Source organism: Sturnus vulgaris, chromosome 5, assembly GCF_052056855.1.
Source record: "Sturnus vulgaris isolate bStuVul1 chromosome 5, bStuVul1.hap1, whole genome shotgun sequence".
NCBI lineage: Eukaryota > Metazoa > Chordata > Aves > Passeriformes > Sturnidae > Sturnus > Sturnus vulgaris.
The window spans coordinates 6,377,164-6,665,521 of NC_142247.1; the positions used below are offsets into that span (position 1 = coordinate 6,377,164).

Sequence of the window (288,358 nt, forward strand, 5' to 3'; positions counted from 1 at the left end):
GAGTGGAGCTAAACGTCTTGACAAATGCCCACCTCTTCTCCATACTCAAACTTTCCATTTGCAGCACCCTCTGTGTCAGTCAGCACAAGTTCTTTAACTTGCCACTTTTGTCCAGTTGCTGCTCTCTTCTTTGCAGGAGAGATCTTCACAAGTGGGATAGGAGGTTGGAATGTGGGACCTCAGGCACAGTTCTCACATGTATTTGTTCCTGCACTAAATGTTACATGATCCCCCCCACTCTGGAGGGTTGTCAGGGGATCCTCCAGGAACCCTCAGGGGTGTTGGGGTTAATAAGGGAAGGAAGGAAGGTGTCTGTGGGTGCAAATAGCCCTGACACAGGGGAAAAAAAAGCTGCTGCTGCTTTTGTTAAAGCCCTTCCCCAGCAGCCACCATCAGTGTGCCCTGCCATGGGGTAGCCCAGCTGCCTGGCTGATGTGGAGATACCCAGCCTGGAGACCTGCCTGGTCAGGAGGGCTGTGAGGTTCACCCTCTTGGGTTTGAGAACATCAAAACCTCAGAGACTGTGGGCAACACTGCTAGGCACTGCAGTCACTGCAGTTTCTGCACCCTAAAACCCTCTGGATGCAGTACACCCCTATAATCAAGCTTTTAGAGAGTTTTCAGTTAGTGCCAGCAGGATCAGGATTATGTGCAACAACCTCTGAATAGAAAAAATTGGCAACTATAGACTTAATTTGAATGACTGTGGGCTTTGAGATTGTTATCTCTGAGGACTGTGTTCTATTTTTTAGGTTCACCTTGCATGACTGGAAAATAGCTGAAATAGGGTGTTTGCAAGAAGAAAGGGATCTGTTTGATGACTTCTTATGTGACTTATAAGAAAAATGACAATTCTGATGGATTTCAAGGAATCTTGCATGACCAGGCATTTAGACCTTCCCATGTCCCTTTAGAAACATTTCAATCAGTTATTGAAATGTTTGATATTTAGCATGGACTTGTGTGAATGTGTCACTGCTGCTGTATCAGTCACTCTTGCATAATTCCCTCCCTTTGTAGCTTTCTGTGTGTGCAGTATTCTGTGTCCTCAGCACCTGATCCTGAACAGCAATTTCAAGCAGAAGGACAATGTGTGCAAATATCACTGATGGCCAAACAGCTGCTTGTGCTGCCTGGAAGCTGCTGAGCTCCAGTGAAACCTTCCTTGTAGCAATAAAAATGATCCCTGAAAAATGCCAGCATGGGGAAGGTCTTTGGTAACAGAAAATAGCTCAGTTTGGCCCAAACACAATCCAAAATCTGTAGTTGTACTTAAGTGCAGTTTATCCAAGACATCTTCTGACTGTCTTTTTGTCTCAGAATCCCAGAGGGAACATTCAAGGTGCAGCAGCTAAAAGCCCAAACTGCCTTACAGCTCCTCCTCTCTCAAAGAGCCTCTTCCCAGGAACTCGGGGAAGGAGATTTCCACACTGTAAGTTTGGGACTCACTGCATCCTTAGCATTCTGTTTGCATCAAAATTAATGATTTCCATAAGTCATAAACCACCTGCACAACTCTTGAAATGCTGTGGATGAGCTGATTTCAGCTGCACCAGAGTAAAGCAGGGAGAACCTTAGGGCAGTTGATTGTGGCAATTCCTGGGTGTGAAGTTGGCATCAGTGGGACCTTCAGGATTTTCTCAGCAGGTCCATCTCAGTGTTTCTTGTCACCAATGGAAAAAATAGGGGACTTTATTCATCGTAGAATTGCAATTTATATATCTTTTCATTCCTTAACATGCAAATAACACTAGTTCAAAATTATGCAATCAAAAATAAACTTGTAAATGACAGTTTAGATTAGCTGTGCAAAGGATGGACCAGAATTCAGTAGCTTAGCTTTTTAAGGCCATGTTCAAAGTAGGACAGCATGGAATAAGAACAAAAACAAACAGCTATGATGTCTCCTGCAAGAATATGATGTTTCCTGCAGTATTAGAACTTCCAGGTAATCCATCCAAAATTTCATTAACCTATTTTTACAGGAAATATGCCTGAAGTATCAATTCTTCCAGTAGGATTTCACAACCATTCAGAGTTTATCTTAATGCATCTTAAAATCTTTAAGATCAAGACTTTTGTGAACATTGTCCATAAAATACTGCATTACTTTTTGGCAGAAGGCAGATGATTAATAATTTCAACCCAACATCACATCCCTGTTGTTAGTGTCGTTTATGATATACATTGTAGATTGATCTGCTCAGGAAGATCTTCAAATATTTGAAATAATGTTATCAGAGGAAATCTTGAAGGTACAGCATCCAGTACTCTTGAATTTAAGTTATTTTTCTATACCCCTTTTAGGAAAATATATAAGGGAAAAGGTGGTTAATTATCAGATGGGAAGTCCTCCACTCTCCTGAAAATACAGGATTTATTATCCAGGGATACTAAGTTTGCAAATGCCAACTCATACAGATTGCTTAAAAGGGAAAAAAAGGGGGGGGAAAGAAAATACTTTAAAAATACTGTTCTCAGTAGCTTTTATTCTGCTTGTTCAGCTTTAGTCAGCTCCTCAGTTTATAATCAAAAGCTGAAAACTTAAAGTGAAACCTAAAGTGAAAATTAGCTATATCTATGGAGATTTACATCCATAAATGTGCTTGTTTTGGATATGAATGATATGAATTTATTCTCCATAGTGAAGAGTTCAAAACTATGAAGTAAAGAAATTTTTCCTACTTCCTACTCTGCCCAGTGCAAGAATAACAACCTGCTATTATCTATTTTAGGGAGGGAAAGTGCTGTGGTTTTAGCCTAAGCCAGAGGATTTCCTTTAACTGGGAGCTCTAGCAGAACTTTAGGTGCTGGGACAGAGCAGGCTTATCTGCAGAACTCAAGGAATCAAACATCAGTGTTATGTAACTCATACTTCTGAAAAAAAAGCTAAATAAGCACTTCAAATTTCCTTCAGTTTAAATGGAACAGAAATTCTGATACATTTTATGGTAAAGTAGAGACATCTAGTGACTATTTTGTGTGATTCAAATGCAAAGGATTAATGTAGGAGGGGAAAAAACTTCTTCCAAATTCTTGAATATCCTTCTAACAATAGGTACATCTTTATATATAAACTAAATTTAGTCTAGCTTTGCATTACTAGCACTGAGGACAGTTTAGAGCCTCTGTACTAACACAGATCCCTTCCTCATGTTACTTAGTTAAAGAATCTTCCTCAGAACATCTTGACTGCAATCTCAAGCAAAAAATGTCTTTTTCTACTGAACTATGACCTGGCTGCTAAGGGAAGGGGAAGATGCTGGAATTAGAAAGGGAAGGATGTTGGAACTGGAAGTGGGCTGGATTAGATGGTCTTTAAGGTCTTCCAACCCAAATCATCCCGGGTTTGATTCCTGCTTTGGACAGAAAAGCTCCTTCTGCTCACCCACCTAGATGCTAAATCTCAGCTGCTTACAAATTTCTGCTTTCCAGCTGGTACCTCCACAGTCCTCCTGAAAGGTCAGTCAGGTACTGCAGCACTGTGGGACACTTCACAGTTTCCCATTATATTCCAGCAGCCAAAGAGCACGTTTTTCTAGATTATGGGAGAGAGTCACTTTCTCTCTTTGCTCTCCTCCTTTCCATGAAAGAAGAGGACATTTTGGTTCTTCTCCACTCTGCTGAGACCCCCCTGCAGGGCTGCACCCAGCCCTGGGCCAGCACAGCAAGGACAGGGAGCTGCTGGAGCCACGACAGAGCAGGGACACCAAGGGATCAGAGGGATGGAGCAGCTCTGCTGGGAGGAAAGGCTCAGGGAATGGGGATTGTTCAGCCTGGAGAGGAGAAGGCTTTGGGGTGACCTCACTGTGGCCTTCCAGTGCCTGAAGGGAGCCCACAGGAAAGATGGAGAGAGACTCTTGACAAGGGCCTGGAGTGACAGGACAAGGGAGAATGGCTCCAAAGTGACAGAGAGGAGGTTTAGATGGGATATGAGGAAGAAATTGTTCCCTGTGAGGGTGGTGCACAGAGAAGCTGTGGCTGCCCCATCCCTCAAGGCTGGGGTGGATGGGGCTTGGAGCAGCTTGGTCTGGTGGAAGGACCAGAGGGGCTGGAATTACACAGCCTTTAAAGCCAATTCTAATCCAAACCATTCCATGATTAATGCAGAACCTTTCAGTTACCAAGATTATAAAGGCCCATTCTCAAAACATCTCAGTGACATAAGCTGAAAACGCCAAAGTGCTCATCCTTCTTCTGTGGCTGGTCCAAGAGGACAAAATATTGCACTCCTTGCCTTTCCACCATGATAACTGCAAAAAACCACATTTTCTGCCTTTATTGAGAAAATCTGAAGATCAACAAAAGGAAGCAAAGGTCAAATTCAGCCCTGGTTTAATTCTGAGCTCAGTAGTGCCCCGGGGATATGAGGATTAGCATGTGGTGTAGAGCTGGTTGAAGAGCAGAAGTTCCTCTGCAAGAAGAATTCAAAGTTTTGGTATCATTTGAAATAACCAGAAACCCCAAAAGCATAGAAAAAAACCCACCAAAATTTAGAAACTTCTATGGGGAGGAAAGTCCAATGAAAAAAGGAAGTGGGCCTTATAGAAGCATTTTTAAACCCAACTTTTGAAAATAATTTTATTCTGTATGAAGTATTTTTTAAAATTAAAATTCAGGAAAACATTATTTCAAAAATATTTAAATTTGTTTTTTCAGCAATATCAGATATTCTTTCTGTTCCTCCCCATATCATTGAACTGTGGAAGTTTAGGAGGAAGTGATCTGATAATCAGAAACCAAAGCAATCTAATAATCACAAAATGAGCAATCTAATAATCATAAATTGATTTTTCTGTTGAAAGACATTTTAATGCCCAGTTGGTTTGAGAAGAATATGAACGTACTCAGCATGTCACCAGCTCAGGCTCTAAATGAAAATTATGTGTGGGTTGAACGTTACAGATAATGAGAAAATTGATCAAAATCTCAGTTTTTATTTGAACATCCACCAAGAGAAGGGAGTAAGAATTGTTTATCAAAAGCTACATGGTGAGAATTTACATTTGATAAAAAAAGGTTCTGATTTCCTTCCGCTCTGCAGACATCTAAACACTTCTGTTGGCCTAATGTGGTGTGATGGGGGGAGGTCACAAATAGAGGCTGGGTTTTCTTCAGCGAGTCCATTTGGATGGCAGAGCTGAGAGCTGAAAGCAGCTTCTCAAAATGGAAAGTGAGGTGCTCTACGCCAAGGTGTCACCCAAGGAAAGAGTGAATTTTATTTCAGAAGATTCAGATACAGGTAAAAAAAAAAGTTTATCTTAATATTACTTATTTTTCTTTTGCTCATTGACACATTCTTAAAACTTTCACTCTTAAATCGTTTGAAAGCAGCTAAAATAATGTGGAAAACCTTTTTAACCATTAATACCCAACTCTGTTTGTTATATATATATCTATTGGCATGGCAAACTCATGTTTATTGGTAGAATGAATGCTGAATTCTAGCAAAAGTGAAGATTGACCTTTAAAATCCCATTCTGGGTTTCAGTAAGATGGCTGAATTAGGATCTTTCTTAAACACATGAATGTTCAGACATTGAAGATCTTTATAGAGATTATTGGAAACTCACTGATAGCTGAAGTTCACTGAATGGATTTCTCTCTCTTGCAGTCCACTTAGATTTTGTGTTTTAATTTTAATCACTTTCTTAGACACTGGAAATATTTTTAAATTCTAAAGTGATAGATCTGATTCGATTTTCTCCTTCTCTGTCCCTCTCTCTGTGCCTCTTTTTTTCTCTTCTAAAAGTTCTGTGTTGAGAAAAATACAAGTCAAGACTTAATAGAACTTTCTATAATTTTGAAAACTGTTAGTACTGCAATTTGTGTATAACCTTCAATTATAAAACTGCATTGCTTAAAAAAATTATTTTCAAAAAATAATGTGCAAAATAAAGCCATTAATGGATTTCAGTGGGAAATAATTCATGGTTTTAAAACAAAAGTATCAAGTTTTACTTTTTCAATTCTGATCAAAAATAGATTGTTTCTTGTTTAAACCAATTGAGCAGGGAAAATTTATTTTAAATTATAATATTCAGAGGTTCCAATAGGAAAGAAAAATATGTCCTGAGTATGCCAGTAAAGCAATAATTATTCTTAAAAATTAGATGTGTGTATTCACTCATTGGAACAGAGTACAAAAAGCACCTGTACAGATAAAAAAATCTTTGTCTTTCACTGTTAACTCAGCTTGCCTCTTAAATTACATGATCAGTTCTCTGCAGAAGAGTTGCCAGGACAATCCTTGGAACTCCAGTGTAGAACTGTCCCCATAGGATTTATTGGAGATGCACCCTCATACCCAGTACAACTCACTGTGAAAATGTCTCAAACTTGGAGAGTATAAAAGTCTGTTCCATCTATTTTTATTTTTTTCCTCACCTGTCCCTTTAATTTCCAGTTATATGTTATAGTTTTGCTTTCACACAGCTTTTAATTCACTTCAATGAGTCTTGCTTAGAAATTGCTGTATAAATTATATTGAGAGCCCCCTAAGCCAAGATCATACCTCTGAAATTTGCCAATATAAGGTGCTTGGAAATTCAGAATCTAAAAAATTCTAATGGCCAATTATGAGGCTAATTAAGTAACCAAATTTCAGACAAAGTGCTTTTCTTATGTTTTAGAGTATGCCAGCATGGTGTTTAGCCTGTTATAATATTTTAAAAAAATATTTTCAATTGCAGTATCTATATTCTGGTCACTTCTGTGAATCTTGCATCCCTGTTGGTGTCCCAATAAATGCTTTGTTTAAATATATCCTAAAACAAGGACTTCCACAGGCTGATTGTAATATCTTCCATGAAGAAATACTTCAAATCAATCTTGAATGTGGCACCTATTAATAGCACCAGTGCGTCCATGTGAGATATAGCAGAAAAAAACACCTATGTAATTAATATTTTTTCATGTTCTTATAGGTATAAAATAATATCTATACATTCTTACAATCTTCATCTTCGATTTCTTTGTGTGTTCCATCACTTTTCTACTTGAGAGCACAAATGCAGGAAACCAAACCTTCATCTTGTGCCAGATGATGTTAAATTGTTCTGACCACTCAGCTGTGGCCTGTGAAAGATGCTTAGTTCTGAAAATAGGTTGGATTTGATATTTTTTGTAAATCTAAGGTTGATCTCAGCAGCTCTGGCACCTTTTGGAGGTTGCTTTTCTTCAGGCAAAAAAATACCTGATTTCATACTCTATAAGTGAGCAAAAGTTTTGAAAGTACCTCCTGGGGAATGAGGTGAAACATGCAAAGCAGGCAACCCTGGAGCTTGTGGTGTGTTTCAGTTGATATAAAAATATATCTCCTTCCTTCCTTTGTTCTGCTGCCACAATTACCAAAAACTTCTGGGGTTAGTGACACATTCCACACCTTTGGGGAAGCACACCCTGACAACACTTTTTATGTTTTCTGTTGGTTGCAAAAATCTTGTGACACAGGATGAAGTACTTTTTATAATGGTTGTGACCATATCACACTTTGCTTGTGGTTTATTAAGAAGTAAAGAGGAAAAAAAAAAAAATTTAACCAAGAAGGGTTGCCAGTGATTAATTTCTGCCTAAAGATTGACAGAATATATAAATGTGTATGTAGGATATAGAATGACAAGGAAAAAATAGAATTCATAATATATATAGAGTAGTTCAGTGTATGGTAACTGAGAGTCACTTAGAAGGATTTGTAAAATTGTCTAAAATTTAATAAATTAATATTATTTATGTATGTATTATTTATTTGGAATATTGCACTGAAGAACCATTGTTGCAGGAACTCTTCTAGTACTTTGAGCCATTTTTGTCCCTCCAGGTGATCAAGTCACATATGCTGAGGTGAAATGGAGATCTGACAGACCTGACAGCACACCCAAAATTACAGATTCAGGTACGGCAACACCACAGGACACTTCATGTTTTCTCATTATATTTCAGCAGCCAAACATCATCTTTTTCCAGAGTACAGGAGAGAGTCACTTTCTGTCTTTGCTGTAGGTGATTTCAATCAATTTTTCCCTGTTCCCTACTCCTGAAGGATGCTCAGAACATGCTTAAAATTCATTTTGCAGTGGAGGCCCTTGAAAACTCTTTTGTTCATTTTAATAACAATTTCCATGTATTGCTTTTCACTTCCAAATGAGTTTTGGGTGAATGAACAGGCCAAAATTAGTATTTAAAGCAAAACTGATTTACTTTTGGAAAGTAATAGCCAAAAAAGAAATTTCTGAACAGCTTTTTGACAATTCCAGAAAAATTGTGTCTGTCTTTTCTTAAGTTAAAATTTTAAGATACTTTCAACTGTCTCAAACCGTGTAACAAGCCCTTAAAGAAAATTCTGTTCCACAAAGTGAAATAATATATTGGATATAAGTTTTGACTATTGTGTATGAGGTGAAAATGAAGAAGAGAATATTGCATTCGTGTGATGCATAAGAGCAATTAACATATGTATAGAAAAAATGTTAGCTGTGGGGAAATGCTAGTGCAAACAAACGGGGTTTAATTTGGCCTCGAAACAAGGGAAAAGAAACTGAAAGCTTCGGGTGGTTTTTCTGAATAAGAGTGGCAGTCAAGCAGACAAGGGAGTGGGCCAGGTGGACACCCTGTTAAAAAGACAAAACTAATTTACTGGCTTCATTGAAATTACCTATGATTTCATCCCAGTGAATCCAGGCTTGGAATGCAGCATGGAAGGTGTTGTCAGTAATGCAATTTTGATATAGGGCCATTGACCTGTCTGCTTTTGGGTTCCTTTTTACATCCCAGTCCTCAATTCCTCCCTTCCTTTCTCTGATTCTGGCCTCACCATCCAGGTTTTTAGAATGTTGTTCAAGGAATATCGAAATCCATATAAATGCTACTAGGAGAGCTCTGTCCCTTCATATTCTTAACTGGAACCGCTTTAAAACCACAGAAGCCAAATGTTTGTTCTGATTCTTGTTTAGATTGGGGAGCAGTTTAAATGGAAAGTATTAAGGAATGGGGATCAAATGAACACAGTGATCCTAACCAAGAGGAGAAACTGATGGAGGCAAGGATTTAAAGACCAATTAAACAAGTGTGTCTTTATTGTGCTTAAAAATTATGGTAATCTGGGAAGAGTCTCTAGAATTTCAAATTACCTATAAAATCTTTCTTTAGAGCCTGAATGGGACCTTCAAGCTTTCCTTGTGGGTCTTTAGTTGTGTAACCTCAGATAATTAACACAGGATAGCACAACCACTGCAAACCATTTTCCAAGGAAACGGCAGGGCATATTCCAGGTATTCCATATCTTTAGGTTTCTTCTCAACAGCTGTGATGATAAAATTTAGGACTGTCCAGGAAAAGGTTACTTGTGAGCCTGAAAGAGTGATTTTAGCAGTTACACACAGGTTTGTATACATATAAACCTGTGCAGATACACAGGTGCTGCATCTATAGCAGGAGGCACGATGATTTTTCATGTTCCCATATCTCAGAGCAAAAGCTGCCTTGCTTCTGCCCGTGGTGACATCCCTGTCCCTTGTCCCTTTGGCAGTGACCTGCTTGGAGAACTCCCCCTGGTGCTACGTTGTCTTTGCCCTGACCTTCTGTGCTGTGATTCTGCTGCTCATGGTCATCCTGCTGGCAGTGAAATGTTACAGCCTCTGACCCTGCTGCCACACAGGGTAAGCCCTTCCTTCCCTGGATTTCCATACATCACCTTGGCATTTGGCACAGGAGGCACAAGGAAGCTCCCAAACCAAAGGCTGGTATTTTTAGGCAGCCACGATAACACTCACAACAGGTTGAGCTTTAGTTAGAGTTAGCAACTCTAATTCTAGCAGCTTTTGTCTCTTTTATTTCCAGATAAATCAGCACAGGAAGGTTCTGCTTCTTCAACAAAACGGGACATAGTGCTTGTTTCATTTTACATCATTTTGGCTGAAGAGACAAAATGAAGACATGCCATCAGCCATCCCAGATCTCTGTTAAACCTCTAACCTCTCCATATGTGGACAAGACATATTAATTGGTTTTGGAATTTTCTTAATCCTGTAATACCAGCAACCATCCAACTACATCAGTGCATGTATCAAGACATGGGCTCAAGCTCCTGCATCAAAAGGTGAATTTGGGCCTAGTTTAGACAACAAAAATGACCAGGTGGAGACATACTTTTAATTCACATCTGACTTGATTCTGCACTGATGTGGAATGCAGATAAACTTTTGGATTATATGCAAGTACAATAACTCATGGACAAAACAGGGAATGTGAAAGGTTGCACTGAGCTTTTTTATAAGGCCTGGGCTTTATAAACTTGATTTTTGTTGTTCTCACAGCCTTTACTTAGGTTTGTATGAAATAGATATTGAAGGTTCAAGAAATGAAATGTTAGCAGAGAAGTCTTGGTTTCATCTCCTCATTGGCTTGAATTAAATAATTCTGCTCCACTTGTCCAGAAGAGCATCTCATGATATACTGTTTCTGTCTTGGGGCAGTACTTGATTTTTGTATTTGTTTGGGGTTGTTTTTTTTTCCCCCCACATGCCATAGCTTCAGTTAAAACTGAGTCCTCCACTGGAACTGAGGCACCTGAAATTCAAATGCATTTGTTTGTAATTATGACTTCATTGTCTGTTTTTATATTATTTTTTTATCTTATCCATTATCACCTCTTTGTAGCAGGCTGCAGAGGATTTGCAGACCCAGAGTAGGAGGAGTCTGTATAGCAAATATTTTTAGAATATTTCTTGTATCAAAAGTTACCTGTACTTCAGACGCTGCTGTTGAGAATGTACCCCATCTTTATAATACATATATATGCACAGAAGTCAATAAAGGGATTCAGTAAAGCACTTTTGTGTTGGTTGGTTGGTTGGTTGGTTTGTTTTCCTCAAGTTTTCTGTTTGTCAGACTGGAGGAAAAATAACATTTAGTATTTGTATGAGTGTCAGTTTTTGTGGGGTAGCCTGTTTAGGGCACACCTGTTTCATAGATCTTGCTCTTACCCTCTTTTATTTTCAGACTTATCCTTGCCCTCCCCTCTTCAAGATAAAAATGTGGCATATAAAACACAAAAAGCCCGAAATTAGACCTAAAACCTGGGCAAAATCAGGAGACTGGACATTTGGTAATATTAGAAATACGAGATGGGCAGTAGAAGACAGTGCAAGGTGAGGGTAACACAAGGCAATCAGTGAAGTGTCAGAACCAAATATGCCAATATTACTTTTAATACTCTTATATTTTTTAATAGATAAATACAACTCTGTCTCAGAGGAAGGGTACCTGACTGCTATTTCCAGGGAGGTCCATTTTTCTTACTCTTCTGCTTGCAAATGTCTTCAGCCAACAGCCCCAGAAGTACCCTGGGTCATACACCTCTCAGATTTCTGCAGTGTGTGATGATGTGTAGAGAGAAAGAGGAAAAATTAATTGATTTTATGATAATTTCCTGGATATTGGTTTTGTAGCCTATTCCTTTATGAAGTATAAGGAGAGACAGGGAAAAAAGATTTTTATTGATTCTGGCCTTTTCATCATCTTAAAAATAATAAAAGTTTCATGTCAGGCCGCGTAGTTTAGTCAAAAAATTTCTTGGAGGTTTGAGAGGGGCTGATTCCCATTCCCACATCCTGTGCTGTGGGATCTGGACAGGCTGGATAAATGGGCTGAGACCAAAGGAATGAGGCTCAACAATGCTCAGTGCTCAGTCCTGCCCTTGGCTCACAGCAGCTCGAGGCTGGGGAAGAGCCCAGCAGGAAAGGGCCTGGGGCTGCTGGTGCACAGCGTGTGCTCAGGTGGGCAGGAAGGCCAATGGCACCTGGGCTGGGTCAGCAATGGTGTGGCCAGCAGGACCAGGGCAGTGACTGTCCATCCCCCTCAGCCCAAGTGCTGTGTCCAGTTCTGGGCCTGTCACTGCACAGGGACATTGAGGGGCTGGAGCACAAGGCTGATGAGGAGGGGCTGAGGGAGGAAAAGAGGCTCAGGGGCACCTTATTGCTCTGCACAGCCCCCTGACAAGAGGGAGCAGCCAGGTGCGGTCAGGCTCTGCTCCCAGGGAACAAGGGACAGGACGAGAGGACACAGTCCAAGCTGTGCCAGGGAAGGTTTCGTTTGGACATAATACGGATATTTTTCAGGGAAAGAGTGATGAGATATCGGAACGGGTTGCTCATGGAGTCCCCATCCCGGAGCTGCTGGCAAGATGCACGTGGCGCTCGGAGCCACGGTGCGGCTGACACGGTGGCGAGCGATCAAAGGCTGGGCTCGCTCCTCTCCCAGGTCTTCTCCAAGCCGAACGCTGCTGTGACTCCGTGCAGGGCGCAGGCGGTGGGTGCCGGTTTCCCACCGCCGGCGGCAGCCCGGGGCCGCCTCGCTCCGCTCCCGTCTCCGCGGTAACCGGGCGGGGCCGCGCCGCCCCTCAGCGCCAGCGCGGGGCCGGGCCGGACCGCGGCGGGCGGAGCGTCCCGGCAGCGGCGGCGCGGGCAACCCCGGCAGCACCGGCCCTTCTTCTTCGCGGCTTCCCCGGCGGCCCTGCCGGTTCTCCCGGCGCCATGTGCGAGCCCAGCAAGCAGGACATCGCCGCCATCTTCAAGCGGCTCCGCTCCGTGCCCACCAACAAGGTAAGCTGAGGGGCCGGGCCGGGCCGGCGGGCAGCGCTCCGCCGCCGTGACACGTCGCACAGCCGGCGGGGCGGGGGAGGCGCGGGGCCCGCAGCCCGGCACGGCACGGTACAGACAGGCCCGGCGGGTCCCCGGGGTGGCTCTTCCCTGTCTGCCCCCGACCCTCGGGCCGGCATGCCGCATCCCAGGGGATGAGCCCTTGGGCAGGGAGGTGTTGTACCTCAGGTCCGCTCCGCTGGCACATAAACAAGTTCCCAGCCAGCTGCAACGTAGGGTTGAGTGTGTGTTTGTTTATTTTTTTCTCTCCTGTTTTTATTATCCAACGAAGTGGCACAATGGTAAAAGTTTGTCGGTTTTTAATCCTGTCGGGCTTATCCCGTGCTCAGGTGGGTTTTTCCGCCGTGTGAAGGTGTTTCTGCGGTGTCCTGTGCGTGTGGAGGTGTGGGCTGGCCAGGTGTCGGCATAAGTGCCTTCAGCTGCTCTGTGTTGGCTTCACGCTGTACGCTGAGAACGTATGTGAAATACACACCCACCAGGAAACTTCGGATTAGCCTTACAAAGAAACACGTTGGGTTTGTTTTCTGGGAATAGGAATCCGGATATCTGTCTGTGGTCCCAAACTGACTTCCACTATTTGAACGCAATTCTTTAAGACTGCAGAGCTGGTTTCTCAAAGCAGAGCTCAGTGGTGAACGCTCAGTTTCTAACAAAAGTATTCTTAAAACTTGCCTTTGCCTTGGGGTAAAAAGTTTATCAAGGAAAGGTCCTAGTCTCGCAACCAGGGTAAGAGAAGATGTAATACAAGCTCCTGAAATTCATTGGCACTCTGCCAGAAAATTGAGTAGTTTAGGGCTTTTGTGATGCTTTTTCTGTATTGGGAGCACAGGAGAATTAGAAAGTACTGCCCTGCCTGGCAAATACGGAGTGCCTCGAGCAGTTCCCCTGTGCTGGATTCCTTGTTCCTGTAGATTTTATCTGATGGATGTGGTACCTGTGTATCTGTCAGGTGTATATCTCAGGTGTATCTGTCTCCCCATGTCAGATGCCACGTAGAAATTCAGTGTTGACATAGCAATACAAGCACAATGTGTGCTGCCACTCACCGTGGGCCAGGGGCAAAGAAGTGGCTGAGGCACAGTGAACTCGATAACAATGCGGTGATGCCCGGTCTGGTTGACCTAAGAAGGCAGAGGGGGGGAGTGGAAAACAACAGCTTAGATCTCACAAGTCTCCCATGTCCGTCTGTCTGACTGTTCTCCTGGAGTAGAAGTTGTTTCTTCCATCAGTTTGTCCTCTCGTGTTTGTTTCCTTTCTGTTGTGTTCTGCTTAAGCAGTCTCTCTGCCCCTATTATTTGTAAGTCTTTTTTTTTTTTTTTTTTTTTTGTTGGGGAAGAAAGACATGGGAAAGTGCAAATACAGAAAAGGGTTCTGTATTAAAAGCTTAGTGATTTGCATTAACTGTGCAGTTTATAGGTAGAGTTTGGGAAGAGCTGCCTGCTCTAGTCAGGCATGTGCATTTACACTGTTCTGGGTGCTCTGCAGTAGTTCTTAGTGTATGTGAGCTTAGGAAAAAAATGTCATTTAAATAGTTTAATTTGTGGGTTGGAATGTGTTGAAAGTGATGTTTTATAATTGTCTTGAAATTATCATCTGTAATTTAATGCCTGCCCGTTCCCTTTGTGATCAGGTTTTGAGTTCTTGATGTCTTTGGGTGTTCCATAATGTAGAGCTGCCTTATGACAGCAGACTGATGATCAGCTGCCTGATGACTTAACAAACATGTTACAGGTATTAAATAGGATGTATTTTGTACCCATAAAGATGTTCATAGTCCTTAAGCTACTTGAAATTGTCAACTTGAGTGTTTGAGCTTTACAGCTCAGCCTTTTTCATGACTTGCACACTCAGGCTGTGCTGAAAGTCTCTTTTATTCTGTCATAGATCTGTTCCTCTGAAAGTGTTGTTTTTACATTCTTTTCCACCTGGTTCTTTTCTTTGCTTGATTCCTGGCTCTGCTTGGACTCCCAGTGTGTGTGTTGTGCTGATGGCTTATCAGTAATTGAGTTTTGTTATTACAGCGTGTTTGGGTGTAGTTTGCGTTTGTGTTGAGTTTTGCCCCAGGATGGACTCTATTATCTTGTGTCCCTTAAGTCATTTTGAGATGACACTTCCAGAATGTGGAAGAGGCAGTCCTTTTGCCTTCCCGTGACAAAAGGAACTGTGGCAAAAGGAACTCCCTTATGCTGGCATTCCTGGCCAGGTGCTGTGCTGTGAGTTGGCCCCACCTTTGCTCTGAGTCCAGTGCTGCTTCCCAGGAATCAGCAGCTGGGATTATTAGTGCTGATGCAGGAGAAGAAGGAAAGCTTATCTGGGGACAGGGGCTGGTGACTAAGAGTTGCTGCTGGGGTTTAGATCACCTTGGCTGAGTGATCCCTGTGTCCTGAATTCCGGCTGGGTTGGTGTTCAGGCAGCTGGATCCACAGCCCGGGAATGTCAAAGTGTGGATGTGCCCTGGGCCGGAGCCCCGTTCCAGGGGAGGTTCAGAGAGCAGGAGCTGCAAGTCTCTGTGTAAGCCTGACCTCAGGGTTAGTGCTCTTGCTGAACCCACTCCCCTCTTCTGCTTGTGCCAAAAATAGCATTTCTGTCAGCTATTTATTGCTGCATTTCCATAGCCAATGTCAATATTTAATTGATTTATTTATTAATGTAGGTGTTTTGCGCAAGGTGGATGTCTTGTGATTTATTGACTGCTTGCTGTGGATGTTACCCAAATCTCTGTGTTTGCTCTTGTACAAACATCTCAGTTAAGTCTTTGGCTGGTTTTTTTCCAAAGTGACTCTTCCTGAATCTACACTGTGAAATGTTTTAACACAAAAGAAACAAAAAACGTGCAAGTATACTTTGAAATCACTATATTATTTAAGCATATCCTTCAAATATATTTTTAATAAATACTTTAATATTTTAGTTACACCTAGATCTGTACACAAAATACAATTTGTCTGTTTTTAAAATGGAAACAATTATATGGGGTGGCTCTGAAATTGATTTTAACTGCTTCCCCCTGATTCTTCTTAAAATTTATGTGGTGGGAAGCACTTTAAAAATTGAGAAAACTAAGCAAAATTAGTCTAAATGTTAATGAAACATGCATCTGTTTCTGTTGCATAACATTGATGGAAATAGCAGTTTCTCCTTTGTTTTCAGAAGAAAATTGGATGTTCCTGCTTGCATCTCAGTCCTGAAAGGTACATTTCTGTGCCTGTGAATAATCTCCACAGGTGTCTGGTAGGGACTCCTGTGTGAGTGAAGCTACTGAGCTGTGGCAGCCAACTCCAAGGTGATGCAATTGACTTTAAGATGTTGAAATTACAGAGTGCTCATAATTGGAGAAAAGGAAAGGGAAAGGAGGAGAATCCTCAGGTATATTTATGACTGAACTTTTAAAACCTTTTTTTTTAACCACCCATTCCAGATTCTCGTTTCCCATTTGTACTCCAGGGAGTTTCCACAAGACTTCCAGCTGTAAGTCAGCTTTGCTGTCCTGTATCAGAAGTGAGACCAGGGTTGCTCTGTTGGCTTTGGTTGCAAGTAGAATCTTCTTTTTTGTTGTCCCCTGCCTCCTTTGGCCTTGTAAGAAAGAGCCTGAAATAGTCAATTTAAAATGAAGATGAGTCTCATGTTTTTAAAGACCTGCTTGAAAAGAATTTGGAAAAAAAGAACAAGTTCCGATAACTTAAGCTGTGTGTTTGCTTAGAATATGGCATACATGGAGTCTTAGTCATTCTTCTTTTTCCCTCACCCCTTCTGTGCCATTCTACCACCTGAGCTTGTTTCAGGAACTCACTCTAACCTCTCCTGTTGTCACCCATTCTGTGTTGCTTTCATTCCTGCTGTGTGCCAGTGAATGCCCCATTTCCACACACAGGAGTGGGATATGTAAATAACATTAATAAGCATTAGGTCCCTGTTGAGAAGACTTGCTCATGCAGGAGTTGTGATCTCCATGATTTCTGTGTGTGTTACCACTCATTCCTTAACTGAAGGTCACCCTTGAAGTGTTCCATTGTTGGAAGAGTTAATGCTGGATCTGCTGGTGGACTTGTGCTTGTGCCTGATAAATTTGAACTACCCAAGCTAAATAGACCCACATTAAACTGAGAAGTTTAGCCTCAAACTGCTCCTGGGCATGTACTTGAAATTAATTTGGATGCATGATGGGTGACATGACTTAAGCCCAGACTCAGAGCTTGTTTGTGTATGTACAAAAAAAAATAGAGACAAAGGTTCTCTATCCAGGTTTACAGAGGAAGTTTCTGGCAAGAAGACATCTTCATTTTATTTTTATTTTGTTGTTCAGCTTGGTAAGGAGGTGCTGGAAGCTCTGTGGCTTGTTTATGTTGTTCCATATGTCCCTACTTGGCTTGGAATAAACTTTATTTTTTATATCTGCATATAGCTAGAACTTCCATTGCTATCTGAGGATGCATTAAGTTTATAGGAGGATGTTAAAGGATAAAGTTGCAAATTGGAATGTTGTCAATTTGTGTGTAAAACTCTCTGTGGAGTTATTTCTTATTAGGTGCCACTTTTAGGTGGCATTAGGTGCTTTTACTGTAGAAATACTCTGCAGCCTTTGCAGATACCTCTGAAAAAACATTGACCAGATAAAATCCTGTCATACAGGAATAGATGTGTACACGTGGCATTAACTCAGAATAGCTGTTTCTGTTTAAAGTTGTTGTGTTCTTTTCATCTGATAATTGATTTGTATCAGGTAATTTTTTTCTGGTTCTTGCTTTCCTTGCTCAAAGAAGCACAAAATTCAGAATAGCTGAAAGAGGACTTTAAAGTCGTGACCTGCTGACCTGCAGAGTGTGTGAGACACACAGAGACACAACTCTTGCTGTTTTGGCTGGATGTTAGAGGTCCAGCGTGGTGGCAGAGGGTAGGAAATTCCTGGATTTGTCCATGCAGTAATTGTGGAGCTGGTTGCTTTTTAACCAGCGAGGCACAGACGGTGGAAAGGCTGATGTGGCAATTGGTGTGTGATGAATCATGCAAATATCTGCAGAGGCTGCCCGGATAAGCAGTGCTCAGAGGCCTTCTTCACACAGCTGGATTGCCCTGAAGGTCAAGGTTTCAATATGGGAAAGTAGATAATGATGGCATCCTGCTGATGGCTTTCTGGGGACTCACAGGTGCAACATGAGGAGAGCCTGCCCTTGGGGAAATATTTCTTAATCACTTTCCTATTCCAGCAGTGCTGGAAGCGCTGTGTTTGAACTAGGCTGATGTGGGTTCTCTGACCTGATTTCTCAACCTGTGTGCCGTGGGTATTTTTGGGAATAGGGAGGCTGTAGTTGTGTGGGCAGATTGTGTAACTCCTCTTTGAATGTCTAAAATTAGGATACATGGAGTTGTCATGTCAACAAACATCCTAAGAATGAGTTAACGAAGTCGGATCGCTGCAGGGGTGTTACATTGCCCTGTAATTAAAGGCTGCTTGTGCTCAAGGTCTGTTACTGTTGTTTGTTTGCTTTAAGGTGTGTTTTGACTGTGGAGCAAAGAACCCCAGCTGGGCAAGCATCACATATGGAGTGTTTCTCTGTATCGATTGCTCAGGGACCCACCGGTCCCTTGGCGTTCACTTGAGTTTCATTCGGTAAGTATTGGTGTGTTCTGACAGTAAAATCCATCTTTCCATAGTTTTGTTTGTTCACATTCCTGCTCACAGAGGAAAACCCACTCTTCCCTCAGCTTCTGATTCAAACCTTCGCAGTGTTTGTGTTGGCTTTGCTGTATCTGACAGCTTCTTGGGAATTGTGTTCAATTTGCCAGCTTTGCTTCCTGAAGCAGCTCATTGTGGTGGCACCTGAGTTTTTCCCTTCCAAGCCAAACTATTCTGTGGTTCTGGTACTTGGGTAGAACTCAGGCAGTCAGTGGTGCAATTAATCTGCACCCTGAGCTTGTCCTGTTCCATGTGAATATCCCAGCTGCTGACTCAGGGCCTTTTGGGGACTGATAAATAACTACAGATTACAAAAAAAAAGGAGGGGAGGGAAACATTTGGAAAAAAAAAACCCAGAAGCAGAGTGATTTTTAAATAGCTTTAGTGGTAACACTAAAAACGTTTTTTGTGTTTAGGTCTACAGAGCTGGATTCCAATTGGTCCTGGTTCCAGCTGAGATGCATGCAGGTTGGAGGAAATGCAAATGCTGTAAGTACTCTCGAGTGTTTGCTTTGCACATTGAAGCTTGGTAGGCTTGGAAATTGTTGTCTGTCTTTACTGCCTCTCTTCCTGGGCCTATTTTTATTTTTTCAGTCCTTTTTCTTTGTTACAGCTCGCCCCTCCCCATTTTTAAAGAATTCCTCTGGATGCTGATTTTATCCTCCATTCTTGCAACTTCTCTATTTTGGTATAGTCTGAAAACGTGTTTGTTTTTTTTTTCTTAGAAGTCAGTGATGAAAATCACTGGAAAGGCCAGATTAAATTCCTTGTCAGTACATGTCTAATTTAGACAGCTGCTCAAAAATGACTTGTAAAGCAAGCTTATGGCCTCTTCCTGTGACCATCATTCCTTCCCTGGCTCTGAAAAAGCCATGCCAAGCCCCATGGAACTGCCAGCTGACACCCTGGAGTCAAGGTCTGACTTCACCTGAGTGAAGTGGGAACATGCAACTTCTAAAAGCAATTTCTGCTTTTCTTTTAATTCCCTAAATGCTTATCCCTTATATTTTTTCATTTGTGCTTTAAGAAGCTTAACCCAAGCTTGCTTTCCATAGTTTTAACCATCTTTCCTGAAGTCTTTAGAGTTTTTCTAATTTTTTTCCTGTTTACATTTAAAAAATGCTGAGTTCAGGGTCATTGTTACTTATCTTCCACTTCTGTATTTTCCAAATAAATACTTTTTTTTAATTGGGCATGCAGCAAGTCACTATCTCAGGCTTAGACGTCTGAGCAGTTACATGGTGTCTTCTCCCTCTTTTTCTTCTGCCTGTCCTTGCTAAGTTATTCCTCTCCATGTTAGTACTGCTGTTATATGAATGTCCTCATCAAGTTTCTGTTTTGCCACTTAGTACGTAAAAATCACAGTTTTAACTAATGAGAAGAGGGAGATTTCATGTTAAGAATAGTTTCTTTTTTAGCCAAATGTTTAAAAGCTTTGATTAAATTATATCAGTTTTGCTATATAAAGGGTTTGAGGCAGTTGGAAACAAGAGATAGCAAAGTCTGAAAAAGTCTGCAGTTAATCTTAGCCTATTAACAGATGAATAACAATAAACCTTAATTGTTTAATTTTGTGGGGTTTTGCCTTCCTGCTTGGATGTCACTGTTTCCTGTCATACATTGTACCAAGAGGTGCAATACACCCTCAGCAACTTCCCAAATACCCTAAATTCTCAATGGTCTGGTTTGGATTACTTCAGAAGATGAATACTCGAAATTTGAAAAAACAGATTGGTAAATTGTCTGGACATTTGAAGTAAAATTAACACTTTTCTTTTAATGGCACTAAAAAGCCATTCCCTTTTGGTTCCAGCTAAATACCAAATTCCAATTTTATTAACTATTGGCTAGAAGCATTGCTAGATTAACATCAATCATTAGTGTTCTGTAATTACCTGATGATGCTGAATCTTGGATAACAGCAGTCCTGAGCTTCCTGCTGTGTTTTAGATAGCTAGAAAATCCAAAGTGTCCTTAGATCCTTGTGCTTTCAGATCAGATCTCTGTGGTAATTGGAATTAGGGTTTCTAAGAAGCCCCTCTGGCTACCAAGTTAATAGGTGTATATATTTACATGCAGAAATGCACAGTCTTCATTTATTCATTTTATATAGACACACAAGACTATAAACATATATGGGCACATAGATATGTGCATAAATACCCCTTTCTTTTAGAGGAGGACCATTTCTGTACACTCTTTTTGATGCTATTGAACATACATTGACCTCCCCAGCCTAACAGACATGAATCTAAGCAATGTATTTTAGAATATTAGGAATGTCCTGTGGAGCACAGCTACTGGCAGTTAATTTTACCTCTTCCTTCTGCTTAATCACTGAATTTCAGAACAAGGATTTTTTTGTATATAATGGAAGCTTGCATTTGTATATGCTCTTAAAGCATCACACTGTTGTGTTGAGTTTTTTCTGTTTTATTTATATGTAAATTAGTCATCAGAGTGGAGTTCACTTTGTACTTTGCAGATTACTTAGACTCCATAATTTAAAACATTAGATGTAGGCAGAGGAGCAGAGTAGTTTGCTGCATTGCAATGTATTTTTGTGTCAAATGTCATTAGCTTTTAAGCCTGTTCCTCACAGCATTTTCTGTGTTCTGCTTGCCAGTCTGCATTTTTCCACCAACATGGATGCACAACCAATGACACCAACGCCAAGTACAACAGCCGTGCTGCTCAGCTCTACAAGGAGAAAATCAAATCTCTTGCAACACAGGCCACAAGGAAGCATGGGACTGATGTGAGTAGTGTGTGTCCTGAGGCCTGGAGATTCCTGAAAAACTTCACCTTCTTTCCTTCTAAAGTCACTTGAAATTTCTAATTAGTAATACAAAAGATTATCAGGCTTCAGATGACATGGCCGGTTCTCCATGAACCATGTAGTAGTTTTGTTTTTGCTTATCTGAAATTGGATATTTAGAAGAGTACAGCATGAAAAATTGTAGTGGAATTACAGACTACCTGTGATTTAAGTGAGGTTTGTTTTGAACAGGTAAATAATGTATTTTTTATTTTATTTCCCTACAAAACTAATATTTGGGAAATTAGTTGTGTAGAACTTGCTGTTCTCCAGCAGAAATGCTGAGGCAGTTCATGCAAGCTGTCAAAACATTGTTAGGTTGCTGACTGGAGTTAAGTAAAGTATCCAGAATTGATTTCTGAGATGTTTGGTAAGGTTGACAACAGTTCTCTTCTTCATGCACAGAAAACATGTTTTGATTGTTTAATTCAGATTGTTGAAGTTTGTGACTGGTTCATTTGAAGTTGATCAGGTGAGTGGAAATTAAATGCAAGAAGGCTTGATTTTTTTCTCTTATCTTTGCATCAAACACCGTGAAATTTAATGGATCATTCTTATTCATTCATACTATGGACAATATAATTCACATCACTAAGTTCAGAGAATATTTCTTTTGACTTAGTAAACAGCTTAGGATGTAAAATGTGTTCAGGTAAGTACAATATCCTGCGTGTATCTTAAGTTTATGGCAAGTTCCCCAAATGACTCTTTGAGGAACTATGATTATCTTGCTTCAATTACAGATTCCATCCAATTGTTTGATATTAAATAATTGAAAAATTCACTGAATATTTAGTAAATGTTTTTAGCTGTGCACTGCAAACTTAAGTGATTGTGTGCTATTTAAATTACTGAATTATTCAGATAATTGCATTTAGTACCAACCATGCCCTCACCTGTCATACGTTAAAAAAATTCCTTTTCTGACTTGCTAATGGAGCTGACTGTTGAATGATGAGGTGAGCTGGTTGTACCTTCACTGTCCTTTCTGACAGAGGTCATTATTCCTGCATAGAGTAGGAAGAGCCATGAGAAAAGATTTGCCTGTGAGTAATCTTGAAGTGCAGGTCACAGGTTGTATGTAATTCTGTCCTGCAGTCCTGTGGCACTGTGGGGACTCCAGCCCTGAGATCTGGCTTTGCTCAAAGCTCTTGGCTGATCCTCCAGGAACACATGAAATGTGTATGAATTTAATAAAAAAAGGAATATCATTTATTGGACATTGGATAAATCTGTAAGGAAAAAGTATGGACAAGAAAAAAAATAATACATTTTTAATCTGAAAGCAAAACAGAGTAGTTTTAAGATTAATGCACTGGAAAAAAATACATTCATGCAATTAACGTGTAAAATTCTGTCCCTTCATTTCAGCTGTGGACAGATGGATGTGCAATGCCACCAGCATCACCTCAAAACAAAGAGGAGGAAGATTTTTTTGCATCCCATGTTTCTACCAAGGTACAAATTACCTGTCTAATTCTTGTTTGCTTTCTAAACATTTTGGTTGACTGTGAGCTCTATGGTGAAGATTAAACCCTGAAAGAAAACTTTATAGAGAAAAGGTAGGTCAGGGAGTTGATATGTATCTGCATTTCCTCATGAGTCTCAGAATTCTTCCTGGCTGTGAACCACTTTCTAAGATGATCATTCTAAATGACCCAAATAGTAGCTAAATGTGGAATGAAAATCTATTTTTCTGTAGACATAACAATTCCACTTGGAGCCAGGATTTCTTGCTTGGAAGTGCTCTGATATAAATGTACTGTGTTGTACTTTAGGTTTTCAATCAGCAAAGTGTAACATTTAAACATTTAAAACATTTGTTGTGACCTGGTCACAGACCTGCCTGTTGAGGGGGATGTGTTTGAAGGGAGTGGGAGGACACACCAGGGATGTTGGCAGGACTGCTCACAATCAAAAATGAAATGTGTAGAAAATGGGAAGTGCAAGAACTTCTAGTGGGGAAGAAGGTGAGGTGATTATATCTGAGTGTTGTGGTTTTGGTTTAATTGGGTAGAAACATCAATTTTGGTTTGTTAATTTGAAATTTTTTTGTTGTGAGATAGGATTAGGAGGAAGGCAAAACAGGCTTAACTTTAAATGGTATGAAGAAAAGCTTTATGATTAGAAATTATAAGAAAATAAGAACAAAACTTAGAATAAAACTTTTAGAATACTTTTTCTGTCTTCACACATTTCCTTTTTTTTACATTGACAATGTACAACAAAACGAATTAGTTTACTGTTGGTTTTCCCGAGATTTTTTTATGTGTGTGTTTCACAAAGACACATAAACTTTCTCATTAGTGTAACAATGTGTCAGTATTAAACATCCAACACTAATTAGTCCTTGTCAAGTCCAAAAAAAAAACCTGCCTAGGTCTTAAGAGGTAAAAATTAAAAAAAAAAAAAATTCTGTACAAACCCCCATAGTAAGTTAATCATCCAGCATACAATAAATAAATCTAAAGCACACTTTAAATCCATAATATGATGGCAAACATACAGTAAACAAAACTCTTGAGAGGGGAAATAAAAGTGTTCAGGAGTGGATTGAAACCATCTTGTTTTTAGTAAAGGTAGGCATTTCTTGTAATTTTAATAGCTGCCCTTCTGAGTACAGGTTTTAACCCTAAAAGTTGTAATTGTAAGAATTCAATATTAATAAATCAGTGTTGCTTAGACAGTCTTTAGCTAAGTGCTTATATTTATTTGCTATATTCTATTTTCTGTTCACTTTTGATTTTGTTTTTTTTCAAGGCAAAGGATACAGAGTGGATGTTACCAGAACCAGTTTCTCTCCAGCAGAAAAGTTCAGAAAACATTTCAGAATCCTCTGAAGGTAAGACTGATTCTCTGTTAACAATAAGTTGCATTTTTCTGATATTTTCTTAGTTTAGTCTCTTTTTACCCTTTAATAGTTAATAATAATGCTTTAATAGTTAAATAACCTAACCATGATTAATAACACAAGAATTTGGGATTTCTGCTGCTCTTTTAGTGACTGGGAAAAGCTGTGATGGAAATACCATATTATGGTGTCTCTGCCAGGCACTACCCTGAGTACAGTGAGATGTGTTTTGGTACTTGATTATTTCTAAAGAGTCTTCTGATATTCTAACCCTTCATATTCCTTATCTTTTAGGACCAGAACATGGACCAAGTGTTGATGGCCTTAGCACATCCCCACAGCCTCCATTAGGTAATGAGTGCAAGCAGCAGAAGAGAGCAGCAAGTGTAGGGAACCCAGATGTCCCTTTGGACAGAGAATATGTGCCAGGGAAGGGCTGTGGAAATAGATTTTGCTCCCTTTTCAGAAGTCTGAACATAAAAACTTGGACTGGAAAAATCCTGCGTTGATAATGCAATACCTTCAATGACCAGACTCTCATACTTAACACTGAGCAGTTTATCATACAGTGAGTAAGGAAAAAGAGCTGATGGAAATAGAATAGAGTAAAATACCTCGGTGGTTTGTCACTGTGAGGCTTGTCCTGCAGGACCAGGTTTCTGAGAATGAAGTGTTGATTCTCAGCAGCTCAGAAGTAGTCAAGAAATAGTAGTAGTAAAGAAGTGCTGTCTGGGTCTGTTTCAATACTTCAGGCAGGTATTGTCTTCATCACTGTTTTTATTTGGGTTTGGTTATTTTAGAGCTGGAGACTACAAAAAACTTCACTGGATGCACTTCCTGCTTTTCTCATTTGTATCTTTAACACATTCTCCTAAACTTTTCTTGTTTTGAACATCACAAGTTCTGTCTTAAGAAAGAATCTCTGTTCTGTGTTTGCCCTTTTCCACACAAATTTCAGCTCAGAGTAGTTCTGTATGCACAGAAATCCAGTAGGAGCTGTTCATAATGCTTGTGATGTTCTAGTGATGCAGGTACGTTTTTTGTGTGTCACTGGTGAGCTTGAACACAGCCAGTGCCTTCCTAGACAGGAAAAAACTCATCTTGGAAGTGGTATGAGGGTGGGTGGACCTCAAGTCTGATTCAGAAGAGCAAGTCCTGCTTTCCTGTTCTGTTAACTAGCAGGAACCTGCAACAGACAACTGAGCTGCAATTTTACTCCTGTTGTATATTTTCCAGAGATGCCAATCAAAGGTAGCTCCCCACATTTTCTTGGAGATATTCACAGCTCTGTTCTGTAGCTCAGTTTAGTATCTCAGCCCCTCAGTGTAGAAAGACATGAAAATAAATAAATGGCAGTAACTATTTTGCAGTTGATGTTACGGAAATTTTCTTCTGCAGTTCTGGAATTAATAAAAATTGTATGTTAACTAATGTACATTTAATCCTTGCAGAGAACACCACCTTCATAAAAAAGAAGCCAAATCAAGCTAAGAAGGGGGTAAGTGTATGTAAGCAATGAGTATTTTTAACTGTATTATGGGTCATTTATTTCAGGATAGTTTACAGACTTGCTTCTGCATGGCATCTTAGCACTTTCTGAGCATCTGATCCCTGTAGAAAGGCATGAAGAGAACTGAGTGTCTCAGAAGGATGGCTCAAGGCAGGGGAAGACTGAGGAAGGCAGCTCAAGTTTTGGATGTGTGGCTCTGGCAGCTCAAACTCTATCAGGGTAACAGCTTGCTGCAGGGAGTCACTCTTTTTAAGTCTGATCCACTGTAGGACAGAAGATTTTGAAGGTTTATTGGAGCAGATAATTTAGATTAAATCCCATGATTCTGTGCTCCCCCTAGAAGACCCTAATACTCAAGAGGAATTTTTTATTCTGAGTGGTTTGTGCAGATCTGTTCCCTTCCAGTGAGAACAGAACTGGGTTGACAGGTGCAGGTACAGTTGGTGATCTATGTGTGCATGGCCTGGAGCTTTTACATGAAGGCTTTAAAGCAATAAAAAGTGAAGATAAGTGCATTGTGAATTTTATTTGTTGCTGTAGTGTTGCAGGTGAGGAATGAAACACAGAGGAGACTCAGAGCAGCAGTTTGAGGGCTGTGCTACCATCTGAGTCAGCACCATTGTATCCATATTTGCAGTCTTGAGTGTTTTATAAATCTGATAATGGTTCCATTGCAACAAAATTTATTATATTATTCCTATACAACAAAAGAAACCAAAGTTGTTCTATGTATTGTATTTATTTGAGCCTGCCAATCTCTGAACAATTAAAACCTGAGTAGTTCCATTTTTCTGTGGGACTTCACTGCAAAGCTAACTAAATTTCTAAGAATAATTAGCAGGAGCAGAATTTTCAAGTCCAAAATAAGGGAAGAAGTATTTTCTCTGCTCCTTGCAGTCTGCAAGGACTTTGCCCTTGCTGTCTGCAGGGACAGCTCCCAGACAGGGTGTAGTGTTTGCTGTTGCTTTCACATCTGGCTATTGAGTCAGCTGAGCTGATCGTCTCAGTTATAATATTGGGGCTCTTGGCTTTTTGTTTTTCAATAATTCCAGCTTGGTGCCAAAAAAGGTGGTTTGGGAGCCCAAAAAGTGAGCAGCCAAAGCTTTAATGAGATTGAAAAACAAGCACAAGCTGTAGATAAAATGAAGGAACAAGAGGATCTTCACAGTAGTAAGAAAACTGAGAAAGAAGAGCCACTGTAAGTATGAGTTAACTATACACTGGTAAACCATGAAGCCTGATTTAATGAGCTAATTGACAGCATTTTAAATACTACCATAAATGAGCATATGCCAATAAAACTTCAGTTCTTTGAAGAAATGCCCAAACAGATATGGCTAAAATGAGCCAAGCAGTAATTCCCCCAGTGCCTTTTTTTTTCTGTTAAATATATGTTTAAACAGTTAATGAGTTACTGTAGAAAATTAAGTATTTAGAAAACTCTTGGCTCTTGAATATTTTTAATCTCATGCTAGTTACCTAGTTTATTTTGGTTTGGTGTAGTGAACTCAGTACTATTGAAAACAGTTTTTCTAAGACCATAGGGAATATTCAGCTTAACATGTGCTTACTGGGTTAAAGCAGAGGAAGTTTAAGTATGTCTCAAATTGCCTGATGAAGTTTTCAGCTGATTTATACTGGTACTGCCTTCATTTGCACCAAAACACTTTGAACAATTCTGTCTGAGGCCTTGAATCTGTTGATCCACCTGAATTAATAAATACACAGCCCTAAAGCATAGAGGGTGCTGTTCCTGATTCCTTCCACACTGCAGTGTGCTTTTGGTTTTTAATATTTCATTAGTTATCATCAAAATTAAGACTACTAAATAGTTGCTTAGTGTACACTGTTACAGAGCTTAACATCCTGTCAGGTGCTAGAGAATCCTTCTTATAACCTCTTAAGAAATTTTCTGAATTATTACGTAGTTACAGGATCACTTTTTGCTCATGATACCGAGGTCTCTGGTCTATAATCTCCTCCCCATTCCTTTTGCTCACTTTTATGTTGTCCTTACAGAAATTAGTATTTTGGTTGCATTAAAAATGCCAATCACAAGGGCATCATTTGAAGTGTTTTAACCACATCATGGTTCTTGGTGATTGCCAAAAACTACCAGTGGAGAGAATCTGAAGTAACAACTAAGTGATCAAAAAAGGGTTGTTCATGTATTATTATTCTTTATCAATGTTGCCTTTGATTGTATGATTTAGTTAGGAAGTCCCAAGTATTGTCTTGGGTTTTGTGTCAGAAATGTATAAATCCAAAGATCCAAACCAACATTTATTAAAAGTTCTGCAACCTTTCTGCAGTAGGCAAAACACTCAAAAAATGCTTGTAAACACGAGGGATGCACATACACTGAGTTTATGGATCCAGTCCCATGGAGGCAAGAGAACTGTATTTCCCTGAAATTATCATTTGGGAATTTTAACTGTAGGTGGCAGCAGATACCAAAAGGAAAGGAAGGGTGAGCTCTGCTAAAACTGCATTTGCTTCCAACTAATTTGTGTGGTGGTTTTAATTTTAAAAGCTTGAGTAATAAGCTTTACTAAATTAATTCAATATGACTTTGTTATGTGGCAGGAGTGGAAGTGATTCTGTTGTAGTTTAGTATTTAGAAGGAGGAGGAGTTCTGAGACATGTAAGTGTGATTTTAAATTTGTAGACAATTTCTCTTCTGCTGTGCACTGACAACAATAGATAGCTGAAATTACTTATAAAAACTTGATCAGTGTTCCCATTTGTTTTAATCAACAGCAAATAAGATTTTGATGTTCATAAAATAGATTTCCTGAGAAGGGCTGTTTGAAGTACTGGGTAGATGTTATCAGTTATTCCTTTCTGCTTTGCAGCACATCTACCAGCAGCATGCTAAGTCTCATTTGCTTTTCTTCTGATAGTTCATTTGTCCTCCATGCCAATTGAGACTTAGGAATTAAAATATTGCTGAGTTGCTCATTAAAATGAATAAAAATTTTTCCCTTTTGACCTGACAAATTACATTTAAGCAGTATTTCTGCAATTCTGTAATCAAGATGAAGAACCTCAGTCTCTGCTGCACTGGTGTGACTGGAAAATATTAAGATGGTTCAGAGGTAAGGAATGGAGACTTAGCTGGGCCCAGATGTGCCTGAAGGAAAGACATTAGAAAATACAGTGCTACAATAAATATTGTTAATTTTCTACAAATATTCTGGGCTTGTCATTCAGTGTGGCATTGGACATTTCTCTGGTAACTCTTGGTTTTTTTCCAGTGTATCATCTCTAAGGTTGGCCTACAGAGATCTTGATATTAAAGCAAGAGAAGAAACCTTAAACCTCTCTGGTAAGAAGAAAACAGAACTGGAGAGGCTTGGCATGGGATTGGGCAGCAACAGGAGGTATGTGCAGTTCTGGAAACTGTATTTGAAATACCATGGTTTTATGCACTTATCCCTCATTTTACTCAGGAAATGAAGAATGGACTAGAGCGTGTTATGGAAACTTGAGCAATGTCAGCCAAAAATCTTCTCTTTCTCAATGGGAAGCTTCTGATAGATTTAAGTTCTAACCTGGCAGACAGAGGTCAACCTAGATTTTGTTTTCCAGCTGTCAGAACAGACTTTGTGTTCAGAAATCCTGTCCCTGCTTGAGAGAATGACAGTTTTCCAAGGGTTTCCTTTAATTTAATTCCTCTTTCCTTAAGTGTTAGTATAGCTTGGGCTTTCTCAGCAAGCTTCAGAAACTAGATTTGGGCTTTGATTTCTTTTTCTTTCTTTTAGGGTGTGAGTTTTGTCATCTCTTTACATGCTTGTTTTCTTCCTGTCCCCAGTAACATCTCTCACTCAGTCACCTCAGATATGCAAACGATAGAGCAGGAGACACCTACAATTGCAAAGCCAAAGAAGAAGTACGTGGATGATGTGGAAGACTCTTACTTCTCTTCTAGCTCAAGGTACTCTGTAAGCTTTTGATTTAGAGTGAGCCCAGAAGCACCTGCAAGTTCCATAATAATATGCACAGTATTTTTAAAAGCTGAGATGAAGGCAGTTTGAACCTGTGTACACACCTAGATTGTTTTCAAGGGACATCTGAATCAGAAGAGTTGTGGAAAAGTTGGCTTTGCCTCAGTGAAGGAGGGGAGGTAGCTTTGTTAGCAAAGTGGTCTGAACTATGTGTTTGTAGATTTTGTCTTGTCCAGAGTCTGGTCTCTGCTTGCACAGAAAGTTGCCATATAAACTTTTATTTGCTTTATTCCAAATCCAGTGATTTTTTTGTCAGAATGACTTGTGTTCATTCATTTTTTCTTTCATTCTTGTGCTATTGTCTTCAAATTAAACAAGCACTGAAGTCTGATATTAGATGTACTACAGTTGCATCATTGTCTGCATGCCAAATACAAAACCATCTTTTTGAGGTGTTATACTGGATGTGTTCCTATTTTACAGACTTTTGTGTCTGAACATAAAATGTAAGCAAAAAATAATTGGAACATTTGTTATCAGAGGATGAATACAATGCACACTATAAAATATTGCTCATGGGAGAAGAAAAATAATTAAATCTTACAGGCACTAATTACAATGGACCAGCTGTTTCTGAACTGAGACATACAAACAGGTGTTGCTTTCATAAACTGCCTTTATTGGATCCATGCCACAGCAACATGAGAAATTGTACCTAATTGCTTGTAGACAGGAAAATAAAAGCACAAAGGCTTTCATGTCACTATTTTGTAGTGCAATCAGTGCAGCAGAAACACAAACGTGGGTCCAAGGAAAGTGGCAGCAGTCTTGTACAATAAAACAGCATTTCAGTGCTTGCCTTGTTTGTTCCCTGAAAAGAACTGTTACTGCTCTCAAATTATTCATCAGCTACCAGCAGGCAAAGGATGAATTATGGAGGAGGCTTTTTAATGTGTTGTGGTTCAGTGATTAGAAGATAAATTGTAAGCTGGCTGTTCCCTGCTCTTGTTCTGGTTGGAGCTGGGAGGATCTAATTGGAGTTGGTACACAAGTTCATTCTCTTTAGAGAAAGAACAGTCAGATTTGGACTTGTTAAGGGTGTTACTATCCCGTATTTCAAGCTGTGACTTTGAAGCAGTGGCAAAGTAGCTTTAGTATCATCTTAGTATATGCCCAAAAGCAAAATAATCATACTGGATATTAGAGTGCTGATGAGTGAATTAAGCAAGGTAAAGGTCTCAAGGTTTAGACATAAAATTGAAGCCTCTGAAAGTCCTGAATTTTGATGTTTTGCTTTTGCTACAGTTAATGAAATCTTTTTTAAAATGTCACAATGTAAAATTTATTTTCTGCTAAATGCAGTTTTTCTTTCTCTCCCCCACTCCAAATACTGAAGAAGTATTTTGCAAAACTACAAAAATCTGAGAGGGAAGGTTAGCGAAAATAGACACTTCTACTCAAATCAGCTCATGCAGGCCCTGCCCAGTGCCATGGTTTTGGTGGCATTGTGAGACTGAGAAGCTTCAAATCCTTAAAAACACCTTGTTGGTTTTTTGTTGTGGAATTTATGAAATTCAGGAAAAAAAAAGAAACCTTTTTTTCAGGATCCTCAGCAGAGAGGCTCCTGGTTTTTGTAGAAGTTTTTCGAAATCTGTCCCTCATATTTTCCATGCTCAGTGCTGAGACTTGGCTGCTGCAGGTGTCACATTTCTCATAAACTGCAAAAATGAGTGGCCTGACCATTCATAGCACAAACATCGAGAACTTTCTTTTTTTAAGAGTATTTTTCACAAAATGCAGGTGCAGACTTTAATATCCTATTTTATTCTACTGAATGGTTCCATTCTCCTATGCCCTTGTGCTTTTGATCATCTTTCTCCCCATCCTGGTTATAGCCAAACTTCAGGTAAATTTCTTCAAGCACAAAATCTTAATCTTTGACATTTTTATAGGTTTTGATGTACATTTTTTTTCAAATACTTTCCACATATGCTGAGATATGTGTATGTAATCAAAATGGGAAAAGATCAAATCATGTACCAGAATTGACAAACATGTTTCATTTTTTCCCCTTTTCTTTATTTTGTGTTTTCCCCACGGTTTTGATGTGCAAGAGAAGATTGCCTTATTAAATTCAGACTCACTCTCAAGTGAGTTTTTAGCATTTAATTTTAATAAAATGTGTTGCAATACTCACAATTTCCTAATATTTGGATTAAAAAATAATATAGAACCAGAAATAAAGGCTTTCCTGCCTGTTCTGAGCCTTTGGATTCAATTATACAAAGCTTCTAAAGCAGTATTGTGAAATCCAAATTGCATGAAAACATACTTGCTAGTGAAGACTTACAGCAGTCATTATCTAACAACAAATAAATATATTCCCACTTTTCACTGTTTGTCTTTCTTTTACTCTAGGTACTATGATTCTTCAGATTTCAGGAGCAGCACTTTCTCTAAATGGGATGACAATTCAGATGATTTTTGGAAGAAAGAAAATAATAGTAAAGACATTGATACATTGTTAACTTCAAAAAGCACAGGATTTTCAGACAGGTACACCATTTTTGTCCAGAAAGCCCAAGTTTTAATGTGATTTGAGTCTTGGTGATAGTAGTGGGATTTTCTTCAGTCAGTAGAAGGAGAATTTGGCCAGAACTTCCATCAGCAGTCAAGTGATCTCCTGACTGAATTTCTTTTGGAAGCTGAATTTCTTCCTTATATTTTAAGCACTGTCTGCTGTGCTGTTCAGTGCATGTACTGGAGGTAATTCCCAAACACTTTCAGCAAAAGAGGAAGTAGACAAAGGATGTGGGGAGAAACTCAAATATTTGCTCTGTTCTGAGCACATACCTGCTTTGTTTATTGTGTGATGAATCAAAGGAAACCTTGTTAACAAATGAATGAAAATTTGGGGTGCTCAGTTCTGTGGATGAAGGTACTGGAGACACAAACAGCAGGTCTGATTGTGAGGATAAAAAATACCTTTTCTCTTGTTTGATTCCTTTCATCCTGCCACGATGTGCATGAGGTTTCTCTCCCTGATGCAGTTTATTTTCTTTTCCTCCCAGGCCTGCATCTCGGCGTAAACCTGAATACGAACCTCCTGCAAACACAGATGAGGCACAGAAAAAGTTTGGCAATGTCAAAGCCATTTCATCAGACATGTACTTTGGAAGGCAAGATCAGGCTGATGTAAGTAGGAAACAGTGATAAGTTTTTTTAAATGTTAAAATATTCTTTGACTATAAAAATGGTGTTCTTGTGAGTAAGAAAGAAGGCAATAAATAGTTAAAATTGGTAGAATGTGTCCCCTTGATTATTTGTTTGATAGAAATGCACAAATTTCTGATCATTTAGAATTTAATTTTAAAGAATTGCAGTTGACCTCCATCATTCTTCTTTCCTGATAGAAGTGGTAGACTGTGATTCAGCACTCCTGATTTTTGATAGAATCAGGCTTAATATGTTCTAAATTTCCAAAGTGATGCCAACAAACCTCTGCTGAAACATCTTCCTGCTGTGTGTTTCCTACGAGAAAACATCATGGATGTTGTCACGTTAACTAAGTAAATAAATTGTTCAGTGAATTGCATGGAGTTGAATCAGCCTCGAATAAAGAGATTAGTATTGTGCTGCATTTTGGAGGCGAGATTTTTAATGAAAAACTAACAGTGTCAATACTTCTTAAAAATATAATTACTGTTTGCAGGGAACTTGGAAAAAATTGACTTAAAAGTGTCATGTAGTTGGAAGGGTCAGCGGGATGTAAACTTCAGTGCTTCCCCCTCCATTTCACATTTTTAGTTGTTGTTTTTAATGGTTGCATAGTTTTTCAGCAGTTGTAGGGTAGCTAACAGAGAGTGGGACCTTTGGGGTTGCAATGATAAATGTCACTCTTGGGTAACTCAGAAATGAGATGGTGGCAAACTCAGTGTAAGTGATGTGAAAACTGAAATGGGCTCAACTTTCAGTAGGTCCACTTCAGTTCTAAATGTCTGTAGTCTCTCAGATATCTGACATGACCTTAAAAGGTGGCAGCAAGCTGATAAAATCCTTTTTATTCTCAATTCTTTTCCAGTATGAAGCAAGGGCTCGGCTAGAAAGGCTTTCTGGAAGCACATCCATAAGTTCAGCTGACTTGTTCGAAGACCAGAGAAAACAAGCAACAGGTACATATCAAACAGAGTGAGAAACTGGAGCATGTGGGGCATGCAGGCCCGGACTCTGCTTCTGATCACACCCACCATCATCATCACTGTGTTCTGTGCTAACAGCTCCAACAGCCATGGCAGCTGTAGTCATTGTTTAAAAAGTTAACCCCTTGAATTTCAAATTTTCTATTTTTGATTTTGTAAGTTCAGTATTTTATACTGGGGGAGTGTGTTGCAAATAACAGACTATTTTGTAAATAATATTTATCAAAGGAAAAGGAATATTTTCCAATGAGGTAACACTTAAATGGACTCTCAGGTAGTTTTTTTTATCAGTTACCTTAAATAGCTCATTAGCTGTCATAATAATACTGCATGTAGGAAAAATCATTAATAAAATGTTAGTGGAGTTGAAATTCCCATGTCATCTGTTGCATGGCATATCCATTCAGTGGGATATTTCCTTCTACCTCTGGCCTTATAAAATTATTAAGGAAGATCTTCACTTGGATTGTCTTTGAAAAAGACTTGTTGGACCACCTCACATTGGAGAGTGTAGTTCATCAAATCAGAAAGGGAAAAATATTAGATTGAGTGAAAAGGAGCCCCTTATGGTATTGAAAATGTCTCTCATTTTCTTTCCAACTCTTCTTGGATTGTGCAATAATGTGCAATGGAAAAGGTGGGAAATACTGAAATATTCTGTAGACTTAATCAGTTGAGTTTCATTCCTTAACTTTTGAAGAAATTGGAGAAAGGAGAGTTACTGAAGAACTTGAAATCTGTGAGTAATTATTCAAATAGGCTGGAAAAACAGTGTGCAGCATCTGATGTTACTTTGGAAAAGTAGGAGGGAAAAAACCCCAAAACACGTGACTGTTTAGTTTTGTTCCCCTGAAAGCAAGTCTGACTAGCAGAGAAATAACTCCTGTTACCAGCTGCTTGAGTAAAATCAGGGTTTAGGAATTAGAAATGTGGGGGAAAAAAAATTAAGGAGGGAAGAGAATACCAAGCAGAAATCACAGTAAGTTGTTTTAGCCACTTGAAAGAGCACTTGCAACATGGTGTCATACATTTGACAAAGTGTGAATTTACAGAAACTTCCTTTCCAGCATGTCTCTGCTGCAACACTCACCCCAAAAACTGAGAGGTCACCCTTCTTGGAGAAATGGAATTAATGCCCAGACTATCATTAGTTCCATAAAATAAACATAGTCATGACACTGTCAACAAGAACACCACTGTAGTTTTGGAGTCCTTGCTGGGATAAAACATCCTTTGCATCTAAGGTTGTTTTTATGAGCAGGGGTGAGAGGTCAGGGTAGAACAGTGTGGGGCTCCTTGCTTGTGTACAGAATGCTGTAGGCAGGTTTTTAACCAAAGAGGGACCTGCAGAAAAAGGCCTTTTTGCATTATTTCAAGGCTGATGCTTATGAAAGTCAAGTGGCTGACTTGGAGGTGCTGATTTGGAAGGAAACCACAAGAAAAGGAGTTGCTTTCCTGCCTTGTTTACAAGAACTTTTTCAGACCAACCAAACTTAACCAGCAAACGATGAGAGAATTCTTGTGGCTGAGAAGTGGTTAGAGCTTCTCAGGTTATTTATATCTGCAGATTTTATTTCTGTGACTGATTTTAGTAACAAAAATACCTGAAGCATTTGATGAGTGGAATAAATTGTAAGAAGACCAAATTACAGCTCAGAAATAGGGTTGTCTGAGGGAAATCTTGGAAGATAATCTATAAACCCATGCTGGGCTGAAGGATTGGACTGGGAAGTTCTCTGAAGGTGACAAAGGATCTGTGCTACAAACCAGCCCCTTACCTTAGGTAAAACAAATTATCTCCAGGATGCTCAGCCTGCAAAGGAGGCAGGTGCCTTTAACTTGCCAAGACAGAGGAGCTACAGGTTCCCTCTCTTTTTCTCTCTTTTTCCTCCTCAACCCCTGTTTGAAAGACTAAAAGGAGTCTCCATTTGGAAAATGGTCTGGTTTGGGATGGTTACTCCCTGGAGCTCCATTTATTCCTGGGATCTTTGGGGTGACCTCATTGTGGCCTTCCAGTGCCTGAAGGGAGCCACAGGAAAGATGGAGAGAGACTCTTGACAAGGGCCTGCAGTGACAGGACAAGGGGCAATGGCTTCACACTGACATAGAGCAGGGTTAGATTGGATATTGGGGAGAAATTGTTCCCTGTGAGGATGGTGAGGCCCTGGCACAGGTTGCCCAGAGAAGCTGTGGCTGCCCCATCCCTGGAAGTGTCCAAGACCAGGTTGGACAGGGCTTGGAGCAACCTGGGATAGTGGAAGGTGTCCCTGCCCATGGCAGGGGGTTGGAATGGGATGATCTTTAAGGTTCTTTCCAACCCAGGCCATTCGGTGATTGACCCTGTGATCACAGTTCTGTGATTCTGGTTCACTTAAACTTGTACCTTTGACAGTATCCCATATTTGATATTAAGGCATGTCAGTAATTATTTTCACCAATGAGTGGTAATGGTAATTGTTAGCATGTTAATACTTAGCATGCAATTAGAGTAGTTAATTAATTATCTTTGATTTCTGTTACTTTTAGACCTGCACTTTCCATAATAACAGCAGAGCTAATTCTGTTCAAAACATAGTGATTTTAAGGAAGGCCAGACTGCCAGCATTATTCTGGAGTTTTCAAACCTAATTTATTTACATTTACTGCAATTTCTGTGGATTTTTCCAAGCCTCAGGTGTAATAAGGCAAAAAAATATAAGTATTTATACAGCATGGAAATACCCCTCTCTGCATGCATACAAATAGGGTTCATCACCTCAGCCACCTCTGAAATGCTTTCATCTTTAAATTGCAAGGGGATAACAGCTCTTGAGGATACAAAACAGCATTGTCACAGACTGGAAATACAGAACAGGTCACCTACTATCCCAGCATGAATTGCTTAGCTGGGAATACAGAGTGTAGAGGATGACACTCTCGGGTGGAGTTACGAAAACCTGAAAACAATCCAAAGGAAGATGCATTTAAGACATTGAGATCTCTGTCTAGTGCTCCTAGTCATACATTGTACTTCAGGGAGAAAAAAAAGGTTGATTTTAATATAAAATTCTGTTTCTTCCATGTGTGTTCTCCTTTTAGGAAGCTACAATATTACCAATGTCTTGCCTTCAGCTCCTGATATAGCTCAGTTTAAACAAGGAGTGAAATCCGTGGCTGGAAAACTTTCTGTCCTTGCTAATGGAGTCATGACATCTATACAGGTGAGTAAAAATGTCACAATCTATTAACCATCAGTTGAAGTCTTTCTGTAGGGATTTAGTACCATGGATCCAGCCACTGAGTTATCTTAAGAGAGAAAAGAGTGAATTTGGTTTTGAGCTCTGTAGACCTCTCAAAGTAGACATTAAATCTTCATAATTTAAAAAAATAAATCTGTATTTGCTAGCTCACCTTCATTAGGATATCTTTTTTCTTACAAGTAAAACAAAAAATCCCATCATGAGTTATTTGTTGTCACTCTGTTTTTAAAGTCATCCCTTTTCCTAACTCAGAATGGAATAGTTTGGTTGGAAGGGATCTGCAGTGATCATCCAGCCCAGCTCTTGTGTTGTCTCTTTCATTGACCTTTGATGCATGTTTTTGTATGAAATAAGCCATCGTGGTCTCAGTGTCAAGCATGGTTTCTGCTCCAGTCACTTGGCAATTCCTCTGTGAGCTCTCAGGTGTTTGAAACTCAGGCTGATTATCCTGGAATTCAACCCTAAACTCCAGTTCTTGGAAGCACTGGTCAATTTTCTGAAAATCTTGAAGAACTCAGTAGCTCTTCATTGCACAAATGGAATTAAAATTGATTTCTTTCCATGGAAAACCCACTCATCTGGTTTGTTACTTGTTTTTACTTTTCTAGGATCGATATGGTTCCTAACTGCAGCTAAAGAAGGATTCTTCTTCAGGCACACAAGTAATCACTCTGCTGATTCAAATGAAGGTTGCCTTAAGACTGATGATGTTTTTACCTTAGTGCAGATTTCTGACTCAGCCTCTTCTTAGTGTTGTTTCATCTTACCAGAGCAGAAATCTTGCAGCAACTTGTTACATTGCATATACTTTTTCTTTTTTCTTCCTTTCCAGTCTTTATTTCTTAACAACCTTTTGGTTAGATAAGCTTGGGAGCTTTATTTCATTACTGGCTCTGTTTGTGAGGCAGGAGTGAGAAAGGAGGTGGTGGTGTTTAGTAGACTGTAGGAAAATACACATTTAAATTAAACCTGTGCTTGCCAAGAAGTAAAAGCTCTTGAAGTCATAAATTGATGTGCATTAAAATGGTGGGGAATTAGTGGTTTAAAACAGTATTCCAGCTAGAAGGTTCTGTGCTTAGATGTGAAGTGTGGAGAAGTCAAAATGTGGTAATAACTGAATAGTGGATTTCACCTTGTTGTGGGGACTGTCTATTTATTCCTAGTTTTGAAAGTTACAAAAAAAATTTGCAATATAGAATCCTTAAGTGCTTTTAAAAATTCTGTATTGTGTAAAAATTGAAAAAAAAAAACTTGAAATATACTAAGGGCCTAATAGAGTAGTTAATGAAATACTTGTTAAAATGTCTAGCACAATCTTAGATTTTTGATAAATTATCAGTTACTGAATAAGGAAATAGTGGGGCTGTGTTTTAGACAGTCTAGAATTTATTGCTGATGACATCTTGCATAAAAATTATTATGACCTTTAAAGAAAAAAAACTTTACAACCAAGAATGAATTCAAGTTAATTCTGTTCTGTAATTTTCTTAATTCAAATTTGTAAACTGCTGATATCTAATAAAAACAATTGATATAAACTCAGTTTTGAATTCAGTTTCTATGTGTGGTCGTCAGTATCCAGCTTTCTAAACACTGTCATCTGTATTTTGTCTATACAGTGGTCTGGTAAAATTAGCTTTTAGTTTTAGTTTCAGGTAGTTAAACTTGCTTTCTTACTAAATTGCTGTGGCATGATTTAGAAATCTAAACACTAAAGTTGGGGGTAGAAAATAAACTACTGAACTGAGATACTGTATTAAATACAGTTAACAGTATAGCTGTATTTGGGATTTAATTTCTACCTGCCTCATATCTAATTCCTACTTCTGATAACCTGTTCTTGTGGCTGTTTGGTTTAGATTTATTGATTAAATTTATTCATTAAAAAATTACCTTTCTTTTTTAACAGAGTTCCAAGATGAGCATTTGTTCTGCCTAATTGTACAGATTTACAACAAAAGATTGCTTTCCTACCTCCTTTCCCACCCTATAGAGATGGTTTTGGTAATGTAACAAAAAAATGTGGTGCTCAGGGCATTCTTTGGTTTTTCCCTAATTACAGGTAGCAGATTTTGGCTTTCAAAGCATTCTTCGTTTGAGTGTACACATAAATTTATTCCAAAAATATTAAGATCAATTTTTTGGAGTTGTGATACACAAACAGCATCCAAATTTGCAGAAGAGATGCTCCTCCAGTGTCTGGGCTGCATATTGAGACATCTGAGGATGGATGCAGGTGCTTAAATTAGGGCAGGGGAGGGGAAGGAGGTGTAGTTCTGTCCCTTCTCATGGTTCCTCATTTGTGACATCAGCTACACTGCAGTAATTGTGTCCTGGTTTTATGCATTGTTGCAAATCAATCCTAGATGGAAAAATACAAAAATACGTATTTATAAATGCTTTTGTGGCAAGTTTCTAAGGGAGACTTGGCATTGGTCACCAGTTGTGTTTTGTTGCAGTTCTTAATTGTCTCTTCCCACTGTTCCACATCTTGCTTTCCCCAAAACCAGCAGCAGCAACTGTGAGCCATGCAAGTTAAGCTTTCCTCTTAAAATCCTGTAAGGACACTGCATATAAGGGAAGGGGGAAAGAGGGTTATTTAATACTTTCTTTTTCAAGGAGTTTATTTCTGATGGTTAACTTGAAAGAAAAAATGTTTAAACATTGGAATGAGGATTAATTCTGTGTCCTGTTCTCCTCTTCCCCAAGTGAGCTGTGAACAGAATCTTTTGCTCTTGTTTTAATGCTGTCACTCTGGTCTGCTCAACATCAGTTTGTCTCACTGCTGGAAGATGTAATTCCAGAGCCATCCAAGATATTTTTAGAAGGATTTTGCAGTACAAGAATGAGCTGAGTGACTCCCCATCACAGAAGACTGTAAGTGTTGGTGTAGCTGCCTGTGTTTTCACAGCTCTGCTGTCCTGCCGAGCCAGAGGACTCCAGCTGTCATTGTCAATCAGGGCTGAAGCTGAAGAGCACCTAAAACAGGCTGTGCTTCTACAGAAGTCAGGGCTTTTTGCATATCCATGCATATGAGACTGGATTCTCTTGATGAATAATGATGAAGCAGACCTGGAGAGGGTACAAAGCAGAGAAGTTGAGGCCATTCCTTGTTCTGCTGCTCACAATTTCACAGACACTCGGTGGCACTGTCCTTGTCTCCCTGCAAGATCAGCTGCAACTGTCAGTGATCACTTTTACTCTTCAGAGAAGGGAACAGGGCTGGGGAAAGGGACTGCAGTGCTCAGAGGAGTGGCTGGAGGGGCTCAGCCTGGAGAAAAGGAGGCTCAGGGGGAACCTTCTGGCTCTGCACAACTCCCTGACAGGAGGGGGCAGCCAGGGGAAGTGTGGGCTCTGCTCCCAGGAAACAAGGAACAGGAGAAGGGGAAATGGTTTCAAGCTGTGCCAGGGAAGGCACAGGTTGAACAGCAGGAAGAAATTCTTCACAGAAAGGCAGACTGGACACCAGGTAGTGGAGTCCCCCTCCCTGGAGGTGTTTAAAGAAAAGCTGGACGTGTCACTCAGTGCCTGGTTGGTTGGTCACAGACTGGGCTCAATGAGAGGTCTTTACAGCCTGGAGGATTCTGTGACTAATGAAAGGCTTTGTTCTCTGGCAGTCATCTGCAGCCTTTCTGGCACCTACCCAGCCAGTGGATCCGGGCCCATGCCGCTAGGTGCACTGGATTCTCAGCCCAGGCTGCAGCAGGACCGGCGCTTGGAGCGTTGTATGGAGCCCGAGGTGCTGAGATGGTACCGGCATCCGGGCCCAGCAGTTCGGATCTGGGTCCTGCTGGTGTCTGCTGGGGATCCTGGGCCGAGCCGCTTCTTTCTCGCCAGATGCGATACGGGATTTGGGCTTGTCACGGGGCCCGGGATTGCTGCGGGCGGGAGGAGCCGCTCCGAGCCGGGCGCTGGGGTCGAGCTTGGCGCTGCTGCTCCGGCCGGCGCGGGGCTGGGGTTCTGCTGGGGCTCTGGGCACGGTCCCGCTGCGGCCGCGGGGAGCTGGGGTTGTGCCGGTACCGGTGCCGGGATGAGGGTGGCGGTTCCCGGAGCAGGCGCTGGATCGCGGCTGGAAGCGGGCGGGGCGCGGGGACCGCCCGTGCCGGCCCCGGGACCCCCCGACGCCGCCGCTCCCTCAGCGCCGCCCGCCCCGTGGGGCGCCCCCTGGCGGACACCGTGCGGCGGTGCGAGCGCAGCGCCCCCTGCTGGGCAGGGCCGGGACCCCCGAGGGCACCGAACCGGAGGCACCGAACCGAGCCCCGGGCCCAGCACCTGCCGGGTGAGACCTGATGCTCTCCCTCCTCTCCCCCACTTTCTCTGTGGCTCGCACTTTCCAATGGAAAAAACCTCTGGGTTTAAAAAGCCAGTGAAAACGGTTTACTTTTTATTTCCAGAGCACAGGAGATTCTGAGTTGGAAAGAGCCAGGAGGATCATCAAGTCAAACGGTGGTAAGTGCTTGGCCTATGTGGGGACTGAATTCAGAATCTTGGCCTTCTTAGCACCCTGCTCCAAGCGCCTGAGCCAATCTCAGGGTCATGAGGAAGGTCCTGCCTGGGGTGGGAACAGCTGCTGCCAGCAAGGGAATTCTTATGCTAATGCAGCTCCTTCTTTTCTGTTAATGCTGCTTTACACATCAGTACCAAACTCTTCCCACCCCTTCCAGGATTTACTCAGCAACTGTAAAGATGCTCATTCCATGTCCCTTTCCAGAAGAAATGAGCAGAACAAGTCCTGAGGGTTCGCTTGGTTCATGGCCAAAGCTCTTCTGGAGAGTGTCAGGGCTGGTCCAGCCTGCAGAGGGGCGTTTGCTGCAGGTGAGTGTTCACAGCCCAAAATCACAGCAGGAGCTGAGGCTGGGGCTGCCTTTCAGGCCCAGAGCTGCACGGAGCCCTCAGTGACTGACACTCACTGCCAGGAACGTTCCTTGGTGTTTCCTCAGTGTGTCCCAGCTGGCTGGGAATGCGGGGCAGGAGGAGGCTGGAGCCCCAGAAAGGGAACCAGCACCTCTTGTCCTCGGTGTTTGCAGGGGAGGAGCTGTGCCTGCAGTGTCCTGCCCGTGGCACAGCGTGCCAAGCACACATCCCGGGGATGGGCACTGGGATTCCTGGGCAGTGCTGGCATGGATGTGGATAAAGGGCTGCCCACAGCTCCTGGGCCAGGGGCTGCCCTGAGCAGGCACCTGGCGATGCTTCAGCCTGGACAGACCCCACTGACACCCCAAGATTACCCCAAGGAACAGCTGGCAGTACCTGGGAATGTCAGCAGGGTGGGTTTGCAGAGGGGCTCAGACAGCAATTCCTGGTGCTGACCTCCCAGAGCTCCTGCACACTCCCAGGTACGTCCCACCCACCCCAAATCCCTTCCAGCCTGGACACATCATCCATCAGCACTGTTAAAGCCAAGGGAATCTTCTCTCATATAGAAACTAAACCCCAAGCAGTAGGCCTCAGAGATGCCTTAAAATGAAAGGTTAGAGTTGGACGTTTTGTTTGGATTTACTTTAGAGTTTTTCAGGGAGCCAACTGGAACTACAGAACTGATGGAAAGCTTTCACAGGTGGGTCCCACTGAAGGTGTGCTGCAAGCAGGGACGTGCATCCCTTTCCTCAGGGAAAAGAACTTGCAGAGGCCACTCCTGAGGCTCTGAAATGAACTCAGCTTCTGCAGGGAGAGATGTCCTCCCCTGGGCACAGCCGGGAGCCTGTCCAGCCACCTCCTTCTGATTAAAATATCAACTGAAGCCTGAGCTGGAGGGGAGGGAAATGACAGAGGTCCCTGGAATTCAGCCGAAGTGTCCCCCAGGGACACTTTATATGGAATATAAACCTGTCCTTGTCCCAGTCCAACTGAGCTTCCCTGGAACCTCTGCTGGTTCCTGACATAGCTGGTGTTCAGTGGCAGCTCTGCATGGGAATATCCAGGCTCCATGAGGCACTGCCAGGTTATTCCAGCAGGAATTCAGCAGGGAATTTGAGGTTGTGGGTATAATTCATCTGAACTAGCAAAGCTGATACTGAGCCCCAAATTTTGCCCCCAAAGTGTCCATTCTGTTCCCACAGGTGCCCTGGTGACACAGGGAGGTCCCTGTGTCCACGGTGCCTTTCTGCTGTCCCTCTCCAGCCCAAGGCTGTTCCTCTGCTGCCTCCCTCGGCCCTGGTCCAACACGGTGGGGCACAAAAGGGAAAAGGTTTGAGAACATCAGCACATTTCTCTGTTTCAAAACATCTCTCATCAAATTATCTTTGTACACTTTGCACGTGAGGGTTTTTTTTTTTTGTAAAAAACCCCATGTTTTCCTATTCAGACTAATTTTGAAAATTTTAAGAAAATCATGATCTCACAAGGACTCACAGAAATTCTTCCAATGCCATTTGCTGTTGAGCTGCCTGCCAGGGCACCAACAAGTTCTGAGTCAGTTCTTGTTACATGCTTGCCAGTGACCTCGAGACAAAAAGGTATGGTTATTGCTGTCAATTATTGCTACAGGCTTTGGGTTCACACCTGGGTTACAGTTCTTTTCTGTTAATATAAGGAGACAGGCATCAACTTACTTCAGCTGACTTGTCCATTCCCTGCTCTGCTCTCACAAACCCTTCAACCACTCAAAGCCAGCACTGCTGCACATCCTTACAACAGAACAGCAGTTTATTCACAGGGGGTTTCTTCTAACACATATTTCCCATAATGTGTCCAGAACAATCCAAGTGCTTATTTTACATCTCCATAAGTGTGGCCAAAGCCCCAGGTACACCAAATTTTAAAAGTGTACCAATAGAAGCACCAACAGATTTAAGTATTATTCTTCACACAACAACTAATCCAATTAACTACTGTGCACTTAGACTGCCTGGTGTGGGAGGGTCACTAGAGCTTCTGTGTATCCTGAAATACAAAGCATGAAAAGAAAAATTTTTCCACAAAACAAAATTTAAAAAAAATCATAGAAAATAATGCCATACACTAGAAAATGCCTTTTTAATTTTAAGCGTCCTGGAAATTAATCGTAACCCTAGAACTCAAACATCCATTAAAAACAAAAAACCGGACATGAAATGATCAAAAGCAGCAAATACTGGACAAACTTTCAAACAAGCATCATTCTGGAAAATGGGCTCTCCAAGTCTCTTTGCCTCATCCAAAGCCTCTCTCCATCCTCAGGGGTCACTGCATTCACTCCAGGGTAGTTGGCAGGAAGAAGAGAGTGGCAAGTGGAGAGATATCACAGCTTCCCTGGGATCTTTTCTCCTTTGACCCTTGCAGGCTGTGACCACTGAGTGGGAAATGCTCTATGGGAACCCAGTGTGAGGTACAGGGAGCATGGGTGGACTGGTGAGCTGGGTCAGCTTATCAAGAATTTGCTTCCTTGGCTTGTTTTAGACTCAGAAGTTTCCCTGCACAGCTCCCAAAATAGTAACAACCTGTCACTATTGATGTTTGTGGGCTCTGGTTTCCTTCAAGGCTTTTTAGGGTGGGGAGATTTGCACATTTTGAAGGAACACTGAAGGCTCTGTGCTTTCCTGTCCTGCCCAGGTACAATTTGATGTCAGCGTGGGCATCCCACTTCAAGGCTTCCTTCTGCAACGCTAACAAAACCCTCTGGGTGTCCGTGTCCATCCTGGTGCTGCTGGCTGCTCTCACGAGCTTCCTGACGGGGCTGTCCCTGCAGAGGCCAGCAGATGCAGCCCCTGTGGGCACTGGGGACTCCTGGACATCACTGCAGCAGCTGCTGTGGCCCTACACAGGACTGCAACACCACGGCCCTCCCCCGGTATAACCCCGGCCCCGCCGCCCGAGCGCCACTGCCACGGCTGCAGGACAGGAGCTGGAGCTGCCACTTAGTGCAGGTTACACGCTGGATTTGTTCTGCTGGGTTGAAGGAATTTTTTGGGGGGAAGAGATCAATTTTTTTTTTTTAAAGCATGACTTGAAATGGAAAAAAAAGTATCTTCTTACCATTCTAACAAAAGTCATCCTTAAAAGTAGCTAAAAGGGTCTTAGTTCTATTGAGGTTTACAACAGAACAGCAATTTTGTTCTACAAAACATATCTAGGTGGTCTAATCACAACTGAACAAAGCATTTATTTTGCCTGAGCAAAGATAAAATGTTTGCGTTTTAGATCCTGTTTCAATGATTTGAATAGAAAAGGATTTAAGACTTGAAATGTAACTTTACTGAAAGCTTTTGATAATAAAGTTTTAAAGGAAAGCATTCAGTATCTAACAGTATGCTAAAACTCGGGTAGCAAGGAGCAGCTGATACACAGAATCAATAAACAGGAAGCCAGCTCTTTCCACTTTACCCATGGCTTTGCTGCTGGCAGAATCCTTGAGCATATGGTAGAGTGTGGAGTGAAATTCAGACTCTTCTTCCAGCTCTTCTGAAAAAGCTTCACTGGTTTCAGTGAGTTTGAGGTTTTGTACTCTCTCACCACTGAACATATAAAGAGACCAGTCCTTGTCTTTGGCAGAGCCTGCTGTAAGATGTTCACTCACCTATTGCAGGAAAAAATGCACGGTGAGGTGAAGCCTGTGCCACTGCCAGAGTACAAATTCTAATATTTGTGTGTCACATGCATTAACCTGAGAGTGAGAGAGCCACTCCAGCTTTCAGCAGTGGGCTGTGTTACCTTTCTCCAGCCACATGTGGGAGTGTTTGGCTGGCTGGGAGAAGTTTTAACCAGTTTTTAGCTCCCAGGTGGAGACAAATCAACACTGAGGTTGCTTATTCCCCCCTTTGCAGTAGGGAGCAAAAGAAGCCCTAGAGGCAGGAACAAAGCCCAGCTGGTCCTTAAAAAGTTGGCAGAGCAGATCACTGATTTTCAAGGGACCTCTGAAGAGCATGAAGCTCTGTCACCCCAGCTCTGCCTAAAGCTTCCCTTGGTGCTTTATCAGTTACATTTTCCTTAGCAAGTGTCTTTGCTGACACCTGTGTCCCCTGAGAGCTCTCTCAAGTGCAGTCTGGGACTCTGAACTGAGGCAGGAGCTGAAGCCACCATGGGTGAGTTAATTCTTTCTGTCTAACTGGGGAAGGGGTCAGTCCTGGACTGCCCTGGAGGTCTGGTCTGACTCCACAAACCTTGAACACAACTCGTTCTGGCCCTGCTTCTCCATTCCACTTGCTGTGAGCAAAAGCAAAAGCAGCTGCAAGCAGAGCCATCTGTTCATAGGCCTTCACTTCTGCTGGGGCAGCCTGCAGTGCACAAGCACAGATCAGACAAAACAGATCTCACTCATTTCCCTGTGCTACAGCCATGTCAGAGCCTGCTTTCCTCAGTCCCTGGCTCAGCTGGCAGCACAGGAGGTCCCAGTGCAGGAAAGGGTGACCTGAGAGATAAACAGGGGCAAAAGCCACCAGGAAACTCCCTGGCACTCACCTTCCTGTGCACAGGGACATACTCAGGAGAGTACCCTGCTGGGAAAATGTTCACTCCAGCTCCTTTCAAAGCTTCTCTGAGGGCAAAAGGACTCATCCATTTTCCTGTGATGTGGGAAAGCACCTTCTCTTCTTCCACCACTACTGAAGACAACATACACTGATTATCCTGTTGTACAAACCAGTGAAAGCAACTTACTGGTCAGGGAAGCTCCTTTCTGGTTTAGGCTTCAAATATTGATGTTTTTGCTATATAGGTATATACCCAAAATCATCTGCTACTCTGGGGTGGGACCTTTCATTTACAGGTCCTGAAGAAAGCCAGCTTTGTGTAGGAATTCAGAAATGACACTGGTGTACTCATCTGTACACCAGTGAACAGATGGATAATCATGAGTAGCTTGAACTTTGAGAGGAAACAAGGAGCATTAGCAGTAGGCTGCTAGAAATCCTTGTATTTCTCCTGGTAGAGGTGGGAGGAGAGAGGAACAGTTTTCAGGTCTCTAACAGGTGGAACAGACCTGAATGCAGCACCAGCAGCAAAGCACTGATTGAAACTTCCAGAGCAAATGCACAGATGCTTTCTCATAGTAAATAACTGAAATTAAATAACCAGTGCAGTGCTCGGGAAGGAAGAGACATTCAAATTGCTCTTGTGGAAGCATCCCAGATTCTTAATCAGGGACACTGTAATAATGATAGGTTTTTTTTAACTGAAAATGTTTGATTAAAAAAATTATTGACAGTACCTTAATTTGTATCTGAATGGTTGCAAAGACTGCAGTAACTGTGAAGAGTCCTTCATCCACACCAATAGGGTGCAATTCCCAGGCCTGATAGGGCAGGTTCAGGTGAGCATCCTGGAGAAGGGCTACTGTATAAAAGGCACCCATCCTAAAGGAGATGCTCTTTTCTTCTGCTTCATAGGTTATGTTGCTGATGCCATCAGTTCTCCACTGCTGGCCTGGACAAAGAGAATGGAAAGATACAATGATGTACATGGAAGGCTTCTGCCAGTAATGCTGAAGTAAAACAAACCAAAAAAGTAATAATAATTGATTTGGGGATTTTAAGGTGGTTTTTTTTAACACTGAAGTCCCCAAACTATTTCTGGGCTCCAAACTGGCCCTTATATTTACAGCTGGATTGCAACAAGAGTTCAGCTCAGGTATAAATTCCACTATTGAATTTTAAAATACATTTCTGTCCTAAGTTCATACCTGCAGGCTCCCATCGGGCTACCACAGGCACTTTAAAATAAATCACATTATCAGGAAGCCTCAGGGTTATCTGTACTGTTTCCTGTGTGCCATCTTCAGCCTCTCCTGGGGAATATGGATACAGCTCCAATCCAACATCCAGCAGCTTTGGCAAGAGAGGAAAAGGACAGATAAAGGGTTTATCAGAAAATGCAGGGTTTTTTCCTTGAGTTCATCTCACCACTGCTAAGTTTTTTAACGGACCATTTAAAAGGGTTTGCTAATGTTGCACATTTCCAACTACAACTTTGAAGGCAATAGAAGAGTAGCTACCCCCAGACCTTGGAACCCTTCCTGTGCTGCTGAAGGCACCCTCAAGGCAGGGTGGCACAGCCCTTTCTAACGGAGCCACAGCCTCAGAAAGCAGGAGCAGCTGGGAGGCAGGAGCAGCTGTAATTCCACCCTGTCCCCAGTGTCAGAGGGAAGGAGAGGTCACAGGGGGCTGGGGATGAACAGGCCAGGGCTCTTCCCCTGCCCTCAGTCTTGCTCTCCGAGTCTGGCTTATTGGGAATTCTGCTTATTAAAGGTTTCCAGCTTCACAGTGCAATCTGGGGAGTAGCTCAGCACCAGAGGAAACCAGAGCACAGTGCCCACAGTCCTCAGCCAGATGAAGAGCCTGGAGCTGGTCCAGCAGTGATTTTTGGTACCACCCTGCTTTCACCTTTCACATATGAAAAACTGATGATTTGCAAACCTTGCCTCGTTAGTTTGCTGCTCAGGAAGTCGTGTCCAGTGCATGTGGCAGCAGTGACAAACGTCAGGAGCAGCTCCCCAGAGGTGCCAGGGCTGATCCCTGTCCTCCCTCACCTCCACCATGCTCCAGTCCCCGACGTCCTGGGCCTGTGGCGGCAGCTGCAGGGCGGCGATGTGGTACACACCCCCCACGGGCACCAGCTGCTGCACATCAACAACCCTCGGTGCCTCTTCTCTGCCTCCTGGCTCCTCCTGCAGCGGCGCTTCCTCTCCTGCAAAGTTCAGCAGACAGCAGGAGTTCACCCGGCGCTCCCACTCGGCGGCATTTCCCAGCTCTCCTGATCCTCCCGTGTGCTGGGAGCGCTTCACTGCAGCAGCTCAGCCCCATCTGCTGGTGCTCCTCAATCATCCCTGATGTGGGCAAAGGCACAGCTGGGCACTGAAAAGCTCTTCTTGCTTTGGGGCTGAGCTTTTGGATTTGTGGCCAGCTCCAAATGCTTTCTATAGGAATAAGGTTTTACTGACAGAATGAGTCCATCGTTGCCCGCAGAAGAATTTCACGAGCACAATAATACAGTAGGTTCTGGACCGGTTTAGTAAGATTGTATGATACGAAAAGAAATGAAGCAAATAAAAAGATATATGCAAATAAGGCACCAAAAGGTCATGTGCTGAAGGTGAAAGACATGGTAATTAGGAAGAGCAAGAGGGATTTAACATGAAACGTAATTTTCAGAAAACAAAGGATTCCTTTTTCTTCTATGCATAATTATATATATATATATATATAACAAATGTATGAAGTTAAGGTTTAATTAGTTGGATAAACTAAAACACTGTGGACAAAAATGGCCATAAATATTTTCTTTATAAAAACCAAACCAGCCCATATAAAATATCACACGGGATGGTACAGGATGAAAGAAGTTACTGGTGACAGAAATCAAGAAAAAAGTGTTCAATACTGTAAAAACAGCTACCATAATTGCTATGAAATTTGCTCTGAGAGAATAAGACCATATCAAAAAAGGGCAACTCTATCTGTAAATTGTCTTCAAGCTTAAAAAAAAAAAAGAGTCAAAATAGTGTTAATTTTATGTCAGATTTAGTTACATTCTGCAGAGGTTTTACTCTACTGTATCACACACCACCATAATGTCCTTTTGCACTTATTCTGAACAACAAAGTTACCAGAAGTAAAAAAAAAAAAATTACTGCATTTTAAGTGGTAGTTTGCATAAATAATATAAATATCTTCTAAAGAAACTATTTACTGTCCCAAGGTAATTTATCTCCTTAACTATAGTACAATAAGGATAAATCCAGAGAAACTATCACTCTTCTCTGTTGTTTCATGTCTGGTTTTTAACCCTCATTTACGTGGCTCCTTGTTTTGAACTTAAGGTAACTGAGCATCCTTTCACTGCTATTCTCAAAAGTGATTGAAAGGGTTTGCAAACCATGAGTGTGCCAGAAAAAGCAGCTTTTTCCTTCTTTCCTTATTAGAACAGAAGAACAAGCTGGAAAATACTCAGGTATATTTGGTATCTGTGCACATCCACTTCACCTAATACTGTGGCAGGGGTTTTCAAAGCCTGACAGAAGTAAAATACAAATTCCTCCATATGAGGCCCAAGTCCTTTATATTCTCTTGAAAACTTTGCTTTTAGGGTCTAGTCTGACAACTGGTTCTCTGGACTGTGCTCAGTCCAAAGTGTTGTAGAGTGGGGTTTGGTTTTTTACCAGAAGAAAAAGGCTCTAAAGTGGAGCTAAATGATGCTAATAGTTGTTTGCAGGTGTTTTATTTAAGTCAGTAGCACAAGAAAGCTCACTGTTATTAAACCAAAGGACAACACCATAACACTGGAAAAATCTGCAACTTATGTGGGACAGATAAACAGTTTTATTTCCTAGAATTAGAGCCTCTCAGTTTAAGCACCCATAATACTCAGTAACACTCCATACTACATCAATGCCTACCATGATATGCATTGGAATCATCATAGATTGTGTGTCTCACCCATACACATATGTATAATAATACACATATGTATATGAAGATGATAAACATGTACATAAGCATAAATAATAAATAAATAAAAACAAGTGTGGGGACAAACTCCATTTTCCTATCTGTCCTGTTATCTCTCCACATTTAACAATCATTAATAAAAATGTCAATAAAACCTAAGTGTTATCAAAACATCCCTATATTTATAAGCTTTGGAGAGGTTACAGTGTTTCCATGGATCATAGAATGGCCTGGGTTGGAATGGACCTAAAAGTCCAGTTCCAGCCCCCTGGACACCTTCTACTATCCCAGGTTGCTCCAGAGCCCCCTCCAGCCTGGCCTTGGACACTGCCAGGGATGGGGCAGCCACAGCTGCTCTGGGTAACCTGTGCCAGGGCCACCCACACTCACAGGGAACCATTTTTAACATATAAAATACTTAGCCTAAGTAGTGCAGCACATAAAAAATAACCAAAATACCTTGTGATGTCACATCCAAAATGTCTGAATTCTTCTCAGTTTCCTCCTCTGTCTCTTTTGCATCATCTGTGTTACTGATGTTTTCTTTCAGTGAGGCAGCACTCTCCTAGACAAAAAGCAAGGGACATTTTTCCATTCAGAGACAAACACAATGAAGAAGAAGGTATCACCTCCTTCAAGGAGGCCCAAGGAGAAGGGATACAGAAACATTTGTACCAATCTTGCCACAGTGTCAAGGCTTTAAGAGAAATAATTTCTACATAGCTAGCAAAAATATTTTTATTAAAGTACTCTCCAATTTGGAACTAGATTTATAGAGACAAAGTAATTACTTCATTTCCACAGCAAATTCCATCTTGATCTCCCTGAGTACCAAACACCCAACACTTTTTCAGCAGAGTATGCACTCAAAAGTTGTGGTTTTGCTGATTTTACAGCCAGCAGAGTGACACAAAGTAAAATGCAAGTCGAGGCTGAATCCAAACCAACACTAAAACTGTACCAGAACCCACCTGTAGCTTTGGCCTGTGCCTAGCCCATGATACTTTTCCCTTTCACACTGTATTTCACTGTATTTACACACAGGAACGTGGGGAAGCTCAAGGCACAGCCAGACAGAAGGATGCTGAGAAACATTCCCTTGGATTTCCAGACAAATATCCAACCCAGACACGGATTCATCCATGCCACAGCAGACTCCTCTGGAGGCACAGCACTTTTTGTGCCCTGGTGGGAAGAACACACATCTCCTCAAGCAGGACAGGAAGGTGAGAGGACAGAAGCTGAGAGAAGTGGAGCCTTCAGTGGGAAGAGGAAAATCCATAAAATAGATAGAGAGAAAAAGCACAAGACCTGGGAAAGAAAAAGAGAGGGAATAAAATGAAGGAGCTTAAATAAAGTTTGAGAAAAGTACGTGAAAGTGCCAAAAGATAAGATTTGTCATACAAAAAAAGCAGAAAAGGAACCAAGAGAAGTAGGATTGCAAGCACTGATTCATTACAAAGGTGTTGGGGACTGAAAAGGAGAAAAGCCATGATCATGAACAGATGTTCAATCCCTGTATGGATCCCAGAATTTATTCACTTAAGAGTTGGACTAGAGGATCCTTGTGGATCCTTTCCACTCAGAATATCGTGTAAAATTGCTCCAAACATACTAAGAAGGCCTAAAACTTGATGTTTTGTCAGTTATTACTGCAGAAATTTTTGTAGAGAACACAGGGCACTTATCTGAAAGTCACAGGTGATACACAAATTGAAAACCCCAAATGCAGTATGGACAACACAAAACCAAGCAACCTCCATTACACCTAAAGCCAACATATTCCATGGAAGAGAGCTGAGGAAGAGGACAGGCAGGCAGAAATAGTATTTGAAAAGTCCTCAAACAGAACAGGGTCAGCACACAGACATGGAGCAGCCAGGCACAGCTGACACCTGCTGAACTCTGAATCTTACTCTGCACACTGCAAATTTTCCTAAAATTGGATTCCTGCAGGAATTTTGTGGGGCTGTCAGTTTTGCAGAAGCAGGATCCATTCATCTGTATATATGCCAGAGATTTACAGAAATATCTTGCAATGGCACTTCATGCTTGATCCTACTCTTAAACCACCAACCAAATGCCAACTGCACACCCTGTCCAAATTCCCTTTCTACTTTCCATCCCCTTGAGAAGATCTATGACACTATTGACACAATCTGCCTTTTCCTATGAAACATGTAAGGATTTGGCTGTCCTGCACAGGACATTGTGACTGAGCTCCAAGTTAACATGAGCAGTTTCTTTATCTACCTTTCTCCCATTAGAAAACGTTTCTTCTGCAGCAGCCATGCTGGAGTCTTCCCCGTCTCTCTCCTCTTCTCCTGGTTCTTGCCCAGTGTCTTTTGGCTGCTCTAACTCCTCACTGTGTGAGGCCTCCTGCCTTGGCAGCCCTTGGCACTGCACCCACAGGGGAGACACGTGGTCGTAGCGGGTGTGCAGCACACGAACGGCCACGCTGCTCAGAGCCAGCGATTTGGGCAGGTCAAAGCCATGCCCTGCCTCCTGGAACACGTGGCTCTTGAACCTGGGAAAGGCAGTGACAACAACAACAGGCCCTGGTAAGATTGGCAGCACTTCATTTGGTGTTTCCTCACAAACAGTAAAATCTCTTTTGGGATTTTTGGCACCATCCGAGAAATGTTGTGGGATGTCACAGCTGTCTGTAAGACCTTCCAGCAAAGCCACTACTGCATCAAGGGGATCAGAAATTTCAAAAGTAAATCTTGACAGGATGACAATGAAGCAGGATCAGACGGCAGCTCTTCTAGAAACTACAATCCTGATAAAACTCACTGATTTATTGGGAAAATCCTTGCAGAGCTGTCTGTGTTACATCACTCTCAGCACCTTTCAAAATAATTCTAATAATACTTATTTTTGGATAAGATAAGCTGGTCACAAGTTCTAAAAATCTTCTAGAAAGCAACACTTATTATTTGAATTGTTGGTTGAATATTTTAAGTGCATCTCTCTGCTGGCCAAAAGGTTTTAACACTTAAGCCATATGGGCTCTTCCTGCAGGTCAGTCTGACATTGCTCAGCACCCACCTTTCTAACTTATCTTAACAAAACTCACAGCAACAGGTCCTTTGTCAAGCTAAAATCCTTTTAATAACTTATTCCTTATATTTATGAAGTGGGAGTAGGAAGTCTGCTCAAAAATCTCATTTTGAAAATGTACCATTTAAATGGTATCCAATAAAACCACAAAACTTACATTCAGAAATGACAGTGTATCCCAGGCCCTAAAATATTTTCTCTGAGTGAGCACAAAGTATCATTCACTGCTTTGCAAGCAACTAGAACAACTTAGAAAATATTAAATGCATCAGCAAGAAACACTGCTTCCAGAGGAATTTCAATTCTCTATATTAGCTTTATTGTTTTTCTCCCAAATTTGTTCTGGCAGCGACAGAGTTCTGCTGTTGCATTTTAAGAAAGAAATTTATACATCTCTAAACCACTCCTTAGCAACAGCCAGCTCTGAGTCTGCAGAATGGATGCTATTCAACAACAACAAAACAAACCCAACAAAACAAAACAAAAACAAAAACAAAAAATTATGAGAAATTATTCTTGGTGTTTACTCAACAAAGCCAGCCTCATTTCAAATTAGTAATTTCAGTGTACCTTGCTTTCTTCTTCAGATTAGCCCAAATACAGAAAGTACTATTTCTATCTTTTATGGCTGTGTGCATATTCCCAGTTTCAGCATCTTCATACATACTAGCTGTCTACAAAAAAAAAACAAACAAAAATCAACCAATTAAATAACGTATTATTTATTTCACTTTGATTCACCTACATTTACTTCAATAAATGAATAAAAAATACATGGAGGAATAAAATATACCAGGCCAAGCCCAGCTGTGTTTATGTCTATTTATGTACTACAGCACAACAGTTATAAACTCAGATCTGTTTCTTAAAATTTGAACTACATTCCTCTTTTTCCTCTGACTTCATAAATTCTGTGAGCCAAGTACTGCCAAATGGGGGTTCTTCCATTATTTCCCTAATTCTCAGGATAATTTATAAAAAACAGAAAAAAGATTTACTGAGCAGTAACGGACTCTTATCCCAGAGTCACTGCACAGATTGTTTTATAATTTAGGCAACATCAAACTTGTGAAAAACTAATTATATTGGGAGCTTAATCCTAAATTCAGTAAACAAAAATTCAACATTTCTTAAGGTTTTGACTGTGCACATACAACTGGTTCACTATTCCACTAATATTCCTTTGCTAAGCATACTTTATATACATGATTAATATTCTTGAAATAGCAAGGTCACTACCTACATATGCAGCTCAAAAAACTGATTCTCCAGCACAATTTCATTTTTTTGTTTGATTACCCTTCACCTTTCCCAAGATCATAGTTTCAAAAGTATTTTAATCACATGAACTTGTGTTAAAAAAGGTGTACAAGGCAACATTATGAGCCGCTTTTAACATCTACATTTTTTTGGTACAGTCAACAAATCTTATACAGCACCTCCTGTTTTCATCACCTCCAAAACTCAAAAAATTTCCCAGTAGTTTATTCCTGTCTGGCTTAATGATGAGATTTTCCACCATAAAGTTCAGATTTTCAGGAGTTTTGAATAATTACAAAGTCTGGTGAGTGCTATAAACATGATTTGGAAACTCACAGACTCATCTCTGTGACAGTTTAGGACCAAACAAAGCCAACCATCATTAAAGGACACCTGGAGTTAAACTCACGTGCACATACCACAGCTTTGAATCTCACTCACTTTGAGCAGATTCTGTGTAGCCTCGTTGTACTTCTTATGAAGCAGATCCTGCAATTGCAGAATAAATTCCTGGTACTGGTCTCGTTGTTTTTCTGTGATCTCATCTGGTGATGTCTCCAACAGAAGAGATTCCAACTTTTCAATCAACTAGAAGACATTTACATGGGAAAAGTATCTGTTTTGACAGATCCTTAACATCCTTAATATATTGTGTGTTCTGTCATATAAAACGAGGCAAACCTACTTCCTTTGTACCTAAACGCATTTTAGTCACAAAAACAATCATTTTTTTTAAGACAGATAGGAAATCTAACTCAGAACCAAACCAGCCCAATGAAACCTGTATTACACATGCAGCTTTCCCCTCCCCAGTTTCCAGAAGACCCCATTTAACTTTCTGAAAAACACCATAAAGTCGGCATAAATGAAAATAAAGTCCTAAATTTACAGAGCAGGCACAGATTGCTTAAAATTGCTTCACAAGCTATCAGTGGCTGGTGACTTCTGTTGGTAAAAATCAAATCTGGGAACTTTTATTCTTACATGACGTTTTACTGGCTCAAGTGTTACAAAATGAAGCTCTTGTCCACCAAAGCATTTGTATCTGACATGAGCTTGTATGCTCTGGTTTAAAATGGAAGGGAATATGGGTGTTGGAATGCTAGAACTCAGTGTAGAAATACAACACACAAATCCCTTAAATGCACATTGAAAGTCAATATATGTCTTCAGAGTTAATAATAAATCTGTACTTAGAGAAAAATAGAAAAACAGAAGAAAAACTTCTAGGTGTTGAAGGTCTTTCAGTTATTTGGCCATGAAAAAAGGGAAAAGAGAGTTAAAGGGGGCTGTTAAGCTTAGACTGAAATATGCCATTTTAACACTTACTTTTAGGACCACTTCCTCCTTCTCCATCACAAGCTGAACATCCTCATCTTGGTTATCATGCCACAAGCTCATGAAAGTGTTGATTTCCTGAGGTACAGTGGGGTCAGGAGTCCCATCACAGCTGAGGTAATGCTCCCACTACAGAAGAGTTCAGAGAAAAGTGGATGCAGGTGTGCTGCACAGTGCTATTACAAGAAAAAGGGGGATTCTGGAAGACAAATATATTATAGTGACAAATTTACACCTGCATCTAAACAGGATTCTAACACCACCTGGTTTATTATCCCTATGCCAGGAAAAAAAAGGTTTACTTTGATATTAATGTGTCTGCCCACCTCACATTTGCTGTTTATACCTATTTATCAGTGAGCTCTGCTCTGCTCCACAAAAGCAATGAATTCAGTACCTGCCACAAGAGAGAGGCTGGAGAAATAAAATGACTGAGAACAGAAAAGAGGAAGGTGCAGGTGGAAGTGACAGGTGGGTCTTGGATCAGATTCTGCCAAGAAAACAGAAAATTCCTGCACTGGCAATAAAGTTCATTAAGAGCCTCTACTGTAACATGTTTACTCTTCCTTTCTCTGCCTCTTAAGGAGATTTTGTCTCCCTTACCAGAATCAATTCTCCTGTTGCAGAAACCCCTGGTAGGAATACGAAATCCTAGATTAGTGGGTTTTAAAAATAATTTTATTTTCAAATCAACTCTTGATCATTCCTATAAGTGGTGGACAGAAAAAAAATCAGTGGCAGACTAAACTCATCTAATGCCAAACATAAGCCTAACATTGGCTCCTGGGATCAATTTATCACTCATAATGGAGTTTTTTTCATCCACAGAATAGGACATTAAGGAAACAATGCCCTCCTGTTTGCTGTGAAGATTAATAACCCCATGTTACTGAAAATTTCATTACAAAGGAAAATGTACCTTTTAAGGCAAAAGCACTTATAGGATTGCACTCCCAACCACTTCCATCAGCATTCCCACTGACTTCAAATAAAGCAACAATAGGTGAGTGCTGAGTGCACTGGAAACTCCTGCATAAAAGACTAATCAATTTTCAGTAATAAGACATTGATTTTGGGTTTTTTTACATATTTTACTTAAAAGAGAGCTTCACTTTTATCATCACATTCTTAGAAGTAAAAGCACTTTTTTTGAGAAAAAGGATAAATGTCATGGTAAGTTGTAAATGCATGTCTGTTGAGGAATGGCTTACTGATCAGGGTCATGGGTCTTTGGAATCATTGTTTGAACAATCCCCTTGTTGATCAGAATAAGACAGGCTGTACATCATTTTGCAAGTATTGCAATGTGTGCTGATGTGACAAGGACACTCTAATCTTGTCATCCTGCTCTATGTAACTTTAGAAAACTTTCTCATAAGAACAAGGAAGAAACCTGGCAAGAAGAAACATTAAGGTAGAGATCAGTGTACAACCAATCAAAATGTGACAGCTGTACTAGTTGCTTGCTAAGTGTATAAAAAGCCATTGTAACAGAGAATAAATGGAGCTTGCTTTATCAATCACACTGATTGTCTGCTTGTCTCCCCTCGCCACCGCTCGTGTCCCCTCACACATCTTCATCCAAACTGAAATTATTCAGAAGTAGATGTGGTAACTCAGTATTTGGTATTATATGTTTCTTTTGCCCTAAATAATCTTAACAACAGATTGAGAGAAACTCTGGTATTTCCCATAATCTACCAGTGTTTCATCAGACTTATTTTAAAATCAATAGTTCTAGTTTGTCAAAAACATCCATAAACAACAGCTGGCAATGATCACAAGCTGTGACAGGGAAATGCCAATTGCATTCAGAGAAAAATTGTTATAGTGAGAGTGTTAAAGCTGTCAAAGATGCTGTGGTACCTCCAACTTTTAAATATGTCAAAGCCCAACTGAGCACCTTGATTTAACTTCAGACTTTGCCCTGCTTGTTGCAGGAGGCTGAACTACAGGAATTTCACAAGTCCTCTCTAACATGATTTATCCTATGATTGTGAAGTTATTCTGCAGAGACTTTAAAAGGATTAAGCAATACACAAGACAAGGAGAAAATCCTTGTGTCCACAGGCCTGTAGGATATTAAACCTTTGGTTCCTTACCTGACCAAATCTCATTACCAGACTGTTACTGAGTGATGTGTCTGCAAGATTCAAAGAGTGAAATCTGCTGTGTTTCCACACCTTACCACTTCAAATTGAACTTGACAGGTACATAATGCCATTGGGTGATGATTCAACCACCGTGGATGTCATCCTAAGCTGCAGACATCAACTTCTAGCTGCATTTTCATATGTTTTCAGCCCTGACCTGGGTTTGTGCCACATCCTTCAAAAATCTGGCAAACTTCTCTCTCTGAATGATGACCTGTGATATCCAGGAACCACTGAAACAACTGTTCTACAGAATTTCTTTTTAAGTCCTGGCAGAACATTTTTTTGATGGAACTGTTAAATGCAGGATGAATTACAGAAATAAAAGAGGAAGAAGAGATACCAGAACATCTGAAATTACAATTCCTTGTGACTCTTGGGCTAAGGTGTGGGGCATTGATACTTTGATCACCAAACAGGCTCCTCTTTGCCCAATTTCTTTTCTGTGTGCTCCAAAGTAAAGATGATAAGAGAGTGAGCATGGCCTGTCACTGCTTTGAGATGGAATTTGAAAGGCTGTCATAGCACACATCTACATTAAAGAACTGGAAATTCCTAAAGTCTCCCTTGCCAAACCTCTGGGCAGATTTTGGCAAGAAAGCTTACCTTGGCTTGTTCTCTGTAATCCATTTTCCACTGCTGTGCAGAAAGAAACTTCTGTTCCAATGAATTAAGTTCTGCTAGTTCAGACTCCCTCTCCCCTTGATACTGTTAAAAAATATATATCAAACAGAGCAGTTAAATATTTGGCTTATTTTCTACAATTATTTCACACTGAAGAAACAAACTGGGGATGTTTGAATGAGTTATTATTTAAACAAATCCAAAACACTGAAAACTTGCTTTTTTATGAAACATCCAATTGAGAAGACTACAGTAGTTTGCAATATGTTATTGTCATCACAGTAGCTGCTAAGCCATATGATAAACATAATGTGACATGTGATTGTAACCTCTCACTTCAACAGTTTCCATAACAGCATCCTGGAGACAGCTCTAATGGGAGCTGCTAAAAAATGTAAGCATAATTTGGAGAAAGCATGCAAGGTTGGGGGTTTTTCCCCCTTTTAATTTCTATTCTTTTAAGCTCATCTTCTCCCTAGGAAGAAAAAAATATTCTGTGAAGTACAAGAGGAGTAGACAAGAGTCTATAAAAAAATAGTTTGTTTAAATATCTTTTTTTCCTTTTAAAACACAAAAATATTTATCTATTACCAGTTAGTTTTTGTTCTGAATACCAGATTGCTCAGAAAAATAAATATACATAGTCTAACACACACACATATATATACAAACACAAATCATTGTATCTGCCTGAGCAGGGAACCAATTAAGGAATTTGTACCAAATATCGTCATGAGGAACATGAAAAATACATTCAGTTGAAAGCACAGTGAAAATGGGGAAAAAAAAAGCATTTAATCAAACTGAAGACACACATATCACAAAAGGTAATGTATTTCAATTCATCAAAACTGGAAAATTTCCTCAATATTTTTCCCAATGATAAGTACATAAGGATATTAATTCCTATAAATTACTGGTGTTTTACAGGCCTTGTCTCAAGTTGAGAAATAGGATTAGATTTTTTCATTGAGTAAAAGACTAACCTTTGCCTCAAGCTTTTTCAAGTGCTCTTGACGTAGTCTCTCCTTTTCAAGCCTTTCTGCTTCTTCTTGTTCAGCTTGTAATAGGGCCTCCTCTGAGGATTGGAAAAGAGATCAAAGGCATAACTATGCTTTCCTAAATAAAATCTAAAACATGATTTGGCTACCAGCTGTAATGATAAAACCACTATAAAATGAACAACATAAATGTTTATCTTTCACTGCACAGAAATCTCCCATATGAAGACTGATCCAAATTAATCTGAATTTTACTAAAACACACTGTCTCTGGAACTGCCCCTATCAGTCTGTGAGGATAAAAGTGGAAATAAAGATCAGCAAATGCAGCAGTAGGAGTGCTCTCTCCATCTACAGCTTCAATGGACACAGGTTCTCAATCCAAAGTCTTGAGTGAAACTCAGTGCTTTAATCCCAAATTCCTCTTCTTTCCTACAATCACTGGTTTCCTACAATTTCAATTTTACAGCTGTTTGTTTGTTTAAATCCTCTTTAGGATCTCCTACTCCACAGTTCTGGCTTCTCTTTGCTGCCATAGGGACTAGAAAATTAGAGAGGATGTGAAAACTACTACTGATTCAACCTCTAAACCTTCAGTCTAAGATGGCACAGCCTGTGTCAATCCAGATGTTCCCAAACAGTGATTTGATGTCATCACCCCCAAGTAAATCATGCCAAGCGTGTGTGCTGCACTGAGGCAAGGGCAGCAGCAGTTCCCAAATCTGCCTGTGCTCACCTGAGCTGCCACTCCCACAAAATCCTACCAGTGATTAGCACTCACTTACTGGCACTCACAGCGTGCCCAAGCCCCCATGGGATGGATTAATGGCAAGTTAATTCTTCTCAACTTCCTAATTGCAGTAGGAATAACTAGAGAAGAGAGTATTGCTCTGATAGGGAAGTGAGATGCTGCATCAAGGAAGAGGGAATTTGGCTCACACCAGGAGAGAGGAATCATTTGTATTTGTGAAACAGAGACAGCAATTCACATCTAGTTCATGATGTTACTTTCTGCCCATTTATCTAAAATAAATGATTTGTCCATCATATTCCCTCTAAATGAAGTGCACAGTACCTTTCAGTTTCTCTTCCCCTTTCTTCGATTTTCTACTTTTGCCATTGGACTTCATGTTTGCAATAAGGGAGAAGAAAAGAAAGGTCAGTATTATTTTAATACAATTTGGCAATTCTATAACTCTGTGACTTTGCCCTTCCAATGTGACCCCTCAATTAAGATTTCAGACTCCCTAGGCAGCCAATGAAGGCCCCAGAATAGTAATGCACCTTCTGGACTCAGTTTTCTTCTCCTTTTTATGATAAGGTCTTACAAATAATATATTTTTCTATGCTAGACATTCCTAAATACAGCCACAACACAGGAGTATTAAAATATTTTAGTTTAATGCAGAAATTGAATAACAGGCAGATCTGATAAGAAAGTAGCTGCTACTTTCTTCAAACATTTTAGGAAATACTGGAAAATGTATTTTGGGACCAGCCTGGCATCTAGAAGCATCTAATTCACAAGACAAATACAAAAGAGTTATCTTTTCTATTATAAAATCTCACTGCAACTCCAGACAGTTCACTGTTCACCTCCAGCATAATCCTAGAATAATTACATTTAAATTTGAGGTTCTCAGAAATTATCTGACCGCTGGTCCTTCACACACCAAGTGTGTTACAAATACTCTTATTTCACACTTTGATTCTGACTATCACACATTCAGATATAAATAACTACTTGTTCACTTCACACTACTTGGTATGGAAATAAATATATTGGCATAAATATATATATAAAAATGCAACTCTGAGTACAGAGATTGCCATGCAGTTGGGACAAATAAAACGGTGATAATTAAGTGTCACCAGAGTCTGAGTGCATTTCATTGCATTTGTTACCAAAGTATTCATTTGCAAAATTACCCCAAAACAGAGTCAGTAAAACTCACACTTCCACCCATTAGGATTTCAGGGAAGAATTTGTTCTGTCCACTTTGATAAATAAATAAATCGAAAATGGAAAATCTGCTTGTTTCAATTACTTGCAATCATGTTTTAGTCAACTTCTTTTCACATTCCTATGACTTAACAGAGCACACTGAGAAGAGTGAGATGCACAGCTGGGGAGGGGTAGATAAAATTCATTATCACTGAATTAAGAATAACCCACAGGATAAATTTATGCAACTCAGTTTCCCATGGACTTCTGCCTCTTGTCCCTTCACCCCCCTTATTCTGTGTCTAGACTATGGCTCAAATAACAGAATCCCAGAAGCATTCAGGTCGGAAAAGACCTCCAAGATCATCAAGTCCAAGCTGTGCCTGATCCCCACCTTATCACCCAGCCCTGGGTGAGCACTGAGTGCCACTTCCTTGGATAACTCCAGGGATGGTGACTCCAAACCTCCCTGGGCAGCCCCTTCCAATGCTTGACAAACCTTTCATGATGAAATTCCTGCTGATGTCCGACCTGACCCTCCCCTGGCACAGCTTGAGAATGTTTCCTCTCGTCCTGTCTCTGTTCCCTGGGAGCAGAGCCCAAGCCCCCTGGCTGCCCCCTCCTGTCAGGGAGTTGTGCAGAGACAGAAGGTTCCCCCCAAGCCTCCTTTTCTCCAGGCTGAGCCCCCCCAAGCTCCTCCTGGTGCTCCAGTCCCTTCCTCAGCTCCTTTCCCTTCTCTGGACACACTGCAGCCCCTCAATGTCCGTCTGCAGTGAGGGGCCCAGAACTGGACACAGGACTGGAAGTGTGGCCCCGCCAGTGCCCAGCAGAGGGGACAGTCACTGTCCTGGTCCTGCTGCCACCCCATGGCTGGGACAGAGCCAGGACATTGCCTCTCTGCCTGGACACCCGTTGTCAAGCCAAACAAACCAAACAAGCAGTGGCAGCACTGCAGGAACACTTGGTCTCCTTGCAAAAGGCACAAAGGCTCGGTGTCCTGGAGACGCCTCTTCCTCCTTCAGATTCAATTAACCCTGACCAGTTGCCTCAGGAAAAAAACAGAAAATCGGATTTAAAAAAAAAATAAATACAACGGTGAACTACAGCGTGTTTCTGCCTACCTACCTTTTTATTCGGTTTTGGACCCTAGAAGATCAGAAGGAAAAAAAAAAGGAAAGGAAACATCAGATAACAACGTATCAGCTAGAATGGAATAGTTAATAAAATACTACTATTCTTTAAAATTGGATGTGATCATCTAACGAAAAATTATAATGACAATAATTTCAGTACTGTAGAAAATTAACCATTAACACATGGCTCTTGGAATGAAGTTTGTTGCCACAGAGCCATTCTGGCAACAAAGTGCGAGCCACCTCCCGGCTTGTTCCACAGAGCAACCACAGCAGCAAACCACTGCACAAGGACTGACACCGGGGCTCACACATGAGACAACGCGTCCTTCAGGTGCTTCTTCCAGCCTTAAAGCCTTTTTCCACCTCCTGCGACTTTGGTAACTAACGAGGAACGCCCCGCTTTACTCCACCATCTCATCCTTCCCCATCCCACCACCCATCCTTCCCCTGTCCACCATGCCCCTTACCATGTCCCGCGGCGGGTGGCGGTGCCCGTGCCCCCGTCTCTCAGGACGCCGATCCCGTGCCCGTGTCCCCGCCCCTCAGGATGCCGATCCCGTGCCCGTGTCCCCGTCTCTCAGGACGCCGATCCCGTGCCCGTGTCCCCGTCTCTCAGGACGCCGATCCCGTGCCCGTGTCCCCGTCTCTCAGGACGCCGATCCCGTGCCCGTGTCCCCGTCTCTCAGGACGCCGATCCCGCGGCTCTCCGCAGGCCCCGCCCGCAGCCCCGCCCGCGGCTCAGGCCCGGCCCAGGCCGGCCGCGCTGCCGTAAAGCAGCGTTGCCGTAAAGCGGGCGCTGCCGTAAAGCAGCGCTGCCGCGGTTCCAGGAGCAGCGGGTGAGATCCCGGTCCGGCCTTGCCGGGATCCGCGGGGAACCGGGGATGGCTCCGGGGGGAGCGGGGCGGCAGGCAGAGCCAGGGGGAGGTGGCGGCCCGAGGAGGCCCCGCAGCGGGAGCTGGACTGGATTCCAGTCGCTTGCGATTTGGTTTTGGCCGCCCCGGCCCTGGCAGCGTCCAAGGCCAGGCTGGACGGGGCTCGGGACAAGCTGGGATAGTGGGAGGTGTCCCTGCGCACGGCAGGGGGTTGGGACAAGATGATCTTTAATGTCCTTTCTAGCCCAGGCCTTTCTGTGATCTTGTGTTTACAGAAATAAAAATCAGTTACTTTGTCATTTATCCTTACGTTTTGCCGGTGAACACTGGACTCAATTTGTAACACACTTAAAGAGTCCTTAAAAAAGCAAAATATATGAATGCGACAATTGCAGGAATATACATGTGTATGTATAAAATAGATATATCTATATATGCAATACAGTAATGTGTAATACATAAATATATAGCAGATAAAAATTAATACATCAAAATATGTTATAAGCATTGGTATATGATGCAAATATATAAATTAGCATAATATATAAATTATATATATTTATATATAGTATATATAATATATAAAATACTTAAAATATGTATTCCATTTTTTTTATCTTTATCATTTTATATGTGTATATGTGAAGGTACAGTTTTTTAGCAGACTACAGAAGCAGCCAGGCCAGCAGGTACAGAATTGTAAGGGTGAGAGAAAGCAGCCAATGAACAGCACAAATTGTCACCGTTGTTGGAAGTTTCTTGTTTTCTGTTTGAGGGGGGAGGGGAGAAGACAGTGAGAAGCTAAATGGAATAAAAAGTGAGAAAGAAAAAGAAAGAAGAGACAGTAGAACCAGAATTAGAGCAAATGGGGCTCAGTAGGACACGGAAGTTTTAGGAAGGCTGAGGTGGTTTACTGACTCCCAGAGAAGGCTAATTTCAAATTGATTATCCTTCAGGTAACAAAACCCAAACAAACCAAAAAATCACACAAGGACAGAGTTCACTGAAATGTGAGAATGGCCAATTCTTTAAGAGGTGAAGTGATAAAACTGTACAAAAATGTAAGTGTCTTAAATGCCACCAGCACTTTCCTTAACCAGAAAATGAACCCCCTTTTCACTGTGCACTCAGTTAATTAAAAACACATTATTCTTTTCTCTTCAAGCTGCTGTACCTTGGAAGGGAGTATCCCAAAGGAGCAGACTACTTCAGAAGCCGTTTGAAAGCAGCTTTTCTAAAAAACAAAGATGAGACAGACCCTGAAAAAATTAAGCAACTGATTGCCCGTGGAGAATTTGTTATAAAGGAGCTGGAGGCTTTGTACTTCCTGAGGAAATACCGAGCCATGAAGCAGCGCTACTACAGCGACGACAAGCCCTGACTGTGCCTGTAACCACACACCCCCAGGAAAGGTAACAATAAAAGAGCTCTTGCTGCAAGAGAAGTGAAATGTAAATCCTTCCAGGCCCTCTAGAGCACAAATCAGGGAGCTGCTTCCCCGCCAAGAGTCACTTGAAAGGTTGGGGTGTGCAGATTATGGGTAATAGGCTTTTCTCTGCTGCTTTTGACCTCCTCAAACTGAAACGTCAGGTATGAAATGATTTTGCAGGAAAGAGTGGTTGCACAGCCCTGTTCTGTTTCACTTCAATGTATGTGTTGAACAGAAACTCTTCTTACCCCATAGCTGTGTGTTTGGGTGTCAGTTCAAGGTGCTGTGCTTGTTACCTGAAAGATGAACCTGATTCTAAAAATTCTCCACATTGAATGATCAGTTTCCACTAGAAATGAGCACCCTCTCAAAAGTGAAGTTCTCAGCCCTGGAGAGGCACTGCTGTGTTCAGTTCTGGTCTCCACAGTTCAGGAAAGACAAGGAGCTACTGGAGAGGATCAAGCAGAGGCCATAAACATGAAGGGTCTGGAGCATCTCTTATGAGGAGGGACTGCAGGAGCTGGGCCTGTTTAGTCCAAAGAAGAGAAGACTGAGAGGGGATCTCATCAATGCATATAAATATCTCAAGGGTGGGTGCCAAGAGGATGGTGCTAGGCTCTTTTCAGTGGTGCCCAGCAACAGGACAAGGAGCACTGGCCATAAACATAATGCAAGAAGTTCCACCTCAGCATGAGGAAGAATTTCTGTACATTGAGGGTGGCAGAGCCCTGGAACAGCTGCCCAGGGAGGGCCTGGAGTCTCCCTCTCTGTGGACATCCCAAACCCACCTGGACTTGTTCCTGGTGTCACCTGCCCTAGGTGACCTGCCTGGGCAGGGAGGTTGGATTAAATGGTCTCCAGAGGTCCCTTCCAACCCTGATTGTTCTGTGATTCTGTGAAAGTAAATTCTTGAAGCTTTTAACTTCATCTGCTCAACTTGCAGAGGCACCACCTTGCTTTGTCAGGGAGACAACTGCAGGGTCAGGAAAGGGGCAAGTTTGAACAATAGTGCTTTAAGCACTTGGGCCCTGAAGACAATTCCTGCTACTGCTGATTTCTGCTGTTGTGTAACTGCTGCAGCAGGAGGAGAAAACTTGATCTTTGCCCCGGAAGAAAAGTTTGGCTGGCCATGGCTCCAGGCTGTCTCTGTAGGCCTTGGCTCATCTCACACTTGTGTCAGAGCTGATACTCTGTTGGGTTGGTTGGTGTTTCCACCAACTAAATGACACTGGAGAAAGAAATAATCTTTGAAATATAGGTAAGGAATCACTGCAGTAGAGCTGTTTGCAGTAGTAAGTCTTCACACTGGCACTAAGGAGTGCTTTAAGGTCACTCAAGGAATTGCCAAGAAAGGCATCAGCAAAACCAGATTTTACATAAAAGTGAGTGTGAGAAAGTCCATTCAACAACGTTCACTATTTACTGGGGGTTTAAAGCATACAAAGAAATAGCAAACTAAAATCTACAATCAATCAATCAAAAACCAAAATCCACCAAAACTTATCTCTGAGGATGCTGGGGATACAAAAAGAGTAAGGATGGAAAAGGGTATGGATAAAAGGAATAAGGGAGATTCTCCCATTAAATCACAAAATTCAGAGTGGACCTCCTTGCAAAACTGAGCCCCAGACCTGACCAGTGGTTTATGCCTGAAGGTTTAACAGCATAGCTTAGTTTAAAACAATTTAACTAAAGATTCATACAGAATTTCCTGTAAGCACAACAGCAACTCACTCATAGGCCTGAGTTACTTGCAAATCTACAGTATTTCGAATCTCTTGAGAGCACTATCCATTGTACATTCTCTATAGCACACCCACACTCACAAACAGTCCTGAAGTATGTACAAGGTATAAAATTCCCCTGGAATTCACTGAAGCACTCACCTTGGATACCTTTACATCTTGTCAGGGGCTGGAGGGTTGAACCTCAAGGAAGGGGGGCATCATCCCATGCTCTGTTGTCACTGCTGGTCCTCCAAATACAGCAAACAAGAGGTCACTGGCTCTGAGGGGCCACACACACAGGAGACTTCTGGTCACTGTCCACTACAGTCCAGGAGAGCTCCGAGGGTCTCACTCAGGCCCACTCTTTATAGGATCACAAGAGGTGGGTTTAGTCACACCTAAAACCATCCTGACCACAATCCAGGTCGGTAACTTCCTTTGAAATTTCAAAAGCAAAAATGCTCTTCCACTGGAGGTGTTCTTCAGGCAGGCAAAGTAAGTTTCCAAGGCTGTTGGTTACAAGGCAGGGGCTCTTCAGACAGCCCCAATTCCTGGGAACTGTTCCTGAAGAGCTCCAGAGGAGCTCAGCTCAGGTGCTGAATGAGGAGGAGGGAGGGGGGTGCAGCACCATCCTCACAGAATTCTAGCACAGAATTTACAAAGTGATGGCAGAGTACAGTACCTTGTGATGAAACACATGTGCTCCAGTTCCTGCCACCACACTGATGTGAAAAACTCTTCCACATCAACTGATGTGGACTTCCACAACTTCCAACTTCCACATCACTCTGCACTTCCACCTGCTCTGAGCAGCTGCCCCTCTCAGAGACAGGGACACCAAGGGGGGCAAGGACAGCAGCTCTGGGACAGGCAGCACCAGCAGGAGTACAAGAAAGAATGGAGAACAACTGCCAAACACACGGAATTCATGGGATGCTCTGTTACCTGAAATTCTTGAAGAGGCAAAGGAAACTGGGACAGACACTCACAATAACTATTTTTTATTACATTACAATAAATAGGAGCAGTACAGTTTGACAAAAAAATGACAAATTCCAGATCACCTCACAGCACATACTCCTAAAAACATTAAAAATTTTAAAACAAACAGTGGTCTTTTTTTTTTCCTTTTTTTAACTTAATGTCTGGCATGACCAACATTCCTAGGTCACACAACCAAATTATGGAAAAACTGGATCACACTGCATATGTTCCACATCAAATAAAGCACAATGTACAAAATGTGCATGTTTCAGTTTACACTATACAAAAATAGTTAAAATACATTCCAGGTAAACATATTACATTAAGAAGTCATTCTAGTAAGAAGTTGGCACTCAAGAGGAAAAAGCAGAAGTATTTTCAACATGAAAACACAAGACAGTGGAATAAAGAAATGTTAGGAAAGATTTACCATCTATGTAGCTTTATGTAAACTTGAGACACAATGATTTGTTTTACAGTTTGATGGTCTTTGAAGGTAATAATTGTATTGCTTCATAGTCCAGACAAGAGCAGAAGATTGTGTGTGTCAGTATTACCCATTATCCTGTTACTGTAACAAAGCCCACACAGCAAAAAAGTAGCAAAAAATTTCAGGGCACTGATACTGGTCAGAATAATTCCTTCTGGAGCAAACCAAGGATCCAGGTATTTAGTAGAGTTACATAAAGCTACTGTAAGAAGGTGTTACTCCCTGACACATGGCAGTTGGACACGGTGACATGGGCAGTGACTCCCAGGCTCGCTCAGGAGCTGCTCTCAGGACACACAGCACCCAGGGATGTTCTGTGGAAGCATCTCAAACAGGGCAGGGCAGTGATGATGGAGCAGCCTGTGCAAGCTGCAATCCAACGTGCTTCACCAAATCTCAACAAACAGGAAGACAAAACTGCACAACAGTGGCAAGGATGGGGTTGGGTTGAGGTTTTTTTCAAGTAAATAAGGGCTAATCTAAGTGGATTTTTTACTAATTTAATTAGACTGGCAGCTACAGCTCACTTTTGCTGAAAAACCCCAACATTGGTTCATGTATATGTTGGTAGTAGAGCTACAGAAATCCACTTTTGATGAATAAGACATTTCAGCTACAAATTCTCCTAATAGCTTTTAGTTAAATTAACATCAGAATTTTAGACCAGCCCTAATTTGACATGCAGTGTGACTCAGTTACCAAAATTAAAACTAACCTTAAGATTACTTCCATTTGCTCAAGGCTTACAACCCACTTTTGCTATGTTCTTGTATTATCAAGTGTATAAAATGTGCAAATAACGGTCTCCAACACATTTTAACCTTGGAAGCTCTGAAATATTTTGTGACATTAAGAGTCTGTTCTTGCTCCTTATTGGTCCTTACAGTATAAAGTTAAGTTCTCCTGTTACTGCTTTTCAGAATATTTCATTTCACATTGAAGCTGAGAGGAATGGAGGGCTCTGGGTTTTGTGAAGGGTGGGAATGGAGGGCACAGGCAGGGAAAGGCCTGATTTCTCCCAGACACAAAGAAATTAAAGAATATGAAGCAATCCACACACTCTGTGTTCCCTGCCAGCTTTGCAGGTCCCCACCTACAACAGTCACTCTTGGATTTTTTTGTAGAAGCAAAATTATGCTTTTCACAGAAATGGTACAAGTTACACAGTGCAATTGTTACATATCTGTGTAAAATTTCCATGGAATACCTTAGGTTAGGGCAATGCTGCTATTCCCTGTTCCAAATTTTCCAGTGTCCCCAACAATCCTACTTCAATGTCTTGTGTTTTATTTTTTGGGTACACCAGAGTCACACCTTCCAGTGTCACTCTGCAGCTGAGCTAGCTCCTGTGAAGAAGTGCACCTTCAGGGACCAAAGCTTTCCTGAAACAAACAACTCCACATTTACAGGGAGACACCAGGAACTGGAAACACTGGAACTACTGGCTCCTACTTCTGTGGATAACTAGGCTACTGCAGTACCAAAAAGTGAAAGCTCCTGCAAAAATCCTGCATTAATTCCAATTAAAAAAAAAAAAAAAAGGTGAGGGGAGAGAAGACAAAAATCACAAGAGAACTTAATCACAGAGAAAGACAACATTAAACTCTTGGTGTTGTTTCATGACAGTCTAGACACTGGAATGCCACTCACCAACCATTGAATCAGTACTTCACAGACATCACACAAACAACACTGACTCTGGAAATCATGTTCTATGCTGACAGATTGTGCAAATTCCACACCACTTCCATGGCATAGTGAATTTCCAAATTATTTGCATGAAGCAGCTAAATTCAACTCTTTCATTCACTCATCTGATGTTGCTAGAATTTAGAATTTCTCCCCTATTTTGCACAAAATGGGCATCTGGAAATATTTAATGCCACTCTTTGGGGGGGGGGGGGGAAAAAGAATGGTTTTACTCCACTATGTAATTTAGGATTGATTCTGACTTAATTCTTATGGTAAATTCTGGGTCCATGTATGAATTAACCTAAGAATTTGAATCAACTTCTCTGTTAAGGCATTCTACTATTTCCTAGGGAGACTCAGGGTGAAATCCTGACCCTACTGAACAAAGCTACTCAAAGCTTTTGACACAGAGGGATTTCACCTTGCTCTTCAGACACAAAAAGTCAGTGAAGCTCTTAAAGCAATGCATTAACAATAGCAAATCAACCTAATTAGAACTTTTACTTTTTCCATTGCCAGGTGTGCATTGTTGTATTTTTAAATTTTTTTCTTTTTTTTTTTTTAATTTTTTATAGAAAAAATAGAGTATTTAAGGAGCGACCGTGACAAATTGCAGTGAAATTTTTTTTTGAAAGTTTTCTCTTTACATTCATTAAAGTTGATCTGAAATGCTACAAGACTAGATGCCTAGAAGCAAAATCTACAGGAAGACTATAAAGGCTTCTGGTCTCTCTCTATTGCAATCAGTCTAAAATAAAGGAAAGGCTGAAATGAAAGTTTCTTTTGCTAACTAGTCCTTTTTCCCAACCAAATTTATAAACCCAAAAATTTAGAGGGGATATTAAAATGTGTAGAGCATCATTTGTTTGCTTTGCACACAGAACAGAAGTTCACAATCAGTAAGAAAAATAGGAAGTTAGCAACTGTGCATGCACCAAAGAGTCCTAAGACAGTTCTCAGGTTTTTTGTGGGTATTTTTTTGTTTGTTTTGGGTTTTTGTTGTTTTTTGTTTTTTTTATTTTCACAGGCATTGCTAGTTCAAGAACCAACAGTCAAAGAATACTGGCACTTTAAGAGGAATGAAGTTTCCACTGTCATTTAAAACAAGCATTCAGGTAAAGCTAACAGGATCATGAAGCAGAAAGTAAAGTAATGCTAAAACAAATGCTAATAATTTAGTGTAATGTACAAAATTACTTCAGTACTTCTTAAGAATAAGGATAAATTGTATTTACATAATTATACACTTTGTCTTTGTCTTCTTTTTCTTCTTTTTACCATCTTTGCTCATCTTCTCTTTGTGTTTTCTGATTTCTCGAACTAATGTGTAGAAGGCATCATCAACACCCTAAAAAGATACAGAAAATACAAATTAGGATCAGGTTCAGACTCACAGGCCTGCTGAGGTACAGCCTATGTCCCTCCCTGGTGACGTGAGAGGGGTTCCATCAGCACACCTGCCATCCTTTGACCCATGAATCCTGGCTGCAGGACTAATCCTGTTCCTCTCTGGAATTCTGAGCAGCACTGACACAAGCACCTGAGGGAACTGCTCTGGTGCCAGCAGGAGCTGACAGCTGCTGCCCTTATTCCTCAGCTGCTCCTGAACTGGGCTTAGGGCATCCTGCACTTACAGGTGTCTCACAGGTGAAATTCCATTGCTGATGTGGGAAGGAAGGTGATGAAGAGTGTGCTGCCCTTGTCTCCAAGAGCACACCTGACCCCACCTCAAGCTGGAAAAGCATCATGTACAGAGTGTGTATTTATATAACAACACCTCACAATTAGGTTCTAAGCATGTGTTATCACAGAATGGCCTGGGTTGGAAGGCACCTTCAAGATCCCTCCAGTTCCAACCCCAACACCTTCCACTGTCCCAGGTCACTCAGAGCCCCATCCAGCCTGGCCGTGGACACTGCCAGGGATGGGGCAGCCACAGCTTCTCTGGGCACCCTGTGCCAGGGCCTCAGCACCTTCAAAGAGAAGTTGTGAACCATTAACTCTCTTTATTTGTGCTTTAATGGTATATATGTAGCTCTGGAATTTGAATTCTAACATTTGTACCAATAATTCAATACCAAAGACATAGTTATGGTTAATCCACATATTCTGATCATTTCTCAGGCACACTGGTATAGTAATCACACCACAGTTTTATAAATCTTTACACATGCAAATCAATCAATCAAATCAATTTCATTCCCCAATGCTAAGTTATTTGATAAATCATTCCATTCAACTTTGAAAGTTAAGGGCACTTGAAACACATTCTCTCTGGTGCTGTATAGTCACTTAAAATCTCCACAGCTCCAAGACTGAAGCTACAGACACAAAAGTTCCAGTTTGTTCACACTGAGCAGTTTTTCATTATTTTCAGGAGTAATTACAGCTGACCAGTATTAACTCTGATGTAAAGAGACCAGCAAATCCAAAAACCTGATATACACCACTATCAAGTATAAAGATGTACAATGTACTTTGGTACAACTTACTTATGGGAAACAATTTATGGCTTTGCTCTGAGGTTGCTTCAAGTACCACTAATGTATTCATGTTGTCAGTCTGCCTTTACATTTAATAATTTGAGTGCAGGCAGTCATAAAACCCTTAAGATGAAAATTTTCTTGATTCTTTGCTGCCTTACTCCTTATATCTTTGAAAATGTTACTGCATACTGTATCACTGCAGCCAAATGCATCACTATAGAACTGGGTCTGGAAATTCAGCCACACAAGTTTGCCTTCATGCTGCCAAAAAAAAAAAAAAGTAGCACTCTGCATTTCCTCCTCTGTGCCCACTTCAGTAAAGAACTGAAAGTGAACTCTGGAAAAACAAGAAGCCAAAAATCACCAAATTCATTACTCTTTCAGCCAAACTCTAAGTGGTGATGAAACTTATTATGAAAAGTCCAAACAACAGGGAAGTGTGAAATAGCTTCACTTAAAAAGCAGCACTCAGTATAAGCTAAATTTATTTAAAACCTTCAAGTTCATAAAACATTTACACACAACTGATGTTCAAAGTCCTTGGCAGTGTATCTCCCAATATTAATAGCATACTTTTGCATATTAAAAGACCTTGCAAACAACTTGTTCTACATTTTGAGGCATTATTGACCAATATAAAACTAATGCAGCATGCCTAGTGGGAAAATAGCCTTATTTCTGCAAAAGGTCATGTCACTCATTAGTTTTTGGAAAATTAAAAATACTTGGTATTACTTTAGAGAGAACTAGTGTATTTTGCTAACAGCTTCAGCATTAATGCACAAAGAGAATATTTAGCAATGTTCAAGTAGGAAAATGCTACAGAAGTAGCAACATTTCATGATTCCACTGCAGGTCTCAGTATTAAGAAAGAGGAGGACAGTACTAAGAATCAATCACAACAGACAAAACAACATTTTCATTCTTGAAACACAAGAACCATATAAGAACAACTGTTCTTAGAAAAACTGTTCACACTGCCTTATAGAACCACCCTTCAGAACTGGCTTTCAGTTGGTGCCTTCAAATGAGACACACCTAAAAGCTGCAATTTAAGCCTTCAAACAAAAAATCATCCCTCATTAAACTTGTTGTAAAATAAATGCAGAGAAAATAACTTATAGAAAGTAATACCCAGATACTATAATGAACCTTTAAACACATGACTTCTCAATCAAGGCTGACATTTTTTTTCTATCTAATAAGATGATGATCTTTCAAATACAGCACATATTGCAACATAGAATCATAAAATGGTTTGGGTTGAAGGGCTGTGGGCAGTGACACTTTTTACAAGACCAGGTTACAGAACTGATCTGGCTTTCATCCTTGCATTTACACCTGCCTAGACCAAGCCTCAGTAATTATTGATTATGTTTGTCCTGCCACAATTCATGTTCAATTCAGGTCCTGAATAGAACATGACATACCAAACCATGCTTAGACCATTTGTGAGCTAGAAGTGGAGAACACAAGGTAGAGGGAGGTCTGGCACTTTTCAGCCTGCCCGTTAAATTTTAAATGTAAGCAGTGGATACTCTGTCTGCAGAAGGTCCCTGAAGGCATCAGTGCTGTGAGATCAAAGGCTGCCAACCTTTCCAGTCAGCTCTTGCAGTAGGCAGGGACTGCAGGCAGCTGACCTTCCTCCCTCTAACAATGCACTTATTGTGTGCAAGCCTTTGGGGAAGCTAAGATGTACTGAACGGGAGTTTTACATCCAGGCTCAGAGTAGCAACTCACAATTCCCTGTGCAGGCTCAGAACTAAACCCCAGAGCTTCACTAAAGGTGCACTGACAGGCCTTGCTCCTGGCCCTTGTTCTTCCAAAGGGCAGAGGAACAGGAACGGCAGAACTGATCCCACAGGATCATCCTGCTCCTGGCTGCAAGTTTGCTTTTGGAGCCCCACATGGTCCCGTGGCTGCAGAGGAGTCTGGAGATGTGGCTGCAGGACCACGCATGAGACTGGGCAACAAACCTGGCTGGCAATAACAAATACCAAATTAAGGAGTTCCAGATTCCTCATGAAAGTCCCAGGCCCAAAAATAACCCTTAAACTAGTTCTAAATTGTAGGACTTCTTTATATTTTTTAAATATATAATGCATATATACGTCATGAGGAATAGAAGTTATTTGTACACCTCTGTATTACTATGGAGAGAAACCATTAAATTGCAGTTTAATTATGTATTTAGGCCCTTTAAAATTGAAATCCAGAACTTTTCTAATTCAAACTTTTCCCTATTAACCCAGCTCAACCTGGATTACATTATCTAAATGTCTGCTTGTAGTGTGCTTTTCATTTAAAAAACCTGACACTTCCACAAAACGAGTTCTTTTGAGGATTTCACATGGAGTTTTGGAAATTTCTGCCTGCTAGCTGGAAATTACAAATGGAGTAAAAGATGCTTTGTCCTTTCTGCTTTACTGTGTAACAGCCAAAGGAATGAAACTCTTGGAAAGTGTCAGCAGTTCATGGCAGTCTGGGCAGTCAAAGTTTTCAGTTTCCCTGAGCAAGACTAATACAACTTAAGAAGGCATCCCACAGGCAGCAAGAAGATAAACAATATTCCAAGAGGGAGAAAAACACTCTGAGCCATCCAACTTGATTATTCACAGAATACTCTCATGGCAGTCTGTGTTACAACGAATATTTCTGAAGTCTAAAATCCCAGCTGTAAGGCTCACACCATCAGGTGCTGCTCTCCTTAGCCACCTACTGCACATCAGACTAAAATAATACATTTTTTTACTGACTGGAAAGTAATACAAGCCAGGCTGGTTTAATTATCAGACTTCTTCTTCCACTCAAATCATTACTGAACAGCTGTGCCATAATAATTTTGGAATATGCTTCCTCCAGCTTAACTCCCTAAATAGAAAGTTGTTAAAAATGCCTATCAATACTATGTAGAATTCACTTGGGAATAAAGGCAGATGATTCCTTCCATAAGCAGACTCCTGAAGTTCTAGAGCCTTAGATCCAAGACTATTTTCTAAATAGGGTGCAGGGAAAAAAGAAAACACAACAACAAACACCCAAAACTCAACAATATCCACTGTTGACAAAAGATTTCCCTCATGGGGAACAACAATAACAAAAAAAACCAGTGCCAAACCCCCCAAAAATACTTCTCTTGGACATCACAATCAAGAAAATAGGAAGCTGGCAGAAAGAAAGCATGTGTTCACTGAGAGATAAATAAAAAACTTACAATCTGCAAAAATCCTTGCACTAAAAATCACAACTCCCAAAATCCTATTCTTATTCTCCCAACAGGAAGGGAAAGCAGACAGGACTGAGGACCTTTAAAGTCCCAGCATTAAAAAAATTTCTACTTTGTGGTATGGTTCCATCAGTAACACATAAGTAACTGCAGAGTTGGTTTCCAGAAGGCTACAGGGCTTAAGCAATTTAATTTCTATTGCTCTCATCAAAAGTCATCTTGCTCAGTTTCTGTTTGTTGTTTTTTGATAGCCAGGGAAGGATAAAACAAGGAGTTTTGATGGCATCAATTTTAGTAACATTTGGATGCAAGACTAGGGAGCTGTGTGACTGAAGTTTCCAGTTTCCTGCAAAGAGTATCACAAAGCAACTGAATCATGCAATTAAAGTTGGAAAAGACCTCCAAGAGCATCTGACTGATCAGCACCTTGTCAACCTATGTCATGGCATTAAGTGCCATATCCAGTCATTTCCTGAACATCTCCAGGAATGTGGACCCCACCATTTTCTTTAGGAAAAAAAAAAAATCTAAATAATTACCTCTGAGCAGTCATTCATCAATTAAAAGCTGAGACTAACAAGCCTAATCAGATCTAGTAAAAACTCAAGATTTCTTCCCCAGAAAGAGAAACAAAACTCCCTCACTGAGGAGAATATTCCCACACTGTGACAGTGTCTGGAGGATACAACCCAAATTCTGCTATTTCTCTGCCACATATTCTGAAGTGAATGAACGAAATGACTAATTTTTCTTTTACACAATGGAAAATTCCAGGTCATCCTCCATTTGGACAAGTATATAAGGAGTAACAACTCACTCTCTGCACTGGTACAGAAAGAGGTAAAGAATTAATGGGATAGGAGTATCTGCAAGGAGCTGCTCTGATGGTTTGCTCAAAAAGCACTGGAAGTGATTTAGACAAAGCACTTCTTCCATACCAGTTTCTTCTGTCCTTTTTTTCTTACAGTAGAATATACAGATTACAAAAAAAGATTTTGTGAGAATTTAGGTATTGGGGTTTTTTGGTGCCTTCTTGTTGGCTTTGGTTTAGTCCCCTCTTCTCCTCCTGTGCTCCTTCACCCCCACCTCTTGTAAAGGCTGCCAAAAAAAGGTGAAACCTTATTTTGTCCAAATCTGGATCACTCATGGCATAACAGTTGACAAAAACAGCACTCGAAATGGTAAGGGTAAATTTTTAAGCTGAGGAAAAACAAGGAAAAAAATATCATGGCATAAGGAAGGGCCTGAGAATTAAAAAATCCTGTACACCAGTCAAATACTGTTTTGCTGGATTAGGAACTTGCTATATCTGAATCTGAGGAAGACTTGCATTATAATCTTCTCCCCTCAGTTCATCAGTCTGAAGCTTCAACCAACATTCACTTAACAGCATCTGCAGTATACTCCTAATAAAACTCCTTCCCCCCTCAATTCTTCCCACTCAGAACTGTGCCTCCGTTTCCCAGCTGTATAATTCAATATGCAATAAAGACTTCTTGTTAATCCATTTATCAAAACACCACGAAACAAAGCAAATCCATATTCAGGACACTTCAATGTGATTGGTTTTGTATGTGAGATCATGTCATTGATTAGCCACAAAAAGTCTGATTGGCAAGACACCCTCAATCAGTTTTATTTGGCAATTGATTTGCAAGGCTTACCCTGGTACATGACAAACTTACCCTGTTACATTACAAGGCATTTTTTAATTTTCACACACCCTGGAGTCTTTTCTTCTTTGCTGATTTTTTTCACTCTGTACTGTCGGATCTCTCGCACCAATGTATAAAAAGCATCCTCCACTCTCTGCATTGTAAAACACAACTCCTTAAAAATCGCTTTGTTAATGATGGAGACAAACTGGGACACCCACAGAAGGGGAAAAAACCACAACAAAACCATTGAAATTATGAGCTTTACTTCAGAGAAGTATATGGAGCTTCATGTATGTATCTAAAATGCTGGCCTTGCTCATTTGCTGCTTGATAAATACTTAATTCAGCATTTATTGATTACCAATTATTGTGAATATCTACGCTTCAAGCCCTGCTTTTCTTCTGTGCATGGTAACACTGAGCCTAAAAAAAAGATTAACACTTACTTACTTTCTTCCATTGCTGAAAATGATGCTGCTTGTGTTACTGAATCTATTCCCATATTTCTGTGGGCATGGATGCATGCAGGAGGCACAAAACCTTATTAGATTGTGAACTGGGGAGTGCTTATGAACACACATAGTTAAACCACCCACTTGCAGTTTTGAGCCAAAGTGAGAACATGTTTGGGCAAAGAAAAGCAAGCTCCTTTTATGTTCTGTTTTTCAGGTAAGAAGGGGAACTTTGCAAAAATCTGTGATCAAGCTAATAAAGTATTAAAAAAAGCCCTTCCAGGTGATTTCCTAAGTGGTTATAAAGAATTAAAATTTTCTAAGAACACTCAATTTGAGGCAGTGTTGTTTTTAAAGCTACTAACTTTACAAAGCAAGCACTGTGCTATTAAATTTAGGAAAAGTGGTATCTGAGCCATGACAGCAAATGTTTATTATTGCCATCTTTAAAAGCTTTGTTACATCAACAAGACACACCTGATCTGTTCCTCTGGGCCAGACTCAGCAGGGTCCCATCACAACATCTAAATGCAAACAAATTGTGTAGTTCAGCTGCTCAGATTTTAATCTGCTGCAGAAATGCTCCTCGTGTTCCAGGGATGACACAGAGTTACATGTTTTACTTCTCTGGTCTTATACCTTACTTTTCTGCAGCTCTGCATTTAGGCAACTTGGATATGACACGACAAAAAAAGTATTTAAAAAAAAAAGTATGGAGACTGAAGACATCTTTAACCAAATACAATATAAAGAAATACAGCACCAGTTCGAAGTTATAGTATTTCAAAATTAGTGTACCTGTGCATAAATTTAAGGATTTAGATCAATCTGTGAGGATGTTCTTATTAGAACAAGATGAAAAATGTTCCACTGCAGCTTTTGAAGGGGAGAGCAAATCTCTCTGTCCTCTGCCTTACTATCAATCTCAGTACTCGTCTCCTCAATTAGATCAACAGGGCTGTTAATTTAATCCAAACTCATCATTTGAAAATAAAACCAGAACACACTGATGGTCGTGGTAAGCAGCACAACCACTTAAGGCCCAAAGCTTTATTACTACCAATGGTCAGTCTGGGCTTTTTATGTGGCAGATTTCCCATGAATTCTCTCCCCATTTCATCTTTGTATTATGCACTGAATAACAGAAGCCAGCCAGCATTTACTGCCAGATTTACTGGGTCATTTTGCATGACCTGTGCCACAGGTTATCACATTGAACACTTATTTTTAACACACTGTTGCTTATCTGAGGGTTCTTCTCAACTACAGCCTCTTCAATTTGAACATTAAATGAATTAGATTTATTTATTGGATTGTAGTTCCCTGTATATACATAACGTGCCCTCTTAGGATGTAGTGAAGTATGGACAAGTCTTACATTCCAGGTCTGACAGGTTGCAAAATGTAAAGAAAGCCACTAAAACGGGCAAAAACCAAGTAAAGCTCATACTTTCATGCTTTTCTGGAAGGAATGGAAGTTTCTTTCTGAATTAAAGATTGATCAGCTGCTATGTGCCAAAGCACAGGCTGTACAAGAATCAACATTTTTGCAAATCTACTGTTTTGCAGCAGAAAGATGTAATTTGATTACAGAGCTTTCACATGAAAAATTAGGTAACAATGGTTGAGCCAACATTTATTGCCAACTTTCCCATCACCAACACGAGCTGTAATTTGCTTTAGCAATGCAGAGAGATGGAGAGACAGAGTGAGAAAAGAAATTGCTATTACTGCCACCACCAAGAATAGACTTATGAACCTTGCTCAAAGAGATTATTCTGAAAGAAAATCTGTACAAGCACATATTTGTTTACATCATTAGCACAAGGTGACATTTTAAAACCCTAGATGCCAATCCTACCAACTTAAATAATTTTAATACCAATTTAAGACTCTCTAGTATTTTTTTCCTTCAGTAAGCAATGACCATTATATAAAATGGGACTAACCAGTTCTTTTAGCTGTCAGAGCTGGAAGCAAAAATACCCTTCAGTAGTTATTAAAAACTTCAAAATCTAAACAGCTCAAGGAACCCAAGACCTTGAAGCAATGTTTTTGAGGTGCTTTTGCCTCCTGAATGACAGCCAAACATTCCATTCAAAATATGACCATGTGCAAAGAAAGGCTGTTTCAAACACAGACCAAAGTATCCCCAACAGGAATTTTCACAAGTTCTACTTCTGTAGCACTTAAAGAAACCTAATGAAAGTTAGTCCTGACAACTCAAAATTGTTCTGTGCCCATCCTTAAACACTTGATCACAGCTGATCTCCTAAAAGCAACCAAAATTTTATTCCCCTGGAGCTTTGTCCTTGGAGGAGGACTAAGCTTTTCCAGAAAAGTTCCAACTTACAACAGACAAGTGACATAAAAAAATTCAACCCCCAGTGTAAAAAGTCTGACCAAGTTAAAACTCACTGAAAACAAAACTTTAAGATGAAGGCTCCTTTTACACAGGAACTAGATTAAAGATGGCTCGGAGTGATACAATATCATTGAACAGATATGACAAACCCTTAAAAAATGGTTCAAGCAAACTAAGTTTTCAGTTGGCCATGAATTTTAACTGAGATGTAGTAGTGAATTTCTGTAAATACTACCCCAGTTACTTCACCACACCAGTCACAGGTTCTCAATTTAGTTTGATCACAAGGCTGGGGCCTAACCCACTGTACATCAACAACTGAAATATCCAAAATGCTTTTTTAACAGCATTCTGGTGATTTAGGTCAACTTCTTCATTACACACTCCAAAAGTGTGTTGAAGCATATATTCTAAATAATGAGACCTCAAACTTTGGGAAACCCTTTACTATGCTTGCAATAATGCTCATTCATCTGCTTTTCAATACCAATACCAGCAATTTTCAATTCAGTATCAGCAGCAAAGCTGAAATGTTCCAAGGGAAACAAAGCCATACAGTCAAACAATATTGGGGCTACAGCCTTACAGCTTTGCCCTGTGGAATTCCCAGGCAAGGAGAAGCCAATAAAGAATGGCAGGTGAAGCCTTGGTGGGGATAAATCAAGTTTGTCCCTCATCTCTCATTGATATTATTGATAATATTGGGAGCTACATGCTCATGTAGACAGGGAAAAACCTGAATATAAAGCTTATGTCAAACAGAGAAAAGCAAAATCAACAATCAAAATAAACCTAAGCCATTCATCTCCTTGCTCCATAAGGATTGTGGAAGGATGAGTAAATGCTCATGGCCTTACAAAACCACCAGTACTGCCCCTTGCTTACATTCAGAAACAGGACTATCACTATTTTTCATAAATTACATTATACTGATTTTGGTCAGTGGTCTAACTGAAAGTAGTAATAATCTGTAGCCTTATGCCCAAGTTGTAGGGCCCACTAAGGCGAGGTTTCACTGATGAATTCAATTATTAATTTGAAAATTCAGACGGATTTGGCTTAAAACACAATTTTCTTGCTGTGAGTTGAAGTTTACATCTCTATTCTCAGTCAGAATCCAAACATACTAATTTCTAGAACAACTTATTTCTGTATTTCATTTCGATTTTCTTCTCTTTTCTGTCTTTGCCTATCTATTTTTGAAAATCTTAAAAACTTAATTGAACTGAGGCATCATCCTGCATGAGCATGCAACGCCATCCTTTTAAAAAAACTGTCTTGACAATCAAGAAAAGTCGATTCTGACAACTCCCTCCCATTTCCACCTTCCCAGTTTCCTTCTGCAGATACATTTCTGATTCTCTCTGAGCTCCAGCTCAGAGAACTGGGCATAGGAAAGGGCAGAGGCAGGAAAATTGTGCCTTTCAGCAGGGCATTAGTGATGATGTTTCCATGTGGTGGAAGGTGAGGACAGGAATGGAAAAGAAAGTTCCTACTTTCTCAGAGAGCCTAGAAGATCACCAGCTGCATCTGTTCATACTTGGAAGTTCTCCATGAGGACAGAGAGCACCAGAGTTTTATTTTTATACTGACTTTTCCACAAAGAGTGAATAAAACTATAGCCCATGGGCCATATGCAGCTCACAAAATACTTTGACTCTCCTAATTTAAAATGACTTTTGAAGAATGTGTGTATGTATCTATATGTTTATATATATGGACAGTGTGACTGAAAAATCATTCTATGCAGATACACAAAAGGTACACACAATCACATACACTAATATTTAGATCCTCTTGCCATAACTAAATTCCAGTTCTTTCTCCAATGCCTTTCTCAAAAATATTTTATTTACATGGCATCCTATGAAGGAATTTCATAGCACAACATGCTCTGAACAGCACTGGGAAACAATCAGCAGCCATCCCTAGTGGTGCCAACTTTTTGAATCCAACAGATTCTAAACAGTTCACTGGGCATCTTTATTTTAAAATATCCCTTTTAATAGAAGTGGCTAAGCAAAAGAAATATTTCCCCAACAAAGCCTGATGCTGCATAAGACAGACTGAACAAAGTAAAACCTAGATGTTGGTGTTTCAAATATTAAATGCAATTTCAGAGGTTTTTTTTTCACCCTCCTATCTCCATGACAGCCACTAATACAGCACCTTCCAAACAAAGCCATTGTCATTATTCAGTTCACTTTTAATGCCCCTTTCTTCAGGGCACTCATGTGGCCTAATTTATTCTGTCATTCAAGTCTGGTAATTCTGCTTTGGTTTTTTTAATCCTACCTGACAGAGACTTTCTTTGTTAACAGAAGTTAGCATTGCTCTGTGAAGTTTTACTAATTAGCCCAGGTTTCAACTTGTCAAAAACTTGGGTCGGTGGAACAAGTTTGCACTAATAAAATATTCATTTCTCAGATCCAAAAATACCTTACAAGCTATGAGGAAATTCTGCCAAGTGATGTAACTGGATCTCTACAGAAATTCTGTGCAGTTGCTCAAACTGCAGCATTCTGCCCTTATTTACCTCCTGAATTCCTGCTTCACAACCTGCACGTAACACTTCTGACTATGCAGAGCAGGAGCCACTTAGGCCTGATCTAATTTGTACTGACAGTAGAATCTTCGCTCTTAAAAGAGAAACCACCAACCAGCATTTTTCAAGATTGCTTTCTTTCAGAAGTACTGAACCAGTCCCACCTCTATCCATAGAGTTTCTCTTCTCCTGAAAGCTCAGATGTGCCACTCTGTGTCCTCACACAGCCCAAGAGAGGCACTGGAAGGATCAGTGAGCCACAATAAACCAACAGTGAGCTCTCAAGTCTTAGGAAAAGTATAATTTTACACCAAAAAAAAAAAATCAGGAATTTCATAAATAGCCTTAAGGTCAATTGCTTAGGTGTATCAAGCATGTCCCCCTGGTTAGAGAATCAATGCCTAAAGGAAAAATTCCTTTGATATTCATGAAAACACTTAAACCAGAATAAACTAATTAGCTGTTTGTCTATTTAATCCTCTTGCTGAGAGAAAAAAAGCATTTCACCTCTAAGCAGAAGTGCTTTTATTCTATTAAAACCTCTCACAAGATTAAGAATCCTGCACCACCTGATAGAGAAGATCAACAGCAGGCCAGGTCTCACTCTGAGTCTGCCCCACTTGAAGCCAATCAATCACTCATCAATAAACAATTAACAATTATAAGCAAGTTGACAGGAAGAAGAAACACCCCAAGGATTTCCAATCTGCAGAAATGCATCCATTGATGTGACTAAGCAAATGTCAATGCCTGGAATAATTAACATTATGGTAATTCAGGTGAGAGCTCCACCTTTGCAACTGGGAAGTTCTGAGCTTTACCTGTCTTGTCTTTGCTGATGTTTCAATGAAAGGAATTCCATAACTTCTTGCTAAATCCTGAGCTTGTTTTGTGTCTACTGTTCTGGAAGGCAAATCACATTTGTTTCCTACTAGCACCATTGGGACATCTTCTGAGTCTTTAACTCTCTTTATTTGTTCCCTAAAAACAAAGAAAAGAAAAGATTACGTTTAACAAGTATTAATATTAATAGTTTATATGGTAGATTTTAAAACAGCTAAAACATTAAATAAACAGAATTAAACACCATTCTTTATCTATTGCACATGCACTGTGGGAAGCCACTAAAAAATAAATTGACCAATTGACCAATCCAAATCAAGTTTAGCATCTTACTAAATAAAAAACAAACCAAGCAACCAATAAACAAAAAGTCTTACAAGCTACTAGAGATGTTAATGCCATTACACTGGGGTGGTTTTTTTGCTGCTTTTTGTTTGTTTTTTTACTTTTTTGTTTGTTTTTTTTACTTTTGACCAGCTAATACCAGAATAATATCAGAGCTTGTTAAGCTTAATACTTACCTCTAATATTCAACTCTCATAATACTCAATTCATTTTGGCCAAAATACTGCCAAAAGCTCCATGTCTGGTGTATTGATTTTGGTTTGGTTTTGGGGGGAGGTTGTGATTTTATTTTATTCTTTAATTAAAGATAGCATTAAAAAAATCTGCACTTAGGGGGGTTTAAAACTTTGAAGACCACTGGTCAGGCTCTCTACAGAAAGAAATTTTAAGAGTCCTTTCAAGCACTAGTAACAAAGCATCTTGAAAGATGTTAGATGTTCTTGTGAAGAATCTTGAGTAAAACTCATTAATTTCATTACTTTTGCCTTCCAAAATAATCTAACAGTGTGTTCCTTAATTAATACAGACACTGTTTCCAGCTCTTAATGATTGTTCAGCTTCAAGCCTGGAATGTCACCCACAGGTCTGTCAATGCACAGAAGAAATTCCAGCACTCAACTCCCAACACTCTTTAAAATAAACTGTGAAGGTCTTCTCATGCAAATCTGCAACTCTCCTTAAAACCAAAAATTCTTCATGAAAACCTCTATGTTCCTTCTTCCCCTTACAGTAAGATCTTTCTTGCCTTTTTCCCTTCCTCCTCTAAACCCACAGGAAACCTGTTTGTGATATTATTATAATTGTTGTTATTATTGTAATTATCATTATAGCTAACTGTGGATAGATTAACACATGTTTAGGACTAACCTTAGGCTGATGCTGATGAACTCAGTGATCTTTGGCTTCTAATAGAATACCCAGGGACAATTCAGGGTATCAGAAAGGTAAAGGTACTAAGTTATAAATGATCTGCTATGGTCATCACCAGAGACAGCTTCTATTTCTAAATTAGTGTAGTTGATAAAGAAAGCATGAGTTGGAATTCTTAACTAATTATTTAAAAGAAGATAATATGAAGAAATTAATAACAGGTTGTTTTTTACTGTCATTTTGGAGCTCTAGTTTTGTGTGTCTGTCCTTCTCAGGCATCAAGGCTCACACAGATTATTCTTCTCACAATATTTCCCAAGTATTTCTCCCTCCAGCCCCAAACAAAACCAGCAACTGACATTATTGTCTGTACAATTACAACAGCTTCAGTTTTTCTATTTTAGCAAATTATTTTATCAATGGAATGGACAGATTTTATTTTTGGGTAAATCTTGACTCAGAATACTAAATCACAATAATTTACACCTCATTTATGAACGAGGCAGATTTCAGATTACCCAAAATTCTAGATAACAGATGCACAATTCAGTTGCAATCTTGTTAATTTTCATATTTTCCCTATTTCATGAGAGATCACTGTATCATCCAGAGGAAAACAAGCCCCCTGTCCACCTAATAAAAGAGCTGGATTATCTCTTCATATACACACCTATAATGGTGAATATCTTCAAAAGACTTTGTATTGTTTATGGCAAACACACACAAGAAGCCTTCCCCTGTTCTCATATACTGGTCCCTCATTGCACTGTATTCTTCTTGACCTGCTGTATCAAGAATATCCAAGAGACAGGTTTCTCCATCAATTACTACTTGCTTCCTGTAGGAATCCTAGAAAAAAAAATAAACCTTGGTTAACCACAAATAGGTAAGGTTTTGAACATCAGTAAATCTGGAGATAATCAAATTACTTACCAGCAGTAAGAATGACTGAAAAAGTTTGACTGTGCTTAAGCTTGTTCAATCTACTAATTTTTTCAACTACAATTTGTCCCTCATTCTGTGCTACAAGAATGCACAAAATAATAAACCAAAAAGAACACACAGGTAAGACAACTCCAAAAATCTTTGCCACTGAAAAGGGAGTGAAGAATAAAAAGCCTTCAGTGTTTGGGACAGGAAATCTGTTTTGTATGCTGGAGCAGGTATGTATAATGGTATCTGCTATTAAGTTATCCAAGTTGAGCTGATATATTTGAAAGTCAAGCTTTTCAGCCAGGACAGACCAAGAGAACCATATTAAAACCCTGATGGGCTGGTTCACAGAGATGTCAGGACAAATTATTTCAATGCTATCAAAGCTTTCAGGTCACTGACTCAAGTGGCTAAAATCTGTACAATGTCTCACCAGCTAGATTTTATTACATCCCTGTTTTGCTGGCAGGCCTCTGTGAGTACACAGCTTTAGCAGTAAGAAGGTGAGCATTACATGCCCAGTAACTCCTATAAACACCTCTGTGTTTGAAATAAAGCCATGGCAATGAGTTTGGAAAAGGTGTCATCAACCAGCACTGTGAATTATTCCCAGTAAGCAGCTCCTGTAACAAATAACAGGTATGAAGACAAACTCCTGCTATCACCTTTCAGCTTCCTCAGCCAGAGATTAACAAATCATTGCTGCTGTTCTGACACTACACAGGAACAAACCTAAGCTAAGGAATCAAAATTGCAGATCCAGCCAGCTGCAAGGTGAATTCAGAACAACCTTTCTTCCTTTGTACCCATTTTTGGGCACAGTACACCTACTCCCAGGCACTTTCTATCCACTTGTAATTTTACAAAAGACTCTCTTCTTTCCTGTTGCTCATGCTAAAAAAAAAGCAGGAAAGAATTGTGAAAAAAACCATATTTTAAACTAAACCAACTCTGGAATATCACATTTACTGTTAAATCCAGGCTCATGATATCAGGTAAAACAATATTTACTGTTTACCTTAAAAGTTTGCCTCCAACAAGATTTTGGGACTATTTGTTTCCCAGAAGTGCGAATTTAGTGTCCAGGTAAGAAGTGGCTAAGTCACTTCAGAAACTTATAAGCCATGTTTAAATATTGATACACCTGAGAAACACACAAGCTTCAACGTGTTCTAAAATAAATATTCTATGTTGCTGCTTAAAGAGAAAAAAAAAAAATTACAGAAAAACCCCAAAACCTAAGGATGCATCTTCATTCCAACACTTCTATTCACGAGCAGATCCCCCATGTCCTAGGATACCTTTATCACAGTCCTAGCAGATCTTCTATCATGACACCAGACACATTTACAAAGCTTGCATTTTCTCTTCTTGCAATTTGACTGCTAGTTCAAAAATATGAAAAGCAGTTCTTGAAAAGCCTGTACTATTCCTTTCCATCTTAAGGACTTCAAAGGGAAAGAAATTCCCCTCAACTGAGCTGTAAACAAAAGCTCTAAGCAATTTTCATCAAAGAACATCATTTTTAGGAGAAAAGAAAATCACTTTTAGAACTGCCTACCATGTTAGCAGCAGCAGCCAAGATGCACCAGCACAAAGCACAGCACAGATACAAAATTTAGTATTTTGAGGTGCTAAGTTGCTTTGCCACTTCTAGGGAGAAAAATCATTGTGAATACCTAGCGAGGGGATTTGAAGCAGAATGAAAAGAAAGATGCAGGAGAGAAAAATTGAAGCTTATGATTTCCAGACAAGTGAAATTAAAAAAAATTTGATTTCTGGCCTTCTTTCTCCTCCTCCTTGCAAAACATCAAGCCTGAAATCACATTTGACACTATTAAGTAAAAACAAAATGCAAACTAGAAGATTAATTCCTGATTCCTACCCAGCTTCAAATAGGAAATTCCAGTTTTTCCCCAGTATACAGTAACTTTAAAAAATTTCACTGATCACTTAACCTGCTTTTATTGGCCTTTTCCAAGCCATAAAAAACAGCAAGAAATATTTTAAAAGAGTGATAATTCCATCTGCTTACAAGCACTGATAAGAAAACGTGATATGAAAGCTCAGCTTTACACTACATACGGAATTTAGCTAAAAAAACCCCCAGTGCTTAATAAATCCCATCTAGGCAAGTAATTATTACTCCACAAAACTCCATTATACCAAAGATTTAATGCTAAAATATCACAGCTGCTGAGACTAAGCTATTACTAAATATTGGTGCTTGTTTCACGAGGGCACAGGTCATTTAAGAACACGGACTTAAATATCAGTATTCCTAAATCAGCCGAGGGATTTGGCTAATCCAATTTCAAAACCTCTGACAAGCAGCTAGGAAAGCTGCTCTTGCTGTGGGACGTTTAAAAGACAGCACATATTTAATGCTGAAATGTCCTGAAAGTGTAAAAGATTTAAAAATTGAAGAAATCCAAGTGATCACAATTAAAGATTTACTCAACCTCGGCCGGTAGAGGGCAGTGCCCCAACTGCTCAGGTCAGATTTACAATGGTTGCTACACATTTAATTTAAAATAAAACACTTAAAATTACTTGGCTATAAATCCTTGCTCGGACATCTCCTTCAAATAAAGCACTGGACTGTGAAACACACATAAAGCATCGATATCTGAACAACTGCAGCCACCCAAACACTCATTTTCAGTCCTCCCCCTGCCCTGCCATCTGCTGTGCTCAGATTTAAGTAATAAAACACTCAAGGCAGGCCCTGAAACTCGACGTTTTCCAACTAGGCTCTTTGTTGAATCATTAGGTTTATTCCACCAAAATACAGCAGCAAAATTAACACCGTAAAGGCACTTGTGATTAACTAATTAGTGTGGCTTTTCCTCTGATGCACCATACCATGTCTTCACAACATGAGAATTTTAAAAGTGTGGAGTTTCATTCTGTTAATCACAGGAAATATTGAGAGTTATTCAGTAACTGTAGAGTTATGAAATGTACCATAGACAACAAACACTAAACTATCTTCTCTATCTTACCCCAAATTATTTAGCTTGATTATCTGCAGGGAAAAGGAGTATTCTGCTGTATGGCAATGAAAGAAACAGTAGTCAGTGGCAAACAACAGCAGTGACACTACTGAACTATCCTAATTATTTACCAGTCAAGGCAGTTTTACCCTTATCTCCTCACACTGCCTAAAACCCACCCCACAGCCATTGTTCTTTGATCAGCATCACAACTGCACCTACACAGGAAGCATCACCAACCCTTCTCAACCAAGTGGGATTCTGCCCAAGCATGAACTGGAGCATTTAAACACAATTTTTATTTTTGTCTGCCACTCCAAATCACAGCCTTCCCTTGCTGGCACTGGATTACTGCTTACCCACATGTGAGCACACACAAGGCCAGTTACCAGGAGGAGGAAGATACAGTTTCCATCCTCGGGGTCACAGAATTTACAAGATAAGAATAGGATCTAGTAGACAAGAACTTGAAAAAGCAGCAGAAATGAATGTTGCTGCTGCATGTGACAAGCTGTGAATGCTGGCAAAACCTATAAAGGTCGCTTAATAACCAGTCAATTTGGTGTCATTCCTGAAGAAGAACAAATGGATTCTGGACCAGAGCACTGAGTTTGTGGCTGCCCCATCCCTGGAAATGGCCAAGGACAGGTTGGACAGGACTTGGAGCACACTGGTCTAGTGGAAGGCGTCCCTGCCCATGGGAACAAGATGATCTTTAAAGTCCCCTCCAACCCAAATGGGTCTATGATTCCATGAATAAAAGACACAGTTCTGGGATTTTCAGGTTCATTCTATAAGGAACTGTATTTTCGTTGTGTTATTTTACATTTAAAATGCATTTAATGTCCTTCAAATCACTCAGCTGGTTCAAGAGCAAAATCCCTCAAGCACTCCAGGAATACTTGCATTTAAGTTTCTGTGTTCCTAAATTGTTTACACAGTGACAACTTATAAGATGGAACCTGCACAGCACCTTCTGCAGTGCTTAAACACACCTCTAACCTAATAGAAACCCAGGTAATTATGAACAAGCATCAAAGACCAACAGCCTCCAAAGTCCTTTTGCAGGAAAAAGTAAAACCCCATTTGGCTTGTTCCTCTCAGCGAGTTTTGTGTGATTTTAAAGAGTGTTTGGAGTTGTTGTAAGATTCCGTATCTTAGTCACTGAAAGAGCTGCTCTGCTGGTGTAAGTCAGAGTTTTCTGCACAGGTCTAGCCACAAAACCTTTCTGCAAGCAAGATGCTATTTGGCCATGCAAGAGACAGACAAAAAGACACACAGGCACATGAAACAACCCCAAGTCAACACATCTCTGTTTGGGCTCAAGCCTTCACTAAATTTGTGCCACCTCGGGGCACTGGCTCCTCTTGCTTGTGTCTCCCTGAAAATTACTACCTACACACTTCCCAAGTCTCCATTTTAAGCCCAGATTTCAACCCTTGTGATTCCTTCAAGTGAGCCTTGAAGTGCCTTGCTGGATAAATATATAAAGGAAGTCATGAGATACAGAGCTTCAGTGCTGGGAACATAAAAACCTGGGCTAAGTTATGGTGTCATTTCTCCTTTTATAGAGTCTGAGGTTGTTAAATGCAACGATCCACACGAGATTTCAGACAACACCAGTATTTTTCTTACATTTAAAAGGCAGAGCTTGCCTGCTCATTATAAACCTTTAAAACAGCACAACTTTGAAAGCTTGAATACAATTTCAAACTTTGAGGTACTGAGCCATGTATTTCAAAGAACCCATTCCAGAAGCTATCCTATAACATTTTCTCTGGATAGGGAAACCCGCACTGGTGTGTTTAAACAGAGAAAAAATAAAACAAAACAGGCTCCAATTTTTGCTTCATTCACTGTAACATACCACGACACATTTTTCACTGTGTGTGAAAAAAGATCCCAGTGATAGGAGCTGAGAAAGGTTGGCACACACATTTCACAACCACTAATTTTCCTTCTTATCAGAGGAAAAATGTCCCATTTAAGAGGTTGCACAAAGCTACAAAGAGTTGCACCAACCATTTTCAAGTGAGTTTGCAAATACTTTATCATGAAGATCTTAGCATCCAAACTGCCCAAGGATACATGGCAATTAACACCACGCTATTAATTGATCAAAACTGGTAATTTTTTACTGCAGTTGCTATTCCACACCCAAGCACAGCAATTCAGTCTCCAATGCAGACCATTATCTCTGAGCTCTTTTTACTATAAAGCCCTGTCCTTGTGGTAAGCAAAGCAAACAAGCACCATTATTAACTGATAATCTCCCCTCACAAAAAGTATGTGATGAAAGTGTTTACCTCTATTGTGGGGTCATATTCATCCACAAAGTGATTCTGGATTAGCTGTATTGTCAAGGCGCTCTTGCCTACACCACCAGCTCCAACCACCACAAGTTTATACTCTGTCATTTTTTAGCAGACCTGATGACAAAGAAACCAACATTAAGCAGAGCTGGGCTCCCACTAACGAGGATGCTGCCGGTGCCTTCTCATTCAGCGTCAGGATCCTCTACTATTACCGGGAAGCAGCTCCCTCCCTGCAAGACAAGACAAAACGGGATGAGGGAATGCTGCTCCTCCAATGTTACACACACAGGGAATGCAGAGCGGGCACTCGGCCGACAGGCAGCGGTCACACACGGGATTAAAAGAACACGAAATAAGTAAAAAAAATAAAATAAAATAAAAAATACACTACATAAATTAAAAAGGCACTGGATTCCGGGAAAGGCCAAAAGAGTATTTCGTGCAGGGAATTAATCCGTGCAGGGATTTAGTTCCCCGCTGCTTCCTCCTGGTGCCTCCCGGAGCCCGCCCGGGTTTCCCGGAGAGTCCCAGCTCCCCTCGGGATGAAGCTCAGAGCCGGGAACGCGCCTCCCGTGCCCGGACAGGAGACGGGGCGAGCACGGCTTCCCCCGGCGGCTTCCCCCACACAGTTTAGGGTGGCTTTTATTCCATTTTAATCGCCGGGCGAGCCGTGCCTGCGGGACCCCCGCGGCTCCGGGGCATCGCCCGCCCCGCCCCGGCTCCCTCTGCCCCCGCCAGCGCCGCGCCCGCGCCGCCCCAACTTTCCGGGTTTAGGGATTTGGGAGAAGGGGTGGGGGAGCAAAATACATAATCCATGAAGGCTCAGGGAGGGGTGGGGGATGTCTCGGGCGAACGCCGGGTCCCGCAGGGCGTTGGCCACCTGTCCCCTCCCGCCGGGAAGGACCGGGAATGCGGCTCCGGGGGATGCCGGCGGAAGCAGCGGGGGTGCGGGAAAGGAGAGGGGAACGGGAACGGGAGGAGGGAACGGCGACCGGGGAGGAGGGGGGCGCCGGCTGCGCTTCCCACCTCGAAGGGAAAGCGGGGAAGGAAGGAAGGAAGGAAGAGGGTCGCCCCGGCTCGGCGGGGTGGGGATAGGCGGTACCTGGCTGGCTGTGCCGCGGGAGCTCCCGGCACCCGCCGTGCCCGCGTCGCGTCGCGTCCCTTCCTTTCCTCTCCTTTCCCTTCCCGCTCCGCGTCCCTTCCCTTCCCGTCCCGGTGCGAAATGGCGGGGGACGGGCAGGGCTGGGCGGGCGCTGCCCAGGGAGCCGAGCACCGATGCACGGATGGACGGCCGCGATCGATGCGCTCGGCGCTCCAGCGCCCCTTGCGGCAGCGCCGGCACCTCCCTCGCTCTGCCGAGCGCCGGGCCGCGGGTTCGAGACTGAGTCCGGCCACTCCCGAATCCACTCCTGGGATCTTCAGGATGAGGGACACGTGGAGCTCCTGGAGCGGGAGCTGCGGAGATGATTTTAGGGACTTGAAAGGCTGAGGGATCTGGGGCTGTTCAGCCTCGAGAGGAGCCCTCAGCCCTGGGTGTCCCTGTGTGCAGGGAGGGCTCCGAGCAGGGCCCAGCAATGGCACCAGAGCCACGGGCAGGGACTGAGCCCAGGGGGTTCCACCTGGGAATTTCCTTCACCGGGGATATTCCAGAGCTATCTGGACACAATCCTGTGCTCTGGGATGGCCCTGCTGGAGCAGGGAGGTGGCACCAGGTGCCCCACTGAGGTCCCTTCAGCCTGACCCATTGTGGGGTTCAATGGGGCCAGAGGATGCGGCTTTGGGAGCAGGGAAAGGCTTGGAGGAGACATTTGGGAAGAGTCTGCCCGGGAAGCACACGCTCAAGGGCGGCAAAGGGAAATGTGCACAATTCCAGCATTTCCTCAGTGTTTCCCCCTTCCCTCACTGCCCATGGGGACCCTGGAGGGGAAGAGGCACAAGAGCCACTGCAAGGTTGGGGACAGGCTCATCCTGAGGGGACTGCCCGGACACAGTGCCTGGTTACACACAAAGAGCAATTTTATCTGTCATGGAAATGTCAGCAGAGGCTTTGTACAACTGCTGCGACACCCAAACCAAATAAAGTTGGGCAGCTTTCAAAATAAAATGCAAGGTTTGCTTATTAGCTCTGAATAAAAGTTAATAAACAAGGTGCTTGGGGTCTTTAAACAAGTTGACAGATGCATCGTAAACCATCGTGGTTTCCTATTAAAAGGCTAAAACTGTAACTCCCTGTAACTGAAATACAGAATCACAGAATAGCCTGAATTGCAAAGGACCCTAAAGATCATCTCATTCCGTCCCCCTGCCATGGCAGGGACACCTTCTACTACCCCAGGGTGCTCCAAACCCCATCCAACCTGGCCTTGGGCACTGCCAGGGATAGGAAATTCTTTACGATCCCCATTTCACTTCTCCCACAAATTTAGGTGTCGGTAACCTAGTAATTTTTGTGTTAAAGGTTATTAGGTTGTTTCCCAACAGCCACAATAAAAATTTAAAAAAAACTCACAAAAATCCATGTGACAGAATAACATGAGATCATCTCACAAATCAGGGTTATTAATTAGGCTGCCTCACATGAGCAGATGTAAAACCCAAAAGTCAGACTTGCTTTCAAAGAACAAGTAGCCTGGTGGTAAAACCACAAACTTGGGATGTGGGAAACCCCGAACCCACGCAGCCACAGCTGGGATCAGAGAGTATCCAGAGAGCAGCTGCTGTTGGCAGAACCTTCTCCATGAAAACTTCAGGTCCTGATGACAGCTTGTGCTGTCCTATCTCCATAGCATCTCAGTGAAATCTGCAAACAATCCTTTTGCATGTCATGTGGAGGGAAAATGAATTGTTAGGATTCTGGAAAGAGCAGAATGCAAAGTGGCTTTTTTTACGCACAGATTTTGTTTATAAATATCTATTATGAAATTGCTTTCTGCTGTATTTGCATTCAATTTAGAAATATCTTCTCGTGCTCATATGTGGAGTGGTTTGAAAACAAAATCAAATAAATGAGCTGATCAAGAACATTAAGTGCCAGCCCATTCACTGCATTGATATGGAAACTGGTGATAATCAGCACAAGTGATGGAAAACCTCTTAGATTCTGTGGATTTTTTTCTATGAGTTACCATCTTCATTTTAGCGATTGTTTCTTTGGTGTAATTTGCACAGAGAATTCTGAACACATGCCAGGACCCTCAGATCCCAGAACACTTCAGTGTGCTGCAGCTAAATACTTCTGTTAAGTTAAAACGTATTTTCAATACAATATTCCAGTCCCTGTCTTCTGGATCCTCCATGGATATGGAACATTGAGGGCAACACCAGTCACAGCTCTTTACTCCAACAAGAAGCCTCCCTTATGATACCAAGCACTAGGCCAGGTATAATCCCACATTTACAGCACTCAGATTTGCCTGTTCCTAAACATGATACAATACATTCTGTGACATTTTCATTTTGAGAGTATAGGAGCATTCCTCACCTGTCAGGAGTTGTGGGCTGGGGGGGCAGGACATGTGAAATTCAGCTCCAGCCTGGGGATGAATAGTAAGCTTTCCCTGTTAACAGAGAGCATCAGACAAGCTGGGACAAGAGTTCATTTTCCTGTGGCTTTTCCTGGCATTGGACCCTATGCAAAGCAGATGCAAAGCCAGTGTAGTGTTAACACAGAAAGGTAAGTGGTTTTGTGCAACTTCAGGTTTGCCTGCTGTGAATTAGGAATTTTTTTTTTTAGATAGGCCAAGGGTGGTAGTGATACCTACATTGCCAGACAGGCATCAGCATGGATTCAATCCTGGCCACACAGTGATGCTTCCCTGGGTTTAGCCAGAGGTCGTTTGGGATCTGCCAGCCTTCAGGCTTTACCTTTTCCTCTTCTCCCCTCAGGAAAACTGAGATTTTTAAGGAAGTCCTGCCAGCTTCCTTCTGCTGCTCTCATTGAGATCACCTACAGAAGATTTTTTTATAAGTTCTATTTAGAACAGTAAAATGTGCTAGCAATTTTTTGTCTGCTGACACAGCAGGATACAATTATATTCCCCAAGACTTTTAACTCACTAACTCTTCTCAAGACAGGATCTACAAGACATTTATCTGACAGTATACAGTGAACTTATATATATAAATATTTGCATCCACAGATAAATACATCTACATGTGCAATTTGTGAGTTTACATTAAATAAAGGCTATAGTTTTCATGAGATGGTGACTTTTATGCCCTGTCGAATTTTCTGTAGTGGTATAGGGGGCTCCAGTAATTTTACATGTATAGATTGAAGATTATTGAAGTTTCACCCAGAAAATAAATACAGCATGTATGGGCTCATGCTGAACTTTGTGTGTTGCCCCATCAGTGCAAACCTCTTTCAAATTATCTGATGGACCCCAAGAAATTCACAAACACTAAACCAAAAATTACATTTCAAACCCTCAGCTATGTAAATCACAAGTCTAGGTCCTGCTCCCTTGGCTTCAGTAGCAACTTGGTTGGCCACTACCCACTTTAAGCACAAGAATAGCACAAGGTCCTGCAAACCTTCATTCTTTTTTTAAATATGTAGGCACTAAAGAAAACATGGCTAATGTATTTTTCTGCAATAGCATTAGATTTGGCTTGAAAATAACATGCTAAAGATACACGGTATTTGTGAATGGTTTGAATTTTGGTTTAATTCAGCTGTCTCTGACTTTTTTAATATAGTTCTTTACTAAAAATGGGGTGGGGAAAAAGGAACAGTTCAACTGTGAACTATTCTTTACAAAACTGGATGCTTTTGCCATCCCACTAATGTCATCTGGCATTAATTAACATAGCATCTCTCTAATTATATTGTCAGCATACAGCCACCAAATTAAAATACAAAGAGAATCGTTAAAATTTCCCTATTTAACTTCAGCATTTCTTTTAAAGCACGATTTTTCAACTTTTGTGTATGTAGGAAATCATCCAAAGCCCACTGAAGTTAATGGGTTTCATCCCAATGAGGCCCAGAAATGTTTGGAAAAAATCAGTGGGGTGTCCAAACTGCCTCTCTAAACCAAGTGATTCGATGCCTCTTTTCCATTATTGGCACCAGCAGCTCAGCACCCAAAACTGAGGGTGCAGGGCTGCTGGGTCCCTCAGGGGAGTGAGGACCATCTTGTGGGGAGGAAAAGAGGGCATTAGGCACAGTGGAAGTCCACCATCCCTCTGCTCCCTAAAACGAACACATGGAAGAAGGATTTTAGTAGATCTCTGCTACCTGAGACAGTGTGGAAGAGCAGAGGGGTTGCAGCATAACCTGCCTCCATCCCATGTTTCTGTGTCACACCAGGATCAGCTGCTCCCTGATGCTCTCCCCGTGAGTTTTGTGGCTCTTTCTTCCAGTGAGGAGGAGAACTGGTGCCTTGGCAGAGTGTGTGCTCTCAGGCAGGGAGGGCTCAGAGCAAACCCTTGGGTTCCAGCTAAGTCCATCCTGCCTCAAAGCAGGTGAGAGCAATCCGTGTGTGAGGCTGATCCAGGCTGAGGGCAAGCCCAAAGTAAAAACTGGTTTGATTTTGTCTTTTTGCATAGCCTAGAGCTCAGTCCTGCTACCAAATAATGGTATTACTGCCACTTGTTTGTGCCTGACCTTGCATATTAGCACTGTCTGCTCTTCAGCATCACTGGCCTCTGCAGGCATCCCTTGGAGTTATTAAAATCTTTGGAATCGAGCTCCTTTCTACCTTACCAAGAGCTTCACCTCTCTGGAGTTTGGAAAAACTATACATTGCCCTGAGATGATCAGAAACACATGGAAAAATATTAAAATGGTTCATAAAGAGAAAAAAAAAAAAGAAAAGAAAAAGAAATATTTTCTTTCCAAGACTTTTACCACTGAATTTTTACTTCAGGGGGAAAAAAAGAAGATTCTTGTCAGCACTTTAGAAACGACGTTCCTTTTTCCACCTCAACAGCCCTTTGCCTATTTTGCCTAGACCTGTTAAGCTGAGTATGTTGCTACAGCTCAGGACAAGGCATGGAGAGCCAATATTTTTCGAAGAAATAAAAAATGTTCCAGCAGCAGTAGCAGCTCACGTTTTTCTTGGACAGGATGTATTTCCCCTGCTCTCCTGGGAAACTCAAAGCAGAATCCCATGGTAGCCCTTTTCACTGAGTGCTGTGCCTGGGCATCAGCTGTTTGGGGACTATGAACCAGACTAGGAAAATTATTCTTTGGAGATATTGAACTATTTGAAGATTTAGGGAAGGCTGGAAGCTTCTGACTTCAGTGATCCACAGACCTATCAAAGCTTGGAGCCTGAAAAGCCAAGGCATGCAAGCTTGCAGTTCAGGGAACTGGCTTTGGAGCAAGCAAGTAGTTAAAATTGAAATCACCAGTTCCACACAGAAAACTCCAGGTGGCAAATCCATGTTTCTCCATCAGGGCATCACCTGGATGCAGTTATTTGCCATCAGAAGGCTGGTTAGCACAGTACTGTATTAATTCCTGCTGGGATCCCTGAATGCAGAGGGAACATGCTGGGCTCATCTTATGTGGCCTTTCCCATGGAAAATGGGGTGCTGCCCCTTCCATGAAGATGTCCATGTCTCTTGCTGGGGTACCTTCATGACCTGTCAGTGATTCTCATTCGCTGCTGTCCCAAAAGCTAAAATATGGCCCATGGAGTAGCATTTCTGGCACGTTCCAGTAATGCAAGACTGGATTTCTTGCGCCTTATGACTTCTGTGTTCATGCACACCAGTGGCTAAATATGTGTGGGCAGGGCATATATGCAAGGCCACTAAATGTAAAATGGGATTTTACACAGGGAGAGGGGCAAGCACATGCCCACATTGCCAGGCATGAGGAGCTTAAAACACATCTGGTCTCTGAGCAGATCATTCTGTGAACTGAAACGAAACTTGAATACAAATTTTGTACTCATTCCTCTTGGTCACATAACACATTCTGGTGGGTGGTAAATGGTCAGGGACAACCCCTGCAGCCAGACCCTTCACCAACATAAAGGAGTGAAGTGTGAGTAGAATGATATGAAAGAACCCTCTTGCAGCCAGATTTGGCCTTCACAATGTTACATTTGGAACTAAGTTTTGGAACTCAAATACGTGGCCAGAGGCAGAGAGGACTCTTCCATCCCTGCAGTGGGAGACAGAGGTGTGTAAGGAGGACACAGCCTCTGGTGAGCTGAACTGGCCATTCTTGTTGCTGCCCAGGCACAAGGAGGCAGTGGACAGTGGTAGCTTCTGGGTATGGCCAGTGCCAGCCAGATTAACCATCTGTATTCCAAATAACCAAGCGCTACTCAGCACAGCAGCTTCCACATGCTGCCAGAGCCATGGGCAAAAATAAAAAAGAGGGCCCACACTACTCTTGCCCCTTCCCATCCTGGTCTGCTGTCCTCACTCTACACTTGGGGCCAGCCTAAATAAATTATATGTATTAATATGTATCTTATATCAACCAGATTTTTTTTTTTTTTTTGGTTCTTAGTTTATGCTTTTGGTTGTTACTACGATAATAACTAAACAAACACAGGAAGAAACAATGTCTCTTTGCAGCAGCAGCAGTTTGGTTACCTGCTTCCTCACACACACACACACACACACACACACACACACACACACACACACTTCAGGGCTAGAATTTCATGTCAAGAAAAGCTCCCAGTACTCGAGGTTGCAGGCTGTGCTTTGCTGTGCAGTAATTCAGTTTTCATTCAGCTTCATTTCAGGAGACTCCACTGTCCATTCAGCAGCTTACACACGCAGAATTTTCTGGGAGTGGCTGCCTTTACTCCAGACTTGAATTAGAATAAATTACAGCAAAGTGTGTCTAATGGGGATTAATAAGTCCACAACAGTGTGCAGCCCTAGGAAATACATCTGGAAGCACTGCAAGAATCATCCTAGAATCTTAAAATCACAGAATGGTTTGGGTTGGAAGGGACCTTAAAGCCCATCCAGTTCCAACCACTGCCATGGGCACAGACACCCTCCACCAGACCAGGTTGCTCAGAGCCTCATCCAACCTGGCCTTGGACACTGCCAGGGATGGGACGTGTGAACACAGCAGGAAGTATTGCTAAGATGTAACACCTTTAGATAGTTCTAAAAATAAAAGAAACTTCTGTTTAACACCAGTGTTGGGATTTTTAGGATTGCTTGCTCCTGCAGAGGCAGCTAAATAGATCCTGACACAGAGTACCAGGGAAGGAAATGTATGTGTTTATTTTGGAGTGTTTGGATCATTGGATAGAAAACCTATAGGAAAATGGAAAACATGCAGCAGTAATTTATTTCTAAAGGGAAGGGGGAGAAAAGTCAAGGAAATTCCCTCACAGCCTGCTTGGAGCCAGGTTTTCAGCTGGTGTAAATCTGAGGCTAGGTTAAAATTGTTGAAAGCAGCTCATGTCCTGTACCAATAGAAAGCAATAGGACAGTGGTGACTTGAGACCGTGAGGAGCTGGCACTACCAGAATCCTGCATCAGGGTCTGCCCAGGGTTCTGTGCTAGGATCAGCTCCAGCTCCCATCCAGAGTGGAGCTGTGCAGACAGGTAGGGGTCCCTGTCCCTTGTTGTGTGTCAATAAATGTGTCAATAAACATGCCAGCGTCTTCCTCCTCCCACCAATCTGTCAAGGCCCTCCCTGGCCACATTAAAACACCACGTGAGCTTTGCAGCAATGATTCTCATCCTCTTGTCCTTAGGTCTCACAGCTCTGCAGAGTGAGAGCATGTTCTTTGTGACCTCCTCAATACGTTTGTGTTATCAGCTATTACATCTTTTATCACACATCATTGAATTTGATGCATCAGGGCTTCTACACAGCTTGCCCCTGCTCTCTAGGAATTTCACAAATAAATCACTGCCATGCACTGCAAACTGTCAAAGAGCTGCTGACATGCTCTGCAGCAGAAAACTGGATAACCTTTGGCACCAGAACGCTATTTTTAAGTGCTTTAATAAAGAGCTCCATTGTATTTGAAAATGTACAGCTATGGTGAGAGGAGTTAATGGTTTGCACATGATGCATCACACCCATGATAAAATTCTTCATCGAAAAGTTAAAAATCCCAAGCAGCAACCACACACACAAAATCGTTAAGGATACTCTGTGGCTTGAAGCTCTTGCCTCTGTCTGAGCTTTCTGAGCAGCCTTTGTGAAACTGAGCCCAGATTTATAAAAGCCAAGCTTAATGATCCAGATGCTTTTCCACACCACGGGGTCACAGCCCTGGGCAAAGGTTTCCCCCATTCACAGTCAGGGGTGGGGGAGAGAAAGGGGTGCTGGATGTGTCCACACAGCTGCCTCTTGGTTTTGTCAGTGTCCTAAAGAAAAAGGCCACCGAAGCATCTGCTCCTTGGGACAAGGCTGTGGTGTTTCTGCAGAGGGGAATTGACTGTGTGCTGTTTATAACCACACTTGTGGTGATCAGCAAGTGTCTGTATGTTCTTTAAATAGACACATTACCCTAAGGAAACACCCAAGTCAGCACCTCTGTATCCTGCTGTGAGAGAGGAAACCTGACCTACAAGGCACCAAAATTTGCTGTCTCTTGGCTAAGGGGCAGAAATATTCTAGCTAAGGCCTGACTGCTGCTTGCTTTTCTTGGAGAGTTTGCTTCCTTCAGCTCTCACGGAAGTCAGTTTTACTCTGGGGTGACTCCAGTTAGAGTTGCTCAATAATTACACAATTGGCAGTGAGAAAAGAACAAAGCCTCAAGGAACTGCTTCCTAAGTAAAGCAAGGATATGATCGAGTAATTGATCAGTTTATAGATTCCTCATTTATTCTCACTAATTGCTGTTTAATATGGAAATATTTCCCAAAATTTTGTCCCAGGAAATTGCTGCTCTTTTATCTGATGCTGAAGTCTGACTGTATGAATAATTCAAAACTAGACAAGACAAGCCACCAGAGAGTGTGTTAAGCAAAGTGAGGATAGGGTTGCAGCTGATCAGAAGAACAGAGAAGATGGTCTTCCTTCTTCCCCAGTGCCTACAGAGGGAAATTCTGTACCACAGTTTGCTAAACTGATGTGCTTCAAAGAGAGAAGACTGAGAGCAGATCTCATAAATGCACGTAAATATCTCAAAGGGTGCCAAGGGGACAGTGCCAGGCTCTTTTCAGTGGTGCCCAGCAACAGATAAGGAGCAATGGACACAAACTAAACACAAGAAGTTCCACCTCAAAAGGAGGAAGAATTTCTGTACATTGAGGGTGGCAGAACCCTGGAACAGCTGCCCAGGGAGGGCCTGGAGTCTCCCTCTCTGGGGACATTCCAACCCCACCTGGACACATTCCTGTGTCACCTGCTCCAGGTGTCTGGGCAGGAGGTTGGACTAGGTGGTCTCCAAAGGTCCCTTCCAACCTCAACTATTCTGTGATTCTGTGACAAGGAATGTCTCTACACACTTTTGAGGAATTTCTCTGAAATTCCTATCAAGCAGCACTACTGGTAAAGCTTAGAAATCTGTTTGGGACCCAGGAAAGGAAGATGACAGAGGACTGCAAGATGTCATTGCACAAATGGTGTAGTTCACCAAAAATAAGACCCTGAAGACTTACCCCTGTCCTCACCCTACAATTATGGGGAGGGAGTGACCGTGGAACACAGCTTTTAGGACACCATGGAATATATTTGACTGCCAAGCAGTTCTCAAAGCACCTTGACGTACATAATTAGTGAGGATTCTGGTGTTTATTTAGGGCTTGTGGTTGTGAAAAATAGAACAAAGCAATCTAGGGGCCGGGGAGTGGGGATGCAATAATCAAGGCAGTAAAATAATTTGTCTGCTTTTTATGCTTTTCCTCTCAGATTTTATATCACAAAATCAAATCAAACCTCACCTTATCCAGTTAGCTCACTTAAGTCTTTTTTGACAGCACATGCTGTGCAAGACCTTTTTCCTACATTCCCTTTGGCCTACCATCCTTCCATTTGATTCTTGCTGTATCATCTTAAAGCTGGAAATCTTACCATTTCAAACTGGTTTTGAGAGCCTGTTGTCAGACTGACAGAAGGCAGCAGGGAATGAGCTTACCTTGCTATTTTCCTCAATAGTTCTCTTTGAGATCAAAATTCCTCCTTGGCACATACAGTCCTAAATGAAAGAGCAATTTCTGACTTGCTTGCCTTTTGATTTTCTTCTTTAGTCTGCACATGTCTCACAGATATTTCTACAGCCTGTGCTCCTTATGGACCAGTTTCATCTTACCTCACTCTTCCATTTTTATCAAAGCTTTCCTTTTAACAGAGAGATGCTCTGTAGAAAAAGTTCAAATCAAAGTTTCCCTGAGCTTTGTGAGAGGAATCACCCTGAAATTTCGGTTTTTTTTTTTCATAATGTTCAAGTCAGTGTTGTGGGATCTATTTTTTTGTTTTTAATTTAAAGGAAAATTTCATTTGGGCTAAAATTAACACTACTTTTTGAAAAATTAGCACCTGAACATTGCAGTTTGTGCTCAACCATTCCTTTAAGTGTTAATAAAATACTTAGTGAAGGCAGAGAAATAATTAGTATCATCTGACATCACAGGCAGAAATGGAGGTTGTGTGTGGCCAAACAGTACAATTAGAGAGCATTACAGAAATCTAACTCAACTGACTCTCTTTAAGCCTGCTCTGCAGTTCCTTTGTTTCAAGGTGAAACAAGATAAAGGCTAGCTAGGTGAGTAATAAACTTATATCACAGACATTAATATACAGTATCAGACAGTAAAATCTTATTCAAAAGGCCTATTGTGCAAGACACTGTAAAAGACAGAGTTCCTGCCTGGCAGCTCTATAAAGGCAAAAGGGAGAATGAATCAATTTAACAGAAGTTTAACACAAAGCATAGTAAAGTCAGTGCTGGCTTTTCAGAGTACTTCCCTGAACTGCAGATCCCATATGCACCTGTGTGCACAGGAATGTTCTGCCTGTGTTTCCAGATGCACACATTTAACTGAGATGCAAGTCTTGCAATGGCACTTCACAGATGCAGCAATGCATGAGGCTGTAGAGAATGGTTTGTGTTGGAAGGGACATTAGAGATCATCCATTTCCCATGCCCTGCCATGTGCAGGGACAACTTCCACTATCCCAGGGCTCCCCAAGACCCATCCAGCCTGGCCTTGAACTCTGCCAGGGATGGGGCAGCCACAGCTGCTCTGGACAGCCTTGCCAGGGCCTCACCACCCTCACAGGGAACAATTTCTTCCCAATATCCAATCTAACCCTGTTCTCTGTCAGTGTGAAGCCATTGTCCCTTGTCCTGTCACTCCAGGCCCTTGTCAAGAGTCTCTCTCCATCTTTCCTGTGGGCTCCCTTCAGGCACTGGAAGGCCACAGTGAGGTCACCCCAAAGCCTTCTCCTCTCCAGGCTGAACAATCCCAATTCCCTGAGCCTTTCCTCCCAGCAGAGCTGCTCCATCCCTCTGATCCCTTGGTGTCCCTGCTCTGTCGTGGCTCCAGCAGCTCCCTGTCCTTGCTGTGCTGGCCCAGGGCTGGGTGCAGCCCTGCAGGGGGGTCTCAGCAGAGCGGGGCAGAGGGGCAGAATCCCCCCTCCCCTGCTGCCCTGGGGCTCTGGGTGCAGCCCAGCACAGGGGGGTTCTGGGCTGGGGCAGGGCCAGCTCTCACCCACAGCACCCCCAAGCCCTTCTGCCAGGGCTGCTCTGGATTTGTTTATCCCCAGCCTGGATTGATCCCGGGGATCACTTGGTCGTGTTGAACCTCATGAAATGTCCATGGGCCGCTGCTCGAGCTTCTCCAGGTCCCTCTGGATGCCATCTCATCCTTCAGGTGTGGTAACAAACCACTCAGCTTGGGATCATCTGCAATTTGCTGAGGGTGCACTTCATCCCTGACTGTACTGAAAAAAGAATCCACATTTCTCCTGGCAATTAAATCAATGCCTGCTGTGTTTAATTGCTGCCACTCTCCTCGAATGGGTTGGTGTCCTAACAGTTGTACTATGAGAGAAACAGGGAGTGAGGAAGGATCTATCCTGAGCAGAAATAGAGGATTACATTTTAGAAAAAAGGTATTTTATGTATTTTCATCCAAACAAGCTGTTCTATGAGGAGGAGAAGGAATTTCACTATTTGAATTTTCTGGTGTTTAGTGCAAGCTGAGGTACTCAAATCCTACACTGAAGGCATGAGCTACAAAGGTTAAACCTAGCAAAGCACAGTTTTAGCAATGTGGGGGCAGGGTAAGAATGCATCCTTTCTCTTGCAGTATTTCAAGAACTAGCTCTCACAAATTTTTGAAATATTTTGTGTGGCATTTAGTGAAGCCACATCAAGACTCCCTCCTCAGCCCTTAAGAGATGCTATTGTCTTTTTCAAACACACTTTTTCAAAGCATACTCCTTCGCTGCTAAACTCATGATAAAAACCAGTGAAAGGCACAGAGAATTTCCAATAGATGAAACATTCCATCTGTGTGGCAAACAAGTAGCTCAGGAACTCGAGGAAAGACACCAGTGTCACAAAGGCTCACGAGCAGGGGACAAGATTTAAATGATGTTGAAGGAAGGTGGGTGCTCTCCCTCAAAAGGATTGACTGAACCCAGTGTGAAGTGCTCCTGTCCATGAGAACTTCCAGACACAGGGGTTTTTTTTGCTTGGATTTAGCTTTTATTTGTGAATGCTTACTCCCTAATTGCCCTTTGGTCCCTCATGGAGGAGGCTGGCTCCTACAGAAGGATCGCTGTACCTTTTACCCAAATCCTACTTCCCAGCCTGTTCCTAGCTTTCCTTAGCCTAGCAGGAGTAATCTCAGCCTCAAAATCCTACCCAAAAATCATCAAATAAATGCACTCTGCCTACCCAGCTCTCCTACTTAGTTTCAGTAGGAAAAACTCATGCTGCAGGTTCCGAATTGCTGTGTTTATTATAAAGTTTCTACAATGTAAATGTACCAAATTTTTGCCAAAATGCACCCTACTTCTGGCACAGCTACAGAAGTTAGGGGGGAAAATTGCTCAGTGCATGGCACACACTGATGGCTCTGCAATGTCTTTGTGTGAAGGAATTTCTATAAATTATGTATAAACCTGTTTTTGTTCATTTAAAGGCGTCTCTTCTGGTGGCTCAGGCTAATGTAAGCAGTTATGCCACCATCGTGCATTTACAAATCGGGCTATGAATAAATAACAATTAAACTGTTTATGCTTTCATTTTCAAATTTCACATCCTACTGGCACCAAGAATGTGTAACTTGAAGTCTGAACCCAGGAATACTATAAAGGAAGGATGCACATGGCTAAGCCTTGGGTTTATAACATCTTGCTTGCAGATACTTCCTTTTGCATCTAATAGGAGGCAAGGGAAGATCCATGTTTCAGTTTATCTGAACCACCAGAGTTTACAGAGAAGGAAAAGAGTGGGTGGGAGAAGAGGAAACGGGAGGGGAGGCTGGGGAAAAAAAAAAATCAGCTGTTGTCTATCTATATTCTAAACACAGAATCCTCTCATCTACTGATATGTCATTCATACCAGCAATTTGATACCTTGAAAATATTTTGCACAGGGCTGATGATGTTACAGAGAGTTTTCCTCCACCTCCTTTAACAAACAGGGCCATGGGATGATTTTCCTCTCTTAGCCTGAGTCATTTCCTCTTCCGTCGCCTGGAGCTCTTTCAGCTCCAGCTGACAGCAGCCACCTCTCCATCAGGGGACCCCTCCAAGTGTCCCTGCCCGGCTGCAGTTCGCAGGAATTCCGAATTGCTCTTTGGGGAAGCTCTTGTGACACTTGCCAGGGTGTCAGTGGAGTTATTGTGGTTGAACTGCCCACGTGGACACGTCTATTCTGCCTTTTTTTTTTTTTTTGTGGTGTGATTTGATCCAGGTCCAAACGAGCCTATGCTAAAGCCACATGGACATATCTACATGGGAAAGTAGCTTGAAATAACTTGTAAGAGCTTGTATTGTTCCAGTGTAGGAATGGTTATTCCCACCCTAATTACCCTCTGGAATTACCTACTGAAACCTTGGGTAGTTTTACATAAAAAATTGTTTCGATTATCTCTTCTATGCTACCAACTGCAAGTAACTCTACCCAGCTATATAAAATGAGAACTTCCCTGATTTCCCTTCTTCACAAGCATTCTGAAATGCCTTCAGTGAGTGATATTTTATAGATTTTACTGGAATACCACAGATAAAACATAGCTCTTTTTAAGAAAAGATCATGCTGATGAGATGTTGCTATAGAAATACTTTAAATATAAATGGCTTTAAACTTCAGCCATTGAGATAGAGGAAGAAAAGAAAGACCAATACTTACAGGTTTTTTGGCACTTCAGGCTAAGTCTGGAAGCAGTGAGGTGACAAGAGCAGGTAGCAGGCAAGGACAGCCAAGGTGAGGCAGCAGTATTTCATCAGGCAGAGCTGGAGGAGCTAGGACAGAGGCAGAGCATGGTTAGTGAGAGCCTGGAGCTGCTGGGGCATGGTCAGAGGAAGGGGTTTGGGCTTAGGAAGGAGTGGAGTGTGCTTTGGAGGAAAGATAATCCCAGCAGAAGGGAAAGGGAAGTGGGGAGCTGGAGGGCTGAAAGGCTCTGGAGGGGTAGAGCAGGGACAAACCTTGTGGGAGGCAACCAAAACAGAAGTGCTGGTGGTTGGGAGGGGCAGAGGGGCTCTGAGATGAGCTGGGTGGGAGCTGGGGTGTCTGGGGCTCTGGATTCACCATGGATGTACTCCTCCCCAGGCATTCCCAGTTACACTTGGTGTCTAATAGGGGTGACCCTATCAATTTCCTTCATCTTCCTCATCCTCACTGTGCTGTGAGAAAGGCAGGAGCTCAGCTCCAAGCTCTGTGCTTGCTGCTGGTGGAGCCTCTTTGAACTCGGAGGGTTTTGGCAGCAGAGCTGACACCCCTGGCTGCTGCAGCCCTGGGGAGCCTTGAGGGGTTCAGGGCCTCCCCCAGAGCTGGGTGAGCCACAAATCTGCTTGTGAACAACTTCTGAATTGAGAATTGAAGGTGAGTTAGGCTGGAACACTCTGAGGAGAGCTTTATGTGCTGGAAAACCACTGCAGTCCAGGGGGATTCAGGCTGTGAGACCCCCAGGACATCCCCTCCAAAGAGAATGTCAAAAGATGCAGATGTTCCCATGCACAGACCTAAAGAGTAAAGTCTCTGTCCCACAGGGCTGGAACTGTATTTGCAGGAACTATAGGGACTCCTGAGCAACAAGTTAAATGCTGCTGCTGCTGTGACTGCTCAGGAGACCACTTACTCATCACTGTATTTGGCAACATCTTAAATTACTTCTCATAATTTCATTTACAGCATGGAAAACCTTTAGAGAAAGAACTGAATGATAAGGTCCTTTGAGTTGGTTTTATATTGAGAGCTTTATCTTTTAAGAACCTAAGTTATGACATATTTTTAAAAATCATTTGTCTGTAAATCAGGCCTTTACAAGAGTTGGGAAGAACAACAGCCATTTCATCCTGAAACATAAAGGAATCATGGGGATCTTGGCTTAGTTCAAGTTAATTTCTATTTAGGTGATAAATCTATTTTTCATAGATTTGTAACTTGGCTATAAAAGCATATTTGAAGCCTTGAATATTGGCAGTCAAAACTTTCAGGTCAGGAGAATATTTTTAGCAATATTTTATTTTAAAAAAAGAAAACCATAAAAGGTTGTTTTTAAGTCTAGAAAGTTAAAGGGAGAGTTTTAAAAAGCATGGGTTGGGTCACATTTTGACACCCATGTTTGTTTTATTTTCCCTTAAAGAAAAGAAACAAAAATCTCATCCAACACGCTTCCAGCCTGACAGATAATAAAAGATATTTCATGCTGATCCTTTTAAAAACTGCCCACAGGCTTTTTTCATATCCAAGAGTAAATAGTCCATCTCAACTAATAACCCATAAAAAGCTGAAATCAAGGGACTACTGTGAATTTTAATGGCTGGGTTTAACGAGCAGATCTTCAGCTTGTGCAGATCATTGCAACTCCAGCAATGGCAACAGCACTCGCTAAAGATGGGGATAGTAAATATACACAACATTCCCTCCCTCAAAACACGTGACTAATTCAGCAATACTGAGGCAGTAATTAAGGTAATTAATACACTGGAAGGAATGAAGGCCCAATGAGAAGAGACCAGTCAGCCCAGCATGCCACGTACAAAAAGCATCAGGACAATTTTGGCCACGCGTTCTGGGGCAAACACCTCGCCGCAGAATTTCTCGTTTCACAGTTTCCTTCAGCCTCAGAATTACAGAGGGTCTGAGTCAATCCTGCCAGGATTTGAGTTAGTGGTTCCAGAGAGACCAGGAGCTGAGCCACTGGCACAGCTAAGCTGGGGGGCAGAGAAGGTGGAGCACACAGAGCAAACATGAAGGTTCATTTCTGCCCTTTCGCTCACACCCTCTCGGGTGTTTTTTTGCTGCACAGTCTCCCTTCTGTGATTTAGGCTCCCTTTAACGTTCTGGGCCAAATGCAGCTCTGGCTGCCAGGGTTCACCTCTTTGTGCTGTCCCTGTATGGCACAGGAGTGTCCTAAAAGAGCAGCTGCTGTTTTGTTGACACTAAGAGAAATCCAGGTTTGGTATAAAGATGATTCATCCACCTGCTCCCAGCTCAGACCAGGAAACTCTTTACGACACTGTCTGGACCAAACCTAAGGCACCCCCTGCAATGGAACAACCATTTTAGAGAAGTTATGGCTTTAAATACTGCAAAATTTAGAGGGATCAGAAGAATCACTTTGACAGATTTTACTCTCATCACAGGTTCTGTATTCAGTTCAGCCCATCTGGGCCTGAAGACCTAGTTCTTCTAAGGTGACCAAATCAACATTTGAAAGCAATTCTCACCCCAAAGGAGGTCTTTGAGTTTCTCTTCAGATGTTTTACATCCAGCAGTGACTTTTAGAGTCCCAATTACTACCTTAGTCTCTGTCCCTCCACCCCTGCTCCTTTCACTCTCATCCTCCCTTGCTCTCCCTTCCCTGCCTCCTTCCTCCCGTGGCTGGGTCCCCCCCTCTGGGCTGCACACACCCTGCTAATGATTTCTGCACATCTTCCAAGCACACATCCTTCCTACAGCGTGTCACCTCCCCTGCTGAACAACCAGCCTTTTCTTCCAGCTGCTGTCCACCAGCTCGGTCCCAGCACCTCACCACAGCCCAAAATAGAATAGAGCAAGGAGGGGAGCGCCTGGGCAAGGTTTGGGCTGTGCTGGGCTCAGTCTCACACCCAGCAAAGCCGTGGGGCAGCAGCAGGGATGTTTGCAGCCTGTTTGCAATTAGTTAGGTAGCTGTGGAGATGGATGTGTGCTTTCACCTAAAGGTAGGGCTCTGCTAACATCACTTAGGGGGAGAATCTCACCACTCAGCTATTTCAGCCAGGCTTTGAGCTGCTGCTGGAGCTCTTTCAGCTCCAGTCTAGGTATTATATAGTCCCCCTCGCTGCAGAATTGGAGCACCTCCCAAGTATTTGGAAACAGAAGTCGCAGTAACAATCTCCCTTTCTTACTTGGCAGCGAGAGGGAGAAATACTTGGCGTAACTTATGCATTTGTTTGCATATTCGTGGGTGGGATCAAGTTATTTGTTGATGTGTATATGGGAAGAATTATATTTCTCTCAGTAAGTTGAAAATATTTTAACATAAGGAAAGATGACTTCAGAGGCAGTTTTCCACATACGCACAGTGCAGCTCAATGAGCTGCCTTGTGTCCCCTTGTGCTCCTTAGGTTTGGCCCAGAGGGCAAAGGTGTGGTCAAGGAAACGACCTGGACCTCATCCTTCTTGTTAATTAGCTAATGAGGTCCCCCCCCAACATGAAGAACTTTCTGTCCCTTCCTTTCTGCTTCCAGGCAAAGCCACAGAGCTGCTTTGGAAACACTTCTGTGCTCTGGAAAGCCTTTAGAAAGGGCCAGCAGCCCACCCACGTGGCACAAACACCAATTGTTTGTTTGGGGAAGTCTCCCTCTAATAGAACATTCTTCACCCCACGCCCTCTGTCACCCAGACAGGGCTGACTGCCCTGGGATGCAGTTCCTATCAGGAGCTCACATCCCAGATATGACTGTACACGACGTGCACTCGTCAGCTCACACATCTGTACAATGAGGGAGGACACACCTCAGAATGAGGTCAGCACACTGCTGAGAAATGGAGCTTAAACCTTCACGGCTTACCAACTTAGCAGGGATCAAGCCCAGAAGGTGACTGAGCCCGGAGAATCAAGATGAAATTGCTCACAGATCAATATTGGGAGGGGAGGGGAGGGAAAGGGTGGAAATGGAAGAATTCAGTCCCGTTGCCTGCCTTAAATATAAACTGGAGGTAAATATGGTAGGCATAAATAAATGTGAGGAGAAATAGGAAAGCGGGAATATCTTCCCAGACTGAGATTTTTTTACTCTAGGACTGAATGTCTGGATGTATTTATCAGGAAGTTTCTCAGCTGGAAAAGGATAAAGAGCAAGGGGCTTTTTCTGTCTTGATGTGTCCTTGAAGAGAGTAGATAACCTTAGATTGCTTTCCTTTCTGTCCCTTGTTTAGGCAAAAATGAAAGGCAGTGTTTCTTATTGTTCTCCTGTTATTAACTAATTTCTCAACAAAGATACGGAATTTAACATAAACTCCCATGATACTGGCATCATTTTACTTCTTGAAGCTGCAGATTTCCTTGTGAAACGTCTCTGGAATAATGCAAAACTTTGGCAAAAGGAGGTCTGTAAGTAATGCCCATTCTGGACTTAGAGGCCTGAAAAAGCCAAACTTGCTCCTTCTCACTGTGAGTTAACTGGGGTGGTGTGGAGCCATGTCCCAGCCTTTGGAAAGGTGTGAGGTACCACCCCACAGGAGTGTTCCTAACACTACAGACCTACAGTGCCCTAGAGACAGGTGATGCAACAGCTGAGCAGCTCCAGGGGTGTTGGATGTTAATTTGCCTCTGTTGCAACCTGTCCCACTCAGCCTGTCTGGCTCCTTGTCCCTGTTGCTGCAGCTCCGTTCACCTCCCCAAAACCTGAACTTTCCTGGTGGGTGTCTGCTTTTCCCACACCTGACCTAAAATAGCTTAAGCCTCCCATGTTGCCTGCTTTGCCACCAGTCCCTTTTTGCCATACAACCAGACAGGTGAGCTGAAGGTGCTTTTGTCTGTCCCAAATCGTGGCTGACTGACCAGGGATGAACCTGCCCTGGCAGCCTCTGTTTGGTCATGTGCAACCAGCAGCACTCTGAGCTCATTGGGGCTTTTCCTCACACCATCAGTGGCTCTCTAAGAGCTTCCTGCCGTTTTCAGAGTATGGTTTATTGACCCCACACGTATTCCAGCATGGTACATCATGGTTTGGCTACCTGGTCTTACAGGTAATTGTTTCTCCAGGCTCTCTGCTCAAGGCAGGATCAGGCTGCTCAGGACCATGCCTAGGTAGATTTTTAATATCTCCAAGGTCAGAGACTCCACAACCTCTTTGGGCAACTTATTCCAGTGTTTGATCACCCTTACAGTAAAAAAGACTTTTTCTGTTTATGGTAGATTCTCCTCTATTTGCCCTTGCCATGTCCCTGGGAAAAGCCTGGCTCCATCTTCTTTATATCCTCTTGCCAGTGCTCTATACACATTAATAAAATCCACCAAGCCTCATCAGCCCAATGCTCTCAGCCTCTCCTTGTGGGACAGATACACCAATCCCTTAATGACCTGACTGGCCCTTTGCTGGATTCACTCTGTATTTCCACGTCTCCCTAATGCTGGGAGACCCCAGGACTGGAACCAGTGCTCCAGATGTGTCTCAGCAGTGCTGAACAGAGAGGAGAGATCATCCCTTTGAACCTGCTGGTAAAGCTCTTCTAATGCATCTTGCCTTCCTTGCCCTGGCAGAATGCTTATTTTTGAGACTATTTTCTGCTAGCAAAGGTGTATACCCAAAATACACAGGAAAAATGAAACTACTATAATTTTCCCTTCCTGTCACTGAAGCACTACAGCTGTCACTGGACTTATCAGGAATAGACTGTGATTCATGCTCACTGGCAAACACGCACGGATCCTACGCAATTCTACTGCAATCAGAAAATCCCTTCCATGGCTCTGGGCTGCTGGCACTGTTCTGACTATCATGATTAACACCAGCCACCAGAAAACACTTGTACCAGGGCTCCTGAATGATGAGATGCAAACAGCCCCATGTGGATCACTGGAGTTATTCTGGCTATCCTGCAGAAAGGCTTTGAGCTGCTGGACGCACTGACAGTGTTCCAGTACCCTCATTTGAACACTTCACTCATGCAGGTAGTGTGTATCTCCATGGGAGACTCTTACCTTGCAATTGCCTTTAGCATAAGCCCGAGTAAGGTAAAAGCAAGTGAGAGCAAAATAAGCTCAAAATATAAGCAATCTAAAATCCATAACATCTTGTAAAGATTTATAAGGCAGAGGTGACAAAGAAGACAGAAAAAAAATATTATCATGTGATGAAATCCTTAAATCTGCCTCCTCTCCTCCTTCCTCCTTAAGCTGATAAGCTGTAGATCCACTCTTAACCCACATGGTCAGACTGGATCCCTGTGCACACTCCTACCTTCAGGCAGCACTTACAGCTGCCAGAACCACACCAGCTCTGTAGTTTCACCTTTGTGTGGAATTTGTGTGGGAATTGCTCAGATTTACATCTCACACTTCTCCCAACTTGGCCTTGCTTCCTGGTTCCAAACCTAAACTCCTGAAACTCTGTCTTTTTTTTTTGGAAATACCAATCCCTGTGCCAGGCCCGACGTGTCAGAGCTGTCTCTGAGGAGGTGTAAAACACCTTTTCTACCTGACAGGACCAAGTGCAGATACTCAGTGAGCAGCATTTCCCTACACTTGCACTTATTTTTCACAGGAATATGCACGTGGCAAACACACTGAAGGCAGATACCTGTCTGAGAGGCATCCAGGCTGAGATTTCACGTGACAGTGATTATTACTTCAGACAATGACATACATGGGAAAGCTGAGCAACCAGTTCTTGGTTTGGAGATGTTGTTCTCAGCTGCATGTTGTAAATTTGCCAGGACAAATCAAAACTAGCCTTATGCACCTAAATTTAACACTGGTACCTCCTTGTTAGTGTGAAGTGGAGCCTTGCTTTTCTCCACCTTCATACGTCTGCAGTGGCATGACTGGGGAAGATGCAGAGCAGCTTCCTTTCTTGAGGAATTTTTTCTCCCTTGATAACAATAATGATAACGATAACGATAATGATGATGATGATGACAATAATATAATATAATAATAATAATAATAATAATAATAATAATAATAATAATAATAATAATAACAACTTGAATTGTGCTTTTCATCCATGAGGCACCTCGGTAGTGTTAATACAACTAGCTAACTTAATTTTCCCCCCTCCTTCCCCCCTGAACGTGCACAGAGCAGGCAAAATGAGGTGCCAAAGGAAGTGTGAGAGGCCCTGGCATCCATCCCTAAGGCCACTCCCTCTTGGAGGCAAGTGACACAGGATCTCCCTACAGTGCCCCACTCCTCCAGCTCAGTGTCCTGAGCACTTTTAAGCAGCAGCTTTTGTCCTTTATCACCCAAGGCAAACAGCTCCTGGGAAGGGACACGCTCCTGTTTACCTTTGCTCTGTGTGCCACCACCAGCGCTCCCCAAAGCCAGGCAGGCAGGGGACAGGTGCCAGGGTTGTGTATTTGAGTCACCCTGGGTATAAAAGCTGACTCATAATTGCAGTAGGTAAAGTCTGCTTTCAGAGCTTTGGGGAGAGATGTGAGAACTGATTGTCACGTTCAAGAGAGGCTGTCAGCCCTCTTGGTCTCTAAGGAAACAGGGTTTGACAGTGAAAATGGATAATGATATCATTTCTGAAACATTTTTTCGAGTTTATGACTCCTAGACTTCACACAAATCAATTAAGCTTCTCTATGCAGCCGCTACAGAAACACATCTAAAAAAATACACATTTATGGAGGAAGTCTCTCAGTTATCCTCAGGGAAAAAAAAAATTTGCATTTAAGTGAATGGAAGAGAACAGGCACAAAGACCACCCATTTCAGCTTAGATTGAAGTCAGAGCTGATCCCAAGCTATGTCAGGCACAGGTGAGACTTCAATATGTGAAAGTTGATTCATGTTCAGGCACAGTGTGTGCTCTGTTTGCTTTCATTACTGAGGATGGTCTCCCAAATTTAGAAAAGAGTCTTCCTTCACTAATGAGTGGGGAGGGAAACGAAGTGGAATGGACTTCTCAGGAGGCAAATTCACACGGCAAAATGAGAGACCTTTAATTTGTGCAACACGAGGCCTTTCTCACCTTTGGACTATCAGCACTTCTCTCCACCCCTTTCCCTTCTCTGCAGCTGGGACGGCAGCTGGAGTCCAGCTGGAAAGGTCATTGCTGCATTAACCCCTGCTGGGCTGATTTCCTGCCCTTCAGACCAAGGGCATCCCGGATTGGAAGGATCTGACTGTACTTTGGTGAAGGAATGGGAATTTCTGACTCTACTTTGGTGGAGGAGTACTAAATGACCACTTGCAGGGCTGCACCCAGCCCTGGGCCAGCACAGCAAGGACAGGGAGCTGCTGGAGCCACGACAGAGCAGGGACACCAAGGGATCAGAGGGATGGAGCAGCTCTGCTGGGAGGAAAGGCTCAGGGAATTGGGATTGTTCAGCCTGGAGAGGAGAAGGCTTTGGGGTGACCTCACTGTGGCCTTCCAGTGCCTGAAGGGAGCCACAGGAAAGATGGAGAGAGACTCTTGACAAGGGCCTGGAGTGACAGGACAAGGGACAATGGCTTCACACTGACAGAGAACAGGGTTAGATTGGATATTAGGAAGAAATTCTTCCCTGTGAGGGTGGTGAAGCCCTGGCACAGGTTTCCCAGAGCAGCTGTGGCTGCCCCATCCCTGGCAGTGTCCAAGGCCAGGCTGGATGGGGCTCTGAGCAACCTGGGATAGTGGAAGGTGTCCCTGCCCATGGCAGGGATTGGAACTGGATGGGCTTTGAGGTCCTTTCCAACAGAAGGTGTTCTATGATTTTATGCTTTTGGCCCATCTAAAATGCAGGGAAGAGTTTATGTCCAATCCCAAGGGAGCTTTACAGGCTAATGTGCATGCACAGTACTCTGACATAGCACATTGTCCAAGGATTATCAATCACTATTTTTAAATAAAGGAAATACAACTATCCCCACTGTATAGAAATATCAGGGACAGGAAGTTGTATGTAAACGTTTTAAATGGACATAAACATCTCTGTTAGAGCTGCAGTCAGAAGCCAGGTCACTGCTCTAACCTCTTGTTTCTCTCTGCTGGGTGTGTTACTTCAGATATTTCACGGACAAAAAATTTCAGAGGTTAAGATTTTCTAAATGTTACAGAAGAGCACCATGATTACTCAGAAGACAAGAGCAAAAATACAGACTCACATTCCCTCTTCATTACCTCATCAAAAACGCACTTGAGAGGGCAATATCTACTCCCCACCTGGTTACACACCAGGTAACTTCCCAAAAGGGATCAGAGAGCCCTGCCAGGGAGCAGATCTGCAGCAGAACAATACAGTTCTGGTGAAGCAAGAACCACTTCCTCTCCCTATGATTACCCCAGATCAGTTCCCTGGGAGACAATCTAATCAAGTGATCAGTTTGATCAGAGGTTTCTATGAAGGTTTTATATGCTCCTGTCTGGCAAGAATAGTTTATTGTCAGCCAAGTTCTGGCATGTTTGAAAGATTGAGAAATAACAGATTCCAGGAGAAACAATTCAGAAGAACTTCTGCCAGCAGAGGTCCAGATCCTGCAATCAGAAGCAGGCAAGCCACCTCCTACACCTACAAGCCACTGGTGATTGAAGTGAAACTTTGCACTCAGGACAGTTCTTGCCCATGCCCTCCCCATCATTAAGCTGAGCCAAAGGCTCCACCTTCCAACCAGGGACAGATTCCCAAGGAAATGGGAAGGCTCCAGGGGCAGGATTCACACCATGCACCTGGTATTCCAGCCCCACCTGAACTGTGTGTGCCCTTGGCAGAACAGGAGGCACCTTCCTGGTATCTCCTAATGAGGCCTTCCTCAAGAATGGCTGCTCCCTATTTTCCTTTGCCTTGCTTTCCAAAGCTTGGTGCATTCATCTAATTTTCTCACAGACCTCCCCCTCCTTGCTGGTCTTCATCCAGTCCCCTCCTGCATCTACTGCTGTTTCCAGAGTCCTGCTAAACACTTGGAGGTTGTCTGGAGACCACACCAGTCTCCTGCCCTACAGCATCACCCTCTCCTTCATTACTGACCATCCTTCCTACCACCTTTCGTGCCAAACAGCAGGATTTCTCCTATCGTGGAACATCCCACAGGCAAGGAATCAAGTATTTCACCTCCAGTGCTTAAACTTTTTGTCCCATTTTGTTCTCTACTCTTCCACCATTGTGGTGGGTGCTGGGCTGAAAAATGCACCTGACTCTCAACTAAAAAAAAAAAAAAAACAACTCAGAACCAGGGGAAGTTGAAATCTAGACCTGCAGCTGAGATCACCTTTGTAAAGCAACAGTAACAACAGCAGCAATAACTAAAAAACAATTAGACTTATCCAACCTTGTGGATGTCCAAAGAGCTGATGTGACCTTGCCTCAAGGTCACAGAGCTTGCCTAGTTCACCACTAATGTGACACCAGAACCTCCACAGTTTTGGCAACTCCTCTATGGAACAGGAGAATCACCACAGAGCATCCCTGAGCTCTAGAACCTTTCCCTCCAACTGCATCAAGCCCTCTGGGAAACATTAGCAGCTTTGGTGCTAAACTCTGAGGGCTCAGGCATGTCCTGCTGAAGTCTCACTGAACAGGTTCAGACTCTCATTCCAAAGAAAATTTACCTTATTGGTTTTAGGAAGCATGAATTCTTTAACTTTCTCATCCAGTATATGTAAATTAGGCATAAAACAGAACTTTAAATGTAGAAGTCCTTTCATCATATCTGTTCACAGCTGCCAACTGTGGAAGTGCCAAGTGTTTGTCCTGGACTGCAATTAAAACTGAAGCCAGTGTAGTTACAGGAGAGCAGGAGTTTCTATGTGGATATATGGAAACAAACTACTTATTTCCAGCACAGCTGTCCCTGGGAGAAAACCACTTTCTGCTACATGTCCCAAGGAGAACCCATCTGCTGGTGTTTATTTCGTAGCTTGAGGTATCTGAGGTATCTGTCAGAAATATGAGTGTGACTACAAATCAGCTCTGCAAATTCGGGGAAATTCAGCTCTGTGATGCCTCTATCTGAGCAATTCCCTCTGGATAGGTAAAGCCCCCCTAGGTCCTGTGCAGCACTGGAAACATGAGCACTTAGCACTCTTCCTAAGGCCCTGGGATGATTTCAGCAGAGCACTGCAGTGTGATTTGAGCTCAGCACCCCCTGAATCGATTTTCCATGGTCTATAATCTTTGCTGTAAACAGCCTGCTCTGCAACTAAGGAAGCAGAAAGGGTTTTAATGCCATCAGTTTCACCCCTCAATACCCTCACATTAAGCTCAAAGAGCTGAAAGGATTTCACATGATTTGTTCCAGGCTTGTATCAGACCCTACATCAAGGCACCTCCCTTGTTCTAGACCACCACGGTGGCCTCTCATGTTTGGCTCTTTGCAGGACCAGCCCTGTGTTCAGCCTAAATTAAAGCAGCTGGAGGATTGCATCCAAATGAGCAGGGAAACCCTCTCAGGGTAACCTCTGCCCTCCCCAGGCTTGGCATCTGCCCGTGTTGGGAGCAAGACAGAAGTTCCACAGGCTGCTTTACCTTCCCTTCCAGCACAAACCCCAGGGAAAGCCAGTTCTGCCCTGTGATGTCCCCTTGGAGCAGCTGCACAGCCTCCAAGGGGTCACAGTGCTGGGGAGGGGTGAACTGCTCTTTGTTTCTCATTTCCACCCTGCAGTCAAACATCCATTCTCTTTTTAGCCATCCAAACTATAACAAAATCTCCAAAGGCATTTTCCCAACCTTCACCCCCAAATAAACCACACAAGAGGATGCCACAGGGTGCTGGAAAGACTTTGAAGTCCCCATGAGAGAACTTTACTGTGAAGTTCCCTCCATTATCATGCCTAAATTATAATTCTGAAAAAACAACAGCATAAGAAAGATAAGCCATAACCTCCTTTTGCTTCGTCTCCATTTAAAACTGAAGCCTGTGAAAAGCTGTAGATAAGGTCTGACATAAATAAAAGGAGTTGCCAGTTGGGGTTGAACCACGACATTGGGCTATCTTTAAAATCACAGGATAATATAAGCAAAAGAGCATTTAATAAATGAGAAATCATCCCTGCAATGCTCCAAAACCTCAGAAATACAGCAGGTTTTCCATAACTTAAAATAGTGGGGTGTTCTCAGTATTATAGGGAATACTCTGAAATAATAACTGTGCAAACTCCCTGTGATGCAGCAGATGATGAAGACTGCTGACTGGAATAGCACTGTCACCATGTGAGAAATCCTGGAGAAATTTCCTACTGACAGAACAGTCTTTTTTTTTTTTGTCTTCCCCCCCCCCCCCCCCCCCCCCACTTCTGCAGCATCTCTTTGGAAAGAAAACACTGCCCAAGTGGCCACTGTAGCCACTAAAAAAGAGTTAGACTGAAAAGGACAAAAGGTTGAAGAACAGAGAGCCAAATGTGAAAAAACAATCTCAACTTTTGACATTTCACATAGTTCTGCCTTATTTTTTAAAAGTCTGCAGTACCAATGTTTGGATTTCAGAAGTCCTCAAAAACATTCAGTGTTTGGATCTCAGTTTCTGGTTTGAATTAACTCTTATTTTCAGGCTCTGTTTTCCCTTACCATTGGTGTAAGTACGTTTTTTGTAATGCCTCATAATGATTAGCACACCTTTTTGATTTTTTTTCATTTGTCTTCTGTGTGGATATGAAAAAAACCTCAAACCCTAAACTTTCAAATGAGACCAAGGAAATACATCTCATTAAACAAAACAACAAACAAACAAAAAACAAAACAAAACAAAAAAAAGAGCTGGGTTTTTCTGCCAGAGTCCTAAGTATAGCTAAGTCTAGCAATTACTTTATTTTGGTACATCATGAAATAAAAGCGTCATTTCTAAATGACCTGAAACATTTAAATTTTTACACATGTTGAATTTTTTTTTCTGGTGAGCTCAGAAACGGGGCCCTGCCCCCACCAATTCGTTGGAAGGATGGAAGGGAGGGAGGGAGGAAGGAAGGAAGAGAGGAAGGAAGGAAAAGTCAGCTCGGCTTTTCCTGTGATACAAAGCGAACCAAGCAGAAGTACCCATGTCTGATTCTGCGCTGATGCAGGAGCTGTTAATGGACAGAAAGGGGGATTTCTGTTTCCAGCAGCACCTCACTGCTCTTACTGCACCCTTCACAGGGAGAATGGGCACTGCCCAGCACCTTGGGATGGCATCCAGACTCAATGAGGCTGATTTTTTGTTGCAATCCCTTGAGATAAAACCTGCAGAATAACATTTTGCATCCTCACAGCTGGGCTCTTCCAACAGACTCCTGAGGTGCTGCTGCAAGCTGAGCTTCCCAGGGGCACATCATGGAATGGCCTGGGTTGGAAAAGGACCTTGAAGATCATCTCATTCCAACTGCCATGGGCAGGGACATCTTCCACTATTCCAGGTTGCTCTGAGCCCCATCCAGCCTGGCCTGGAACACTGCCAGGGATGAGGCAGCCACAGCTTCTCTGGGGCCATGCCAGGGTCTCAGCACTCTCACAATAAAGAATTTCTCCCCCATATCCAGTCTAAACCTCGTCTCTGTCAGTGTGAAGGCATTCCCCCTTGTCCTGTCACTCCTGTGCAGTGGGTGTTCCCCACATTGTGCAGCAGGGGAAACCGAGGCACCACAGGCTCAAATCACTTGCCCAAAACAACACAATAAAGCTGCAACAGCCCATCAATAAAGCCCACGAGTTATGAGATAATGATAGGAACTGTCATTTTCACATTATTTCACAGTTTGATGAGGGATAACACATTACAGAACAGCAGCTGTCCCTGTCATATTGTTAGCCTTCACTTTTTGGATGTGTGAACACTTCACTGAAGCAGTTGGGAAGTGCTGAGTTTTGTTTCTGTGTCCCATACCTGTGTATTCTTCATGCAAATGCCAGCTACAAGGTGTTGTCATAGTGAGGGCAGAGGGCAAAATACATATATTATAACACATTCAGCTTGTTCAGTTAATCTTTTTGTCGCTCTTCACAGCTTTTCTGGTAGGTTTCTGCACACACTGGAGGTGCCTGGGCAAAAAACATTCAGGCAGTGCACTACCTCCATCATACACATAAGTCTTTGCTGAAAATTAATTTCAGATTAGCTTGTGCAGGAATCCATGCACCAAATGCATGAGCACAACCCAGCCAGGCAAAGGGAAGAGCGCTCGAGGTGTTCAATCAATCACAAAAATCAGACAGTGTTTTGGACAAAACACTTCCCAACCATGTAAAACCTGCTCCCCGTCCTTGGTGTGCCAGGGCATGCAGGTGGTTTAATGCAGCTTTTGTCTTCTCTGCAGAGCTGCCTTTCCCTTGACTGCTGACAACAGCTCACCAGGCTAAGCTCGGGTTTGCACTGGTGGGGTTTTGCTGTTGGCTGTGAGTTTTAGTAAGAACCCTTGGCCAAATTAATTTCTGGCAAAATTCTGACCTGCTCTGCAATGATGCAATCACCCCCCTCCAAATCCTGTTACTGGTAGCAATTCTGACACCTGTTTAAAAATCCCTGTTTTGATCACTTGCAGCCAAAATCAATCCTGTAGTTCCCTTCTGGGGCCCTGCAGGAGCCACTAATGTATTCAGGGCTGTACCAAGGGTGGGGCAGAAATCAAGCCAGCTCTGGATGTTCCTCCAACAGAGGCACGAAATGGGGAAAAGAACAAAACAAAGCAGCTCCTCGTGGATTTGGACATCAGTGGAGACAAGCAGGGGAGAACTGGATTCCTCATCCTGTCCCAGACAGGAGCATGCCTTGCTGCAATCCTGAAAATCCCATACTCTGAACAGAGCAGACTGAAAGTTCTTGCTTTGCTGATGGATAGGAAAATGAGGTGAGCCTTATCTGATGCAGCAGGGACCTGACTGCATAATCCCTAAGGAAGCTGTCAGGGTCAGGTTCAGAGCTGCAGCTTGCCATGGAGCAGCAGGGATTCAGCTTCAATGCATCAAATGAAAACGCACCAAGCTTGAGTGGATGCCTCACATGCCTCATCTCCAAGGGCATGGGATAAAGAATGGGATAAGGAATGGAATAAGGAATGGGATAAAGAATGCCAAGCCCAACAGCTGGGCTGATTACCTGTCTGCAAGAGGAACATTAGGAAACCTGGAGTGAAAAAAATGGAACTCATTGAAAATGAAACTCCAAAAGAGGCACAGCAGAACAGGGCAGTGTGACATGAGCATGGACAACTCTGGAGTTCAGTACCAGCTGAACAAGGGACTTCTAGGTGACTCTTCAGTTCCACTTGAATGCTGTTGGGGCCCCTAAACCATCTGGAAGCCTCAGTCTCATTAGGAGAATGAACTCCCTAGCTCTTCCTTTCTGCCCTTTGCATGGCTTCAAGTCCCCAACACAAGTTTCCTGCAGGGGGACCTGACACTGCACAAAATAGGCCTGACCCACATATCTGAAAATGCATTTTTGTACTAAGCAAGGAGGTTCCTCATCCTGGAGAAACTCAAATCTTCTGCCCTCCTACAGATAACATGCATGAAGGTAAAATGCTGAGGCCACTGGCTCAGGAGTGCAAATGATTGGAGTCTGAAGTGTGGCAACCTACACCCCAACCTACCCAACAGGTTTTGGTTAATTGTAAAATAAATGAGCCCTGGCTTTAAAAACGCATTAACCCAAAACACTGCTCCTCACTAACTTGAGAGAGCTTTTGTTTACTGGTACTGAAAGCACCATATGGGAAACTTATTACAAGTGCCTATTCTTAGCTGAGCAAACGTCACAGCATTGTCACAGCAAAAAGGGATCTCTAAATGCCATCACTATGGCCTGAGATTCTGATCCTGCTGTGCTGGCACATGCCCAGAGATCCTTTGGGCCTGGAACACACAACTGGTGAGCTTTTCAAGAGTAAGACCAACACCATCTGATCCCAAACAAGCTCCCCAGACTCAGAGGAAAAAGGAAAGAAGGGCAGTGCAAAGGTGTTTGTAAATAGGACATGTCAGTGGGCCCCAACATATTTGCAAATTCCACACCAAAAATATTATCCACTTTGTCACTGTGGGATTTCTCACTGAGGCTCCATAAATTGGTCTGTGTTACTAATACAGGACATAGGATGAACTACAGATGTGCCCTTTGAACTATACACTGGGGTCTAAAGCAGATTAATCAAGTAACTTTGGGACAGCTTTAAAAAGCAAGCTGTAACTCTGAGGGCTGCAATTTGGGGAAACCCACATGCCAAAACAGCTCCTTTCCTTGGTAAGTACTGAAAAATGTGAACCACTAGCTGGAGGCCACTTTCAGCCAAACTTCCCCTCAGTTTTCCCATGTATAAAACAAGCACAGAGTTACCTTGCACTGGGTTTTATGCTACAGACTCGTATTTAGGAGGGAAAAAATGAAACTATGCCAGAACTATTTTGAGTCTCTTCATATAAGACACAGTTTGCAGAACAGGGTTTAGAGATTACTGTATGGCACATTCTATAGACAGAGATGTAATGCTGCAGGAGCTAAATGCGAGCTCTTTAATCCCAAGACATATTTACACAAACGTGTTCTATTTCAAAAACGCCTCTGAATTATTTCAGGCAAGCAGAGAACGCTCCCTCCCCAAAGTGTTAAATTATGCACAAGAAATTGCGATCCCATTCCAGTAAAATGCTCATTCTGATGCTGGATTTATTTTCCCCTCCTGATTAATTGCATGTGCTGAGAAGACCACAGAGTCCCTGACAACCTGAGGCCGTTTTACTGCTGAGGTCATGTAAAAAAAGCTGCATAATGGGTAAGGCAGGCAGCTCTCAGGACACACCACAAGGCTGGGATGACACACCTTCTGTACACTCTGACACCTGGGTTCCTTTCCAGAGTACAGACCTTTATGAAGGAGCAATTTTAGTCCACAGACTAATAAGGCAAGACAAGTTGCCCAGGTTGGAAACATGGGAGGAGCTGCTCAGAAGAATGTGGCTCTCAACGCACTGAATTAATAATTAACAAGACAGACAGAAGGAATGGAAAAAAAAAAAAAAAAAAAAAGAAGAGAAAATAATGAAGTCATTGAGAGCCACATCTCCAGAAGGCCCAAAGCCACTCTTGCAATATTGCTGTGGAGAACTGTCCCCTGAGTGTGACAGCCACCCTGTTTGGGTTCCTAGCCTATATGGAAAAGGCAACATCTTCCTCAGCAACTCCCCTGGGTTTGTGTTTCCTGTGGGATCCTACTCAGCATGCCCTCACTGCTGTGCTTCCTTGGCACTGTCAAGCAAGCCAAACTCCACCACACAAAGTCCAGGATTTGTACTCTGACTCCAGCTCACAGGCTTTAACGTTCTCGTACTGATATGCAGGACTCGAGCTGCTGCAAGGATCTGAAGATTAGTGCAATTTACAGGAGGAAAAAATTCAGCAAAATGTACATTAAAGTAGCCTGAGTGCTACTCAAAAAAAAAAAAAAAAAAAAGAAAAAAAAAGAAAAAAAAGAAAAAAAAGAAAAAAAAAGGCTTGAATACTGCTTTTTATAAGGGTATGATGCATTTTGGATCTAGAAGTGATTTTTTTTTCTTTTGGCTGTGAACTTATGTCATCTTCTGAATCTGGCTCTGCTGGTAAAATCTGTTACCACCCCAAGCCCCTCTGCTGGATGTTGGCCTCCTCCTTTCCCTTCAGATGAGCTCAGACTGACTATTGCAACTATTCAAACCAGTCTGCCTGATTTTTGCCTGAAAAGAATTAGGATATGCTCCCACAGAGCAGCAGCTTGCTGGGAATGGCAATTTTCAGCCAGGAGACAATTACAGACAGCCAGAAAGCTGCATGTGAAAAGTGGCATCTTCCTACAGCCTTGTTGAAATAAGCAGTCTGGGAAAGCAAATGTGGCAATTCTGGGACAAAAAATGTCTTGTGCTGCCCAGCCTCATCCCCATCCCTGGAAGTGTTCAAGGCCAGGTTGGATGGGGCTTTGAACAACCAGGTCTAGTGGAAGATGTCTGTGCCCATGGCAGGGGATGGAATTTGATGATCTTTAAGGTCCCTTCCAACACAGGCCATTCTGTAAATTCTGTTATCCTGCACCTTAGCCAGATGCTTGTGGCCTCCAAAACAGGCAGTGTGTCCCCTTTTGCCTCCCCAGGGTGCCCTGTCTGGTCTTGCACTGCCTTTATTGCTCACCAAAACCACATGGGAATTAATTCAGCTCATTAATCAGGCATAGAAGGAGTAACTTTCCTCAGTGATTTACCTCAACATTAGTAGTCTTGTGCTGTGTGAGTGACTTCAGCCAGCTCTACCTGTGGACTGACCAGCAACAGAGACAGTGAATGTGTGGGACTTTCCCTGGAGCCCTCGTGGGGATGGTTGGGAGCAGATTCCTCTGCTGCCAGCAAGCCCTTAGATGTGCACAGTCCCCACCAGATAGCTACAAACTCCAGAGAACTGCATTCATTTTGTTGTGATCTCAGCAAATCGATATTAATTGGAAACACCAATGTAATGGTATCCCTGCCACAGCCCCAGAGTGCTTAATTCTACCAACACTGCTCAAACCAGACCATTTCTGCCTTTAGACAGTCCCAAATTTCAACTTTTGTGGAATGTTTATAAAGAAGCAAACCCCAAAGGATTATTCCCTTTATACATATCTATCTATCTATCTATCTATCTATCTATCTATCTATCTATCTATCTATCTCCACACATACCTCTCTGTATATACACCTCTATACTGGTATAACTACATCGATTACTATTCGATACCTTCAGTAAAAGATTGGCACAAGTCCCAGTGTGGACACAATTATGGGAAGCGAGGTTGTGCTGCTCCCAAAGCCATCAGCAGCCTGAGGCATTCACTAAGCTATTCAATTTTCATCAGGGGCAGCGATTTAAAAACAAACAAACAAACCAACAAACAAACAAACAAACCAACCACAATTGTATCAGAGGTGATAATTAGAACGAGACTTTAGTAGGACAACAGGTAGGCAAACACAGGCAGGTGAGTGCCTGGGAGAGGGACAGGGGGAGCTCAGCATCACTCCAGGATTCAGGCAGCTCACCAACAAGTACAAATCCCTGCCAGAACACACCAGGGGCTGCTGAATTTCAGCTCAAGCCTTTCAGAAAGCCATTCACCCTCACAGGCTGCTCGGTCACAGATGGAGCTCGATTCCTCCGTGCCAGCACGGGCCCTGGTCTCCACCTGATCCTGCCCTGCAGAACAAAAGCCTCCTGCTCAGCAGCCGCGGGGGACTGCTGTGCACGCCTTGCTGCCCAGCTCCATCCCATTTCGGCTGGGATGTGCACAAACCTCCTTCCTCGCTTTGCTCCCTGCTGATATCTGGTCGTTTTCAATTTGAAAGCAGTCCCTTTCTTTGTACACACTGAGTAGAGGGGCGGGGATTTGGGAATCCTTTATATTCCTGACCAATGTGAGCATGCAGATGGTATTTGCTGGTGAAGCTTCACACCCAGCCTAACTCCACTCTTTGTGAATCTGGTTGTGCTTTCATTTATTATGGAATATAATCCAGAGCATGAAAAAAGTACAGAATTACTGGCATCTATTTCATGCACTCATCATACATTGTTACATAAACGTCCCTATACTCAGGGATTCCCTTTTAATTTAAGCACAGATAGTAGTGAATCTACAGCGTTAAAATTGCATGTGAGCATTGAAGTCAATTCTCAAGCAGATGTCTATAAAAATGCAGTTAGAAAAACAGAGAAAAACCCCAACCAAACAAAACCAGGTCACTTGAAGCACATTCCAGCTATGGAATATATTTCTTCCTCTCTCCCACTGTGGCAGCTTAAGAATTCCAGACAGCCCTTGTAAAATGCACTTACCCATCACAATACTTTAGCAAGTCAAGGGCCTGACCCATACGATCTTAAAATTACTATTCTAATAAATCTCTGCACTGATCGAATGGGCATTGGTTGTAATTTTAAATGCTCAACAAAAATGAGTGATTTGTTGCCTTTTTCACTGATTTACTGCCAACATCTCGCTCTTTCCCAGATCCATTACAGTTTCATCCTGGAAACCACTGTCCTGCTCTAATGGAACAGGGGTCAAGACAATCTGTTCCCTTGCAGCACCATCAAGGCAGAGTGCTGGCAAGAAACTGGCAGCAGGGACATGGCTACCCAAAGCCCTGCTGGTAGCCAGCTCTCAACACATGGGTAGGCTTTGGGGTTGCTGTGGAGTTTTCTTCTTCTTTTCCTGGTTTGAAGGAAATCTTAATAAAAGCTGAGGGATAACTTGTCAGTCTGCCTCTGCTGTGCCAAGCAGTAAGAGTTGGAGCAGTTCCTGTCCCCATTCACATTCACACCCTTCTCCTCAGTATGTGCAGGCTGAAGGATGGGAGGGCATCCAGAGGGACCTGGATGAGGTTGAGCTCTGGGCCATGGGAATCTCATGGGGGTTAACAAGACCAAAGGACTTTAAAGTCTCTTCCAACCTCTTCTGTGATAGCTTAGCAAAGTATCCAGGCTGCCTTGCCGACAGCTCAGGGATGGTTAGGGTGGATATCAGGGAAAGGTTCTTCTTTCCCCAGAGGGTGTCGGGCACTGAACAGGCTCCCCAGGGAATGGTCACAGCCCCAAGGCTGCCAGAGCTCCAGGAGTGTTTGGACAACACTCTCAGGGATGCACAGGGTGGGATTTGTTGGGTGTCCTGTGCAGGGCCAGGGGCTGGAATTGATGATCCCTGTGTGTCCCTTACAGCTCTGCACATTCTGTGATTCTTTGATGTGATGTTTTTTCTTTAAAACAGGAGTAAAGACATTTGCAATTCTTATTCACAGAATCAGTACTCAGCTGTGCTGTGGGAAGGAGAGACAAGCACAGGTATCAGCGAGATGAAAGGTTACGTATGAAAACACATAATACACCCAGAAACAGCAGGCTGAGATTCCAAATGAAGGGGGAAACGCTGCTGATTTCAGTAGCACTGCAGGCTGTATGGCAAATGACAAGTGTAGCTTATGGAGACACAAAGCTGCTGTTCTCGACAGAAAACCCCTGGGTTCTGTTCTGTAGAGGGCTTAGAGTGAGCTGGCGAGTCGGGCTTTGATCACCAGAGCCGCTCTCGGGGCGGAACAGCCACAAAATCCTGCTGCCCTGGCAGTGCCGAGGATTATCCACCTGGCACACCTACAGATGCCGGGACTCCTCTGCCAGCCCTGGAGCATCAGCGTGTCTCCCTTCCAGCCCTCACCGCTGAACCTCTGTCAGGCAAGAAAGCCTTTTCAGAGCGCTGAGCTCTGGTCCGGAGAGGATGAGAGTGAACCGGGGTGAAAGTGAAACCACCGGCGCTCGGCAGAGCGGCTGGTGACGCTTTGGCGAGCGCTGGATGAACTGGAGGCCAGTGCGGCCCCAATGCCGGGGATCGGGGATAGGAATCGGGGATGGGGATCGAGAATCGAGATCGGGAATCGGAATCGGGGATGGGACGCGGAGACTCGAGGATGGGAATCAGGGCCTGGACGCGGCTCCCGCCGGGAGCGGCTCGCACGGCTCCTTAAATAGCGGCTATAAATACAACGCCGGCAGCGCGCTCCCATTGGCTGAGCAGCTCTCCAGATTTGCATAAATGGGCGTGGCCATCGGGCGCGGGGCGGGGCCAGCGGCGCGGTTTGCCCGGCGGGGCCGCAGCGCTCCCCAGCGGCCAGAGAGGGACCCCGATCCCCCCATCCCGCTTTCCCCCGATCCCCCCATCCCGCTTTCCCCCGATCCCCCCATCCCTCCATCCCGCTTTCCCCCGATCCCTCCATGCCGCTTTCCCCCGATCCCTGAATCCCCTATCCCTCCATCCCCCCCTGCCTTGCCCTCTCTCCATCCTGTCCTGCCTTGCCCTACTCTCGGTCCGTGTCCTTGTTCCCGAGGCCACCCTCAGCGCCGCGGAAAAGTTATCAGTGAAAACTGAATGAGAAGGCTCTAAAGTTGAAGTAGTGCCCCCCATCTCATGGGTGCAGGCAAATTGCATGAAAATTACTCGTAAATTGGTATATTGTGTTTTGCTTCTTCACCCAAAAGCACTGTTGAAACACGTTCCATATATTGGATGATAATCGTAATTAATGCACGGAACCATTTAGCAAGGAGATGATAAAGGGTATGAAGGGTTTACTGTAAAAACGGGAGCCTCAGAACGGGAATTGGAGTTGCTACTTTTGACAAGCAAAGCCTCTACCCTGTAGGCTAGAAAATATCTTCTCCATTTCAGGTGCAGGTCATAAAAGAGTGTCATGAAAATGAGCCCTGGTTTTATGTGCTGGAAAAAGGATGTGGGAAAGGAGACTAAATCTGCCTGGACCAAAAGGGAGGATAAACTGTGAGATCTTACCTCCCCACTGTGGTCCTGTGCTCAGCATGATGCTCCCCCCTGCCTTGGAGAGGATTCAGAGCTGCCTGCATGCAGCACGCCCCAGTGATGTGTTTCTGGAAGTTGGAGGGGAAAGACAAACAAGACCCTTGGAACTGTGGGTGTCAAGAGTGTCACACCATGGTCAATAATGACCATGTAAACCACAGCTGGGCACAAAGCAGTGGAGCAGACAGAGCCAGGGCAGGTCACTCCAGCTTGGGGCTGGACCAGCTGGGTGGGAGAGTGGAGCCCAATTCCAGACCAGGCTGGATGGGGCTCTGAGCAACCTTGGATAGTGGAAGGTGTCCCTGCCCATGGCAGGGGGTTGGAATGAGATGATCTTTATGGTCCCTTCCAGCCCAAACCAGGCTATGATCAAAAAAAATAGGAAAGCAGGATGCCTTGAGCATCTGCTTCCTACAGAGCTGCACTTTGTGGAATAGAGTGTTGTGTATTCACTGGAATCATCCAAAAATTTCTGAGAATACCTTTTAAAAAAGAGTTGCCAGACAAAAAAAAAATGCAAGGTGTTTTTTGGGAGCAGGATTTTGCTTTCTCATATCCTAGGGGCTGTTCAGACAGCTCCTTTAGGTCTGTTATCATTGCTGCAAGCTGAATATCTTATTTCAAATGAGGCCAAATTAAGAATGAGGACTGCTGTTGAGTTTTTGCTGACTCACCCTGAAATAATATTAGAAAATGTTCATATTTCTTGGCATGAAAATCCAGAATTTCGACAGCTCCTGGAATTTACAGTTGCCCTGATTCTTCAGCAAGACACAGACCTTTTCTGCTTTACCAGCAGGAGGAGGAATCTCTTGGGCAAACAGGAGATTTCCCATGCCCTGCTGCAGTCACAGGGCTTTACCTCAAGCCCAGCTGACCCCAAAGCCCACCCACACTAAATACTTGACCTTTCTCAAACCTTTGATCTGAGGGGCCTTCAAATTCCTGCTGTGCCTCCAGACTTGTGCTGCACCCACCACAGCACATCCCAACCTCACCTAAACAAGGGGATCCTCACAAACACTGACTCAGGGGCAAGCAGCTTCCTTAGGCAGAGCCCAGACCTGCAGACTGCTGCTTGAAAGGCAGCAGACAAAATCAAAAGCCTGAGTATTCTTTAGGATACAAAATACCCTTTTTGTTTGGTAACAGCTCAGCAGAACAACTTGGAGGTGGAAATAGATGGGGATTGATCTCAAGGCTCATATTTGGGGTGTTTTTCTTAGCCCTATGCCACTCTGAGTCGTATGATTGTAACAGACTCTCAGCTTTAATTACAGAAAAGGAAGAATTTCTGCATCCCATGACTGTGCAGGAAGATGCATTGTGGTAGCTGTAAAGAAGACACATGTAGGGAGAGAGAAAGAAAGACAAGCCAAAAGGCAAAATGAGCCAGAATCTGTTACATGAACAATAACTCGAGGTTTCAGTGCTGTGAGTGGGGGAATTGCAGCTCCTGTAGGAGTTACCCCATTCCCACTGAACAGGCAGAGCAATGTTTGCCCACACTCTGTGTTCCTCAGTAATTCTGCTTGAGCTGAGGTGACCCAGATCTGCCTGAGAGCCTTATATATTCCTGAGTGCAAACATAAATACACTCTGTTTCTGCATTTAATTTTTGAGCAGCTCTAATTAAGCTTAGCTTTGTTTAAACACATCCAGAGCTCCCATGGTATTTGGCCTTCAGTGTGAAGACTTTGCCATTCACAAGAAGAGCTGGGCCATAAATGAGAGTGAATGGCAGCTGCTCCTGCATCCCTGGCTGCTGCTGGTGGAACCTGGGGGTTCTGCTGCTGCTGCAGCCCCAGGGACTGGTCTGAGCCTGATGGGCTCTCACAGGGCTTGGGTGCTGAGGGCAAGGGAAAGGAATACAGAGTGAAAACGCTGAGACCCACAGGCTGCAGGTCTCAGTTGTCATGTTAACTCATGTTTCATGTCTCTGTTGCATTTGTGTGCTAGAGAAAAGCAGGGAATGCGTTCACAACCCAACATGCAGCTATGGGCAGTTCATGTTTCTCCCTCTCTCCTGATTTTCCCATTTCAACTGTCAAAGAGTCCAGGCTTTTAAAATAACTCCTTTTTTTTTTTTTTTTTCCTTGCAAGAATGAGCCATTTCTGATCTCCATCCCCAAGAAACGACATTGATTTGTAAGGGACTCAGACACATTTGCAGACTGGACTTTGTAAAGGGATGCAGGCCAGACCTTCTCCTGCTCTGGCTATGTGCCATAATAACCCATCAGACTCACCCCCACTACCCCTCTAACCCTGCCCATCTCTCTGCTTCCAGACACCAAACTTAGTTCCTTGCCAAAGACTGGGTAGGTGCCAACAGGCACAGCTCTGAGGAAGGGGTGGATTGAAAAATCTGCTCAAGCACAGGGACCTTCCCACCCTGCTGCCCCACAAAGTCCCATCACCACGGGCCAGCACTGGCCCTTGAGTGTCCTTGACCTCAGAGGTGTCCCACATGCCTAAGGGTGGTGGTGTTGTGGCTGGATTTGAATCCCTGTGTCCCAGTGCTCCCTATGTCTAACAAGGAAGGTGCATTTTTGCATCTTGAGCACTGACCCTCTACCCCAGAAGTAAAAGCCAATCTGGCCAGGCAGAGCAGGATAAGAAGGGGGAGCCATTCTTGTGTAGCTGCCCTTTCCCTGCTTTGCTTCCTGCTGATGTCAAAGAGCTCCACAAGCTGAAACCTTTTGGAGCAGCACCACCGTGGTACCCGTGGAGATGCACTGCCTCACCAGCTGAAACCTACTCAGAACACAGCTCTGTCTGCTCTTTCTACCACAACAGCAGTTGGTTTGTGTCATGAAACACTTCTTGTGTTGCAATCAAAACCTGCTTACGTGGTGCCACCAGCAAGGCAGGCTTATCTACATGCACATGCAGAGATGCCACTTTTCCTCCAAAAGGCAAATAGAACCAGAACCTGGTCATGAGAAAATGCAAGCATTAGGGTAGGAATGTCTTGTTGCATTAATAGATTTAAAATACTAAATGATAACACTTTTTACAGTCACCCATTCCACTGCAAAGTTGCTATGAAGTACTTCAAAGGCAGACTGCTCACCCATTTTAAGGCATAATAAATGACCACACAAGAGGCAGTGCCATAAAGACTCAGATCTGTGATCTATAAGTATTCACACTGTGCAGCCAGCCAAGTCCTATCAAATCCTATATTGCTTTTGGCATTTCTGCACTGTTCAATGCTCTTGTGAGTGCCAGGTTATCCTGCACTTTATTATATATGGATTTGAACATTTCATCAAGTCCTTCTCTTGCTGGAACAATAAATAACCAGTCCTAACTAGGCGCAACTCTGGAAAATTAAAATTGCACTGACGTGGAAAATTAGCCCCTGATAGGAAGACTTCAGCAGCTGGACCAGTGGGACTGTGCAGACCAGCCAGGGAAACACTGAAGCTGCTGGTGGGAAGGATTTAGCTGCCTGAAGCAGAGGTGTCTTGTGCTATTTTAGCCATGTGTGTGTGTCATGCCCAGCCCTTCCCTGCCATTCTGGGAAGGCAGGGGACTGTCAAGGGCTGCGTGTCAGACATGCCAGGCCCATATGGGTGTGTGGGGCACTGTGGGATGTATAAACCAGCCAGCCAGAGGCTGGGCAGGGTAAACAAATGTGCTTAAAATAGCACTGCATGACTACATTTAGGCAAATGAAAGTGCCATTGGCAGGTCTGAAACCCTGCCCTGTGCTGTCATTCCTGTACCTGATGAAAGGTCTCCTGGGCTACACAGATCACGCTGATGCAGTGCTTAGAAAACACCAAGGTGGGCGAGGAATGATGAGTTAGGTGGGAAGTGGAAGGGTGTGGCCTTTTGGAGGGGTCACAACTTGGGGCTTGAGGGTTTTGGTTCCCTCTAGGTCGTGCCTGAGGTGCCTCCACCCATGTGCAAAAGGATTCTGTCCACAACTCCTGCAGCCATTCCTGCAAGCTGGAATGTGCAGATGGGGCTGTGTGCCTCAGTGCTGGCTCCAAGGGCTGCAAACATCCGAGGGGATCCTGCCGAGGAGAAGAGAAGCGAGGCCTCATCAGCGCTGGGGGAACTCAGAGCAAGGAGGATTCTCCCTGCTGGAAGTGTCTGCTGCAGCCAAAGAGGGGAAAAAACCGTCTTTGTCCACAGTGTTTATAAATAAGTAGGTTACACCGAGCTCCTCACTGACTCATGCTGCTGTCATCCCAGCTCTGAACTCTGGCTGCCCGGCAGGATTACGTGGAGAGGCAGCTCAGTGGAGGGGCTGGGTTCAGCCACACCACACAACTCCACTGGAAACAGGGCACAAGTGTAAATTTGTCATCTTTTCCGGGCTTGGAGAGATGAGCTTTGCAGTGACCAATGCCCCTGGCACATTTCCCATCAATTTGTGATCGGGCAGGGAGGAGAGACCACACATCTCTGTAGCTCGGAAGGCTCTCCCCGGGCAGCCTGTGGAGTTTCCTGGGGGAAGGGACAAAAAAATTAAGCTTTTAAACTGAGCAGAGCATCACTTCTTATTTCCAGTGATGATATCTGCACCAGTAAACCAAAGAGAGTCCAGGCATGGCCTCAAGCAGCAACACATCCCTATGTGGTTTTTAAGTGTCAGCACATTCCCTGCCACCGTTTTGGCTCATGGCACCCTGGAATGTCCCAGCTGGCAGCCCTGGGGTGGTCCTGACTGCAGAATGGGTGAGCTCACCCTGTCCTGGGGAGAGAATGAGGTCAGCCCTGAGGACATGAGCTGGGCTCTGGCCATGCTTGCCTGACCTCGGGGCAGAGAACAGGCCCTGGCCAAGCTCTCACTGCTGCAGAATGTGCCAACATGAATGGACTCTTGTGCTCAGGAAACCATAGCTGTGGTGCCACGTGCCACAAGAGTTAACAGTGATGCCATCCTTTTGACTGCTGAGGTGATTTCAGGGGCTGCCACTCAATTTGCAGGTTTTCTGCAGGAAGCAGAACACCCCTGACCTCTGCTTTGACAAATGCTTGACACAGATGCTTCCACAGGACATTACTGCATCCTTAGAAAGCCCTGGTCATGCTGGTGTGTGAAGTGGCTTCTGAAGGCAAGGTACAGAGCTGCAGACAGGCAGATGAGAGAGATGGAGCTCGTGCTGGGCCCAGGGAGCTGCAGCAGGTAAACTTCTCCTGCAGCCTTTTCCCACTGAAGTGCTAATGCAGAGCAGAGCAGAGCTGTCAAGCAATGCCTCTGGCTGCTCAGCACTGTCAGCCCGACAGCGTGCTCCCAGAACTGCTGAGGAAGCTCAGTGTGCCCCAGAAAAAAGTCCTCAGAAACTTCTGTGCAAGCTTAGCTTAACGCTTTACATTGCAAATTCCTGCTCATGGCTGATGGAGGGACAGCCCTGCCCATGTCCCTGAGGTCCCAGTGCAAGCACAGGAGGATTAACACACCCCATGCTGGCCTGGGTCCTCCTCCAGCCCATGTTTGAGGCTCTATCTCAGGGGACTGAGGTATCACTCCAGGGAGCAGCACCCTACACAGGCTAAGCAGGTCCAGTCCTTTCCTATATCTCATACCAAGTCTAGGCTCCATTCCTGCCCTGTGAAAGCCTAGTTTGAAGCCTAGAGCATTGCCTTGTATGACCAGGCAGGAGTCTGTGTGGGCTGAGGCACTTTTAGATGTAGCACCTGTGGCTGTGGCTGCATCTGAGGATGAATCCTCCCAAGTGCTCATGGCCAGAGAGCTCCTGGCTGCAGCCTGGGCTGATGGCTCTGCATCCCCTTGCAGCCTCAGGGAGATGGTTTTTGGCATCCCATTGTGACTGTGCTCTTTCCTCAGCCACCACAGACCTTTGCTCTAGGCCATTTTGATGCTTTTGGAAGACAGCCCTGTCTAAAATGCAAAAGCACAGCTTTGACAGCTTTGAGCTGAAAGAACACAGGACACCTTTGCAAGGAGTTAAATTTGCAGCCATGAAAAAACAAAAGCAGCAGTCTAAGCAGGTATATTTCGGGCTCAAAAAGCAACCTGACATTTGAAGTCTGTCAGGTATTTTCAGAAGTCTGCCTCTATCAACATCACCTCTACCCGTGGAGTCGCTTTGTGTCGGTGCTTATGTTCCACGTTGTCATTTTTCCCCCAGCACAACCACTGTGTATCAGTGGGGATGTCACAAAATGCCTTCTGAAGGCTGGAAAGAAAGAAAGAATGAAGAACTGGGGAGCCAGGAAAAAACAGGTACAAAGCTCCCATGGCATTTGAGCAGCAAAGCTTTGGACACCCACCCAAAGCCAGGTCGTTGTCCTCACAGTACCTTGCTGGTTCTCAAAGCATGCAGTTAAAGATGAGCCCTGCTGCATCCCTGAGGAACTGGCACTAGGTATGCAGCAAACAGATAAGGATGGCTCCAAGTTTCCAGGACGCTAAAGAAACACCACCCATTTTCCCTGGAATTCAGATTATTCATAACAGGCTAGTGATAATTTTGCATCTCACCTAACAGGTGGTCTATTAAGGTTCCTTGGCTGCAGTTGCAGAGTGGGCTTTACAGGCAGCATTTATCATGGCTGGCAAAGTAATTTATTTGTGTCTTAAATACTTGTAATGAGACTGCCTCACAGCTAGTACAGTGAGGCACAAAACAGACTTCAGTAACACGCAGATAAATAATTCAAAGAGCATTCCTTAAAAGAAGCATTTGTTTTCCCTCTCTGTTCCCATTGTCACTTTGAGTTCCTTGATCTAAAAGCTGGGATCAGTCTCCCCGGGGTTTGCAGGTCACATAGCTGCCACCCCTCCCGGGAAGTTGGAAAGTTCAGAGAAAACCAAAGCATTTAAGAGGGAAAGAAGTTCTGTAATGTCAGCTTCTCTATTCTGGAGAGCCGGCTCCCAGCTGCTGCCTCTCCAATAGCTGCTCCACCCAGCCCTCAGATAATAATCACAAGCTATTTCGCCAGCTCTGTTTCCTTCTACATTTTTGCTGTTAACTCCATCAGCTGAATTGATAGCATTTAGCTCAAGAGCACGGAGACTTATAGAGCAAAAAGTTGTTATTTGGTTTCTGGGTGATAAAAAGTGTTGCCCCTCGTCCTGCAAACTGCACAAGAACGTGCAAAGCTTTGTTTCAAGGAGTAAGAGTAAAGTTAAGCAGGGGTCTTGAAGAAACAGGGTCAAAAATGCATGAGGTGCTTTGCCAGGGAAAAATCACTGCCTTACCCTGCCCTTGAGGCTGTCCCTGGGGGAGGAACAGCTCTGCTGTCCAAGGGCCCAGCTCTCCTGCTCCCACTCAGGCAAAAAATCCCACTGAGAGCAAGAGTGGAGATGGCAGAGTGGAAATTGCAAAGCTGGATTCAGATTGGCACCTGGTCAAAAGCCAGGGACCTTCAGCCATAAAATGCTTTCATTTTTCAAAGCACGCATCAGTTTCTGAAGCATATTTTAGTTTTCAAAAGTGTCATTTTCCCCCTCAGTTGCTCACAGTTTCCCTCACACAGAGGATTATTTTAGCAGCCCCAAATACGTGTATCTGCATGTGCGAACCTCAGCAGCATGTTAAAGAGACACTGCCCAAAACACTTCAGTCCTCATGAAGTGAAACTCAGGATGTCTGACATGGAAAGTTTGTATTAGCTTAAGCTCAAATAATTCAATCCATCTGCCACAAAGACCTAATAAAACTCTTTTTGCTGGACTGGTTTTCTCTAAGGCTTCCCTTCATCTGAACAGGTCTCTAGGGCTGCTTTTCCTGGCCACATTTTCTGCACACAAACAGCATCCATACTCAGGACCTGGTATTTCCCAACAAAATCACCCAGGAGGGTTTTGTCTCTCACCTGCTCACGTGACATGGCTTCAAAACATCATCCCTGGTGTCCCAGTGTACAACCCATATCTGCAGGGACCTGTGGAGCTGGAGAGATGCATGCACACATTTTCCCAAGGCATCAAAGAGCACTTCAGCCAGCACACCAAGGAAACAGCTGAGAGGGGATTACTGTGCACAGAGAACAGCACAGCCACGTCCCCACCTGTTTGAGGGCTTCCCTCAAAGCCCACTAAAGAGCTCAGTGTACTCCACTACTCACAAGGGTTTTTTTTGGGGTCTCAATTTCTCAGTGCCCTGGGACAAGTCCATTCCCAGCTGGCCAAGCTTGCCTTGTAGAAACCCTTTTTTTCAAAGGCACCTGTGCCCTCCACTGACTGATTCCCCACTTGGTGAACACTTTGTCCTTTCCCTGGCATTCAATCCTGAGAAAACTAACCCAGCATGGGCAGCAACCTTCTCCAAATCCAAGGGCTTTCCATCTGCATGGGAAGCAGCTCAAGAGCTTTCCACTCCATGCCACCAAATCAAGTGAAGGTATTTCCACCCCCTAGCCCCCACCTCCAGCTCAATGTGGCAGGGAAATAGGGATGAGGAGGTGAAGCAGCCCTCCAGACAGGGCTGTTCTGCTGGCACAGGTGTGCTGACAGAGGCCCTGCTGTCACAGAATCATGGAGCCATAGAGTAGCCTGGGTTGGAAGGGACCTTAAAGAACATCCAGTTCCACCCCCTGCCATGGGCAGGGACACCTTCCACTATTCCAGGTTGCTCAGAGCCCCATCCAGCTCCTTGGGCACTGCCAGGGATGGGGCAGCCACAGCCTCTCTTGACAGACTTCACATACCTGTGTGGTCAAAATCCTCTAAATACCCAGGAAATGACAGCAGTAGGCAAATGGGAGAGGGAAACTCAGCTGGGTGCAGACAATTGGTGATGGTAATTTTCAGCAATTCAAACATGGGAAAGCTGTCCCAGCCTTCTCTCAGGGTGACAGCACTCCAGGCTATGTTCTGTCAGCTTTATTTATCCTGATTTCAATGGGAACAGTCGGGCTGGAGCAATAGTTGCTGCAGGTCGATGACAGAGTCTGGGGTGACCAGAGTTACAATTTCTCCTCACTGAGCTGATAGAAGTAGCTCAGATGTCTCTGCTAAGCTCCCATTTATGGGATGGTTTAGCTGAACACCCTCTGCTTCATCACAGAAGTGCTTAGTTAGTCCTGGTTTCATGCAGCACTGCTTTCTAGCAGCTACTGCAAAGATGAGAGTTTCCCGGTGGGGAAAAGTTGATTACAGTAAAATCAGCAGTATCTTGCTATTAATTTCATGACAGTAGGATTTGACCAAAGAAAATCTCCACAAGTCTCATGCAACTAGAAAAAGACTTTGCTCAAGAAAAGTGTCTGTAAACAAAAGGGAGCTCAGCTAAAACTGCAAGATGTGAGTCTGAACAAACTCAGCACACCCAGTATCTGCCAGTCTGATTTGTAGGCAGGAAGTTCCAAGATCATTGTTGTTTGGGCAAGAACCAGAAGTTTGGGCTCCATTTCTGAGCTAGATAATCGATATGGGCTGAGGCCAAACCCCACAGCTTTTCTAAGGCTAGGCTATTTCTTGCTTCATATTATTAGGCACAAGAGACAGAGCTGACTTGGATTTACAGAACTTTGGCTCAGACACAGCATTAGCATGACTACTGAGGATGAGCACATTCTCAGTTAAGGCCCCTTCAGGAATCAGATCTTTTCATGGAATTTCAAAACCTCAGTGGAGGTGCAGTATTCATTTCTACCACAGCATCACTGGTGTGTTGCATGGGGAAGTACAAGATTACACCCAGGGTATACTGGGGTTTTAGAGTTTTTCCTTATTTCAGCCCTAAAGCTGAATCAGCCCAGGCACATCCTGGAACTGCTGCCCCCTCTGCAGCCGTGCTGCTCCTGCCTGTGGTCAGACTTTCCAGCATCAGGAGCTGCAGAGGCTTCCACCAGGCACCCGAGTTCCTACAGAAAAATCCTTTCCAAAGTGGTTTTCCCTGTGCTGCACTGCTGAAATGCAGCTGATTGGAGAGAGGCTGGATGCAGTGCAGGCACACCACAGAGCAGCTCTGAATCTGAAGGGAAGAAGAACTAACTTCTCCTAATAAAAACTCCAAGGGGAATCAAGGCAGCGATTTTGGCAACATCCAGGATAAAAAAAAATCTTTTTCTCTGGGAGGGTTGTCTGGAGGGTTTTTGGATGGCTCTGAGAACTTAGTACAGTTTTCCATCTTATCCAAAAGATGGCACTGTGAACATTGCAGCCACGCTCTGCTCCTGCCCGGGTCTGGCCCTGCTCAGCTCCTGGGGGCTGATCTCACAGACACCCTGCTGTGGTACCCAGCTTTTCACAGCATTTTCCACAGCTGATTGTCCCAGGAAAAACTGGGACTTGGTTCAGGCAGTGTTTGATTCCTGTAAAATCCAATTCCTCAGGTTTTGGAGCAGCTTTGTGTTTTAAAGTGAGATGGGATACAAGGAGAAACAGGGGATGAGAAAGGAGCAGATGAGAGCACAGGGGTAGGAATTGTGGGGGAAGGAAGGGAGGGAGGGAGGGAAGGAAGGAAGGAAGGAAGGAAGGAAGGAAGGAAGGAAGGAAGGAAGGAAGGAAGGAAGGAAGGAAGGAAGGAAGGAAGGAAGGAAGGAAGGAAGGAAGGAAGGAAGGAAGGAAGGAAGGAAGGAAGGAAGGAAGGAAGGAAGGAAGGAAGGAAGGAAGGAAGGAAGGAAGGAAGGAAGGAAGGAAGGAAGGAAGGAAGGAAGGAAGGTCCCTCCTTTGCTCACCACTGGAATTACCTGGTTTAACACCTGGAGGGGACATTTGTGACTGCCCAGAGCAGGAGGGACATTCCACTTGGTCAGTCCAGCTCCAGCCTCACGCTCACACTGTGTCCCAGCCAGAGACCTTTGTGGAGAGATATGAAAACAGTGCATCAGATTTTTAGGCAAGCACAGGAACATCACACAGGAGTGCTGGACAGGAAGTGAGAAATTTTGCATTAGCTTGAAACCACAGAAGTTTAATTATACTTACATGCCTTTCAATCCAATTTGTAACTTTTATGATGACCCCAGAGGGTTGTCAGTTTGAGTTTAATTGACCTATTTGCAATCGAGCCAGTTCATTCCTACAGCTGGGGACACTTTTTCAGAGATTCCAATTCAGTGATTCAAGCTTCTGAGGCCAAAGGGACCATTAGATCATGCAGTCTGGCCTCTTGCATATGGACTTTCCTCCAGACATTCTTCTGAGCTGCACAAGATGTGCCTGGCAAAAGCCTGCATCCCAAAAAGAAGCTCGGGCTGGACCAGTGTTCCCAGGGATGGGCAATGCACCATTTCCCTTAATCACTTGTTCCTGTGGGCAATCACTCACTTGCAGATTTAAATGTAAGCATCATCAGGATCTTGGTCATGCAAGATATTGCCTGACCCAAAAATGTTTAATGAACTGTGCCTGATGGGCATGCTATTAATTCTTTAAAGCAAAATTTTTAAAATATAAATTGGATTATGAAGTACTTAGGAGATGTTAATTTTGCTGAGTGGTCTGATAAGCTCCAGATCCAGACAGAGCAGACTAAACAGCAGGAGTCACCAGTTGTTCCCACAACTATAACTTATATTCTTGTGAAAAATCAAGCCCTTCTGAGCAATGGCATGTACAGAACTGAGTTTTTTAGTTATCCTCTGGAAGCTGTGACCGGGAAATGCCCCTGTAAGACACCACAGATGGCTCTTTCCACACGCTGCTTGGCAGATGTGCAGGAAAATTACACTGGAAAGTTGGCTCTCAGCTGGGCTTTGCAGCAAGGTGCTAAATGCATGTGCTGTAACACTTTGTGATGACGTGCTTTGGGTTGTTGGTTTGGTTTTTTCAAGTTTCTTTGCCAAATTACAAACCCAGTTGCTGGTTGGAAGCTCAGAATCTCCCATCTTTACAAAAAAGCAAGCAGAGAACTGGACAGATCCATCCCAACCTGAGATGTGGTGCTGCCTTCTGGGGTGCAGCTCTCCCTGTGGGCACAGGCACTGCTCTCCCAGGTCTAACAACACCTCCTCAGTCCCCTTTTTCCTCTTGCTTTAACCCCTGGCCTCCTTCCCCATTCCCAACACTGTCACCTCTTCCCTGTTCCTTTTTTTCTGCAGCTCTCCAGGACAGCCCTGTCCCTCACAGCCATGAGCTGAGGGAGAGGAGGAGTTTTTTTTCTTCACTGATGCCCAACTAACTGGGGACCAGATGCCATGAAATAACTTTTAATAAAGCAAAACACTCACCTGTCAGTCTGAGACATAACAGAACACAGCCAGCATCTGCACACTCAGACACTGGGCTTCTCTTCACATTGTGGTCAAATTCACTCTCCACAAATACAAGCATTGCAACATGTCCAAAAGTCCGTCCAAGGAGTGGGAGAATCCTCTCTTGCCAAAACTGAAGCCTCCAGCACCCACACAGTGCAGCAGGGCTGGGCCATGCTTGTTAGAAGCACTTTATGTCTTTGCAGCCTGCCTGAGCATCAGGGCTTTGCCATAGACATGGGGCTCCTTCTCCACCGTGCTTCCACTCCTTCCAGCACCAAGGCACGCTGCTGTTTTCCAGGGATTCAGGCAATTTGGGGAGTGCTGGCTGATTTTTCTGCTATTTAGGCCAGGCTGGATGGAGCTGTGAGCAGCCTGGTCTAGGGGAAGCTGTCCCTGCCTGTGGCACAGGGCTGGAACTGGAGAATCTTTAAGGTCCTTCCAACACAACCCATTCTTTGATTCCATGATTCTGTGATTCCATGATTATTCTTATTATAGTTATTTGACCAAGAGAAGCAAGAAAATGGACTCATAAAAACATCTGAGGGCAAGACACATCACACTTGCTGGCCCAGGACAGTGAAGCCCTGCAAACCCTGATGTGGCAGCCTTGGGCAAAGGGAAGGTCTCAGCTCTTTGGAGCAGAAATGAGGAATTCTGTCACTAAAAGAAACTGCAAAGGGAATTTTAAATTAAATTGGGATTTAAAAATTTAACGGCATTTAAATTTTAAATAGCCCAGCTCTCGGCAAAATGAAAGCAGTCTTTGTGTTCCAACGTGGAATGGGCCAGATCCTGTGCAGCTGTAAGTCTGTGGCCCTCTCTGCTGGAATCAGCGGGACTTAATTGATTTGTAGCAGCTGAGGGTCTGCCAGCTCAGCTCTCTCCTGGAAACACACACTCCAATCTGGCTGGCAGTGCAGCCTTGATGTTTCATTAATTCACAAGAAAGCTCCTGCCAGGATAGACACACGTGGCTGAAAAAAAAAAAAAAGGAAAATTACTCTAAAACTTGTTATCATCTGTCATGTTATTGAAGCTAATTTAAAAAACACTTCCCAGGCTCCCAATCTCAAAGGATGTTGTTTTTCTTTCTGTGTGCCTGTGTTAGGAAAGCACCAGTCTCCTCGTGTTTTTCAGGCTCAACAGAGGAGGGTGAGGGCAGGGAGTCAGTGAGCAGGAATGGGAAAGGCTCTTCATGCCCTGGCAGCACAGAACCATTCCCCACACTCAGGCTTTGTCCTTCAAAGTTTGAAATGACTCATTGATAAAGGTTCCCACTGCTTCCTTTGGCAGATATTTAACAGCCCTTTTGGGCTTCAGTGTTGGGATGTTTTTCTTGATAGTCAGCCTACACATGGCTTTGCTCCATTTCCTCCCATTGCCCCGGGTTACCCCTTGTCCCACCCTAAACAATTCCTATTCCCCTCCTTGTGTTGATTCTGTGCATATCAGAAAAGGAGGAGGTGACTGATACAGGAATAACACAGAAACATGGTTTTAGTCCAGTCTGCAGAATATTTTCCAACCAGATTACTACAGATTACTACTTACCCATTATGTTTTGGACAAAGAATGAGGACAGGGGTGTAAAATGGCATCAGGGCTGTCTTAAGGATTTAACCATCTTCCACTTGCTGTCCATTCCCTTCAGGTACCACCTCCAGCTCTGGGAACTGGGTCTCATGGTCCTTGCTCTTTTTAGTGAGCACAAGGCTCACTGTAAAAATTGAGTGCAACAGAAGCTAAAAGATCCCTCTGGATGAGGCAGCATATGGAAAAAAAGGTTTTAATGGCAACGTTATATCATAATCATAATCTGAAAAGTACTTGAAGCTTGTGTTTATTGACTTCTCTGCCGCAGTAACAGCCTGGCAAAACAAAAGGCAAAGAAAAGCTGACAAATGCAGGGATACAAATGCAATGCAAAGCAAAGCACAGCCAACAGCTTTACTGATGAGAGATGCACTTTTCTATCCTGGTTTATAGCAATTGTGCAGCTCCCTCTGTGTTACTGAAATGCAGCAAAGATTTTTGACTTATCAATTAAAGTTGTTTCCAAAGCTGTGCTTTGAATATCTCCATAAGTTTTGGGGTAAAACCTCATCCTTCTCAAGTATTTTGGTTTCCTTATGTGACGGACCCAGGATTTAAAGGCACTGCTCAAAATGCAAACAAAAAGGTTGACTTTGTTTTTGGCAAAGAAACAGTAAAGAGAAGTTAAATTCATTGGCCCAACACTGCTGCACTGTGACATTCCCTGTAAAAAGCATCACCTGCAGAACTGGGATGGGCAGGGAAGGAGGAGAGAACTCACCTGGCATGTTGGTGTGACCCACAAACACAGATTTTGGAGGAAAAACTCCACAAACACCTATTCCTGAATATTTCTGCACATAATGTCTTAGAGATCAAATCAGGTCACCAGAAGGGGTTAATTTTGGGGAAAGATTCAAATGTAATCAGCCTGGAAGAAAGCTGCACCTCAGAGGCAGGAAATGGGAATTGTTTCGTCTCCTCCTGTATGACTTCAGTGGATTTCTCCTCAGATTTTGGGGTCATTGAAAGCTTTGAGCTGCTTTGGTCTTGTTGCTGCCATCCGGGTTGTTCAGTGGAATGTAAAAATCAACGAGGTCAACAGCACACCTCTGGGGATGCAGGACTGCACAGCCAGGGATGCTGCCTGCATCCTTCAGCACTGGGGGGAAGCACAGGCATTTCCCCTGGTGGCATTTCTCCTGGTGGCATTTCTCCTGGTGGCATTTCCCCTGGTGGCAGGAATCACACACCTCCTGCAGGGCAGCAATTCTCTATCCAGAGAAGATGCTCAAAGCTGAGGGACTGATTTATTAAAGTCTGTGAAAAAAACAGGTCTGCAGGAAGAACTGCAGCAATGTTTTCTTGCTGACAGCAGGATTGGGCAGAAGCACAACTTTCCACACCTGGTTTAAAACTAGGCATTTAGAGTCTGGATTTAAATTTCATAACACTCTCATAATGAGAGAAATCAAAAGGGCCTTTGGGATCTCAGCACTCCTGAGTTTACTGGGAGCTGGGATCTAAAAAAAATTGCTTTGAAAGCCAGGCTCTAGACAGGATAAACATATTCCTGGGGACAGATCTGATGAGGTGAGCTCCTGTGAAGGGGAGCATGGTATAAATAGAGCTGTGCTTGGCCTTTCTGACTCAGCTAATCTATCATTACCTCCTGCTGCTCTCCAGGTCACCCTATCTGACCAGCTCTGCTGACCCCTTGGAATGTCCCAGCAGCTCCCACTCCAGCAGGTGACTTGCCAGTGGCTTATAAAGCTAAAGAAAAAAGCAAATTGAGAGAGGGAAAGCACCCTGCAAGATCTTTTCATTATTCCTTTCTTCCTCACACAAAATGGATGGATGTTGCTTCTGAAGAGCTCTCAAGGTAAAATCACTTACCTAGGTAGCAATGGCTTTTTTTCTCTTAAACATTGCATACAGGTGTATGTACATAGAAAGTTTATAAATTATACACACCTCAGTGTGCATCAATACAAATGTGGGATTACTGAGCAATGCTAGTGATGAGAACAATTAAAATAAACTTTATTGTTAAAATGTACTTATCAGTCTGTGCTGCTAAGTTTGACAGCCTCAGGTGTCACCACAGAGCCAAATTTCTTCCTTTCTTGAAGAAATTATTGTTTTGCAAAGGATTAAACAAAAAAAAGTCAAAAACCCAAGCCCAGATAATCTCTTTGTGTTCATGGAAGTGGTTCTGGAAGCTGAAGCAAGTGATGTATTTGCAGCATGGAGATGTAAGATGGAGTGACACAGTACTTCAGAGAGCAGTGACAGATGGAGTGAGACCTACAAAAATTACAAAAACTACACTGGAAGAAAAAAACCCCCAGGATCTCTTGTAAGTCCTGGCACTGCACACAATCAATAATTTTTAACTTGATCCCTGCTGACTTAGTTTAGCTTTTTTTTTTATTCCTCTTAGTAATCTAACTGCTCACCAATGCCTCTGATTATTTATTCAGTATTTGGCAGGTGGAGCAGCACCAGAAATATCCCTTGTGCCACTCCTGCTGCCTTGGCCCTGGCACCAGCAGATTTCCACTCTGTGCCTGGGTCCTTTTCCTGAGACTTCTATGGGAGGCTAACTGGTGTCAGAGAAGATCATGGTGTTATTTCTATTTGCATTCATTTACTGGGCATTGGACTGCACAGCATTTTGTATTTAACTCTCCAAGCTGTAAATTGATCATTACCAGTAAATTCTATTGAAGAAAATTGTCAGATGGGGATGCTGGTAGTGTAACCATCACTGTCTTTCCCTGTTCTCTGACCCGTATTGTCCCTGCCCTCTTTTCTGGAATTTCATCAGAGCAAAAGATAAGGAACAAAAAGAGAAATTGGGATTTTCCAGCAAAAAGGAAAACTGGGATTTTCCAAGTGTCCTACTGACCTTGGAGAATGAAGATGGTGTTATTGCAGCAGAGCCTGATTTTCACCGAGTAGAAACATTCATTCACTTTTAGAAAAATCAGTGGTTACTCAAAGTGATCACTTAAATCATAAAATGGTTTGGGTTGGAAAGGACCTTAAAGCCCATCCAGTTCCAACCCCTGCCATGGGCAGGGACACCTTCCACTATCCCAGGTTACTGAGACCCCCATCCAGCCTGGCCTTGGGCACTGCCAGGGATGGGGCAGCCACAGCTTCTCTGGGCAGAATACCAAGGCATTGCAGATCAGTGGTCTCTTCCTGCAAAAGAAGCACCTAAACCATTAAAAAAATGGCATTCAGATTACACTCTGAAGTTCTAGACTTTACATTTTCTTCTCTGCAGTGGACAAAAAGAAAAAAAGTGTGTCCCAGATTTAGCCTCTGCACCCAAGAACGTGTGCCAACAAATTGATATTTTCATTACCTTGCAGTCTTTAACTCTGTTTCTGGTAGCAAGCAGCTGAAAGAAGGAGATATTAGAAAAAAATTCTTCATTGTGAGTGTGGTGAGGCCCTGGCACAGGTTTCCCAGAGAAGCTGAGGCTGCCCCATCCCTGGCAGTGTCCAAGGCCAGGTTGGACAAGGCTTGGAGCAATTTGGGATAGTGGAAGGTGTCCCTGCCCATGGCAGGGAATAGAATGAGGGGATCTTTAAAGTCCCTTCCAACCCAGGCCATTCTGTGATTCTACAATAGGAATTTTAGATGGCTGCACAAAGAAGCACCAAGGAAGCAAAACCTGTAATTCCTGAACCCCTGAGGAGAAAATTCAGTGATGCAATTACTGCTAAAGCACTCACAAAGGGAAGAGCCAAACTTTGGAGTGGTCAAGGTCAACACAACTTTCCACTGCTTCCTGTGGGCTTTTGCACCTTAGCAGTTCTAAGCTTTCTGCTTAAAAACAAAAGTGCTGTGTTCTAATTCAGCTTCCATAAGGCCTTGTAAGGTTGAAAACAATGTTAAATCACTCTGAGTCCCAGGTGTCCCTCCAATACTTCGTTCAACCCAACTGGAACTGCCCATTTAGTCAGAAGAAAAGGTGTAAGACACACCTGAGCTGAAACATTTGCCTAAAAGCCTTGGCCAAGAGTCACTGATATGATTTGAGATTGCAAGAAGATTTTTTTGATGCTTGCAGCAACTGCAGTGCCCTGCCTGGGAATTCTTAGAAGACTAAGGAAGAGACTTTGCTGTGGAAGGATGTGGGCTAGTGGCTAAAGGAACAGTGTGGTTTTCAAGAGAGACTCAGAGATTTATCCCAGGCAGCTCTTTACACTGTGACCTTCAAAAGGTCACATGAGGCATCAGGCTAATCATACCTAGGACATAGGGGTAGGTCAGAGGCTTTAATTAATCACAGCCCTGACGTTTCAAATCCAGACAAGGAAGGTGAAAAATCAGTATTATTTCAATAATTTGGGCCCTCTAGCTGATTATGTTCAGGATCAGATAGCCAGAGTGATTTAAGGACGTGTTGGCAGGTGCCCTGCAGCTGGCCTGTGACAATTCCCTGCTGGGTGCAGGCATTTTTAGCTGTAAATGAACCCACAGTATAATTGAAAGATTTCCCAGGCTGTGGCATGGGGAGCTGCTGTGGAATTCAGGAGCAGAGCTGTGCAAGCTGCCAGCCATGGAGAGTGGACAGCACCAAAAGATCCTGGAGAAGAGGAAATGGGGTCAGGAGTGGGAGTGGAGGGAGCAGCCACAGGGAAACTCCTGGGTAAAATTATACCTTGTAGTGAGAATATCTCATCATTAACTGTACACTGTGGAGGAGAGTCCTCTTTGATCTGTTCTAAATGCTCAGTTTAATTAAATTCCTTTTATTCTTCTTGAGAAGAAGGAATAAGGTTAACTAAAAGAGTTACCTTCTCTCCAGTGTTTTTCCCTTTATTCATCACTAAATGACAGCTCCAATCTTTTGAGCTGAGTTTCCCATGAACACTTTTATCTGGTAATTTCAACGTCCCATTTCTAGACCTTTTCTATTTCTGCCAAATACTTTCAATTAAAAATATAACCAAGAATTAATACAGTATTTCAGATATGCCAATAAGCTTGGTTTATCAAGGACTGTTGTAATATTTACAGAGCCTGTTTTGCATCCTGGGCTGTGCAGTACTCACACAACTTGGTTCTTGGATGTCTCTGCATTTTAAGTAAGGATTTTCACTGTCACCAGTGATGACCCACTCTTTTTTCTTTATTCTGAGTGATTTTCAGCTTTTATGAATAACTGACTTCTGGTGTTGCTTCTTTTTTCCCCTGCTAAATTCTGATTATTTTGTATTTATTCCAAACAGAAGATTCTGCTTGCTCTCATATTTCTATCTCATCTTGCTTTCCTAGAGCCTTCTAAAAGTTTTCAGGGCCATCCCTAGTCCTCAGTGACCTTCAACCACTTTGTGTAATCTCCAGAATTTTTGACTTTGCTGCTCACTCAGTTTTCCAGACCATTCATAAAAACAGCAAAGAATACATCTGACAATGTGGATCATTAAGACATCTGCTTCTAATCCTTTGCCAAAGTGAAAATGTCTAATTTTCTCACACGTTATTTTCTCTGTCTTATCTAATTTCTAAGACTGAGTAGTAATTTGACTTTTGCTTAAGGTGCTTACAAGGAACCTGATAAATATGTTTCAGATATTGGCTCTGTGAGATTAAACAAAAAGTACTTTGAATGAGGAGTGCTGCATGAAAAGTTGTCTCTGATGATTCTCATCTTATGTTAATATTGTCTATTCTCCTTATGCTCCTAATGCCAAATTGCATTAGACCTTAAAATGACAATATTTTGGAACATAAAGACAGCCTGCTGATATTTTTGATCTCTGTGTTTCAGCACAAAGTGTCCATCCAAACTGTTCAGTTATTTTTTGCTTTATTAAAATAGCAATCTTAAGTATGTACCTGGGAAGAATAACTGGATTTTGATGGAAAACAAATTCCATTGTGCACAGCAAGGGAAAACACAATTATCTTTACCTGTTAAAGCAGGAGATCTATTCTAGGAATAAATCTGCTGGAACTGATGTTCTGAACAGATCATTTCTGTACATTCATGAAGTCACCTTTCAAAGCTGTCTGGAAAAATAACCCCAAACTGCTGCTCTCTGGTGTTTAGTAGGGCTGCAAATTCAAGAGGCTTTGACTACAGTGAATCTTTCTGAAATAATTTTAGCAAATCAATTCATTAAGTGTTGAGTCCCTTAGGTGAAAGGGGAAGTGACTGAACTAACACATGCAGGAGAGAAGTTTGCAAGCAGAAGAAAGAGGGCAGCAAAAGGACACCCGATGCTCACCCAGGCTGGTTTCAGCTGGGGTTATCTGTGATCTGTGTGTTATCTGTGCAGCCCCGTGTGACACAGAGCTGTCCTGCATGGGACACTGCCCAGAACAACCCTCTGTGCTGAGGCTTTGGCTCTGGAATAGCCAGGGCATCTCTAAAGCTGGAGTGGTTAGCCTGGGCTAAAATCCTGGGATAAAATCACCACCCTGCTGGAATTGTGATTCTGAAGGGGAGGAAATCTGACGTGGCTAATGATTAAAATGAAAAATGTACAGATTCTTCCCCTCCTCTGGCAAATGCAGCAGAGGCAGTGGATCCTGTGAGCTGTGCCAGTGAGATTCTGGGAATATCTGCAGCACAGGGACTCCCTGCAGCAGCAGCCTCTGCAGCTGAGTGTCCCCAGGCAGGCAGCTCCCAGAGCTGCAGTGAAACCCCACCAGGTCAGAAAAGCTCCCTCATTCAAGAACGATGCCAATGCTTAATTTTGGAGGGGTTCCAACATGCATGACTGATTTCCCCATCATCAATTCCTCGATCACTTGCCCCATTCCTGCTCCTGGTGTCAACAGAGGGATTGGGTCACTGAAGGGAAATGGCCATGTGGTCCTGGTGGCCTGGCTTATGGCCACATCAAAAGGACAGAAAAGGGATGAATCAGAAAGATGTAAACATCAGCCTAATCAATGGATCAGCTTAATCACTCTGCAGGCCTAGCAAAGGACCATCCATCTGTTAATGACAGCAAAGGGATTTTTCCAGGGGTAATTACTGAGCAGCACATTTAGAAGGCGGGTTGTTCCACTTTAGTTTTCAATTACTGATAAAAAGGGAGAAATTAGAATATTTTAATGAACCGCCAGATGTCAACAAGTCAGTCTAATAAATTGTATGTGGAAGATAACAATTTACAGTTATAATTTGTCATCTCAGAAGCTCCAGTGGGAAACCACATCTTTCAGAGGCTCCCACAAGTTCCAGAATCATGCTGTGTGATAGCCCAGCTCCCACAAAACATTCAGCATGTCGAGAAGAGAGAGGGATTTGTGTCTGCATTAGGGCCCTTCTGCTCCCTTTCATCCACACACACATCACTCAGTGCACTTTTCATTGCAAGGCCAGCTCTTTCATGGACTGTTTTTTACCTTGGGAATGAAATTATCTTTATTGTCAACTTCTGTCCACTTTGCTGTGACCTTACTCAATGTCTAGGTGGGTCCAAAGCCTTGATTGAAATAGAGAAGCCCCAAAGGACTGTAACCAAATACATTTCAGCACACCTTTCTCACAAATATGTAACCAGCTAAAAGGCAGACATCCCATCCAAGCTGGTCATACAGATTTTCTCTGGCTGAAAAATCTGCCAGGGAAAGATAACTCCACTGGGAAAATCATCCAGTCAGCCCTAGGCACCTATTTTTGGGCAGGATGAATCATCTTCTAGAAGCACCTCTCTCTTCACTGGCTACCAGTAGAGACTAAAACTGATTTTTTTTATGCCTGATGTTAAATGAAGGAAGTCTTACTCTAAATCACAGTATCATTATGTTTCAATCCAAACAAATCTTCACGGAGTAAACCCAACAATTTGTCACACAATCAAACAGAGAGAATGGTAATGATCCTGACAATAAAATGGGAGGTGTCATTTATTCTAGAAATTCCAGTTAAAAAGTAGGAATGATCAAGGCTTAGGGCCTCCTCAGGAAAACTAGGTGCCAAATTTAAACCTCAGTAAAGAAAGCCAGTACTGGTGCTGTGCTCTCACTCTCTCCTTGCAAATACAGTAAAAACTCTGGGTTTATTTCCTGCATTTCCTTGCAGGGTTGGTACCTAGTATAGTAAACAAAAATGATCTTTGCATACAAGACAGAGTTCTTAATATGTCACATTTATGTAACTTCTTGGTGCCCCTTCAGGATTTTGAATAATAATTTTTTCAATAAATCAGTCCTGTGAGCTTTTGGCTCCCCTCTGATTTGCTGCCTTATGCAAAAATAGAATTGTTTTTTCCAAAAATATTTGCCAGCTTTCAGTTAAGCATCCCAAAAAGGTGTGGGGAGTGAAGTCAGTTTTATAAGTGAGCCCATCCCAGGCAGAAGGCTCTGTGCTCCATGGACAGTGCAGCCAGGGCAGGCACCACCCGTGCACGGAGGGGATGGGAAAGGAACAGCCCAAGAGCTGATCACTGCTGGGCTAGGGAATCCACACACACACCCCACGTGTCTTGAGACAGATTTTAGAAGCTTTCCAAGGCTGCTGCACCTTTCTTGGCAGGAGCCCACCTGCACACAGCTCTCAGGTTGTGGGTGAGGCTGGATTTCTGTCTCCAGGTCTGCAGACTCCCTCTGCCGTGGAGGGGCTGCATGAGCTGCCTTGAAACCTCGTGTTGCTCCACAAAAGGAGTAGTGCCAATGACTAAAACCCCACAGAAATGGAGCAAAACACCTTGGCCCCTGTCATTCATTTCACAGCCTCCTGCCCTCTCTTTCTGGCAAGACAAGTGAAGAAGCCTTTCCCTTTCCTTTCTTTTCCTTTCCTTTCCTTTCCTTTCCTTTCCTTTCCTTTCCTTTCCTTTCCTTTCCTTTCCTTTCCTTTCCTTTCCTTTCCTTTCCTTTCCTTTCCTTTCCTTTCCTTTCCTTTCCTTTCCTTTCCTTTCCTTTCCTTTCCTTTCCTTTCCTTTCCTTTCCTTTCCTTTCCTTTCCTTTCCTTCCCTTCCCTTCCCTTCCCTTCCCTTCCCTTCCCTTCCCTTCCCTTCCCTTCCCTTCCCTTCCCTTCCCTTCCCTTCCCTTCCCTTCCCTTCCCTTCCCTTCCCTTCCCTTCCCTTCCCTTCCCTTCCCTTCCCTTCCCTTCCCTTCCCTTCCCTTCCCTTCCCTTCCCTTCCCTTCCCTTCCCTTCCCTTCCCTTCCCTTCCCTTCCCTTCCCTCTTTCTTCTGTCTATCTGATCTCAGACTAATTCAAAAAACAGTCTTTGTGAATGCCTCTGGAGTAACACCAAGCTTAAAGTGAGCTTTCAAGAAAAGGACTACAGCCAAAAAATATTCAACACATATTCCAGTAGCAAATTCCCATGAATTTCTTTTGATGGAATGATCTGGCAGGGTTAATTTCTGAGGTGTGTGCTGGTTTACACCAACTGAAAGTTTCATCCTGCCTTTGTTTACCAAATGAATGCTGAACTTCCAAAAAATAATGACATTAACAGGTCATGCAGCTGCAGCCTTCTGTTCCTGACAGAGAGGCAGAAGGGAAGTCAATCCCACTTTTCTCCCTTCCCAACAGAGTCCAGTCCCACTGGTGGTACAGGCATGGGAATCCTGGGGGAGCCTTGTACTCTCATTAGCTTCTCCACAACTGAGGAATTGTTACTTTTGAAGCAAAAATGGACAGATCTTGTTGATTCAGCAATAATTACACAAAAATACAGAGCAGTGGGTTAGTAGAAAATAGGTGCCCATGGTAACAACTCAGTATTTAATAATACTTATCATGAGACTCAGCAGGACTAAAGATAGATGATTTTTCTCTGAAATTAAAGCAGCTCTGAAATTTGGATCAGATTAGAGACAATATCCACCCATTTCTTCCAGATGCTTAAACAGACTGCTAAATTCTAGGAGAAAAAGAGGAAATCACTGTACAGTGACTCTCCTGCTTCTTTTTAATTAAATTTGCAAACAAAGGATCAAATAAGAATCTGGCCTCTGATTTATTTATCAAATTGGAACCTGAACTCTGCTACTTTGAAAAAACACCACATACAGGCTTGTTTCTAGACAAGGATTTCTTTCTTGCAGGAGATCCTTGGATTGGGAAGAATTAAGCTGCTTCACAGCTCTTTGCACAACCCCATGGAAAGTGGGAGCATCTCAGTTTGGGGAAGGATGTGCATGCCTATGTGTGGATGCAAAATCCCAGAGGATACTCAGAAGAGCCAAATATACTCCATATAATTAGGATAAAATAAATGATGCTACTTTGCTCACAGATTAATAGGAACACAGAGATATTCAAGCTGGGTGTAGATACTCATAGCCTTTGCTTGCTACCTGCTTGGCAGGAGATACATGTGGAATTATCTCTAGTTGGACTATGCACCACATTGCTCAATTCAGCCATAAAAATGCTCTAATTTATTGAAACAGTGCAGTGGGATGACATGTAAACTAATCCAGCTAGTGATGCCACAGCTGCCTGGAACAAATCATATTTCACAGTACCTCAGCCCATTCCTCCATCATTTAGGAGCAGTCTTAGCACTATTAAAACATGCCAGAAAAACAGAGCATGAAACTGAAGTTCCCCTGTTCTGCCACAGAACAGAACTAATTAAGAAAAGGCAACGCAGCCCCATCCTGGCAATGAGTCTGTGCCACTCGGGCCAGCAGAGACAGCCACCTCTCCCTTTTCTGGGGGCAGCCTCTCATGGCACAGGCTGTGCCATGGATCCCCTAAATCCAAGCAGTTTCTGGGGCACTGCAGAGCACAGCTCTCATGAATGAAGCTGCACTGGTTTCTCTGGAACAAGCAGCTGTGCCAAGAGCTGGGACTGAGCAGGGTTGTGTCCACAAACCTGAGCTGGCTGCACTCAGTGTTAGCGTGGGCAGCTCTGCCTTAAGTACCCAGGGGAAGAGGGCAGGATGCAGGTGCTGGAATACTCAGGAAAAGCTCCCCAGAGACTGGCAGAGCTCATGGAAGCACAGCATCACTCTCTGGAACAATTTCATCATGGAAAGGGTGGTTAAGCATTGGAAGGGGGTGCCCAGGGAGGTGGTGGGATCACAGTCTCTGGAGATGTTTAAGGAAAGACTGGATGTGGCACTCCCAGTGCTCTGGGATGGGTGACAAGGTGGGGATCAGGCACAGGTTGGACTTAGTTTTCTTGGAGGTCTTTTCCTACCTGAATGATTCTGTGATTCTGGACAATCTGAGCAGACTCCCTCCTGCACCATCAGGTATCTTTCTAAAATGCTTCTCACTACAAGCTACTGCATTTCTATAACCTCAAATAGTCTGTTGGTTCATTCTCCACTATCCCAGCTATTTCTACAGACCAGCTGTCTGTAGAAAACACTGCAGCCCTGCAGATGGTCAATATTATTTTATAAGGGTTTTCAAGTGCTGGGAGATTCTGCCCATGCCCACTGAAATAATGATTTGAGAGCTTCTTTTCCAGCTCCCAATGTCCTAAAGAGGCATCAAATCTGAAAAACTGGTCAAGGGAAGGCTGTTATCCTGGTGACAGGGAGTGAAGGAATGAAAGATCAGAATTAATCCAGAGAAGCCCACAACAAGCACTGGGTGTTTTGACCTCCAGATCTTCTCAGTCCTGTGCCATCTAAATTGGGCCAACTCTAAGGATGTTTCCTGGCCTTCACCTCCTCCTGCCAACTCATCTCACAGGGTGGTACCTCTCTCATGTGCTTCAGCTTTAGTTACCAAGGTGACACAATGGGCTGAGCATCACCTTCAGCCACGCCATGAGCCACAAGCACATTTAAGTCTGCAGCTGTTAGGGCTGGCCTGTGACTGCCACCAAAGCATGTGTTGGTTCAGTTCTAGGTGACCTGGAGTCCAATGCCACCACCTGGGAGGGGCAGGGGGGAGCTGCCCACGGGGCATTCACAGGAGGGTTTGCTCTCCACAGAAATGCTGTAAATTTGGGAATAAACATTTCTAGGAATGTTCTGTGGTGTATCCAGTTCAGCTGTGGGTGAAACCTGCAGGAGTGCCAAAGGATATGGGTACAACCAAAGCAGTGAAATCACGGAGACAAAGTCAATTCCCTGTGCTTCCACCAGAGCAAACCACGCTGCACTTGACTGAGTGAAATGCTGAAGCAATCACCCTCTTCTGGTGCTCTCAGGTGTCTCTGCAGCACGGTGTCCTGCTGCTGAACCAATGCACTCCTGCTCCAGGTTCCTGCAGTAATCCCTGGTTTTACAGGATGAACAGGGCTCCATCTTTCTCAGTGTTGCACTTCCCCATTTGCCATGGGGTTTTTATAGGCTCGGGCTCTGACTGAGGACACAATGTTCTGGACCAAAAGGATGTGTCAGACAAGACATTTAGAGTGAGTCTGCATCTGCTCTTCTGGGGAGACACGAGCCTAATAGGCAATCTACTTGATTTATGTACCATGAAGCATGATTAGAGAAGGGGTAAGATCCTCATTCATTACATGATTTCTTTGAAATTATGAACCTGGTGTGTTTGTTATGAGATCCCAAACAAAGAGTAAAAGGACATTTTCAAGGTTGGCATTGAGCTTGTGTTTAGCAAAACCTTTGTTGTTGCTCCTCAGACTTATGAAAATGCTGTGGAATTTTATTTATATTTCTAAACTTTTTTTTTTTTTAATTACTTAATCCCTTTGCTTCAGGTGCTTTAAAAACAAGCATCATTTAAATTTCACAAAGGCATTATGCTCTGGATTCAAATGGGTAGACTGAGGCAAATGGACAGATAAACAATTTCCCTGAGAGGCTGAGCTCACCCTCCACCACCCTTGCCCTGCTTTTCCCACATCTCTCCTGCCTGGGGTTCCCTGTTCTCCTCACCTGCCTTGATCCCAGGGTTCCCCACTGTCCCTTGACACCTTTGCCCATCTTTACTCTCACCAGTCTTTGGCACCCTGCCCTCCTTGACTCTCCACCTTGAGCCCTATATCCCCTACCATGGACAGGGGGAAAGGAAAATGAAGATTTTTAAATCTCAGAGGCATATTTTTAATTAAGGGGTTCCTCAGCTGTGGAGAATCTTTGTGTAAGGGATGTTTAGGACCTGCCTTCTTCTGAAATCTCGCCTGGATTAGGGCCTAATCTCTGTTTTGTGCAGATATTTCTCAAGTGCAAGGAGTGACAGGTTATTCCACACACACACCTTAAATAAAAGAAAAGGGGCAGCAAAGGTAAATAATATCTATTAAAGCACAGCAAGGAAGTGTTGGGAGATCATTCAGCTGTCCTTCCCCTTTTAAAAACAAACTGTTAGAGGAAAGAAAACGTAGTAACTGAGAAATGAGGTGCATTATATCTGAAAAGATAGTATCTATAAAAGAACAAAAATTGAGTACAATATTCATTTAGAATTATTCTCTCTCTCTCCTACCTATTTAGAAGGAAATGTTTACTTTTATAATAATAAATATGTATTTTTGTTCTATGAGGAGATTTTTTAAAATGAGTTTGGTAGTTCCCATGCAATTACTATTTTATTTTCTTAGCCTACAAATTACAAATCCTCAAACTCTACTCTGCTGGTCTCTGTGTCTACCCCTGAAGCAAGGTAAAACAGACTCTGCTCTCTGAAGCCAGCAGGACCTTGAAAGAAGACAAAATCTCATTACACTGGGTTGTAATTTACACTTTAGTGTACAAACTGCTGCTTTGTAGCACTCAGAGCTGCTTTAGAGCCACACAGTCACTGCCTGAAATACCCTGCCCATGAGGAGGGACTGGAAAACATCACATGGCAAGGGAAACCACTGTGTTGTCTATTCTGGGTGGTCACCCTGGCAGTTGCTTGGGTCTATAGAAGAGAAAGAATGGCAAGTAGCAGATTTTCTTAGCTGCTTTCAAATGTTTAACCATCCACTGCCTACGTTTACCCAATTATCCTCCACAGTTTCAGCAATATAGATATTTTCCTTAGAGGGAATATGTTCAATAGAGACATAATCCTGCTTTTTGCCCAGGCTTTGCAGGAAAAGCACAAAATGGGGATCAGGAGACAAGAGGTCTGGTTATGGTGATGGCACACAGCACATGGGAAGGGTTCCTTCTGCTGTGTCTGATGGAGCACCACTCACTGACAGGATGGATCAGGAAAGAGTTGGTTTGTGAGGTTGTGGCATGTGCTGTATCTGCTGCTGCCTGATCAGCTGGAGCTGGGTTCAGGTGTGAAAAATCACATTTGGACTGAATGAAAATGAAGCTACACTGTTTCTGTTGCATTGTTGGTGCCTTTGCTCTGGGCTTTTCTTCACCCTGCTTTGGCAACTGCATCACAGAATGGCTTGGATTGGGAAGGACCTCTGGAGATGGTGCAGTCACCCCCGTGCCCAGGCAGGGTCACCTGGAGCAGGTGACACAGGAGCATGTCCAGGTGGGGTTGGAATGTCCCCAGAGAGGGAGACTCCAGGCCCTCCCTTGGGCAGCTGTCCAGGGCTCTGCCACCCTCAGTGTGCAGAAGTTCTTCCTCTCACTGAGGTGAAACTTCTTGTGTTTAGTTTATGGCCATTCCTCCTCATCCTGTCCCTGAGCACCACTGAAAATAATCCAACACCATCCCCTGACCCCCACCCTTGAGATATTTGTATATCTTGATGAGATCAGTACACAGCCCCTCCACACTGCCAGTGCAGGGCAGCATTTACAACCATTAACACCCACAAAAGTGGAAGGATGAGATGAAGGCACCTTCTCATGCTCCCCACAACCCTCCAGACCAGAACTCAGAACATACTCTGGCCAGTCCCCAGTCCTCTGTGTTGCCTCTTCCAGCCCACAAAACACCTCAATTCAGCACTGCCTGGGAGACTGGAAAGGCCCCAGTTATGATTTATGGGAGATGGGACAAGTCAGGGTCAGGGAGTCTGTCTAAGTTACCCCAAGTTTGACTGGCTGCCCTACAGACTGAAATAATGCCTAGGCTCCCCAAAGCTTCACACTGCTCACCAGTTTTTATTAAAGGTTCAATCACAGGTAAAACTCGTAGGAACAATCTGGATCCCTTCTCTCTCTATCCTCTAGGATAAAAATAAAAGGGGCCAGCCCACAGACTGTCTGTGTGTTGGTGCCTAGAGCACTGGAGATTTAACCCAACATCTGTGAATCATACCAGTGCATTTGTACCCAGTGCATTTCCAATATTCTCTTGATAACAAACACTGCAAACTCATCTGTGTGACTGACACATTTATGGAAATTCAGGCCCATATGGAAATCAGCCAGGGCCAAAGTTTACTGAGTAATTCACCCAACACAAACTCACCCAGTGCTATGGAAATGTGATGTAACCTGCTTATTTGGTGACCTCTGTGAATTAGTTGCCCTTCACCCCACCCTCACTGAGCCATTGTTTATCCTCAGTAGAATTACTACACAGCTGGTATTATTTGTCATCTCTCTGGACCATCCCTGCAGAGGCACTTACAAATGAAAGGGCACAGAGACTCAAGTACCATCATCAGTTTTCAGAGGAAACTCATCCTGCCACTTCTCAGGCTTCCCTTTGATTTGTGGATAAAAGCAGAGTCTCAAGGAAGATCACTCTGGAAACTCTGAGGAGCCACAGGTTTTGCACATACTGAAGTTGGACTGATTTTTCAAACTAGAAAGGCAAACACCCATGATTAACACTGTTGATGGTATCACAGCATCATTTATTTTGAAATGTAAGCTTAGGTTTATGTATTATAAATTAAAATATTATAAGTTCCACCTCAACATAAGGAAAAAAACTTCTTACACTGAGGGTGGCAGAGCCCTGAACAGCTGCCCAGGGAGGGGCTGGAGTCTCCCTCTCTGGGGACATTCCAGCCCCACCTGGACATGTTCCTGTGTCACCTGCTCCAGGTGACCCTGCCTGGACAGGGGCTTTGGGCTGGGTGATCTCCAAAGGTCCCTTCCAACCCAAACAATTCTGTGATTCTGTGATTTGTACTGACACTTCATAGTGAGTCATTAAATCTCGTGCAGCAGGGTGTTGTGAAAGCCATGAAATGACAGGACATGACCACAGCACAGACTGCCTTTCCAGAGGGAAATCACTGGGTCTGCAGCACAGCTCACTGAGGATGATCAAGATTTTTCTTGCCGCCAGATGAACTCTGTTTAGAGATTGTAAGACAGTGTAGCAAAAAAATCATATTTTAGAGAAATCAAAGAACACAAAATTAAGTGTTGTCAATAAGAGGAAGTAAATAATTTCCAAGCCCAGCTCTCAGGTTCTATTCCTGTGTGTGTAGAGAACATCCCACACCCTTTACACCTCCTCCCTTTTGCCATGCCAGGCTGCCTCTGGTTTGCAGCCAGCACCTCTCACTGTGTTCTTGTAATTCCACAGACTGAGGAAACAGCAAATCTTTATCTGTTTAATCACCATTAGCCAGTACAATCACCTCCCCACCATCACTAGGGCAGGGGTGCAAGGCTGCAGTTTCAAATGTAGTGATCTTGTACAACTCCAAAAGAACTCTTTCCAAAGTGAAGACAGACTGAGCCTACCTTTCCAAAGTGTATTTCATAGTTAGAGAAATGGAACTTTTCTGTCTGGTTTCTACCCTGCAGCCATCTGATATGCTTGTACTCAGCTCACATTACAACAGCAGAAAGGAAGGCAGGGAGAACACAGCATCCTTAAATCCCAGTGTCTGCAAAGGAATCAAAGCCATTTATGTGGTGTTTACCTGCCAGCTGTTCCACAGGCTGCAGCTCAGTTTCTTCAGGATAAAGGGACACCAAAAATAAACTTTCTTTATGATGCAAGAAGGCACCAATGTCATCCTATAGCAAATGCATGCCCGAGCAAGACAGAAAAGGACACAGCCAAAGAGCAAATGGACCCAAATCCCACATTTTGAAAGTCAAAAGAGGCATGAAAGAAAAAAAAAAAACCTAACCAACATCCTGTTGTCTGAGTCATATTGATTCCCTTCAAGGGACTATGAAAAATCAACTAACAAGGTTTTTTTGCCGTTAATTCACTCAATCACAAAAAAATATAGAGGGGATCAATGATTTCAGAAGGCCCCTCTGTCTTTATCACTATCCAGCAAAGTGATTGAACTCACTGTGGTTGCAATGGAACTTCCATGTATGGGATTTCCAGTGTGCACACCTCTCCATAAACCATTTCCAAATCAAATTCTGGTGAGAAATGTGATGCAAATCAAAATATTTTGAAGGCAGAGATGGCAACACAGAGCAGGAAGAGCCCAAGATCCACACACTTTGGAAGGAGTCAGTAATTTCTCACAGGAGGATGGAAGGATTGAGTGGCTGGATAAAGATTTGGTAAGAAACCAGGAAGGGGAGTTGCTGGGGAATCTAGTACAGGATCCAGCTAGCAGAGATAGGAACTCCCTGGTTAAAAATACTGGAAAACACTTGGAGGATCCTGGAGCTTGCCAGCAAAGCTTGGTCCATAACCCACACACATTGAGAGCTGAATGAGACAGGGTGGAGGGAGACCTCTAGTTCCTCAGGGATCTAAAATGAGGTTGTACAGGACATCCTAATTCTGCCATTTGTTAGTTTTGCTCACAGAGTTTTGCATCATGAACAATTTCTTGTTGTTGCTTTTTCTGTACACTGTCGTTTTTCATTTAAGTGAGGAGTGAAGTGTAATGAACTCAGAGAATATATTTTTTACCCTACTGAACTCAGAGAATATATTTTCATTTAAAGCTCTTTCACAAGAAGTTTTATGCACCTGTGCCCCACTGTCCTAAGTCACCTTCCACTGTAAAACTGAAAAGGCCTAGACTTGATTAGAATGCATCAGGATATTTAGGCAATAAAATTTAGAATTGAATCCTTGCTTCCTTCATTAGTTACATCCCACTTGAAACTGCCACTGAAAATTAAAAATGGGCTCTGAGCTGAGTCACAAAACATGTGTGGACATCACTTCAGCAGGATGACTTGATCTTTGAAACTGTAAAGATGTGCCCAGTGACTGATTTCTTTTGGCTTTAAGTTTTGTTATGAAAGTTTCTCTCAGCACAGTGGAGAAGAAAAGGGAACCTGTCAAAAGCAGAGACTTCTCATGAGGTTTTGGGAATGCATTTTCTCTCAGCAAGGCTGCAAACCAGGCTTCTACAATACCCTGAAATTCACAGGAGCCCCAGTTGTCTTCCTAAGCACTATTACATCCCCTGTCTTTCTAATAACTGAGATAAAAATAGCATGTGATTGCAGAGCTGTATCTAAAGAAGATGTGCAGTGACACATGGACATGTCCCAACTCCCTGGGATTACGCACAGTGGTATCAGCCTACAGATTGGACAATAAATTTTTAACATTCATCTCCAGCCCGTGCGGGAGTTCACTCTGTGTTACAGCGTCTCCTGGGTGGAGCAGGCAGCAAAATTGTGATTCACCAAGTGTTTTGTTCAACAGGGAGGAGGCAGACCGAAAGAAAACAGGGCACTTCCAAAGACCCTGCCTTGCCTTGTGGTTGTGCAATCATTCCAGAATGGAGTCATGGATGTCCTTCAATTGTTTGGGACTTGTATCAGATATTCCTGCAAAAATGAAGTGCTGAGGGCCCAAACCCGTGGGCAAACGTGGCATGGAGCTGTGGAGTGAGCCCACAGGAGGACACCAAGGGGATCAGAGGGATGGAGCAGCTCTGCTGGGAGGAAAGGCTCAGGGAATTGGGATTGTTCAGCCTGGAGAGGAGAAGGCTTTGGGGTGACCTCACTGTGGCCTTCCAGTGCCTGAAGGGAGCCACAGGAAAGATGGAGAGAGACTCTTGACAAGGGCCTGGAGTGACAGGACAAGGGGCAATGGCTTCACACTGACACAGAGCAGGGTTAGATTGGATATTAGGAAGAAATTGTTCCCTGTGATGGTGGTGAGGCCCTGGCACAGGTTTCCCAGAGAAGCTGTGGCTGCCCCATCCCTGGCAGTGTCCAAGGCCAGGCTGGATGGGGCTCTGAGCAACCTGGGATAGTGGAAGGTGTCCCTGCCCATGGCAGGGGGTGGAACTGGATGAGCTTTAAGGTTCCTTTCAACCCAAACCTTTCCATGATTCTGTGATTAAAAAGTAGGATAGAATATGGAGTGGCCTTGCCCCATATAACTTGAATGGGGTAAGTCTGGATAGAAGGCTTCCATACCAGGAAAGCTGTAAACTGTAGGAAATACAGGGATCACAGATAAGGTGCAGATTTAATTTTCTTCTTTTGGAATACCCTGTTTTGTCCTACAGTGCCCAAAGCAGCCTCAGGTGTGTGTGAAGAACTGAATGGGATAAAGTTACACCCAGCCTGTCTTCACAGATCTCTAGAAATACCTGGATCTATTTTGGGTGCTTGACAAAGAGGCCATACAGCTAGCCTTGGAGAATAAATATAAATTCATAAATCCACAATACAGGGTAAGCAGCAGAAACTGTGTTTTTATGTTATCCATCCATTTTGTCTTAAAGCTGTCCCACAGCTTTGCTTCTCCTCTCTGCCTGTTGGGATTGCTCCCAGCAGCACACAAAGGGGTGGCTTCTCTCCCAGAGGCTCAGCTGACACCCACAGCCGTGTCCCACACAGCCACAATCTGCTTGTGACAGCAGCTGGGACAAAATAGCCCAGACTGCTGACAGCAGGTGAGAGAGCCTTTGGGATGAAATCCCTGCCTTGAGCATCCCAGTGCTCAGGCTCAGCACTGCCTGCAAAGCACTCAGAGTGCAGTGGGAGAGGATGAGAGAACAAAAGGCTGCCAGGAGAGGCTGCCTGTTCCTTCTGTCCCCTAACAGTAATCCAGAGTGTCACTTGTTCCTGAGCTATTCCCAGTGACCTGAAATGCAGTGAGGAAGATATTAACATGAATTCTGCACTGCTGTTCTGACAACTGCCTGCACATAGCTTGTTTGTACTGCTTCTAATTCATTGTTTAAAAAGAATACCTTGGGACACAACAACAGCCACTGCAGAAGAGCCAAACTGAATGGAGGAAGTATGGCTCACCAGCCACAGGACCTTGCTGATTTGAAATCTCCATTTTGAATTTTTAAATCCTTGTGTTTTAAATGCTAGGACTCCTCATGAGAAAGAACAGATAAGTCAATCCCTTTCCCATCCTGCAGTTCCCATGAAGCCCCACAGAGGATTTTGGGAGGCAGCCACCCTTGTCCTGTCTATGCTGAGCCTTGCACTGGGATGGACAGCAACACTCCTGATCTGGTCCTGTCATGGAAGCAAATTTCACTTTTCAAATATTCTAAGCTTTCCCAATGTCTATTTAGTATGGAAAAGGTCATCTCCCTCCTGGAAATAAAGCCACTCTCAGGTCAATTAGCTTCAAGGGTAAAGCTTCTTGATTATTGCAATCAGATTTTCCTTACAATAAATGCTGTGAAAAACCCAATTCAAGAACAACAGAAATCACTCAGGAAGCCACTATTAAGTCATCTGAGCTCGGTGCATACTCACATGTATTCCTCCACCATTATTATACAGGAAAGAAAATGTTATCTATACTTAGTGAAGGTATTTATGAAGATAATCTGTATGGGAAAACTTGTATAATTTTACCACTGAGTTCACAGGGATTGGACTGCCCTTATAGATATTCCATTCAAAATAAGAGTTGGGTTTGCTTGTTTGGGTTTTTTCTGGTTTAGTTTATATAATTTTGAAAGTGAAACAGATAAAGCCAGGAAAAGGGAGCTCTAATTGGGAATAAGACTATTCCTATAGCATGGATTCAGTGATTGAATTTTACCTGTTCTAGTTTCCCATACTGAAACTACTTTTATATATGATCAAAACTTTTCTGCTTCTGAGTTTCTGGTGTCTCAGAATCTCCGGTCTACTACATGGACAGAATTTAGGAATTTAGGACTGCACAAACATTCTGATTGTTTTTATAAGAACATAAGGTCATAGAGAGCCAAAAGATCTTAGACACAAATGTTGTCTTAATAATCATCATTGCTACAGCATTCCAAATGCACACAGAGTTCAGGAAAATAATTTAAGACTGTCTATAACCATCACCAGCAGTAAAAGATAAAAAAAATCTTTATTCTATGAGGCAATTAGCAAGTGGATTTGCTTGGGCACAGGTTGAGTTCTGTGTCCTTGTGGGGGCTGTGCACACCTCACCTTCAGCAGCCCATCCCACATCCCTTTCAGCTGCAGCACAATCGACTGCTCTGTTATTTCTGACCCTGTGCCACAACTTCCAGACCCATCCCAGTTACTTTGGACCACTCTGCATGGCAAAGGGGACACGTGGCCAGCCCTTGTGAGAGCTTCTCTTGGGACTGAAGGCAGTGCTCCTGACAGTCTGGCCTGACTCAGAGCACAGTGCTATCAAGTGAAAGGATTTTTAAGGAATATCTGAATGAAAGCCTGACTTGGCTGAGAAGCAGATGTATTTTTAGGGCTCTGCAGCACAGCTGTGACACCAGAATTTAATGAGTTGCTACAGGACAGCTAGGTCAATGTCAAGCTGAATTTTTAATACCCTGTAATCTGAAGTATACTTTTAAATCTCTTTTGCTGAAAATAAACCAAATATCCTTGTTTTCGTTTGCTCTGAGAGAACTGTGTACAGAGTTAGTTGCTGCAGATAACATTACAGGTCTCAGGATGAGTCTGTTTCTGAGCTCTGAAATATCCACAGTGTGAGCCAGCATCAAGCCCACAGTGCTAAGGGCCTCCTCCCCATAAAGCTGTAAAATGTCACACAGTTGTCTTTGGCTACTGCAATCCTTCCACTAAACCCTGACTATCAGGTAACAAACCTAGAGATTAGAAAGCAAATTACTTGGTCATGGTTTTCTTGAGATCATTTTAATTCGGCAACTTCCTCAGGAACTGTGGAATTCTTAATCAAAAAGCATTTAATCTAGTGTCACTGAGAAAAACACTAATTCATTGCACTTCTGAAGTGCCTCTCAGCTAAAGATAGAAAAGATTTTTACAAACACTGCTGATTCACACTGCCCCTAGCAGAGAAGTGTTATTACTATCATTTTATATAAGGCAAGGCTGTAGCACTGATGTGTAAGTCTGTACCTGGGCCAAGTGAGCAGACAGGCACAAACAAAAATCCTCCAGTTCCTTTTTTCTTCTTTATTTCTACCTGATGTGCACAGGCTGATTATTCTTGTTTTTCCTCTATGTATTCATGTGCATATAGGTCTATTTATTCTTATAGGTCATGTTATCTACATATATATATTCATATACTCATGCATATTCATTTTTGTATTTATAAAATGTATAAAGGACTTTGGAGAACACTAAGCATTGCACCATCAATACACAATTGATCAATTACATCAATTGATCAATTACATCAGTTGCACAATTTCATTATTATGGCAATAATAACAGAAAATTGTACATATTGCTAGTTTCATGGACAAACCCCACAATTCCAATACCTTTTGCAACAGAACCTAAGAAGCAAAATAGTTTCCAAATGAAAGAAAACCTAAGATGCAAACACAGAGTTCTCTAGAATTAGCTGTGATCAAGTTGCAATGCCTGAATCCAGATGCTTTCCATTTGTGGTCTGGCATAGGTCTTCCTCACAGAAAGAAGACTAAAAGGATTTTCAACAAAATAAAGAAATCCTTGCATCCTGAAATGTGGGATTTTAAAAAAACTCTTTTTTTTTTCCTTTGTTTTGTTTATTTGTTTGCTTTGAAAACTGTTTTGTAGCAACTCTACTCACCCCTGGTTGAGTCTCTGCCTTCTGCCTTTCCCACTCACCCAGCTGGGAGCTGAAGGATTTTTCTTCTGGCTGTTTCCTTCATGTTGATGACAACACTCATTATTTCCACGCACCTGCTTTGAAAAGAAAGTCAGTTTAGGAATCAAGCACGCTACAACAAAAATGCTCTGTTTCTTCTGACTTTGTGGAAGAACATTTTAAATAAAAGGCACATTGGGATAAATATACAGTCACATGCAAGGTCACTAGCTGTCACTAAGATACCTTCACTTTAAAGGATCAAATTCTCTCTTTCAGGCTTTTGGTTAAATTGGGTTTCAGCAAGCATTGGTTGGCCAAAATCACTGTTGCTCTGGCTGCCCATGGACAACATGTACCTCTCCAAACCTTTATCAGCCTCTGAATGGAAATTACCTCATTTTCCTCCCCTCTGTCTCTTTCCCTCTAGTTGGTGCTCTCAGACTCTGCCTTACACCATCCCCACAAGTCTCACTGCAAAAGCCATCACATGTTTGGCTCCCTCTTTTCACTTCCTGCAGTCCTTCACAAATTCCTGGCAGGGAAGGAACAAGCTTTTTCACTCCCTCACCCTGGAGTTCTGTCAGTTCTTAGAGCTTTTTTCAAACCGAATCTCAGCCCTGGACATACTTTTACCATAAAATCATCCTTTAAATTACTCCTCATTAGTATTGATGTGAGCCCCACCTCTAAGCAAGTTCACTTGGAGATTTCCTAGGTGCTGGGGTTGTTAAGACATGAGAGCAATTTCCAGGAGCAAATCCCCGAGCTCCATTTCACCACTCCATTACACAACTCAGCCATGGACAGTGCTGCAGTGAGTGACAAGAAGATAAAGGGCCACCCTTAGTCATGGCTTCTTGAAGGTCAAGCTGTTCTGCCAAAATTATCCAGGAGGGAATTGCTTTGTCATAGGCCAGCCTGACACTTGCAACCACAGTTTCCTCATAGCCATCAGCTTGCAAGAGAAGCAAAGGGCAATAAATGAACTTTTCATCCAGGCAGCCCTGCTGATATTTCCAGGTGACTTGGGCTTGTGGAAGTGTCCCCATCTCAAAGGCAGCTCTCCAGATTTTCCTCTCAGCCACAAGCAGAGTTTGCCAGTGCCAAATGTGTCAGCACACCTCAGCATGGTCACCCACATCAACAGTGGGAGAGGTTTTTGGTTTCCTAAACTCTTTAGAAAGCTTCCTGTCAAATGCCACCTCCTCTCTCACTCAACAAAATGATGGTTAAGTCTCCAATTTGTTTTCTGTGGCACTAAAGTATCCATAATGTGATTTACTTGACCCTGATGGAAGGAGGTGAGTTGTTTTCTTGTTTATATTGTTTGAAGATGTTGGCAATAATCTTGAATTCCTTTCACAATTTCTGTATGTGGCCACAGAGAAATATTATTTATCCCTTGATTTGCTCTGTTTTTTCCCCTGCACCAAAATTCTAGGTCAGAATAACCTCTTAGCTTTGTTTCCTGAAGCACCAAAAATACACAAATGCCCATTGCATCATTAGTTTTTAAGTGGTAAACAACAAAAATATAAGGAAATAATTTTGATTTTTTTAATATGTCTGGCAGATAGGGAAAGACAGTGTTGGGTCATAAGATATCATAGCTGAGGTGTTTCACTTTGTGACAACAGGAACAGTTCATTGATCCACCCTGGTCAATTGATCTACTGGAGAAAGCAGCTGACTTAGTTTCTTCCTGTGGGATCCTTGTTATGTTTTGTTTGACCTCTTGCTACTTAGAAATTGCATCTTGTGTGTTTGTACAACACCATTTAAAATGACCAATTTTATTGCTTGGTCTTGCCCATAAAATGTCAACGCCCTAAGGCAGAAGAGATGAATCTGCAAACATTCCTCACAGCTAAAAGGAAATTACTGGGCAGTCCCATAAACTATGGAGGTCCTTGGGACAAGTCAAGAGAGGAAATGCATCCTCATGTGAGTGCATCTCATCTCACTCAACAATTTCTGGGACAAAACCCCCGAGAACCAGTGGTAAGAGCAGAGAGCTCTCAGTGGTAGGAATTGGCTCTTTCTCACTGAAAATGTGTGCTAAATGTGTTCCTTGTCTGCAGGTTCAATTTGGCCCTGAAAGCTTAATTAGTGTTCCTTAGCAACAGGGAAACATCCTGATTGACAAAACCCGCCGGTTTTGGCTGAGGCTTCAAAGTGCTCACTTCAGGGTTATTTTTAAACTTCCCAAATTCACAGCTGAGCATTTCGATTCAGAGTGAAATTCATCAACAACAACAGAAAAGAAACATCCCCAGAGTGATGCATTTCTGAGGAAAACGGGAGGTAGGAGCTCAGCTCAAACTTTGTGATATGGCAGCAGCAGTTTTTTGCCTTTTATCCCTCAATCTAGAGAAGAAAATGGGGCTATTTGGGTGAAGAGGAAACCAAAACAGAGAGTTCAACAATTAATGAAAAATGCCATAAATTAAAGAGAGTGAGGAATTAAGTGAAACCATTTGTAGATAACTTGTGAAGTTTTCTGCTGTTAGCACCAAAGAGCTTCAGGAAGGACCCAGAAGCAAAGTGGACAAACAGTAAAAAAAATCAAAAGATAAAAAAAGAATGTTTTTATACACTTCAAAATCATAATACTATTGTATATATGAAGACGTTATTCCATCACCATCAAAAATAATGTCTGGTGGCATAGTTGTACAAATCTGCCTAAAGCATTTGTAATTTTTGTGTTGTAATAAAATAAGAATGATACTTATACCTCTATGTATTCAGCTCTGGAAAAATTCAGCAGTAATATGTACTACACATGAATATTTATAAGAGTAAAAAAATGATTATACCCTTATCTAATTTTCAAACAGAGATTTTGGGTATTATTAACTCTCCTGGCAGTATTAAGAGGAATAATTTCATAATTCAGTAGTGAAAAGAACTGCAAATGAACCGTAAGTAAATAGAGCTGAATTATCTTTGCAAAGATCTCAGAGACCCAGAGTATGCAGGTTGCATGTGAAAACCTACAGAAATCAAATATATTTAATGTGTGACAGACCACTTTTCTCTGAGTTCCCATGCTCAGGAAATAAATCTGCAGGCATCCCTCTCCCCCTGCCTGCAGCCCTGTGTCCTGGAACAATGTGACTGCATTGCAGTCTCCTGTGCTTGGGTTTGATTTCTTATCTATTGAAAAAGTTTTTATTCTTAACAATTGCAAGGGGGGGGGGAATAAAAGAATAATCTTGAAACCAAATGTAGGGAGTGGCAAGAGCACTGAGGTCCATGTGGGGAGATGTGACAGGAGATGGGACCACAGCAGAGGAATGCACACAGATTATCCACACCGTGCTGGCAATTCCCTGTGGAGCAGCCTGGAAAGGCTCATACCCAGAAAGGAGCTGTGCCATGCAGAGCCAGCTGGGACCTCCTGGCCTAGAGCTGGGACAAAGTAAATTGTCCTTAAAATGTGAGCAGGGTGAATGCCAGACCTGCAGCAGGCAGGGGTTTGCTCTACAGCCTGCTCCTGTTTGTTCCCAGCATCTGCTCCGGGGAACACAACCTCTGATATCACCAGCACCCCCGGCTGCCAGACCCCACTCTGTCCCCAGCTCTCCCCTGAGCAGGAAAGCAGAAGAACAGGCATGGGGGAGCCAGCTCTGCAGAAGAGTGGCATACAACAAAAGAAAATGAAGTTTTGGCAAATGAGACAAACCAGGACTACACAAAATAGACACCCAGTAGCTGATGCTACCAATGATTAAGACAGAGCAGGAAACAGATCACGAAATCTGCTCTGTTAGAACTGAATCCATCAGGTTTTAATCTTGGAATCACAGAATGGTTTGGGCTGGAAGGGACCTTAAAAATCATCTCATCCCACCCCCTGCCATGGGCAGGGACACCTGCCACTGTCCCAGGTTGCTCAGAGCCCCATCCAGCCTGGCCTGGGACACTGCCAGGGATGGGGCAGCCACAGCTGCTCTGGACAACCTGTGCCAGGGCCCCACCACCCTCACAGGGAACAATTCCTTCCTAATATTCCATCTAAACCAACTCCCTGCCAGTGTGAATACATTCCCCCTTGTTCTGCTGCTAGCTGCCCCTATAAAAATGTCCCTTTGCTGCCGTCTGCTTTGCCTGGATTTAAGAGTTAGGAAGGATCTTCCTTACAGTCCTCCCTGGTTGCAGGATTCCTATTTGGTGTGTAAAGCTCAGAATTTGCATAAACACTCTCCTGTCTCAAACTGAAAGGCTTTTTCCTAGGCTGGCATTCCTAGAAATCACATTTTAAAATACTTTGAAGTTTTTTTGTATTTATCTCCTCCTTTTAAATGTCTGTTCATCTGCATGTTTTACAATGTACATAATATACACTTTTAGTAGTAAACATGTATAATTCACAAATAAATAAGTGTATATATTACAGAAGGGGACAGAGTGTGTGTGTTTGTGTGTATGTTTGTGTTCAAGGATTTTTTACTGATACAGGTGCACGATTTTAAACCTTTGGAGATCACTGCTACAGAAGGAAGAGATGGTAACCAACACATATTTCAAGTCTTAAGTCTGCTATTGTGTTTTTCACATATTTTGCACATGCATGTATGTGCACAAGGTGTAAAAAATATGTGTATTTTACATATTATTGCATTACTTTTTGTACTGCATTAGCATATTTATTAATATCTTTTGCATAGATTTACTGAGCTTCCTACACACATACATTAAATTTATGCAGTATACCTAACAAACAGCACACATCTTTTTGATGTATTCTGCATTTAATTGTAGGTAGAACTGCAACTTCTACATTGTTTGACATATCACATTATAATTTACCATTTGTCTTTGGTTATAATTCTGCCAGGTTTGAACTCTTTGCACTGATTCTTTTACATAATTTTGCCCTGCTTCTGAGTTACTTTCTTTAGAGAATAAAAGCAAAAGTGATTTAGCCATTTTTAAAGAGCAAAACTTGTGAAAAACAGCCGGTATAACCTATGCTGAAAATTGTTTATTTTATGAGCTTCTCCAGCCACAGTCTGGAGAAGAAATTTAGAGAAGAGCAATTCCCTTAAAATCACCGACTTTAAAAAAATTTTTTTTGCCTTTTTAAAATATATTCAGGTTGGCCAATCCTTTATTTTTTTTAAATATATTTTACTCTTGTGAATCTAGCTCAAATCTTGGCTTTCCCAATTGTGATCTCTGAGAGGATACTATGTAACAATAAAGTCACGTTTGAAGAATTTTACTCGGATTTTACTTTCCACTTAGTCTTGACTGACAGTGAGTGCTCTTCTATAAGGAGATTTGGGCTGTATTCCTGTTTGAAGCTTAAAGTTAATTTGTATTTTCAAAATGCAGAGCTGCTCTAGAATTGCTTACCAAGACACTCATTTAAAAGCATTCACTTACAGAGCCAGTCTGGCACAATGCTGCAATTGTAGAGTGCACATAATGAATGTCACACACACCTTTTAATGAAGATTTGTCTTTTCTTGTGCTTGTCATGGGTCAGCCTCTTCCACTCTGCATCATTTGTAGGAAATTCCTGTTCATTTTGCCATTCCTCTTTTTGCTCAGTTGTTGAGAAAGTTGTAAAACAACATTCTCAAATTGGTTTTTCCTTTTTCAACTCCCCTCTTTGTCTCCTTTTACAGTAGAGAGGGGTGTACCAAGCCACAGCCTGAAAAAAAACAACCAAACAACATTTCACAGGCTATTTATATTCTACATCTTTTCATCAGTGTACTTGTTTTTTGTAGATCAGCAGAGAGGGCTGAAAGGGGAGGTATTTCAATGTTTTTCTGAGTTATTTAACATTTGAAAGATAAGTACTTATCACCACCACCAAATCCCAGCTCTTTAACATCAGTCTTTAAAATCCATTTCAAGTTTTTAAATAAATAAATTCATAATCTAAGAGTCTTAAAATTCCGTGGCTCCATTTAAGTAAAGAGGTTAAAGAAGGAGAGAAAAGAGGAGTAAGTATGGCCAAGCTGAGTTAGGAGAGGAGTAAATGTGAAAAGGTGAGACTAAAAGTCAACATTCACTCAGCAGTTTGTAAGGTGTGAATTATGGTGCCTTGGGGAAGTTGTATAATTCACACTGTTTATTAAAATCACAGATCTTTTGTGTTCTCACTAGCTTGAGTTTGTCTAGCTAAAAATGACCAAACACACAGTTACCACTGGGCAGCTCTGGGGTAAAAAAGGATCTTGGGCTTTCTGTCACTCCCAAATTAACAGAATTTTGTCTGAAAATGCTCAGCAGAGCTGCCAAGCCAACCGGGCAGCCTGGACTGGATTGTTCATGGCTGAAACACGGGCAAGGAATCTGGGCTGCTCTCAGCAATCTCCTCGTTTCCTCCTTCAGTTTTCCTTCTCCTGATCCCAATAATCAACACCCACCCTGCAGCAAGGCTGACAGAGAGAGATCACAGGAGTTCTTGGGCTTGATTCAACAAGGACTTGAACAACACAGACCCAAATCTCTGAAGGAAGCCCAGAGCCCCTGGACAAAGGTGGTGACTCTGCTCCCACTTGCCCACTGGGCTCCCAGGCAATGATTTGTCCTAAATGTCACCAGGTCCTCCCAAAGAAAATCTGAGGGAGGTTTGTGAAGCACTGGAGCATCTGCAAAGATTAAAGACAAAATGGCTCCTGGATATTTATTCAATATAAGAACTCAGTAAAACATCAGGTTTTCCCCTTTCTCTTTGAGTTTTGTAACACTGGTCGCTGTTAGAACTGTGACATCAAAGCTGAAAGAACTTGCAGCTTAGTTTTAGTGATTATTTTCAAGTACCTTTCCTGTGGATTAACAGAGATTAGCAAAGGCACATTTTTTCCAAGGTGTGATAGTAAATCCTGGGCTTTTTAGTCTGGCTTGCTGAGAGCAAGATTAAAAATAGGCAGTTTCTTTTATTTTCTAAATTACCAGGGGCATTGGAAGAGATCTGTGATATCAGCTTCAAAATTCCATTCTCTGCTTGATTCTGGATTCCCCCTGTTCAGGGAGAAGCTGTCTCTACTGGAGACTAGACATTTCTTGTACTTTTATCCTTATACAAAAGATTTAACAACATTGTGCTTTAAAATATGAATGCAATTACCTGTGACCTTTATCACTAACACAGGAGCAGAAGGACCCATTATGAAAACATTTCTCTTACATGAGACAACCACAACACGTTTTTGCCAATGGTGTTCCTAAAGGATTTGGTATTTGCTGCAACCACTTCCTGTGAACCACAGAAATTCTCACTTGATTTTAAAAGAGAAAGATAAAAAAATTAATATGAAAAAATTTAAATGCTCTCCTCCAAAAGTGCTCACCATACTCCACCAAGGTCTGTTTGTGGCTTTTTCACACATTCACCAGAAGACATCATTGAGTGTGGCTCTTCTGAGCCCCCCAAAATTGCATTTTCAGCTTTCTCATGGGAGGGCTCACACAGGACTGCACTGAGCTGGGTGATGAACAGACTTTCCATTCCCTCCTTTTATTCTGCCAGACCTCAGTTTTCATCTCAGGAAAAGGAACCAGCACAGGGGGTAAAAGAGATCTCAGGCCACATTCCAGCCACCTACACTGGCACCTCAGTGGAGCACTTGGCCTTGGATCACTGCTGCTCTCTCAGGGAGCTGGAAGGGCTCCTGCTCTGTGTCCCTGGCTGACACAGACACTATTGTGCAGGAATTTTAGATGCAGGAGTTGGCAGACTGAGTATGACCCTTGGAAATTAATAAACCAGCAGAGGTTTTCTGCTTGCCTATGCTGGGTTCAGGCTGAAAGAGAGGAAATTTAGGTTAGATATTAGGAAGAAATTGTTTCCTGTGAGGGTGGTGAGGCCCTGGCACAGGTTTCCCAGAGAAGCTGTGGCTGCCCCATCCCTGGCAGTGTCCAAGGCCAGGTTGGATGGGGCTCTGAGCAACCTGGGACAGTGGCAGGTGTCCCTGCCCATGGCAGGGGTTGGAAGTAAATGATCTTTAAGGTTCCTTCCAACTCAAAAAACATTCTGTGATTCCATGAAACAGAAGCTGTTGTAGATCCTCTACCTCAAGTCATTGCTCACCCCAGAACCTTTTAATTATAATATTAGCAGCAACATTTAGATCACATGGTCAGGCTTTTTCCATCTCCATGGATGTCAGATGCACATATTTGTTGTTTTCTATTTAAAGCTTTTCTGGCTTGCAATGGAACCATCTGACTCTTCATCTTAGCTCCTACCTACCTCTCTAACTCTTATTCAAAGAGGCAAAAAGATACATCTGAACTAGCTGGAGGGGAAGTAATTTCTGAAGAGCAGCAGCCCATGCACTGAATTTTTAACATCTAGTTCTGGCACAACATCAAAGCAGAGCACATCATTATCTTCCTTTTCCAGAACAGGAAACTAAGGCACAGAGTATCATCATCATCTTGCCTAAAGTCATCCAAGGCAAACCTGGGAACAGAGTCCCACTGCCAGAACTCTTGTTTATGGCTTTCTGTGCTGGCTAGCAGCTGTCCTCAGATAGTGGACACACTCTGGAAAGAAATATCATCTTCTTTTCTGTTTTCCAATGAGATCCTACTCTATCTACTCTACACCTCAATCTATACAGAAGCCCACAATAATTCTTTCAGTAGCAACACATAAAACTCATTTCCTTTCCAGTTCCCTGATTTGTAGGTTTCTGATCCAAGGTTCACACCTCTGTTGGCAAACACTGGCACAGCTCAATATTCTGACAGTACATTTTGTGTGAGCTATGGTTGGAAAAAGAAACATATCAAAAAGAACTCTCCAGGATAGCCTCCCTTTGCTGGGAGAATGAAATGATGAACAACATGAGATGCTGGACTTGTCATGCAAATGCCAGGCTTGTACTAATGATGGACATTTGCAACTTTTTCTGAACTCACATTATTTGTGAGTGTGAGCCTTTCTTAAATCACAGATTTAACTTTGTACCACAAGGCTGAGACTGTACCCTTGTCTGGCAGCTGAGAAAAGGCACTCAAACATCAGGGGGAAACCAGAATACAGCCACTTGGACATCCTGGTTCAAGAGATAATTCCCAATGCTTTCCTCTGCTTCAGTGGAACAGTTCAGGGGCTTTCCAAAATGACTGCCAGGATCAACTTCACCAATTTTCATATTTCCAGCAGCAGTGAAAGTACAGAAGTTGTTTGAAAGTGCAAAAGCATTGCTTAATTGAAAAATAACCCATGTATTTCCTTATAGCAGCTAGCCTAGATGTCAGTAATTACAGGCAAGTAATTGTACCAGAGGCAGAATATTTACAGCACTGCCACTCGACTTTTTATGCAGTGCCTTTCATCTGAAAAAATCCATTTGCATTAAAATTACTAAAGTCTCTTTCTCTTTCACATTTAGGTGGCATCCATTACCATCAGAAATTAAAAGATTCTTTGTCGGGTACAAAGTCATCAGTCTACTGTTTGAATTTGGGTTAGTCTAAACTTATAGAGGCTACAGCCTCTAAGGCTGCCTTGGCTATTAACTTCCTATGATTAGTGGGAGCTGTGTAGCTGATTCTCTTCAAAAGTTTAGACAATTCTTCCTGTCTCTCATGACTTTTTCCTTACTGGAGAAGGACAAATCTTCATTATTAACACTCTAGCATTAACCCAGAGAGTCCATGCTCAAAGACTTCAGAGATTTCAGCCCTCCCTTGTTTCAGATTCCCAACAAAGGAGGGTCTGTTTTGCATCTGCACTAAGATCAGGGACTTCTTATGTGAGCTGGGGAGCTCTCAATCCCCCTTAAGCACAGGAAAACAAATTTATCACTCGAGTGTTCCTTTAAGTAGTGCACATGTCAAGGGAGCCCTTTCAAACACTCAGTCCCAGACTGTAATACTCTTCATAGGCCTTAAAAGACAGATTGTGAATGGAGTTTAAAAAATGTTCAGCTTTTGACATGGCATCCACTGCAATAAATTTCAGTATTTAGTACAGATGCAGTGCCTTGCCTGTCTTCTGTGCATGTAATGCTTTTGCCCTTGCCACATTCATCTTGTTCCAATAAGTTTAAGTCAGAACTCACTGTGCTGGGACAACTCTGTCCCAACATCCCAGAGAGCCTATGTGCTTGCTTAAAATAGCCAAATCCCCACCCACAGTGTGACAAACACCACCCACCCACCCCAGATAACTCAGCAGAGTGGCGTAGCAGTGAGTCACACTTGCTCAGGACAGCCAGGCTGCCTCCAGGCTGCCGCTGGCATTGATGGATTTGGAAGCAGAGCCTCAGGGAGCTGCCCCCTCCACGTCCAGGAGATGTGCACAGCAAATGTAACACTTGGCTGCCTCCCCTCTGCCTTCCTGCAAACTTTGGGAACCCTTGAGATCTCTGCTCCCACTCAGTCCTGGTCTATTCGTGCTTCATGTCAGCTCAGGGAGACTGGAGGTGGCTCTTCCCCTCTTCTGACTTTCACCTGGCTGCCACAGTCTGCCACTCCTCACTGCCTGTAGCACCACACTCTAAGCTGGCCACTGAAATAACTCAGCACAAATAGTTTTGGGGGGATATTCTTTTAACCTGATGGTTTTTTGGCAGTCTCTGCACGTTTCTGTATTGCTGCAGCTGGAGGGATGGGCAGCTGTGCCTCAAAACTTTGGAAATGCAGCAACTGAGACCCACAGCTGGTTTGTACATACATCACTATAGCAGTGGCCTGGGGCTCTGAAAACAGAATGACACCAGCAACAAAGAGAAAACCTGACACTTTTAATCTTAGGAATGGTCCAGAAACCATTTAGTCAATAGGAGAAACCATAGGGAAGGTTTTAAACCTTCCCTTTTAAACCTTTGTGGTTTTCAACCATAGGGAAGGCAAAGATCTTCCTGATCTTACATTTCCCTCTATCCATGCAAGGAAAGTTTTGGTATATTTCTAGATGGAGGACAGAAAAAACAGGTGAGAAAAGACAAAATGGTCCAAAGAGGACCTGGGCAGGGATGAGCAGCAAACTTTATTCTCTGCCTCTACATCTCAAACAGAGCTGCTAAGTCAAGAGCCCCTTTCTTGTTAACACGTGAAAATCCAAGGAAAACCCCCAAGTTCCTGAAGAGTCAATGTCAGTTTTCATACAGGCATGGGATCTGCACATGGCAAAAGAGAGAGAAGTGGAAGAAAAGCAGAAAGGAAGGAGAACAGGCCACAGCAGCCAACACCAAAGACTATGACTCCACTCACCACGAAACTTAAGAGCAGATACAATTCTTCTCCCTTTACTTATAAGAGAAAGTGGAGCTCTCTCACACACTTCCTCACATTCTTTCCTGCTCTTTTCCACTGAGACTTCTGTCTTTAGTCAGTCATCTTTGTTGTATGTTTCTTTACATTCAGGTTGACTAATCTTTCAAATTTTGAGGGACGTCTTTGCCAGAGAATTCTTGGGGATGTAGCTTTTCTTTGATAAAATCCAGAGTGACTAAATTAACAAAGGACTGACCAAATTAACAAAGACTGACTAAAGACTGACTTTTTTTGAACTGGTGGAACAGAATCCAAAGTTTTCCATGACACACTGCACATTGCAGATGGGGAAACATGTCAGTGCTCTCAGCAATGGCCATAAACCAAAACATGACAAGTTCCACCTCAGCATGAGGAAGAATTTCTGTACCTTGAGGGTGGCAGAGCCCTGAACAGCTGCCCAGGGAGGGGCTGGAGTCTCCCTCTCTGGAGACATTCCAACCCCACCTGGACATGCTCCTGTGTCACCTGTTCCAGGTGACCCTGCCTTGGTAGGGATTGGACTCAATAATCTCCAGAGGTCCCTTCCAACCATAACAATTCTGTGAAAACAGACACCCAAAAGCACAGCAGATTCAGCACTGTTCAGGTGTGGAAGTCAGGGAAAGGTTTGGGGTGACATTCACATTCCACAGACACTCTGAGTGTCTCTAAGCATCAATGCCTGGCTGTCAGGACATGTATGGCAATGGTGTCACCTCCTTGCACACAGCTGAGAGCTCAAAGTCCTAAAACAGTGAATCCTGATGCTGCTGAAAATCCTGATGGCTCAATTCCATCCATGTCTTAGGACGACATCAATCAACAATCTAATTAAACACATAACCTTCAAGGTGCTTTAAGCATGCTCATATATTCTCTAAAGCAAACAGATGTAAATGAAACTCAATTATAAACAATAAACCCCAAATCTCCTAGTTGGCAAACCCATGTATTTCTAGTAAGTTTGTGTATATTTGAATTGTGGCTTCACGGCAAATGAGCTTTAGCCACTGCAGCCATCAATGATCTCCAGAAGTGTTACTAAATTATGTGCTCACACTGAGACATCCCAAGCATGTTGGATAATGCAACACCAAATTAAAACATTGGGTATTGTGTACTACACTGTAACTGTATTTATTTAAAGGGCATAACAAGAAAAGGTAGAGTTGAAATTCAAACTGAGTGGAGTGAAAAAATGAAAGCGCTGCCATTGTGGGATATCATAATAGTAATGAACAAGTGAGAATTGAAAGAATTGCTTGATTTATGCCTTTAACAAGCTTAACCACACACAAAGCAAACTGTCATCGCCTTTTACTCTTTATCTGCAACAATTAGCAGAGCTAATGACTCCTTTTGCTTTCTGTATGAGACAAGATGTGATCCAATCCCCACTGGAGAAGAGTTCACACAATACAAGGAAATGCACAAAGGGGAAGGTGATCCCTTTTATCTCCTGGTGTTTATATGGAGTTATTCTCCCCGAGCCCAGTCAGGCACTGTGGTGTATCTCATTATTTGGAAAGTGCTTTGGAGCTCAGAACACAACTGGAGCTTTCATGCTGGCCTTCAAAGGGATCTTTTCATGGCTCTCCCTATAATATCCTGAGAATTACACAGATCTCTTTACAGAAACACATGCAAGGAGCACCACGGGTTTGCAAAGATGGAGTCCATGAGAAAAATGCATATAAAGTCGACAGAATTACAAAATGAATGAGAGCAGGGAGAGCAGCAGGCATCAAAGAGCTGGGAGTCAGGAAAGTGTTTGATAAAGTGCCTCTCAAAATATTATTTCCCATTGGCTCAGACATAAATACTGTCACAGGAACTGTCTGAAGGACTGCAAATATGGAATAATAACAGACAAGGGGGTTGTGTCTCATATGTTTCCTATAGAGACAAGGGGTAGCTCTCATTTCATGGAGCATCTCCACTTGTGATGTGTGAGGGGGAATAAAACAGCTGGTTAATAAAATATGTAGATAACGTTAAGTTGAGAGGGTAGAGAAATACAAATGAAAGCAAGAGAAATAATGCGAAGAGCCCTAGAGAGCTTAGAAATATGGGCAGGAAATAAGTGAGATGCAGCTCTTGGAAAATTGTGCACTAATTTATCAGGGGAGAAATGGCATTCACTGGAGGGAAAAGTATGGAGAGCAATAATGCTGAAAGAAGGAGAGAAGGAAGCCAATGATGCATTTGCAATTTGACAGAACAAAAAGGGCTGTTAGGGTTTTATGGCACTGTCCTTGTGTAGCAGTGAGCACCAAGTGGAAGATTCCCTTTGTGCAGCTATGGACAGGGAAAATTTGGAATACTGATTCTGATGTTCACCAGTGCCTGGTGTGACCAGCCTTCACTTTGAGAAAACTCCTCCTAGAAGTAGAGGCAGCTAAAAAGAATTCTCCCACTTCCAATCGAGGCAACACAGAATTCACAAACCCCTCACATCTTCTCCTGAAGCACCAAGCATAAGAACTCATCCTTGGCACTTCGTTTTGGTTTAACTCCTACACTGCTAGAAACTCTGGATTTAGGCTGACATGAGACCAAAATAAAATGTACTGAGATTGCTTCAGGACATTTTATCACCAAAAAATTACTGACAATTAACAAGGAATTATGAAGAGCAAGGGATCCAGGGGTAAACATGTGGAGGGATAAAAGAGCTAAATGCATGTCTTCAATAATCACAGGGATCACAGTATGGGTGTAGCAGGTGGTTGGGAAATCTCAAAAAGGGATGGGAAACCTCAAAAAAGGCAAAGCCCTTGTGCAGCTGAACTATCACCAATAAAATATCCCTGCAAAAGGAGAAATGCAGGTTGAGTATTGTGGAATCAACCTCAGCAACAGCATAAGCAGACCTATCCAATGGACAGTGCAGTAGAAAAGTCTGTAGCAGGCAGTGTCCACATGGGATAAACCTTAAAACTGGAGTTGTCAACTGTTGTCCTTTCTCTGGAGCAGACAGATCCAGGATAATTGAAACCAGCTGAGGGTCTGATTTTCTAACTCTCTTCCACCCTTAGTACATGTGGCTAAATTAAAGATGGCAAATGTCTTTTTTGGATAACTTTCTTGATTTTTTAATGGGATTTCTAGGTGAGTGTAAAGCACCTAGAGCTCAGTTCACTCCTTTGATTGCCTGTTGCTGCCTCAAATACTTAATGCAACCTACAATAGTGAGACCCTCTGAATCCCCTGCAGTATCAGCTCTGTTCTTAGATTGAAAATTAGGTGGGATCAGTTGAAGACAAGGCCAAATCAGCCATGAAGTCTGTGATACTGCTCCTTTTAAGGACTACCTTCACAAGGAGATATCTCTGAGTTTGTATTAATAGCCACTGAAGGGGACATGGTGAAAGCAGGTGATTTATCCTTTCTGAGAGTGAAATCCAACGTGGGAGAAGTTGTCCCTGAAGCAATAAGAGAGATGTTTATATTTCAATGCCTTTGATGTTCTGCAATATCCTCCTGGATAATGACTCAATCCCTTATCAAGAGTTTGTTTGCTTGCTCATGTAAACAAGATACTGCAGCAAACACCTTCTCTTCCTACAAAAATAACCTGAAGGAAAGCCCTAAACATGCCTGCTCCTGGATGCAGACGTTTGGTAATCCTCCTAAGCAGATTCCTTCCAGGATTCTCCATGCATCCAGGGCTCTGGGCAATGTTCCTTCAGTCAACAAAGAAAGGGCTGAAGTGGTTCTGGCATTGTCCAGTTTGGCATTTCAATACCATCTCTGGGATGAGCTGATGAGCAAGCAAAAGGCAAAGACATAGAGTTATGCAATATTAACAGAAAGACAAATTATGAGAAACAAATCTCTTTTTTTTTTTTTTTTTGGGTAACAAAAATGGAACATTTAATTTCCTCTTTGCCTCTAATTGCAAAGTGATGCTTAACAAACGCTCCTCTCAAAGCATTAAAATCTATGGCTATAAAATAGAACCCAGCTGGCAAACTGAGTATTTCTTACTGACACATAGATTTATGACCTCATTGGAAATACCTTGGGTAACAACAAAACCAATAAATTATGCCATCAGCAGTATAATTGTCACCCTGCAACTTCAGTGCTCTTAGTCAGCACAGCATCAGCTGTGAGTGAATATCAAATATATCAGGGCTTCCTTTCAATTACAAAATGAAAGTGGTAACATCTCCTAATCTCCTTTTTGTTGCCCTTTTCAAATATAAATGTTCAAGAAGAGCTCCCTATCCTGGACTGGGCTGGAAGAACCAGAGGGAGGGAACAGTCCCAGTGAATCTCTCTTTTACCACATAAACTTAGCTCATCTCCCCATCCACATCTTCCCAACAATCTAAACTCTTTCCAGTTCCTCAGGCTTTACATTTGAGGCTTCCTTCAGTATTTTGTGTTGTGTATTGTATGAGACTCACCCTCCAGGCATTCTATCTCTAACCAGATGGGGGGGGGGGGCAGGGTAAATTTTGGGGGGGAAATGCATCCCTCAGCTCATCTTAGCACTGAAATGACTGGAGCACAAATCAGCTTTGCTTGGATGAGTGTCTGGGTCAGGCAGCATCCCTGCAATGCAGATCAGCCTCACCAGCTCCCTGCGAGTGTTGTTGACAGTGTTACTTTTCTCCATATGAGGTTTTTAATCACGACAACCAGGGTGTTAGAAACCCTGCCATTCCTCCTCGTTGTGCATTTCCTCGCTGCACCAGGCTCTGACTCCTCCAGCAACATTTGTGACACCCCGGGAAGCACCTCAGGGACAGTGGTGCTGCTCCACCTGCCTGGATTAAACTAGAGACAGGGGCACAAAAGTGCATTAACACAGGGCCAATAAGGAGGTGAAACATTACAGCACAAGCAGCCTAAAAATAACACCTACAGCTGGAGTACAGCTTAATGGAGTGCAACCCTAGTTGAGGATGAACCAAACTAGGAAACATTAAATAATGACCTTTGGGCTTTTGGTACCAGGGAAACAACACAAAGGGCAGAGAGCTCCCTAAGCCAGGAACTAGAAAGGCTGGGCTTTGTTTTTCTGGGCTGGAGCCTTTGCTAGATCAAACACTGGGAGCTGGCAGCCGCAGGGGGAACAGACTGTGCTGGAGCTGCTTTCCATTGAAGTGTCAACCAGGCAGTCTGCTCCCCAGCTCAGAACAATGGTTGCTTTTGCTGTTGCTGGGGTCTGGCATCCTCAAAAGGGGCTTTAGGGGAGCCTCTAGGAGGGGCACTGACACTGCTGAAATTCCTCGGGATCAAATGACTCCTTTAGAAACTGCTGTCTAAACTGTGATCGTGCTCCACAAACAGCAGGGAAAGAAAGCTGCAGGAGAAGCCTCCAGGAAAGCATCTCCTGGGCAATGTCCCCTCTCATGTGCCACCCTGAACTCTGGGAAATCCCATCTTCATCAGTCATTAAGCTGCCTTAGAAAGTTCTCCTGAGAGAGACAGGAGTTCAAACACATCATATCCAGATCAGGGCAATAATTTTAATTACAGTTTTCCTCTTAGGGGGTTGGACTAGCTCTGAGGCAATGGTGTGGAAGGGACAAAAGGTCTGTCAACATATCCCACTGTCTATCATGCTTCAGTGTTCACCAACACAAATTTGGGAACACGAGGGAAGGACTTGAGGCTAGTGCTAGAATAACTTGGTCTAGTGGAAGGCATCCCTGCCCACGGCACAGGCTTGGAACTGGATGATCTTTAAAGTCCCTTCCAACACTGACCATTCTGTGAGTAAAACATTTTCACAACTTCTTTTTCCCTTTAATAGCTGTTCAGGGCAGGAGGACATACACTCCTTCCAGGCAGATTGGGTCTTTCTTTGATTTCTAATACCTGGGGTGAAATGTGCATTAATTCATCAATATTTTGGAGATGATCAGCACTGCACTTTTGGAAAAGGGGTGTCAACCTCTCCGTGGCAGGAGAGTGCTGCTGGAATAAACTGCAGCTGCTCCCTGCCCAGCCCTTCATTACATCCCTCCACCAAAGCCCAGTATTTTGATTTGGTCCAATGGGCAGGAATGAAACATTTGAACTGAAGAATGGCCAAGCAGTTTGTTTAGGTCAAATGAAACATCCCGACCTTTCCAAGCACGCTGCTCCCCGAGCAGCTGAATTAATGAAGCCTGTTTTCTAATGACTTTTTTCCCTTCATTCTGCTTTCCCACCCCCCTTGCCCTGGCATCTTGTTGGTTCCCTGATAGCTAATAAATGGGAAGGAGGAAAGGAGGGAAGGACAAATCAACCTTTGCTTTAAGAGGAGCACTAAAAGTATTTTTCATGCCTGACTGTCAATTTTCAGAAAATCTCTAGGGCTGCATCCCTGAGGACACTATCTCACAACAACCTGGAATGGAAGAAACTGGTCCATGTATTTTGAAGTTAGTAAGGTTAGGTATGCACAAGGACCGGTAGCTAGGAATAAAAATATCAAATTTTTCTTTGTTTCTCCCAAAATGGCAGCATTTCCATTTTTAATCACTGTGTGAATCAAATGCCAAAGTATCAGAATTTCCCACTCTGTTCATAACTGTGGCATCTCTTTGGTCCCTGTGACAGAGGCAGGATGAGGTAAACCCATGAGGGACATGTGTGAAGAATACATTGATCCATCTGCTGTGGACCTCAGAGTTGATGGAATCTGGACCAATAACTCAGAAGGCTGCTGGAAGGGTGTGTATGATTCTGTGTCAACTCTGTGCTGAATGAAAAAATGACCCTTCAGTAATTTGTCCAGAAAATGATCTTGAAACCAAGATCAAAGCATACACTGGTCTCTTTTTCTACTAAATAAAGAAGTGAAAACAGGATCTTATATGGGAACAAGTCATATCAGTGTAAACCTGGAGAATGATATTGCAACCTTTTCCTAATTCTTAATCTACACATGTTTTGAGGTGCCAGCTGTGTGGATTTCTCCCTTAGAAGGATAACCAGGCAGTGGTTCAAGAGGTTCTTGATAATTTGCCAGCATAGGGCAACAGGGTTTGCAAACATCTTCAGCCATGATCTTACAGGAATTGCTGAATTCTCTTTACAGGGATTTCTGAATTCTTCATGCAAAGTTCTTCCAAAAAAAAAAATCTTTGTCCTTGTGTTGATGTTAAATAATTGCGTGGTTCATTTAATGTCATTCAGGGAACCTTGCAGAATTCCTTATTGTGACACTGCTGCAGAGCCAGGACAGCAAGAGAGGTTTGGGGAAGGGGGGAGATGAAGCTTGGTGGAATCCTTCAGCTTTGCCTCTTGGGGCAGGATTTGGGGGCTCTTCCAAGAGCCCGAAAGGCTCCCATAGCAAATGGCTTCAGCAGGGGGCAAAGCAGAAAGTATATGGATTGCTTTATGTAATACCTAAATTATATTTATGTTATCATGCTAGGCTATATTACATCATATTGTCTATTTTTATGATGATATACATGTACACATACATATACCTATATAGCTGCATGTCCTGTGAGGACAATGTGCAGCCCAAGCAAGAGCTGTTCTTATGTCCATGAGCCCCGTGAAGCCACAGAGAAGACAAAGACATTATTTACCTGTCAGAGCCAAGTAATTGAACTGATGCACTTTTTAAAAGCGTGTGAGACCACACACAGCGTGCCTGTAAATACAGAGGCACCCCCTGCACACACAGAGCATTAACACAGGGCTTCCCTGGATCCTCACCATGGAACAGGAGAGCAGAAAATGTGCCACAGCTCATACAATACTGATGTGTGCAGGGCACTTCCCAACCGGAAAACTCAAAGCCTGGTGGCACCTGTTGAAAACCTCCAAGGAATTAAAAGTGTGTTTGTGTTTATCCTTGTAAATACTCCTGAGAACACTGTTCTGGCCACACAGTTGAGGCTGACCATACACAGCCTTGGCAGTAAAGAAGTTTCCTTCCAAAGTTTCCTTCCCAAACATCTGGCTTTCATCTGGGCAGACACACTCAGCCAGTTTATTTTATGAGCCCCACCTGCACCTCTGTGCCTGTGCCTCCCTGCCTGTGTGGGCAGGCAGTGCTGAGTGTCTGCTGTTTGTTAAAAAATTCAAAAATTAACTTAATTACCTCCTGCTTCCACCTACAGTGCTACAAGTACAGAGAGATTTCAGTAACTTAGTGAAATGACTGGTGGGTTTATTCAGGTGTTAGTGAGGGCACAGCTGAGCACAGAGAAAATATTCACACAGAAAATATTCACAGAGAGTGGCAACCTGATTCTAATGCATCACAAAACCCCTGCTGGTGCAGTGGATGGCACTGGGCATTAAAATACATTATGAAAATCTTAAACACAGAGACATTTGTTGCAAGCATCACACTGAACAGAAAAAGAGGACATTTAAATGTCCACCCCACCCTGCCACCTTTTGGAGTTAAAAGCTCAATGCCTGCACTACACATTGGAATTAAACAGAGGAGGCATTAGAGGAGGCAGGTAAGGACAGAAGTAGCCTGGGAATGACACATCACAACCAAAAACCATGAAGATTTGTTTTCCACATAAGTCTCTGCTGTTCCCAATCAGAAAGGCAAAGGATGAGCCTGTATTGCTGAAGATGACTGGAGAGCTCCTTAGTTTATCAAATAGCAAATGGCTTCAGTAGGGGGAAAAGCAGAAGGTATATGGCTTGCTTTATGTAATACCTGAATTATATTTATGTTATCATGCTATGCTACATTACATAATATTATCTATTTTATGATTAAATACATGTACACATATAGATAGCTATATAGATTTATGTCTGTGAGCAAATGAATGGTCAGCAGGATTCATCAAGCCATTAAACCAACAAGGTTTGTCAGTGCAAAACACACTCCTTGTCACAGGGAGATCAGATCACTGAAGCAGGTGTTGTATTTGAAAATCTGCTCTTTGCTCCTCTAGATCTTCTAATCAAAAGAGATCAGAAGTGCCTGTGTTTCCTGATGGATGTGCAGCCCTTCTGTTTTCCTTCCTTTAATTTTGTGGGCTTTGGCACTACAGCTGGCTAGTGAGCCCTCTTCCTCTCACTTGAGTTTGCAGATCTCTGGTACATGCAGGCTTGAATTGCAGGGAGTAGCAAGAGGAGAACTGTGCCACTGAAATTCATGGCAGCTCCAGGAACCTGCAGCACAGTTCAGACACAGTTCAGGTTCAGTGGAACCTGAGCACACACTTATTGCTGAATGGGTAAAGAAGAGTGAGAATAAGCATGGTCATTTCAGCAATTCCTCACACAATTATTGCCCCTCTGCCTTTTCCAGCCCTTCCAGCAGGTGCTTGTGGCTTCTTGCTTTGCTCAAAGAAAAGGAAGCAGTTGTCTTTAATGTTGTTGGAGACCAATTAAGGTGATATTTCAGAAGTTCCAGGTGGTGGTTCCCACTCTCAGGGTCCATTTGGAGGAGCAAAGGGCTCCTCAAGTTCAGTCTGGAGCAGCTCAGAGACACGTGGGGTGAGGTTGGGTTGGCAAGTCTGGACAAGCTGCTTTGCCTTGGGTGAGTCTCTGTGCCTCCCAAACAAAGGATTTATGGAAATTCAGCATGCAGGGCACTGCAAGTTGGCTTGGAAGAACATGAGAAGGAAGCTGAGGGAGCTGACTGGGACCTTTCTGGGATTTACCAATCTTCCCACAAAGGGAACAGATCCACCAAGGGGAAGGGAAGGGCAACAGAGAACAGCAAAGAGTAAGAGCACACAAAGTACAGGAATTAAACTTACTGGCCTTGGGCAAATAGGAAACCTGAGAAAACTGGGGATCTCATGAATGTAGGCTCAGGGGTGCTTCCAAAATAAACATGGAGAGCATGTGAGCACTGTGCTCTGCTCGGGGAGGATGCATGGAGTGAGAAGGGAGCAGTTCAGAAAGGAAGAGCTGGTAGGAACTCAGGAGGCAAAATTGTGTCTAACGCCACATGACACCACAAAAACTGCTCTGTCATACTCTTACAGGGACTGCCTGACATTGTTCCATGGGTTCAGGGCTCCAGTGACTGCCTGACATTTTTCCTTGGGCAACAGACTAGTCGTGAAGGGTGGTGGCACAGACCTTTCTTTACTCTCAAACTCAAAAAATCTGAACAATAACCACTTAAATATATATAATTTTTAAGGCGTTGTACAGCAAAACAGGAAATAAGGTAAACAGAGATTGATTTGTTCCCTTAACTCTCCCACCTGTTCCTCCTCCAGGCACATCTCTGGGTGACCTGACTGCACTTTCCAGGAAGAAGTAATTCTTCTGAACTTTGCTCAGTGCTTCTTTCTTGGCAAGAAGATCATGCACAGAATCATCTGAAATCAGAGAGAAAAGGGCTTTGAAGCCATGATGGCATCACCCAACATAACACGGGCTTTGTATACGAAAAACAAAATTTTCATTCTTATTTTGATCATCGAGCTAAAGGAACTTCAAATGTCTTATAAATTCAGCTACCTATAATACTGTTTTTTTGAGCCAAACAGGATGGTGTCCCTGTGGGATGGGGGGGAAAAATAGGGACAAAAGTGGTCCAATATCCATTAAATCTTAAAATTTAGCCATTTGCCATTAGTTTCTCAGATGAGTGTGTCTGTATTTGCCATTTAAGTAATGGAAAAATAATTTATAATCAATAGTGGCAGTAGTTAAAGAGTGCAAAGAAGATAAATGATGCTAAAATTTTGAGTCTAACTTGATTGTACCAGGTTGGAATTTCTATCTTATGTACATATACACAAAAAAGAAGTTCCTAAAATAACTGTAGAGTGGTGTGCACTTTAAAGGCAAAACAGAAAAGCAGCAGCCCCAAATCCCACCAAGAGCCTCAAATCCCATGAAGGGACCTCTGAACTCTCATCCAGGAAAAAGCTGGGAGGACTGACACTTCTGCACACAAACCAGGTATGTCACTCTGCTGGAAGATGCTCCCCATGGGACAGTGTGAGCCAGGTACAGCATCTCAAATCACTCCAAACATTCCTGGTGTGTGGCTCCAAAGGGCTGGACAAACCTTCTGTGGAAAGGTGCAGATATCTCCCATGCACTGACTAAAGAAGATTGTCACAGCTGCCCAGAGTGGGTAGTGTGATTTGTTAATTTTAATATATTTATTTTTATTGTGAGATAGAATTAGGAGTAAACGTTAACAACCAAACCAGCTTCCAATTAGTCTCATCAACTCACAAAAAAAAGTCCCCGAAAAAAAAACTTCCACGTATATCCCCTCCCAAATACTAATTAAAGCACAACCATCACAGGCAGCAAGGTAAATCCAGGCACGTGCAATTGCACTGGGGAAAGAAGTTCCTGGGGCTCCTGGGAAATTGCTGTTCTGCTTTCCTGAGCACGGAGGGCAGCACGAGGCAGCACAGAGAATTTAGAATCAATTAGGCTGGAAATGAGTCTTAAGATCCAAGCAGGGGCACGCTGCAGGGTGTGCAGGAGGCTGCCTGCCTCTCCTCAGCAAGGGCCAAGACACCTCAGGGTCAGCTGGGACAGTGGGCAATGGGTGCCAGTCCAAAAATAATCCAGCTTTGCCATGGAAAGGATGCTGGAAGCCACAGCAACCATTAGCCCAGAGTATTGTTTGACATGTGGGAGCAACTTGCTCACTGAGTGTTCTGACCTTCATCAGGCCGTGTACAGGAGGCAATATTTTGTAATCTGCAAGCAAATTGAGCTACTTCTTAGCTGAAGTACAATAGGTCAGTGCCCCACTGCTGAGCATCACACTTCCAGTGCCATCATTTTTCTTTCACCATGACAAAAACGTCCAGAATTTGATTACAGCTGCATCCTGGATGATTTGTGCAATCAGTAACCATAAGCTATGGTTTCAAAGATTAAGTGATGCCCTATAAATTATGCACACACAGAACACGGCAGCTGAAACATTTCTAGAAAACAAATCTTAAATCAGACTTGTTTGTAGAGCCCCTGGAGATCTCGTCCTTCCCCAGAATAAATGAGCAGGGCCAAAGACAGCTCTGTGGTTTGCCTGCTGCCAAATCAGTGCGTGTGAGAAGTGAACTTGTGGCTCCTACACGACACTAAATTTGGGAGCATGGGTTTTGAAATATAAATATTTTGCAAAAAGAACAACTATCTCAATGCTAAAATAATAGAACTTCAGTCTGGGTTGAGGAATTAACAGAGGAAATTTTGCGTCGTGGAACCCGACAGAGCCACGATACACTTAGAACTAGTCTGGGTTAAAAGACATATCCCAAACACCAAACAAAGGTTACCTCACATATAAACAGGGTCAAAAAATCAATGCAGGGAGTCATGAGTTCCACTTTGAGGAAAGATGAGCTGGCTAATGTAAAGAAAGCATTGCCTTTGCTCAGATTGGCACAATGCCATTTATGACCTCATTTAAACAAAAAATCAAGAATACCGACTACAGTTCATACATTTTTCTGAGTCATGGAGATAAACCATGGAGTAGCCTTTAGAAGTGCCAGCCTGAGAATGGTTTTTCCTTCCCCAGAGGTTTCCCTGCTGCTTCTTCTGCCAGCTAAAGCCAGCACATCTGCACAGGCCCAGGTGAGTGGTGTTGCCACTGGGCCAAATTTTTCTCCTTCCTCCTCCAGACCCAGACTGAGGACTCCACAGAGGTATTCAGGGGTCAGAGAAGTTTTTCTGCTATTAAAAGTTGCCCTCAAAATCAGACCTGGGGCTTTTGACATCTTCATTCTACATTGCAAACTAACAAAGGGGACAATAATAATTAACCCTGCATTACAAATGTTAATTACAGAGGCATAGCTCTGATAATAAAAAGTACATTTCCAGTGAACTTTAATTAACCTCAAATCCTTGCCTTACTCTACTTTTAAGACTTATTGCTAGACAATGGAAAAAATTATGATATTTGGATTTGAAACACAAATGTAATCTAAGGACAGATGAGTTATAAGATAAAGGAATCATCAGTTTGCCACTAAAATATTTTACTTGAATAAACAGTTACATCACCATTAGTCAGAATGTTTGAGTTATTATAGTTATTATTTACTAATTTTGCTGATGACTAAACACATGTAGAACAGCTCCAGGGAGCATCCCACATGATGAGGCTGTCATATATATATACATACATACATACATACTTATTTATTTATTTATTTATTTATTTATTTATTTAAATCCTATGTACACGGGGGGGGCAGCTCAGGTTAATCAAATGCTGATTGAGTGTTCAGTTTGGCTGAATGCTCCAGACAGATCTACATTCATCACTTCCAGGGTGAAAATTCATCCTGCTCTCACCAGTTGTCTCCTAATCAGCTGACTCCTCAATTCACTTGATTGCTCCCTCTGACCACAGCGTGGCTGGCTGCATCCTTTGCCTCCCAATCACACTAATTGACCTCTTAGTCAAAAATATTCCAGGTTTCAGTTCTCTGCTCACAGCTAATTGCACCCTAATGTATAATTTTAGCTGAGCATTCAGTGTGCATTTCCAAATAGGCACAGTGTATTAGGAGGCACTTGAATTAGAGGATTAGTGGAGATAATCTGCATGAAGGCACCACGTGTGGTCCCATGATCCTACAAAACCTGGGAGACAGCAATTAACTTCGAGTCTGTCCAAGAACTTAGGCAGAGAGCACAACTGGGTCTGAGTAAGAAATCACAGTGTTTCAAACAAAATTTACCAACTCAGTTCTGTGCCAAACTAGCATCCATCCATGGAAAAGTGTTGGCCTCTCCCACTTACCAAAATAAGGTTCTGTTAGAACCCCACCACGTCCCCCATGCTCTCCAAAATAAGAGTTATTAGGAGCCAAGGAGATTTAATACATAAATTTAAAAGCAGGGTATCAAGGAATGACTCTGCTGCCATCAAACATTAAAATAACACTGTGTGTACAATTTGCACAAACAGCAGGGACCATGCTGAATAGTGCTGGGAAACTTATCTTTGTCAAGAAAAGTATCTGTTGTCAGAAGATGGAAATTAATTTGGGAAAGTGCATTCTAGTCAACACTGTGCTTGCATTATGTGCTGCTAGTGCAAATTAAGCACCATATAAAGTTTACCCAAGGTTGTTAAAGGGTTGTTTGCTGCCAAGAAATTAGTTTCTTAACACTAACCATTTCTGACAAATCAAGGAAATCCAGCATGTAAAAACAGCAAGCAATTTGCTTACTAAAAAAAAAAAAAGAAAAGTACTGTCCTCTATATTTAGAGATTTACCTACACTTTTGTTCCAGATCTACTTTTAAAGGCATAGAATTTTGCAGATCTGACCTTATTCCAGATGACTCTGGAGGACTAGGAGGCACATCACAGAGACGACGTGCTTAGAAAGCAGAAAAACTCAAACTGTGAAAAGCAGAATTTCTGTGGGGCTTTCCCAAGAGATTGCCTTGTGTTATCCTGCACCTGGTGTGAGCCCAGAGACTTCACCTGCAACTGAGAGATGCAGCTCCCTGAACCCCTCCCTGCAATAATCAGAATATTTCTTAGTGTTCACAGAGTCATTAAATTAGTATCAGTAACAATAATTCCGATAATGTTCTGCTAATAGATCTTCACACAATTCGAAGGGACAGCAGAGGGCATATGTGGTCTTACTACCAAGAAAGAGCTGTTTGAGAGAGCAAGTTTTCAGAAGTTTTCAGCATCTTCTGTGATAATAAGCATTGGAAGAAAAGAGCTGTTCTTGTCTGCTTAATTACAATTTGTAACAATGGTAGGGCTTGCTGTGAAGGTGCTGTTAGAAACTGCACAGCCTAACCAGCTCCATGAATCCAACAGGAGGTCAAAAGCAATATAATCATAATTGGAATTCTTGTCATTCTGAGATAATTCAGGGACACCTCATCTTAGCTAACACGTGTCCCAGATGATGGAGATGGATGAGAGCCCCTGCACCCACTGGAGATCAGCCCTGTTCAAGGCTCCTGCTGCAGAATTTTGGTCAAGAATCAGGGATTTTAAAGCTTTCCCCTGATTCTGGGATGTTCAGAGAGAGGCTGTAGCATCTCTGTGTTTTGCCCCATTTCCAGATGCCATCGTTTAGGACATGTGAAATTCTTCCAGCACAGGTGCTTTGCTAAGCTGAGGACTTCACACAAAGGAGAGGGACCTGGCAGGCCTGAGGGGGGGGAAAGTATTTAGAAATAATAGAACACACTAATTCTTTTCCCCCTTTCTAATTCATTTTTTTCTTTCTAATTAATTTTCTTTCTTTCTATTTCCTATGGCACTTCCATTGGATAAGTGCTGGAGCACCTTCAGTGTACAAGTGGAAGTGGCAGCAGCTTTGAGAGCACATTTAGCATGCAGTGAGTATTTATCCATCTCTCTGGGTGGATGTGCAGGTGCTGTGGAGCACCACGTTGCTATGGCTACTCCTGGAGCACTACCTGAGCCCACTGTGTGCCAAAATCAGCCCAGGAGGAGTCTGTGAGAACAGCAGTCAGCACAATTAGTGCAAGGCAGAGCCACCCTGAGCCACCATCCACAGCAAACACACTTGGGACAGGTGATGGTTTGGGATTTGCAGTCCTAAGAGCATCTCTGGGAGGGAAAAGAAAAAGCTGCAGGATCTGATTCCCTTTTATTCCAGTTCAGTTTCAGGCAGTTACCACGAGCCAGCCCCAGGATGAATGGAGGAGACAACAACCATGGCAGGAGGATCATTAACAACACTGCACAGCTCCTTGCATGAGCATTTTCTACTACTCACATTCTTTTTTTAACTCCTGTGCTTTCCAGCACGCACTGCCTGATCTGTTTTGTTTTCAGCTGCCCACAGACATTCAAAAATGAAAACAACAGTTATGGATCTGAAACCTGTAATGCCAAAATTCAAACTGAAAACACTATTTTCAGGGTGTGAAAATTACATTTTCAATAGTCAGATTGGCAGGACCTGTGCACAAACATCCATAGAATCATAAATGGGTTGGAAGGGACCTTAGAGATCATCTCATCCCACACCCTGCCATGGGCAGGGACACCTCCCCCTGTCCCAGGTTGTTCAGAGCCCCATCCAGCCTGGCCTTGGACACTGCCAGGGATGAGGCAGCCACAGCTGCTCTGGGCAGCCTGTGCCAGGGCCCCACCACCCTCACAGGGAACAATTTCTTCCTCATATCTAACCTAACTCTACTCTCTTTCAAATTGAAAATTTGAAATTTCAAATTATAAAAATGATTTAAAAATCAATCACTCTTCTTGAAAGTTGCTATGCAGACAAAGCCATTCCATAAAGCAGTTACTGAAATATGAAATATACACAAGTAAATAAAATGGGAAAGCTGTAGATTGTGCCATGACTCTGCCTTGTCTTTACTCAAGCCAGTCAAGAAATTACCAAGGTGTTGAGAAAACGTTGTCATTGCTGCTCCTGTTTCTGTGAGCACCAATAAGTGAAGAAATTATTATCCTGACCCAAACTTTTGACCAGAAATTCGAAACTACCATTCACAAACAGTTCTCACTTCTCCTGAGAGGAGTGGGAACTACTCTGGTCTCCTGTAGATACAAACACATGACAAGAGCTCACACTTTTCAGAACAGAATGAGACACCTGACATTATCCAAATACATCCCTACCTCCCTTTCCTACCTGATTCCCACAATGTGATGTGTCATGAGTTGAACTGCCCTTTCCAAAAACATATTATTCCATCTGGTGTTATATGCTGCTTATATTTTATTAGTTATTTCTCTGATGGAATAAAAATTCTGGTTATAGTGTTGTAGAAATCTGTTTGTGTTGTGCTTGGTTACACCACAGCACTCAGGATTTTAAAAGATAAAAGGCTTTCAGTGCATTATTGCTCTGAAAATATCCATTGCTGTTATAATTTCTGTTATATTTATCCCTAGAAGTCCCACCAAGATTGTACCAGGCAGTTTCGAAATCCACAATATGAGATTTGTAACAGACATTTTTCCTAGCACATGAAGCAAAGGCAGATGAGCAACTTAGACAAAGAAAACAACGTAGCTTCCCCAAGAAATGATCTCTGTAAGGAAAAAAAAATCACATCTCCTGGCTCATCTGAAGTCCTCATCCATTAAACTGTGCATCATTTCTGCTCCTGTATTTTGTATTATTTCTAATAACTCAGCCACAGAAGACATTTATTTGGCTTTTCAGGTTACATCAAATAGCATGGAAGGTCAGGATCTGTACCACTGAAACATCAGGCTTATTTGGGTCATGTTGGTGCAAAAACTTTCAGAGAGGCTCCAGTGCAGTCACCGGAGGAGGGATGAAGAGAAATAGCATGCATGAAATAAATCTGCATGAGGAGAATCATGTGTCTCCCTGCAAATCCAGTTTCAGTGCTGCCTGGCCCATTCCTCTTTCCAGGTGCAAATCAAGTCCTCAATATAACCCAAAACATTTGGGGCAAACTTTAGTCCTTCCCTGCCCACCAACAGGCTTGGTGATGATTTGAATGAAGCTGTTTTGGCAATAATGGCAAGGTGATGTTCACCTCAGCAAGAATCTCGTTTTGGAATTTAGTAAACTTTACTGGAGGTCAGTGGGATAGGGGTTCCCCACTCGCAGGAACATCAGTTCCTGAAGAATTCTCATTTCCCTGAGTCCAAAAATCCCCAGCTCTAAAAAGACAGCAATACCTTTGCACTTTGCTGCAAAGCGAGTAACAGTGCACAAAAGCATTATCTAAGTGCAAGTCTGACCCAGAAATTCAGAAGCAGTTTTCAGAGAGATGCATGAGTCTCCAGTGAGTCCATGTGCACAAGGGTGTGAGTGTTTCAACAAATCTTGGTGCATTTTCATGGATGGCAAAGTACAATTTCAACTAAATTCTTACTCATCATTTAAAAAAAATAATAATTTATAAGATAGTTTTGTGTGGCTTAAAGACAAACTCTTCACTTGGTTTGCAAGTATTTATTACTAACCCTGTGAAAACTGCTCAGAATAGAAAGACAGGTTAGGAAGAGAACTTGACAGAACAGGAAACCATTTTCCTCAAAGGATGAATCAGACTTTAAATTTGGTGATGAAAATAAAAGGAGCATGTGGAGAAGATCAGAATAAGTACATTCTTTGTCATCCAAGAGCAGAAGTGAGGTTGCTGCTCTCCTGGAGTGAGAACAAGCTCAAAAGCATATTACAGAAAAGAATGGGATTTCCACAAGATTTCATGGGGGGCCCAGACACCTCTTCCCCTGAACACTGACCTGGAACACCTGCAGAACACTGGAAAAATCCCCCAATAGTCCCTTGTGCCAAGGAACAGCTGCTCTGGAGAAGGATGAGAGGGTCAGGCAGGGGAGTTCACTTGACTCTTGCTCAGATTTTGGCTAACCCAGCTCATGCCAAAGCCTGATGTAAGCTGGGAGCAGCACATCCCATCAAAGCCAGGGCACCAGGCAGGCAGGACAGGTGGCCAGGAAGGGCCACTCTGCAGTCACCATCACCTGAAAATTGCAGCTGTTACCTTTTGTCTGGCATTTTCCTCAGAATCCACTAATCTCTGGAAATGGCAAAGTTCAGACCTCCAAGCTGGAAGGTATGAAGCTTCAGCTTACCCCAAAATTCTTGGAGCAGATCCAAGAGCAGCTGGACTGCTGATGCTTTTGTTTCCTGGTGGGATGCAGGGGATGCTCACACCCTGATGGGGCAGGAAGGATGAGCACTCTCACCACTGAATAGGGAACTAATTTTTTTTTTTCCATAGGTGATGATATTAAGAGTTGGGGGTTGTAATTTAGGAAATCATACAACTTGAATGGTGTCTGAGGGAATTAATGTGACAGACAAGTGGCCAAAAGGTGATTGAGCCTTTGTTTGTTGTCTTTGTTCAATAATGAGCTCATGAAATAAAGTTTAAATCACAGATTACATTGTCCTGTAAATATAAGAGATCTGAAAGGACCCTGACAGTCAGTGCAAAAGATCAGGCTGCAAAAATTCGCTGTTCTTCAACTCTTTCCCTTCATGGCTGTGGCTTTTTGGAGCCAGAAAGGATGGGACAGCTTTGCTGTGGAGGGTCAGTGTCCTCCTCTGCTGGCTTTCCCTGCACTGCTCATGGAAAGTTCCTCCTCCTGTTCCAGCAGCCTCTTTGTGTTTCGTATTTATAGCAATCTCCTTCTGCTTAATTCACGGCATGGATCCCAGATGGTTGAACAGCCAGAACCCTGCTTTGCTGGAGGGGCACATCCAAAAGCACACAAGTCCCAGTTTCTTGTGTGCTGAAAGAGGTGATTGTTGGTCCTCTCCAGAAACCAGCACAGGAATTGTCCCTCCAGCTTTGTTCTTCTCCCACTGAGTCTCCCTTTTCCCAGGAGTTCTGTTAATCTGATTATCCCATACATTATAGGGATGCAGATCAAGACTGAGCACACATTTTCACGTGCCCATCGTTTAACACCCAGTAAAAAAAAATGCTCAGAAGTATTTATTAAAATGACTTGTACATTTTATAAAATATCTGTATCAATTAATTGCTAATAAGTAGTTCAAAGCTGACTCAGAGCTGAATTAATAATTTAACACTCATAACTTATTCAATTAAATCAGTCTCTGCCTTTTTTTTCTGCAATGACTTCTCAGGAGTTATCCTCTCTTTGTGTCCAGGCAAGGATCTTCAAGTCTGTCATTTCAAATTTAAATCTTTCCCTCTCCTGAAATGTTATTACTTCACAAGATTGATCTTATACAATTTATTGCAACTATTTCATACTAAAAATTCAAGTACTGTTGAGAATTATGATGAGAGAAATATATGTGTTTTTCCATGAGAGTTGAGAGTCATTCTTTTCATTCTAAGGAATGTTTAAAAAGCCCTCTCAAACTCTGCATTTTTCAGGGCCAGGGAGGGCAGAGGGAACAGGTTATTATACTGACTATTGGAATTTGGGAACCTATCACAGCTTTCCCTCTCTGGCACAAAGAATTGACTGAGGCAGCATCACATTGGAAAAAACAGGCGCCTGTGAGATTACTGCATTTGCAAAAAGATGCACACAGCATTTTAGACACCACCGTGATTTGTTTTCTCCCTTCTCACTGCAGGGGAATAATGATACAATCAAAAATACACTGAAATCACTGAAAGTCTTCGAGTCCTTTCAGTTGAATTCAGAGGGCTGAGATGCCAATAAATAGAATTGCTTGGCAAACATTGACACTTTAAGGACAGACACTATATAAATGTTGAATATTCTGTGTGTACCCAGCTTCACATTGAAGATTTAAAAATGTTTTTGTTTCTTTAGCTAGTCCTCAGTAGAGAGAAAACAACTTAAAAAATGGAGAAGGAGCAGGAGAAGTAACAAAAACAGTGACCTTTATGTAATGCACCCAAAGGACACCATGGCAAGATCCACAGATGAGCAATTTGTGACCCCTGTGGCTTCAATCCAGGCTGAAGCCTCACTGATCACAAATAAAGCTGGGAGATACAAACATAGAACTTGCTTCCAAATGAAAAGAAAAGAGCAGCCATCATTCCTGGTTCTTAATGCCTGTCTTGTTTTCATTTCTACCCCATGAAGATGATTGAAAATCATCTTCATAAAAGCATAATGCTTTCTCTGCTTTTCTAGAGTTTTAATTTTTTGTATAATACCACTAACTTGGGAGAAGACTGTGCTTTGATGCTGTCTTGTTAATTATTGTCATGAAATTTGAATTAACAATTTGCTCATTAAATATTTCTAGAGATGAGCTTGAGGCATGGAATTTGAAGGTAGTTTTCTCTGAAGTTCAGGACATAATGCATCCAAGGTTTTTATGACACTGCCTGGGATACAGGACTGAAGATCAAGTGATAGCAGTATAGTGGAACTGTAAAGGAAATTATTTTGTCTTTCAGAACCTCTGTTTCAACGTGTGAAACTAAAACTAATGACAGCAGTACCTTCCTTTGTGATGCAATTTGGTAATTCGAGTTTGGAAATTGTTAAGAGTCATTCCTGGATCCACTGGAGAATGCTCCTGTCTGGCATTTTGGGTTTGGCCCATTCATAATTGCTTCATTTTGAAATATTTACTGATTAACAGTAAATGTTCAGCTCTTCAAGTAATTAATGCTGACCAACACAGTCATATCTACTGGTACAAGAATTATAAACTTCACAGCATATAGACAACTTGTATTATTTTAAAAATAAATATATCATTCACAAGCAATAGCACAAAGCATAAAGGGATATTACCTGCCTTGCCTAAGTGTGCTTCAGCTACAAGAAAGCAAAGAAAAATAGGAATTGCTCAAAAACCTGGGAGGCTGGCACTCACCACTCCAGCTGCTTGTTAGAGCAGGAAAGAATTCCCCCCATCCTTGCAGGGAGTCACCAGTTACTGCATTGCAGCTCTAGTCCTGAGCACTGCACAGCCCCTGAAAGCCAGCTCAGGAAACTCAGGCCAGGCAAGAGGCTGCTCTCAGAGCCAGCCACATCTACCTGGGCATGTGGGGAGAGAGAAAACCCCTTCTCAGGGCTGCAAAAACTTCCTTTCATTCCCCCTTCTCCCCGACAGGGAAAGGCAGCAGAGCAGATCCAAGCAGCTCTCGCTCACAGTTTGGAGCTCTCTGAGCAGCACTGCTTTCTCCTGGAGGATCAGTCAAGCCTAGAACCACTAAGAAAACATGATCAGGTTGTGCTGGGGAATGATTTATGTTTATATACATCTGGTGGGCTGGTATGTTCACATAAAAAATCTGTGTGGTTGATCAAACTTGCCTGTGATGGGTTATAAAATGCAGCCGCTGATTGCAGCAACTCTGAAACGAAACTTGTCAGCTCTTTAAAATTAACTCAAGTCCCACTACAGCAAAGTGGCTAATTATTTCTATGTCATTAAGCAGGAGTTTTGTCAGCATGAAGAGACCTGAGCTCCCCAGTAACCACAGACTGATTTCGGTGCAAGATGGGCACCACAATCCCTCTGATGTACCAGAGAACCTGAAGGTATTTACAGCCTAAACAGACGGTAAACTGAGAAGGGGAGGGGACAGCAGGCTTCATTGTATCTTAATTCATTAATAAAAGCGTTAAAAAAACCAAACCCTGGAAGGCAAAGGGGAGCTTGGGTTTGGAAGTGCCCAGCTAGAACACCATGCTGTGCCTGCAAGGCAGAAAGGGAGGAGGTTAAGAAGCACCAAGTGTCTCAGGGATGAGGCAAGACCACACATCCACATTGCTTTTCCTTTAACTCCAGAGGAAGCTGGCAGATTTGGGGTGAAGGTAGCCTGGAGGAGGGATACAGAACCCTGGTCAGGTCAGGGCTCTGATGGACAGAACTTTGCACAAGGGCTAAAGGACAGCAACTGTGGACAGGCTGTTGTGGGGAAGAGGGACTGAACCTTTCAGGACAGAGTAGAGGGGGGAAAGAAAAGACAAAGCAGTTGACTCTTTATTCACTGGTGCATGAAGGGTTAAAAAATAAAGAGAAGAGAGATGAACTTTTGGAAAACTCCAGTGGTTTGGATTCTGTTCAAGGCTTGGATCAACACATCCCAACTTGAAAAAGCAGGACAATGGTGTCCACTTGGCTCAGCTACAGGCTCTATGGATTTTTATTACCAATGGCTGGAGTTCAAGACAAGTGCATTGTAAATAAGAAGAAATGAAACACAATAAAATAGTCTCCAGAGATTTACCTAGAAAACATCTGGAGTTTTGGCACTAACATATAGAAATCTATACCAATGGGAATGCAACATATTACTGTGAAGTACAGTAAGAAATAGCACAGATAAATGAGAAGTTAAGGCCTCATATATATCACAATATTTCACCTCCTTTCGGTTGTGTGAGTTTCCAATACTCTGAAGTCCTGCCAAATATTTCATTGTTACCTTATTAGATGTTCTTGGTTTACTACCTTTTGTAAAGCACTGATTTAGTGTCAGTCAATTTAATTTTTAAAAACACAACCAGATGTCCTGTTCATTTAGCATATGAGAAAACCACATAGGAAACATGTGTTTTTATGCATTCCAACAGAGACACCAAGATTTCTTTCTCTTGCTAAAACAGCCTCACTCCTGAAATAAGTCCCCCTTTTATCTTGGACATCAAATGCCACACTGGCATGCAACACTGTTCTGATCTTTGCAAGCTTGCCTTAGTGCTCGTGTTTAGCCAAAAGATCTTTAATTTGGGGTTCATCTCCTGGATTCCCACAGAGCTTTTCATTTCTTTTACAATGGTGACATCATTGTTTGCATTCTGGACTGACCTGGCCCTCTCTTTGGTGGCAGGGGAAGCACTCGGGGCCGGGGGCCCTCGCAGAGCTGGAGGTAGCCAAGCATAAGGGAATGCTCCAAACCTACCCACGTTGTTTAGGGAAATGGGTTTCAGCACTGTCAGCACAACGACCTCGGGAGCAAAGGTTAAGGAACCTCCCAAAATTCAGTCTGGGTGGTGCTCAGCTCAGCAGGGACGTGCATCTCCTCCCAGCCAATGTTTAACTGGCTCCATTTTCCTCTTGCCTGGGAGGTGCAATATCATCCTGTTTAAATTTAAGAGTGGAAAATGAGCCCCTCTGCACCCGATGCAGAGAAAGTGTAAATAAAATTATCTCCACACTGCTGCAACGTCGAAATCCATTGCTTTCCAATGTATTTTTCAGAGACTAGCACACATCTGTGATTAGCAACTCCTCTGGAATGGCAGTGAGTTTGGAGGTTACTCCAAGTTGAGAGCTGCTTTTGTTTGTGGTTGTGCTCTTTCCTTGGCCATCTGGGGGATTATTTCGATGATTCTCAGCCCCACACTTTTATTGCCTTCCAAAAGAGCAATTCTGCATTTGGCTAAACCTGTAAGCTTTCTTTCTGAATAATTTGGTCAAGAACAACTAAGCCTGGTGCTGTCTATTGTGTCAGCAGCACAGGACAGATGAGTCTTTCTGCAGATGTTTACAGTAACCAGAACCAAGCTGGGAACACAAAAAGACCGAGGTGAACAGACTCTCACTCTGCCTGATGCATCTCTATGTCTCTCTCTTATTTTAGAGATCTGTTTCTATTGTTTTCAAAGACAATATTCTCCAGAAGTTCCCCCCAGCCTGAGGGGTAGCCCAGAGCCCAAACTCTGAGCTTACCTAACACAAGTGCAATAATTTCTGGGAATCCCATCATGACTGAGAACTAAAATGCTCCTCCAAAATCTGGCTTTGATGACTACAGACCCAAAATTCCCTCTGAATCAATAGCCCAGATGTTCCCAGGCCCAGCTAGGAAGAAAGCCAGGACTCAAAATCTGGGTTGATACTTATACCAATCCTCAGAGCTCGAGCCCTGCCCTCACAAAAGTGAGCTCAGACAAATCTCAGATGTTGCTGAACAAACCTACAGGAGACTCTCTGTGTCCCTGAGCAGCCCCAGAGCTCTCTGTGCCTTAAATTTTCTCCCACAAAGTTCATCCTATTGTTCCTATTCATTCCTAAATGGAAGAGGAAACTCTTCCATTATTAACACTTCTAGCACAGGACTGGGGGAATGGCTTCAAACTGAAGAAGAGTAGATTTGGATCAGATATTAGGAAAAATATTATTCCCTGTGAGGGTGCTGAGGCCCTGGCAGAGGTTGCTCAGAGAAGTGTCCCAGGCCAGGCTGGATGGGGCTCTGAGCAACTGGGGATAGTGGAAGGTGTCCCTGCCCATGGAAGGGGGTTGGAATGAGATGATCTTTAAGGTCTCTTCCAACCCAAGCCATTCTATGATTCTGTGATTCTATGATTTCCTCCCAAGCTCCTCATAAACCACAGGCTGTGGCAATGGCAGCCAATGTATAAACCTTGAGCTGTTGGGCTGGCACAAAACAGCCAGGGAGGTTCAGGCCTTTCTTATGGATCAACTTCCCCTAGAGACCCCACTCTAACACAGGAAGGATGTTGGTTAAGAATGAACAGCAAGAATAGGTTGTTCCCCTTAATTTTGCCTTGCTCGGGCCCTGGATGCTGCAATCTCTATGTCCAAAATGAGTCAGGAGAAATGCCTGGGATGCCAGCTAGAGGGTACTGCCATCCTGCCCAAAACTGAATGCAGTGCTGGATGATCAGCCTCCATCCCAGCTTTTGTGCTGCACCACACACGAAGACAAGGCATGAGGAGAGCTGGTGCCTGCTGTGAAAGCTGGAGACATGAGGAGAGCAGAAGACCTTGACACTGGCACACTGCTGCCTGACCAACAGCCCCACAAACAGCCCAGGATAAAAGGGACAAAAGCTGCTTGCATGACAATCAGTTACTACAAATTCCCCACAGATTCCAGAGCCTGCTGCAGCCCTGCACTGGTGCAAAGGGGTCTGGCTAAAAGTCCACCAGCTGCAGTTACAGAAACAGAAGCTGCAACCTGAATCTCATGCTCAACCATTTAAACAATCATGGACTTTTTGATTCTGTAATTACTGGACAGAGCCATCACTTTCTTCCCATTTTCCAACCACCAATTAACCAGAGACTCTCATATGCATCATAATAAAAACCCCTTTCTCTTAGTGATCATACAAAAATGAGAATGTAGACAATGTAATCATGTTAGAAATGGTATTCAATTAATAGTTAGCTAAAAATTATTCAAATGGTGATTCAGGGACTGAATAATAAATGGGAAATGGACCAATTAAGCAAATGGACAGGCTAATGGCCGCAGTGCAACAAAGTGAGCCCAGCGACAATTTGATAAATTAATAGAAAGCTTCTAGGTGGGCTGGCACATAAGGAGCAGGGGAAACAGGGAGGTATGGATAATTGACATTCTGAAATCAGAATACAGCTCTGTCAGGAGACAAAAGGAGGGCTTTGAGCAAGCAGAGCCTATGGAAATCAGACATCACCCTTTGACACTTCACAGAGCTCCACGGGGATGTTTCAATCACATCACTCTGACCACTGCTTCAAGTAGATGCTCGCTTTAAATACATGCAGGAAGCTTCTGATATGGAAAAAGACATATCCAAAATCTGAATAAGAACAGAAGCTGTCCAGAGGAACTGATAGGAATTAACACAGTTCAGAAAATGGGCATTTTGCTTTAAAACAAACAGCATGGGCTAGCTGGGGACAAGCTGCACCATTGAAACAACTGCTGTTGTAGTCTCAGCTGCCACGGAATAAGTTCTTAGTGCAAAAAGACAAAAATAACATTGCATCCATGAGTTAGTTGCCAAATTATGCCCCTGCACTCCAACATGTCAGCCTTAAGTCAGTCCTGCAAAGGAACATACAGAACTTCCACACCAGCTACCATTCCTTATGATTTCCCATTCAGAATGTCCTTTTGGTGTTTGATCCCAGCCAGATTTTCTTTGTCACCTCCTGAGGAAGCAATCTGATGTTTCAAACCCAGGCCAATGTTATAAGTACCTGGAAATGGTTGAATGACAATTTTACCTGAAAAACATTTTTGCTAAGTGAAGCCTTGATGTGCAATAGAAACACAAAAGTGTAAAGGAACAAGAGGGTGTATGCCATCATCCCTTTCCCCCAGGGGTCAGAAATTCCTCTTTTTTCTGTCCCTCAGTTTTTCCATTTGCTCACCTCCATTGGGATTGCAGCTACTTGAACACAGCCATCCCCCTCAACTCCCCTCCACTGAAAAGCACTACTGTTATATGAAACAATAACTCCAAATGTATTCTTTTTTTCACTTCAATAAGGTGCCCTGAGCTGCTGGGGCACTATGACAGAGGATTATAATCCCCCTCTTGTTCAGAGAGAGTAGGGGAAGGAAAGGACCTGCTCCAGGATCCAAGTGACAACAACTGAAAGTTATTAGGTGGCAGCACAAAACTTCCAAACCAGCAAAAAAACCCTGCAAAACCAGCAAAACAAGGAAGCTGGTTCCTCTCATATCATGGTTTCTTGAGCCTGCCTATTAACTTTGAATAACAGAGGTTCATTGTGCTGGAGCAAAGCAGCCTTTGCACTAAGTGGTCCTTGCAGTAATACAGAGCAGTGCAGCATTTTGTGGCTTGGAAAACTGGTTGGTTTACTTCCAACATGCTCATGTAGCCATAAATTCTCATCAGGACTTATCCCAAAATTGCAGAGTGTTTTCCAGGGTCATCATGTTACATGAAATGTTCAGCCCTGCCTGGGGCAGGATAATATGTAAGAAACACAGATATGCCTCAAAGCAGAACAATAAAAGGAGGCTTTTTGCTGGTTCCCAGGATTCTTGGTGTCATTGGGTTTTAGCACACATTCACTTTTAATACCTCATTTTATTTCTAAGGTCTTTGAATATATTCTAATATATTTTAAAGGTCTTTGAATGCTTTCCAGAGGCCATTTATTGCTTTTAAGTTTCATTTAAGATTCAACCCTACTAAGACATGAGCATTATTGTTTAACTTCAAGAATAATGTACCAGTGACACACATGGAGATTTGGACTGGCAAGTTAAGGACTACATCTGGGAGTCCACAAAAGTACTTCAGTGCTGAGCCACACAGTTTTCACTGTCTGCCTTAGGCTTTCCAGAAACCAAAAGTTTTCCTGAAGAGCCTCTTACCCAGCAATTTTAGCAGGCACAAAGAGCAGATCAGATCTTTGTGGGTGCTGTTCTGCTGCAGAAGTTTCTACTTTTTCAGCACTGCAGTGCCAAGATCATAAACTCTGCTTTCAGCTCCTACCGTTTACTTGATAATATATGTAATTTAATGGTATATCATCATAATTGTTTTTAAGTGAAACAGATTTTCCAGGGGGGTTCAAGTTATGATCTAAGAGTTGGAAATTCCAGCTGAGATAGATGTGCATAATGATGTGTTTGTTACCAGTGTAAAACTTTGCCCTTTTATAATCAAGGTTCTGAGCACTTGGTGTGAACCAGGGCCTGGCACAAAAAATGGGAAAAGCCTAAAATTCATCCTATGATTATGGCAGATCAGGGAAAGTCACAGGGCTCAAATCCACAGTTAGAAACCAGTGTCTTCTTCAGGTCCTAAAATCTGAGGAGCCATTTCAAAAAGAGATTTCTCACAGTAGCTCAGCATCTCTGAACTTTGCACACACCTCAAAACAGGAAAGGGATGCAAAAAACCCCAAGCAGTGGGAAATGGCTTAGCTGTGCTGCTCCTACTTATTAATTTCAATTCAATTGATAACACAAAACAAGCCTGCAGAGCATCCTTCTCACAACTCAAACCAAAGGAATCCAAATGCAGCCCATTGTTGAATGTACATGCTCTGACAAAAATCTAGTTTGCCATGAAAACAAGAATGCCACCTACCCACATTACACATTAATAAATATTTTTCCTTCCCTTTGTGTTTAAAGCTGCAAAACACATAAGCACACGCACACAAATACTAGTCTACAAGACAGCTCAGATTTTTGTTTTAGTTTTCATTTCTAGACAAGCATCAGGTAAGAATCTGTTTTCAGTCTTAACCATCACATCCTTCTGTTTTTTACCCCCAAGCTGGATGCTGGATGTCAAATATAGCCAGAGCACAACTGAGATGAATGCAATCCGACTCAGAAATCTCTTCATGTTCTTTGCAGAAGAATGAAATATCCTGCTACCCCTCCATCAACATGGAAAACATGAAAAGCAAGCAAAATTAAATTGGACCACTAATACAAGTGGGAGAGTTGCTGCTGTCCATGGACTTCTGTAATAAAGTTTGATAGTGATGGTCTCAGAAAGTCTGGCCATCACCTTCACAGAACTTAATAAAATAAAATTCTGGCAGTGGGAAGCATATCTCAAGAAATATTGCTGGAAGATGAAGGGGAATACCTGGGAGCTACAGTCAAAGAGTAGTTGCTGAAGATCCAAACCAGACCCAAATCTTTATTTTATATGTATCTGTTTTATTTCACATCATCTCCACAATCTTTTATATAAAAATATGCTCATGATGTGCAAGGCACTGCATGCTCCAAAACATCTCTTTCCTTTTCCCCAACTATAGAGAAGTGTTTTTGTCTCTCTGTTTACATTTCAATTCTGAGTAAGTAGATGTGCTCAGACAGTACCCATCTGAGCTGAACACTACCTAAGCCTTTCCAAAAAAGGTTTCTAAATTTTGTTAGCTAAAACACTATCTATTTTAAGCTTTCTTTTTAGGACTGGTATTCATCCTCTGCAGATCTGGATATTTTTTTTGTAAGTTTTATTGTGGAGCAGACAGATTGATAGTTTTATTGTGGAGCAGACAGATTAGTTTACCAGCAGTACCTGACTGGTGTGAAAACAAATAATATGGACTGGAATATTTTTGGGAAGAGAAAACAGACTTTCTTTTCTCATTCCTGTGCTTCATTTAGGGCATTCTTTCTTTTTATCAACAAACACTGCAAAGATGACATGTTTTTTGTTTCATGATATGATCTTGAATTAATGTGCTGGAAGCAGCAACAGATCTATTGCAGCCCTCCAACTTCCATCTATTTTCATTTCCTGGAATCGTATATTTGAGCAGAGATCACCGTCAAAAACTTGGAAACACCCAACATATGATAAGTGAAAATTATGGAAGTGTTTCTAAGAAGTGCTGGATGCACGTCTTTGTCCAAAATTTTTCTCTGTATCTGCTTCAGAGGGGAGTTCTGGGAACACCCTTCCTCTGCAGGGGCACAGTTTCTCCACAGGCTCTGCAGAACTGCAGCAGAGCACCAGGGGCAGGAGCACGAGGAGTGCACAGGGATCCATCCCCTCTGCTGCTCCATCATTCCTTCCACTCCTTTAGGCACCTGTCCTGCTGCTGCAGCAGGTCCTTGAGCCAAAAAGAAAAGAGCCCCAAGTGGCGCCTGATGCCTTTCACCTGATCTCTGATGTTTCACCTGATGTCGCAGTGCTCAGGACATCTCCCAGGCTGGGGTTCCAAGCCAGGTGCTCCTCACCACGCTGGTGATGCTGGTGGGTTCCTTCCAGCTCAGCATGTTCTGTGCCCCTGTGATTAATTAGCATTTGGAGGAGCCTCTTGCCAGCAGGTTCTCTGCAGCCACAGGCTGTTTTCCACAGGAATATAAGTGGGCTGTAAGAGCTGCAGTCCAGCACTGTAAGTATTTAATTACTCTCAATGGCTTTACGGCCTGGGGCAGGCTTGTGGCTAGCTACACTGGTGTGGGAGGCTCTGAGAAACCGTGGGATTCTGCATTTAAATGGAAGCAGTTCTTCCCTCAGGTTTAAAATAGGTACATCTAACAAAGCATTTCAGGCGTTTCAAACACATCTCCAGAACTGCAAACACACCCCCATCCACTGGATGCTCACTTGGAGTCTTTATCAGAATAAACCTGAAGTAAATCATATTTTATTACATGACGAGTCACACAGTGATAGCAAAATGTGTCAAATGCTCTCAATCATTTCCCATAGCCATTAACACATATATCACACACATACACATATAAATGTGTGTACCAACACCCACACATACAAATTCCACTTTATTGCTGCTCTTTGAGCATGTACAGTTGCACATGAGTAAACCCTGACTTAGATATAGCAATTAACTTCGCTGATAGTTTCTCTGGAAGTTTAGGAATTTTTATTTTTCCATAGCTCTTTTCTACAAGGCATAAATAGAGTAAAAAAAAAACCTGGTCTTGGCTAGACAAGCAACTCCCTTTGCCAGACTCTGTTTAACCTTTTCTCTTCATCCACCAGGATCCTCCTTTTCCTTCTCTGGGATCATTGCAACAGAAACTATTTCAAGTACACCCACTCAAATGGTTTGCAAAGTCCTCATGGTTGTCTGTGAAGGTGCTAATGCTGAAGGCAAATAGGGTGGTTTTTTTTCCCTCATTGAAATGGGCTCAAAGAGTCACTTACTCTGTCTTAACTGGGGAAAAAAAAAATCAAAGACTGAACAGGCAGAGGGCAGAGAAAAAAAAGAGAGGCCACTTTTTAAAATCTAATCCTTGGACCAGGCAATCAGGGTGGACACGGGGCTGCACCTCTGCTTGGCAAGCTCTGCTTTGACAGTGGACATGCATAAAGCACACTTCGTTTTACAAGCATAATTTTTCGTTTCAGGGGTTGATTTTGGTTTGTTGTTGGGTTTGTTTTTTTTTTCCAGATTCTTTCCAAGAATGCTGCAAGCCCACAAACTGACTTTTCAATCACTTTTTTGTGCTCTCCTCACGGAGGGTAACAGGCTTGTGGAAAAGGCTGCTGACAACTGTTGTATTGCTGAGCCAAACCTATTTATGCCAAGATAGATTTGTTCATTTCTTCTCCCCCTCCTTCTTCTCCCAATATTCTCCTCTCTCAGACTTTTAATAAGGCAGAAAAGCAATGATGCAAACGAAGAGAGCCTCAGTATGACCATATGCACATCACCCCCAGTTGCTGGATCCTGCAGAACTGCAGTTAATTTTGTGTGTCATATTTTATGTCACACTTATTAGCCTGAAGTGCAGTAATGCACGTTTTCATTCACAAGAGAACCTCTTCTGAATAACAAGGCCGTGAATGGGTAATAATAGAAGTATATTCCATGTGCCAGGGACCATGCTAATTGGCAGACTTGGAAATCTCTGTCAAACACTATAAAATGTTACAGTGTTTACATAAATGTTTAATAATGGAAATGATAACAAACTGAGTGGGGATGACTTGGGGAAAACAGTCATCTGAGCAGTTTTCTGAGTATGAGTGATGAAACAAAAAAATAGGCTTTCAAGTGAATGTTTAATATGGCTGACACATTTGAGTAAAGGCTTGTCCCAGTCTGCAGTTTAGCACACTCTAACAGGTACAGCAGAAACACCTGAGCTTGGTCTCTTGGTCTCAGACCCCATTTCCCAGAGGGATCAGCAGCCCCTGTTCTGCAGCAGGACACAGGACACCCCCACCTCCCCAGGCATTGCTCTGAAACAAGGGCAGCACACAACAGCAGCACAGCCAGCACACACTGACAAGGCTTCCAGAATCTCAGGTGTGGTCTTATGGTTTCCCTTCTTTTAAACACTGGCAGCTAAATTCATGTTTTGATTTAATGCAAGTGTTTTGACAAATGAAACTAAAATAAATTTCATTCCAGACAAAGGAACTGCAGTGCTCACAAATGAGGCTAAACCAAGGATAAGGTGACAGGATCCTCCTGCTCCCCAATTCCAAAGACACTTTTCAGGAGTACAACATTACTTCACCTGTTTCAAGTGGCACATTTGGAATGACTGCAGCAGCAGAGCTCCACTGACTGCAGCTCTGCTGGGCACCAGGTAGAATCTCGCCCCAGGCAGGGCTTTTTCATTATTGAACAATTTCTAGACTGTAATATTTAACATGTAAAACTTTACTTGCAACTTCAAAGTCAAAATAAGAGTTCTGCACTAAACCAAAAGCAATCACACAATTCTTACATACACACCCAATAAATTCATAGCTCCCTGCTTTGGGGGAATGTCTAAATTCTAAAGACAAGTGAAAGACAGCAGGATTTCCTCTGGCACCATTTCCACTTTTAAAGCCCAAACTAATGCTGTAAACATGGGTGTAGCAGAAAGCAAAGTATCTTGTAGCTCCTTGTGATCCCAAAAGGCTCTCTGGGCAGCCAGCAGGTTGTGCCAGCATTCCTCAGCTGCAGGGATGTAGAGCTGCCCCAGCTGAGGGGTGACCTGGCAGTGAATTTTACCTTCTGACCATTCAATACAAGCCCTTTCCTCGCAGCCCACTTTATAGAACTTCCCCACAAATCGCTATTTTTGCTAAATGCAGTACCAGCAAGACCTGTTTAGGGGCAAGCCCTTGCTCCCCACACTAGGTACAGGAGAGGGGTGTTACACAGCAGAGCACAGCTTCCAGGAGCCCATGGATGCTCTGAGAGCTTGCATGTTTAAACACTGACAGCAGATACAAAATGCAGCTGGATCTGTCCTCAGGAAAGCTGAGACCACAGAGCCTGCCCCATCACCTCCTGTCCCTGGGCACAGATCCCAGCATGGGGAACAGCACGGGGGCTGCAGCCTTGGAAAGCAATAAGGAAATGAGTTGCAGCAGCCAAGATCCCCCCACATCCCCAACCCTGCTCATCACTGTGCCCCAGAAACCCTGTTTTCTTGAGAAACATGGGAAAGGTTATGCTGGAGAATTAGAGATCCCTCTTGATCCCCTTCCCTGTGCTTTTTCAAAGCTGACTCCTGCCCAGGTTTTACTGAGCCCTGGTCTATGGCTCACAAACCACAGTCCATGCAGGAGGTGATGTGGTAGCCCAGTGACCTGTTCACATCCTCACCTCCTGCCATAAACTGAAATAAAAGTGTAAATAGAAGTATTTGAAGGACAGACTCAGGAGGCTCCTCCAGGGTTGGAAACCAAGATTCAGCTCTCCTGAAGTGCTCACACACTGGGCTATTAGGACCAGCTGAATCCCAGCACTAATGATGGATTATGTCTGTGCTTTCCTCCAAAGCAGGCAAAGCATTGGAAAATGGAAATCTGAATCTTGACCGTCTGGCTGCAGTCAGCAAAGTGAGCTCTGGCACAGAACTGACAGGAAACGGGGTATTAGCTGGGGGAAAATAAATGGAAGAAATGTCCTTCAGCTTGGCCCCCTTTCAGGGGAGCTGTAGGTTCTTCCCTTTGGTCCCCAGGTGAGCTTTAAACCTCCTGTTTGTGGCTGCTTCTTAAGGCTCAGCGTAGCTCAGCATCTCTGAGTTGCTACAGAGCCAAATGGCTGTGAATTTTGGTATTTTTCCTTCCAGTGCATCACAATGTCCATGTCCCTGACTCAGGATCTGCCTCTTTTGTTCACACACCTATTATAACTAATTTGAGGAACATTTCATTTTTGTCTCTTCAGCATAAAGTCATCAAATAAATATAAAATGAGCAAATATTACCACACAGCTAGAGTATTTTTCCTTCATCATGTAGTTTGTTCCTCAGTTGATTAGAATATGAATTCTATTAATTCCATATAATTTTTCCCTCTATTTTGCTTGATTTATTTCACAGTACCCTATGAAAGATACTAACATCATGATTTTCATTCTTCACTGCCTACCTCAAGTACAAAACCCTCTGCATACAGATTTCAAAAGACCCTGTCTCTTACTGAGTCCTGGTCCACCACAAAATGGTTCACATTTTCCTTTATTTTTATCAGTGAAAACTGTTTGTTATTTCTACTACTCTGATTCCTACTCTAGAGAGACCAGAAAGGACTCACTTATTCTGGTAATAAAAGGGGCTCTTGAAGTGATCCCACAGCATAATAATACACTGGTGGGTTTAGTACCTCTTTTTAAAGCCAGACCTAAATTTTAAGTCATAACTTATTTGAACTCAAATTTTGAGTCATAACTCATCTGTCAACTTCTTTAAAACATCCCAGGGATAGAGAGAACAATTTGGGCTCACAATACAATAGACTTGAAGAGTCTGGATCTGTAAATCTCAGGGAGGAAAAGAGAATGGCAGAAAAGTATCCAACCCCAGTATTGTGTGGTAAAGATATCCCATGGAGATATGTAAAATTTGAAGCATACAATTAATAATACTTTTCAAAGACGTGCCAAGATATGCTTAATGACCATTTTTAAAGTACTTGGAAACCCTCAGAATGCAAATGAACCTAAATGCAAGACAGCAAATGGAGCACAACAAAGTCCTGATGACAGGAATAGAAGAGTACAAGCCTCTAAAAAATACAAAGGGAAATATTATAAAAAAAACAAAGTTGGATAAATCTTTAGTCCAGACATTCCAACCTACACTGTCCAGATGCATTAGATTATGAAACCTCTCAGAGTCTATTTTTACTGTGCTTCTTTCTCCCATGTCTTAAAACCACGTAGCTGTGTGCTCTGTTATCAGATGTGCTCTATTAGCAATTAAATCAGCCTGCACACCCCTTGCACAGGAAATCACTTGCAGGGGTGCAGCATGTGCTGGCAGCCGGAGGCAGCAGAGCTGAAAGGACACTTGGATCCTTGTCACCTCCACGGAATGTGACAGAGCAAAAGCTGTGGATGCTCCCAGGAGAGGATGGGGCCTCCTCAAGGTACCACAGTGTGAGATGTTACACAGTGATTCGTGCCATTGTGGAAACACACCATGAAATCAGTATGAGCAAGAGCACTGAACTTAAAAGTAAAGCATGGACGTGAGACAAAGGAAAATATAATGATTTCATTATATTTGTTTAAATCACTTTGCTGTGCTTTTTTGTTTTTATGTATTTTTTTCTTTTTTTTGCCAGTATAATTATGAATTGTATCCACTTTTTATGTATAAGGAAAATGCAGGCTTGTATGAACGTGGACAGACTTGTTACTGCTGTTACCTGCCTGCTGAGAGTGTAACCTGAGAATGTGTTCAAGCCTTGTCCAGACCTGGTGGGGGCTTGTAGCCATGGCTGCTTGAGTGCTAGCCAACATGCTCGGGTTTGTACCCCAGCACAGTAGGCATGACACAGCCCAACAAGAAACTGCCCATAAAAGGGGCAGTGACCAGGGGTAGGATGGATTTGTTGGTGGAGCACAGACTCCCCCTGTCCCCAGCACTGCTTGCCCATTCCTTATCAACAAATTAATAAATTGTCTAATTGATTGACTGTCTAGGAAAGAGAGGTGTCTGCTAAGAAAGGCAGAAACCTCTTTTTTGAAATGGAGAATGTAAAACCCCCTCCATCCAAATTATTATAATTTTGAAATTAAGGGGACTCTCAGGCAAAGATATGGAAATAGGAATAACAGTTCTTTACGAGGAAAATTAAAATAGAAATACAGTATTGCAGAGAACAAACCCAAAAACACTGACAGAGCCAGAATACAACCTGACAGCCCATCAGTCAGTCAGGGTGTTGGTAGCAGTCCCATTAAATGGTGGCTGCATCCCCCTGCATGACAGATGTGGTTCTGTTGGAGCAGTGCTCCTGTAGAAGGTGCAGTTTTCCTCCAAAGGTCCAGTGATGATGTGGCAAGGTCTGATTTTCCTCTGGAATCCAGTGGAAAAAGGCTGCTCTGATGTTCCAAATCTCAGTTTTTATCTAGGTAGGAAATGTTTGGCTCCTCCCCCTGGGTGGAGCATCTCCCAGTGGGATGATGGAATTTTATCAGTCATGCACTGGGACTCAATGGCCCATTAACAGGAGATCTCTCCTGGGGATAAAGATCACTGCCCCACCTGGTTTCAGCAGATGGTGATAGAACACACACTTTTGGGCACATCCTGTATTGCAACCTAAGACATTGACCCACTTGATTGTGGTGAGTAATTTATAACAACAGCACAAATAATTAACAAACAACACCCCCAAAGGCCGTGGGGTTTTTTCCCAGGAGGCCAAGAGCTGTTCCACGGGCTCAGGCTGTTGCATTTCCCAGTAAGTGACCAGCCTAGGTGCTGGAATAACCTTGGGGTGTCCTGCTTTCCCACAGCCCATCAGGCAGTGTCCTGGTGTTCCTGCTGCTCCCATGGCCTCAGCTGTGCCTGTGGATGATGGAGCTTGGAGGGAGCAGCACAGTCTGAGGCAAAGCTGGGGGCTCACACGGGGACCAGAGCAGCCCCAGACACACAGGATTGCTCTGGGACAAGAAACAACACTGACAGAACTCTGCTTCTGAAAACCACTCCTCCCTTCCCCCAAGGGGAAGAAAAGCCATGTGTGGACAGCAGGCCCGAGGCTTTCCTCAAGGAGAAGCATGAAATAAGAGGGTTTTTAATGCAAAGTTGCTTGCAGAAGCAATCACACGCTACAGAGCTGGAAGCCAGAAGGTGAGAAGCTGATGTCTCCTGAGTCCAAGAGTGCCTGAACCTGCTGTTTGTTCACTCCTGTAACTATCCAAATGTCACAACAACAGCTTCCTTCTGTGTCTTCCTGTTCTTTTGCCATGAGCTGCAGACAAAAAGGGCTGAAAAAAATGACCAGGAAAGCTCAGGGCAAAACCCAGCAAGGTGCAAAGAAGGTGAAGATGTCTGAGCACTCCAAGGCAGTCACAAGGGAAGATTCCTGCTTAGCTTATAGAGTTCTGTTATGACTACAAAAGGCCATACCCTTCTAAAAAGAGACTGTAATTAGCTCAAAAGCTGACAAGTACCAGAGATAAGTGTGAAAAGAAGGGTCTTTGCTACTGAGAAAGACAAGATTCATAACTCACACACTGTGCAGGTAGTTGGCTACTCTGCCAGAATTCAGCCCATGAAATCAACTCCCTGCCAATCTCAATTGTGCTGCTGCCCCTCAAGAAGTGCCAGCTGGAAGCTGAGACAGAGTTTTGCAGATAACATTACTTAGTTGCTACCAAACTCCAGTTGCTGTTTTATATATTTACTCACTTAATTCAAGGTTATGCCAGCAAACTCCAGGACAAAAAACCCTGCACCAATTGCTTGCCACATGTGAGACTGACAGCAGCTAACTGCACGGATGGAAACACAATCAGTCTTCATTTTAACACTGTGCTGGTGGAAGACAGCCACAGCTGTTCTGGGCAAGACAGACTGTGCAGAGCACAGGATGCAGCCCACTGCAGGGAGACAGACCTGCACCAGAGCTCCACAGAACCTGTCTTCTCTTTTTGGGGGTGGCAGATCACCTAAAACTCAGATCTGCACCTGGGCTTCAGATCAGGTTCACTGAGATGCAGACTAATTTTTTTAAATCTTGTTTTCAGTCTGGAAAGGGCAGAGAGAATTTCACAAGCTCAGTTTCCCTCAGTATATTTTTTTTCCAATTTTAGCTGACCACATGAATGCAAACATATGAGGGGTCAGCAAAATCAAAACTGAATCTATATCTTAAACCTGGCTGCGTGTTGCAACTGAATTTTAACATTATCTCCCAGTCTAAACTCCCTGTCCCAGACCCTACCCTTGAAATCTTTGCTTTTTTTCTCAAGGCCACAGTTACCTACTTAACTGGAGGGGCTGGTAGGGAAATGGGGGAAAAAAAAATCTAAGCTTTTGAGGTTTATTGATGAGATGATTTCCATCTAGTTTGTACTATTAAAAATCTGGAGTAAATCCCTTTAAATCAAAGGAGGAGTACCAGGACAAGCTGCCAAAAGGAGTTATCAGATGGAAGATAAATTCAAGTTCACTTAATTCAATGTCATCTTTATGTTTTCCTTTAAGACAAATTCTAGCTATTAAAATTCCATTACTTCTGAATTACTTAGATAGAGGGACAGGAAGAAACCTTCAGCTGTCCTAATGTGGCATTACTGATGCACAAAGAAATACTAATTCTGATCTCCTTTAGCAGATGTGAGCCAGGATAAAATGCTCTTCTGATTGAACTCTCCCCCCAAAAACTCTGGCTCAGACATGGAGCATCAGAAGGCATTGCTGAGGAATTGCTTACAGGGAATCCCCAGGATTATTTTAAGGGAGTTCCCCAGTGGAGAGCAGCTTTGTTTCTAATGTATTGGTGGTCTCTGTGAAATTCCTTCACAAAAACCTCCTCCCTCCTTTGGGATGTGCAAAAATTCATTGGTGAGATCAGCAGCAATCAATGAATGGAGGCAAAGACCAAGACTTAATTTAAGAGATGGCAAATCCATCTCTAGATTCAGAAAAGATTGAGCTGCTGATTCACATTCAAGCATAAACTAGGAAATATCAGAGTCCTTCCATAATATTTATTTTTTCCGTGAAATACCACAAACAAAAAGGGACACAGTGAATTCAGCACATGTGATTTAGAAGGGAAACCTTGCAGGGTGGGAGTTTGGGCTGTGAGGCAGCAGGTCACACAAACTGAGCTATCCCTGAACCACCCTGGATTTACAGGACACCAGTGCTGAAGAACAGATGTGCATTATTTTTTTGCTTTAACGTGCAGGTGTGTGCAACACAGATGAAGCTAGAAGAGAATGAAGGCTAGTGTTTTGTGGATAAGAAAGAGCAAAAAGCAGAATGAGGGAAGACAAGACTGAAGTTAAATTTTTAATAGGGAGCATTTAGAAGCATCTTCTGAAAAGCCAGTGAATCTTTAATGCAAAAATTGCTTCGAAAAGGCAATTATCCCAAAAAGAAATTACTCTGCTCTGCAGAAGGACAAAATTTAATAATTAAAATGCACACTGAGAGATTTTACTGCTATTTTAAGTACTTTCCTAGTTCAGCTCAACTATGAAGATTCAATTGTTGCCTCCCTTACATAAGGCCAGCAGGCAGTTCAAGCTAACCCTCCTGTAAACCAGGCTGCTGTAGAAATGTGGCTGCCTTTGGCAAGCACAGATAGAAACAGACCCCCTGGGAAGACAAGGGGCATTGTTTTAGAGAGAATGATGCAAAGAAATAACTTTAAAAAATAAAAGCACCCAGGTAATCTACAGGATGAAGGCATCAGCAGGATGTAAAGGCCAGGTGCCCCACATTTCCTGATCTCAGGGCTTCACTTGCCATCTTTCAGGGGGAAGAGGGCCTGGCTACCTGTGGTGATGGTGATATGATGGTACCTAGGAAGAGACACTTCATTTGCAACCTCAAAAACAGCAATGGAAGAACCAGGAATCCAACACAGTGACCCCCTCCTTCTCTTAGGCCTTTCACATTGCTCTCCTGAAGGGGTTAACAGACTATAAACAAGTCCCTTTTATGTCCTTTTCTCCTTTATTAAATGGCCTGGGGTAGGATGGCATGGAAACACGCTGGAAAAGGAGCTGACATTCATGCATGACAGGAGGATCCAGGGCAAGTCTCCTCACTCACCCAAGAGCATTGCTACACAGGCAGGAGGTGCAAAACAGGCACCCACCCTACAAATCAATATTTAGCTCAACATAAAGCTCTGTGATAGATGTTAAATATCACAGAGCTTTCCCAGTGCATTCACATTTCTGCTTGCTCCCTCCACTCCCCTCACTCTGCCTCATCTGCAAGAGGGAAACCCAAAAGCAAATCACAGCAGAGGTTTGTGACTGGTGTGGAAAGCACTGAATGGATCTCAAATAGGACATTTTCAACCTAGCATGTGCCCAAAACAAGAAAAACAAAGGGTGCAGAGGTAATGCTGAATATTAACTACAGCAAAGTGCCTCTAGGGCAGCAGAGGCTTCCAGACAGTGCTGGGGTGTGTCCATGCCCCTCAGAATATGGAGGAAAGAGGCTGAATTTACATACCTGTCCACACAGACAAGGTCAGAAAGACTCCACAGCTGAGGATCTGCCAGGTTCTCTTAGGGCACAGGAGCTGAAAAGACCAATAGACAGCAAAGGTATAAAATAACTAAACTCTCTTTCCCTTCTCTGACTTGCAGGATACATTATGCTTCCAAAATTACAGTAAAAATATTTTCAATTATATGCTCCAATCCTTTTTTAAGTAATAAAAAAGAAAAAAAAAAGGTAATGTAATCTTGAAAATATATGCACAGTTGACCAAACTGGAAAATACTGCTCACATGTCCATTTCCCTTCTCCTTCTCTTTACTTACATGCCCTACTCAAATATCCATTCAATGCTGAAAATTCAGGAGGTTTTTCACTTATTCAAAAAAGAGGGTTTTTGTTGCTGTGCTTAGAGAATGTTTTTGTAGTGATGGATTTTATTTTTGACAGCTTTGGGTTTTTTTCATAGGTGTTCAGGAAAGGGTTGCTGAGCATAACCATTGTTGTCCATTCAAAGATTGGTGTCCATGTGAGATTTAACCAGCAGCAGTGGCTGCTCCAGGATTTTTTCTGAGACATTCAAAAGGTTGGTTGGAGCTCTCAGGCTGCACCAGAATTCTGCTATCCTGTCTAAACCTGCTTATGAAACTTTAAAATCTTATGTTTATTTGAAATACAATTCAGTGCTTTCAGAAACCAAGATAACTTTCCCTGTTCTCTCATCTCAGCACAGTTCAGGTTGAGTGGAAAGGGCTGAGGAGAAGGAAAATATGTTTATTTTTAGCTGCATGTGACTGAGATGGTACTGCAGGAGAAATCAAAGACACACCAGAGGAACATATCAGGGAGCCACATCTCCTCAGTTTGGTGATTAAATCCAAGCAAGCAGACTTTTCCCCCACAAAAGGAGAGGTGGAAGAAGAGGAGGATCAAGAAAAAGAGAAAGACTGTCTGGGACCATGAGCAGCTGGTTGGCTCCAGGGGAGGGTCTGAGGTGATGTAGTGCAGGAGTGAGAGGGGAGGGTGCTGCTAAATCACACTGTGGTTCCATATCTGAGGCATCTTGTTTCCCTGACATCTGATTCTCAAATGGAAACCATCAAAAATATTGGGAAACAAATGCAGAATAGATAGGGAACTGAAAGCAACCACTGAAGAAAAGCTTAAAGTAGGAGAAAGAAAAATGCTGAAGAGCACAAGAGTTCACCAGTATTAACAAAAGATAGCAGCAATCATGTAGTTTCCCACCACTTTCTCCACAATGATTTGAGTTAAATTGTGTTTGGTTTTGCTTTGGTCTGTGCTCTGAATTAATTTCAATCTTGCCAAAATATTTTCATCTTATTTATTTAAGCAACTCACAACCCCAAACCAGGGGAAAGCTGAGCAGATCAGTAATTAAAAGGAAAGGTGTGTACTCAGGGCTAGACAGTGCCTGGAGGAGCAGACTCAGATTGAAGCTGTCTGCAGAAAGGAAGAGCAGAGGTGAGCTGATATTGTTTTGGGCAATAGGTATAACCCAAGATGCTCTGGAGCCAGTAGTAGAATCTCCTGCTGTTTACAGCAGGGTCAGGATTTCATTTTTTTTGTTTTCAATCCTGAGGGTTTTTTCCCCACATATTGACATGGTGCTTCCTTCCCCTTAAGGGTGACTTATCACGGGTCCTAACCTTCATTTTAGGCCAATATATAGCAAAGCAGCACTCCCAGAGCAACGATATCAATGGCAAGAGAGGAAAACTCACTGAGAGCAGCTGGGCAGGGTCTGGGAGACTCAACAGCCATGGAAACAACTCCTCTCTACAGGCAGCACTGGCAGGGCTTGAGCTGCAGCTGGGTTTGTGCAAATCCCTGGCAGCACCGACCAAAAAGGACACCCAGGTCCAGGTTCTGTCTCCATCCCTGCTCCCTCTGAAAGCCAGATCAGCTGCTGCCCTCCCAGAGCTGGGGTTAAGCCTGAGCTGTGCCTTCAGGAGAGCCACAGGCCAGCTGAGACACCACCACTGAGAGCTGCCAGGCTCCAGGAGATTTCCCAGGGAACAGAGGGGCCAGGGGTGGCTTCAGGCACTGCAGATTTCCCCATTCCCTCCAGCCAGGAGGAACAAGCAGGACGTGCCACTGCTTCCCCTCCCATCCTGCAGCTCAAAGCCCCTCTGGAGAGGGAAATCCTCCACCCAAAGCACATCTATGCAAAGCACTGGGACTGCAGGGAGGTGTCTGGGCTCCTGCAGATCTCTGGGAAAGGGAATCGCTCCCATTCTCCCAGGGACAAGCCCCCAGAGCACTCCAATTAAATGTAAGATGTTAAATTACTCCCATAGCTGGCCCTGCATTTTTCCCCCTCTCAGCTCTCTGGGTATTGTTTAGCAGCTGTCAGATAATGAAGCACAAAGGCTAAGATAACATAATTTGAATAACAGCTAATGAAACACTCTGCAATTATTTCTGAATGTGTTATCTATTCCCTCTCTCACATGGTAACTGCAATTGCCTCTCACAGAAATCTCCAAGCAGGTGATGATACACCAGAAGTGCACACTCTTCACTTCCATCTCTCCCTCTCTAACCCAAAAACCTCTCAATCCACCTCTCATTCCCTCTGTCAGAGGGGATTTCTGCCTGTGTCTCCACACAGAGCCCACTCCCCAGGAGAGCAGCCCCTTCGTGCTCTTCTCCCACACCTGCCCTGTACCACTGCGTGGGGCTGGTTAAATTTTGTATAGGAAATCCCTCTGAGAAAGGAAAAGGAGAAAAGATTAGAAAGCAGGAGCTGCCACTCTCACCTCAGAATCTCTGGACATGCAGAAGAAGCAAAGCTGGCTCAAGGATTTATGGGAAACAGCACAATTTGCTGCCTTAAGGATGAGGATGATCACAGGAGCTCGTGGTCTCACACCTTTGTTTCCAGCCTTTGCCTTCAAGGAAGCAGCAGCTGCAAAAAAATTCTGTGGGTAAAATTATCCCCTTTGCTGAAGCACCTGCACTCTTGTGCAAAGACAACAATCCCTCCCCTGAAAAGAAGCTGTGATTTATTGCTGCACTCCTGAATTTTTCACTGAATCTAATTTGAGCTCAGTGTGATAAAATCCTTGCCCACTGAGACAACAACATAATTTAAAAACATAACTCGGGTGTTTATTTATAACAGCTTCAAAAATGTTTCACCCACAGCTTTATGGCTTGTCTGGCAAAGTGAGGACTTGACCAGCTGGAAAAGGAATTATCAGGAAGCTCAGTATAAAACCACCTTCCTGATCTCTTTAAAGGTATTAAAATCAATTACTGATAGGAGTAAAGTTTGGACAGGTGACATGGGAACCATCACACAAGAAACTAATCTGCAGCCTGCCTGGAGGCAGAGAGGTCAGGAAACCCCCAGGAGAGGGTGATGTCCAGTGCCAGCTCCGTGGAAAGGTTGTGCTGTAGAAAATGCAGGGACAGCACTGAGGGATGCTGTGCTCAACACTTCCAAAAAGCAGGAGATGTTGCAGGTACAATCCTAGCAAAGGAAAGTCATAGATCAGGGCAGAGTATTTTTAACTGAGCTTGTAAGTTAGATTTGTGAGGGCTTTTATTCTTTGGTGATGCCTTTTTTTGATTTTTTTTTTTCCCCGAGAACTTACTACTCTCAAGAAGGCAAAAGAAGTGGGAAGTGTAGTAAGAGTGGTGGGAGAATGACAGGAGGCAGACAGAACTGACACAAATTTCTTCCTTGGAAACACAAGAGGGACTGACTGGAAAAGCAGCTGAATCTAAAAGAAAGGATATGTTGTAAGCTGACAGCTCTAAAACAGAGTAGGAAGAGTATCTAGAACTCCATATGAGGCAGCAGGGTTTAATTCTGTAGTATCCACTTTATTGACTCTGCTGGATCTCAAGTTCCAACCTGATCTACAGTTTATGTGGAGCTGTTAGATCCATGTTTATAGAGAGTTACCACCTGGTCTCCAGTCAATTGCCTGTAGTAAATTAAAACATTGACAAAGGCTTCACTAGCCTTGGTTTCCTAGCACTTGATGGTAGGTCAGGAAGGCATTTCTATTCCTCTAAAGTGAATTTAGACCTGCTTGGATAATAATGCTTACATCTGAGCAAAGGGCCCTCACTGGATGCACACCCAATCCAACTGATGGGATAATATCCCAAGTAACATAAAACAAAAGAGGGCCCACACGTCTGTGGTGTGTTGCTACAAGACACTGAGAAATTTCCATGGACTCATGGATTCACAGACTCCCTAAAAACCAGCTCAATGTTCCCCTCCAAAACCATTTGCTCAAGTGGAGAGAACGTTGTGACTGGAGACTATAAACATGGTCCAATGCAGCAGAGTTTTCTACAAGGACTGCAAAATCAACCCATCCCAGCCCCTTCCACATGTGGAAAACGACATCTGTAAGCTGAATGAGACAGTGGGACACTTGTCCTGAGGAAGGGAACTCCCTTGGATGGATCTCAGTCAGCTCAAAGACAATTTCACCAGAGGGAAGGAACTGGCTTGGAGAGTCAGTAAATCAGAGGTGAAACCTGCTGGTTTTCAGGAAGTTTGCAAGAAGCACAAGCTCATTGGATGGTGCAAAATAATAAACCATAAATAATAAACCATGTCTGCTAGAGGAAAGTATTGAGTGTGATAAATGCTCTCAGGATCTCTACAGCACTTGATGCCTTGGTCCTGCTGCCCGGTGCTGGAGCAAGGAGTGAAACTGGGTATTTTTCCAGGCTAATCTATTACCACTAGAGAATATTAAAAAAAAAAAAAAAAAAAGGCCATTCATTAAAAATGTTGTATCTTAACAGTCACTTTTCAATGTAAAGCAAAATGCAGAAAGTTACGCTGTTAATGCATTTCAAGTGGTCAGGAAAAAAAAAATAGCCTTCCTAGACCACCACATCTGCATTATCAGCATACCAGCAATCTTCCTGGCTCCCCAGCTCCCAAAGGCAAATCCTGGTCACACCTGAGATGCAAAGCATGCCAAGGATATACATTTAGAAGCTTCAAAGGAAAATGAAAGAGGTCCTAAGATGAAACAGAAACCCTGAAGAATGGATAATACATGCATAAAAAGCTGATAATTCACTGACTAGATAATTGGTTTCATTAAAAGATAGATATCCCTCTCACCTAATGACATTACTGTTGATGTTACTCCATTGATAACATCCAGTTTAACATAACCTCTTTTTATGACTGCAGAGTCATGTTCTGCTTTCCTAAAGAGCCTCTGCCTTGCAGAAGGATCAAAGAACCTTGTTTGTGAGCTGAGCTCTTCAGCCATCAGCCTGTACTGTTCAGCACAGCCCCTAAGTGATGGATAGCTACATCCCATCACAAACAACTAGAAAAATAAATTGCATCAGGAAGAATAAGCGTTCAAAAATGTTTAGAACAAAAGAGAATGGGAAGGCAAGAGTGTAAAATATTTGTTTCCCATCTGTGACAACACTAGGCAGGAAAAATGGCTGAAAACCCCTTCTTTATTTTATTTTCTAACCTCTCAAGTGATGTGAAGAATCACTCCACTTCGGAAAAGAGTCCAAGATATGTAGGGCCGTGGAATATTTTGGGAGAAGAATCCAAGCAGACTAATGTGTCTCTGTGGTTTTAAAGTCAGAGAAGAATACTTGTGATATCATAAATATATCAACTATTTTAAATACTGGGCAAATGCTAACTCTGTTTTCACAAGATGTATTTTCTCTGCTATTATAAAGGAGGATTACACCATAGTAATATGATATTCCCTTTATAACTATGATTGATCCTCCTTTTATCATAACAGAAAAATTAACTGTAATAAAAACATGCACAATCTGCCTCTTGTGCATTAAGAAAGCTTGTTCACGTTCATAATTTGAATCATAATTTGAATTACACTCCTCCAGAAGATGGCTTTGTTGAGGGAGGTTAGCCAGCCCCAGGCAGGGAGCAGAACACTCAGCACATACACAGAATTGTTATATCCAAATTCCCCTGGACTCAAAACCCTGTGAGGAAAACAAGGCAGCACTCAGGGGTAGCATTTAATTCCAGAGGAGACTGACACTCCCAAGGCCTTGTTATGATCTTATCTGGCTCTGCCAATTGAAAATCCCCAGAAAGCTCACCCTACACCCTGGAGTGACAGCTGCTGGGATGATGGACAGCAAAGGAGAAAGTCTGGATTCCAGTGTGCAAAACGGGGCACCTCGGCTGCTTTGGATGGGCAAGAGCCCATAACAAAAGGAATTCCCCTTAAACACACTCCAAAGTCTCCCCTGATCAATACAAAAATGTCCTCTGCTTTTCCACAGTGCCAACAGGACTAAAACGTGAACTCAGTCTGTATTTTGTAAGGGTTTGTTTTTCCTGAGCTGTTTGCTCCCTTTTTTTTATCCCTATATGAAAGCCTCCCAGCCTTACTCAGCCCTTATGTTTCCTGTCCTAAATTCATGCTTGACATGTTTCAAGATGAAGACATTAGTGCAGTGAGAGGGGAATGAGTGTGGCCACATTATGATCAAATAATAACTTGATCAGCACACGAGATAACCTCAAACCTAACTCAGCTCCAGCCACAGAGGCTTGTGCTGTGCATTCTGTGCCAACATTCCAGCTGCTGAAGCATTGAATAATCACCAGAAAAAGCACATTTGCAAAAAGTTGTTTTCAGGAAGATCCTGCAGCTTCTGGTTGATGCAGCACTCTGCTGCAGGTTGACCAGAAATGTGATGTGCTCCAAGTCTGGATGTTTTCGAGATGATTTGGATGTTCAGAGATTCCCACTCCAGAAGCCCCACGGGCCATTCCCAACTTCTGCATAATTAAAGCAATCCACCTGCTCCACGGCCATTTCCTCAGCTCCAGAGCAGTACAGACACAGATGTGACACTTTCCTGTCACAGCATCCCTGTTTGGGGACAGTGTGGAGGCTGCCACACTCGCTGCAGTTATCCTGCAAAAGCTCAACAACAACAAAAAAAACACATTAGGCAGCAAAAAATTCCAGCAATTCTTTCCCTCCAGTCCCAATAAACTTGCTTCCAATTCGTTGTCCATCCGTTGCTAATTTCATTATCATTTCACACATGTTAATGAGACACATGCAGGTCACATGACCTCCCCTTTGCCTCTGGGGCCTAATGAATTATATATCATGAATAATTAAGGGCACTTTGTTTTGGCATACAAATTCATTAGTCTTTTAATGTAAAAATGCACAAAAGGGGAATTAATGTTTCATGACAACTAAAACAACCCTTTCTGCTAAAAATGTGGCCACATTGAGACCATTTATTTATGATTTTTTTTTTTTTTTTTCTAATTAAGTCAGAATTTAAAGATCTCCAGGCCACACCACTAAAGAGTGGCTAAGTATTCAAAAAGTGATAGTGTGCAGCTTCTAGCAGATTTCCTCCAGATCCCATAATGTTTCCTGATGCTCTGGCATGACTGACACGAGTTTCTCGCCCATGAGTGCAGAGATTTCTCCCCCTCCAACAATTCACTACCAGCATTTGAAGAGGAAGCTGGAGCTTTCAGTTTGAATGCCACATCAAGCAAGCTGATAAGGCTGTCATTTTTTATTTTGAGGCTGTAATTCAAGTGCAGACTTATATAGCAAGAATCTCTTTTCATGGCATCAAAGAAATCAGCTGGGCTTCTCAGATTTTTCAGGGGAAAACAGAAAAGTGAGAAGTCAACTGGAAAATTTTTGTTTTAGGTGCAGATGGTGACATTGCTTTTTTTAACCTTTTCATGCCTGTTATGAGGATCTTTTTATACTTTTCTAAGACCTGGCAACCTTTGCTGGAGCACACTCTGGTAACACTTGACAGCATTCTGCCAGCCCAGCACATAATGCTCAGGCAAACTGGTTTGGATATGAACAAGCCCACGGCAAAGAGTGGCCAAAATTCAGTGTGATATGTGACTAGAAAATGAGGAAAATGAGAAAGACTCAAATGTTTTCCATGGAAATCAGGGGTAAAATTGAAACTTTTTTTTTTTTTTTGGTACTCTTGGAGTGGAGCATCCATTCTGCAGCTTAGCTTGAATTCTAGATATTTTAGCATTTTTAACACAGAAGCAGTCAGAGTGAAAGGCACCTCAAAGACCAGCAGTGAGGCCATGTGTTCCCAGCCCTTGCCAGTCACCTGAAGTGCTAAAGCACCAAAGTGCTTCAGGACATGATTTTTTAAAAGCATGAGCAGTGACAAGTTTTTGATGCAGCTTTATGAAGACATAACTGTTTGTCACTTTTAAAAGAGCCCTCATAACTGCTCTTCACAAAATTCAAGTGCCTTCATACTCTGCAGTGAGCAGATTAAATTTGAAAGGCTGGATTCAAGTGGGCAAGACTTGTCCTTTGCTACCCCTGTAAAACATTAGCTGGTTCTGACTGAATTCTGGCTGAACCGAGGCTTCACCCAGGGAAGGTTCAGCACTTCCAGGCCAGCAGCTGGGTTTTCCCTGTACCCTGAGTATCCCTGGCTCCCTCTCCTGTGCCCATTTTCCCCCCGGGGCATTGGGATTGCTGCAGGATCATCCCTCCCGTGCTGTAGTGCCACTTGTACAGCAAGGAGGCTGGAAGAAGTGGGCGCCCCGGGATGAACAAAAAATTAAATTTTGGCTGACAAGAGTGGCAATAGAGGAAGCAAATGGGACAGAGCTGAAAAGAGCACTGACTTCTTCAGCTGGGGATCAGAGAGCTTTGGCCATGAAGGCTGGAAATGGGATCAGAGCACATCAGGGAAAGCTGCAACACCTTTTTTTGGTCATGGAGGAAGGAGTACGGGTGGGTGAAGTCAAACACTGAGTGCTCTAAGCAAAGTCAATACTCATCTACCTCCTACTAGAATTCCTGCAGAAGGATCCAGGCCCTGCCAGCAAATCTCATGTGTCTAAAAGAAAAATGATGTAACTATGTTATAGCACATAGCATGTCCTAACTCTGGCCAGCTATCCTAAAAGAAGCCATTCAGATTTCCCTTCATGGACAATAACAAAAAAATCTGGCTTGATACTAATCCCAATTCTTCCCTTTATAAGTAAAGGGGAAAAGAGAAAAAAGAAAAAAAGAAAAAAGAAAATGCAGATTAATCAATCACTAAGTTGTCCCATTGTCTCTAAAGGAAAAGAGGATGAATAACTAAAATATAATTGGTCTAGAATAAGTGAATAATATTTTACTACCAACCCCTCTAGAACCACTCTGTACTTTCCCTTTGTTTTACTATCTGTTTTCCCATCAAAATCACAACATAAAGTTTGAAAACATGTTTTTAAATGATAGTGTAATTTATTTAGAATCACACATTCCCTAGGTACTTGTATGGTAAACTGTGAACAGAAAAGATTAAATTAATACTGTTGGACATACTGAGGAAAACAAAAATTAAGTTGAAACACAGAAAAAGCATCAAAATGTTGAGAGAAAAATCCTGCTACTTAAAAGTAACAGAAAATGGATGATAATGTTCTCTCATCAAATTACATACTACTTACATGGTACAGAGGGACTGTAAAATGAAGATGCTATTGGGATGTGCATAGTGAATAAATAGAAAAAACAACTTATAAAGAAAAAGGACAGCAATCATTTTAGGAAGCAAATACAGCAAGTGAAAAAAGAATTGTCAGAAGCCTTTTATGGAATCTTTTACCTTCTGCAAGTGGTTGGATATAAACCCTGACCTCTCAGTAGGTGCAAAGGAGATAAAGAACAAGGGGCAGAGTAAAATGATCGGGGGGGCAGAGAAACATAAATTTTAGACTTTTACATTTCTAATAATGGAAGGAAAACTCAGCTACCCAATGGGGTTTGTGTGGTGGAGGATGTGAATCCAGAGACAGAAATGTTGGTTCTCAGTGAGGACATTGTGCTGCTCATGAAGCAGCTGTCAGTGAGCCTGAGCTGATGTTCACATCTGCAATGGAAAACCACAAATGCCAATAGGAGACCAGGAACCCTGAACAGAAGACAAGCTCAAGGTAATCCAAGTAGCAGAGCAGAAACAGTAAAGCTAAAATCCCTCATCTATTGACAAGCTCATCCACAAGGTTTGTTTAATTGATAAACACTTAAAACCTGTAAAGTACATGCTAATGCACTGGCTTGTGAGTTAATGAGCCAGAGCATTCCTCTGGTTAGACTCAGAACAACTTGGCTGAGGTTCCTAAGCCATGATGGTTTTCTAAGATTCATGTGCCAGATGCCTGTACTGTCAGGCCAGGTAACCTTGCCGATTCTTTAAGCTTTTAAAAGCCTCATGTCTTTTACACAGTGGCAATTTGTAATTTCTGAGAATCAACCTTTTTTTCCCCCTATTTCTAATCCTGCATAGTTGTTTGGCCCTGTTTTGTTTCACTACATTGTGTCCTTACTTTGCTCAGCTTTTTTTTTCTCTAATAAAAACATAGTTTTTCAATAACGTACTTCTTTGTGCAGTGGGAGAGGAGTGATGCTGTACTGCAATTTGTCTTTCAGACTTTGGTGTGGGCTTCTTTACACGCTTCTTTAAGCCTTCCCCTGCATGGATTTTAATTCAGCAAAAGTGAGAGCAGAGGGGCAGGATCCCCTCCCTCAACCTGTTTTGGTGCAGCTTCCTGGAATGCTACAGAGCCCCTCCTGTATCCATGGATTTATAACTGCTGTGAAGAGGGAAAAAAGGCAAATGGCTCCCCATAACCTCAGAGATGTTACCTCTACCCTCACTCCTGTGCCAGATGTAGAAAACCTCCCAGGCATTCTTCTCAGCTCAAAGAGAGCACCAGGAGACACTGCCAGATGCAGAAAGTTTTAAGGCCAACTGATGGTGCTGGATATGCTCCTGCTCTAATCTCAATTTAAATTAGTAACTAGAGGCAACACACTGGGAGCTTTTCTAGTCTGCTTCCTCAAGAAGTAAATCGAATCCCAAATAAAATATTCAGCATTTGGAGGCTGAGCACAGAACACTGCAAGTCTGAGCACAGCCTTTGGTGTGCACTGAGGAAGCACTTTCCTAAGATACCAGAAAAGTTGGCAGCTCACTTTGGTAACATGTCCAGTTTTATTTGTGTTAGAAGCTCTGCTCCTCTGGGGGCATGAAAATCGACCTGGGGTGCTCTGGAGACTTTCACCTCTACCTCTCTTTACCCTTGCACTTCTCTTCCTTTTGATCTATTGCTGCCCACTGCCCAGGGCTGACTTTTTTTGCTGTACAAGCCCCTGTCTGATCCATCCTCTCCTATCCTGATGGCCAGAGCCACCCTTCCCACTACAGCCAAACTGCTGATACTGTGACAGCTCCTAAGTCAACACTTCATCAGCCAGGAGCTGTTATCAGCAGGAGAGAGGAACCCCAGCACTGGCAGCAGTGACAGCCCTGGCCAAAGACATTTTTAGAATTATATTCTTGGCGTCTTGCAGCATCTTTAACAAAGCTGGCAGTGACTGCTGAAAACCTGCCAGGTCGATCTGCCCAGAAGAAGGAAATGGGATGTGGTAGGGTGTGGTGGTGAGGAGGAAAGAACATTTCAGAGCATATTCCCATTTTTTCACACGTATTTCTCACCCCTTAATAGTTGGGAAGGGAGAGACATAACTTTGAGGGTCACGTCCCATCCAAACAAACAAGACAGTGAGAACAGACCAAAGGGATGCATCAGCCTTGTAAAAATCACCTCTTTTCCAAGTCTGGCTCCAATACTTGGAGGCCACAAGCCCTGCCTGAATCAACACCCTTCTAAGCTTGTAGAAAGAACAAAATGAATTGTGCAGAAAGGAAGGTTCACACAAAAGATCTAGGTTTCATATCAAAATCTGCTCATCAGCTGCACAGTTTCAGATACATGTTTGTAATGCTCCATGCATTACATTACAGGTAATGCCACAACACCTGCAAGATTAAAGCTCTGATACCTAAAAACCACAAGCTCAGCTCCAGTAAAGAGCAAAATCTACAAGTGAAGTCTAAAGACCCTCAGCTACTTGCTGAAATTCAGTGATGCTGAGACAAAAATCCATTAGTCTTAAGAGGACATATTCATATAGCCATTAATTTCAGCTCCTGCTCTGCAGAAACAGAACAACTGCTTTCTCTCCTGGATACTGTAAAGTAGAGTGTTTTGACATTTGTCAAGTATTTTCTGTCCTCATGCAGCAAGAAGTGCTGCTTTGGGTACTATGTCTATTCTGCCAGTCAAAATAGTTGGCTGCCTCTGCCAGAGTGGTTAAATTGCTTTGGGATAAGTGAAAGCAATCATGTAAATTAAAATAAAATACCAAGCTAGAGACTTAATTCAGGTGGGAAAAGAAAGACAACTTTTTCAAAAAGATCAAAACCAGCTTTTTAAGAAAAGAAAAAACAAAACACAACCAAACCAACAAAAAAGCCTGCAAACAAACCAACCAAAACCACTCCTGATGCTGAAATGTTTCCCTGAATTCTCTGGTTCTAGCTGGTAGATTTACAGAAATACTTGGGAAAACAGCTGCTGCTGGTACTATTGACTGGACAATTCAAGAGGATGAAGGGGTGAACCACAAACCAGCCCTTTGTGATGAATTCTCCATACCAAGATGGCAGCCACAGAAATTTCCATAAAAGCTATTGAAGTTTTTCAATATTTATCACCACAGGGAAACCAAAACTAAATCCAGACATTGTTTGAGGTACAGAATTAATTTCTTCAAATCTCATAAAGTCTGTAGAACCTGGTACATCAAACATAGGCTATGAGTTTATACTCTCTCCAGTCCCTCCATATCTATTTTTAAAGACCTCTCATTCATTTAGAAAAACCAGTCATGCCCAGGGAACCAGCAAAGTCCTCCCTGACACTGACCCAGCAGAATTTTGTTCTGTGAAGGGAAAGCTCTTCTGTGGCTTTGCTTCTGGAAAATCCTGCTCATGTACGACTTGCTCTTCAAGCCAAGGGCAATAAGATGAATTGCAGCCATGGTTCTGTCTGCTCTGTAGAGTAGCAGACCAGGTCCAAAGGACACAGCTATCTACAGAACATCTTCTGCAGCTCCTGGTGGGCATGGTCACAGATTTGACCTCTATTAGGCAGATTTGGTCCCAGTTAGCACAGCACATGTCATCCACATTCATCATCCTCTTTGCCTGTACTCTACCGAGGCAATTATGCCCAAAATCAAAGTTTGCTTATTCTGCTTCAGAGCAACCCCATCAGGGACCAGCCAAGACTGTGTCATTGTTTCCAGCCCAGGAGTGCTGCATCCCTGTGCCTGACTTGTCCTTCAATGCACCACACAAAAATTAGGGGCATTCCAAGGATTTCACAGAGGCCACGTTTACACTCAAGGCAACCAAATATTTGGAATCATTGAGTTCACATCCCTGGGGATAAACTCACAGGAAGGGTCCAGGCCCTGCATGTGCAGAGGCTGGGGAGGCTGAGTGAGCCCTGGCACAGCTGGTGTTGTGTCAGCTCCCACTGCCACCTTGGCTCACCGGCCTCTGCTGAGAGGAGCAAGGCAAAAGGACAGCTCTGTGAGAAAGAGAAGGGAAAACACTGCACAAAAGAGGACGGAATGGAGTAATTAGCTTCTTCCTCTGCAGCCTCCAGCACGCTGCCAAGCCTCGCTGCTGCACGACAGGAGGACAAAAGGCTTTTTCAGCTGTCACACGTGTCACAGCCCCAGCCAGGGACAGCAGCCACGTCCCCGTGCCTTTCAGGGCTCTGCACACATGTGCTGCTCTGTCTGCTGGCCAAGCAAAAGCAGCCTCAGCCCTCACCAGACACACAGATACAAAATGCTCGTGTCAGTGCTGCTGGCACTCAGCATATGGTTACCCTGATTTATTTCTGTTGGAACAGAAGCCAGAGTTTTTTCCTGCTGAGGCCCTCAGGGTAGAAATAAGGGGGAGTCTGTGTCCTGGAGACCTTAATTCAGTGCTAAAAATGACATTTTGTCCTCACCCTTTGCCATCATTTCTGGATGCAGGCACTTGAATAGAAGGAAGCCAAGGTACTGATATTACACCTCACGGATTTCATTTCCTAGGAACTAAGTGGTGAGTATTGCTTATGCAACCTTAAAATGAAGGTGTGTCACAGGAACAGATGTCCCTTTTTTTGTGTTTATTCTGCTCAGTAAAATAAATCTCAACAACATTTAAAAGTATTCACCCAGCAGCAAGATGTTTTTCCACCAGGACTACTGGAACATGAGTTTCTTTTCTGTGCATGTCTGTGCTTCTCCCAGATGCTCATGGGAGCTGTGGTTTTCAGCTGTGTGCAGAGGCAACAAGGACAAATTAGCATTAAATTAACATGCCCTACCTCTGATTGTAATCCACATGAGGAGAATGACAAACCCCTGCTCCCTCTCCAAGCATTGACTAGATGCATGAGCCTGACTTCATGTAACAGCAAGTTAAATGTCTGAGACCAATTGGGATATCAGACATCACAGCAATAGAAGTTATTAATTGGATGATATGTAAAATTCAGTGACTTGTTGTCAGGGTATACCTCATAGTACCAGTCAAGTTATAAAATTCACACACAGTTACATGCCAGCTGAATACATTTGCCTTATTTCACTATACTGTATATTAAACTTTCCCTTTCATGTTTGCATAATAAATCTGAATGGAGCTTTTTATTGCATTCACACTTGGTTGATTGCTTTTGCTTATTTTGTAGCATGTTATAGGGGGAAGGAGAAAAAACAAAGGTCTTATTACATAAAACTGTAAAACAAAACTAAATGTAAATGCCTTCTCTAGAGAGATGATGAACATATTTCATGTTAAGTTAGAGGTGCCACTTTTTACCACTGACATAGAATTGCTGATGTGATTGTTATTATCTTGGGGGATGTCTCAGTACCAGAACATAGAATAAAGAATGGTTCCTCAGTTTTATTTGCTGCAGGTACAGATGCCATGAGGAGACAGACACAGCTACAGGAACACCCTGTGACTTGCCTACAGAATTTTTTTAAAGGAGATACCCCAGGTGAAACTCTCCTGGTGGCAGAAAGACAACACAGAGCCTGAGCAGGGTGTCAGCCTCCCACCAGCTCTGCAGAGCATGAGTGGGTTTTACACAGCTCAGATGTGGTGGTGACTCTGAAGAGAGGTGACTTCTCACCTTCTAATTTCTGTTCCCAAAATGCCACACATACAGTGCATGAGAAAAAGATTTGAAGGGTTTCACTCTTGCAAAACAGAGGTGAAGGACCTGCTCTTTACTGAGTGTCAGATTTTTCAAAGCCTTCTGGCAAACCCCAAATATGAACTAGAAAAAAAAAAAAACAATCAACATTAAAACACTTCCACCTCCCCCCCCCAATAAAAGCTGTCACAGTAAAATGCAGAATAAAGAAGGAATCTGTGGTAAAACATTACACTTGAAAACACAAGTCTTGCACAAACAAGAAAACAGGAAAGTCATACACAATGATAATAAGGTTGGGGGAAAAGAATTTTAAAGAACCATTGAATAAAGATATAAAAGCTGATATAAACATTTCCAAGCATACCAGGAATAAGGAATGTGAAAAGCAATCTAGAGAACCACTGGATGAAGAAAGAGAAAAATATTAAATTGGTACATTAAAAGCAATCCACAATCTCACAACCCATCTGAGGGTTCTGTCTGCAAGTGATCAGTATTTGGTAAAGTGAAAAACAGGCTAAAAGAAGGACTAGCACATTTCTTCTCACCTTCTGGCAAGGTGTGATTTAGAGATTCTCTAAAGTCAACTTGCATTTGCATCTCCTCAGTTTTACACACCTTTATCATATATCATTTTCTGCAAAAATGAAAGCAACAAGGATGAGGAGAATTATGCAAAGTGTGAGGATGAGCCAACAGGGATTCTTCAAGTACAAAAGAAAAAAATTGGCCTGTGAGGTGCTGGCAGAGAGGCCTGTGCAGTCTCAGGTAGGAAGGAGATAAACAAGGGATGATTAATCACACGCTGTTTCTTAGAATCCAAGAAGTAGGGAGCACTTAAAATAGCACAAACATGCTTTTTAAGAAAGGAAAAGCAATGAATTTTTGAGCCATGCACAGGTTGGAGAGATCACTGCCACAGGACATGCAGATACATAAAAGAGTGGAAAGAGGTTCCAAAGAGAGACTCACAAAAGAAAAGCCTGTCAATGACTAATAACCATCAAAGGCTCCACTTCTCCAGAAGTCCCAAAAGCCAGAGACAGCTAAAAGCAAGGAATTTGTGTCCAGAGTGGTTTGTCTTTATATGCTCCAGGGTTACATTTTTTTCTCTAAGCAGCTACTACTGATGCTGGGCAGGAGAGATCCTTGGCCTTTCCCAGATTCACATGGCAGTAAGACTGTGCCATTAAAACACACATTAATTAAATATGTTACAAAATGAGCCTGTAGATTATAGCTAGGTCTCAGGCTCTGGTGCCTATATTCCAACTTTCATGTACCTATAAATATTAAAACATCAAATAGAGCCCTTGAATTTGCAAAATGCAGGCTCATCACTTTTCCAATACCACGTTCTCTGATAAAATTAATTTATTTGCTCATCAGCTCATCATGTTTTATTGAAGTCCAGTAAAAACTATAATTCCATCTTTCCAAACAAACCCTAATCTCAGTATGCAGCTCTTGGTCTTATACAGATGCTAATTATTATAACTGCAGGGCAAATCAGCATAATATGACCAAATAAATAAATGTTGCTGAATACATAAAAGAAAACCTCCCACAATCCCATACTTGTTGGCTCTCTAGAATCACAGCTGTACAGTGTTAATACTGTACTCATGATCTTAATAGAAAATAATCCCTTGAAAATTAATTGCCACTAGACATTAATAAGCACTTTGTTAATTAAGCCAGTAAGCCAATTAGGCCCAAGGTGAACTTGAGGGCAATCAACTCCATAAACAGTGTGAGCTAAGTCTTAGAAGTACACTGTAATCTTTAAAAAGCTTGTTTTTGGAGGCTGGATAGCTTGTGGGATTGCTCATTACAGAGCAAAGCAACTGCCCAAATGCAAGCCAGGTCAGGAGCAGCCAAGAGCCATCATCAGCCAGCAGCTTATCTGTGTCTTCAGAGCAGCTGGTCTAGATCTCATTTGAGACCTTACCAACTTGTAATTAATAGCTTCTCTAAGAAAACCAAATCAGAAAGCCAGCAAAAAGCAATTCAAAAGTGCCTCCTGGGAAAGAGCCTAGCTGTAAGGCAGGGCAGGGTGTAGGGACAGCAATTTACAGCTGACTCCCTTTCATGGGTAAGCATGAGGCAGATATCCCTGCTCCTTCTGCTGGGCTTCCACAGACCATGGGACAGGCACAAAACCTGCACAGAAGTGGCTCAAGCCTTTCTGAGGAGATGCAAATATTCAGCAGCTCTTCCACCTCCAAAAGTCTGCATTGCTGGCCCTTCTTAGTCACTGGCCAGGAGCAGAGACAGCACAGGCAGGAGCACAGATAGCACAGAAACCTTCATTTCTGCCTTTCCTTTACAGCTGAGAGGAGCACATCCATTCCTGCCTTCCCATTCCCGAGGACAAGCCTGTGTTTCTCAACACACTGCAAACAGGAAAGTTGTCAAGGGAGCACCTTGCTAAAATCACTCCTCTGTGGGCATGGCTGAGGATCTCCCCAGGGCAGTAGTCACTGCCCCAAAGCTGCCAGAATTCAGGAGACACTGACTGCTCTGACTCTTCAGGATCTGCAGTTCAGAGATTTGGACTTAACAATCCCTGTAGGTTCCTTCCAGCTCAGCATAGTCTACGATTCCATGATTTTCTCCTCTCCAATTTTCCTGTTCTGTCCCTTCACAGGTCTCAGCAAGCCAGAACCATTCATCTTCCCCTTGTTCTCCACTTAAGTGAGAGGAGTTTGTCCATACAGTGAATTTGGCAGAGGCCTGGAGAAAACTCATTTGTTTCTCTAATTGATTCCACCTGGAAAAAGATGCCATTAATCCTTGCACATCTATTGGCACTGATAAGTGTGCCCTGTGTTTTGTTTGTCTTGAGGTCTTGCAGGCTTGGGACTCAACCTTACCATCACCTTCTCACCTGTTTCTCCCAGCAATGTGTGGATACTGAACCCACCAAACTGGAGGCATAGTGCCACTCCTCACACTCTTTCCAGGGCTAACCATTCCTTATTACTCCATCTTTCCCATCACAGGCTTGGACTGCACAGTAACTTGTATGAGAAAGTAACATGTGCAGTTAAAAGGCCTTAAAATTCACAGGATGCAAATGAGCAGACAATTATTCTGTGCATAATGATGAGCTGCTAAGTTGGAACATGTTCAGATATACAGTAAGTCTCCGTAATAATTTCTATTAATTTTTAAGAATGCTGGATCATCTCATCTGAAGCCAAAAACATTAATATTTGCATTAATTAGTGCTCATAATACAGTGTAGCTTTTGAGTTTTACTGCAGTCATTTGAATGTTTCCTTACATTGACTTTCTAAAAAAGATCACCTTGATGAAGGGGGATTTTTTTCAGCCTAGTGAAAAATATTTTCCTGGAATAGTGGTCAGCTTTCTGCCCTTGTTTTCTTGTCTTTTTTTCCTGAGTGTTGGTTATGTTGGGTTGGGTTTGGGGCTTTTTTTCCTCTCTTCCTGCCTTAGTAGAATATGGTGATATTAATGTAGGTTTGACTATGCATATAAATTGAATAATTTGCAGTAATGCTCTAAAGAGCCACCGGGATGGAATTCAAAGGGCTGTTTGCAGAAACAATTGCTTTTTTAAAAATTAATTTCTGAAAAGTAAATGTAGAAAATGGTGAGATAGCTCTGGGGATTGAAAATGGCAGAGAGACTTTCATCTCCTGGTCACTGCTTCAGATCCTACTCAGGCTGAAGAGCAACTAGAACATATTACTGTGAGAAAAATACTTTGGGTCTCTGCAAATTTTAACAGAATAATCTGTGCTGAGGTTATGAACAAGATTGGAGTTCACTGAAAGTAATAGCAGAGGGTCAATTCTAGTACATATTTTGGAGAGGTTTGGTTTTTTTAAAGTCATTCTACTGATGGAATGTAAATCTATCTTGCTTTTCAAACAGCAATCATTTAATCATAGACATTGTAAAGCAAAATAGAATTCAAATATCCTTCCTTGGCCGTAAGTAGAACTGGTTACCCTTCCTCAGACCCATATACATTTTTTACCAATATAATCAGAGTAGATAATGCATTTTCATGATAGTAATCATATATATAACAGAAGATGATGAAGGACATTTAAACTACTTAAATCAGACTGGAAGAAAAAGAAAGTTGTGTTTTCAGGATGGGGTCATGGCTCAGTGATGTTAAGAATTTCATGCAGTTTAAGATAAATGCACCATCACTTTACACTTTCCATCTACTTATTAAAAAACCTCAACAATCCCATTTTCCTACATAAAACTGCCAAATATATATATGTACTTCAGTCTGCTGATTTCTGGTCAGGACCTGAGCTAGCCCTGGAAGCTTTGAAATTATCCACATGGATTTCTGATTGTTCAGACATCAGGTCCACAGAAGGAATCAGATGCTTCAGAGAGATGCTTCACCAGAAGCAGGTTTGCCTGAGGATGAGAGGACCATTTGCCCATTTGGATGAGAGAAACCATCACCTACAGCTTCACAGTTAAACCCTGTGCTCGTTTCCAAAGCTCTCTGCAAGCAGATTTAAAACATCTCCAAGGAGCATGCACTTCAACATTCCCTAAGCTGCCTAGCAAGTGTCTCAAGAACATAATTATTGATTGCTGGCAGTATCTATGGTATCTTAAGAAATTTCCAAACAGAAAAGGAGGAGTAGCCTGTGGCCTGAACAGTAAACACTGAAGACTGAAAGGATGCTACGGGTGAGTGTTGAAAAGCTGTCAGCAGCAGCTTTCTAGCAGTGCAGGCACCACGAGTGCTGCTCCAATGTCAGCACAGAAGAGGGTTGGAGAGCTGGTTTTATTTCAAGCCTGAATAAACCTGCTCCCAGTTATTCACCTAACTGTGGCTATGCTCATTTCCCACGGAGATGACCATCCTGAGGTGCACCTTTGGGCTGCCCACGAGCCAGCAGCAGGATTGGGAACAAAGAGAGCAAGAATGTGAACATGTGAAAATGGATTGGCCTTCTGCAAAGGGCTGAGGTGACTGGATTGACCTTGAATTGCAGGAGATGCAGCTCTGAGCAAAGGCAGCACAATCCCAAGCACTGCTCTGTGGAACGTGGATGTACAGCACTGTCAAGCCAGTGCTGCACACAAACTAAGATCAAAGAAATGGTGGGGAAACAATCACTGTCATCTCTTTCCAGAGAGGATATTTGCCTCTGCTGCTGCTGAGGGCAGGAAAGACTTTTACATCAGCTTCATAAAGCACTTAAAAAGCAAGTTCCAGAAGTACAGGCCCTGGCTGCTGAGCACAACACTGATTTTTGCTGTGGGAACAGCAACAGGACATGAAAAGAATAGCAGACAGTCAATTTTACTGTGGCTGTGACCACCCTCTGACACAGCAGTGCTCTGCTCTAAAGGTGGTTGAGCAAACAGAGAAACACATCTTGACTTAGAGGCAGGCAGCAGAGAAGAGCTCAGTGATCTTTACTGGATGCCCTTCACGATCAGGCAGTGAAACACTGTGTGGTTAATCATGGTGAAGGATAATAGAGAGAGAGCACAGAACCAGGGAGGCAGCTCAGCTAACTCCAGGCATGCTCTGTTAAACCCTATATGATATAAAAATGGTTTATAGCCCATGCAGCATACTTCCCTTGGATAAGGACCATCGCACACTGAAATTAAAAGCAATTAGCGTCCCTTAAGCGCTTGAAGAGAATTGTTTTTATAAAGTGTTTCCTTCAATCTTTAGGGGAAAAAAATATACAGGGAAAGGCATTTTTATACAGAATAGCATTTGTTTACAACTAACACCCTAAGAGATTAGAGCTGGCTTTCAGACCTGTTATTACAGCTACAAAAAAGTCACTGTTAAACTCCCATTGAGGCTGCCTGATATGTCCACTATGTGTAAATGCACAACATTGTTTCAGGACACTACAGTATGGCCCTTTTTATAAAACACTGGAGTGCTCAGGAATTTCATATTGACTATTAACAAACTCCTTCCCCCACACAACCATCCCAGGCTTAGATTCAGCCAAACCCCACTGTTTCATCCTATGCTGTATTTGGTGATTAATCTGAAGGACTGATTTCCATATTAACATTTAAATTAGCAGCTTGGTGCTGGGAACGCAATGGCCTATATTTTGGAACCCAAAGAATGGATGTTGTGCTTTATTTATGAGCTATTAGTTTAGCAGCTTATAAAATATCCATCAAAAGCCACAGACATTAAACAAAATTAAGAAATTAAATACAACTTAATAAAAAGCACTGATATAACCCCACTCCCCATTAAACCTCACATCACCCCTGTAAAACCATGTCCTCAGACAAAGATGAAGAGTTTAAAAACGTACTGACTTTTCTTTGCCTTGTTTTTAATGCTTTATTAGTTTAGATTCTATCACAAATTGCAAGATTTATGACCAAATGCTCCAGTGCTGTATAACAATGTCTTCTAATGCTCCACTCTGACAGAAACAACTTCTAATTGCTGTGCTGTAAAATATTGCCAAAGAGCTACAAAGAATGGAGCTGGACATGATCTTGCAAGGCTTTTCTACAATCACAGTAACATTTACTAATCTTTAGGACTGTTCAAACCCAGAAATCTTCTCCAAGGTTAAACCTTGGGAGCTAGCCATGAAATAACAGGAATTAGCATTTCTATAAATGGCACTAGGTTTGTCAGCATGGGAAATTGTACTTAATTACAAAATATCTCAAGGGCAGCAGTAATGATGTTGACTTTACAGTAAATAAACGTGCTTCAGCTTCATCTGATCAGCTTAGGAGCTTGTCTGATCACTGAGCCTGCTGTTGAGGAAGGCAGTGCAGCTGCCAAGCGTGATGAGGCTTTTGAAGAAGCAGACACACAGTCCCAGTGTGGTCAAGAGGAGCCTGAGAGTTGGAACGTCCCTCCATTCCCCTCCAGGACAGCTGTGCCCAAGCTGATCTCCAGGTGCTGGTCACCTCACTGCCCAGCAAGTGACAGTGACAATGCCATCTCCCCTTGTCATCTGTTTTACCATGCATAGCCTTCCTTATCCTTTCAGAGCTTTCCACCCAACATCTAACTTTGACCTTGCTGTCTGCAGTTTTGGCTGCTACCTCTCACCTTACTGAGAGAAATAAATCCACGTGTGTTTCTTTAGAAATATCCATCTCAGGGCTTTGTATCTACAGCATCCTCTAATCTCCTAAACACTCCTTTGCTTCCTTCACACTGCTGTGATTGAAGAGAACCCATTAGCTGACTGCACACACACATGAACACAAGAAAGGAAGAATTATAAGTACAATATCAAGCAGCATATGGCAAATCCATTTATGTCTTTCTACAGCAGGTCAGGCACTGAATGGGGCTCATTCCTCAGTCATTGTTGGCAGTGTGGAGACTACCTCGGTGGTAATGGCTGGAATACTGAGTGCTCTGGGACTAATTGCATATTTGATATTCATGTGATAAATTAATTAGCTGCTTATTCCCAATGAATAGCCTGGATTCAAGTAAAGCTGTCAGATGTAAGGTATGGTAGATGCACATGTGTTAAAAATAGCTCCTGAGGAGACTGTGTGTGTGCAAATATATACATGTATCAGTCTGCTACTACAATCATTTAATTTAGCTTTGCCCTCAGCCAGGAGTTGCCTGGAGACTCACTAATAACAGAAGCATTCAAGATACTTTTTCTTTCGTGTTCCCTTTCCATTTTGAATAGATGTGTTTTACACCTTCAGCCTTGATGTAAAATACATAGAAAAGCTCTTCAATATGGCTTTCATTTATGCAAAACCTAATCTAAATAATGGATGAGATAAAAGAAAAAAAGAACTATGACTTTTAACTAGTGTAGGACTAAAACTCATTCCAGTTTTAGTCTTACTGGTGTGATTTAGCTGCCAGTAACTTCTAAGGCTTTTGCTCAGAACTAATGCATCTGAAAGAGGATTACTGGTTCCAAAAACGAACCAAGAGCTTATAATTTCCCCAAAGTAGCAGCCAGGTAAAGGATGGAGATTTTATTAATATTCTCACCCATGCAAAAAAAACCCAAATGCAGCTGCACTGTCTGCTTCCTGGTGAACCCAGATGCAAGAGACTGTTCAACCCCTGCCAACCCAAAAAGATCCATCACTAACATTTTACCTTATACACAAAACCCTGCTGCAAAAAGATACTAAAGCTTAAAAGCACCTAGGTTTTATTAGTGCTGAAACTTGTTGATCTAGCAAGTGTCCTTGCAGATGAGACTCCACCCTTGTCACCTACATTTGTCTTGTAGTACCTGGAGTTCACATCCTAGGGTGTTCACACCTCCAGGTTTGAGACCAGAGGTGGGAAAAGGCTGGGAATTCCACCCAGGAGTTTGAGATATTAAATATGAAATTGTTTCATATGTAATATGAAATTGGAAATGGGAAGAACATGGTTCCCTGAGGGACTTCTCTTGACCCTTTGTGGACTGAGGTTTGCAGGTGATAGAAAGAAGTACTTTCAAAGACTTGTTCTTGAAAGAGGAATATTTCATCCTGAAAATAGATGTGTCAGCAGAACACATCAAGATGGGATGAGCATAGGATTTTTCCTCTATAACTGATTTTCTGCACCACTGCCATAATTTCACAAAATATTTCAAGTTCGGCTACAATTCTTTCACATCCAAAAATATTCCTGGGAGAGTTTTCCCACAGCCCTACCTGCCTGCATCACTGATGAGCTCTGTAGTGCCTGCTCTGGCTTCTTCCTCCCAAATTTGTCCTAAACCAGGACACCTGGCTCCCACGAAGGAGGGAAGCACTGGATGGGACAGCACAGCTGGACTTGAGCTGTGCTGCTTTGTCAGGACCTGAAAACAGCTGGAAACGCTTGCAATGCTTAAAAATACCTCAGAAAAACAAAAGTATGGAGGCAGGAAAGAACAAAAACTAGTCTAGCTCTACTCTGGCAACCTTGGCTTCCCTGTCATGGATATTTCACACCAAATCCAGCTGACCATGTACATGTGCAGGTCTGAAGGTTGAACCAACACCCAGCTGATGTGCTCAGAGCAGAGGACATGTGAAGAAAACAGCTGCCAGCATCTCCTCAGTGTGCAGGGATGGGAAGATGTCCTTGCAGCTGTGTCCCCAGGAAGATTCCCCATGCACAATTCCCAAACTGTCAGGGAATATTACCCGGGCTGTGCCTTTACCAGTGTTTAAACACCAGCAGATGAAATAAAGATTGTTGTCACCACAACAAAAATAATTTGTCAGCTCCATCTCCTGCCTCACAGTGAGCTCCAGGAAGGTGCAGGATGTTTCACATCAAAGAAAACCAATCTTATGGCTATTCCACCTTCTTATGGCTATTATGGCTATTCCACCTTCTGAGAAGAATCAAAACATGAGAGGAGGAGGAAGGCAAAGGGATGTCAGAAAATTACACTGACCTGAAGCTTTCAAATATGAGAAACAAAGTACAACAGCTCAGGCTTGAGGGCTGTGCTTTTGGCTGTGAGCAAAAAAAAATAAGAGAAAAAGCAGCACACAACACAAAAAAAAAAGCAACCCGAACACAATCACAACCTTAACTAAATCCTAAATTAGATAGTTTAAATATTGCCTAAGCAAAGCTTAAAGTTATAAACAAAGGATAACTGATCATATTTTAACTCATTAAAACTGCATCAATTACATAAATTTTACTTCAGAAAATACTTCTTCTTAAGCTAATTATATTTGAGCAGTTCTATCTGAAATTCTTTCCTGCGGATATATCCATCTGCAGCATTTACCAGGTGCAGCCAAAGAAAAGAAATTGGCTTCTGCCTCCAGTAGCAGTTTCACATTTTATGGAAGCAAAAAATCAACTTAGCCTTCAAAAAACAACCCCTAATCCCAGACAATTTTCAAATAGCCTAATCCACAGGTTGCTAAAAACCTCAATATTCTTCTACATTCATTGTTTGAAAATTATCTTCAGATTATTTTCTTATTTTTTTTAATATAGGAGATTAATATGCACAATATCTTTGTACATAAAGTTAATTTATAAAATAATAAAACCACAAAAGCTCTCTCAGAACATTAGATTCCATGACTAAGCACAGCAAAATCCAAAAGCACTGAAATTCAGCCTGTGCTCATATTTTAACTGAGCTTTTCCCTCTCAAATTACAGGAGAGTGTCACAATCTGGTTTGGCACCTAGGGAATGATTGACATTTAGAGTGTTTTACAAATGATATTTGAAGTCTAATCCTGGATATATAACTTGAAAGTTTCATTTCTTGTAGCCCTGGACGTCACAAACACAAGTTGGATTCTATTCTTTGAACTACAGGCGCTCAATTCTGAAGTCAGGGAGGCAGCAGAGTCACTCGGGGTTGTTTTAATTTTTGTAACATTCCCAAAGTCCCTTCTGGTCACCTCCTCTTCTCTCCCAGCACAGCACCTGTAGCACCTGCACAGGTAACAACTGTTCTGTGTGTGGGAGGGGGAATCCCACCTCTGAAATAAGCACAGAGCAGGTCAGCAATGAAACCACAATTAGCAGAGCTCCACAGAGGAAGTCACATCCAGTTCTCTGCTTTATGAGCACCAAGCACGGAACAAAAGTGAAACCAACTCTGAGTCATCTGTGCAAGGAATGCTTGACTGGAAGCTTTGCATTTCCTTTAAAGATAATGATGATGTCAGGAAATTATAGGAAGTGTTTGGGAGGAGTCTTTTTGGGAAAAGAAATCTTTTTGTCCAAAGATGGTACACTATTCTCATGATACACACTTGAATATAAGAACAAAACAGGATTTAAGTATAAATAAATACCCTCCAACAGCATTTTCTGTTGTTGGTGCTCTTCCAGATGCTTTCTCTGGGCCAGAACCACATGAAACCTCTGCTCTTGGTAAAATCACAAGAACAGAGCTGAGGTTTTTCTCTCTTGTTCGTCTACACTTTGGGCAGTGAGGATCAGATGAGGCTTTGCAAAGAGACACTGCATTATCATTATTATGTTTTTCTCTAGATTTCCTGTGTCCATTTGAGCTGTCACCTCCTGTCCTCGATGTGAATAAACCTGCTGTCTTACTCTTACCTATGTACAAGGTTTTGTGAGTGGCAGTAAATCACTAGGTTTTCCAGAAATAACATGAATCATTCATTCTGGGAAGGCAGAAACAAAACAGTGTTGCAGATATTGGCCAACTTTGTCCTTATTTATATAACTTTCCCCTAGTATTCTTTTCTTATTAAAATACACTAATAAAAGTAGCCTAGTCTCTTGTGAAATATATTGCCTTTATTATGCCAAGCAGAGAAATCAGCCCCTTTTTACTTTTCCACTTCCCAACATCATCTCCTAATTAATACACAAATCAGGGACAAAGACTGGTGTGTCCATGATAAAACAAAACAATATTCACGTGTTCCAACATCTGACAAAATGGGGATTTGCCACTTTGCTCAATACACACCTGGGTTTGTTACTTTTCAGGTGCTAACAGAAAATGCCTTGGAGCTCTGTTTAATCAGCCCAACCTCCTGTTATCAGTGTTAGCTCTGAGCCATTCTCTCTCATTTATCCCTGGAAAGCTGTGGGACTGCAGGGGAATGGTTTTGTGTGGGACAGCTCTGATGGAGGATTGGACCTGGATTAGAATTTTTTTCTTCCCACTGGAATTTTTTCTGAAATGTCTCTGCTAAAAGCACATACCTCATAATTTGCTGGCTGCAGCAGGACTATGTTCAGAAATAACACCAGTGGTCCTGAGAGCTGTTGGATTTATTCAAGTTGAATGTGGGGAGTTGGAAGATTTTTTTTGCAGTGTTGGTCTCCTTTCATATCACCAAACTGAGTTATTTCCCACTGTATTTTCATCTATCAATCCACACCATAATTTGAACTGCTAAAATGAGGAGATCCTTAGGGCACAGAACAGATTTCAGCGTTGTTCAGCTCGGTGTCTTGGCTAATGAGCCAGGCTCCACAATATTCCAAAAATACAAGTGCATAAATCAAAGTATTTTTCCTATTAGCCAAAATCCACTAGGCAAGTATGTAGAAACAAAAGATGGACAACCAATGGCCCAGAGAGTGAGCAGTTTAACCGTGGAGGACTCAGTGCTCTGCTGGCTCTCACAGAGGATGGGAATGCAAGCATCTTCCCCTAAGGAATACACAGGTGTGTCTATAAATTCACATATGTGCACAAAAATAAACCTCCCAGACAAAAGGCAGCGACCTGGTGGGTGTAAACACAGAAGCTGACAGATAGCACAGACCTTCACAGACCTTTTGGCTCTCCTCTGAACAAGCAGGAACACTCAGGGTGCTCCTGCAGGGATAGATCTAAGGCTCCAAGCATTCAGGGACAAGGCTGTCCCTCTCCTCCATGGGACTATGAGGCAAAACTCCAACAAAAGTACCAAAAAAATGTGTCCAAAGCAAAATAGTCTGGTCAGCACAACCTACAGTGAACTCCCTGGGACTTGGAATGAGTTCCTGTAAGCACCATGGTGTTTTTCACTGCATGTACTGGTTGTTTCCTACCATAGTTCATTCAATACTTCAAATAATTGACGCAATAAAATCTGTTCAAGCAGCTTATATGCCCAGCTCAAACACATGCGTTTTAAAAACACAAGATTTCTACATAAATCCATCCTATAACATCTCGAATTGAGGCACAAGAAATGACCCAGTGATACAAATATAACATTGCACCTCCCTAGGAACAGCTGTATGAAAGCCTGAAGAAACCTTTCTGGCAAGACATGGGAACTGTTACAGGGTACAAGTCTTTCCTTAGGCCTAAAGAAAGTCACAGCACTAAAAACATTGTGAATAAATTCAGCCCACTTTGATGGCCTCACTGGGATGTACTCAACCGAGCCTGAGTCATGGTCATTTCCAGGAGTTCTTCACGGGGTATCAGCCTGAGTGGGCTCAGAAAAGTGAGTCACATCTGACTAACAACTCATAGCAGGTCAGGGAAAGTGCCTGGACCAGCAAGGAGCCCTTCCAGAGAGATCATCAGCAACCAGCTATTCACACTTCCTCTCTGAGCCTTGGCGTCAGAGGAAAAAATAACAGGGGCGAGTTTAATGTTCTTTTCGTGTGCAATCAATGAAGAGTTAAGGGGCACCTAAGGGGATGCTGCCAGATGCTAAACTTGATCCCACACTCTGCCCAGGCACTGTCACTCTGATGATTTCACAAGAAGCAAATCTGTGGTACTTGGACTGTACCTTATCCTACTCCTCTTCATGCCCCTCATCCCATTTCCCTGTCCCTTATCCCTGTCCCAGCACCTGTTCCCAGTTCTCTGCCCGGATTAACCACCCCAACCCTTATGCTCAGTCACAGCCACACACAGTGTGGACACCTGGATGCATTTTTATCATCCCACCTGTGCCATCCTCCAGCCTGTGCTGAGTGTTTCAATCAACATCAGCACACAAATCCACACCACCAAATCAAAACCTAGCACAAACCTAAGGCCTGGGAGCCTAAAACACGTATTTTATTGTTGAGATTGCTGCTTAGCAGAGTTTACTGTTTCAAAAGCAAGCTTTCCTCTTTCCCCTCTTATCATGGAGAGGCATCCTGGGCATCTCAGCCACTTCCCTGCCTCTCAAAACAGGGAAAGGATCTTGGCACAAGTGGTAACTGCTGTGTATTCCTGCCCATCCCTTTTACTCACACATTTAGTGATGCAAGAGTCTATAAATTAAACATGAATATTGCATGAGCAAGCCAACAGTTCAGAATCAGACCAACTGGTCCATGCAAGCCTATTTGTCTTCAGCTTATGTGTGCTATTAACTATTAATAACCAAACACACACTACAGAAAAAGTGTAATAAAATAAAATCACTTGTTAAATCCACTAATTTAGGACATCTATCAACCCACGCTAGTCCATTTTCTGCACTTAGATTTAATAATGCACTTTTATTTTTTGCTCCTGGTCTAAAAAAGTACCTTTCTATTTTTTTCCCAGTAACTGAAAATGTTGGTCTAGTTGGAAGAAAAAAATTGGGGATTTTTTTTCCAGGAACTTGCTGAGCTTGCCTGCTCAATGGCTCTGATGAAGAACTGTACAATGAGCAGTGTGTGTTAAAATGTTAGCCTCAATTAGTTTCATTAAATTTTTTTTGTGAAGGTTTGTTGCCCTTTAGAATTATTTTTGTCCTACATAAATGGGATCTGAGCAGGGTTTTGAAACTTTAGGCATGGAAAACAAAGAGAAAACTACAAGGGAGAGCTGCAGGATGTAAAAACTGGTAAAATCCCAACAGCAAATATCTCCTCTCAAATATTATAGGAAAACAAATAATTTTGTTTGTGTACATATACATGTGCATAAATATGTTTGTATATACAAAATTCACACATGCATACATCCCCCCACAACTTTTCTTATTATCACTGTCCTTTAAAATGAGATGCAAATGAATACAAATTGCTGTTGTCTTCTAAGCACAGTAAAATAAACAGAACAGATTTTCAGAGGCTGTAAACATGGCCTGCACAATAAGAACAAACACATTAATCAATAGATACAAAATTTTGTTTCAGCTACACAATGGTCACAACAGGAAATTTTAATGTCACTTTTCGAAGTTATTTATCCATTTTTACCAATTTAGACACATATTAGGATGTGGATGCTTGCGAAACATGTCATGTGAGGATTTGATTTGCAGAACTAGGGTGATTCCATTGTTTGGTGGGATTATTTAAGTTGCCACTGGGTGAGTTTTGTTCTTTAACTGGAGAAGGTCAAAATGTTTGTGAAGTGGGAAAAGTGGTAGTAAAACACATAAGAAAACTGAGAATTCATTTTGCCAGCCTATGTGGAAACCGTATAAATCCTGCCCCTAAATTTGCTTTATATGATCTCTCACACTGGCTGGATTTGATTGCTGAACAAAATATTAAATGGTCAGAGGAGGATGAAAACATAAAGCTGTGTTTGCTCCCAGAAACCCAAGATCAGCACCACTGGAGTCTGGATGAGACTTTTGAAAACACAGGGAAGTCCCTCCACCAACTTCAGTGCATTTGAGGTCAAATTTCTGGAATACAGACATTGGAGCCTGCCCAATTAAATACAAATAATCTTCCTTGAGGCAACTCCACAAATCTGCTATTTACATAATGTGGCAGAGGCTGAGCCAGTTTTGCTTATCTGCATCAGCAGATTGTCCCTTCCCCCTGACAGAAAAGTGCCTGACACAAGCCAGCATTAAACAAAGGCCACTTAAACCCAATTATGTGTTCAAGAAGATAACTGGCATAGTGAGGCTGAAGAAACACTCCCTCAAAATGGAAGAGTTCCTTGGGAAGGTAATTTGTACTCGTGAGAAGTCTGGGAAGCCAAAATACCCCTTGGCATTTGCAGACTCAAGAGTTCAGGTGGTATTTACCTCTCTCATGACCAGGCACTAAAATTACACCACCAGGCTCACAAATTAAAGAAAGCTAGTGTTAAAAAAATCACATTATGTATAGGATGAATTAAATTAATGCCACGCTAATTCAATTTGATCTCTAATGTGATGTTTGGATGGAAACTTATGAGAGGTTTTAAAAAAGCAAAGCTGTGCAGACTTCCCTCCCTGTGTGCTTCTTGTAAAGCCTTTGGTGTGAACATGTATTGATCAATAACTGGTCTGGCTGAGGTGCTAGCACAGGATGAATGATTATGCTTACTGTAGTTAACTGTATGTCAGTAATACAACATAAACCACAGTGATAAAAACTGGGAAAAGTTCTTTCAATTTAAGTGCCTGTGAAAATAAGGAACTACTCCCAGCAGCATCCTACAGAAGTTCAGGTGCAGCTTCATCCCAGATTCCTCTGTGAGCTCCTAATGCTGCAATCTGCCTTGGAAGGAAGGAGGTGTGTTTGGAAATGTCTGCTGAATATAATCAATATCTATATATATTCATCAATATAATCTTCTTTACACAAGACATATGCAACAGTAGCCTACCCTGCTGCCTACAAGAGAAAGCAGTAGAGCACAATTCTCAGAAGAAAATCTCTATTTTTCCATTATAAGAGCTGTGTTAGTTCCTATATTAATTTACACAGAATACACTAGATGGGATCCCTATATTTTTGTACAGATCAAGGGCTAATAATAGGAAAAGTGCTATCTTAAAGTATGTCTTTATCTAGGCATCATCAGTTAAAGTGATCTCAAAGCAGCTCAAAAAACAGGAAAATGTAGTTTGGGACCTATTTCTACAGCACAGCTGCCAACACCAGAAGCATCTTCAGGATCACAAGTGGCTAAACTGTGTCTCCTGGCCAGCACAGAGGGTAAACTATTTACATAAATCAATAAATTCCTGTGACTATTCTTCCCAAACCAAAAGCAAGACCCATGGGCAACACAGTAAAATGAGTTCACAGCACCAGATCTACAGACCATGTAAAAATCAGCCCTGGAGCCCCAAGCTCCCCTTGTGTTCCCAGGGTGTGAGCCAAAGGAGGATTTAGACAGACACTGCCAAAATGCAGAGTTTTGTCCCTAATACCCACACACACAGAGCTGTACATGCAGCAGCCCATGTGCACATAAAGCAAAACACAACTGGTGATTCCAGGCCCTTTAGGAAGCTCTCAGGAAGAGCCAACACAGAGTCCCTATGGAAAGGGCTGGAATGTTGGGAAACACTCTGAACACACTACTACAACTCCTGCCTACACATCCAAGACTTTGGCCTACTCTGCAAGTGTTTATACTCTTTGAAATCGGTTTCTAGAGCAAGTGCAAGCTTATCTGCCATCATTTGCCCAAGTCAGACACAAACTGGTCATGGCAGAGACAACAAAAGACTTTACCACCTTCTCCAGGGAGTCACTTCCCAAATGAACTGGTGCCATCCTGGGGAGCACAGTGGCAGCAGAACCATCTCCCCAAGGCCACAGTGCATTCATAACCAGGACTTGAAAAACTTCTAAAATCTTAAAAACTTTAGAAAACTGCATTTTCTAAAACACCCTGGTTCAGATTGACAGGGAAGGGCACAAATCACACACACCCCTCACAGCCTGGTTCCTCAGAGCCCAGCTAACCCATCTGCCCTTGTATCCAGATTCATCCTGAAGATCTCACTGTAGCTCTGGCTTCTCATTGACCTCTGCCCAAAAGCCCCACGTGGTGAAAGGAGACTCCTCACACCCCAGCCTGTGGGAAGTGCAGAGCAAGGCTGGGGACCAGATCAGCCCTGTGTCCATCTCCACTGCCACAGCAGTGTTACTGTGCTGGGGTTTGCTTTCCCTGACACCTGGAAGGAAAAGGGTGGGGATTACTAATTCTCTTGGAATCAGAAGCACAGTTAAGAAGTGCATCCAGCACCTGGCTTGGAGCAGAAAAAACCTGAGGATGCAAACAGAACTACACTTCCATCATTGCTGGGCTGCCCTGAGAAACTGAATGCTGCAGCAACCCCCAAACAAATCTTTGGGTTATATTGGGATTAAGAGGACATTGGACACTACAACACCTACAAACCAACAGTTTAACCCTTCCTTCTGTGTGACTTGCACACTAAGATGTATCAAAACTTAAGTAATTCATTAGCAAATGAAATAGTACCTGGAACAGCACTTGAGGAGCACAGCAGGGACTCCAGCTGACAGCAAACAAACCATGGAGTATTTTTGAACACAAACACACACAAAACCTCTCCATGGGGTAAAGGAAAAGCAGGCAAATCAGCTCAACCACAGAGCTAGTTGTCAAAACACACCTACTTGTTTTTTCACAAGGGAACACGTACAGTTGAGTGGAGGTAGCATGGATTTATCTGTTCCTCTCCAGGAGTTGCTTGGCAGTGCAGCCAGTCACTGGAGCAGAGTTCTGCAGGCCACAGCAACACTGCCACACATTCCAGAGAACAGGCTGTGGGTATGGCATCAGCTTTGCTGAGAGCAGAAACAGCAGCCTGGCTGAGGTCACAAATGGGTGAACTTCATGGCTGTATCTGTCTCCCTGTCCATGCTGCATCACCCACATTTTCCCTGCTTCCCAGATTGTTCTCTCCCTTTCCCTTCTCTGGTACCTCTTGCACAGCTATCAGTGGGCAATCCACACAATCTCTTCCCAGCCAGGGCTGCATTCCCTTTGCCTGGGATGACTCCCACAGCTGGGGATCCCCACAGCACTCTCTTCTTGCTCTTCCATTTCTGCCTTAACAAACAGACCACCTCTGCTTGGCAGGCTGCCTACAGGACTGTGGGGAAGATTCAGGCAGATTTGTACATATGCCAAATTTGTGAATTTGGCATATTTTTCTGAAGCTGAGGGATGCTTTTCCTCAGGTTTTCAAGCCTTATGTCTCAGACAGCCTTTGGTTTGGTTTCCTCCCATCAGCCTTAACACAGATCTTACAAAGGCAAACTAGAGCTGCTTCTACTATTGTGCTATTTATTGTAGTCACATCAAAAGATAACTAGGTCCCTGGTGCAATTGCCTGGCTAAGTATTCTCCCATGGCATTGCACTTTCTAGGTTTGTTCTAACAGCATGAATCAAATATTGATTTAAGGGGGACATCCACCTGAAATGAAAACATGCATAAATATGCACTGGGTATAAATCAGTCAGCAGGTCTGATGCCAAGAAGGTGATTATGAGTGTGTAACAGTGGTTCTGTGTACCCTGGATAGTACAGGGGTCATGCAAGGACACAGAGGATTCATCCAGCCTGGACTCATTTAGCTATTGACGTTAAGGATGCTCCAATAAAAGCACCTAGGCCAGAACCTACTGTACAAAATATGCTATGAATTAATTTACACCCTCTCCTATGCTGACAAGGAAAGGTCACATCACTCTCAGGTTTTGTGTAAAGGCAATTTAGGTTGGAAAAAGGTTGGGCTAAAAATCGAGGTACAGAGATGACACATATAAACATGAGCCAAGATGAAACCAGCAAAGACAGGTACCTGTAGGGACTGAAAACTCCCAAAATCAGTTCATCTCAGGCTGCATCACAAAACTTCAGACATGGATTTATTCTGCCAGTAAATTTTAAAATATTCAATCATCTGTGGGATTAGGGCCTCTGATAATAAAGATAAGGAAGTGATCTAATTCATAATTTAGTGCCACCAAGGAGCACGGTGCCATCAGCCATCAGGTCAGTGCATTGTGCCCAGCATATGATTCATTGAACAATAACATATAATCATGTTTGATCACAGTGAGGCTGGAAAAGAACAATTACATCTTCTGCTATCAACCATCAACTCATAAATTACCACAATTATTGGATTAACTTCACTCTGAGCCCTGGGAAATTTTTTTTCCCCCCACTTCCTACAGTAGGGGATGAACTACTGCTAAAGGAGGAAGCAAAAGGAGTTATTAAACTGTACTCCAGTCAAGGGTAACTAGCTGCAGGCAGACCTCTGGATATGGTTTGACTGACTCTCCAGAAGGAGAAATTTAACCTGGAAAGGCCGTTTGAACAAATGGGAGGTGTAGTTTGAGCATATATTTTTAGGAAAGAACACATTGTGCCACCAGACTGTTAAACCTCTGTAGAAAAGCCAAGCCAAGGAGCAATACTGAGTTCATTTAGCATGGCATGTAGGAAAAGGCTCAGCTAGAGATCCAGTTAAGGACCCAAAAGGCCTGCCCCTAGCCCTATTTCAACAGCTTAATCCCCCCTGATATTCCAAATAGCTTTGCCAAGAGGTTAATCACTCAGTTTTCAGTAAAATGTGTAAAATTAGAGACTTTGACATATCCCAGGATTAGGCCCAGTAGAACTGATATTACTCAAAGGAAAAAAAAAAGTAAGAGCTCATTTTAATGTAAATATAGAGATGTGGGCAATTGCTGTATTTATGTAAGGAGCATAAAAGGGACATTTTCCTGGCAGTAGGAATTGTGATTGCTTAACTAGCATATGAACAGAGAAAATCAGAACCTGCTTATAATGGATGCTTTGCATGCTCAGTCATACCTCTGGTCCAGCAGCATATATCTGCACACATTAGAGAAAAGCAGCATGTGGTGGGGGTGCCAAAAGCTGAGGAAGGTTGGTAAAAGTAACTGTCAGAAACATTTAAAGCACGTCGTGGTTCTAGTTCTTGGCAAATGAAAATTCTCAGAGGAGAAGTGATGAAATCTGGCTGATACAAATCAATAGGTAATTTGGATATTCTCCTGAACTCACAGCAGAAACCTTGGCTGCAAAAAAATGTCAACTTCTAAGTCCATAGCATTGACTTCACAAAGCTTTATTTTTCATAGATGCAGAATGAAAGAAAATTAGACCATGAGAGACTTCACATGCCAAGCAAACACACTTATTAGTGAAACAGATTTATAACTATTCTAAAAGAAACCAAAGCAAAAAGCACCACCAAACTGCAGGACATATCTACCATAGTCCCACAGGTGGGAAGAGTTCCTGTGGATTGTCACTGTGAGCCAAATAAAAATGGAAACCATGGCCAAAAACATCAAGCTCTGGCCCAGGTGAAAGGCAGCTGCACACTCTGGCACATGCAAAGCCTAAGGCTGGACTGGAGAAAGAATTCAAAGCCAAAACAGGCTGGTTTCACCCAAATGGATGCTGTGGTCAGCTCTTACCAAGAAGCAAAGGGACAAAACTGCACGAGCCATGTGATGCTCAGGGCCGGGTACAAAAGCAGCAGGAGGGCACAAGAACACCTCATGTACAGCACCACCAGCAAGTTCTGTCTCCAAGAACAAAGATTCCACCTTTTTCACCTCTCCACAGCCCAAACTCCAATGTGCCCATGAGGGCAGGCAGCCCCTCTGAGGCTCAGCTGGGCAGCAGGGACCTGGCATGGATGGCAAACCAAGATTTGTCACTTGTCAACAATTCTGACATTATCCAGTACTTGCTTTGTAAATCCAAACCTGTCTCTGCAGAAACAGTCTCTTGTTTGCTTCAGTGAAAGACAGCTTATGGTTTTTTATCCACCTTTGTTTATTTACAATACAGATCCTGACCATGAACTTCTCTTCATAATGGGAAAAAACAAGACCTACACTAACAGAACAACAGGCTTTGGACAAAAAGGAGCCATGGTATTCACTGACAACAGAAATGGAGTAAACTGCATTTCAAAGGGTAGCTGGTGTGACAAGAGACAGCCCAGTGTGAGTGTTTTTCAGTTCTGACAGTGTAGAGACTTACAAAGGAAAAAAACCCACTAAATTAAAGTGTCTTTCCATACATTATCACAAAGAGTAAACATATTAGTGCTGCTAATAAAACAAACATCCCCAGGGAAAGTCCATTACTGTCACTATTTTTCTAACTGCACAGAAAAAAAAACCGCATTTTAGGGCTGAAAAGACAGGAAAGACAACATTCCCTTCTAGGACTGGGCAGCACTGGGCTCCACAAGAAACTGCTGCCTCCCACCAACCTGCTGAGTGTGGATGTGAGGTGGCAATGCTGAGGAACACTCCAGGACAGGGCTGGAAAACAGAACTCAGGCCAATTTCCCCAATCTTCTTTAAGATTTACTGCAATGGAAATTGGAAACACAGATCCTGCTCCTCACTATTCCCACCTTCCCTTCAGGAGAGGAACAAAAGGAAAGGACCCTTCAGTATCAGCTTTAATGGAACTCAGAAAAGTTCTCTCAATTTCTCCTTCATGGATGGAGGAATCAAGTGCAAGCCCATACACTGATCAGTCAAGGTCTTGACTCATGACTTGTTTGGTAGACAAAGCACAGGAAAGTGTTTTAGGAGACAGGACAAACAATCACCTTTGGCTTAAAATAAGTTGAAAAGAACACGAGGGGAAAAGACTCAAGGAAACAAATAATGTAACAGCTGGAGAAAACAAGAGGAGATCCATGTTTAAACGGGAGTGACAGAGTCTAGCACCAACATTTGTATCAAATGCTTCATAAGCACATCAGGGAGTACATGCCACTGCAAAGGAGATGGAGAATTTGGTGTGGGAGAGGGAGGTGGAGACAGATCCAGGGTATCTGGGGTCCAGGGGAAGCTGCAAAAGCTGCCTGGGATGCTCATGCATGTACTGAAGCAGTTCTGCTGTCAGATTGCACTGCTTGCCAAGCTGGGCTCTTTGGGTGCAGTGAAGTTTTAAATAGAACATGACTTGCCAGAGTCAGATTATAGTTAAACATTCTTTTCTCCCTCTCCTCTTCTTGCAAAAGCCTTTCCCCTTGACTGGGGGCAGGGGAGAGAGAGAGAACTCAACTGGAGCAGCCACACTGTGGAGTTGAGGAATTAATATGGACCAGGCTTACTAAAGATTGCAGCTGTAACATCCAAACTTCTCCTCCTCTCTGGTCAAGGCTAAACAACAGCTTGATGCAGCTCAGGAGGGCAGAGAAGGGGCCTCACCTCAGAGCCACTTGGGGAACAGTGGCTTTGCTCTGTCACAACAGCACAGGGATAAGATGTGCTCCACACAGCCTAAATCTGCCTTATTTCCAACTAATTCTGCACGTGTACAAACAGCTACTGAAATTTGAGGGGAATGCAAGGCCACATTTGTTACAGTACAGCATCTCTGTTTGCAATTTATGGGCAAGGATGGTAAAAAAAAAAAAAAGGAAAGCCCCTGTAACAGCCTCAGTCCACATCACTTCAGGCTCTTCTCACCTCTGACCTATCCTTACTGAAGTAACACAGTCCTTTTACAGCCCTTTGCAAACTAAACATGGTAAAATGCCATAAAGGATAAGAAAATCACTATAACTATTTTACTTCCTTGTTAATTTCCAGAATAAGGTATTTCTATTAAAAGCTGTAAAATGCACAAGTCACTGAAAAATGAGATGTGGCCAAGAGGATGTAAATCATAAATGCCTGTGCAAAGAAAACACAGATTTTTGGGTTATGTAATTTACACTCATCCCCAGTTGCCTGCCTGAGGGAGACTATGAGCAATTGGCACAGGACCTCAGAGCCACTGTGAAAAAAAACCTTGAGGAGTTCTCCACTCACACACCCTCCCCTCCAATCTGACCCACTGCAAACCCTTTCTCAGCTTGGATCTATCACTTACATTGCTATGGGCAGGATGAATAAAAACAGGGAGTAAAGTGCCACCATTTCTCTGACAGAGAAATGTCTATATGGACCATAGGATGTAAAAACTCCTCAATTTAGATTAAAGATAAATTTCACATGCCTAGTTTTTAGAAAAGTCAAGGTATTATGCAATTAAATGCTATTTAATCATAGAACAGTTTGGGTTGGAAGGGATATTAAAGCCCATCCCATTCCTTCCACCATCCCAGGTTGCTCAGAGCCCATCCAAGCTGACTTTGAACACTTCTAAGGATGGGGCAGCCACAGCTTCTCTGGGCAACCTGTGCCAGTGCTTCACCACCCTCACAGGAAGAAATTCTTCCATAAATCTAATCTAAATTTCCCCTCTTTCAATTGGAACCCATTAGTCCTTGTCCCAGCACTCCAGTTCCTGATGAAGAGCCCCTTCAGATAGTAGAATGTTGCTATGAGGTCTCCACACAACCTTTTCTTCTCTAAGGTGAACTCTCAGCCCCAACTTTCACAGCCTGTCTTCACTGGGCAAGTGCAGAAATTGTATCAGTGTCTATTTAGAATCTCATTTTCAGTCCTAATTTTCCGAGGACCTTTAAAAGTCAATTTTACCATTCTACCTTATTTGTAGAAACACACAATTTTACTAAGCACATGCTTGAAATGCAGTGGATAAGATGTAAATCAAACACCCCTAGGTGGAACTATGCCCCTGCACATCTACCTCCCATAGCCTGGGAACTGCCTCTTTTCTGGAGAACCTCCTGAATTTCCTGCCCATTCTGCCTCTGAAGATGAGGACAAAAGCAGAACAACACAAAAGAGAAAAAAAGCTAATTTCAAAGTGCAACTCCCTCCTCTCTGGGACCTGCTTGGCTGTGTGTCTTTTATAGATGGCTCTGCTCAAGCACCATGATTTCCCTCATGCTTCCACCTTCACACGGTGTGCAGAGCTTTGTCCTCCCAGCTGGGCAGCAGCCTTTGCAAACACAGCCCTATTATTTCTTGGGGTAAGTGGGATAGCTCATCTCATTTTCCATCAGGGATGAAAATTAAAGGCTGATGCTTATGCACCACACTTCCCAGACCTTACATAACTGACAAAGACCGCCCTGGCTCTGGCTCAAAGGGAGCTGGGAGAAATCATCTGGCTGGGAGGAATTATCTATTATAAATAAATCACATGCATGCACACAAAGAGCAGTTCTCACCCAGACTAAACACTTTTCTCCAAGCGAGGTGTCTGCTTTGTGCTCTGTGAACAGGAAAATCACATGTCCCACACTTCAGAGCAAAATGCTCTGCAGTAAAGGAGACAGGATAATCACTTACTCCAACTATCACAGCCAAAGCCTTCAAAACTCACCCAGCGGCCAAATTCATCTGTACTTCAGCCCGTGCACTTGGACAAGTGCAGAACAGGGTTTTACAAAGCACCTTTTACACTGTGCTTAATTTTGAAGGGCTCCTTCACTCCCAATGATCTCACCACCATCCTGGAAGTTGCTCTACAGTGGTTTCTGCCCTACACAAGGATCCCATCCTGCAGTGTACCCCACTGCAGCCAGAGGAGAGCTCTCGGGGTGCTGGGGGTGCCCCTCAGCACTGTGAGCCCTCCTACTTGGGCTGCCTGTGAACTGCAGGAGGGATTCAACTCCTCTCAGTTCCACCACTGAGATTTTACTGCAGCAGCATCAGTTTGGCAGTGTCTGCAAGCAGGAAATCCAGCTGGCAACACAAATTCCTTCCTAAAGCCACACTCCATGGCACCAGGTTTCAGCAGCTTGCTTCAAGCTCTTCCTACAGCTTCACCTCCTCGTGTCAGCACAACATTTAATAATTGTTGCACCACCTGCTAACTGGGGACCCTACAAAGGACAGGAGCTGTTGGGTACAATTCACATGTGCAGAGACGTGCTGAGGAAAGCTTACAGTATGGCAAAGCTACTGCTAGTTTAAATAGGTGTTAAGGAAAGAAATTGTTCATTGGAATCCACAAGACTGCACCAAACACATTCCAGCAGTCCATCAGCCTTTCCCCTTCTTAGGTGCCACCATTTTTGCAACTCAAGCAATCAGCATCCTGGAGAAGTGTTTTAAATAGGGGTCCAAAGAACTCACTGTATGGGGAAGAGTTTTCAGCACAGCCAGGAGCCCTCCCATCCCTCTGGGCACTTGTAATAAAACCCAAAAGCAAGGAGCTGAAACCTTACTCCAACTTTTCCTTGTGCCAATGTCCTGCCAGGACAAGTGAAGAAGTTCTCTGGAGAGAGTTTTATCTATACAAACAACTTTCAGAAATTAGTCACAAAGGCAGCAGAGGTGTGATGGGAGCCATGTGCTCAGCCTGTGCTGAGCAGCCCTGAATTCAGGATCACAGCTTCTGGTTAGCCAGGAGTTCTCTGCAGAGATGCCTTCAGGTAAAAAAGCTTCTAGGCAGGAAAAGGAAAAACTTTCCAAGAACTCAGGTACATTTTCAGTGTGTGTTAAACTTATTGTGACATAACACTGAATTTTGCTTTGATTGCTACTGCTCTAACTTTGCTAGCAACAAAATACCTATTACACTGTTACTCAGATCATATAAGTGTTTGTCAATGTATTTTAATCTCTGAATTTCCTAAATTAAAAAAAAAATCCTAGAAACAATAAAACAAAATCCACCACAACACAAGAAGGGAAATAAGAGACATATTTGAGTAAAAGGATATAATATTTAAAACAAATTTCTTGACACATATAAAAACCACTCAATCTTGACCAAGTAACAAGGCTCAAGTTAGTGCTCAAAACCATTTAGTTTTATTCCTGTGTCTTCTCCTCTGGTGGAAGAGTTTTGCACTCCTGGTTATCACTGTCTGATGCAACCTCACTTCTAGACCATAGACACATTTGGAATTTCACCAGATATATTGGATCCTTACCCCAAAATGAACCATTTGAAGCTGTTGGTTTTCCTCCTGCTGATAAAGCAGCACCTAATGTTAACTTCTTTAAACTGATTTATACTTGATTTAAAATAACTCCAACTGTCATCATAATTACCTTGTTTGATGAAGGTCATGCCAATTATTATTACATTTATTATCATCTGTAATTTTCCATTTCCTACAGTAGAGTGATACCCTCATCTCTTGAAACACATTCTGGGATTTGCAGCCATTTTATCTCCCTCACCTTCTCTAAAATGTCATTTTACTGTCATTTTCAACATATTGGTGAGCTCAGGGATCAGAAGAGAGACAAGTTATTCTCCATGGAAGTACTTAAACTGAAAAACTATCTGAACTGCCAGGAGATGAATCAGATGCTGCTGCTTCTGGGGTGAAAGTCATGGGCATTCCCTTCCTTGTAAATCAGGTACCCTACAGACAGTTGATGCTAAAGGGATCAAAGTATTTGATGGTGTCACAAAGTCCATTTTCCAACCCAAGCACCTTAAGCTTCTGGTATATTTTTTAAGTGGGAAGAGTGATGGAAAGTCCTCAACAAGAGGACAATGAGAAGAGTTTACTGGGGAAAACAAAACAACACAACAAAAAAGGCAGCTGGAGGGTTACAATGTTCCTTTTCTTCTTAGCTCTCTGTTTGCTGGGAGATTCCCCCCTTTTAGCATCCTCCAAACATGGAAAGAAACAGAAGGAAGCTTTTACTCATCTCTAGCACCTTCTGCCCTGCTGCTATTCCCACATCCCATTGATTTCTTCCCTGTGCAGCAGATGCCAGTCAGGTAAAAATGGAATATTTAACTCTGCAAGGCTTTACCTGAAAAACCTCCTGAAACTCTGCCTTTCAGTAGGTGGCAAGGAAAAAGTTTCTCTCTCAAAATGAAGATTTCCATACAGTATTTGGCTTTCTCTCTACCACATCCTCAGAAAATCTTGGTTTTTTGTGACCCTTACAGCCTAGAAGGATTTCCAGTGCAGTTGCATGGACCAGATTCAATGCAGTAGCTGTTTCACATCGCCCAAATGATGTAAAAAAAATGAAGACACATTCAGTTACACTGAGTCTACTTTATCATTACTTTGTATTAAGGGAGAAACAAAATTCAGCTTGGAGTAGAGATATGCAAGAGAAAAAAATGAGAGAAAGAATGGCTCAATAGTAGAATCAGTAAAGTGTCTGGGGAGGGTCTTGATTCTTGACTAAAATATTTTTCAGTCTGAAATCAAAATTTGCATTTCATTTTTATGCTCTCAAAATTTTTGCCCAGTTTCAATTTAAAAAAAAAAAGTAGGGTTTAAATTCACACAGAAATGTTTCACTTAAAAAAAATCCTTCTAAATGAATTTTTTTTGCCTTTTAAGCAATTAACAAAAAAAAAAAACAGTACTGGGTTGGACCCATAAGCAGAAATATTTGTTAGAAATCTGAAATTTACTGCCTGGATTCCCTGGAAAGTGTAGCTTGTTCAACAAAGACACATGAAAAGAAGTATCTTGGGATATAGCTGAAATACACAAACTGTCATTGCCACAGAACCATTGGGCTGGCAGGGATGGAATTAACTATTAAGTGAACATTGCTCACAAAGTTTTTATTAGGCTGGCTATTTCTTTGTGCCCAGAGAGACCCAGGACATACAATCAGTAAGGAAAATTTCCATGTCTTCTGAAATATATAAGGCAGGACCTAAACACAAATTTCCCAGCACTGCTGGCAGCACCAATAGTTATTTATTTTGTAATATTTAACAAGAAGGTGTCCAGGTAACCAAAAGCAGATGACAAGATGAAGATGTAAGTGGCTGGAAACAGCAAGCATCAGGAAATTGGCAACAACAGCATCTGAGATAGCAGCCTTTCTAAAGTGTTGGGAAATGAGGATGGAATGTCAGTTTATGGAATTACAATGCTCATTGCAAACACACAGCCCTTTCCCAGCAATCTCCATATAAAAGCTGCCAACCACGGACTTAATTTTTAAGAGGACTAGACGATCATGGACCGTGCTATTAGTTTGCAGTTTTTCAAAGACTTGTGCCCTGAAGAAAAGCAGTGGGACCAACAGAGGCAGAAAGCAAACATCCTCCTCCCTTCCCTGAGGCTCTGAACTACTGCAGCAAGAAGCTGCTGCTGCAACCGAAGCAGAATTTCCTGCCTGTTCTGCCTTTCCCCCAGCTCCATATTCAAGCTGCTCACATGGCACCAGTGCTAGTTTATTATTAACTCATGGCTGCAGTGGGCTAAAAAAGACTAAGAATGGCTGCACAGATCAGCCTTGCCTGGATCCTGGCTGCATCCTGCCTCAGCCTGCAGGATTCCACATTAAACGGGACTCTGCCCCCTCTAATGATGTCCCCATCCTGAAGCAGGCATGTGCCATCTCACCCCGGAGCATCGCAGTAAATAAAGGAATACCTACCTCTGCTAACAGCTCCAAAGTCAGGCAAAAGAAGAAAGGAGACTGAGAAAGAGAGAGATGGTTTGCAGGCACCTGGAGTGATGGGACCATGAGGAATGACTTCACACAGAGCAGGGTTGGATTGGATATTAGGAAAAAGTCTTGACTATGAGGGTGGTGAGGCCCTGGCACAGGTTTCCCAGAGAAGCTGTGGCTGCCCCATCCCTGGCAGTGTCCAAGGCCAGGCTGGATGGGGCTCTGAGCAACCTGGGATAGTGGAAGGTGTCCCTGCCCATGGATCTGGATGGGCTTTGAAATTCCTTCCAACCCAAACCATCCAGGATTTTACAACTGGGTCAGACAGCACCACAAGACCCGTGGGCAGCTCTATTGATTACAGACCCTACATAAAACAACCACTGTCCATATGTATACATAACAGATGTATTTATATACACACAGATTGGCCGTTGCCTAAGGCACAACACCAACAGGATTTCCTACTCACAAGCACAAAGCATTTAACTGAGGGCAATACCCACAACCACAGAGAGCCCACCCTAAACTGAGACCTCACCCCCCAAGCAAATCTGGGGAGTGTCAGCCCTGCTAGAACCCAGTGGCACAGCACAGATCACAACCCACCAGTAAGGGAACAAGATTCCTGAGTAATTGAATTAAGCACAAATCATTTGAGATCAGATAATTCCTTGGCTGCTATTTTTTAATGCCAATATTCCTTTATTCATTTGCATTTTCAAAGCAATACATTCCTATTTAATCAATTACCAGATAGTATCTCATCAAAATGAGTAAAGAAATTACAGTAGAGATTTTTTCTTTATTATTTTATTGGATTGGCAATATCAAGAGATAATGCAATGTCCCCTGGCACCATAAAATATTCAGCATTGTGAAATAAAGTTCTTGATAAAAGAGCAGCAGAAAGCAGCATTTTATTAAGGCCTGGTGCTTTAAAAAAGCATGCTTTTAAATTATTTAATTTAAAAATTAAATCACATTTGAATCATTTGATTACTGTTTAATAACAATACATAATTCATATCTTAAAAATCAGATTCTGCTCTCTGTAGTTATATATATAAAAAAATGATTAGCAATTGGAAATTTTCCCCTCCAACCAGCCAATTCTGACACTGCATCCTCATCCTTTCTGAAGTTGCATCAAGGAGCAAGTCAGCCCTGAGCAACCAAGAGGAATCAAAAATTCAAGGATGCTTTAAAACTACACTCTACTTCCCTCCCTCTCATTTCTTTATATCAAACTCATCTGATGGCCACAAACCTGATATTTTAACCTATATGGAAAATAATTGTCTTGTTTGATTTTTTGGTCACAGGAAAAATGAGCAGGTGGTTGGAAAAAGAAATATTTAGCACTCAGAGTAGACCAAGATGTTCACTCCTTGGTGTCTGTTTTCCAGAGGTAAGGAAGTGTCAAACTTGCTTCCAAGAGCCACCACAAGATCCCTGTCACACCCCTTCAAGGGCCAATTTGTACTCACACATTGGATTTGAAGCCAACCCAAAGCAGAGTGCTGTGTGAAGAGTTTTTCTGATAAAAATCTCACATCAAGTTTTGAAGTACTACCACCTTAAACAGAAAATAAATCCTGGATTTGTTCTTTTCTCTCTACCTAAAGGCAGTCTTTTCCCTTGCATTTCTAAAACTGATCAAACAAAAAAATTGAGTGGTGGGGGAAAAAAAGAAAAATGAGCCTGGTGTGTGTAGAAGAAAATCTTCTCTAAGTCCAGCTAGCTTCTACTGAAAAAAAATTTTTAAACCCTCATGAATATTTTTGTTGGGAGGGATGATGATACATCCCCCCATTTAATCCTAGCAAACAAAAGCTGAGCCACAGTTATCTGGATTAAATGAGACTAATTAAATTTCCTTTTGGACAGACATCACTGCCTTAATCTGCCCACCTGCAAGCTTAAGCAATGTTTCATCTTTTAGAGGTAAAACCTGTACAGAACTCCAGAGTTCCCACCAAAGGGAACAACTCCAAAGCACATAATGCAGAAGCAGATTTGCCTCCAAGCATTCCCATAATAAGCATTGTTAAATATTAGCCAGCTAGGATTGTACAAAGCTTGACATATTTCCTCCCCCAACACTGAACTAAACCATATGTAATTCTACAACTCCAAGCACACCTTGCTTCACCTGCAGATGAGCTAAAAGAGTTGGTCTATGATCAGACCAGCTGGCTCACAGTTAAATCCCTGTCCAGAAAAGTGCATAAAACTTGTGAGAAAAAGCTGTCCCACAAAATAAAAACATGTGCAATGAGCATTACTCAGCAGGCCGTCAAATCACAACAAATGCTTGGGAAGGGTTTTAATTTAATCCACTTCTTGTAAACACAGGCAGGCATTGAAAACATTGTAAACTCAAAGAATGAAATTTAAATCAAATCTTGGACTGAAGGAGCTTCAGTCCACTGGGGGATATTTGAAGACAAAAGGTCACTCATTCTCTTCAGTTTTCAGAATTGCTTGGTCTACATATGTTTAATCACATTTCTGGAAAAACCGAAAAGCACTAAATGGGGATACACTATGCATTTCAGATTTTATCTTTCTTGTCCCTCCATAGAAAACAGTTTCTAGACTGCAGTAGATGTGGGCTAATTTATGCCACTCAGGGTTCAGACTTGTCTTACTTCTCTACCCAGAATGCAGCTATACATTTAGAGAAGCTTTGTACAACATTATAAGCTCTTAAATTAATCAAAGTTTCTGATCTAGTCTTTTTATACTCTCTACTTGGGAACATTTTTATGAAGGAAACATTTTACCTGGCTCCATATAATATTTACTTCTGCTTCTCAAATCTCAGTTAATCTCATAAAGGCACACTGCTCCTAAGTGTTCCCTCCTCTCACTTAATTAATTTTTAATGCTCAAAAAATTGCAGTTATCAAACAAGCCAATTAAAATGATTCATCCAAAAAAATCCCCAGCAAATGCCCTTTCAGGATGACTCAACTGCTTGTATTTATTATATTTGCTCAAGTCAATGAGGGGAAACTATTTTTGAAGTTGGAAGATGGAGTTATGAAACAGAAAGGGGATTTATAACAAAACAGCCACGTTGCTCAGCATTTTTCCATCCAGGAGAGAGTAGCCAAGGCGTGACATCCAAATTACAAAGAAAGCTAGGGGATCACTGAGGAGGAAATAAGGACATCGATATGCAGGAGCCACAAGAGTGAGATGGGGCAAAGAGATTTACCAGGGTTTTGATGCTTCCCCAGGCAAGCTGAGACCAGCAAGTTTTCCTCACATATCCATCCATATGGACCCTTTCCATAACCTCTCTGGACATGAACTAGGCTGCTCCTTGAGTTGCAGCAGCTTGCTGTGAAGGATGGAAGCACTGAATTGGAGAAGAACTATTCCTAAACCACGACAGATGCTCACACTGACTCCTACTCTGCCTCAGGCACTGCAAAGTCAAGTCCCCCTTGAGTCTGAATCCTTGTTTTTCCTTCAAGGACTAAATGCACTGGGGGAAAAATGCCTCATTTAAGGAGTTATTCGGTTGTGTTTTTCTTCTTGCTATTTTTTTATCCCTCCTTTCCTTCCTTATTCATTTTTTAAAATAGGATTGTCTGTTTCTACAGTTTCACAGTTAAGTGTAGCTAATCAAGTGTGTGATGGGGGGACTTGAAGGTCAGCTAAAGATGGTCCATATAAAAGAACTCTGCACCCATGTGAATCCCTATAAAGTTAATCCAAGCAAACAAAGGTAGTTTCAAAAAGCCAGACCTCAGCCAAAATCATGTGGTTACACTGGTTTAGTGCCAGCTTCAGGCAAAGCTTCCACCTACTGAGTGATCAAATCCAATTCTGGCATTTTCACCATGTCTCCTTAAACATTCATTCCCTCAGTCTTCAAGGGGATGCCCAGAACAGAACTGAAAACAACCCCAAAAGCTGCCATACATCCAACCCATATACAAATATTTGTATCCTTATACTTACTAGAGGATGGCTTCATTTTTATAGGCTCTTTTAGAACAGTAGGTTATCAAAAACCACGAGTGAAATCTTTCATCTGTGGTGGAGTCGTGATGTTAGAATAAAATTACAGAACCTTACAGAAAATTACAGCACTACCTCTTCATAAAGAGGAAGCCCTAATATATTAATGTAATTCCCCAATGATAATAGGTAAAAATAGCTTAATGGGTAAGGAGTGACACACCAATGGAAGGGTGACCTTCAAGATAATGAGTGGGACTGGCAGAGTCATCACAGCCTCAGTGAAAGAGAGTGAACATCCTTTGGTAGTGGAAAGCTAAAACACCCCATGTGGTATCAATTCTTATGTTTTGAGCAAGCCAGCAAAATCACACACCCCAATAATTTACACAAACGATATGGCAATAAGTAGATTATAGCACATGACTAAACAGGACAAAATATCATAAATGCTAAGAAGACAGGAAGAAAAAAATCCAGATTTGTTTAGAAGAATAGTGTTCTATTTCATTATCTCAAAGAACATGCAGCTAAGAAAATTCCATATACCAAAAGCTGAAAAGTCCATTGCACAATGATGAAAGCATCCAAAGTCTCCTGATTTATTAAAAAAATGTATCACTGCTAAATTCTTCTAGAGCAACATGCAGCAGATCTAGTTTCAAGGCCTTAGTGAAGAAAAGTGCTCACCTCATTCATCATTACTTCCCTCATATTAAATAAGAATATAAAGTTAGTAAAGGCTGGAAGAATTTGTTTGGTTACTGTGCACAACCATGGCAAAGTCTCTTAAGATTTGGTATATGGCTTACAAACTTTTTGACCCTTAGTTTACCTGATAATAACTCTTAGAAAAAAAAAAAAGAATTGGATACTTAGCACATATTCAGGTGCAGAGCCTGAGCCTAGGCCCATGCCAATGAAGTGGAAATAAGTCTTATTTTGTACAGCAAGTGTTGTTAATAAGCATTAAATTATCCTCTTAATTAATCAATTATTTTAATTGCGGTATGGATGTCAAATCTTGATGCTCATTAATATTCTACTCTTTAAACAAGCATCACTGTAAGGAAAGTAGAATTCAGTGGGGGCACTGGAGTCATCACAAGTATTTCCTAAATATAGGTATAGCTGCCACCTAAGTGGCCAAATTCCTACATCAGTTTCAGCAGCATGATCCAAGATAGATCTGTAAGCTAAATATAGAAGCAGTGAAAAGAAAGAATAGGAACGAGTAGCTGCAATGTAAGTGGAAAGGGAAAGCAGCACAGCCATCCTTGAAGTGTCCAGGTCTCCTGTAGTTTACTGAAATGGGTATGTCAGAGAGGGGACCAGGTATGCAGGGCTGTTTTATAAGTGATTTTCTCAAAGAAATCATGTTATTATAATGTACATCTATATAATAGGTGCTTACATGCAAAGGAAGTATCCTCAGCAGCTGGATTTTAATGATCTTTGTGAGTCCCTTCCCAACTCAGTCCATTCTATGATCACTTCATTTTTAGTTCCTCTCAGAGCAAAAGAATAACACATAAAACACAGAAATGACAAAACACAAATTCTCTGCAGTTTTGTAAGCCTATGAGAATTAAAGTGTAGATGTTTTTCCTCTACAGTGTTGGCAATAGTGCCAGGATGGGAGCAGAGTCACCTACCTTGAAAAAAAACAGGTGATTTTTTTCCCCTTATCTCAAGCTATCTGTTAGGATGGAGCTGTATCAAAACAAATCCAGAGGGATTTCAGGAGGGCCAGAGAGGATGAGGAGGAAACAGCCACCCTGTGATAACAGCATCAGCACAAACCAGCTGGGAACTAAGCTGGAAACCTGGGATGTGCTTGTGGGATCTCAGCAGTAAAAAAGGCAAACAGGACAGGCAAAAAGGACAACATTTCTCAGTTTATAACCAAGTGTTCATACTCTCTGTAGTTGTATATGTATTTAGCCTTCTAGTGGAAATTGGGAAATGCAGAAAGCTCCTTTAACACTCATCCCAGTGCTTCACCAGAGTACAAAAGCCTAGGAAACCACTTGTGACAAACACAGTTCAGGTACAGAGCAGCAGAAGCTGCCGATAACAGCACATCACAGGCAGATAAGAGACCCTGAGTATCTCCAGAGATTCCTCACTCCCACACTTGAGCATTTCTGTGCACATTGCCCACATGCCAGGAAGATATTTATTGTCCATGTCACAGAAGAAGTTGGCAGGAATACCTCACAGCCTTTGGCAATCTAAAAATCCCTCCTTTGAACAAGAGTCAAGAACAAAAGTTAAGCTAAAACCTTGAAAGGATTAGAATGATTTCATTAATACCAGGTCTGAATTTCAAAGTTAGATCCAAACCTGAACCTTCCACTCTACCCATGCTGAGAGTGCTTGGATTTCATATTTCAAAGTCTAATTAGAAAATCTGTTTGAAGTCCCACAAAATACCTAGCACTTTGAGATGGTACTTTTGTGGCATCTGGCAAGAGGGGAGGAAAAAGGGAATATGGATATAAAAGGAACACTTTCAATTCAGCAGATTCAAGCATAGAAGTATTTCATTCTGAGTACAAACTTGAAGATAGTCTCTTTCCCCATGATATGTATAGTCGAATTATATAAAGTCTCTCAATCAGCTCCTGGCACACATTTGTTTTTGAGAGAAGCAGCAGAGAAAAGAGAATGAGAACTCCAGTGCTGCAGACACACTGCTCTACAAAACTGAGCATCAGGCAAGGTGACAAGTGACAACTGATGTCACACACAAACCACTGACTGCTTACTGGGACTACTCACACCTTTCTGGCTCAAATTTAAAATTCAGAACCAGGTGCCAGTCTTAAACTCACCAACCTTTCCCCACCTGGCTCAATGGACACTTTTTCCATTCTATACTAACTCAGCAACTGCCTGACCTACAGACACGTTTTTATCCACCAAGATGTAGGAGCTGGTCTCTGCATATTTTTCATTCAGGAATTCATTATACACACATATATAATAGACAATTAATAGAGAACAGTTGAAACTGGCTCATCTTTAAAGTCCCTTCCAATCCAAACCATTCTCTGAGTCTGCAATTTTAAGTACAGTTTTCTTCCACAGTCTCCTGACAAGGTTCTGTAGCACTGGTACAGGAGCAGCAATCGAGAGCTTGAAGCAAGACCCTCAAAAATAATCTCTGGAAAATTCCCTGTGACACTGGAGCCCGTGGGCTGCTCTGGGCTCAGTCTTTATCAAAGACATCCCCATGGTGCTACACAAACAACACACAACTGTGTGGACAGTAGCCTGGTTACTAACAGAAAGCATAGAGAAATACTGCTGGGATTAACATAGCACAGGATAAAAGCCAGCTCCGTTTCCTATCAAACTCTTGATTCTATTTTGGATAACCTCGGACAGTAACTCTCCATTTCACAAGCCAAAAGCAGATGCCTGCTTGCAGAACAGTGCTGACTTGCTTCCTCACACACCAGCACCTGGCCACAACAGGAAAAATCCCAGCATGACCAGGCATGTCAGCAGCTTTGGGGACACAAACACATTTTAGGACCTGTCCTAGTGCACACTGTGCAGTCAGACTCAATCAACTCTGCAGACTCAGAGGAAAGCCTCCAAAACACTCCTCACCCCCTCCTGGCACTCTGTCCTGCTTTGGGCCAAGGTGTCAGCCACCACATGGACAGTTAGCACAGCTGTGTCCAGGAGCTTCCTATCCCTCAATAAAGGACACACCTGGAACCCCAAACACATCCTCAGCTGCCAGTGTGTCTGCAGGAAGAGGTCTTTGTTTTACTTGATCAGCTGGCACACACCCAAACTCCAAGCAACATTCAGCAGCACCATTTTTCTGTGCAGAAGCACCTGTAGATGCCAAAGTGCACAAAAGGGACACCCTACCCAGTTACTGAGCCATCCCAGACACAGCTACTGAGGCACAGGCCGGGGGAATATCTGAGATGACAGCTCAGATATCCCATCCCTCCTCCAAACACCAGGCATCACCATCCTCTTCATCTCTCACTTATTGAGGGTAGGCACAGAAACATGCATTAGTGTGTGTATAGAGGCTCTGCAAAAGAAAAAATAACCAATGTGGTATGCTCCTCTTGGCTCTGTATTTTGCTTAGATATGTCTCTTCTTTATCTCTGATAAAGAGCTCAGGACAAAGAGCTGAGGAACTATCTCCAAACTAATCCTGAACTATCAAGATACAACACAGACTTGCAAGCTGCAGAGGAAACTGAGCTAAGAAAGCAGAGCTCTGTCCATAATGAGGGCAAAAGTTGTCTGCATTTTAGTTACAGCTTCAGCATCAGCTTCATATGGCAGGAAGAGAATTCTTTCAGTGCTAAAACCCTCAAGATAAAACCTGTACCATTGGCTTTTGTTTTTCCCTTTTAGATCAACTGTTTTAACACTCCTTATTTAAATACATTAGGGTAGGAAAAAATAGAACTGAATGAACAAAGCACACAGCAGTCCTTGTAATCTCTCCTGCTGGAATTACAATTTTTCTAGGAGAGAGCTGTGTGCATGTGCTTCTGCATGAGCTATGCTGGTTCTCACTTACAGGTCTTGCCACAGCACTTCCAAAGGAATACTGAAATAAAGCCAAAAATGCTCTGGCCTCTTGGTCCCCTGGGTTCTGTTGGCTGGCAAGACAATGTAGAGATGCTGCTGGGAGGGAGCAGCCTTGGCACTGCCCTCCCATCCTGTCCCCCAGCTTGTCAAGGAGGCTGAACACAGGTAACACGCTCATGGCAGCACTCCTGGCTTGCCAGGAGTTTGTCAGCAGCAGGACATCCCAGCATGGAGCTCCTTGGGAAGGGTTCCTTCAGGAAGCCACTTGTGTATTCAAACAGGGCCTTACACTGTTGCTTCTTCTAGAAGTCTTGAAGCAATAATTTACTAAATGTGTCACACACATTTATAGCTGTGTTGCCTGACCCCACAAGCTATGGGGGGCAGGGGGGAAGGAAAAATCTCTCATTCTTTTCTTGGGAACAAGTAAAGGTCAGTTGTCTCATCAAATTTCATCCCTTAATAGTATGCCTGTTCCCTCAAGGAAATTTCTAATTGCTCCTCAATAACTTCAGTCTTTGGCTTCTGCAACATTACTGAGCAATTATGCTGTAAATTTTAGGAGCTTCTTGAGGGAAGAGTCCCTATCTTGCTCTGAAAAAGCCCTGAGTAACCCAAGTGAGAGGAGACTCTTACCATGCATGATTTCCCATTGAAATCTATGACAAACACCAGACACACTGTGAGGACAACACACGTGCACTGCCACTTGGGATGTTTCTCTCACAGCACAGGGAAAGGTTTGGATGATATATTGGTTAACAAAACTCATCATTTCTGGACAAAAATCTCTTGATATCAAACCATTGATTTTATTTATTGGGCCTCTGGCTCCCTGAGTTATCTTCCCCCTTACACATTGGCACCTACACTCTGCTCTGCAGAGCCTCAACTCTGCAACCCAACCAAAAGAGAAAAGATGTTTACTCACAAGCTGAACAGCCACATATCAGCACACCCCTCATCATCTCCTCTGTTTTTCTAGAGGCAGAACTTAGAGTTATTGCCTATATCTGCCAGAGCCTGATCTCAGTTAAGAGCCCAGCACTCACAAAGCAAAGGCAAGTACTCATTCCACAAAAAGCCACACACTCAGGTGCTCCACCTCAGTGCAACACCACAAACTGGGATAAAGAGTAAAACGGCTCAAGTGTTGAGCTATGGGAATAACTGCATACAAGGCAAGAGGCTACAACATGTAGCCTAATGTCTAATAAGATCTCAGCAAGTTACATCTGATATTTTGCAGGCACTGTATTGAAGAAGTCTCCACCATTAAATTCAAAACTGTAAATAGGAAGAAATAACGTTTTTTAAAGCAGAATAAGACTCCTGTGGTTGCCTATCACAAGGATGTAACAGAGGTGTACAATCTGCAAAACAGTTCATTAATTTTGCCCAGCACTCAACTTTAATTATAGGACAGCCTCAAGGCTAGTATCAAATCCTTACTCTGCAGACTCTGGGTAATCACGGGCTGTGTTCTGGGAGTTCTGTGTCTGCAGCAATAGGGACAGGAGGCCATGAGAATGCCTCTTGACACATAGTTCACACGCTGCCATGTAGGAGAGGAGGCTCAGGGCTGCTGAGCCTCCTGCATTTCTCCTGCCCTTCCACAGCTGCACTTGCTCTTTGGGGGAGCTCCCGAGGCTGGGCAGGTGCAGGCAGCAGAGGAGCTGGGAGGGAAGAGGTTAAACAATCCCCCCAAAGCTGAGGCTGTGGGCACAATCCGTGTTTTCTGCCAGCCCACTCCCCAGTGCCCACACTGATGCCTCCAGAAATTGCCTCCTTTCAACTGAATCATTTGACATTTATGCTAAACATGTGCTTGCCTTACCTGTAGGCATTTTCTGTACACAGAAAGTTTTCCTCTCTGGAAGAGGCAGACTGGCCTTGTTCCAGCTCAGCATCCCCTGCTCTTCAGCCCCTTTGCTGCAAGAGCCCACTGCCTCTGCACATGGACAGCACACACATCACAAGGACCTTAAATGTCAATGCACATCTTTCATAAGGACTTTCAGGCAAATCTATGATTAAAAGTAGATATTCAAGCAGAAGATGAATATATTATGTCCTCAGGCTCCTTAAGTCATGATCCATATTTATAATGCAAGGCTAAGGCTTCTGTTGAATAATTACAGCTTTTGCCTGCCCATTCTTCCCTCCCACCCCCATATGTATACAGTCACCACAAATGCATATATAACATTTAAAGTGAGCAATTATTCAGCCCAAAGGCAGAATATCCTTGAGTAGGTGCATGCTAGAGAAGGAGCTTAATTCTGTAATTGTCATGCAAGGTTTGCAGTAGCAAACCTTCTTGAGATTGCAACTCCTTACTCAGCATGAATAAAAGTGAGAACTGCATATTCCAAAGGGGCTGGAGCACACCATGGCTAGCAAATCCCAGGACTGTAGTAGCCACAATCATTCCAACCCCAGGTAAATATTTTCCTTCCAAGCAGAAGTCTCTGATTTCAAGTTCCTGACTTTGTACTTGGTCAGTTCTTCAGAGTAGAAGGTGATGTTTATGAATTACTCAAAGGCACTTTAAAACATTTGGCAGCCACTGAATTCAGAAATCATACAGCAAACTCCTTAACAATACACAGGCATTGCTTTTCAACTAATGTTGATCTCCTCTCTCTTTTTTGAGGTAATCTTTCTCAGCAACAAGCATTGCCACTGGCTGACTTGAAGTCAAATTTGGTTAGAAGGAGCATTTTGATGAGTGCCCTAGAAATAGAAACCTGCATTTCTTCGTGCACCTTTCTCAGGACTACAGATTTCATTATAGAAGAGGGAGAATACAGGTATTGCTAAAAAGAATCCCACAAAAACATAAGAACTGTATTCATTACAGCTGGGAAATGCAGCTTTTACACACAAGTGTGTGCATATACATGCAGGCACTTGTAATTCATCAGAAAAATCAGAAGATTTTTCACTAAATTGAACACTCTCCATCTTTAGTAACCCAGTTCTGGACATGCAAATGCTGTCAGCAGCCTCAAAGTAATGTGCTGCAAACAATGTTTCTTGACAGGACCTCATCTTTTGCCAAAAACTTTATTAAAAAATTCCTAGCAGGTCTCATCACTCTCTGTACCTCCCCTAAAATCTGCCCTCCAACACACAAAAGGAGCAGAAAGCACTGGGAGCCAGCACACAGCATTGTCTCATGGGCTCCACTAACCCAAGAGCAACTTCCATGGCAAATTTATCACTGCAGACCTAGTCCCAGATAACCAGTGTCAATGAAATGCATTTAGTTAACTGGGATTCATTCCATGGTATTTTAAAATCCAAATCCTTTAGTCAGGCAGAAATATAAATCACAGTGACACTGATCCACTGCAGGAAAGTCTCAGCTGCAACAATGGGTGTCACATATTCTGGGGGCTGACAGAGCTAGACAAGAACACCACCTATGGAGCAGAAATTTGAAAATTAAGCTCTTCAGCTCTGAGTAGGTCATTGAGACATTGCTCAAAGCAGAAGTATGGGGAATAAAAGTGACATTATATCACCAGGCAGCAAAGGTGGGGGAGTGTGAACAGGGATGGGCAGAGCATCATTGAAGAAGCTACTGACTTCTTGCTTTATTCACATCATTGCTCGAAAAGACAAATGCAAACTCCTGCTTCATCCTCATTGCTCGTGGCTTAGCAGAATCACCGTGATTAGTCTTTCTTCTTGTTCCCATCCACCTCCAAAAGAGAAAAATCGTTACCTCCTTTCATAAAGGATTTCACCACATGCCCTGATCAAGCAGCAGGGAGTAACCAAGCTCCCCCAGGTTGTCCTCCCAGCTCTCTTGTCCACAAAGAAAAGAGGACAGAAACTTATTGGTCTTGACCTACAAGAAATTAGCTCAGCTCTGTATCAGAAAAAGGAAGATAAGACTACACCAACAGCCTCTGCAGAGGCAAGAGACACAAAAATATATTCCTGAGGCTGTAACCTAATCCCTCCCTGAAAGTTTTGTTAATTCAGAATGGCTCCAATATTCCATCCAAGCATTTGTGTCTTCCAGTAAGACAGACATGCAAGTCAAGCTGCTGAATTTTCACAGGGTAAAGTTAGGCCCCCAGAATTTTTAGTTCCTCACCAATAGAATTCCTATAAACAGAGGGATGGCAACATCCAGAGATAGATGTATTGACTTACTCTGCAACACAAACACTACTGTGAGGTCTATCTTGCATCACTTCTTAGCACACTGCAGCATCTCACACCAGTGATCTCATTTCTGTCACTCCTGCAATTGCAGCAGAAGAATTCCATTCTTAAGCACAATTTAGAAGAAAATCAGCACAAAAAAACCCCAAGAACTTCTCTAACTCAAGCTAAATTTCTGGGTTATGGTGATGTATTTTGCTGCTGGAAAAAGAAACCCACAAGACTGCATTTCCATGACATGTGTCCACTTGTTTGTCCCTAAAGAGGATTGCATTTGCCATCTCATGACACACATGACACGGGCAGTGCATTTCACTCCTCCTGCCAGCTACTCAGTTTTATGTTGCAGGATTCCTTGCTGCTGTGCCACATCCCTAGAGCATCATTTGAGCCTGGTCTTGATTTGGAGTGGCAGGTACAGGAAGCAGTCCTGCTGAGATACAGGAGAACATCTGCATCTGAGGCTTGCTCCTGCTTTGTCATTATGAATATATAATATCAGAGCCCTGAGAAGGGACAAGACCAGAGCATCCTTGCGAGGGTTTGATGGGGTGGGTAAATCCTGCATTACAATAATTAAGAAGCTGATGTACCTATGACACACTAGTAATAACTTTTGGAGACAGTTTAGCATTCAGGAAGTCAGACGAGGCAGGGTAGAAACTCACCTTGAAAAGCTAAGTGGTGACACTTAAGTTACAGTGTGCCAAACTGAACAAAGCAACTTCAAGTCATTTCTTAACTGCATCCAGGCTACCATGACAAAACCATTAGCAATGACTGTGGACCCATTCTTGCCAAGAGGCTTCTCTGTGCATCCCACTGCTCACAAACCAGGTCCAAGTCAACTTCACTGACTGCCAGTGGCTTGCCTGGCTGAAATCTCCAGGATTGCCCTCAAAGAAGAGGAGATTTTCCCTTGGTAAGCCCTGGGCACCCCCAAAGAGGATTTTCTCTTAAGGGTGCCCACTGCATTTTCCATCTGCTCCTGGGAACCCCGGTGCAACCATGAACCTACTTTGTTCCCCCACCCTCACACAAGTCTGTTCACATCAAGTGCCAGCCTGGGGGCTGAAAATGCCTCTGGCAGAGCCTCCAGGGGCTGCCAGCACCTTTGGTCTCATTGGGGTGACTCTGCTGCTCTGTGGGGCTCACACAGGCTTTACACAAGAGGATGCACAGGTACACACACAGAATGATGCCACAGAAGGGGAAAGTGTACACAGACAACTCACAAAACAGTCACCAAAATTCACACCAGTCATCAACTCCTCATACATGGGGAGCTGTCAGACCACAGACCAACTGAGTCTCTGCCACCAAGAGCCAAAGCCAGGGCAGGGAAACAAATACAGGGCAGCAGAGATCTTACACACACACACCAAGCCCACCAGAGAGTGCAGATCAGGTCTACTAAGTGTCCCTGTCCTTAAGGAAAGTTCATGGCAATTGTGAGGACTGTTTGGCTTCAGACCCCAAAAAACAAATTTAAGAGCAAATAAACTTCAAAAATGTCACAAATACACCCAGAAAAGTTTTAGCACCACATATAGTCACTTCCACTAAGTCAAGGCAAACTAGCTCAGCTACAGTAGAAACAAAGCCCCAAAACCATCCTAGGATTTAAGTCTTACAACCTGCTTTAACTCATGAAAGAGCCAATCCTCTTCTGGCTGATTAGAGTAACAGGATACCCTGAGAAAGGCTGCTGTTGTATTTCCCGGACTTTATGGAGTCAAAAATAATTTCAGAAGTTTTACTGGGATTTCATGCTTCTTCATTAAGTAAGGAGGTGAAATGCCTGTTAAAAAAAAATTCCCCTTCTACAAAGGAGATGAAACTCCAGTTAAAAAACCCCAAACTCTTCCCAGCTACAAACACCAAAGTTATTATTTCAATACCTGCATTAAACCATAAAAACTGTATTTTGCTTTAGAAGCCTTATGTTTTTGCCAGGACTGTATAAAATGTGGTTGCCTCCAGAGGCAGAAGAGGAAGGAGAAATTCATTCCAGAGATCTGGATGGGTTTTCTTGCCATACATGAAGATGTATGCACCTTCTTTAATTCCTGCAACACATTTTTAGCCAAAAACTGACCCAGGTGATGGAGCACACCATGACATCAGAGCATCTTTGGGTTATTTCACCACACACTCTACAGTATTCTAACCTATCACAGTCCCTTACCCATGACAACAGTCTATATCCTAACTCAAAATATATCTAACTTCTGATATGTTGACTGAGAACATTCTTCCCTTGGATTTTTAAGTCATTACTGGATTGTTTGGGCAGTTCTGCTCTAAGTACTGCTTCATAAAATTATTTTCCCTGATTCAAATATATATTCACTAAAACAAGCTAAACCATCATTTAGATTCAATTATTTTCACAATCTATTGCTTCTCAGAGTTGAAAATATTATTTTAAGACAATCTGAGGCATGAGGTTAGATCATTTGCTGAATCCCCTCAAGATGCAATTAGAGGACTCAAAGTTAACTTTTGAGACTATCTGGGCAAATCTCACTTCCCCTTCTCATGAACTTATTCTTCACAGTACCATTTAGCTAAAAATGCTCTAACCACTAGAAAAACTTGTCAGGGCAGTTTGTCAAGTTTCCTACAAGTCTCATTTATTTTAGACAGACATTAGCTAACTGCCCCAGAGCCCTTCTCTCCGCACACCAACATGGCCTTTTTACAGCTCTTTTTTTGCTGTGTTAACAAACATCCCCCAGAAAGGTGGCTCCTTATCTCCTAAGCCAAAACTCATCAACACCCACAGGGTCTAGGACAAGGCTCAGATGGACCTCTCAGGACCCACTTCCTTTCTTTGCTGTTGGATGCCCTTGGAAGCAGAGATTTGCAGGGCAAGGATAAAGTTCTCTCTAATCTCTCCTCCAAAGGGAAAGATCACACCAGAGGTGCCACTGTCTGACCATGAACTGTCTGAGGGGTGTTTCTGAGAGTGTTTGCCCAGGAGATGCTTTTAAAAGTCTGAGTTGGAAAGTCTTTGAAATGGAGAGTTTGCTGTCCTTCCACAAGAAATTGCTTCTATATCTGTTCCTAATACACCCCTGCTGAGAGGAAAGGCTCAGGGAATTGGGATTGTTCAGCCTGGAGAGGAGAAGGCTTTGGGGTGACCTCACTGTGGCCTTCCAGTGCCTGAAGGGAGCCCACAGGAAAGATGGAGAGAGACTCTTGACAAGGGCCTGCAGTGACAGGACAAGGGGGAATGGCTTCACACTGACAGAGAACAGGGTTAGATGGGATATGAGGAAGAAATTGTTCCCTGTGAGGGTGGTGAGGCCCTGGCACAGGCTGTCCAGAGAAACTGTGGCTGCCCCATCCCTGGCAGTGTCCAAGGCCAGGCTGGATGGGGGTCTGAGCAGCCTGGGATAGTGGCAGGGGTTGGAATTGGATGATCTTTAAGGTCCTTTCCAACCCAAACCATTCCATGTTGGTATATTCAAACACCAGCTCCTGAGACAAACAATTGCTCTACTTGAAGGAAAAGAAAATATTCCTTACCAAAAAGGAGAGCAGAGCCATCCTTGAAAACACCAAGCACACAAATTTGCAAATCCTACTGTCATTACAGTTCTCTGAACATTCATCCTTTTAATTGAAGACCCCACACAGAAAACCAATGGAAATTAGCCCTTTGTCTTGATACTTTTTCCAATAGCCTCTGCATTAGCCTTGGATTAGCACACCTATCTCATAATTGGTTACTGCAGCATCCCAGCTGAGCAGTGCAGAGATCTACCTTTTATTTCTGGGCTTGCTAGCAGAAATTCAGGAAGCAGGTGTGCCTCAGCATCACCTGCAGGATGGAGGGAGCTCAAATTGTTCTTCTGCACTCTGGCCTTCTCTAGTTGGAACATTTAAGCACTTCTTAGTAGTGGAAGTCTCATTTCCCAGCTACACAACAAACATAATGGCATGAGGCTTGATGGGATCCAGGGTGCAGCTTCCCCTGAGCTGAGAGTGCAGCCTGGAGACACAGCAGCTGGCACTGCTATAGGGCTGCACTTGTCAACACAGGCAGCCAAAACCCTATGACTGTGCAAACATCACATTTCTACTGGAAATGCATTTTTTAAAAAGCACACAAATAGTTTTAGGCACTGGGAGTACTTCAGGCATTTTTGATGAAAGAGGATTTTTTTATTATTTAACAAACAGATGCAAAAAGCTTGCACTAAATTTGAAGAAATTGTTACAGTCCTTTTGCCATTTACCTGACTACCTTTTTCTAGGTTATCAGACATATCTTTGTATAAAATAAAGATGTCTAATGATCACCCTCTTTGCTTTTAACTTACTCTACAAAATCCAGTATGTGCAGTACAGCACTATTCACATGGGACTCAATACCCTGAGTAGAAAATTTTGGTCCAATAGGCTCAATGTGTTTTTCAGTTCCACTGTTGCCTCCAAAGAAAAGCATAACCTCATTTGTTCCACAAATACTAATGTAATTTGGCTTTGATCTTGTCCAGATCAAGATAAAAGGTATCCTTGAAATTACATTCATTAGGGTTTTAACCCACTTTTAAACAGAAGACACATTTTACACAACCTCACTTTGAGCATTTTACACATCTAAATAAGGAGGACGACATCCTCAGCTACCTCCTCCACAGGATATCCCCACCAGACTAGGGACACCAAGGCCAAACATCACCTTGAATCCTCTGGACATTTAAGCACCCTCTACAGGCAAAGGGAAAAATCCCAGGAAGAACGAAATTCTTCCTCTTAAAACAGGCATCTGAAATGACTTGCCACATTTACCATTCCAGTGACTAATGGGAGGACAGACAAAGCTCCAGGAATTTTGCTGGTTGTAGGAGGAAGACACCCCTCTAAGAACAACTTAAGAATCAAGTTTTTGTCAAGCAAATTTAGGATTAAATCAGTCCTGGCCTATTAATACAGGCAATTCCATAACTGACCAGAGTTGACTCCTCTCCTGCTTCCAGGGCTTGGTCTCCATGTTTCAGCAGTTAAACATTTAGACCACATTCTGTCAAGGTTTCCCTTGCAGCCTGTATGTACTGCTTTTCAAAAGCAAAACCTTGAAAACAATCCTTTGTTTTGGATTCTACACAGATGTTTGACACAAGCCAAACAAGCTGCAGGAGTATCAGAGTTTAGATTGCTGAACAGATGAAGAAGAGCCTTTGGCTCTTCCCCTGTGCACTGAAAAGTTCAGTATTAACATTTGACACTAACTGCCTGCTGGTACTCAGTCTGCAGAGACACAGCAAGGCAGAGCCCACAGCCTCTTGCTGCTGGCCCAGTCCTGCATCCTGACCCCAGCTCCAGCACATGCAGTTAAGCTCAACCTTGTGCAGCCCTCAAAGGCTGAGCTACAGAACAAAAACCTGAACTGAGTCTAAATTGAGCAGAATTTCATCCTTATGGACCATGGCATTGAGGACTCCACACACTGCATGCCCTACCCATGCATTAATCTGACCAAAGCCACCTTGTTTTGGAGGTGGAGTGATAATTACTGACACTTAGTGCAACACAAAGGGGTTTCATACATTCTGTAGGTCATCTGTGTCAAGAGATATAAAAACTATCAGCATCTATGTGCAACTACTGAAAAGTACATTGTGTGCATAGATTTACACTGTGCCAAAAAATGTATTGCACTTTTCATGTGTAAAATCTACCAGAATGCAATTTATTGGAGCAGTAGTTATAAAGAACAGGGTGTCTTATTGCCTCCAACAAAAACCTTTTGCCTTCTCCAGCCATGAAGAGGTTGAGCACCTCCCACATTTTAAATAACTGCTCAGTAATGTCCCTTTGAAGCATGTAACTGTGTCAGACTTCAACTCCTTTTAAAGGAAAAAACCCCAACCCTGCAGCAGTTTCCCCAAGTCCCCTCTGGGTGACTCTAGGCACAGCAATGCAAGGCACTTGGAGCAGTGTTGCATTTGGAAGCTTTCCAGACCCACGTGTGACTGAGAACACCAGGTTATCTTTTCATAATATCTCCAAGTAAACAGCACTGCAGCATTACTCACACAGTGAATTATGTTCTGAGGCAGCAGAAGCAAACGTGCCCGTGCAAAACCTCAACTGCATAAAAAAAAAAAATCCATGGTTTAACCTGCTCCCAAGGCTTAAACATTCCTACAATCTCTATTATCCTATCGATCTCACCCTTTTCTGCAGAGCCATAAACTCAGCTGACAGACTGGCAACTTGCTGATCCAAGCACTGGATCTCCCCTTGTTCTTGTTTGAGCTTGACTTTGTCAGTGTGCAGCCTCATTTCCAGCTCATGAAACTGCAATAACTAAACACACGTACGTGAGGGACTTGTCAAACAAAGCAAGCTGGAAAATTATCAGAGGGGAAAATCAAGTGCCAACATTTATTATATGATGAGCCACACCTCAGCTGGCAAATTTCAGGCCCACAGCTTGATAAGAGGGAAGAAGTGGCTCCAAATTTCTGTGTTAGCCATGACAAAAGTCTCATTAAAAACAAGCCTGGAAAACATTTAAGGAGTAACACATGTGCACACGTTCATTTGTATTTCCCTTAACACTGCAGTGCATTTTATCAGAAATACTTTCTTTCAGCAATTTAATCCTCCTGATACAGCTCCTAGTTAAACAGTATTACTACTACATTTACATTAAAATACATGAAACTTGTATATATGCAACATTTATTTCACTTTTGCTTCTTCTTTATCCAGTGTTTTCCCACCAACACAAGATTAGAGTAGTTTAGTAATTTGTGCTGATAGTAAAGCAACACACTGAGTATTAATTATGTCAGGTTACAACATTTTCATCTTTCATTTGTCAAGAGCAAATTGAAGATTTCTTCTAGATTAAGGCCAATGCCAAAGGAAATTAAGGCAAAGAAGGCAGGTGACAACAAAGTAAGCCTCATATCAGCCAGGGAATTTGTTCTGCAGGTACAAATGCCACCCAGGGATAGGATGCAGAGGTAGACTGCAAACAAGTGCCAGGGAAGGGAAACAGTCCCAAGCAAATCCTTGGGAGGTAAATGGCAATCTAAGAAGAATGCATTTTTCAATTCCAGTCAGCAATACTGCTGGAGTTGTTGCCTGGGATGTTTGCCTGCTACAAATATTTGAGCTGGTAATTATTAATTTGAAGGCTTTTTTCCAACTCTAAGTGTGTGGATACACAGATAACTGGAAAATTACTTTTCATAGGACTAACCAAAACCATAATTCTCAGTCCATGTACCATTCAATGCACAAAAAACCCCTCAAGCCAGTACTGTTAGCTTCTCTTTATGTAGGTATACAAGCACATAATCTTATTAATATGCTGGCAGTTAAACCCTTAATTCATTACTCAACCTGTGCAGTGATGATGAATGAAATTAATGTCAGGCTTAAGAGGAGTATTAAGGGAAGGAGGGAGACCAGGTTTTGCATTTCCCTCCCAACTGGTTAAACATTAACACTTGAGAGAGCTTTAGGTCAGAGTAGATTTTGTATGGAATCCTGGAAGTGTTTAGGTTGGAAAAGACCTCCAAGACCATTCAGGCCAGACATCAACTGAGCCCTGCCAAGGCCACCACTAAATCAGGGCCACATTAACATTTCCAAAAACATCTGCCTGGTTGTATCAGTTTTGTCCTGTGCTAATTAGTGTAATGGGATGACAACCTAAGAAATAGTAGATAATCTGGAAAACAACTTGGGCTTGGTCTGCAGACAAAAACATTTCACCTCAAAAAGCAGAGCATCAGCTGACAAAACCAGGTAGGAAATAACCTTTAGGAGGTTGAATTCCTCAGATTTAACAGGACTAGAATCTGAAGGTTCGGACAGTCAGGATTGCCATTGTGACCACTAGAAACCTGTGGTTTGCTTCAACTGGAGGAAAAAGCACTGCCTGGAAAACAGAGCCAGAGCCATAGCTGGAGCTGCAGGAACAAACTCAAGGAACAATGAAGACCATTCCAGCAGCTCCAAAAACAAATTCAGGATCATGTTAAGTCCAGGCTTCCCTCTGCTGCACTTCTGGAGGTATAAATAAAATAGGCCCTATTCTCAACTGTCCTACAGTCCCACCATGTCATTTGTCTCCTCTCTACCCACCAGAAAACAGATGGAATGATAAAAAGAGGTGTCAAGGGGACTGTGGATGAATATATTATGCTATGACTTAACTGCTTCCAAGGAACCACAAGCTCTTTAGAAAAGGGTTCACATTGGAGAAGTAAAGGACAATCAGCTCTGAAATTGCTCTTTGAGCCATGAAATTCCTAGGTGTCCCCAGGGGCCACAGCAGATGGTTTAGAACCCTCCTTTGTCCCCTCAACTCTCATTCCTACTCCTCATTTAAGAGAAGGATGGCAGAATTGGTGGCTTCAAGAGGACAAGATATAACCAGTCATTGTACGAGTAGAAATCACACTAAAAATACCAAGGAACTGTTGGTCCCAGTAGGATCTAGGCTTTTATTGAAACAGTAAATGAAGCATCAAGTGAATTAAAACATAGTGAGAGATTTAGCATGCAGTCAAATGAACATTTGCTCAAGACTTAGTCTTAGGAGCAGGGGAGAGAAAAAGCATTGAATGCTGTTTGGGAAAGTCAGCTTTTCCCCGAAACAGAAAAAAGTTCTGTGTTCTTTGAATGTTGCTTTCTAGAGGTTAGAAATATTTTTTGCTGGTAGTTCTATTGTTTTGGGGATTGTCTTTGCACCAAGATAAATCAAAATAGAAACTACAAATATCAATACCAAGAGCAACAAAAACACTGAGACTTCCTTTTGTCTGCAGTTTTGAGAAAGGAAAAAAAACACCAACAAAAACAGGCTTTAAAAAAAGACCTCAAATCAAATGACACGTGTTTGAGCAAAGGTAAGCAGCCAGTTAAAGCAACAGCCAACCCAGCCCAAAGCCTGATCCTGGGTTGATGGGTGAAGCCATTCCTGGCTGTGTATCCCAGCAGGGACACTTGATCACTGCAGAGCATGCAACAGGCTGTACCTTAAATTAATGGTTTGAGCCAGAGGACCACACATTTACCTCTCCTGGAGGAGCTGGCTGCAATAACTGTGGTGCTCTCACACCACCTTCATCCTTGCATTTAAAAACACAGGCAAAGTGGAAGGCATGATTATTCTTCAATGTCATAGCCAATAAATATTGCAGAGCTCAAAATTAAGGCATGGAGAGCAGCATCTACAGAACAATTTTCTCTCCATTAAAAATAAAGCATTGGTGCTTGTCACAGATTTTAATTTACTAAGTCTTTTTTAGTCATGCATACCAGTCAAAATTTAAGATCTTTTCTGTCTAAAAAGAGTCATTTACTGAACTTTATGAGCAAGAGAATGCTGTTACTGACTGATTTTAGAAACTAATAAACAGTATTCCAAGTGATAGCCTGCTGGATTTATTGGGGGTGGGAAGGCCTGTGGCATGCAGTCTGGAGAAAAAAATGCTAGGTTATAGGAAGAAAGTTGCTTATAGTGCTGCTTAAAAGAAATAAAAAGCGCTCCACAGTGGATCGTCTGCAAGATGAACATCAAGACTCTTCAGTCTTCCAATATGGTCTCAGTCATCCCATGACCTGTTAGACATTACCTCTGCTTGCTTTGCACCATGTAAACTCCCTGTGTACAAGGAATGTTACTCACACTAACTAGACAATGTATTTAAGAATTCATAGTTAAAAGCAGCAATGTTGTTGAAACAGAGCAAAATGAAGAGGAACACCTGGGTTCTGTTTCCATGCAGTACTGACTGAGCTCAAGCCTGCAAATCAAATTTAATCCCCCTCACCAGAATTGCTCTCAGACTTAGTACAGTCATTATGAAAATTAATACTTCTCTATATAAAAATAAATACACACACATTTAGAGAAAGTGAAAATACACATACAACTGAATTGCTTTCAAACCTGGATAATTTAGTTTTAATGATTTGTTACTGTAATTTAAAATGGAAACCTATACAGTAAATTTGAAACAACTAGCTCAATTCCACAGTTCATTCAAGGAGCTCTAAATATATATATATATGGAAACACTCCTGTTTTCTAAACAAGACTTTTGATTACAGAGTCTACCTGACCTCTATATATGTCTCTGCTAAAAATGAGGATAACTGATAGGCTAAAAACAACCTGAAAATCCAAAGGAGGAGGTGATCCTAAGAAGAAACTGATGCTGGATGTCTCACTGGTCATATCTCTGATGCTGACAGCTGAAGCTACCATGACAACCATCCCAGGCATAAGGTCCTCCAACACCAGGAGATACTCTCCAGTGATTACTTGATCTGCTATAAAGCCATTTTGTACTCTGAGAGCACTAAAGAACAGCTTTAATATACTGGTGAATCAGACCGAGAAGCTATTTAGCTGCTGAGAGTACTGGCAAGCACATATAAATTATCTTTTCCCAGGGAAATACACTTGCAAATTCTCTATTTTCCCCCCACACAGAGGGATGTTTTCAATACTCTCTTGGTGGTTATTACACAAAAAGCTCCTGAGCACCATCAGCATTTCAGACAAGCACAAAGGACATAAAACACAGACAACTCTAACAGACTGTTAGTGTACACATCAATAAAATTTGTGGATAAGCTCCAAGCTGGCCAAGCCCACACTGCTAAGGCTCAAACCAGTCCCAGTACAGCAGGGGAACTGGGTGAGGGGTGGCAGAGCTGCTGACCCTTTCCTGAGTTATGGAGAGGCCACACAGCACTTGCCACATCTGCTTGGTCCTGTGTTGACAACATCACTGGTTGCTATGGAAGCAAGGAAATTTCCCAGCCCACGGTACGCAGGGAGCATCAATAAGTTCACAGATATCCCTACTGAGGGTTTATGGACTGGAGGAAGCACAGCCCTTGTGGTTTTATCTACCTTAAAGGAAAAAAAAGGGAGGGGGGCAGGTAGAGGGGAAAAAACCTCTAACATGTCCAAGCCTTCCTTGCAATTCTCAGAGAACCCAAATTCACATCAGGAGTTCTCAGTCCCAGGCTAAGAGATGGCACAGAGCCTTTCCACTCCAAAACTACCTCCTGGGCAAGTCCCTGTTTACTGGGAATGGGCAAAGCAAGCTGAAAACAGAGAGAGAGGTGACACTGCCCTTCCTTTCTGCTTGCCCATCATCATGGAAAATCCAGACAATCCTCACCTTGTAGGAAAAGGTGTCTGCAAAGCCCTCTTTGTCCTTGTGTCCTACAAAGTGAAGATGTCCCTAAAAGTATATATTCTATCACCATCTGTTAAAACTAGCTGGGGCAATGTTCTTTATGTTTTACCCATCCTCCCTCCAGAAGATATCTCCTGTTAATGGGCCATTGAATCCCACTGCATGACTGATAAAATTACATCATCCCATTGGGAGATGCTGCACCCAGGGGGAGGAGCCAAGCCTTTCCTACCTCGATAAAAACTGAGATTTGGAGCACCAAGGCAGCCTTTTTCCACTGGATTCCAGAGAACAAGAGCAACCAGATCTTTCTACAGGATCACTACTTCAACAAGAACATTTCACCTGGACTGCTACCACCACTCTAACTAGCGGGGCTGTCAGGTTGTATTCTGACTGTCAGTAGTTTTCTTTTGTACTATTGCATGTATTTTTTTTTCCTCTTTTTTTCCTATTAAACTGTATTTCTGACTTGGAGTGTCTCACTGGTTTTGCTTTGAAAACAGCACACTTGTCACAAGCGTGGTGGTGGAGGGAGATGTTGCACAGCCCACACGTGCCACAGCAATCAGGGCAGCCACGGCTCCAGAGGCACTCACAGCACCTCCAAAAGGAACATTTGTCCTGAGGGTTTGCATCCTCAACAAGACCTCAGTAAGAATAAAACCAGCCTGACTTTCCACACCCAGGGAGAACCTACAGAGTCAGCAGCCGAGAGGAAAATATCTCTGCACGTACATGGAATGATTTTGTTCTCAAAGTCCACAAAAGTCAACAAGCACGGCGCCGTGGGATGCTGTTTTCCAAAGAACTTCAGGGGAGAGGGGAAGTGACTCACAAGCTCTAAAAGAAGGGCCAGGAACAGAGAGAGGTTTCAGAGCAAGCAGGCACCAGGAGTTCAGCAGCCTGCTGCTCACGTGTTCCTCACCAGGAGCATGGATTTGAACAGGCAGCACCTCCCAGCCCTGGCATTGCTGTGAGGTTTTGGCAGCACTCAAGCTGACACTGTGTTGGTTACACTGCAGGACTTGGAATTTTTGGGCTTTTTGCTTAACAGTTGCTTTATCTCCCTTACATTGGGTCTGTTTCACATAAAACTCTACATTTGGGGGTCCTCAAGGCCAGGACTAGTAGGGAAACAGTATGGTGAAGAATTAAACAAAGTTATCACATATGAAGTACATGTCAGCCCAAGGTGAGTTGGGACAGAAATATAGCAAGATTCCCTTAAAATTAGTCAAAGAAATAAAATACCTATTTTTAAAGCCAACAAAGCACTATCTCATGCACATACAAGCCTCTCTTTTCTTCCCAACTCTAAGAGACCCACAAATATATGTGTAGTTCTGCTTACATAGCCTTTTTGACCCTTTGCCAGCACACAGAAGATAAGAAAACATTCTCCATGAAGCACAGCTCCCTACAGGCACATGTACACTGCCCTGCAAGGAAGCAGAGAGCCCTGAGGCACTCCAGGAGATCTGGTCCTTACTGCTACAGGCAGAACATCCCACTTGAATCCTGGGTGGAAAAAACCACACCACAAACTTCACTGGCACAGCCAGAGCATCCACTGACAGCTTCTGCTGTCCAAACTGGGCCATTCATCCCTAACTCAAGTGCTTTCAGTTATTCACCAAGAAGCAGTCCCAAAGCAAGCCATCCCCTTTTTTTGCCCCTCTGGATCCTCATCTTTAGCCTGAGAATGTTTAATGACCTACAGGATATGTTGTAAGCGCTCCCCAGTTTTTAGGAAACCACCTTACACAGTCACTGAAATTAATTAATGGCTTACTGTAGTCCAGACAGTCACCATCAACTGGATTTGCATCTTCCACAAATGCACTTTAGACACTTGGAGACTAGCTTAGTACTTAAATCTTTACAGAGACACTCAGTACTTGCAAAGTACTGCCAATATTGTCAAGTCCAAGGCCAAGATGTAAAGGAATGTGGGACAATGGAAAATTCATTTAAAAACAATGATATAAAAGATTTGTCTACTTTTGTTACCTTTCTAAGAAAAGAGGATCAAGTTGCAAATGAGGCCATCCCTGAGACCAAAAAGGGCAGACTACTTAAAATCTGTTGCACATTCACCTCCAGAGCACATTATTGCAGGTGACAATTAAGATAGAACAACCTGAGAACAAAATAAACACCCTGTTAAGTATAGAGGGGTTGAGATCCTCACATCTCAGCACAGAGCCCATCTCCAGCTGTCAGAGAGGAGCTTTCCTGAGGAGGTTCATTCCTTCAGTGCCACCCAGAGGGTCTCTGCCTTTTCCCACTGAAACAGCTGGTAAGGGCTGAGGTCCTCACAGAGGTCTAAAGTCAGCAAATTATTTTTCCAGCAAATTATGGAAAATCTTCTCCATCACAACAGAGAGATGCTGGTCACACAAGTGTTGTGTTTATTTCCTGAACGAAGTTCTCTCATTTAAAAAAAAAAAAAAACAAAACCAAAAACAGGAATCCAACTCCTGTCTTCTGCACCAATGTTACCCAAGAGAATCACTATTTTAACTACTAGGCTTGACACTGGGACAAACCTAACTGGATCAGAATAAGATGCTCAAGTGGAAGGTGATGAGGATTAAAAAACAAGGAATTACTGACTTGCAATAACAAACCCACTGGAGTGCAAAACAACCTCCCAGAGGAAAACAAAAGCTCTATGTTGTAGATAAGAGGCAGGAATAAATCACTTTTCCTTATACTTGTCTCTGAAGGAGTAATTGGACAAAATTAAGAGAAAAAAACCAAGGGCATAATCCTCCAGAATAATACTAGTAAAGGAATACATTGAACTACATTGTCTTCTGGATAGCAGAGCTACAAGTCACTGATACAGAGAGTGGGTTTAAGTATTTAAAACAAGAAAGAACCCAAATCTCACCCAGACTTATGTTCTATCTGGGAATATAGTAGTGTAAACACAAATTATTAGGTCTTAGAGATCCCTGTTGGCATTATTTGGGGTAACATGTTGCTGTAAACATATCCTTCATTGATCTCAAGCAGGATGGGTAAAAATCCAGTGCTTCCAACTCAGGAGATGATTTATCTTCTAAATATTGAGCATGCCAGTAGCTTTGTCAAAATCAACTGGGATTATCCCCTAGCTCCAAGCAACACTGGCCTTCAACACCTCTCAAACCAGAATTATTAGTCCTATAGCCTCGAACAGAAAACACATACAAAATATTCCCTGTAACAGATTTCAAGAAAAATTGGGACAAGTGGAAAAAAAATTAATCCATCCATCAGTGGTTTTCAAGCACAGTGACCCAGAAGCAATTTCTGCCTCAGGAAGGCCCAAAGGAGAAAAAAGTAAGATATTTAAGGGAATTCTTGCTTTAGCCTTTGCTGAGCATCTGCTTTTTGGCAACATCACAAGAGAGTTCTGATATTTAATTTCATCTGAATCATTAAGCATTTCTCCATCATCCCTGGAACAATTTATGGTCCATGTACTCTCCCTGCCCATCTCTGCATGGCCAGAAATCCTTACAAAAGGACCATGCAATACAAAGTTGGTGTTTCAGCAAACAGGTATTTTCCAACCAGATGTTCTGCTCAATGTGTGCTGACTTGTTCTGGCACAGAAAGCAAAAAGCTCATCTTACCTCAGCCACCCCTGTACTGCCAGTGACAAGGGCCTCATCACAAATACAAGGAGGCAAACTAGAGCTGAATAATAATCAGCAAGCAATAAAGACATGGAACAGCTACATTTTTAGATTTTGTGACCAGCAGGGACAAATTAAAAGCAAAAGGGAAAAGGTTAGCAGCTCCAGCCAAAAATGAGCCTTCAGCCACATGCCTGGATGAGGAAACACAGGAATATGACCCTACTACTACTTCTTCTCTTTGCTATTGCCTGGAGGTACAAAAGAAAGCATAAAAGATTGGAAATTCAAGGAAAACATGTGGGTTTTTCCCCCCTTAATGTTTATATGTCAAATCCTAGGTCTAACATAATTACTTATCACTGTCTTGGCTACAGGGGAAAAAAAATACAAAAGACACTTATTATTCCTCAGTGGAGTGCATTTGAATTATTTCTGCACTTTTTTCTTTACTTCACCTCTGTTAAATAAGGTGGATGCAAAAACAGACTATTGTTGAATGGAGCAAATCGAGTATGGAAAAGAACTCCTTGAATGTTAAAGCCTTTTCATCTTGCTCTTAAGTAAATAATATTGTGAATTAAAAGTCAAATGCAAGGCTTTCTTTTCCCTCCCTTTAAGCTTCCTCCATTCCAAGCTCCAATTAAAATATTTTTATTCAAAATTTCTGCCCTTTCCCTCCATCTCTCATGGATATTTGACATCCAGGTACCCTTCATTTTCAGAATGAAGGAAATCTAGTTTACCCCAGTAATAGCAGAGCACAATGGAAGTGAAACTCTATCCAAAGCAAAAGAAATACACCCCAAACAAGGGATGTAAAACAAATTCCCCCGCTTTTATATTTACAATAAGTCTGGTCCGCTTATAGTCACTAGCACGGGATACAGAAATCAATGGGCCTGAGAGGTACATCACTTTTGGGAACAGATCTGTCCATGCTGCCAGGAACACGGTTAGGACAGAAAAAGTCAAAGCAGCTGAGAAGCAACCTGGGGAAAATCCTAAGAAAATATTGCTGCTTGTCTCATGGGTACTTCATCTCCCTTGTATCAGAGACAGAAGCTCTTTAAACCACAACCTCAGGGTGGATTTTTTACCTTTGCCTCACATTTTCCTGCTCTCACCCCCTCCTACTTCACACACTTTGCAGACACCTGGGACATTGGATATCCACACCTCTGCCACTAACCCTCCCCTGGGGCTACTGTCCCAGCACAGAGCATCTCTGGAGGCACAAGACAGCCTCAGAGCC

The 288,358-nt window shown here is 42.7% G+C and overlaps 4 protein-coding genes and 3 long non-coding RNA genes across 15 annotated transcripts; 3 read left to right on the forward strand and 4 right to left on the reverse strand.

Moving 5' to 3' along the window:
* The first annotated feature begins 5,103 nt into the window (after positions 1–5,103).
* LOC106860949 (uncharacterized) lies at positions 5,104–10,829 on the forward strand. The gene is made up of 4 exons (XR_001404025.2): positions 5,104–5,242; positions 7,820–7,894; positions 9,527–9,656; positions 9,838–10,829. It is a non-coding gene; the product is annotated as an uncharacterized LOC106860949 (long non-coding RNA).
* Positions 10,830–12,426: 1,597 nt separating this feature from the next.
* ARFGAP3 (ARF GTPase activating protein 3) lies at positions 12,427–38,436 on the forward strand. The gene is made up of 16 exons (XM_014889091.2): positions 12,427–12,599; positions 18,146–18,264; positions 18,747–18,819; positions 20,957–21,088; positions 22,520–22,606; positions 23,909–23,990; positions 24,294–24,350; positions 25,451–25,497; positions 26,562–26,707; positions 28,767–28,892; positions 29,324–29,446; positions 31,875–32,012; positions 32,528–32,651; positions 33,538–33,628; positions 36,734–36,855; positions 37,503–38,436. Exons 1-16 carry the CDS (start codon positions 12,531–12,533, stop codon positions 37,518–37,520), a joined length of 1,554 nt encoding a protein of 517 aa, XP_014744577.2. The 5' UTR covers positions 12,427–12,530; the 3' UTR covers positions 37,521–38,436.
* LOC148223528 (uncharacterized) lies at positions 38,263–40,792 on the reverse strand. The gene is made up of 2 exons (XR_015803664.1): positions 40,538–40,792; positions 38,263–39,966 (listed from the first exon to the last, which is right to left on the reverse strand). It is a non-coding gene; the product is annotated as an uncharacterized LOC148223528 (long non-coding RNA).
* Positions 40,793–45,043: 4,251 nt separating this feature from the next.
* On the reverse strand, positions 45,044–63,496 carry DNAI7 (dynein axonemal intermediate chain 7). 8 transcript variants are annotated; one of them, XR_015803662.1, is made up of 16 exons: positions 63,240–63,494; positions 62,762–62,782; positions 60,767–60,815; positions 59,677–59,768; positions 58,673–58,774; positions 55,905–56,042; positions 55,017–55,163; positions 53,886–53,989; positions 52,506–52,779; positions 50,712–50,817; positions 48,335–48,492; positions 47,489–47,633; positions 47,018–47,232; positions 46,270–46,412; positions 45,972–46,085; positions 45,044–45,388 (listed from the first exon to the last, which is right to left on the reverse strand). XR_015803662.1 is itself a non-coding variant. In XM_088164709.1 (16 exons), exons 1-16 carry the CDS (start codon positions 63,240–63,242, stop codon positions 45,113–45,115), a joined length of 2,112 nt encoding a protein of 703 aa, XP_088020835.1. In that variant the 5' UTR covers positions 63,243–63,494; the 3' UTR covers positions 45,044–45,112. The 8 variants fall into 8 exon arrangements, 3 of the variants coding, with proteins under 3 accessions (XP_088020835.1, XP_088020834.1, XP_088020837.1); XR_015803660.1 differs by having other exon boundaries at positions 48,227–48,492; XM_088164709.1 differs by having other exon boundaries at positions 46,270–46,437.
* A 39-nt stretch (positions 63,497–63,535) lies between these two features.
* Positions 63,536–71,208, forward strand: ETFRF1 (electron transfer flavoprotein regulatory factor 1). Its single transcript, XM_014889098.2, has 4 exons — positions 63,536–63,608; positions 64,601–64,705; positions 64,810–65,056; positions 70,994–71,208. The coding sequence occupies exons 2-3, from the start codon at positions 64,661–64,663 to the stop codon at positions 65,023–65,025; spliced, it is 261 nt and encodes an 86-aa protein (XP_014744584.1). The 5' UTR covers positions 63,536–63,608; positions 64,601–64,660; the 3' UTR covers positions 65,026–65,056; positions 70,994–71,208.
* KRAS (KRas proto-oncogene, GTPase) lies at positions 67,786–92,279 on the reverse strand. Of its 2 annotated transcripts, none has more exons than XM_014889096.2 (5): positions 92,103–92,279; positions 90,992–91,230; positions 85,427–85,605; positions 83,520–83,679; positions 67,786–71,314 (listed from the first exon to the last, which is right to left on the reverse strand). In XM_014889096.2, exons 2-5 carry the CDS (start codon positions 91,100–91,102, stop codon positions 71,198–71,200), a joined length of 567 nt encoding a protein of 188 aa, XP_014744582.1. In that variant the 5' UTR covers positions 91,103–91,230; positions 92,103–92,279; the 3' UTR covers positions 67,786–71,197. The 2 variants fall into 2 exon arrangements, with proteins under 2 accessions (XP_014744582.1, XP_088020838.1); XM_088164712.1 differs by having other exon boundaries at positions 90,992–91,114; positions 92,103–92,230.
* Positions 92,280–94,712: 2,433 nt separating this feature from the next.
* LOC148223529 (uncharacterized) lies at positions 94,713–142,364 on the reverse strand. Its single transcript, XR_015803663.1, has 5 exons — positions 142,220–142,364; positions 140,639–141,642; positions 139,157–139,265; positions 106,258–106,370; positions 94,713–94,946 (listed from the first exon to the last, which is right to left on the reverse strand). It is a non-coding gene; the product is annotated as an uncharacterized LOC148223529 (long non-coding RNA).
* Between the last annotated feature and the right edge of the window lie 145,994 nt (positions 142,365–288,358).

What these genes read in the sequence shown, in the direction of transcription:
- ARFGAP3 (XM_014889091.2), top strand. Translation starts at nt 12,531, where the DNA reads ATGTGCGAGCCCAGCAAGCAGGACATCGCCGCCATCTTCAAGCGGCTC. An exon ending in CAAGGAAGCATGGGACTGAT is followed by an intron (nt 21,089 to 22,519) that starts GTGAGTAGTGTG and finishes CCTTCATTTCAG; the next exon opens with CTGTGGACAGATGGATGTGC. An exon ending in CAAATCAAGCTAAGAAGGGG is followed by an intron (nt 25,498 to 26,561) that starts GTAAGTGTATGT and finishes CAATAATTCCAG; the next exon opens with CTTGGTGCCAAAAAAGGTGG.
- DNAI7 (XM_088164708.1), bottom strand. An exon ending in AGCCCGATGGGAGCCTGCAG is followed by an intron (nt 47,233 to 47,488) that starts GTATGAACTTAG and finishes CTCTTTGTCCAG; the next exon opens with GCCAGCAGTGGAGAACTGAT. An exon ending in CCATTCAGATACAAATTAAG is followed by an intron (nt 46,438 to 47,017) that starts GTACTGTCAATA and finishes TTTGTACAACAG; the next exon opens with GATAATCAGTGTATGTTGTC.
- ETFRF1 (XM_014889098.2), top strand. Translation starts at nt 64,661, where the DNA reads ATGGCCAATTCTTTAAGAGGTGAAGTGATAAAACTGTACAAAAAT. An exon ending in TGATAAAACTGTACAAAAAT is followed by an intron (nt 64,706 to 64,809) that starts GTAAGTGTCTTA and finishes TTTCTCTTCAAG; the next exon opens with CTGCTGTACCTTGGAAGGGA.
- KRAS (XM_014889096.2), bottom strand. Translation starts at nt 91,102, where the DNA reads ATGACAGAGTATAAACTTGTGGTGGTTGGAGCTGGTGGTGTAGGCAAG. An exon ending in AATATGACCCCACAATAGAG is followed by an intron (nt 85,606 to 90,991) that starts GTAAACACTTTC and finishes TTTTTTTTCTAG; the next exon opens with GATTCCTACAGGAAGCAAGT. An exon ending in CATCAGCAAAGACAAGACAG is followed by an intron (nt 71,315 to 83,519) that starts GTAAAGCTCAGA and finishes GTATCTTTTTAG; the next exon opens with GGTGTTGATGATGCCTTCTA.